A 207452-nucleotide genomic window follows, 5' to 3' on the forward strand; every position below is an offset into this window, starting at 1 on the left:
TTGTCGACTGAATGGGCTCTTAAAATCAATTTCTGTACTCCTCCCCGACAAAGGGATTAGCGCTGAAATCAACATTGCAGGGTCGAATTTGGGTTAGTGTGGATGCAATTTGACGGTATTGGCCTCCAGGAGCTATCCCACAGTGCTCCATGGTGACTGCTCTGGACAGCACTCTCAACTCGGATGCACTGGCCAGATAGACAGGAAAAGTCCCGCGAACTTTTGAATTTCATTTCCTGTTTGGCCAGCATGGCAAGCTGATCAGCACAGGTGACCATGCAGATGTCATCAGCAGAGGTGACCATGGAGTCCCAGAATTGCAAAAGAGCTCCAGCATGGACCGAACAGGAGGTACTGGATCTGATCGCTGTGTGGGGAGACGAATCCGTGCTATCAGAACTCCGTTCCAAAAGACGAAATGCCAAAATATTTGAAAAAAATCTCCAAGGGCATGAAGGACAGAGGCTATAACAGGGAGTAGCAGTGCCGCATGAAACTTAAGGAACTCAGGCAAGCCTACCAAAAACCCCAAGAGGCAAAGGCCCGCTCGGGGTCAGAACCCCAGCCATGCCGCTTCTATGATGAGCTGCATGCAATTCTAGGGGGTGCCCCTACAGCTACCCCACACCTGTACTTGGACTCCTGCAAGGGAGTCTCAAGCAACAGGGATGAGGATTTTGGGGACGAGGAGGGGGAGGTTGAAGATCGTTTGCTGGTGTACGCTGAGAAGCCATTCTCCCCGACAGCCAGGAACTGTTTATCACCCTGGAGCCAATACCCTCCCACCCCAGGCTCCCAGACCTTGAAGGCGGAGTGAGTGTACCTTTGTAAATATAATACACCATTTAAAAGCAAGCGTGTTTAATGATTAATTTGCCCTGAAGCCTTGGGATGCCTTCGTGGCCATTACAGCTACTGGAAAAGTCTGTTAACATGTCTGGGGATGGAGCAGAAATCTTCCAGGGACATCTCAATGAAGCTGTCCTAGAGGTACGCCCAAAGCCTTTGCAAAAGGTTTCTGGGGAGGGCAGCCTTATTGCGTCCTCCATGGTAGGACACTTTACCACGGCAGGCCAGTAGCACGTAATCGGGAATCATTGCACAACAAAGCATGGCAGCGTGTGGTCTCAGTGTTTGCTGGCATTCAAGCAACATCCATTCTTTATCCCTCTGTGTTATCCTCAGGAGAGTGATATCATTCATGGTCACCTGGTTGAAATAGGGGAATTTTATTAAGGGGACATTCAGAGGTGGTCGTTCCTGCTGGGCTGTTTGCCTGTGGCTGAAAAGAAATCCTCCCCGCCGTTAGCCATGAGGTGGGGAGGAGGGGTGAAGCGATCATCCCAGAGAATTGGGTGTGTGGGAAAATGAAAAAAACGCACTCGCAATGAAAAGTTCTCTGAGCTCATGCAGTCCACTCAAACTAAAAGAGCTCAGCAGAATGCATGGAGCAGACAAAGGCAGAGTCCAGGAAAGCACAAAATGAACGCAAGGACAGGAGGGACGCGCGAGAGGACAAGTGGCGGGAGCAATAGGAGAGGCGGCAGCATGATGAAAGGAGGCAGGAAGCAATGCTGAGGCTACTGGAGGATCAAACGGATATGCTCCGGCATATAGTTGAGGTGCAGGAAAGCCACAGACCGCCACTGCAGCCCCTGTGTAATCAACCACCCTCCTCCCCAAGCTCCAAAGCCTCCTCACACAGACGCCCAAGAACGCGAGGGGTGGGGGGGAGGGGCCTCCGGGCACCCAGCCACTCCGCCCCAGAGGACTGCCCAAGCAACAGAAGGCTGGCATTCAATAAGTTTTGAAGTGCTGTGTGGCCTTGTCCTTCCCTCCTCCACCACCCCTCCCAGGCTACCTTGGTAGTTATCCCCCTATTTGTGTGACGAATTAATAAAGAATGCATGAATTTGAAACAACAATGACTTTATTGCCTCTGCAAGCGGTGATCGAAGGGGGGAGGGGAGGGCGGTTGGCTTACAGGGAAGTAGAGTGAACCAAGGGGGTAGGTTTTCATCAAGGAGAAACAAACAGAACTGTCACACCATAGCCTGGTCAGCTATGAAACTAGTTTTCAAAGCTTCTCTGATGCGCAGCACACCATGCTGTGCTCTTCTAACCACCCTGGTGTCTGGCTGCGTGTAATCAGCGGCCAGGCGATTTGCCTCAACTTCCCACCCTGCTATAAACATCTCCCCCTTACTCTCACAGATACTGTGGTGCACACAGCAAACAGTAATAACAATGGGAATATTGGTTTCTCTAAGGTCTAACCTAGACAGTAAACTGCGCCAACGCACTTTTAAACGTCCAAATGCACATTCTACCACCATTCTGCACTTGCTCAGCCTATAGTTGAACAGGCCCTGACTATTGTCCAGGGTGCCGGTGTATGGCTTCATGAGCCATGGCATTAAGGGGTAGGCTATGTCCCCAAGGATAACTATAGGCATTTCAAGATCCCCAACGGTTATTTTCTGGTCTGGAAAGTAAGTCCCTTGCTGCAGCTGTTCATACAGACCAGAGTTCCTGAAGATGTGAGCGTGATGTACCTTTCCCGGCCATCCCACGCTAATGCTGGTGAAATGTCCCTTGTGATCCACCAGTGCTTGCAGCACCATTGAAAAGTACCCCTTTCAGTTCATGTACTGGCTGCCTTGGCGATCCGGTCCTAAGATAGGGATATGGGTTCTGTCTATCGCCCCACCACAGTTTGGGAAATATGCAGGTCATAGTGGATGGCTTTGCTCCAGTGGGATTCCCTGAGTTACTACCCTTGATAGCAGCAGCTCAGCGATTGCGTTGGCTACTTGGATCACAGCAGCCCCCACAGTAGATTTACCCACTCCAATTGATTCCTGACTGACCAATAGCTGTCTGGCGTTGCAAGCTTCCAGAAGGATTTTGCCACTCACTTGTGAACTGTGAGGGCTGCTCTCATCTTGGTATTCTTGCACTTCAGGGCAGGGGAAAGCAAGTCACAAAGTTCCATGAAAGTGCCCTTACGCACGCGAAAGTTTCGCAGCAACTGGGAATCATTCCAGACCTGCAATACTATGCAGTCCCACCAGTCTGTTTTTGTTTCACGGGCCCAGAATTGGTGTTCCATGGCATGAGCCTGCCCCACTGCCACCAGGATGGCCAAATTGCCGGGGCCCGTGCTTTGAGAGAAGTCTGTGTCCATGTCCTCATCACTCTCGTCACCGTGCTGCTGTTGCCTCCTCGCCTGCTTTTGCAGGTTCTGGTTCTGCACATACTGCATGATAATGCGCAAGGTGTTTACAATGCTCATAACTGCCACAGTGATCTGAGCGGGCTCCATGCTTGCCGTGGTATGGTGTCTGCAGAAGAGCAGGACAGCAGAGTTGCAGCGGTAGCGGTGGTTAGATGACCAGTTTTGCAGACCTACTGCACCGTCTGCTGCCAGGACACAACAGCTGAGCGGGCTGCACGCTTGCCATGGTATGGCGAGACAAGAGCAGCCGAGCAGTTGCAGTGGAATCGGCCCTGCAAGACCACCAGGAGAGCAGAATGGCAGCAGAAGCGGTGGATGAGTATGGTCATATAGAGGACCTCCGAGGTGGATTCATAGCATCGGGAGAGCAGAGTGGCAGTGGCAGCGGAAGCGGTTGTTCGATTACGACGGTTTGCAGACCTACTACACTGTCTACTCAAAGCAGTATGGCGCCCGCAAGGAAAAAAGGTGTAAAACGATAGTCTGCCGTTGCTTTCACGGGGGGGGGGGGGGGGGGTGACTGATGACATGTACCCAAAACCACCCGCGACAATGTTTTTGCCCCATCAGGCATTGGTAGCTTAACCCAGCATTCCAATGGGCGGCAGAGACTGCGGGAACTGTGGGATAGCTACCCACAGTGCAACGCTCCAAAAGTCGACGCTAGCCTCGGTACTGTGGACACACTCCGCTGACTTAATGCGCTTAGTCGGGACACACACAATCGACTGTATAAAATCGCTTTCTAAAAAATCAACTTCTATAAATTTGACCTAATTTTGTAGTGTAGACATGCCCTTAGACTAAGGAAACTTTGAATGCTTCATATAACATCATGTGAGATAGAAAGCAGAGATATGGGAGTTACTGTATGGAAAATAAGATTAACAAATACTTGCCTGGGCTGTTACACTTGAATCTGCACACAGAATTTAAATCATTAGATTTCTTGTACAGCAAGCTGGATCCAATTAGTATGCTACATGCTCTTAAGTTATACTTTGTATCTGGCAATGAATGGGACAGGGAGATTAATATAAAGAAATGACAAAGTACAAATTGAAATCGTTGTGAAAGCAGGTGAATTACGCTTGATATAGAGAATAGGAAGGTACCCCCACAACTACAATAGGTCAAATAATGATTTTTTTTTTAAACTCACTGACATCAGTTAACTTATTTTTTAAACACATAAAATGCATAAGATTAGTGTCAGCATACAATATTTCTACAAAGATAGCAAAAATAATTTATTTGGGCAGGTGGTCATTAAAAATATTCATTGTCTTGGTGATTATAAAGGAAGATGGAGAAACAGATGCCACAGACAAGTAGCCCATAGCATACAGAGGCATTACTCAGTGAGATTAGAATCACACCAGAACATGTGAGTGGTAAACTTCATGGTAAAACAGGGCATCCATCCAAGCCAAGAGTTTGCAGAACCCATTGAAACACATCCTCATCAGCAGCTTGTAAATCTCTCTGGTATCAGGAATCCTTCAGCAGGCAGCCTCTCTCCACAGTAACTTTTTTTCCTTTAGGCATCCCACCATTATTTTCAGTGGAATAGCCTTAGCATGAGTATCAAATATAAATAAGATGCCAGCTTTTTCTTCACCATGTCCTCCCATGCTGCTTTAACTCATCTATGCATGTGCAACTGTGGTATGTAACCTATCATTGAAACCAGCCTCTGTACCACATGGCTGGATGATAGCTAATGTAACTTTTTTTTTTTTTTTTTTTAAAAAGGATCCAGAGGCAATTCTGGCAATTACAGACTAGTAAGCTTTATTTCAGTAGTAAATAAACTGGTTGAAACTCTAAGAAAGCGCAGAATTATCAGACATAGTTGAACATGATTTCCTGGAGAAGAGTCAACATGGATTCTGTACGGGGAAAATCACACCTCATTCATATATTAGAATTCTTTGAGGAGGGCAATCCATTGAATACAGTGTACTTGGACTTTCAAAAAGCCTTTAATCAGGTCCCCCACCAAAGGCTCTTAACCAAAGTAGGCAGTGATGGGATAAGAGGGAAGATCCTCCAATGGATCAGTAACTGATGGAAAGATAGGAAACAAACGGTACAAATAAAATGGTCAGTTTTCACACTGAAGAGAAATAAATAGTGTCCCCCAGAAATCGGTATTGGGACCAGTGCAAGATAGAAAAAGAGGTAAACAGTGAGGTGACAATACAGAATTACTTGAGCGTTAAATCCAAAACCAACTGCGAAGACTTACAAAGGGAATCTCACAAAATGGCAGCTACAATTCAATGTTGATGAATGTAATGCACATGGAAAACATCATCCCAACGATACAATCAACGTAATAGGGTCTAAATTAGCCATTACCATTCAATAAAGTGATCTTGGAGGTATCATGGATAGTTCTTTGAAAACATTCACTCAATGTACAGGAACAGTCAAAAAAGCTAACAATGTTAGGAAACGGATCAATAAGAGGACAGTAAATATCATGCCATTCTATAAAGCCATGGTACAACCACCCCAGGAATACCGCATGCAGTTCTGGTCGCCCCATCTCAAAAAAAGATATTGGAAATGGAAAAGGTACAGAGAAGGGCAACAAAAATTATTAGGCAACTGATGAAATAACTACCATATGAGGAAAGATTAAAGACTGGGGCTGTTCAGCTTGGATAAAAGATGGGGGGGGGGGGGAAGGGGGAGATAAGACAGATGTCTATAAAACCATGAAAGGTGTGGAGTAAAAAAAAATGCATGTATCCAACCTTCTTTTTATTTAAAGCAGTCTTTATTTCATCTCTCCTGTTCAATTTTGAAATCTATAAGGCTTGTATTATTTTGTATACTGCTGAGAACAACACACACAAACCCCACTTCACAGGAAAACATTCAGAAGTCCCTATATCCCTGCTGAAGTAATAGTAAAACCTCCATGTTAAAAATGTAAGGGATTCGATAATCAAGTGAGATTCTTCTGAATAGCTTGCCCCGTAGTGGCTTGTGTCTCAGTTTACCATATTGGTGGAGTTTACCATTTGAATTAAATGAAACCAGTAAACGCCAAATGATTTTGCTTATGGTTGAGGTGTAACATTGCTCTAGTTTGGTAATCAATTTCAGGCTCCCATCTAGATATGTTCATCTTGTAATTCATACACCTAGACAAAGGTTCATTTCTGGATCAGTAGGTCAGCAACATGTGAAATGTAATCCACACATGATCCAGCTACTGAGTAATTTATATTCTCAGTAGATACATCTGACTGCCCACCTTTTGGTTTCAGTTGTAAATTGTTCAGGTTTGTAATTTATCATGTAGCTTAGGTTTGCTGTCTATTGAGTTGATCTGGTTACTAATTAAGTGTTCCATTCAAGGGCAAGAATGAGTCAGCCCTGGCCTCTCTTCCCTTTTCATTTTTAAACACACATGCTAAGATACCTTCCACCCCTATGTAACAAGAAATCAAAAGGGAGAAAACCAGATAAACTGAAGTATGGTCAAAATGGTTACCTCACCCAGGGCAAATGCATCCAGCTGTCTTTTCTAGTGTTCCCATAAATGTAAATACTATGGAAAGGTAGTTACAGCTAAATAAAAGCCATTCCTGGAATAGATGTTAGCCATACTTGTAAATGGGACAAAGTCACGGAGTTGTTGCAGAAAAGTCAAAAGTATCACAAACAGATGGGTGAACTGACTGGTTGAGGAGGCTTTCATGATACACAAATAACCTATTCTATAAATAGGAAGCTCCACAAATGTTGAAAAATAAGTATTATTTCCTGATGTGCCAAGATAAAGAAGGGCATATTGCTTTTGAAAGAAGTGTAATTGTGTATTTAAGTTTCTGCAGGACATTAGGGAGGGATATTGGGCAACTCCCGCTTCCTTGCTTCACTCTGCCTTAATAGGATAAAATATATTCACAGATGCAGACATATCTACATCTTTCAATGTAAGTGACACACAACTCTTACAGAATACAATGGTAGAGATCAACCTCAGGACCCTAGAACAATGACCATGTGATTACTTTTCATCTGGCATAATGAGCTTAGAAAGACATTTGTAGAACTGAAATTTCAGTTTTTAGTTATTCTGAGCAACTCAAAATCAGACTTGCTCATCACTATCCCAGGCACGAAGGATACGAAAATATTGTGCAGTTGTTTTATGGCTTAATATCAATACTAAAACTCCATTTTATATTTGAAGCCAGCTTTATTATGCTGCATTTTCCCCCATTCTGTTTCTAGGGGCATTAGTTTAATTGAACATTTCAGGTACATACTTGGGGTGGGAAGGCTCCGACACAAGTTTCAGAACTCAGAAATGGAATAATGTTAAAGCATAAAGCACAATATTTTAGGATGTCAAAAGGAATTTAAAAATTAAGTTGTACTGTACAGTTCTAATAGTAGCAAACATTAACCCTTGGCACAAATGTAAGAAAGGTAAACATATTTCAGTACAAAATAGTGTAGGAAACTTAAAAAAAAAGTTCACAGGAAATCAAGGTGGGGGAAAGTTTTCCAACAAACAGCAGCATTTTCTTCACATTTTCTACCATTTGTGCAAATGCAGCATTAAGAAAACACCTTTATTTACAAAACAGAGGTAAGGAGACAGAAGTTAAAGCTCCACTTCCTTTCTTTTGTGACCTTTGCATCCTTCCAGATTCAGCAGTGTTCCATTGCCATAAAAAAAAATGAGGTTTTGGTTAATCACAGAAGAGATCTGAGTGTTAAGCTCATGCATTAGTGCTAACATGCAACTCATGCTAGGGTTGTCAGCTTGTCAATTAAATCATCAACAGTGTACACAAGAAGTTTCATGTCATCCTTCTCACTCATTCGGTGCTGACCAACTTTGCGGAGGATCACATCCACATCTGTGCTGACAACATGATCTGCAATTTGCATGGATACCTGCCATGGGACATCTTCATCCTTCATGCCATGGATAAGTTTTATAGGGCAGGTTATAGGAATAGGATTGCTCAAGAGACAGTGGTTTTCTGCTTCTTTAATGAACTCGTATGACAAACAATAAAACCCCTCCTCGTTGTGTTTTGTTGGCAGCTTCCATTCACCCTTTTCTTCTATTTCTTTTTGGACCTATTTAGAAAAGAAAAGGCAAAAGAATATTCCAGACAAGTGTGATTCACTATTAAACAAGGCAACCAGACCCCTTAACTCTGTTTTTAGCACATTCCTAAGAGCAAAAAAAACCAAAAAACCCCAAACTCTTACAAACTTATCCTTACCAGTTGAAGTCAGAAGGAGGAAGAGGGGTGTATTTGACCCATTCCTGTAACCCCCCTGACATCTGCAGGAGGGAAACACCCACAGTGAGCCTCAGAAGCCGATCTGTATCTCCGTCCCACAAACTTCAGCTATTCAAGGCTCTCACACAGCAGCCTCTCAGCCATGACCCAGCCAAAAGACTCAGCAGCTCCTTACAACTGGTTTTAGTCCTGGTGAAGTCAACCAAGGCTCTGAAGAGTTCACTAACTGTCAATGAGTGAAATACTCATGGGGAATAGGGGTTTTTCTGGTCTCCAAAGGCTTGCCATGAGCTCTCTCCTCTATCACACCTCAGGAGCTCCACAGAAAGGGAGAGGTGGAAATATTACCTGATCTGCTTTCCCCCATCCGAAGACCTCTGCACCCTCCAATCTCAACTGACTTCCCCCAAGTCTCCAGAGGCTCAGGGCTTCATTCCTTTGGAACTCCCAAAGAAGTCACCAAGGAAGGGGACCCAATGAAGACAGGGGGCTACCAGTGGGGGGGAGGGGAGAGAGACATGATCTGAGCCCTTCCTTCCTTCCTGGGGAAATTCTTTGAGCATGCAGGAGTTAAGGCTCACAAAAAGAGACATTTAGGAAGCCCATCAAAACCAAACCCTCCCACCCCAAAGCTTTTTGGTGGACATTCCTTCCCTCCACCCTTGAGATCAGGTTATATTATAAGGTATCGCTAGCAAGAGCCAAAAAGCTACTACGCTGGAGTTCTGCACTCAGATGAATACTTCAATAATTACTGTGTCAAATTTGGAGCCCAAATCCAGTTGGTTTCAAATTATGCAGAAAAATCCTACTTCAACCCCAGATCTAACCTACCAAATTTAAGTCAGGTTCAATTGAAAGTTCATTTGCAACCTTAAGAGTAGTTGTCACAACTGTACCTGTATTCCCACTCTGTGCTCCAGCAAGGACACCCATTTTAGTCTCCCAGACCCTCAGCTGTTACCTCTTCCGTTGAGAGACCCATATCTCTCTTGCTCCTGATAGGGGTATTTCCAGGCTGCACAGCTCCCTGCCTACACTGTGAATTCCCCAGAAAGACAGACTACTTAAACAGGCCTGTGTCTGTGCTTTGCTTTTTCAGAGGCTATAAACAGTGTAATTGCCACAGTTACAAGTTACCACACAGCTTTTTCCTAAGCATGCACATTTACTCTTAAGATGAAAGCATTACAGAAGACCTATTAAAACAATAAAACCTACACGCAGGCTAATAAGCTTACCAGAGATCACCTCCAACTCCAAAGAGGGCTCTGGTAAGCTATCGGTCCTTGAAACCCCATCAGAGGGTGTGTGGTTTCAAGTTCAGACAAGCTTTTACTTTGAACAAGCACCCATAGGCATACACCTTTCTTTCACTTGTGTCTTCAGAGACCATGAAAAGGTAATCAGTCAGACAATGGGTCTCCCCTCAGGGCACAGTTTCAAAAAGGTTGGGGTAGGAACCTGCATTCACCTCCCCCCAGGTACTTCCTAGCAAACCCATTTAACTTGGTTTGTCCCCAAAGTTCCTTTTTGTCTGGCATATCGTTTGAAATAGTCCTTTGAAGCTTATTACACTTCTCTAGGGTTTACACTGGCCCCATATTCTTCCTCAAGAGATGTCACGTACAATCCCACAATAATACATCAACTTTGCATTCATGACACAAAGGATTCCAAAGCTATTTCAACTTAACACAGTAAGATCTTCCAAAGATATTGCAGGAAACTGCCTTATCTGTCACAGTAGTGTTGGTATATGAAGTTACTTTCTAGCCTTTGACATAGAATAGCTACACTTACCTCACTCTTTCCCTCCCCAACTCTTCGCTCAATCATCCTGCCTGTCATTCAGACCCATATCCCAGAAGTCATTTGACTCAGACTTCTCTCTAGGTCCTCAGTCAGGCTCTCCCTTTAGATCTTCTTTCTGCACATCTTTAAAAAACAACCTTCGTATCCATCCACGAAGCTAAGACTTATCCAAGCCCTAATCATCTCACGTCTCAATTACTGCAACATTCTTCCCTTTGGCCTTGACAAATGCCATTTTTCCCCATTCATATCCACTCAGAATGCTTCTTCAAATATCATTTTCTTAGTCTGCTGCTTTGACCACATCACCACTCTTTTCCCATGCCCCTCCCCCCCCCCCCCGCACCTCCCAGTTCCCTTTTCTCTATCAAATATGAGCTACATGTCTTCACTTTCAAGGCTCTTCACTGCTTATCTCCACCCTACTTATCTCTCATTCACTATTGAAATGTCAATTCCTGCCTCTGATCAGTTCATGTTACCAGCCTCAATGGGCCACTTGTTAAATTTTCAAACCAGCATCTTTTTGCTTTCTCCTTTGCTGCTCCTCATATATGGGAGGTGCTCCTGGTAATAAGTGCAGAGCTACCTACCTCTTATCCCCCTTCATAACCCTCCTCAGAACTCTTTGCCGTGATGCCTACAAAATCCTGACAATAGTTAGATTGCTGGTGTGATGAGACCACTGCCTATTATGCTGACCAATACTGTCTTTGTACTCCATCCATCTGATGTCTCTTTTTCTTATACTTAGATTTTAAGTTGCTTGGGGCAGGAATTATCTTTTTGTTTTGTGTTTGTACTGTGCCTAACACAATGAGTCCCTGGTCCACAATTAAGGCTCCTATATACGGTGGTTGTAACAAGTCTTCATTTTAACTAATTCTGACAATTTCACTCAGAAATTTCACTATTTTGCAGGCTGTTAACTCATCAACTCTTACAGTCCATTTAACCATACGACACGAAATGAAAAATTTTCGTAAAGGGATTTCACACCAGTAAGTTTTCAAAATTTGCAAAAACAGAACATTTAAAGCCATTAGCATTTACCTCAAGGGGAAGTTGTTTAAAAGTTGTTACAAGATAGTCTGCAGCGACAGCTACTCCGACTAAAGCAGCCACCTTTTCTGGACGAGCTATTGCTGCATGAAGCATAAGCCATCCACCTAAGCTGGATCCCACTAGAATCTTAAAATAAAATTTGAAAAAAACAAACAAACAAACAAAAAAAGTCAGTGATTTTTTTAATCTAAAATTTACTTTTTTTTTCTATTAAACCAAAATATTTTCAGTTTTGTTTAGCTACTTAACCCTGGGGCATAATCTTGCTGCCCTTAGCCAGCAGAACTGCTGTCATTTCCAGTGGGAATTTTGCCCGAATAAGCATCACAAGATCTGGCTTTTAACTACTGATTTTTTGTTCGGTGGGGCAAGTTATTGATTTTTCAGACTGACCCACCGTAAACAAAACGAGAACTGAAATGTAGTTGAGTGTCAAGTACTTTACTTTTTATTTTTCCAGCTGTGGAAGTGCTTTAACATTTGATGTTTCTTTCTTCTCATTAATAAAAGTCAGACAGACAAACACCACACAAAACAAGTTTTAACACATTACAATGGTTCTAATATTCACTCTGAGCTACATTAGAATTACTTAGTAGAACTCCCTCATTAATTTAAACTGAGCTGTATGTAGTATTTGAAAGCGTCCATTGCCGTGGTATCTATGCAATGGACAGCTTAACACTGACTTCTTGACTTTATTCTGTTTTGAACTAAAATGGTTTCTCCTCAAATTGTTTCATTACCTAACCTACTTTATTTTACATTTAGTGTTGTTCTACTATTGTAGAATAGTCCATTGCTATTAGCTTGTTGATCAGCACCTCCATCCCTGTGTAAGGTACTTCATGACTTACATGTTTTTGTTCCATTTGAAACAACTCAAACCAGAAATGACTATAAAGGTAATTCTTTTCTTTTTTATAGAAGATCATTCACAAGGACCGTTAAACTGTATTTCTGGCTATGTAATGCTTTAACTTGGGAGAACAGTTTCTGCTATATTTAAAAATAAAATATAACCTGTGGTCCATCTGTGAGTTCATCCAGTACAGACAAAACATCCTTCCTCCACTTTCCAACCGTACACTCTTGAAGATTACCATCCGAACTTCCACATCCTGTATAATCAAATCTGCAAGTTAACAGTCAAGATAAAAATTTAATATTACTTACAAAACAAGCTGCATCAGACAGTACCTACACAGAACAGGAACAATACTCTTGACTATTAATCAGAATTAAACAATTGCAATAAAGACAACATACCTCAATCATCGAGGTTTGCAGAAATTTCAGTTGAGAGAGAAAGTTACTCTCAGAGGTCAAATCATATACATAGGGATTTGCGAGCACGAGACAACTAGGAGATGCAGTGCACCCATGCACTAAACTAGCTCGTTAAATCTGCAAATCCAAATTTAACCTGGACATATGGACAGGACTGTCCTTGAAGAACGAGCCAAAGACGTACATGATTTTTTCATTTTTAGATTTTCAAGGCAAGCGTCTCCTTCATATATTATACATGGTTCATAAATGTGTTGTCTAGTACTAAGACTGTACATCCTTATTACATTCTGTACCTTCTTAAACAATGTTTCACCTGTACTATGCAACTCCTTTCACTAGTATACTCCTCTAAACCCACTCAAGATACTTGACCAATAGACACTAATCAGTATTCATAAGATTTAGCAGTGGAGACATCACAAATAGCATTCTATACGAGAGCTAAAACGAGAGCTGTTCTAAGGCCCAAATCCCGGGGCTCCAAGCAGGAGTCCACCAACACAGTGCCCCTTGCAGGATAGAATTTAAGCATGCAGTAACTATTTAATTTATATGTATTAACCATAATATAAGTGAAGATTTCCAATTTCAAAGACTTTTCATTTTTATTCTGATACTCTATTTCATGAAGCATATCACTCAGGTTAGAACAGCGATAATTACAATTTCAATGAGTCATGCAAGTGTGCTGAAAAATTCATTTTACTGATTTAAATAACCTCTGCATAGAAAAGATGAACATATCTCCGAAACAGATTGGCGGTGACACCATCACAAGAAGCAGATATTCTCTTATATTGCATGCTTTCAATCAAAATTTAACAGGCTGAAGTGGGGGAAGAATTTTCAGCATCTTAGACGTATTTTCACAGAATTCCTCATTCCTGGCTGCCATACTATAATACATGCTAGTTTCTCTAAACAATCTTCTTGACTGTACCTTACAAAGGCATGACCGAGAGATTTGCAGAAGTCCTCAAGTGCAACTGCTTTCTGCCCATTCATATTTGAATTAAGGCCTGGGAGGAAGACAACACCTGGGTTCTTGCCTTTTATCTTATTATAAGCTAGATTTGGACGATCAGGTCGACTAAGGAAACTGATTGATGACTTCTTTCTGCAAGCTTTAAAAAAACAAAACAAAAAAACAAAACAAAAAAAGGCATTTTATAAAGAAAATTATCATCAGAAATACTGAAGTACTTGTGGTAAGATACCAGAAAACATCAGAAATCATCTTGAAACAAAATATTTTAGTTTAAGTAAAATAGTCAATCACAACACAGTTTGGCAATTATGTTCAATACTATCTATTTGGACAATTTCAAATCTTCAGGGACCACACAGCTATCCGGATGAAAAAAGCAAGATGATATTCAAGTCATTCAATACTAACAGTTTCACTCTAATCAGAAACGTGATTGACTAACCCTTGCCAGTTTTTAAAAGGGTTTGCACACAACTGAACGTTACTGAATCTTGATTTGTTACTAAATTTCATATTTCCTCAATAAATTTAAACTAACCAGATAACTAAAGTTATTTATTTGTGCTTCCTTATTATTTGCCTCTCTGCTATTCTGAAGTAGGTTTTTCAAAACTAATCTTAAGAAGTGAAGTTATTATTTACATGGTACCATAGGTGTGGAACAAGCTACAATCAAAGGCAATCAATCCTCCACAGAGAACTACAAACCCAGACCATCTCCTGCCCAGAGTCCCACTGTAATCAATGTTAAACAGAATGGGGATAGGTTGGGAGAAGGTGAGAACAATGAAACAAGCTTTGGAATTTTCCAGCATAAGAAAACCAATACATGCAAGTAACATTACTGTACGGAGAGCCCAACAGACAGTCAATAAATAAAAGGTTAGTCAAACTTCAGTAGCGCAACGAACATCATCCCAGTAATGCCAACTTAGTCTGGAGACTACTGCTAGTTATTTTGTTCCTTTTCAATTGATTCTTCAATATTAATGGGGCAATCAGAAATTTGTATGGTAAAACAATTTTTTTCCCAAGACTCATAATTCCATCCTAAATTGATGCTACTTATACAGTCTCAACAGTATGTATCAACGAGGAAAAAAATCAAACACATTTTCCTCTTTTTTCAGCTTACTAATCAGAAAAACCAAGAAGTCTTAGAATTTCACGTATTGGAGTCTTGAACACCATGTTCTCAAGTTGCCCAATTTAAAAAAAAACAAAACAACAAAAACCTTAGAACTGACACTTGGTCTTCCTGTCACTTGTAGGTGTACAGACACTACTGTTTGAAACAACAGGCTTGAGAGTGGATACCAATGGGTTTTCATTGCTGAGTACAGCTCCTGTGAAATGTCGTTTTCTAAATTTGCTATTCGGTTCTTCATCCACATAACATAGGCTTCTATATCATATAAAAGAAGAAGCTGAAGGTGTGAAATTCTAGCATCTGAAAACAAGACACCAAATCTCTTTTACAGATGGATAAACATTGGGTTTTTTTTAAATTATTTAATTTAAACTAAAAAAAAATTCAAATTCATTTTCTAAAAATAAAACTATTTAAAATTAAATCTGAAATTGACAACCTATATTAAGGCCTAAACTTATTAAAATAACTTAAAATCATTTAAATTAAATACAAAAAAATTGTATTCAGCAGCACATGTTTGCTGCTGAAGTTTTAAAGAAAGTCAAACCACTGAACTGGTGGGAGTCACTGGCTAAGCACCTGGAATCAGCGTTTGTTGAAGGGCTAAACCAGCTTTTGACAGCGGTAGCCTCTTCTGCCACTATAGAGACAATATGTTCTTCATTTCAATATATCCAATTAGTTCAGTTCAGTGACTAGTTCCTTCATATAGTTTAAAATAAATAAATAAAAAAAATCAACTGGGAGTTGAAAAAACAGCAACGCTTGTTTTCCCTCTTTCAATCTATGCATAAAACTAGTCGTAGATCTCGTTCTCTTATTAATTTTAAAATCTTGAAGGACATGTGGAGACCTGGAACAATAAGTTCCATTTCACCAAATTTAAATAACACTTGCTTTGCTTAACAAACATATTTATTTTAAATTAAAACATGTTGTGATAAACTTTTTTCTTATCCATCGTTCGTTTTCTAACATCATAAAGCTAAAAATTAACAAGTTCTATATAACTGCTTAAATGAGCGCATACAGATAGTGTGTGCTCGTGGTCAGCAAAAAAATATCAAGTTTAGTATAATGGCTATATTTAGGTGTAAATCAATGTGTTTGAATGGTTATCAACCAATGGAAAAAACCCAACCTTTTTATATGAAAAATAGATAAAATGTATAAATATAAAACACTATTAAAATCAAATGACTTAAATCAAGGTTTCTTGCTTGCTAATTTAAAGAATAATTAAGATCTGTGATTTAAAATCAATCCACCCTGCTTGAAGAAAAGAAATCATGTAAAAAGTTATAGAAAGTCTTCAGGCAACATTGCTGCTTGCTCTGCTACAGTTGTATTTGGTATTTGAGTCTGGCAAGGCCTAAAGCTATCCTGTGATTTATGGCTCAATCATAAAATGATTAATTTGGCAAAAGCAGCTTTTAGACATTGCTAGAAATATGACCCTCTGCAAAGTCTGATCAACCATGAGAGTCTGTGCTGATGAGGTAACAACTGTGATTAGGAGTTATTGTTTCATTATCTTTTCACACGTTATCTTGCTAGATACTTTTAGCAAAGGAGATCTATGGAAACTCTAGACATTCTCCTCTCTACCACCTGAGGTTCAGTAAAGGTCTTATTAAGCCAACTCACTTTTGTAAATCTCCTCTGGACTCAGTTACTTCAGTTCCAAAACCCCGTCACTACTAAAATCATTTAATAACATCAATGGACACACTATCTAGTTATTATGCTAAACGCTAAAATGACAGTCACCTGTCTAGGCCGTTTACATAATTGATACAACAAAGATTGCCTGCATCATTTCCCGCCACTGGGCTTTTGATAGTGGCAGGTCTGCTTTGTGCGATCAGAAACAAAGTTTGGCGGACCCTTTCTATCACTCTGAACTTATCAATGGCCAGAAAAAATGCTTGCTATGTATTAATACTACTACTTTTTAAGCTAGATCCCTGAGTTGAGGGGTTTTATTTCAATCAATGTGTATTACAACCTCATGCCTTTTCTTCTGATTCCTCATATGAACTGAGCATGCTCAATGCTGGTCATTTTTCACATTCTCCTTTGTAATTTTAATATTCTGTATCAGTAAAGAACACAATTCAGATCCTTGGACTCCTTGGGAGCATTAAATTTTGAACAGTGATAGCCAAACACCTCATTTCAAATCCTTAAACCTTTCTAGAACCAACAATGAGCTGCTTGTAATTGACTATTCCATCTCATGGCACCTTAGCTAAGTTAACTGTATCTAATGGAAATAACTGTTCAATTACGTTAATTAAGTACAAATACTGACACACAAAATGATGCTTAATTTCAAATTTAAAAAAAGTATACCCCTCTACTAGCAACACTGTAGTTAGACAACCAACCTCTGAAAGGCAAGTTCAAGTACATTTATTGCTGTATGATGGATTTCATTCTCTGACTGAAGTTATCACTTATTTAAGAAGTTACAACAGCAGTTTTTTCTTGATTTAATTTCAAAATTAATAAAATGAAGCTCAGAAAAGCTTCAATGAAAAGACAGAATTGCCACAAGGGCTTTCTAAAAACTAAAATCCTTTATCATAAAAATGTTTCGGTATAAAAGGCTGGCTGAATATTAGAGAAAAATACTCAAGTAGTACAAACCGTCCCCAATGTTGAGAGATAGCACAGATGTACCAGTAAGTAAACAACAGTATGCTCCCATAAACTCACTGTCATTAGGCAATTTCAGTAAGTTGACAAATTTGCTGACTCAAAATGAAATGGTTATTTTTGGTGAAAATTTTACCAGATTAATCACAGATACAAAGGCAAAGTTAGTTTCTGGAGATACTGAAGAGTACATACCACTAACATCCTAAAAATATTTTGAAGTCACTGTCATACTTAGAGGAATCAACTTGTTGCCAAACAATTTTAAACTCAGACTGAAGCCAGTCTTCCCCATGAAGTCTCTTAATACAGTAGTTATCTTAATAACAATAAAACAATATTTTCAAGAGTCCCACTGCAGCTAGATAAAGCATCCTCCAACTAATACTGTAGAAGATATTTCTCCGTCTAGCAGAAAGAACCAATCCCAAACACAACAAGGAAAGTAACCGTTTGAGCTGCTGTTTAGAAGATGATCAAGTTACCAGCTAAATATAAAAGGCTTATGATTAATAGGTAGGGGAAAATTTCAGAGATTTAAAGCCGAATTTTCACGTCCTGTTCACTCAAAAGTGAGTGGAAACAAAAACAAAAAAAAGTCAATTTTTAAGTTCAAGAAATGCATTCTAATAAAGGGAACGCTCCCTAGGCCACAGGAATAGGTGTATTCTAAAGGAAGCAAATTTACTCCTGATGGGAGAAGCTTCCTGTGCAGCTCTAACCCCTTCTGGTTATTACTGGACATGGCAATGTTGAGTGAAATGGGGCTGTAGCATGGAGACTAGGGGCAGTTGCAAGAAACTCAAGGGTCCCCGCTCCAAAATGGTGATAAATCATGGACTTAACATTGTGTGTCTAGATATTGCAACAAAGATGAAAAAAGTGACAGACAGTTAAGAACAGGGATCTGGTTCTGATACCATTTTATTAAGTCATAATGACTCCATTACTAGGTATCCCAACCCTATATAATGGGAAGAATAGTTACTTTTCAGCAACTGATGAAATACTGACACAAAGAAACTGGTTCAGGACTGAGCTTCACCCGTAAAAGCAAGGAAACTGAGTGATCAGTTCCTCAGTGTCATTTAAATATAGTTCTCTAGTTTCAATGCCATCTTTAGAAAGCCCTTATGTACCTAAGATGACATGATGGACTATAATGATTCCTTGGAGCCTTTATTTATTGTACAGAACCAGGATGAAACCAGCATTTTAGCTGGAGTTGTTAGATTGATCTTTCAGATAAAGATGACCACATTTGTCATGTCAGCTAAAAAGCCTAAGCAAAAGTATCTGGTTTTCTCTCTCCACATACCATAAGAGCAAGAAACCTGTTATCAACAAGGATATGTGACAGGGGAGATACCGAATGCTGTACGTCTGAACTGAAGGCTGCATCTGGAATAACACGTGTGAAAATGCATAGCACAAAAGGCTACCAAATTTGCATGTCATTTCTGTCCAGTAGGATTCTGATAATTTATCATTCCTGCCCTCCTCCAAGCTTTTAAGATGAACACTACCACTATGAACAATGCTGCTTAAAATTCATGGTATACAGTGAAGAGTACTTTTAACATAAGTATCTCTCTGTTGTGGTTGTCTTTTTTTCCTGTCTGTTTTATTCTATTTCTGCTTGGAGGTACAATAACAATACATTTAATCTGTCAGAAGTGCATTTGCTCGGAAAAGAGTATACGGACACAATTTCTAATGACCACCTGCTAAAGAGGTACAGATTCCTCAATGTGTGATTTGGGGGATTTTTGCCCATACAGACACACAAATTGTTCTTATAGTTCATGTTGTCCCACTACTCACAAGTTACTGAGGTTTGAAAATTTCCACGGTCTTGCACATATTAGAACAGTTAAATTGGAGGGCCTAGTTAGGGTTAGACAAATCATCTACATCAGGGGTTTCTCAACCTTTTTCCTTCTGAGCCCCCGCAACATGCTATGAAAACTCCAGGGCCCAGCGGGTGGAAGGGCAGGCTTGGGGCTTTAGTGCTAGCCACTGGGCAAGGGGGCCCTCGGCATAGTTGATTTCTACTTTGGAAGGGAGCAACGCCTGCCGGGGCTTGGGCCAGCTCTGCACAGCAGGGCCCGGGGAAGGAGCACCACCTTCACTCCCAGACTCACCTCAGCCCACCTTGTCTGGGTTGCAGGGGGCATGCATCCAAAAATTATAACTTGGAGGAGGGGGAGGGAGGGGAGCGCTCAGCTCAAAAAGTTTGAAAACCAATCATGGTGCAGGGAGAGGAGAAGCTAGGGGCAGTATGCAGACACGGGGGTAGCTCAGGGTGCATTCAGGGAGTAGCTAGGGGCTATGTGCCGGGAAGGTTGCGGTCACTGCTCCACAAGGACTCTGGCCAACCTAGAGCCGTGTCCCCCCACCTGGGCAGCTCTTACTGGCTGCAGGAGCAGCTCCCAACCCCCTTTGACTGAGAAGCAGCCACAGCCCCGAGCAGCAGCAGGAGATGACAGGGGAGCGCTGTGGCTGCCCACCCTATGGCACTGCCTGGCTCCCCACCTCCAACCCGGCCAGGAAGCAGGGCCTGTGGGGGAGGAGGGGTGGTGGGGAGTAGAGGTGGGGGTGTGGAACTGCCCCAGGACTACTCTGCTCTGGCACTGCAGTTTGGGGGGGGGGGAGGGCGCAACATCCCTGGTACCCACCCCTCAACTCCCCTGATGGGCTTGGGGCTTATACCCCACAGGGCATCGGGACTCAGGGCTAGTAGATCCCCTGAACCTGACTCTCAGTCCCATAACGGGCCACATACCCCCAGCTGAGAACCACTGATTTCCACTACATAATTATAAACCAAGTCAGATTTTTATTGGTGTATTGAATAAATAATTGTTAGTTTAGTTAGAGGAACACATACAGGCACACTAATTCAAGATGGCCACACAAGGCTTTTCACTTTTGAAAACACAGACTAGGCTGAAGGCTTCAGTGCCATTCAGCTTGATGCAAATTTATGGCTGAATTAGTTTTACACATTGGAGAGATTAAGAAAATGCTCATATACTGTATACTTCAAAAGACCTCATGGGTTTCTGTAATATTTAAAATTAAATCCACTTTTTAGCAGCTTTTCAGTTGTCAACGAAGCAAAGTCATTTGGGAACATTTCCCCTCCTATATATGATCTGTGAAATGCTAAGGTGAGTCTGAACCTTTTGACATATTAGCTCAGATTCTTAAAGCTATGTCATAAGCACTATATAATATTGACACATTAATAATTTCCAGTGACCAACCTTTCACTAATGAAAAACGAATGCATACCTAAATAAAATCTGCTGGGCCTCTATAATATTAATTCAAGGTTGACCTAGTGATGTAGTTCAGTAGATACAGAAATGCTAGGCATTAAAACAAGTGGGCCTTGACAGTATCACACCACAGAACTGTCCTGCAGCAACTAAGATCTAGCCTCCTGTTACCCTAAAGGCTATGTTCACAACATCTCCTTTTTACTTACACATGTGCACAATTATAACTTGCAACAGATACACTATGTTGATAAGTAAGACAGTAAATATTGATCATTGCTCTTTAAAGCTGCTATAGTACTTTGAAGCAAAAAGTTAGTCAGTCATGTTTGAAGAATTGTTTTTTAAAAAAGGTTACTATCACAATGAAAAGCAAAAAAAACCCTCTATACTTTTTCAGTTCACACAGTGCATTTAACAGCATTGTCTGTAGTCTGGTATATTACCTTGTTCTGTAGTCGAAGGGGTTGTTTGCACACCAAAGAATTAAAAAGAAGAGACAGTACAAGCTAAAAAAAAAAAAAAAAAAATCTAGTGCTATTCTGGGCAGACAGAGAACCTCAAAGCAATGTTCCTCCCTCCATCAGTATTTTTTTAAATTGGCCCTGAACCTACAATCTGATCCACCCAAGCAGGCAGATGCCTGAAAATTTGGAAAGCTAATCTGGGTTTATCAATTTCTGTACAGCAACTTCTATGTTCTCAACAACTCATTCAACTCAGCACAAACACAGAGGAAAAAAAAAAAAAAAAAGGATCTTTGGGATACAAAACACTGTTCATGGTAAATAGCTTTGAATATATATAGTTACTACACCTTGAGCCCTTTTTGTCATGACTCCTCCCCTTTACTTTCCTCAAAAGTTGCCCTGACAAATAGTTATGAGATGACAACACATGAACCATGTAATTCATACTTTATATACGGCTTTTATAAGTGCTTCAAATTATACAACACAAAGTAGAAATGACTGCAATTCAAAGGTGAAAAGTGGTAAACAGTCAGTATATAGCACAAACTTATCTATGGGAAAGGAGTGTATAAAACAGGGGAGAGGAAAGGAAAGAATTTTGGCCAAAGGAACATTCCGGTACTCTTACACTCCTTGTCCATACAGTGCTAGAAAAATTGCACCACTTTAACTATACTAGTATGGTTTAGCAGTATAAGTGGGGATGCAGTTACCTCAGTACAAAAGGTGTTTGTATTGGTATTGATAGTACCATGTGGAAAGGGGAATAACTACCAGTAAAAGAGATAAATTTGTTCGCAGTTACTGTACATTTTGTAGCTCCAGTTTAAGTGGTATATAACAAATTATTCAAAAATCAAGTTCTCTACAGCCTCTATATCTAACAGGCTCACAGACCGATTTTGCTAAACTGGTTCAGAACTCCGATTCTGCTGAAACAATATGGCTGGATTGCACAGACTAAATTATATTTCAACCGATTTCAGAAACAGTTATACAGGTAACACTCTACCGATGGGTTTCAGAGTAGCAGCCATGTTAGTCTGTATTCGCAAAAAGAAAAGGAGTACTTAATAAATTTGTTAGTCTCTAAGGTGCCACAAGTACTCCTTTTCTTTTTACTCTACTGATGTTGGCTAGATAAATAATTGCACTTAAATGTGAGTTCTGAATTAAATTTAGCTAACTTCAGTTGAGAACAATGTAATTGGGTCTGTCTGTACAGCCTGGTGATAATACTTAAGTAGTAAATAAGCTAAGTCTGTTTCAGATAATTTTGGTGCCATTTTCCTGGAATGACAGATTTGATATATCTCAAGAAATACTCCGTGAACAACTTAACATTTCCCCTTTATTGTTTTATTGCAAGGGCTTGCACACTTCGTTTCAGTGAAGGCATGGACAAAAGCTTCATAAGGGCTCAAGGCTGCTTTTAATATTTATTAAAGCAATCTACAGTCAGCTGTAACCAGCATACAGTGTCTTAGGGGAAGTCTACTCAGATCAAGGTGGAGCATCAAAGGCGGTGGGAAGGCATGGTAAGCCTCGCCACACCATGAACAGATGACAAGGCAATGGCAGAATGGGTCAGACCCTAGCTACATGTCAAAAGAACAGGGTTTAAAAAACAAAAACAAAAACACAACTAGATAAGTTCATGGAGAATAGGTTCATCAATGACTATTAGCAAGGATGGGCAGGACTGGTGTCTCTAGCCTCTATTTGACAGAAGCTTATAATGGATGACAGGGGATGGATCACTTGATAATCGCCTGTTCTGTTCATTCCCTCTGGGGCACTTGGTCTTGGTCACCATTGGAAGACAGGATGCTGGGCTAGATGAACCTTTGGTCTGACCCAGTATGGCCGTTCTTATGTTATGTTCTTATATTCTTAAGGCAGGGTGAAGCATTCGCCAAGCTGAGACCTTCCTCATGAGCCCTCCAGCCCTGACATCCCCACCATGCAGCAGCCTGAGAAAGAGCTACGCTTCTGAAAAAGGACACGACACGTATGTATGCCCCTAGAACACCCAGCACGGGGGTCCACAAGAAGATCGAGATTAGGGTTGCCACCTCTGAGGTGCCACACGCCAGGGCACCCAGGATGACCCTGGAACCCGGGGCAGCTAGCAGTGTGGGCCTAGCACTCCAGACTCCCTCAGGCAGTTACTTCGAGAAAAGAAGCGCTCCTGGGAAAAGCCCGACGGGGGGGCAACCCTAGTCTTGACACCAGGGCAAGAAGAACAAGTGACATCCAACCCTGGAGGGCCGAAGGGTGGTAGGGCTCCCCTCCCCCCTAAACAGCAGAGGGGGAGGGGGGAGGGTCACAGGGATCACGTGCTGACAAAGCTCCTCTAAAGGACCCAGGCCCCCTCCCCGCCCGCGGGCGGGACTCACGTCACAGCAGAGCGCGCCCAGGCCCCGCCCCCCTGAGCCGGGCTGGGCGCAGGTAACGGCCTGGCCCCGCGCTTACCCGCAGACCGCAGCAGCAGCAGCGAGGCGCGGCCGGCCCCGGACCCCGCGCATCGGGCAGCGGCCCTGCCCCAGGTCAGTCCCCGCAACCACAGCGCCCAGACCCCGCCGCCCGCCGCTGCCATGGCCCGCCCTCGTCGTTTCCCGGTAGCGCGGGGAAGAACTGAGCATGCGCCGTTGCGTTCCCAGCTGAGCGGGTGCCCTCCAACGAGATACAGACGCTGCGTCGGCGCTTAAAAACCAGACTACGAGAAAGTGCGCAGGCGCTTGCGCGTGACCAAAACAGAGGGAGGACTGCGCAGGCTCCTCCTCCTGGAGGCGGACAGGGAAGGGGGAGTACGCATGCGCCTTGAGGCCGAGCCAGGGACGCTGACTCATTGGTCCCCTGGGGAGGGAGGGATCCTCATTCCTCGGAGGTGCAGGCGCCAATCAGCGCCAGGGAGAGCTTGGGCCAGCCCCAGGCAGGGGGAGTCCTGCCGTGCCCGGGGGAGGCGGGGCATATGCCTCGTTCCCAGCAGAACAAACCGCCTCCCCCGCCAGGTTGCCAACGTTCTAATGGCAGAAAACGGAACGCCCTGCCCCCCCCCGGCCCCCCCTCACTTTGCAGCGGGCGGGGGAGTTGGGGCGCAGGCTCCAGCTGGGGGAATGGGCTCCGGGGTGGGGCTGAGGATGAGGGGTTTGGGAGGGGGCTCAGGACTGGGGCACGGGGTTGGGGGGCAAGAGGGGGGGTGAGGGTTCTTGCTGGAGGTGCAGGTTCTGGGATGGGTCCCGGGGATGAGGCGTTTGGGGTGCAGGAGGAGGCTCTGGGCTAGGGCTGAGGGGATCAGAGGGCGGGAGGGGGCTCAGGGCTGGGGCAGGGGGCTGAAGCGTGAGCGAGGGTACAGGCTGTGGGCTTCAGGAATTGCTGACATCTATGTGGCTGCGGCTCCCAGGAAGCAGAGGGACTACTCGAGGGGCTCCATGCGCTGCCCCTGCCTGCAAGCGCCGCCCTGAGTGCCGGCTCCCCAGCTGGCCAGCGAAAGCTCTGGAGCTGCCACGCAGGGCTGGGGCAGTGCGCAAAGGCCCTCCGGCTGCCCCTCTACCGAGGAGTTGGAGGAATTGCCACTGCTTCCCAGGAGCCTTGTGGAGCTGCCGGGCCGGGAGCCTGCCTGGCCAGCTGCGGGCGGCCAACTGGATTTTTAATGGCCCGGTCAGCTGTGCCGACTGGAGCTGCCAGGGTCCCTTTTCAGGATTTATATAAAATAAAGGTGGTAGTTTTAGTCCAGCTTTTAGGCGTCCGCAGTACAAAACCCACCACTCTATATTTGCAACCTTATTGGGAGTCTCAGCAGATGAATCAAGGATTACATAGGTCATAGAGACTAAACTAACATCTTTTGCCTTCAGGTCAAGATCAAGCATGGGAAAAAACTTGAACTTCTGCTGTTCCTGTTCTGTGGATAAATAAAAATTAAGGGCTGGCAATTCACAATTCTCAGACTAAGGTTTATTACAAAAAGAAGGAAGGTTAATGAAAGATATGCATATGCGATGTAGGCAGGTAGTATTCTTCAAAAGATAGTTTTTAGGTACAACACACACATATACTATTTTCCACAGTTCTTTTATGGAAAAAATTATTGGATCATCAGATTTCAACTAATTTTTGCATTTGTCAACAATATTAAATATATGCAATGAAAATGATTATAGTGATAAGAAAAGCAAGACTGTTTCGTAATGAGAAATCAGGCCAATATTTAAAAATAAAAACAAGCATTTTTTAAAACATTTATTTAGAAGTCTTAATTGCATCATGCAGGATACAAAAATTATTATTATAAAACTTGTATAACCATACATAAAAGTAAAATTAAGGTACAATCACAGAAAAAAATATAATTATATAACTCAAAGCAACTATTTTCTGGTATTGGTTTTAAAATCATTAGATTACAAATTTCTTATAGCTGTAATCTGCACAGAAATTAAAGATAAAAATTACTCCTGGTGATAACAGTTCCATCTTTCCCGATTCATACTGTCAAATCTGTTGCACGTCAAAACGAATAAAATAATTCTAGAGCAATCATGTGACCTGTGCTACCACACCAAAAAAAAAAAAAAAATTTCATACCCATTCATGCCAGATATAGGATTTTAAAAGTGCAACATTTTCTGCAAGCATAAAGTATTCTGCTTTCAGATTTTCATTTGTTTAATCAAAAGCCACTTTCTTCTTTGCTTTTAGTGTGGTTTCTTTAATTAAATGAACAATATGGCACATTCAAATCCAGAATACTAAACTAAGGAACTGTTTGGAGATTTGCCTGAAGTCCAGGTTTCATTCAATAATAATTTATTTTTATATAATAATAGTCAAGGGCTAGAAAGCAGTTTTTAAATGGGAGAACATTTACAAGGAGCATACATTAAAAAATAGGTTTTTGCTGTGTTTGCTACTTAAAAGTTTGTATTTATATTACTGTTTTAATATGTGCTCTCACAACTTGCCTTTCTTTGTGCTCTACCCTATCATATGGCGAAATTCTACACCGATGTATACTTTGAACAGTCTCACTGTCAGAGGTCAATGGGAGTTTTCATGCAGACTTCAATTGGGCAAGGATTTCACCCATTGATTTCAGTGGGGTGTTCAATCAGCACATGTTAACTTTAGACTAGAATCATATCTATGGCAAGACTGAACTTCATACAACAGAAATTGTTACAGGAACCAGAGAGAGAATCAGTTCAATGCTTCCTGCAGAGAGAATGTAGAAAACGTATGGCAAAGTTAAGTTTGCTACTCTTGTCTCCATTCAGTTTTACCTTGTCAGAGAGACCACCTTTGTGAAGCTATTGCTTCTTTGTTGTGCTTTATGTAAATGACTTTATACATGCAGTTTGTACAACTGGTAATTTAAGTGTACAGAATACTGTTGCAATTGAATTATTAAAATTTAGGAAGAATTTTGGCATTGTTCCATTACACAAAGCTAAATCGCAGCTCACAATTTGAGTTCATTCTTTCACAGAAATCATGTAAATCTTTGGCTCTGTAGTAATATTTTAAAATACTAAGACAAGAAATACATGTATTGTAGGCTGGTGTGTTTGTTTTTTTCATATTTTTTATTTTTTTTTTATAAAATACGTAAGTAAAAATTTTTAAAAGCCATCTAATTATCTATAAATGTCAAATACTGCATATTAAAAATATATGCTATTATACCTTTCTGTTCCGTTACTAAAATGTTTGCATACCAATGAGCACACACAAACAATTCTGTAAACTGTTCAGTTTGTATTTTTGAAGACATCTTCTATATAGAATTTGTAAGAAATTACTACTGAATCAATATACCATACTTAAGTTGACTTGATTACCAATGTTAGAACACTATGACACTTTCAATAGCTTTAGTTCTTTTGCTACTATAATGATCAACTAAAAGAAACAAATAGTCTTACTTTCACTTGTGTGTATAAAATCTTTTGATTTTGAGAGTTTGTGTGCACATCATAGGGAGAATTCTTGTGACAGTTACCAATATTGTATATGGCTTTTCAAATTCACTTGCATATGGCTAAATTCATGAATAAGGTTATTGCAATATGCCTTGTGAATGACCTTTTGCACCATTTTATTATAACATGAAGTGGGTGTAGCCTTCTGCTCCCGTAACTATAACATCCATCCATATCCTCATGGCTTCTGGAGTTGGAGCAACCATGTAATATATTCGGTCATGAGTCTTAACACTGAAAGTGAGTAATGGGTTAGGACTCTAAAATAAAAAAGAAGCAGCAAAATCAGTTGTATGACATGAGAGCAGTTTACTGACAGTGAGTAAAATTCTGTACTTGGAGACTGTCAAGGAAAAAGCCAGTTGAGCAATGGCTACTTAACATCTCATCCTTAGTAACTCAGGATTTGCTCAACCCCATCTGCTACCTCTGCAAGAAACAGTTTGAGAGTACTCAGGCCTAATGCAGACACACTGTATGACTTACTCCTAAACTGAGCAGCAATATGTGAGACCAAACATTGCTTCATCTCTAAACCACAATTTCTCCCGTGCACCTGCTGCAGCAAGTGATCAGAAGTCATTTTAATTCTTAAAGTCCACTTCTTGAGGTTGGGTTGAAGCAGCTCACAGTCCTTCCAAAGTGCAGATGCTAGTCAGGGGTACTCCTCCCAGAGCTTCAAAATCAAATCAACTCCCATCTTGGGCTAGAAACACAACTACATCCCCTGATTTAGGTCACCTGTAGCTGCAGATCTAGTAACCTAGGATGAAATCTTGGTCCATTGAAGTCAATGGCATAACACCCATTGACTTCACTGGAGCCAATATTTCACCCCTAAAACACCATATTCAGGAAGAACCTCTGTGTATGTGCCAGCAGACGCATTTTCAGCATCTGGAACTGGTGGCTGATACGAAAGGCTCCATGTGGTCATCTCTCGCCTGCTGAGTCCTCCCTAATGCTGCCAGATACTCTACCACCATCTCTCTCTTTTGAGACCACATCACTTGCCAGGTGGACTACATCTCTTCTGTCTCTTAATAGCTTGTTTTATATATGGAACAAACAAAATTATGTATGAGACATACAAGATGGGTAAGGTAAGATCTGTTATTGGACCCAGTTCTGTTGGTGATGGAGACAAGCTTTCAAGCTTATACAAAGCTCCTCTTCAGGTCTGGGAAATGTACTCAACAGTGTCACTGCTAAATACAAGGTGGAACAGATCGTTTACCATAAATAGTTAACACATCTGCTCCACCTTGTATTTAGCTGAAACACTCTGAATATGTTTTCCAGACCTGAAGAGCTCTGTGTAAGCTGAAAAGCTTGCCTCTCTCACCAACAGAAGTTGGCGCAAAGAAAGATAATATCTCACTCACCTGGTCTCTCTAATATCGTGGGACTGACACGGCTACAAGAAGACTGCATATAATGCCAGTCATTGCCCTGGCCAATTCATTGATATGTTCTATGCTTTTCCATGCCTTGTGTGTGTGTGTAAGGGATTTTGGGTTTGGTTTTTTTAGCTCTTTGAGACATGAATTTTATCCTCCTATGTCTGTACAACATCTACCACATTTTGGATGCTATTATAGGATAATTAATAAAAATAACAAAAATGATAATGTTTACCTTATATGCATTCTTTAGATGATCATAATAGACTTCTTCAATGGCTTGGAAATATATTACTCCTTTTAATTTAGTTTCATGCTTGTCTGCAAATGAGAGAGAAACTGGGCTTTGAAAATTGAAACAAACAATCTACCGTAAGGGTTGAAGGGTTAATTGAATTTGCATGTTCACCACTGTATTAATCAAAGACTGCACGCTAGCACTTTTGTTTGCAAAATACCCCATGGAATTTTCAGCCTGCCTTTTCAGTTGGGTAGCATATTTATAGTAGGTAAAATTGCACACAAAGTTAAATGCAGTGTTCACCTTAATTTTTTTTTATTAGATCATTGTTGCTAAAACATTACAAGAAAACTGGCAAGCTAACAGTGACGTTTCACCCCTCCTCCCCCCCAAAGCTGCCGTGAAGACCAAATCTGGCAGACAATTTGATCCAGAGTTTTACTTCAAAACCACATTGCGTGAGGTCTTTTACTGTTTAAAAAAAAAAAATAGTTTTCCTGTTACGGTAAACTCTCAGAAGCTGCAAACTAAAATTTAACTTGTTACTCAACAATGGTGCAAGCGGGTCTTTGGCATATTTATAATACTACTGGAGCAATGATGGCATTAAGAGACCAAGGAGAAGTTGACTCAGGGATGGCTTTAATTAGGAGACATTAAAGAGAAAAAGATTATGGACTGAATTTTCTGCACACCCTCCAACTGGCCTCCTGTTTGGGATTGATTCCTGTCATTTATGCAGACATGTTCACCATCTAAGTTCCATTACTTGTGCCTGCAGTTTCTACTTGCAAAGAGGGTAGGCTGCTTTCATCTCCCCTGCCCCTCCAAAGTCTGGCCCTATATGCGCATTTCGCATTTCACTTTAGACGTGAGTAACCATTCTTATCGTTTTGGAAGAAATATTCATACCAAAATATTAATCTGATGATGTAATGTTTAGTGCTTAGACAATGCTTAGTCTTTGTACCAAGAAAGTTCTATATAATTTTCAGGTCAAGAACTAACTACTTGTACATTTTAGTCTTTGTGCTACATTATAGGCTTCGGGGTCAATTCTCTTTCTGCTCAATACACCTGCAATCCTAAGGACATTATACCTGTATGTTCAGTTATAGGCCATGTACTCTACATTTATAGCATCAGTACTTATCTTGGAGATTTGCTGTATTGTTAAAGTCACACTGACAGTTTCTAATGCAGGGGCAGGCAAAGTTTTTGGCCTGAGGACCGCATCGGGTTTCTGAAATTGTATGGAGGGCCGGTTGGGGAGGGGGTGCCTCCCCAAACAGCCAGGCATGTCCCGGCCCCTGCCCCCTATCCGACCCCCCCCACTTCTTGCCCCCTGATGGCCTCCCCAGGACTCCTGCCCCATCCAACCCCCCCACCTATTCCCTGACGGCTCCCTGGGGACCCCTGCCCCATCCACCCCCCTTGCTCTCGGTCCCCTGACCACCCCCGACTCCCCGCCCCTAACTGCCCCCCGCCGCCCCATCCAACCCCCCCCCCTTTCTTTCCTGACTGCCCCCCCCCCGGACTCCGGCCCCATCCATGCCCCCGGTCCCTGTCCCGTAACACGCTGCCTGAAGCACTGGTGGCTGGCAGTGCGGCTGCACCAGGACAGGCAGCCGCGCAGCACAGAGCACCCGGTCAGGCTGGGCTCTGCAGCCCCGCTGCCCAGAGCATTGCGCCGCGCAGCAGCGTGGCTGCGGGGGACGGGGGGACAGCCTCCTGGGCCAGGAGCTCAGGGGCCGGGCAGGATGGTCCTGCGAGCCGGATGTGGCCCACGGGCCGTATTTTGCCCACCTCTGTTCTAATGCATACCAACAGCTGCATTTGTACTCAGCTGGTATGAGGTTTTCATTTAATTTTGTTTGTTGGCTTGAGTCCGAGACATTATGAAAAGTTTTCTTTGATAATTGACACTACATTAGAGCAGCTGTGCTGAACTCGAAACTGAAACTGGTAACTATTAAAGTAACTATCTTTTAAAAATCACTACCAGATGGGAGCACTATAGTATTTGTTAAAGGCCTTGCTAATAAACAAACCAGATATGCAGAACAGTAAAAATGAATGTTTCTGTTTAATTTTTCCCACAACTAATATTGCAAACTATGCTGAAATATTATGGACATTTAGTGACTATAAGTACCAATTTTTCAAAAACATAAAATGGGTAATTTGTAATATATTCCTCTACTACCAATATTCAGCTCCATTCTGCCTGCTTCTAATGTAATGTCACGTGAGGAAATGGAACTGTTCAGTTTTTATATCATATATGTGTTCCTTTGCTTGGTAACGGTTATCACCTAGAGTAAGCCACTGCCTGATTTCTTTTACCAATGGAAGTTATATATTAATTATATTTCTGGGTCCATCCCAACTTTCACATTCAAACAACAAGCCACATATATGTATAGTAGTACTGCAGATTTTTTGTATTTGCATCCGTTTGTATATTTCCAGTATTTTTATTTAAAACTAGACTATGTAATAAAGCAATATAAAGCCTGTGATTTTTATCTTAAAAGATGGTAATAATCTAGATGTAGCTGTTTCTGAAATTTATTTATTGGATTTCCTTAGTCTAGAAATGACAGAAGTTTGGTTGGTCTCTGTTTTAACTGCCTTTAGGAGTATGACAAGTAAAAGCAAGAATCTAGTTCGCATTTATCATTAAATTATGATGATGATCTTCATCATCTCCAGACCACAAGGAACATTGTTAAAATATGATGAGATATTACGTTAAAGAAAGTGGGTTACAAAGGCAAATAATTAATCTGATTTTTTTTTAAATAAGTTAACACGAATCAAGTTTTTCTGTGAAGCCTACCAGAAATCAGGCCACCGGTGAGGACTAGGCTATACCAAAGTCAATTGTCACTGATTTTTATTTATTTAATAATTAAATAACACAAAACCATCATGCTGTACAGTACGAACCTGACAATCTTATTGTTGTTACCCTCCTCTGCCCTTTTCCCTCCCTTTGTCTGTTGCACTCATTTCTGTCTCATCTCAGATTGCAAACTCTCCAGAACAGGAGAAAGGAAAGAGAGACTGTGGGTGGGTGGGTGGTATATGTGTGTGTATGTAAATGAAACACCCAGCATAATTGAGCCCTTTTCTGATTGAGGACGTGAAACGCCTCCACAACACCAACAATAGTAAATAAAAATGAATAACAAAGAATATTGTGTAAATGACACAACATAACAATAGGGTCTACGTGACAAATGCTGGGATGGGTGCACATAAGAATGGTACTGCCACAGAAGGACTCAATCCTGGATGAAGAAATACAACCTACCTGCATAATAAGAAAATGTTCTCTTGCTTCTATCAAAAACAAACCACCGTTTTTTCCATGTTTTAATTTTCCCTCCCATTTTAATCAGAAAGCCTCGACAGGTCTTCTCCGTGAGTGAGATGTGGTAACAGGTCTCTATGTTGTGACCAGCTGTTTCGATGTGACCTCGTAGATCGAAGTCTTCCTTTCTGATTGGCAAGTAGCGAGTCAAGGGGCGGGCCTACCACAGAGCAAAAAGATACTCCATAAATCTTTCATCTTTTTTCTTTCTATTTGTGGTAAGCAGATAAAAAGTACAAGTAGCAGCCATGTTCAAATTATGAAGGTAGCAAAGATTAAATTTGTGAGTTGCAGCCTTGGATTTTCTTAAGAGAACAGACAAATTTTTGCAATATGTACCTATGTAAACTGTTGAATACTGGCATAAAAAAAACAACAGATTTTCAGCAGAGAACATAGGTTTCTTAAAATCATCCATTAAGAAACAGAGTTCAAATCACAGAAGAGTTTTTTGGGGGGTTAAAGCACAGACGTGTGTGTCAAAATGTCTGTGGCAGCTTTGGGAAAAGAAGAACTCTGTTTGTGTGAACTTGGACAAGTCACTTAACAGCTCTGTGCCTCAGTTTCTCTATCTATGCAATGGAATGGTATACATCTAACTCGTAAATGTTTTTCAAGTGCTTTGAGACACTTAGTATCACTGCATCCTTCTACATACAGTGGTGGCCTTTTGTATTGTGTATATTTGGCACCCTCTGAAATTGTACATCACTATACTGAACAAGCTTGGGGTAGCTTTGGTTTCTGCAGAACATGCTGCTCCTTCCATTGTTTTTGGTGTTTAAATGTCAGGAAACATTGAAAAGAAAAACCCAGAATCCTAAAATTGGGTCTTTCTGGGTAACCAGAAGAAAAACTCATAATTGAAAATATATATATATATATATATATATACTGCTCATGAAAGATCAGTTATATCATCATGTCAATCCAATGTCTCTGCTTTGGGATCCATTCACCAAATATGAACTATTGTTTCTTTCATATAATGTTGGCAAAATAAATATTCGTCACTCAGTTGGTTTGAAGAGGCTGTGTATAGGAGGGAAAGGGGGAAATAAAATTCTTCTTTTCTGTTCTTTTCAGCAAAATATTTGGAAGAGGACAACTCACAATCCAAAATGTCCCATATATAAAAGTCACCGTGTACTCTCAGAAATGTCCATTATTCAGCAGAGTTGTGATAAAGACTGCACAGTTGGGCCATGAGTGGATTCAGTGACAAACCTTATAGGATTAATACAGTATATTTACAATGCCAATATAAATGGGAAGAGATACCTAAATATTTATTGATTTAGATTTAAATAACTAAAAAGACACCTATCCTAGGCCCTTAACAGACCACTGACAAAATCTTAGAAATATTAAAATAATCAATTCAACAGGCACTCAAGCAACCAGCTACCTACAGAAACTCCTTCCCTTAAACACTGTGAAAAGCTTGCTATATAGCTGTTTCAGTGTGTAGATGGTAGATAGTCAACACACCTGTGCTCTTTGTCTCTCACGTATCTTGACTTCCTTTTCAATTAATTTTTGCCGCTGGCTAGTTTCTTCTTGTAATCTTTTTTCTAGTTGCTCTCTGCGACGCTTTTCTTCTTCCAGGGCTCGTTTTTTGGCTTCCATTTCCCGTTCCTATATACCACAGTGCACACGGAGTTTCAGATATAGGCTATGTAAAACTATACCTGATAAACTTAAAAGTAACCTGATCCCACCCAGAGCTCCTACAAGCCCCTTTATAACTCTCAGGGAGCCAAGAACATATGCAAAGTGGATTGGGAACAGGAATCAGAATCACATTTGAACAAGGTTGTCACAAGCACGGTTTTTCTAAACCTGGATAGTTTGGGGGGGGTTGTCTGGGAATCATATCACATCAGAAAACCTAGAATGCTGCAAATAGTAAAGTATCGTTGGTTCATTATATAGAGTATGATCTAAGGCAACAGTGAAGTTTATGAGAGGGACCACTGTCTGTTATCTGGAGCAATGGAGAAGAGAAAGCATGGTCGTCTACCACACCAGTAGGCTACAAAACAGTTCTCACAATAAAATAAATAAATAAAATCCATGTGCACATTATGTCATGTTAAGTGCACTAACACTATGGTAACAGGATTGGTGTTTAAACACCGCTAGCAGGTTCCAATCCCGGAATGATCAGAGCCATATTAAATAGAAAGCTAGAAGACAATATATTTTTATACAAAAGTACTGAGTCACATTAAAGCTGCATCTACATAATATAATCTCACCATTCCCCCCTACAAATTGGGGTGTAAACAGTTGTCCACCAGCTTGAACAGGGTCTAATTGAGGTCAGTATAGCCAATCCTAGCTTTATCAGGGATTGACCCTCTGTGTCATCTAGTCTTTTAATTTGACTGATTCTGAAGGAAACTCATTGTTAAACCATTAATATTTTCTTGTAAGAGGGTCAAAATATATTCCTGAATGCAGAACAACCTAGCCACTGTAATATGAAATGAAATACTACTTCTTATCAAACATTTTGCTGACTGGGATTTAAGTGTATTTGTTAACGTTAAGAGACTGAAATAGGGCTGTAAATCTTTTGTGCCCAATTTAAATGTAAGCAAATATAACTAACATTCACGAATGTCAGTTCTAAAGTGCAGTATTATTTTGTTTCATAGCTAAAGCCTGTTCTTCACTCATGAGTCACTTTAAAATTTGAAAATAGGGCTGATTTTATTTTAAACCATCTAAAATCATTACCTGAAGTCCAGCAATAGGGACTGGTATACATATACTAGTAGACTAGTGCCGTGCCATTTGAGAGACTTTGGTTCAGTTACAGGGGCTGGTCTCTTGCCTCCTAGGCTAGTAGACTTTAAGCAGCCCCATAAAGATGGGGGTTGTAAGCAAGTACTACTCATCAGCCATCCCTTTAGCAGATGAAGGAGCAACGTTGATTAGCTCTTAAAGGATTTCTGTCCACCTCAGCCACAGAAATGGTAGCTGATGCACAGAGTATCAGGAATGGCAGGATTCCAGTGGGACAAAGTTGGGGAAAGTGGAAAACGAATACTTCAGTGCTGTATTAGGCAACTGCAATTTAGGAATGGCCAAATGAAATGTGTATTATCTGAACAAAGTATCTATTAACCTCTGTCAAACAAATCTTTAGATTACCCTGAATTCAAGCAGTCGTGTCTTTTCAGCATGAGCTTGTTTCAGAAGTCTTTCCATCTCTTCTATTCTTGCAACATTTGAAGTGCTGGCACTGTATACATTAAAAAAAATATAGTTGAAGACTGAAGCCATATTTTACAAACTAACTCTGGAAATTTTTATCAACTCTATTATAAAATTACAAGTCCAATTTAGGGCCAAATACAAATAGTATATTAAGTATAGTATACTCTCAATAAATATAGTCTCTCATCCAGAATTGTCCAAAAATGTAGATCTGAGAGTCATTAGAGTTTGTGGGTTCACTGTGGTTTGCCATCCCTATAACATGTGGGTCGAAAGAGGCCACATAGCCCAAAACATAGCACTCATTTACTTCTCCCCTGCATTGACACCAGTAACCATCTAATTGTAAAATTGAAGTCCCTCTGGCCATGAACTGAGTGTCTTCTTTCAGAGTAGCAGCCATGTTAGTCTGTATCCGCAAAAAGAAAAGGAGTACTTGTGGCACCTTAGAGACTAACAAATTTATTTGAGCAAAAGCTTTTGTGAGCTACAGCTCACTTCATCGGATGCATACAGTGGGGAGATTTTATATACACAGATAACATGAAACAATGGGTGTTACCATTCAGACTGTAACAAGAGTGATCAGGAAAGGTGAGCTATTCCAGCAGGAGAGCCCGGGGGGGGGGGGGGGGGGGGGAGGGGGGGGGGCTGGGAACCTTTTGTAGTGATAATCAAGATGGGCCATTTCCAGCAGTTGACAAGAATGTGTGAGGAAGGGGGGGGGGGGGGAGAATAACCACCCTATACCAGAAACATACTGACCGCTATACTTACCTACATGCCTCCAGCTTTCATCCAGACCACACCACACGATCCATTGTCTACAGCCAAGCTCTACGATACAACTGCATTCGCTCCAACCCCTCAGACAGAGACAAACATCTACAAGATCTCTATCAAGTGTTCTTACAACTACAATACCCACCTGCTGAAGTGAAGAAACAGATTGACAGAGCCAGAAGAGTACCCAGAAGTTACCTACTACAGGACAGGCCTAACAAAGAAAATAACAGAACGCCACTAGCCATCACCTTCAGCCCCCAACTAAAACCTCTCCAGCACACCATCAAGGATCTACAACCTATCCTGAAGGACGACCCATCACTCTCACAGATCTTGGGAGACAGGCCAGTCCTTGCTTACAGACAGCCCCCCAACCTGAAGCAAATACTCACCAGCAACCATACACCACACAACAAAAACACTAACCCAGGAACCTATCCTTGCAACAAAGACCATTGGCAACTGTGTCCACATATCTATTCAGGGGACACTAATCACATCAGCCACACTATCAGAGGCTCGTTCACCGGCACATCCATCAGTGTGATATATGCCATCATGTGCCAGCAATGCCCCTCTGCCATGTACATTGGCCAAACTGGACAGTCTCTATGTAAAAGAACAAATGGACACAAATCAGACGTCAATTATAATAACATTCAAAAACCAGTCGGAGAATACTTCAATCTCTTTGGTCACTCGGTTGCAGACCTAGAAGTGGCAATTCTTCAACAAAAAACTTCAAAAACAGACTCCAACGAGAGACTGCTGAATTGGAATTAATTTGCAAACTGGATAAAATTAACTTAGGCTTGAATAAAGACTGGGAGTGGATGTGTCATTACACAAAGTAAAACTATTTCCCCTTGTTTATTTCCCCCCCACCCCCCGCCCGTTCCTCACATGTTCTTGTCAACTGCTGGAAGTGGCCCACCTTGATTATCACTACAAAGGGTCCCCCCTACCCCCCGCTCTCCTGCTGGTAATAGCTCACCTTTCCTGATCACTCTTGTTACAGTGTGTATGGTAACACCCATTGTTTCATGTTCTCTGTGTATATAAAATCTCCCCACTGAATGCATCCGATGAAGTGAGCTGTAGCTCACGAAAGCTTATGCTCAAATAAATTTGTTTGTCTCTAAGGTGCCACAAGTACTCCTTTTCTTTTTGAGTGTCTTCTGTATCACTGAACTTGTGATCAGAAATTACCAAATTAAATTAAATCAGAAATTACCTTGTGAACTGTAACCTCTGAACTGTATCACTGAACTTGGTATCAGAAATTACCAAATTAAAATAAAGAGCAGGTAGTAGGGAGTATCAGTAAAAAAACACTGAATGACAGGACACACAATCATATATTCTGAAAGACTTACATCTCAGTACTGAAGAAAGGAGAAAAAGGCTGAAGGCCCTTGTAGTGGGGTGGTCACCTGTTCCCGGCCCAAAGGGGGTTAACAAGCCAGCCCTTGGAGAGGGCCGGGGCTGGGAGCCTTCGGCTGGGCTCATTGGGAGGCAGCCTCAGCTATGGCCACGCCCCAAACAGACTCAGCTGACCCCAAAAAGGGGCTGCTGGGCTGAAGCTCAAGAGACACTCTCTGGCTTCTGAGAGGGAGGGACCCGGATGTAGGGACCTAAGCAGAGTACCTAGATTGGAGCTGGGCTGGGGAAGGGCCTGAGGAGCTGGGGAGCTCCAGCCAGGAAAGCCCCAGGCTACAGCCTAGTATTAGGCCCAACAGGCACTGGGGTTGCAGGGGACAGCCCAAGGTTAGACAGAGGCAGCAGGTCCAAACCCAAACTTGCCTGTGATGAGTGGCTTATACTGCAGTCTGCCCCAGGGCATGAGGGCTAGCTGGTGACTGGCAGTAGCCTACGACTGAGGTGAGGTAGGGATAGGGGGTGGGGGTTCCCTGGGGAGGGGAGACCCTGCAAGTGAGGGCTTACTGCCAGGGGCAGCACCCTGGCGTACAAGGGGCACCGGGACCGGCGTTAGCGGGACACCGGCCTGCAGAGGGTGCTCCAAGGCTGGAAGTAGAGCCAATTCCTAGGACACCAGCAGGAGGTGCCACAGGGGTGAGTCCCACACACGTACAGCCCTATTGTAATCATTGAGTCCTAGCAGTTCTAGTTTAATTGTATGCCTAACTGGTGGAAAGTGGATAAAGATTCATGAATTTCCACAATGCCCAGTTATATAAAATGATTTAAGAAAGAATGTAAAGAAGAGACATAAAGGCTGAATTAATTTTAGCAGAGAGAGTCTACTGATAACACAGTCGTGGGGTGGTAAGAGGAGGAGTAGGGTATTCAAAATGAATACACCAAAAATGGTGCTTTGTAAATTAGGCCTACATGGTGAACAAAATAGTAAGAGGATGACTATTGCACCCATCACCCCTTTTGGGGACCCCTAAAAAGACAATTTAGGGAAGAAAAATAGCTTCTACTATCACTGCAGGTGCAGCAGAAAGATTTCTTATTGTGACAGCTAGACCTTGGCAAATAGTGGGGACACCTGACCGCTGCACCAACAACAAAATGGTGCTAGGCTTTGGTGCAATAGAACATAACTATCCTTCTTGCCCTGTAAAGGTTTCCTTGCTCAGTCTCTGCAGTAGACAAATGCTTGGACTACACTTTAAACTCACTGTGGGAGTGCACTGTTGCACATCGGACTGAGTAACCATGATCATAGCAGCTCCCTGTTCTACAATGATTCCCTATCCAAGGCAATTAACTTTGTTTGTCCCTGCTGATTTTGAAGACCCTTAAAAATGTAAGCCCTATTAGAGATCTTTTTAGAACTTATTTTAAAGCCCAACCCAGACCTGAATCTGAGCCAAGCACAGCCAACCTGAACATGACCCGAGAGTGTCGGGTTGTTTTCAGAACTGACCTCTCCCAAACCTGACACTTCACCCCAAATATTGGGGCTTGGCCTTATGGGGGCTGCCCCATGCCTGGGATCCTTCTCCAGCCACCTTAGGCCCTTGAGGTTGGTGCATCATCAGCTGCTGTCTTGCTGTGTTGTGCATGCTGCCGAGTGAGAGGCACTGCAACTCATCAGCACATTCACTCTGTAGCATATACAGAGTGCAGCGAGATGGTGGCGGTCAGCAGGAGTGGAGCATGCAGCTACCCCGGGGCAAGAGGAGGTAATCAGAGATGACCCAATCCTCCTGAATTCAGATCTGGTTATGTTCAGGTCCAACCCGACCCAATCCCAACACGTGTAGTTGGGTCCTGTCGGGTTCAGATAGGGTTGTAAAGCTCAAGGCTCTACACTCTGATACTTCAACCAGGAAAACTGAAGTTACTAATGGTTCGTGGTACCTCTTATTTTTATAGGCTAATGAACGACCTTTCAAAATTTATACTTCAGTTGTATTTTGAGAACTGTGGGACTTCAGGTATTCCATCAATTAACCTCTCTCCTTATCCCTAAACTAGCTCTTTTGTATATTTTATGTTGTATGTGACTTAGTAAACAGCAATGTTGAATTTTCCCCTAGCACTGGGACATGGCTGGCAATCATTTTAAAATATTCCATTAGACCACTGTAATTCAATATGCCTAATGGTCCTGGAATCTGTCAAAGAAGAGGAAGACATCTGTCAGCTATGCGCGATCAACAAAAATAAACAAATACCCACCAAAACTAACTTTATCTAGTGAGAAATCATGTGATCCATAAAAGTACTGCATGCATTTGTGTGAGAGTGTTTGTGTGTAAATAACATATTTAGAAATTAGGCTGAGATTTCCAAAAGAACCTGAAGGAATTAGATACTCAAATCCCAGTGAAATTCAACAGGAGTTAGCCACCTAACTCTTTTAGGCATCTTTGAAAATCCCAGCTTTAAGCTTCTATTTGCAAGCTTGTCTGTGGGTAGCCTAGGTGCACGATGCCTGTGTTAATGAGAATCACAGTGCAATAAGTCAATAATAGCAAAAAGCCAGACTCAGATACCATTACCAAGCTGAATTGTACTGTACAAACCGCATCACTGAGGCGCTGCTCAGCCTGAGTAAGGATATCAGAATCTGGCCAGCAGCCATTGCTTCCCTACATCAATATACATTAGACAGAAAAGTTTAAAATTATATTTGCAACTTAGTGCAACAACACGTAATGAAAACTCTGTCACAGGATCAACATTTCCTGCTTTGAAAACACAAACTTCTGTTAGGCCTCTACATCTATCTTCTATATTACAGTTGGCTGCTCTAAACAAAACAAGAGGACTGCAGCAAATATTGATCCTGAATATCTATTTCCAACAATTAACCAACTTCTTCATTACATTTAAGTTGGTAATACAATACAGATATAAGGAGACTATTCCTCAAATTGCTCCATAACATTAGTAAAAACTCCCAGAGCACTGCCACAATAAAAGAGGAGCGCAATGGGCGGATACTCAAGGAAACAGATGCTAGACAAAACACAATATGGCAGCCAAAAAACTTTCCTCATGTTCAGAAGAAGTTCTAATTCTGTGACAATGGTCTATTTCATTGACAGGATTGCTTTCCCAAACTACCCAAACAGGGATTTGGCAGAAATCAAAGTGCCATCACCACAATGGGATAGTCAGAGAAGAAAGGGTTGTCAACATGCTGTTTTCAGACCCCAGCTGCTGTGCAACTTTGTTTTTAAATAAATACAAGATATTGCTTTTATCTTTAGTGGTTAAATTGATAAGATCCTAAAATAAGAGAAGCATAGCCTAGAGATTAGGGCCCATGTTTAGGAACCAAGAACTCTTTTTTAAATTCTGATTTGGAGAGGGGAGACTAGATTGCTAGATTATTGGCAAGAGATCCAAAAAGTTCAGCAATCCAAGCCCCTAATGAGGTAACATCTTAGATACAGACAGAGAGTAAACTTAGTTGCTGGATTATGGACTTGACAATGAATATCCTACGTAAGAAGTCTACAGCAATCAGAGAGGCAGTCTTATGCCAAATCCACTAAAACATGCAGAAAGTCAACTCCTCCATAGATTTAATCCCAGCTGTGACACTGATTCTCTGTGTGACCTTCAACAAGTTACTTAACCTCTCCATACTTTAATTTCCCATCTGCAAAACTCAGGGATGAGATGAGAATTAGTTACATTGATTTGAAAATGAAAAACAGTATCCAAATGCTAAATAGTATTTCTGTCCAATTCTTGCAGATTTTCTTATCCAGTTAGTAAAAGCTGCTATCTTATTTTTCTCACCTTAAAGAGAAGTAATACATTTCAATTGCCCTAGGTATATACAGCTTCAATGATTATAACTTGTTCTAACAGTTTCCATTAAGAAAAAAATATGAGAAGTTAACATTTACCTGGAAATATTATCAGGGGAGCACGCAGATATGCTGGTCTCCATACTGTCAGAACTGTCTAAGCTTAATGTATCAAATGCATAGTCCTTGTAGCTATGATCGGGGTAATGGAAACTATTCAGATACACATTAGATTCAGATGCAGTTCTGCTGTAGAATTCAGGAGATTTCTGCCTTTGTTCTTCACATACATGTTGATGATTATACCCTACAGAGTGCAATCAAAGAAAAGAAAAGTAAGCTTACCTAATTTTTACACTTAAAATTCTCTGAACTAAAAATTAAATGTTTAGAAATAGCTGCAGAAGCATTTTGAACACCATCTTAATCTAAAATTGCACTGTGACCAAAGTAGTAATATTCTACAGAATTTAGTAGAATAATCATAAACATACAGAAGATTTAAGAAAATTGGATTTGCTTGTGACTGACACAAAGGAATTCACTTTCATCACTTGTGAGATTAGTTTACTGGCTAAACTTCATCAACTTTCAAATAATTTTTTTTAATATTTATTTTTTGTATGTGAATTACGGAAACAAAGATGCAAAAGCTACGCCAAAACCCTAAAACTAAGGTGTGACAGATTTTGCAAACCCATAAAATATCTTTGGGGTCTATTGTATTAAATTTATGAATGATTATATATGACTGTGTACTGCTCCATGGAGGAGGGTTATCATAGCTCCTCCAAGAACTAAAAATAGTGGTGAATGATAAGACGGGTTGCTGAGACTGTAAACCGCTCCAGAGACGTACCATCCTCTGGGGTAGTTTGCATATACTGATTCAAACTGGGTTTTCCAGAGACTCAAACAAAGAAAGGGCTTGTGGCATAAAAAGTAGAGTTTAAACAAATTTGTGTCTTTCTTTTGACTCAGCAAATAGGCAGGAGGGGACAGAGGGCACCTCCAACCCTTGCTGAAGGGATTGAAAGACTTTGACCTACCAGGGCCCCGGAGGATTGATGGGCAATTTCTGGTACATTCAATAAGCAGGTAGATCTGTTTATTGTTTTTATTATGGTGTCTCTGTAATGCTTTTATTGTTACGAGAATAAATGTGCTTGCGTAGAAAGAGCTGTGCGGTAACTTGTAACTGCTGGCAATACACAGTTTGTAGTCCTCGGAGAGAAAGCAACACACAGATGCTGGCCATTAGGCAGACAGGCTTGCTGGGGTATCACCTTGTATGATGGGCTGTGAAGCCTTATAACTGCCAGTCAGAAGGGAGTGAGACATAGCTCCCCACGCAGACACTAGTGACAGATAGAGGCCTGAGAACTGACTTGACATTCCTGGAGTGAACCACGGGCTGGGATGGGATGGGAGGGGGGACTTTAGGGTTGCCAGTTTTGGTTGGATGTATTCCTGGAGGTTCATCACATGACATAATGCTTAATTAAAGATTAATCTTTGTCCTGGACAAAGTCTCCAGGCATTAATTGTGGAGGGTTGGCAACCCTGGGGCTATAAGAACAGTTACCCTGAAACTGTGACAAAGGGTAGCTAAAGTTAGGCATCTAAATCACCACCTAATTAAAATGCCCTGATTTTCAGGAGTGCCAAGTACCTGCAGCTCCCACTAAAGTCAAATTTTGTATTGGACTTAATGGCAACTGAAGATCAGGCCTTTAGTTTATATGCTGAAAATAAAGAGCATATACTTTAAGTAATCCTGATTCACATTATTAAGGTATCTCCCTAAAACTTACTAGTACTACTTGAGATTCCCCTTACAAGACTGAAACAGACTTTTGTAGCCCAATAGCCTCATGAAATACTTCCTTCTGTGTGCATGGTTTTTTTTTTTGTTTTAAATACCACTATAAAATCACAAGTAGTTCCTGCTTCCTGTGAGCATCCATCCAGCGTGTACAGATGGTAAGCGTGCAAATAGAAACCTTAGTTCTTGCCCCGTGTAAACACACCATTTGTAATGCTTATTTTTTAAAACAAAAAGTCAGGTTAAATGATCATGATTGTGGAAACCACCTGGGTGGATTGGAATTATTCAGTTAAAGCATTTGCCTTCTTGGAAACAGACATTTAATCTGTTTTAACCAAATAATTTTGAAAACTTTTGTAAATAAAGCTGCAGCATTTATACAGAGTGCAAGGGATCATGTGATCTAGGAGCTTGTCTACATTATACGGCAATGCACACTACAGGGGTGTGAATTCTAAAGTGCAGCAATGTGTTGCACACTAACTGGCCCGTGTAGACCCAGCTGGCATGAACTAAAAATACCCTACTACACATTAAGATAATACTTCATTACTACATTTAACACATGCTAGGGAACTTTAATGCATGCCAGGAAGATCTTCACGGAGCAGTTAAGTGCGCAGCATGTTGGTGCCCTTTAGAATTCATACCCCTCTAATGCACATAGCCGCACCATATATATAAGCCTTTGATTTATAAGCAGGAAGTGTAAAGGAGCCTGCCAGTTTGGTGCATAAAGATATTCTATAAAATCCCTTTTAATGCTTGTACAGTATTAAGGTATTATATTTGTCCACATTGGGTCAGAGATCACATTCTGTTTGAAACAACCGAAGAACTGCTTGCACTTTGATTCTTAAATACCTCAGACTACATTGTGCATAAACCTGTGATAAAATATGAGCATGAGTTAGACCAGGAGATGAACAGCACCAATTGGAATATATTAAAATCTCTCCTGAATCGAGAAACAATCTACTGATTCATAATTAATCCAGATAATTTTTCCGGGGATTTTGTCACATCATATTTTATACTTTTTTTTTATTCGTCACCATTATTAATGACTTGAGAAATATGAATTGGGAATATTTTCCACAGTAATTTTTAGTAACATGCCTTCTTCCTCTGGTATTGTACCTACACATGAGTTGGTTTGGTTCTGGGATAGTTTCTCTGGCATGACAGTAAGCAGAATTCCATTTTAGAGAGCAAACTACTGTCACTGGAGCTTCATCAAAAAAGAGCTACAGTATTCTTGAAAATGTATCTGAATAGTGCATAGCTAACACTGAATCATAAATGGCATTACTTTATTAAGGAAAGCATGAACTCCACACATCTCCAAGACAACATACATTATTTCTCCATTTCAGTCAGTTACTGAATGTTTTCCTATATACAATTAAAGCTGATTTCCAAGATGCCAATAGCATTATACTTGTCATTCAAGAAGAGATTAGATTTCAACGGAAGTTCAGCTGAACTAGTTAGTAGAGGAGAACAAAGTGACACATACACACACACTTCAGCTTTGATGGATAATAATAAACACCATGTAACAGTTTCTATAACAGATGTTACTGATTTGTATGTGTAGTTTGTTTTTAATAATAATTATGACAAGTGATGATATTTCCAACATTTGATAAAATTACCTTTAATACTTGTACCTTTGGAATGATTAATTGCTCCTTTAAAAGAGTTTTCAGTTATTCATTATGAAAAGAGAAGGAAACAGAAATTACTGAAAGGAGAAATATTATTCTAGTGGGTATATTTTTGAGTCCTAGTTTACTAATATAGATTGTTAAAAAAAACCCTTAATTTTACTTTTAAAATTAAACATTTCCCATATTTCACTGGAAAAAATTAACCCTATTTTTTTTATATCCTGAATATAGTGAATCCTTTGAATCTTGTTGATCGTGAAAAGAGAGGGTTTTAAACTGTTCTTGTGAGAATGCTTTCTGTCACCGATGGTTATCTTCTACCCTCTTCACATGCAGAAAGAATGTAAGATTCATGACAGGTATGAAAACTCACAAAATTGTTTTAAAAATGCCATGCAGAAAAAAGGATAATTTACAACTTTGAATACACATTGAAATAAACAGAGTATCATTTCCCGTGAAGAAAAATTGCATTATTATAATAATTAAAAAATATTGCTCCTTCAATTGAATTTATGCCAATATAACTCAATGGCAAACTGTATCTCTTTCTAAGTACAGTATGTGTTCATCTGCAGAAAATATAATACCATGTTCTCCTTTTCTCTTTGTGCCTTAGACAGGCAGTTTACTTTATCCCAGTACTAACATAGCTCAGCATCAGCTTTCCAATGGCACCAAAATACAACCTACCTACGTCCATTACAGCCCTTCACTGCTTATCCAGAATCTTTTTGTGAACAGATTTACTCAAGGTATATCTCCCTCTCCACCCCCAATACTGAAGTCAGGATGATAACCAAAGAAACTAAAATAGTCTCTGACAAGGGAGTAATAAGGACATCAAGCTTATTATTTAATAACAAAATAAAATAAAAATCTGAAGATAGAGTCATGAAGGTGACATCCAGGATCGAAAATCAAGAGAGAAATATATACTACACAGAAAGCATCCATTGCTTACAGACATTTTGGCAATTAAGTTGCTCAACCATAGAGGCTGCTACTAAAAGTAGTAAGTTCCCAGTAAGATGTCACTACAATATTCTGCCCCTTTCCCATCCCTTCCTTGGGGTTTGCAAAAAAGCCTGTAAAAAGCAAACTGTGATATAATAACAAAAGAACAAAATTAAGGTGTTTTTTTTTTAAAGTAATAAGAACAAAACAAAATAATTTTAGTAACTGCGTAGTTAAGTCAAAGAATGCATATGCAACAACAAAACTAGCTCATTAAACACACCAAGACCAACAGTTGTTAAAAATCCACAAATCTAGTAACTCTGAATAATTGTGAAGTCACAGCTATTACTCAAGTTGCTTTCAAAAGAGACACTGTCAAGTATTTTTAAAAACTGATCTTTTAAAAAACTGTTTCCTTTATCTTTTTAGAAAGTTAAAAATAACATCTCTTTTCCTGTTTTTTGTTTGTATGTATGCAACACCTCAGTCATTTTTGTATGGAGCATATACCAAAATAGCACTGTTGGCTTTACTTTCCAGTCATCAGACATAAAACAGCCCAGCTGTGTGAACCTAGTTCTGTTTTTTTGTGCTCCACTTGTTTGGTTCTCAGGCACAGAGCAAAAACATTAGGCTAATGCACAGGCAGCGTCTCTGCAGGTATGAGAACTTTTTAGCTACCCGTGATAGTCAAGCGTTTATTTTGAAAAGCTATTTTTTTTTAAAAAAGTGGGACTCTGTAGAAGGCTCTACACTGCTTTTCAACAACTTTACAATTTACACAGATTTTGGTCCTGATTTACTTGACAGTGTCACTTTGATCAGTCACTTCAGCAAAACACCTCAGGGATCACACAGACAGATAAAAGGGTGTTCTCATACCTTTTTTGGCTTTTCCTGAGTTTGAGAAGAAGAAGAAGAATTAAAAAAAAAATCATATTGTATCCATTTAAGAGGTTTTTGGTTTTTTTTAAACAGTGCCCATTATTCTAAATTAGAATAAGTCATGTCCCAAGATCTTGCTCTTACAAGAGTGCTTAAACTGTGTATCAATTGTACATACCACACAATAGAAATTAGGGATGAAAAAGACCACCTTCATTACTTGGCAGCTGGTGATGAGTGCTCTCTACACAGCATGTTTTCCAGTGCTTTCCTTTCTTGTTTTTTTAACTCATGAGCAGTGCAGTTTCTACTACTTTCTTTGGGAGACCACTCCATAAATTGCTTAGATTTAATTACGTGGACAAGTCTCATATTCCTACTTTAATGGCTTTTTAGCCACACTACCCAGTATATACAGGCTAAACCGTACAAGTGCATGGAAGTCCCACTGAAGTTGCAAAGGCCCAAGGGTTCACCTTAGCCTTAGCTCCCAATTTTTCCTCAGAACAATCACTTTCTCCTTCTCTTTAGGTGGCTGAAGTTTAAAATCACCTTTACTTGTAGACATCTTAGTTTAAACAGGATATCTTATTTATCTATTGGTAGCTCTTAAATCAATTCTATGTATGTCAGAGTTGTACTTCCAACACAATCCTTGAGAAATCTATCAAGAATGACAGCTAAGAAACAGTTTTTCAGTTAATAGTTTATGCCAAAGATATTTAAAATATGACAAACTGCTCTTAACTCAGAGAATAATTAGCTAAAATAGTATTTGGAAGTCCACAGGGGTGGACTGTGATAGGGCAGGAGTGGAATGCAGCGGGTGCAGACTGGAACCAGAAGGTTGATAAGTGTGTTGGCAGTGTCTGCGGGGGATGCATGGGAAAGAGTTTTGCGACAGTGGCTTCAGGGGACGACGGGCGCGGAGTTGCTCGGTTTGCAGTCCTGGTAGCGCCTGGAGCATGTCCGTTTGGCACTCCATAATGTTTAAGAGCTGCTCTGTGGCTTCTTTCTGGCGCGCCGCGTTCTCCTTTCGGTACCTCTTTTTGCTGTCCTGCCACTCCTTCAATTCATGTTTTTCAACCACCGAGTGCATCATGACATCACACAAAAAGTCCTCTTTAGTTCTTCATGGCTGCTTTCTAATTCTGCGCAGCTGTTCAGCCACTGATAATGAAGAGGGAGGCTGGGCTCCCAAGGTCATGTCTGTGAAGCCAAAATGCAACATTTTACAGAAGCACTATTGTTTGCAACACTCAGACCACTGATTTAAAACTCAGCCACTATTCACATACCTGTCCCTAACTGGCTGACCCCAGGCAAGCACACATGAGCCACAAAACCCCCCAAATGGTGAGTAACTGCAGGGGCTGGGGAAATCAGTGTTCCAGGACTGTACTGTACATTGGGCACATGGCTCTTGGGGAGAGCCAGCCTTGTGTGTGTGTGGGGGGGGGGGAGGTGCTTATAATCATTACTGTCCCCACATTTTCCACAGGCTGTGTTCATTACGAAAGATATTTCACTGCTGAGGGTGAGCAGGGAATCAAGGTAGGGTCTTCTTCAAGACTGCGGCTTCCGCCCTGGCCCTTATGCGGCTCGCCTGTGTGTTTCAATGGTGTCCCCCTAGTGACAGCAGAATGGCACGGGAAAGTTACCCTTAATGGGGCAAGAAACAAAGCAGCTCTGCCGAAGAACCTGAGGCAGAGCATTGCCCAGTATCTCCAAGAAAGTTTCCTGGAGATCTCGGAGGGAGATTCCCATGAAGTGCGGGAGTCAATCAACAGCCTGTTCCACCGCTCAGACTAGACATGTGGTGGGAGACAAGACTGCTTTCTGCAACCCTCCTACCCTCAACAACTCACTTCAGCGATTCCCAGATCAGATCCACTTACCAGGGGCGTCCTCTCCTGTTTGCGCTTTGCCAACATCCGACTGCTGTGACTGGCTAGGCTTCTCTGGGGTAGAAAAGAGCTCCTGACTGCATGCATCTCTGATCTCCGAATCATCCTCTGCCTCTGGGTCCCCCTCCCACTCCACATCCTCATCCATATTTCCTCCTCCGGGCTCGGTCCACTCTCGACTGGCACGTGAGACACGGAATTATCCACAGTGGCCTTCGCAGTGGAGGTGGGGTCGCCACTGAGAATCGGGTCCAGCCCTTTGTAGAACTGGCAGCTCATGGGCGCAGCACCGGAGCAGCGGTTTGCCTCCTGCACCCTGTGGTAGGCGTTCCACAACTCCTTCACTTAGACCCCATACTGCAGTGTGTCCCAGTCATGGCCCCCTTCTGTCATGCATCATGAAATCTGTCCACAGGTATCATAATTCCTATGGTTGGAGTGCAGCTGGGACTGGACAGCCTCCTCTCCCCAAATGCTGATGGGGTCCAGCAGCTCGGCATTGCTCCAAGTGGGGGCTCACCTGGTGCATGGAGCAGGCATGGTCACCTGGAAAGATGCACTAAGACCACTGCACGCGTCACCGAGCAAACAGGAAAGGGACCTTCAAAATTCCCAAGGAATTTAAGGGCTGGGGATGACGATTGGTCACCTGAGGGCAGGGTGGTAGAGTTCAAACCGATGACCAGAGAGGCGAGAACAGGCATTGTGGGACACCTCCTGGAGGCCAATCACAGCACTGTAATCGACCAGGGTGTCTACACTGGCACTGTGGCATTGTGCCCCAGCGCAGAAGGCTCTACACCTCTCGTTGGGGTGGGTTTTTTTAGAGTGCTGCAACTGCACAGTTTCTGCGCACTAAGTGGCGTGGCAGTGTGTGCACCTCGGGAGTTACAGCGCAGGAAGCTGCTTTACTGCGCAGAAACTTGCCAGTGTAGACAAGGCCTTAGTTATTTCCTTGTGAGGTCTAGTTTTCTAAATCAGGTTACTTGTCACTCACACTTTTGGTAGTCTTTGCAAGTAAGTCTATTTAGTATGAATAGATCTGAAAATACTTCCAAATGAAAATCATCGTCCTCTGGTCTTAAATTTATTTGCAGATGAGGCATCAACTGCCCCAGAATCAAGATATGCAAAGTTGCAGTTCCCACATTAAATTTAAGTCAGTCCCCTTGCCTATCTGTTGTGTTTTCTATTCCTGCATAAAGCCAAATAGCTTAATGAATATGCACAACATGGTCAAATTAAAGTGAATTTGAAAATGCTCCATTTCCTGACTTTGGTGAAATTAAAATATTCATCTTTAAATTTATATTTTACTTTTTTGGGATTTTCAAATTTACATTTTTTGGGTAAGTGAAGTAGAAATTAGAGAGAAATAATTTTAGGACTATTTAATTTAATACTTCTTTAGAAAAACATTTCTGAATTAGCTTAGCTGTCAATTCCTCCAGAGACAGCTGAATAACTTTCTACAGAATTATATATATGCACACACAGATATCTCTGGCCTAAGAATTTCAGCCCCAAGACAGCTTGTAAGCCACTGGAAACACCATTAACACCTGAGCAGCACTTCAACTCTATTTAATATTGCAGTTTATGTGACACAGTACTATATTTATGGTATATGCTCCAAGCAGCAAGGATAAAAAGGCAAATTCATCATACAAGACTATAATTCACCACTGGCATAAGCATATATAATGCCAATAAATTGAAAGGGATTGTGCGTGCTTATGGAAGCAATAAATTGGAACTATCAGGTCACCCACAATACATCACCTTCAGCGCAGAAACCCACTGGAGCGTCAAGCCTGTACTTTTTACATATGCTGTACTAACAAAATGAGCTTTCTGGGGGAAGGGCAGGGGATATTAAAGATCAATACATAGTTTTATTGTTTTAACATGTCTAAAGAATTTTATACATGTTTTCTCTTGATCTGTCCACTTAAGCTGAACAAACAGACAATATTTATATCTATCTTTTATTTATTGGGGGGGAGGGGAGAAAACAAACTACTTATCTCTGCAAAGCCACACAATATACTGAACAAAGAATTGTGAAGTCCTCTAGCACATTGCAGGATCATGTAAACCAGGAGAGGTGACATCACTTGCCAGATCTAAAATTAGACAATAGCTATATTTTGGTTTTCACAAATGTCTATATATCACAACCTTATATACCACTATATAAACCTGCCCGCTGTGTGGGCTGTACAAGAATCTTCCCTTCTCTCAATTAATCTTTTCTGGGGTTCAGTGTTATTAAGAGAAATGGGAAAGATGTACAAGATCAACATATCAATCCCCCTACAAGAGTAGCATATAACTTTCCGAGATATTCAACAGCTGTTACTCTTTTTGGTAGCCAAAAGGGCAAGCTTATCTTTCTGATGAATTATGTTTATAAAAATAATGATTTTATTTAGGAGGAGAGCTGGCAAAGAAATAAAGGGATGATAGTAAGGAAAGGAAATCATATAGTTGTCAGAACTTAGGAAAGAAAGCAGAATAAATTTAACTTCTGCTCACTCCTGATTTGTCTTCATTCTCAACTATGTGTTTGTGAAGTTATGCGGAACTTGGTCCTTAGTTACACTAATCCATCTTCTATGGAATCAACCGGAGCCACATTTAAGAACAGAATTTGACCTGTCCCTAATAACAAATAAACTAAATTAAAAATTATGTTTAAATCGTAGGACATGAGTGAAAATTTTTACCCAATTTTCACTATTCTAAGGCAACACACATTCTCCATGGATACTATTAAAGAGAATGTAAATTCTACCGAATGGACTAAATTATGCCTCTGTATTCACGGTATAGGCCTCCCCACTAAATTCTATTGGAGCCCCATTTGTGCCTGTATTCAAAGATTTTAGCACTTGCCCCTCAGGTTTCCACACACCGAATGCTTGTTTGATGATGCATTTTTGTATTTCTTCACTGATTTGTTCAACATATAGGAGTATTTAACAAATTGTCTAAAGAAAAGTTTCTGCAAACAATTTAGTTGCCTATTTGTGAGATTAAAGAATTTTCCCCAAACCTTAAGACAATCTAGGAACAGAAAAAAGCGATTATATCCTTCAAACTCCTCCCACAAAAATGAATCTGAGCAAAAAGGTAATAAACATTAAAAATATCCCTAAGGAAGGAGAGTGAAGCAGAGACCGTTCTGCATGTTTTTTGCATTTATTCCTAGATCCCCTCTGTTTTAATTAAATCTCCCACTTTTTAAAACCTGTGTGAGTGCAAGCAAAGCATCTATCAACAGCTTTAGTTCCTTATTATGTCTCAACACATCAAATTAGGCCATCAAGAAATTTCCTCTTTCCCAATGAGAATAAACCCAATCCCCTAAACCTCTTCTAATAATTTAGGGTCTTCACACCAGCTATCCTCTCTGCCACCTCTTTTAAGGCAATAATTATCTTCCTGTGATATGGCAATCACAAAATCACATATTATTCCAGATGGCATTGAAAAAAGCACCTTGCACAGTATCAATATACCTCTTTTTTGTATTCTCCATCTACTTGAATTAGACTATATATTTTTAGTCTACACCACTACTATACTTACTAATTTCAGTGATTCTCTTCCCCATTCTCTCAGCATTTTCCTGATCTATGTATTAGGCAATTGTTCATATGGCACATATCATAGTTTGGTTGCATGCTGACAAAAGAAATTTGATTGGCAGAGTTTGCAACATAAAAATGGGCAAGGAATTTCAAAATTAGTGGGTCTATCCTTTCCATAATAGCCAGCATCTTCAATTTGTAAAAAAGTATTTAACAATTCACAGTTGTTTCACATCACCTACTCTAAATGCAGTCTTGAAATAACTTTGAAAAATCATTCCTATTTTTAAGAATTGTGATCTTCTAACTTAAAAGAATTGCTTAACATTTGTCTCTTACGTTTTGTAAGCCAAAGCAAACAAATTATGTCACAAAAAACAGCAAAATCGTATGGGTACAAAATATTGTATTGCAAAATACACAACAGAGAAGATTTCCAGGCTGACAATAATTAATCTGTTTTTGTGGCTGCTTCTGAAATACTTCAGCGTGGCAGTAACGACAAAAAAAAAAAAATTACAGAAAGTTTGTGCAAGGCCCTCCAGATTACTGAAGCCCTAAGAGGCAAACCCAAAAGCGTGGTTCAATTCTGTAAGGCGACTATGTAAAAATGGTGCAATTTTACTCAGCAAATCTGCTCCATATGTATTCAGTCACCTCTGTTGATTTGGTAGACTACAAGCATTTTCTTAGGCTATAATCATGCTTTTAACACATTAGCCCTGAATAATCAACACAGATATGGGAAACGATCATGGAAAAGTACTGTGGAAAAGTACTACGGGTTCTATTTTGGCTAATGCACAATTAAGACAATTGTTAAGTAAATTTCTACAGTAGAATATTTATTTTTGGTAATGATGCACATGCCAGAAAGAACTGATACTGATTCTCAGATCCCAGAAATGGTTGAGTTTGCAGAGTTAACAGAATCAAACATATTTTTACTTAAAAAAATTGAGCACGAATGAGCTCAAGCTGAGAGAAAATAAACAGAACCCCAAGGCTTGCAGGGACATGTTTCAGAGCAGTACTGTACACTGGATGCAGAATGGTCATGTCCTTATTCCAGAGTTGCACCAGCACAGCTACAACCATCAATATTTTTAGGCACACACATCTATGATAGATTAAAATGAACTGTAATCTGTTATAAATCTTCATCTTTAACGGACAATCATAAACCCTAATTACTCCACCCTGGCAAAAGTATCTGCACATGAAGAGTGATTTACAAGATCAAGGCATTAGAGAATGTTCTCACACACACACGTGTCGTATCTTTAATAAGTTGTCTCCAAAAAAAAAAAAAAAATCACTCAAGATACAGTAGTTGGAGTTACCCAGTTTACCCAACACATATTCTTCAATGCACCTTTCTTGTTTACTACAGCATATGTGAAAATTATGTACTTTCAAATTGAAATGGGAAATGCCAAGGAGCCATTGCCTGTGCTCCTGCAATATAGCTTAATACCATTGATCTTATTTTTCTGAAGTCTAAAAATTGTATATGCAGCTTTTTATTTTCATATTGAAAGGAAAATTATTACTTCAAAGTCCTAATATAATCTACAGCATTTACAAGTACACTGATTTGGGATTTACTTTCCAGAAGAATGAACATTAGATACCCATGAATAGAAAGTACTGGTAAGTGTTTTAAAATAACTTTACCTTTATGCATTCTTCTTGATTCAGACTCTTTGGTTATGGTTGCCAGACAGTGAGGAAGTACACTGCCACAGCTGTTGCTCTGTCCTAGTGGTAAATGACCCTGCATAAAATTTTGTGAACAAATATTTACAAACTGCACACCTTATAACTTTGTACATCAGCAATTCCGGACAAAACAAACACCTCAGATGGATTTCATGACAAAGTATCAGCTATAAACTACTTTAGCTGTACACATTCTCAATTTCTGAAATATTTTCAAGTATCTTCTCCTCCTAAAATCACATGAAGGCTCTCGTTGCTCTACAACGATTCATGGTGCCACAATCTAGATACAATTTTCAGTTTCATGTCCACCTTCTAGTAAGACCATGAGGAAAAATCAGAACTCTAAATTTTCTTTAAAAATCAGTTTACTTTAATTTGAAATTGGAATCACTATTATATAGTAATCATAAATTAACTGTTTATGCATGCGTGTTTATTGCATGACATCACTACAGGTTTAAATTAAGGTTGTTTTGGTGCCTTTCCATATCTTAACATGTTTGGATTTCCTTTACGTTTAACTCTGAATTTATTGGTTTGTAACATCTAGGGTTTATCTACACTGAAAAGTTACATCGGCATGGCTATGTCTCTCAGGGTGCAAAAAAACCACTGTCCTGGGAGACATAGTTAAGCTGACTTAACAACCGGCATAGACAGCGCTATGGTGATGGAAAAATTCTTCAGTCAACCCAGTTAACACCTCTTGGGGGACATGGATTACCTACGCAGATGGGACGATCCCTTCTGTTGCTGTAATAAGGACATGTCTACACTTACCTCCAGAGTGATCGATCCAGCGGGGGTCAATTTATCGCATCTAGCGAAGATGTGATAAATTGACCGCTGAGCACTCTCCCGTCGACTCCGGTACTCCACTGGAGCGAGAAGCATAGGCGGAGTCAACGGGGAGTGTCAGCAGTCGACCTACCGCAGCGAAGACACCTCAGTAAATAGATCAAAGTACGTCGACTTCAGCTACGTTATTCACGTAGCTGAAGTTGCATAACTTAGATCAGACACCCACCCCTTTCCCAGGGTGGACCAGGCCCAAGTGTCTACACTAAAGCTCTACAGCGGAACAGTTGCAGAGTGTTTTAGAGTGTAGACATAGCCTTAGTTTTGGGATAATTACACCATCCGATGAAGTGAGCTGTAGCTCACAAAAGCTTATGCTCAAATAAATTTGTTAGTCTCTAAGGTGCCACAAGTACTCCTTTTCTTTTTGCAAATACAGACTAACACAGCTGCTACTCTGAAACATCCTTACGTTACTCAACCTTAACTCCTTAACTTTTCATAGGGGACAATAGAAATGGAAAAGCTATATATAGGCATATTACTTACTTTAGGAGTAACACTTCGTCCGAGAGTAGCGCTACTGAAGTGTGGCGATACAGAGGGAGTGGTTTTCTTGCGGGGTAGAGTATCACTCAAATATGTGCCCTCCTTGTGCTGTTTCTTTCTTTCTTCCAGATTTCTAAAGTGCTTAAAATATAATTTGCAACACTGTTTTGACAAAATGAACTGAACTGTTTGGTAAATTATGTTTCACACAGAATATAATGAAATCTACAGTCTTGAAATTTCACTGTAAAGAACCTGTCTTGTTTTAAAGCTAAATATTCTGTTTCACATCTTGTCCAGAATTTATTTATTTTATTTTATTTTAAAGGCTGCTGCAGTACTAAAAACATATCACTAGTCACAGAAATTTATATGGTGCATGGTAAAACAGTAACCAATTGTCCCCAAAGATAAAAACAATCAACTATTCTCAATTTAGAATAGCATTAAAGACTCTCTGAAGCTTGTGCAGTCCTTAGGGTTCTCATTTAAACACTTATCATTAATGAGTTCTGCCAGTTAAGACATATAAATGGCCAAATAAAAGTGGTGTGATTTCCAAGATTCAATGGGACATAGAAATATGTTACAAGTTCCATTTCTTTTTATGGAGATTGTGGACCAAATTAATGACAGGGAGATGATTTTAGAAATAAACAACAGTTTTAATTCTTCATCCTTTTAAAACTAAAAATTTGTTTCCATACAGATGAGTTGTTAAGAGATTCATCTTAAACAAAGCTCTCAAAAGCTATCACACACATAGAATGAAAAATATTTTGTAAACAGAAAGTAAAGCTTAATGTTAAATCATCACCAATTTGAAACTGAATCATACTGTACATAATAATGGGCCTGTAATTTGACATCAGTACTGCCTGTTGATTAAGAAAACATTGTAAGAACAGGAACACATTGCTGGCCCTGCACCCAATTATTGTTTTAAAAACACAAGAGTCTAAGGCTCTGTCTACACAGCCAACTGAACAACAAAACTTTTGTCGTTCACAAATGCTTAAAAAAGCCCCCTCCCGAAAGACAAAAGTTTTGTCTTGGCAAATGGCAGTGTAAATGGCTCGTTATTGGAGGAGTGCACTCCTGTTAACAATACGAACCTCGCTCATAGGGGGTGGAAGTATTTTGTTGGCAAAAGTGCCGACAAACAGCGTTTAGACTGTCCGACTTTTAATGACATGGACGTGTTGCTAAAAGCTGTGTAGACAAAGCCTAAGTTTACAAGTGGCATCCTATTAGGCAACAGAAAAATAAACCCCTCCAAATGCTAATGAACTGGTAGTTTAAAGGCAATATATTTTTGTAGTCCATTGTTGGACGGTAATAGAAAACCCTCCATTTAAATATGACGTTAGAGCTAACCACTGGCACTTTACTGTTGTAAGAGCTTCCAACAATTAAGATAGCTCTCAAGTGTCAGCATTTTCCACTGTGTTATTCGTTTGTTTTAACAGCAAACAGACATACAATATGTACCGCACAGGGGCTATTATGAGATCTTTTCTCATCTCATTGTGCATGTCTCTATCACTAAACACATTTACAGACCACCACAAGAAGAGACTATTTATTCGACACCACTCAGTAATAATTCATAAACATTTCAGCAAACCCTTTAAGTACAGAACTCTGCGAGTCTGAATCAATTATGGATTCTTAGATAATCACACCACATGAAAAATTCATGTGTAAATGACTTCATTGCCACCATAAAAAAATCCAAGATGATCGGCTTTTAATTTGTTACCTGTTGTTGCCTGCGATGTTTCTTAGCTGGAAGAGGAGGTGGTGTATCAGATAAAGGAAAAGGATCTACATGTGTAACCATGACCTCAGGCCAATGGACTGATGGAAGTTGAGCAATAGAGCGAGGAGAAAGAGAGTGAGGAAACACAAATCCAGAACAGAGAGATGATCTTAGCTTTATAGGAAAGAGAGAAATTACACACAGAGTTTTGTACTAGGAATTACTCAATACACATGGCACACACAAGCTGCAGTTTATAACAATATTTCATTGAGAGAGTTCTGAATGAAAGTACACATTATACTGGAACTGGTAAGATAAATATTTAAATATTTGAAGCAATGTAAAAATGCTAAATACCAAGTTTATTGGTAAACTATAGCAGCACAAAGATAGGAATTTTTTAGTCATAAAGTTACTCCATTTTTACACAGAGTTGCTTCTCTATTTTTTAAACAATGTAAAGGTTGATATCAAGGCAAAAAGTGACAAACACAGCACAAAAAAGGCCAGAAAGAACAGATTGGAACAACAAAGAAAAGTGAAGGTATCGATCTGTACCCAAAATATTAAAGATAGATATTACTTCTGTATAGATTCACCCCACAAAAATGAGCTACAATACGATAGGAAATAATGCTTCACCTCCATCATACAAATTATCATTATTATATGACTTGAGTCTACTTTTCCAAAGGATATGCTACCCCTTCCTATTTGAAAGGCAATGATGTCACTTATTTCTGACAGGGGCATTCTTCTTAGCCTCTAAAATCCCAAATCCAAAACCAAACATTTTATAATTGGAGAATTCCTTTGGCCTTTCTGTCAGACGAACATCTGACCCTTCATCGCTAAATCTACAGTTCGTTTTAGGGTTAAACTTATTACACTAGAAATTTTTTTAAAAAATAGCTGTGAAAGAATGATGTAAACAAAGGGAAATGTCTCTCAAACAAACCTCTTTATTTTGTGGCTGGCTCGCCAGCACAGCCGTGGAAGGCTCAGTGGCAACAGCGTCAGCATCTGTGGGGGGCTGAGTGGAAGGGGATCTATTCGTGGAATTGCCATACAGCTCACTAATTTCACTTACACTGATATAACCCTAAAAGGAGGAATTCAGAAATTAAACACGAAAAAGGAGTAAAAGCCAAAAGACGTGCAAGAGTGTTAATGTATCCAGTACAATGAAGGTTAGTTTAGAGTGATACAGCCAAATATCTGTGGTCTTATCAAATATTTCATTAAAGCAGTAATAACAATTATATTTTTAAAATACTGAATACTTCAATTTTGAAGAATGTTTTTAGTCATTCGAAATACATTTGTCTTACCAAAAGGCAAATCAACTGTAAGTGAGCAAGACACTTTATCAAAGTAAAGCCATCAGTGCTTCTTGTTTTGTTTTGGTATGTTTAAATTTGAACCACTTAGCTAGAGCTAAACATAACACTAGCATTTCCTCCAAAACAAAAGTCTTATTCATGGATGCTTAATGCTTAGGATTTTCCTCTGTTCACTTTTTTTTTAAAACCCATCCCTATTTATTTCCTGATACATCTTTCAACTAAATTTGTGGGGCCTGGATGGCTCATGGGATTGGTATTATGATGTGGTGGTGTTATTCTGTAAATTACTCTAATAATAGTCCCTTAAATTAGTAGTGTCTTAAAGTTGCTTCCCTCTGATGGCTGTTTGGAGGCTCATGTAAAATGGGTATCAGTCTGGTTCCTAATGGACAAGAGTCCACATCTTAAAAGTAGCCATTGCAATTTGAATCTCTATAAGCAATCTTAGATAAGGAGGGTGCAGGGCTGACTGAAAGAGTATGGAGGCGAGGCACAATGGCAGGACAGTTGATGTACATGTTCTGATGTCAAGAGAAATTCAGTGTCTAGTGCTGTCAAATAAATTCACTTCAAAAATAAAATACAGCTTCAATGTGCTGATTATAAAATCAGTCAAATGCCACAGCTCTTGATCTGTGGGAAAAGGCCATTTTACAGGGGGGAAGTCACTGCTGAATTAGTGTCATAAAAAGTAGACAGAAATATATTTTTTAAAAAATGAAACAGTGAACCACTTTTAAGAGGAACAGGTGGAAAGAATGGAATATGGTTATAAAACTGCACTGATTCATTAATACATGAAAAGATGTCCTATTTTGGAATTCAGATGATCAGAACAGCTACAACTTATTGCTACCGTAGTTCTGCTTTTAAAAGGGATCTTTAGGAATGAGCAAAAGAATACTTTGGCTGCAGAGAGAAGCATTGCAAAGACGCACTAGAAGATGGAGGATTTTATTCACTTAATCTCAAGCCAGATGTTATTCAGGAAACTCAAGTGTGATTCTAAGTTAAGGAAGCTGCCTTAGAGATCTGACAATTTATTCAAAATACTAGTATTTTCTGTTTAAAACAAACTGCAATCCACAGACACAGAAACTTCATTATGATGAGTTAAAATGATAAACACATTGATTCAGTGTTGCTAAGATATGCACTGGCTGAATCACTACAAAAAATAGGGACTGTAGCTCAGTTCCCTTCGGACTTCTTCCCCAGTTTAAAGGCTGTGGGTTGTGAGGACTCACAACGGTAACCTCAGAGCTTTGGAGCTTCACAAGTGCAGCAAGGTCTAGGTTTTCCTTCACATTACCCCCTAACTTACTCAATACCTCAGCCAAAACTTTTGAACCTCTTCCCTTTTGACTGCCAACAATGATTAAATAAATAGAGCTACAACAGCTCAAAGTCTTCAACTCAGTGTTTAAATGATGAAAGGCTGAAATACACATTTATAATGGATTTTTTCTATCCCAAAAAAGGAGAAGTCAGTGGCAAAAAAATGTAAAATATATGATATAAGAGCAAGAACACTAGAACTTAGTCGCACTTGTCCTTAGCTGTTTCTAGATCTCTCTTTTCTCGTGTCAGTTAGGTTCAAGCATTTAGAGAATCTGTTTTTCTCTAACAAATGCAAAATGGTAATATATCCAGGGCAAAAGTTTAATGAATGGGAAAAACATCTGTGAAGCAATTTTTTGGCTTAATTTGGATTTCCAGAAGTAACTCAGCTAAGTTTCCTAATCATAGCAAGAACAGAATACTGAAAATCACATGAACCATGGATTGCATATTTTACAAGATTTGCCAAACTCTAAATCACTATTGCATACAATGTTAATAAACGTTAAGCTTACCAGAGGTACAGGAAAAGCTTACCTCTTTTAGACTGCTGGGACAGACAGGAAATCCTTTTCCTCCAGAAAGTCCAGAGTATTTCTTTTCCAGATTACAAAGATTCTCTTTTTCCTGTCAGGAATAGATATTGCATTTATTTCAGAAATGAATATTTATCCACCTAAAATGAATACCAGTTATTTATTTAAAGGGTATAAGGAAACCCTCTGGTGTGGCTAGAATTGCAATAGCAGTTTCAATTTTATTTATTTATAGCAGAACTGAAACTCTCCAACAGTTCCCAACAGACTCCTTTTGGCTTCAGTGAGCGTTGGATCACACCCTATGTGTCCAATCGCAATTGCCAAAGATTGTAAAAAGCGACCAGTGATTTGGGATGTCTGAGTTTTGGGGTTTCCAAGTTGACACAGTAAAGAAGCCTGACTCTTAAGATCTGTCTCCAGCATACAGGTGAGATCAAGGTGTTCTCAGAGAACAGAATCCAATCCCTCTTTGTGGTCTAAACCAAAATGTAGCCCCCCAGGAGAAAGATACATTTTTTCATTCTAGAATTTTATTAGCCAGAAGCTGGTCATGGCAAGTAGTCTGATTTTGTGGCCAATTACTGGCCCATTATATGTTGATGGTTTGGGAGGTGCAGAGGTTGTGCACATTCCCAGATAGCCTTTAATGGGTGAAATGTTGGCATTTTATATAAAAGCTGTTCACTATATTTTTAATGCAGAGACCTTGTTCATTGTGAGGTAATCTTTATAAAACCTCTTATAAGACGAAACATCACTACAGTTTTTAGTTAGGAAACCGGCTGGTAATAATAAGGGTGTTTTTTTTTTTAATGCTATTGGAAAACAGAAGCCTGTTGAGATAATTTTGTTTTTCCAACTTCCATGTAACAGTTGGATTTTTTTATATTGTTGTTTTTTTAAAAAACGTCTTACAAAGAAAAGAAAACGCTTACTCTTTGCAGCATCATTATTAAGTTATTCTTCTCTTTTACAAAATGATCTTGTTCCCTCTGTGACTGCTGGACGATATGATTGGCTTGCTTTTTGAGAGCAGAAATCTTCTCCTAATATACAAATATAATAACCACATTTTACATATTTAAGTTTGAAAGGACAATATATGCAGCATGGATCTTGTTCAGAGAGTGCACATGCTAGCAAATATAATGTATATATTTCATCCATAAACTTGGCAAAGCAGAACTGTGATAATTAATAACTATTTCTTAAAGTTAAGACTGTAACTACTGGAAAATAATTTTTAACTATTAAAAATGTATGAATCCTTAATGTAGTACATGGAAAACTGTTAAAAATGACAAGCTATCACTTCAATTTGTAACGCGTTTCCTGGTCCTGCTTGGAGTCTGTAGGGAAGAATGCGATCAATCAATCTGCAGAGAGCCAGACCAGAGTAAGATGGGTTGAGTTGTGCCTGTTTTTTGGGTTCTTGTGTGTCATTATTCTGAATTCTAAGAAATAAAGTAGTGTTATGTTGCTACCTTCCATCAAAAGTATTTATGCTCTAACTGCTGTGTGTGTGTGTATGCATATGGAACGTCCCCTATCTGTGAAAATAAATAATTGTTTTTTTCTCTTCTCCACCTTACAGTGCTATGCTATGAGGTGTTTTATCACATGAGCAGAGGACTAGGAACCAGGAAATCCTGAATTCTAATTCCGGATCTAACCTCACTTCTTCTGAAGTCTTGGACTCTTAATATCTCTGCCTCCACTGGCCCCTCTGTGAAGTTAGGATAATAATAATACTTGCCTGAGGTTTAATTACTTTAAAATGTTTAAATGCTTTGAAGATGAAATGCACTAAGTGACAAGTATCATATAGAAAGTAATACAGAACTAACAAAGAAATTTCTAAATGACAGCCAATCGCTCCATTAAATGGGGGGAGGATTCAATAGGAACCAGACACTATGGAGAGTGGCTCCTTGTAAGTGCCATAGATAGGAGAACAAGGCAAGATCAGCTGGGGGAGGGCGGGGGGGAGACAGACATTCTCAGTCTACTTTATTGTGTTGAAGTAGAACAAGTTATATTCTGCCATGATGCTGACATATTACTGCATTATTTTCCATTTGTTAAAATACAGATAAGAGATGGGCAAGATTGAAGCAGAAATCAGGTTCATTTATTGAGGTTGCAACAGTCAAACAAAAGCAATGATGGTTTGAAATTTTTTATCTCACTATACTCCAGGTTGTTCCACAATGAAGGGGAAAATTAAAACATAAGATCCTGAACACTACTGCCCTCATTTAAATAAATACTTGTTTCATTACCTGTGCCTTGCCACATTGTTAGCTTATCCAACTCTGGTTTCATCTCCTACACTCCCTACTGCTTCTTATTGTCCACCAATGATTCTGGCTGCTTCTGTCTCTTAGCCCATCCAGTTTTGTATGTTTGCCAAATAGCTCCATAAAACCATAAACATCTGAAGACCCACCTGGTGCAATCAAATATTTCAGCATTAAGGCTGCAACCTCACTCAAATCTATTTCACCCGTTTGCATCCCTAGGTTGGTAACTTCTTTGGCTTTTACATGCATAGGGCATTCACCTCTTTCTGAGTAGGCACTGTAGTGCACAGAGTAATAAAGAACAGCAGTAACCATTAGTGGCTCTTCAATTGGTAAGCATAAAGCTGACATGGGGAAAGAGGGTTTGAATAATTTTTCTACCTTATACAGACAGAGCTGGGGAGGCCTGCATAAAAACATCAAGACAATACACAGTAGATGATCTGGGTCTTGATATATTGTGATTGCGCCCCAGTATAAGGCTGGTATCAGGATGTGTCAGAGGGTGACTGGGCCTTGAAGGGGTGGTGGATCCAGCCCGACCTGTCTCCACAGAAGTACAAAATGAATAATGCCACATGATAGGCAGATCATGTAACTAAAGTCAGGCCTTTGGGGTGCAGTTAAAAGAGAAGCCTTTAGAGAGTCAAAGGGAAGAGAAGGGAGACTCCCTGTAGGAAGCCCTGGGAGTCGCTACTCGATAGAGAGCAGGGAGAGATGCAGAGGAATAGGAGGGCTACAGGAGTTGCTTTATATATAAAGACTCTCCCTAGCTCCTAGGCAGAGGGGCTGCAAGCCTGACAACGTCGGGAGCCAGATAAGAAGACTGGAGCATGGAGGGCAAGTCTGCTACAGGGAAGTCTTGGCAGGGATAGGACTAACCATTGCACAAAGGGTCATGAGCCAGCTACGAAGGCTCTATGGGAGTTCTTGTGTTTTCCTGTGAACTTTGTTAACAAACCCAGACCCCAGGGAGGAGTGTTCATTGACACCTGAAAGTCTGTGTCGAAGTTATTGGGGAATCCAAGAGGGGAAAATGAGGTAGGAGCTAACCCAAAGCCAGACTGGGTAGGTGGTCCTGCTACAGGTAGAAATGCAACTTCTCACCTCTTAGTAAATTTATCTTTAAAGGTAAAGAGTAAAGTTAATAAAGGTGATCATGGTAAAGGTGCTGCTTCCCATCATCATATTATCAGAGAGCTTCCTATATAACGTAGCAAGAGTGAATTCCCTAGTGCAGTGGTGGGCAACCTGCGGCCTGCATGCGGCCCAGAGCAAGCTGATTGCAGGCTGTGAGACATTTTGCGGACGTTGACCGTCTGCAGGCATGGCCCCCCGCAGCTCCCAGTGACTGCGGTTTGCTGTTCCTGGCCAATGGGAGTTGTGGGAAGCATGGCCGCAGGTTGCCCACCACTATCCTAGAGGATATAATGAATATCTGGCTCTCCTACCTTTTAAGGATATAGCCTTGCTTGGGATATTTTTTGTGGTTGTGGTTATTTGTATTTTTGTTTTATTTTATTTTGGGGGTGGAGATGAGTTTGTATTATAGGACTTTGTTCTTTAGTTTAATTTAATTTTTGGAGGGCACTGTGATTGGGAAGATGGGGTTGTCATCATTACGAGTGTCATTCTTGCTATGATGCTTTTTGAGAGAAAGGTTTTGTAATGTTTCCTATGGACAGTCTACCTCTGGATTCACCTAAATCCCTTTTATGTGCACCAGCAAAGAAACAGGTAATGGTGAAACAACAGTGCTCTGAATTTAAAAAAAAAACAACACATCAAGCAAAGAGTTGAGTTTTAATCCTTTTACCTTTCTACTGACAATGCTGCGCTGATATTCAGCTACTTCACGCAGGAGCTGCTGTGTCAGGTTCTCTTTCTCCTCATCTAACCTGCTCTCATGTTCAAGTTGCTGAAACTCCAGATCTTCAAAGTGTTTGCTTTCTACATCCAACAGATCAGCATCCTTTAAAGACAGACAAACAAACATGCAAAAATTTTGCATTTACAGTGATCAGAGAACAGTTACTTAACAGCATTAAATCTCAGGAAAAACTTCCTAACTGTAAGAACAGTAGGACAATAGAATAGACTGCCTAGGGAGCTCCTTCACTGGAGGTTTTCCAATGGAGGCTGGATAGCCATCTGTTTTGGATGATTTTTTAGACATAACAAATTCTGCATCTTGGCAGAGTGTTAGACTAGATGACCCTTGCAGTCCCTTCTAACTTGGTTCTATGAATCAGTCTAAAATGATTATTCAATTTCATTCCACAAATCTGTCTGAACAAATACAAACTTGATTTCTTTAGTTAGCATTACCATCATCATAAACAGAAGTAAACATGGCTGATCTTTACTTTGGGGTTACTTCATCAATTATTGCCAACATCCCACTATTACACAGAATTCTAGTTCACAGGAATTAAACATGAAAAGATGGAATCACCTGTGCATACACACATTTGAAAGAACTTTCTATTCAGAACAGGTTCTTATAACATGCTCATCACCAGAGTGACTGAGTGCTTTCCAGTAGTGGATTAAACAAAGTGACTGACATCTGTCATATTTATTCTTTCATCCTCTCCTCAAGGGAAGAAGTGTATGCAGTGGAATGTTTTGTTTTGGATTTTTTACATATAATATATATACATACACACATTGCTATCTATTTGTTTATCTTAGAGAAGGCAAGGTCAAAGAAGTGCACCTTGCACTTGGAATGGAAGGTGGTCAGGTTTATGATGGTTCTTAGTTTTTAGGGAGTTCATTCCACAGTCTTGGACCAGCCCCAGAGAAAACTGCTTCCTGCACAGATAAGCTTTACCCTAATGGCAGAAAGTCCCATTGTCCCAGAGGAGCACAGTTGTTGGCCACAGTCTTCATCCCAGAGCCTCAGTTGATGTTTTAGATATGCTGAGCTCATGCCACGGAACTCCCTGAAGGTAAGGCCTGAAACCTTGAATCTGATTTCATAGTCTATGGAAAGACAGTGTTGAGAGCAGAAGACAGGTTTGATGTGCTTGCAGTAGCCAATGCTGTTGAGGAAACATGCTGCAGCATTTTGTTCAAGTTAGAGTTTCCTAAGTGCTGAAAACTTAAAGCCCAGCTATATCACATTGCTGTAGTCCAGCTAAGAGTGAACAACTGAGGCCGAGTCAGCATCCACCAGGAGGGGGCTGAGTCTCCTAGCCCATCAAAGATGACAGAAGGACAGAACATAGTGGCAGTAGTGCACTAACAGCACATTGGTTCATTTTGTCTCACTAACCCTTTCAGCAACCACATGTGCCCATTGAATAGAAGATGAAGAAAAACAATTTCCAAATGCTAGCCTCAGAGATCTGAGAGAAAAGAACCCCACAATGCCATTTTTACAGTCTTTTCAGTACCTAACTATACTTTAACTTAGACTGTACTTTAACTTTGTTATGTTACAGGCAATAAAGTCAAGTTAGACTGTGTCAGTGTTGAATAAAATGCAACAGTGCTGCTGCAAAGAATGAAAGAGTAACTCAGATATGTAAATCAATTGTGCAGACACATAACCTCAGGAATGACATTTTCAATGCATGATTCAGATTATAAACTAAATTATGTATTGAAGAAAATAAGTACGCACAACAGCACACAGAGACCAGTTGACAGTGTGGCAAAAAAGCAACAGATAATTGTGTCAAATAGCAATGAGAGTTAAGTGCTAATATAGTTTATCCTAATTACTGAAACCACATATTTGTCTTTGCTTGTTCAGTTACAAGGTGATGCTCTAATGTCCATCTAAACATCACACTTCTTATCAGCTTTCACATCAGCCAACAGGCGCAGGCTGTTAATTGTGTGTGACTGGGCTACAGCTTTTAAAATAGTACAAAAAAAATTTTAATCCACTGATTTGCATTCTACTCAATTGTCACCATGCAACATATTAATTAAGAATGCACTGAAACAAATACTTAACCCTCACAACTAAGCTGCAAAAAGTTTGCAGATGCTTCTTTGCATATGTGAGATAGAATATATTACAATTAACTTAGCTGTAAAAAAAAAAAAAAAAAGTTTGTGCAATCTTGAAACTTGCTACTGACCCTCTTCAGCTGCTGCTGTAACTGTTCCCTCATGGATTCAGGGCAATTATCAAGCTGGGTCTTCTGCTCGGAGTAAAGCTCCTGAAGCCTCTCTAGTTTTTCCCTTTCAGCATCAAGCTTTATTTTTTCCTGAAGTTTGAACCAGAAAATAAAGAACAGAATTACCTTAAAACCCAAGCAGTTGTTAGCAATTATGATAATGAACTCTAAAACTCTAAAAAGCCTCAGCATGTAGTTCAAAGACAGATATTCACTGTTAGTAGAAATTGCAATGATAGGGTGTAAAGTTGACATAAAACAAAAGTTAATCATGACAGTGAAGTAATTAATTCTCTTACTAGTCCTTGTTCTTTGTGCACAGGAGTTACATTCCTCTCACTCCCATGCTCAAAAGGCATTGGCTAGCCCTGTCCTATCTTTCAAATCTAATCTAAATCTTTCTTATCTAGTAAAAAATGGTTAAGGAAGCAGCAGGCATGTTAGTCTGATAATGATAGAGTGAAGTGAAAAATGGTTTTTGCAAAGAGCAGGGTGAAATATGATATATACTCTGGTTGTACAGGGAAACTGGAACTCTCAAGGTGAGTAAACTACCTGTCTACTTCCTGAGCACAGGTTAGCAAGCAGTAAAAAGGTTAAGTGATGCAGATTACGGTGAAGAAATACGTTTGGGACAGGAAATTCTGTTTCAATAGCTAAAACATATTGAATCTGTTCAATTAATCCCATAGGAAACTGTACCCTGTTCTCTAGGATGCATATAAGGCTGCTTTACATACTCCTCCCTGAACACTCCAGCAGCATCCCTAGATATATCTTCTTTTCATCTCTCCAGTGTACATAACATTATTTAAGGTAACTAACTTCAGCACTGGCAAACATAGTTGGTACATTCCCCTAAACATTCTTGTAATGTGTCTGGAAGGAACAGTATGCCTGACATGCCATAGAAAGCGGCTGCCAGAACATGTATGTTCCAGAAACCTTGATAGGGTAAATTAGTCTCTAACAGAGGATACCCATCAAGAACCATCTTCACCTATGAAGACAGCCAGGTTTCTTAACACTATTTTTAGTCAGCTGCTGCTCACAGACTCACTCAAATATTGTTCAATCCCTGCTTCTTCTCTTCCTCTTTGAGCTACACATGGGCTTCTCATTTCCCAGCAGACCTCCATGTCTTCTTGATATTTTAGGTGCCCTAAATGTTCCAGCCTCTTTCTTTGAGCCTTCCAAGGACAGTTGAATTCTGGACTGCTACAATATCCAGTTATTTGTTCTCTTCTCCATCTTCTTTTTCTCTGTCTTCTGAAAACGAGTGCCTCTTTTCAGCAGCTCCTCACACTCAGGTTTTGAGGTCACTGTACATGATTTGAACACCTTGAATAGACACGTCTCTCACCATACAAGATCTTCTGTTTCATGAGCACTGAATGCTCTTTCATATTCTCTTCATTATTACTAAAACAGTCCTCAAACCTTCACAGTACCATCGAGATGAGGAAGCAAAATTATTTTGTTTGATTAATCTCCTTATATTCTCCTCTCCTCTAAAACGGGGAATATCACTTTCCCAAGACAGGTTGTTGGTTTGTTTTTAATGTTTACAATCAGGTCTTATGTGAATTGAAATGCTCGTTTTGGTCATTTCTCAGGCCATGCTATCAGGCCACCGAATTGCCCAGAAAAATGGACAATTTTCACAAACTCAATAAAAACCGAGAGATTGAACCATCATATTCAGTCACCTGGACTCCACACCCTCATCCCTATTCTCAAACAACATAAGCAGAGCTCACTGACAAGTACAGAGCAGTTCCAACTTGACTGAGGTCACACAATGACACAGCAACATATAGTTGAGAGTAGAACCCGGGAGACACGACTCCTAAAGCTCAATCCCTCATCTATTTATTGTCAACTGTTCTGAGATCAAACTCATTCCACACAGGCCACCAAACAGTCATCAAATTACTGCTTTGTCACTACTAGCCCAGAATGAGGCAGACAGAGTATCTGTCAGGATTTTGACAAGGACAGTCGGTCCGAGGTCAGAGGATGGTCAAACCTGAGGTTGAGAGTAGCAGAGGAGTTTGTAGTCAAGTTCTAGGCTGGAGTTGATATCAAGGATCAGAGTCCAAATCAGATTTCAGAGTCCGGGTCAAGAAGCGAGGTCCAAATCAAGCTGAGGTTGAAGCCAGGAGTTCAAGAACTGGGAGCAGGAAAGGTCATGACAGCAACAGGAGATCACTGCTGTTGCCTAGACACTTCCCGGAATGCCTCTTGGGTTTACATAGGGTGGGGAGCCAATCAGGAGCCATGAAGCTGCTGCCTGTCAGACCCCTTGAGGCGGAACTTCCCATGGTCTGTATCCATAGTGAGTAGTGGCTCGTGGAGCATGAGCTGGTTATAGCTGCTGCTGGGTGGCAGCATGGTGGTGTCTGCTACCTGGTAGCTATGGAGGCCTGGGTTTGAGACCTGTTGGGCCTTGCAGTGGCTCACATCCTGAGTCAATCCTTCCCCCCAACACAAAAGGGAATCTAACATTTCACAAATCAATATCCAGGTCTTCACAACCATAGCTGTCAGTTTCACATTAGTCCTAGACACAATCAGATTGCTCTTCTCTTCCTGATCCCACCCACATAGCAATCTACAGCAACAAGAATTACTGCAACCTTGAGCATAGTTTTATTACTCCAATAATAGCTTCCTGGAGATCCAGGCAACCTAACAATCACACTAGCTCATTCAATAATAGGCAAGTCAATCTAAGTGTGAACAGTTAACATCAGCAAGTATACAACTCACTGAGGACCATACCAGAAATATTATTACTTCCATCAATAAACCAGTAAGGTATTCCTTGAATACTGAAAGAAAATGATACCCATCTCTTCTATTTATAACTCAGGAAGTTCTAACATCCCAGCAGACTGGTTCACTTGTGCAATCATAGCAGGAAATGTCACCTTAAGCATTTATAGGCATTATATGTTTTGCAGCCCTTTGGTAAATTCCACCAGCACTACTGACTTTGCATTGGTTTAGTTCACACACTGATAATCTGATGAAGAAGTGAACTGAATAATAAGTTATCTGCACTTCAATAGTATCTTCCTCCTAGGATCTGAAAGAGCTTTATAACCATGGATTAAACCTAATTGCCCTGTGAAGTAGGTACTACGGTCCAACATACTGGATGTGATACAGACTGTTTAAGTGAGCCGTCCAACATTACAGTCAGTGACAGAGCTGTCACTAGAACCCATATGTTCTGGCTCCCTGTGCTGCCACATAAACATCCTGACTCTAAAGGATTGCTGAGATTTTAAGAGAAGGTTTGGAAAACTTGTAGGAGAAAGATACAATTTAAAATGGCATTGACCTAGCTAATAAATGTTCTACTGTTATTTTATACACTGTGGTACTCCTCCCACCCTCCCTGTGCTCTACTCCAAAAAATTTATTACAGAGCAAAGTTATAAATGTGAGTTAAAGCTAGCTTCAACAACAGGGAGAGCCACAAAGTCAACTTCTGTCTGTTAAACACCTTCCCCACAATTCCAGCTGCTTTCCAAACTTAAGTCTTCATTCCATAACAAAATTAGATTCAGATGAGTTGCCCTTTAATCAACACCTATTTCTGCAGGAGAAAAGGAAAACCCAGGAATAAGACGTGTTGCTCTGCCATATTTTCCACTTTGGACCATATTCCACCTTCGGATACAGGTGCTCATCTCCCATTGAATCTAACTGCAGATACATGTAAGTATCTTTGGGGGGGAATTTTGGGCATTTAGGAGCACCCTTGAAACAGATAATTTTGCCCAGTAACCAGTTATGGGATACATAGCGGGTATATTTATTACTTTGAAATGTGAAGCAACCTTGATAATTAAATCTAAAGTATTTGTGATTTGGACACTTATTTACTGGTCTTGCAGGTCATTCAACACAACCTTTCTTAGAAAACTGACCAACAGAAACACCAACATCTGTATGCAAGCTATTACATTTTCTCTATAAATTCAAGATTTAAGAGGACATTGCAATAAGGTTAGTAAGCCAGAACTTCAACCACCCCAGCTTTGTTTTGGATGGCCACAGCATGACACATTCTGTGCATGATGACTTTGTTCAAGTGAACCAGCAAAGTATTAATAGCACAAACAAAAAAGTGTGTTTGAATACAGGATCCTTAAATAAAAGCTAAATAGGAACAGTACAATATAATTGGCAACCCAAAATTAACCCAGCATTGTGGGTTTGTTAGGAATTGGTCATTTAGGATCACAGCCTGGATTTTGACATAGTACAGCCTTCTGTTTTGATGATATTAGTGGGGGATGGGTTTGATCAGTTGTCTTTCCTTGTACCTCGCAATTTGGGGGAGAGGAGAAGGACAAGCTGGGGAGAAATTTTAAAAAATAATGAGTGGAAATTATAAAAAAAATTGCTCAAGGTCATTGTGAAAGGGACTGCATGGTCTGGGTACAAAGGTCTGACTCTGCTACCTTAAAAAAAAAGAAAAAAAAAAGAAATGTTATTTGACATGAGAAACACAACAAAGAAGAAAGAACAAACAGGCAACTCTACATGCAATAATAAACGTACACCAAAGCTCTCCACACAGAGTCAACTCTCCTACTTGAATTACTCCAATGTGAAATACCTCAGGATCTGCATCAGTCAGGAATCCAAACCCACATCCGTTTAACACTGTTCTAAGATAGAAGACTTTATATGAGGATGTCATTCCCATCATACTTATTACCAGTGATGAGCTGCCAAAATCTTAACAACCGGTTCCCTCCTCACCCCATGACGGGGTCGTGGCCCCGTGCCCGGCCCCAGCTCACCTCACCTCTGCTCCGCCTCCTCCCCTGAACGCGCCGCCCGGCTCTGCTTCTCCGCCCTCCTCCCCCAGCTTCCTGCGAATCAGCGGTTCACGCGGGAAGCCTGGGAGGGCTGAGAAGCAGGCGGCAGCTTCGCGCTAAGGCCCAGGTGAGCTGGGGCGGGGAGTGGTTCCCCTGCGCCCCCCCCCCCCCCCCGGGGTTACCTGCTACGGTGCGGGCGGCCCTCCTCGCGCCCCCCCGCCCCAGCTCACCTCTGCCTTCCTGGGCCTGAGCACGAAGCCGCTGCTTGCTTCTCAGCCCGCCCCGGTTTCCCGCGCGAACAGCTGATTCGTGGGAAGCCGGGGGAGGCGGAGAAGCAGAGCAGGGCGGTGCATTCAGGGGAGGAGGCAGAGCGGAGGTGAGCTGGGGCGGGGCGGGGAGCTGCCGGTGGGTGCTCTGCACCCATCAAATTTTCCCCGTGGGTGCTCCTAAGGCACCACTTTTGGCCGGTTGTTAAATTAAGAAGCCCTTTTAGAACCGGTTGTCCCTCACGGGGAACAACCGGTTCTAAAAAGACTTCTTCATTTAACAACCGGTTCTAGTGAACTGGTGCGAACCAGCTCCAGCTCACCACGGCTTATTACTCTTTCAAATAGACTAGACTATTAAATCACCAGTACTTCCCTAACAAATTCTTCTAGAGCTTTCTGAAAAGCAAGCAAGGACCTAAATGGGTCTTCATTCTGAATAACCTCTACACACACTCCAATTGTTTCCACATATGGCCAGACAACCGTAACCACATCCCAGAAAAGCCCTCCTAAGCCTACAGTCAGTTAGAAAGATATCATGAGAACTGGCCAGCAAGCAAAGGAGGAGAAAGACATTTCTTTCAAAAATCAGTGGCTGGCCTGTGTGAGCTGATTCTGGCTCATGGAGCTCAGGTTAAGAGGCTGTTCAATTGCAGTGTAGACATTCCAGCTTGGGCTGGAGCCTGGGTTTTAGGACCGTGAGAGGTATGAGGGTCCCAGAGCTTGGGCTGCAGCCTGAGCCTGAACGTCTACATTGCAATTAAACAGCCCCTTCGCCTGAGCTCCTTAGCCAGAGTCACCTGGCATGGGCCAGCCATGGGCTTTTAACTGCAGTGTAGACATACCCACTGGTGCCAACTGGCAAAGGGTTCGCTATTTTTTACAAGAAACTCCTGTCTTAGACCTGACAAACTCACTATACCTAATAACCATTTTCATGGTATTTACCCATAAAGAGTAGCATTATGAAGTCTCCCTTGAAAACTTGTAATTCAGTGATATTCATAATTATTGAGAGATGTGTGTATGGGTAATATTTAAGAAATACTGTAACTATATTGAAAACTATACCCTTATAGCCTTGGAGCGGAAGTGAGTCACCAGAGAATCAAATGCTCAGTAATGACCCATTCAGACAAGAGGGAGCTGTCAACCCTCCCTGGCTAGCTGAATATGTAATGTATTGCACCACTGCAACAACTCAGAAAAACCAATGGAAACCCATCAAAGACACACTATAAACAAGGCTCTATCAAATTCATGTCCATTTGCATAAATTTCACGGTCATAGCATTTTAAAAATCCTGAATTTCAGTTTCAGACAATTAAAGCTTACATTTCACAGGGCTTTAACAAAACAGGAATACATATTTTAAAATAGCAAAATATAAACATGTAAAGCCCATGATGACACCCCAAAAAGTGACAACCACGCCATACTGTGCCACCCTTACTTCCATGCTGCTGCTGGCAGCGGTGTTGCCTTCAGAGCTGGGCAGCGGGAGAACGGCAGCTTCTGGCCAGGTGCCCAGCTCTGCCAGCAGCAGCACAGGAATAAGGGTGGCAATACCATACCATTGCAGTCTTTTTTCTGCGCTGCTGCTGGTGGCGGTGCTGCCTTCAGAGTTGGGCGCCTGGCCAGCAGCTGCCGCTCTCCAGCTGCCCAGCTCTGAAGGCAGTGCAGAAGTAAGAGTGGCAATACTGCAACCCCCCTACAATAGCCTGGCAATCCCTTTTTGGGTTGGGACCCCCAGTTTGAGAAATGCTGCTATAGGGTAAAAGTACACAAAAGATTAGACTTCACGGGTGAGACCAAATTTCACAGTCTGTGACATGTTTTTCACGGCTGTGAATTTGGTGAGGCCCTAACTATAAACATCAAAACCACTTGGGAGTTAAAAGGAACAATGTGACAGCGAGGGGCCTGCCCTGGCTAAGAATAAAGACAAGAGAGATTCGCTATATCACGGTCCGGAGAAGACACTTGGCACTCATTTACTGAGAAGGTACGTCAGTGAGTAGGGGTAGTTTATGAAAGATGAGGTCCTGGTTCCGTGGGGCAGCAAATGCTGCAAAAGACTGAACTTTGGGATGAGAATTGACTCTATTAGGTAAAGAAGGTAATTATTAATAAAGTGTAGGCCTTAGTTCATGTTTTATTATTTTGTTTTGCATGCAACCATTTTTTTCCATCACTTTGCCTTGTTTCTATTTGGATCTCTATTCTTTCTTAAAGAAATTTCTTTTTTTTTTTTTTTTACTATAATTGAACTCAAATGCTGTGTGTGATTCAGGAGCGGTGGGCTAAGATAAAACTTAGCAAACCTGGCTACATTCTTCCTTTGGGAATGGAGGATCTGGGATTTATCCAGGGGGACACTTTGAAGGGATTCTGGGGCTGGGGTACATCTATTGTCAACCAGCAGGACTGGTCCCAGAGGAGAGTGCCTAAGTGACTGACAGGCTGGTTGTGTTAGGGATGTGACACCCAGGTGGCACAGGCAAGCCTCCCTCATGCAGGAGAAGGGTGTCAACAAGGTGACTGACAGCCTTGGGTGCCCCGAGAAGTGTCACATCACTACATAGACATGTATATGCTCCCAAGGGAATCCTCACCTTGTCCAGAAAATAAAATTCTTAGTAGCATTGCATTCTGACTACTTCAATGGAAGGAGGATGCTCTGCTTTTAGTGATTTGCTATCAGTAGAGCTGCAACATCTGTAGGGAATTTGTCAGGATATAGTCCACCCCCCGAAAGTCAGCCTTAGCCCTCCAACTAGACAGCAGGTGGGGAACACACCCCTTGATGGTCAGACAGTAAAGGAGGCTAATGGAATAACTGTGAGATCGGGTTGAATGTCAACCTTTCTAGTGTTTCTAATATATTGCCAGTTTCCCAGAACTGAAAGCACTTGCAACGTTGTGGCTGGATTTCATAAAACAAAGAGGGCTGCCTGACGTTCTGAAAACAAAAAAACAAGGATGGAATGAAGCAGACAAGTTGTTTGTTCTTCCCTCTGTACTTTCCCGTTTCTTTAGGGCCTGTTTCTCACTCTTCTGTCTTACGAGAGAAGCACAGCTGTGGATGGAAGCTGGCACAATTTAATTACTAATGGTAAAGTTAAGGTTGTCACTCAGACACGAGCGGTGGGGAATGATAGGTGCCTGCCAGACATGGGGAAAGGAACATGATATGTAAGGGAAAGCCATTTCCTTTTCTTTTCCCAATACTTCTTGTGGTGGAACAAGGGCAGGCTGTTTTTCATGCATACCATAACAGATGACATACATTAGGACATATCACAGGAGGGGCTCTCTTATGAATCAGGAGCTTTCTATCAAATGCTGCAAGCATAAAATAACTACAAAGCTAATCAATTCTGTATTAGACTAAACAATACTTCTGCTTTAAGTACAGCCACACACTAGCAGACATCAACTTATTTTTTTTAAAAAACATCAAGTTTTTTTTCCAGTTTGTCAGCATTTTAATATTCAGTACACCTTAAGAACTTCATGTCTTCCAAATGCTGCTCAATTTTAAAATAATTTAGCCTAAAATATCCTTAAAGTATTATCCCCATTTCACACATGGAGAAACCGAAAGATGTTGCAACTTGTTGACAGACACACAGCAAGGCAATGAAGAACAGGGTTTCCTAAACTCAAACTCTGAGCATGCTTCCTCACTGATTAAAAAATCTCTCTTTCTAGAAAACAACACCTCCAACAGCACTGCCAGAACAGAAAAAGGAGCAGTCTTTCCAGCTAACCATAATATCCCCAGCAGCACAAAATGCTGTAAATAAGAAAACTTCAAAATATTGGACAATCTTAACAGATACTGGTTGATGACAAGAGGATACAATACGAACAGGTATCTTTCTAGCAGTACAACCCACTGTTCAATTTACTTTCTTCATAACTGTCTCAGAATGAACTTGAGGTTTCCAATTATCCATTATCACCTATAATGATCCTTTTCCTGTAAGGATCCTCATTGCTGCAGGATCCTATTCACAGCCTTTATGGACTTCAGCATGTTTATTACTTGTAGGTGGTAACCAGTACCCTGGACTTCAATGAAATTACTCAACTGCTTAAAATTATACATATACTTAACTATCTTGCTAAACTGAGGCCTTAGTAGGGAAGATGTAAAAATGTATGGAGTTATTAATCTGCCTGATTCTTTAGGCTTTGCACATTTTCACTTCAGCACAAAAACAGTAACCTGAATTTTAGATCCAGACTCAAACCATTAGAACAACCAATGTGTATAATTTTGTTTCTTGGAGTCCCTTTTAAAAGATTGGCAGATTGGCATCCTTTCCTTGGCTCAATTTCCGCAATCCTTACAGTACAGATTTGGCTCCATAGAGCCAAGTTTCAAGTATCCTGGCAAGTGTGAGATGTTCTGTTTTTTATCCCCAAAATACTTTTACAAAATAAAATGTAAGGCAGGAAGACGCGTTATCCTCTGCCAACCACTGCCTGACTTCTGTATGGAATTTGCTCTTGAGGAGATGGACAGGAAACACTATGGATAAAAGACATCATTTCAGCAAGACATGAGAGGGGTCCTACAGAGGAAGGATAACTCTTCACTCCTAAAATTCAGGTTTAAGCCTCTGGGCCAATTATTTCCAGGCAGGTAAACCTTTCTGCCACAACTTCTATTAATCTGTGCCAAAGTTCACGAGCACTGTCCTTTTGTCATGTCCACATATTCATTATTTCATTTTCTTTTTCACAAATTTTCATCCCTATTTTTTTCAAAATGCTTTAACTTGGTTATGCGCAAACCAAGTTGATGATGGTATTCAGCTACATATGACAAAATTTATTTCCACATCTGGATATTTAACATGGATAAATATAGTTTTATACAACTTTCATAAAGACAAAAATCACTCGTGGACTGAGATAGAGTATGGCAGGTCTCCATCTCAAAGTGTAATTCTTAGGACGCCATCATTGAAAATAGCGCAATGGTACAGAGGTGCTAATTCAGCTCTCACAAATGTGTCACTACCACATAAGTAGAATGCATACATGGTCCTTCCAGTAAACAGCAAGCTGGGGAAGCGAGACAGAGCGGGTGGGAGGCAGGAACAGGGAATGTTTATTTTTTGTACTTGTACAGTTTGGTTCTATCCAAAGAAGGCAGGTTAAAATCATTTTCTCAAAATCTGTAGTAAAGTTCTTTCCCAGGAAGCGTGAAGCTACAACCAAGTATCAAATTGCATTAGCACTGAATTATTTCTGGTGCTGCTTCTGCCAAACTAGAGCATATAATCAATAGCTTGCTATTGAAGTCTGAGCAATTCCGTAACTGAAGTGTTTATATGCTAGATTAGGCTTCAGCTGGTTAGGCTTCAGAGTGTTATCATTCCTCCCGTGGATGATAACGAATATGCACAAAATGGCACTGTCTTTTCAATCACATGAACACTTAAGGTAAAAATGCTTCTCGTTATTACAAGAATGGGAAGATTGCAAGCTGTGGTAAAATTGCTTTCTTCATCTACAACCTTTGTGATAGCTTGGAGGCAAAAACAATTTCCACATATGCAAAAAAAGTCACACCTTGCTATGTAAGCTAACATGGTCTAAAATTCCACTGAACACTCAAAAAAAAACCAAGTAGAAATTCTGCTCCATAGCCTGGTCACCAGAGGCTACCTAATAGCACTAGAAACAACCAACCAAAACCTCTGTAACTTTCATCTTGGGAGAATCTTGGCTCCGTTGGCCCATCTACTTTCAGCAAGTTCCTACACATGTTTCAGCAATGGTGCAGTAACAGCGCCATGCACTGGTACCAGAAAAGGTTTTCATGGCATGGCATTAAACACACTGTCTAGACTAGTGATTTGCACTGGGGCTAGCAGAGGTGCAATCGCACCACTGTCACAATCTGGGTACATATTTTTCTAGTGTAGACCAAGGCCTAAAAGTGGATTGGTATGTACCAGACTGCAGCAATAGTGCAGTTGCACCTCTGCTAGCACCAGTGCAAATCACACCCTCTCTCTCTCTCTCTCTAAAAATCCTTCCTGTGAAAATACCATTACACCACTGATGAAGAATGGGGGAAATTAGATTTATTTCAGAGTGTTGCATTTTTTATAAGTTAAAATGCAAGGCACTGAAGTCTACAATAATGTTAATGACAAGGGGATGGGTTGTTTTTTTTTGTTTTTTTTAGGAGGTGTGAGCAAAGAGCTTTATTTAAAAAATAGTATTTTCTCCCCCTAGCCCCACATAAAAAAATGTGAGGGAATATTTGCAAGACTAAGAGAACTGGCTGTTTAACCAATCATGAGAGAGTATATTATGCAAGATTTGTGCCCCATTGCCTTTCAATCCTGCCTTGTATTACAGTAGATTGGAGCCCTATTGTACCAGACAATGTACAAAAACGCTATAGGAAACAGTTCTGATTTACGGGTGAGAAACAGGAGAAGAGAGAGATTAAATCCACACAAGCAACTCCACAGCCATGCCAAGAATCAAACTCAGATTCCCCAGTCCACTTCCAGGGCCCAAATCACAATGCCATCCTTTCCTCTCTTCTCCCCTGCTCATCTAATTTCAGTCCTGGGTTTCTCCCAGGCCAAGACAGTTCCAGGTCTCTTTCTTTGTCATCGGTGGGTAATGGACATTTTACATTCTGGAGCACTAGCACTACTTGTGCCTCACAAGAAGATAGCCAAGTAGTCAGAGAGTATCTGTGTTGGCCAAATTTCTAACACATATGCTCTGGGAGGCAAAAAAAAGAAAGCACAGAATCTTTAATGATTACAAGGTGTCAACAGATGGCACCGGCAAGCACCCAACTGAGCCCTGACACTATTTAATTTAATTTAATACTGCCTCAGAGGAAATATGCTGAACCATCAGCATCACTTTAGGCAGCATTTGGGAGGAGAGGGGAGGGAAGGGAAGGGGGGGGGGGCAGAGAAGGGGAAGGGTGTTTCCCATCCTATTGCAGGATAGGCAAGAACTTGCTTAGATCATGAGATATGCAGAAAGTATAATCTTACATAAACAGCACTATTAAACAAGATACTGAAAATTATTTTTCTCAGCTAGCTAAAGAATGATATTTTTTTGCATTACATGCCCAATCTTTTTTGTTAACGTTTCCTTCCTCCTCCAGAATATTACAGCTATGATTTTATGACATTTTACTTCACAATTTGCATGATGCAATATTTTTTTTTCTTTTTTAAAAAACTTTCTATTTTCTTTAAGCCTCCCAGGGCACTACTGGAGGAGATTTGTATTCTCTCACTTACATATTTTGTTTTTAATATAAAAAACTTCAGACTTTGGCAAAGCCATAAGTATGAGTAGTGAAAGCATTCTGAAAAGATTTTTTTTTTAAAATCCATTTATAAAGGTACACTCAAGACAAAACTAATTAAAATATTTTAACCTATATTACTAACACCATCTTGCATTGTAAAAAACAAGTATTTTAAATAAATTTACTTTTCAAATAAGAAAGGTCTCTTTAGGCAGCTTGTTTACTTTCTGCTTTGCACTCAGCTGGAAAATTAAACTAGACTTGCCATTTTCATTTGCTGATTAGCATACACAAGTGCAATGCTGCTATGTTTTGATTCACAGCTCTGTCAGGGAATATTTAAAAGTGCTCCAAAAAGTGTTAAAACGTGGAAAAAAATAAGGATTAATTTCCATTTGTCATAAAGTTTGAGATTAAAATAGAACAAGTACGAGAGAGAGAAAGAAAACATCACTCAGACATTCAATTTCTATCTACTTATCCAAATATTTAAGGGGCTCACACCATACAGTCTGAGAATCTCAATTGCCTGATAGCATCCCTTTAAAGTTAAGCTGTTTGCACAGCCATAACTTATCACCATTTCACCTGAAGCCTGGCCAGTGACCAGCTTTAGACTGGTCTTTGGCCAATAAGAAAAATAAAACCTATTAAACTGATTTCATGCTCAGGTTAAAAATGTGACTAAAGAATCTGCAAGTTGAGCATTATTGATAGTTGCAGCAACACTGATATATAAAGTGAATGCAGGCCTGAGGAAGGAAACAGGTAGGGAAGCCTAATAAAGTTTAAGCATATTTACATGTGTCATTTCATAGAACAAGGAGGCAACAGGACTACTCTCTATGCAGCTTTAGTGAACATGCAGCTGGAATGTAGAGTTCAGGCTCAATACATGAGAGACAGCAATGATGTGGAAAGAGTTCAGAGAAAATCAACAAAAGTTATTAGGGGCTGTAGGCTTGACTTAGAAGGAAAGTTTACAAGAACTAAAAATGTGTCGTTTGTCTAAGCCACACAAGGGGATGGTGAAAGGGTCATGGAATAAATGCAATGAAGCCTGTTTCAGGCGACCATCCAAGGAACAAAATCTAGAACCAAAGGAACAGAATACCAGTCAAGTGACTAAAGGATGGAGAAGAATTATTTAGAGTAGTTCCAGGGAGGCAGTTTTAAACCATGAGTTCTGGGATGAAATTAAGAAAACAACAGTTATTGGCTGAATATCCAGAAAAACCTCCTGACAGTGGGATATAACAGGCTGTGGAATGGTCTTCCAAGAAAAGATATGCGGACTTGGAAACACACTAGACAATAGGTTAGAGGAAACAATTCTTCTCTGGCTTGATGGGGACTAATAGGTCTTTTCCATTTTGGGTGTCTAAGATTTGTATTCAAGTTAAGTCAGTATTTCACAGAAGTAACTGTATTAAAAAACAATTGAAAGTTATGACTACACATACTAGAGAACTAATTATTTAATTTGTACACGTTTAGAAAATTCTTTGTAGATTCCCAAAATTTAAAAAGTTAACAATTTCCAAATTGAATGAACCGGCATAATTGTATTAAAAGTGTACATTATTAATTTATTTGGACAGGTGTCTTATTTATCATTCTGCATAGTGTATGTTGTGTATTTTGTAAGTGAAGTCTCAATAAAGTCAAACTGCAGCAATCTGCTCTTACATTTCTTTGCTGAAAAGGAAAAATATCCTTGGATTTTTTGAGAGAATTAGTGAGGGTCTAATGTGAATACATTTTAAAACAAATAACTTACGATGGAAGGCTGTGGAAAAGTCAAATTAATACCACCTTTTTTAACAATAGATAACATAACCACAATAGGACACTGTAGTCCAAGATACATGTTGTGATAATTGGTGTATCGTGACTGCACACCCAGTGTTCACTCTGCTTTACTTGGCATTTAACGCACCCAAAGTATCCCACATACCTTTTCAACAAATTAGGTCTTTCTACTTTATCACTTCATGTTGCTAATCAAAGATATCTCATAAAACAAGTGCATTCTAAAGATGAAGTTCTTGAGATAATTATTTTCTACCATATATAAATCAAGTAACCCGCCTATCGCCAGTGCATGTTACAGAACTCCTCCTTTATGTTAATTATTTGAATATATTTTGAAGATCAAGGACTAAATAGCACAAAATTAGTGAAGATAACTTTATTTACCTTTGTCTTTTCACCAATAACATTTCTCTCCAGCTCAGCTATTTTCCTGTTCAGATGATCCAATATTTCCTTCTCTTTCAGAAGTTCAGTTGTTTCAGATTTCTGTTCCCCATCCAAAAGAGCACATTCCATATCCAGCTAGGAACACAAAACATTTCTCAAAAGCAGTCCAGCTTATAAAGAAATCTTCGTACACTTTTTTTTGTTACATTTTAAAAAGCAGTGTTGATGCCACCAAGCATGAGCTTCTACATGTTACAAGGAGATCACAGATATGTAAAAAGGAAAACCTCACCATAAAATATTGTAACAAACCAACGTTTAAATATTATTTGTTCAGCACTTATTTTCTAACTCTCCTCTTCTTTGCTTCCTTCTGTATGATACCGTACCTACTACTTGCGCCAGCCTCTGCACTAACCACTTTTGGAACAGCTGCTTCTTTCCTGTCGTTACTAATTAGAGACAGGACAACTTTAAGGTCCATACAGCTTGGTTTGCAAGTATGAGATTCCAGAAACCAACAGTGCTTCATAGTCTTGCCAGCACAAGGGTGAGGAGTTTTAAAAAGAAATTATCTCACATCCTTACCCTTTAAATGGCTACATGAGATACAATACTCCCAAGTGAGACAAGATTCTCAGATGAATCCATCAACCATTCAATAATCAGTACTATTCTAATTACATATAGGGGCATAGTAGTTAGAACTAGAAAAGGACAAATAGATCATGTTATCCAGCCTCCTGCAAGGGAAGAAAATAGTCCCCATAGTACGGAAATATCAGTTAATATGATACTGCACTTAATTTTGGCCAAAAGACAGAGGTTTTAAGGCTATGTGGATGCATGAGACTCCTGTATAATTTATATATATATATATATATACACGCATACACACACACACACACCAAGATACATGCATATATTCAATTTTAGCTATTTAATGAGCATGACATTTAAAATCAAAACATGAAAAGAAACAGGAGACCTCATTTCTTGATACCTCTCTTGAAGATTCATCCATCTGGTCATTTAATTCTTTGATCTTCTGTTCAAGTTCCTCTAAGTTATTTAGTATTGCTATGTGTTCTTCCTCCAGCCGACCAAGCTCCTGCCCTCTTTGCTCATCACTTGTGCATTCTGGTGTCTGCAATTAGTCATTAGGCGGTGTTTATTAATAAAATTCCAAAGAAGTACATTTTTCTCCTTCCTCTCACTCTGTGTTCAACTATTTTACATAACTGTTGCATTGCCAAGAGTTCTGCTTGTATGCCTGCTAATTGACACTTCACTTGTAAGCATTGGGTACCGAACTTCATACTATCCAATGAAGTGAGCTGTAGCTCACGAAAGCTTATGCTCAAATAAATTGGTTAGTCTCTAAGGTGCCACAAGTCCTCCTTTGCTTTTCGCGGATACAGACTAACACAGCTGCTACTCTGAAACCATTCATACTATATCAAGTCTTTTCTCATTAACTCTTCTTGTTAGCTGTATTCTTCTGACACTTCATACATTGTGTTATTTTGGTTGTAATAATCCAACATTCTCTCTTCCTAAGTAAAACAGATACAGTAAGATAAATTTCTCCTTTTAAAAAGTATACTTCAGTTCTATATATAACAAAAACCTGGATGATACAGCATTTCATAAGCAAGTGTCAAAATGAGTGGCTTTTGTAAGATGGGTGCACAATTAGCATGGCAAACAATCTTTAAAATCCCTCTCTCCTGCCTCAATTATTTATTGGACAATTATGACAGATATAAAAAGCAATGTTAAAGATATTTTGGGAGTTTATTTTACCCAGGAAAGCCTCGTTCCAAAACAGCAGCTAGTTTTTAAAGTGCTCCTGCAAATTATCCTGTTTTCTAAAGGCTGAAGCAATAGGGTCAAATTACTTTTTAAGGTCTCTCATTCATTGTCTCCAGACAGAATTAGAATCAGATCCTGTCTCTCAGTCCCTTGCTTTAAGTGCTATACCATATGGCCCTCTTCAAAACCCAGTGAAACTCAACTACCTAATTACTATTCTGAGGGCAGACATTTTAACAAGAGATCATGTGCAAATCTGACCTTGATATTTGAGAACAATGAACTGCATTTCATTAACACTCAGGTGCCTGTTACTGCTCTTCTCTTCCTTTAGCAGAACACACTTTACCATGAATGAATGGTATTCCTTACTTACTAGTGCTAGTAATCCTAGCAGGAAAGCCTCTTTTTGTCCGGTTTCCTGTTTGGCTAATGCTGACATAACATCTTCAATTTCAACTTCCCAATAGAGACTAAAAATAGGAACTTTCATTTATGGAAAGAAAGTAACAGTCATGAGCATGGAAAGGTTTCAAGAGCATAATAACTTGCACATGAAGTGTTTCAATGTAAATTTCAGATAAAGAAAGGAGAGAATCAATATTTTAAGGTGTAGATACAGGGAACTGGTTTCTGCTTAAAATACGCTTATTTCTAAAGGCTCGTCAGAAAGAGTTCTAGAGGAGCATCCCTCTCTTTTTTTCTTTAAAGTAAATGATATCCCCTTTTACCCATATATGCACAAAACCAAGTCAAACAGAAGATACCCTTAAACATGAATTATATTTGAATGCAATGAAGCTAATGTAGCCCTTACTACAAAGGGGTAAGGAGAGAGATAGAAAATACATGAAAGCTACCATCAAATACTGGAGCCACCATCAAGCAGACAATGTGAAAAATCCCCAACTATGAGGTGATGACTAAGATGACAAAACTGAAGAGTTGTGCCTTGACCTCTCCTTTATTTTGAAAGTCCTTAAACGGTTAGCATTGAAATGGATTAGCTGCTGAAATAACAAAATGATGATCTAGTTATACGGTAACTGATTAGATATTCCTGTTGCAACCTGATGTAATCTATCTCAGGGTCTCTCAAACTGGGGTCCGTGGATCCATGGGGGTCTGTGAGGTTACTCCAGAGGGTCCGCAAGTCATGTCCGGGCCCACTGGCCTCGCTGATCAACTCCTCCTCCTCCCTCCCAGTGCTTCCTTCATGCTGTGGAATGACTCCTTCCCCTCCCTCCCAGTGCCTCCTGCACGCTGTGCAACAGCTGTTCAGCGGCGTGCAGGAGGCGCTAGGAGGGAGGGGGAGGGGTGCAACGGGGAGGGAAGAGGTGGAGCGGGGGTGGGGAAGGGTCGTAGCCATGGGTGGGCCGTGGCCAACCCCACTTAGCATCCAGGCCCACCCCCCAACCCCAGCTCTGTTCTGGCCCCAGCACTTGCCCAGCTCCATCCACCTGCCCAGAGCTCCTGCTGGGGTGCGGAGTTAGGGCATGGAGGCTTGTCCTGCTCCACCCGCCCGATGCTCCTGTCAGGCAGTGGAGTCGAGATGCGCGGGCTTGCCCTGCTCTGCCCACCCCGTGCTCCAGCCGGGGCATGGGGTCAGGGTGCAGGGGATTGCCCCATTCCACCTGCCCGCCCACCTGGTGCTCCTGCTGGGGCCGGGTGGGTGGAGCAGGGTAAGCCCCCAGGCCCCAACCCGCTTAAAAATCTGAGGCCAACAGAAATATTTCCATTACAGTGGACATTTTAGGGAGGAAGGAATGAGGGACGATTCCAGTTCTTTCCTCTTCTTCTGGCCACAGACCTGATTGCTTGAACTATGAAAACAAAGCTCCCTGGGAATGTTTCCACTAAACATTTTTTGATCAGAAAACTCTCATTCATCAAAACCAAAATGTTTCATGGAAATGTTTCAGTTTCAATGAACTTTTCTTGATAGACAGGCAGGGGTCTGACAGAACCAGGGCTCTCAGGGCTTCCAGGCTTCCTGTTCCATGGCAGAAACTCCCACAACTCCAAAGTCTGGAGGGGAGGCCCCTGGAGTCTGAGGCTGAAGGAGGATGGCACTTGTGATTTCATTTAAAAATAAAACAAACAGAAAAACTTTGATTTTTCTGAAACAATTTTTTTTTAAATTTCCTTTCTGCAGGAAATTTTTCAAAATGGTGGAATTTTCCATGGAATGGAAGTTCTGAATTTCAACCGGCTCTACATGAAAATTATTCTAAATTATTTGCTCATTCCATGCAAACTGGTCACAGGACCACTGAAAGTTACAACATATATTCAGTGCAAAGGAACTTACAAGTAAAACTAACCACAACACAAAAATGTAGAAGATTAGCCTATCACTGTTCTATCTGAAGGAAAGCTCCCCAAAAGGTAAACAGACATAATGAATAGCAAAATATGAATTTGATTTTTGAAGTGTTAGATATTAATAACATCACTAAGGAATTAATTTTATTAAAAGGAGCACCCCCTTTAACTTACAAGACTGCACTGTGAAATGAATGGGGAATATTCGGTAGCAGTTTCTTAAGGAGCAGTAGGTGTTTAATGGAGAAGATCCTTGGACAGATTTGGTGGTGTGTGAATAGGTCAACTGTCCCAGTACACTTCACAAGAGGCAGCATGTTGATTGACGCAATGGCTTTGTTCAAAATAAGAAAAAGGGATGGGGGAGTAAATTCAGCCAGGCGATTCGTTTCTGCTCCCTTTAAAACTATTCTGGTTAGCTGGTCAGAAAAAATCTGGTGATCTTAGAGCAGGCAGAAATCTCAGTCAAGGGGAGGAGAAAAGTTATGTGATTTCCTCCTCTTCTGGCAACAGGCCTGAATACTTAAAACGGTAAGTCTCCACCTGACAACAATTATACATTAATTTGCTCATAAAACTCGAGCTGTCTACAGGACGTTTGAAACGCTGCTTATTTAAATCATTTTATACTGTTATTTACCAAACTCCCTCCTCCTGAACTGTTTATCACTTGGGAAAAGTACATAAAATACATAGCTTTCATAGCAAACAAAATCACCAACATTTCAACTAATACTGGACCAAAACAGATGTACTGTCTCACTGAAACTTATCTTTAAGCCTTTTTCTTTGTGATCTCCGCCATAAAACCTGAATTCAGCTGGAAGACTTCAACCAAGGGTTCCCAATATGTGATGTTCACTTCTCAAGAATCTTACCTTTGGTATGATACTTAGGTAAGAAGACTCGTTGGAACCCTTCAAGAAGGCAGAAGATGCTAAAGCTGGAGTCTTCATATTGTCACTTAAGTGTTCATCAGCTCTAATCCCTCTAGAGGTAAGGAAAGTGGCAACACTTCGATTGAGATTACTACACTCTGAGAAATCAGAATCACTTGCTGACGATTTCAAGTGGTTTCTAAATCTTGTTTCTGGATTCATTTGAGAATCTTCAAATACAGAATCTTCATCTGACAGCTGAAGTTTTTCCAGTTCTTTATTAATTTTTTGAACATCAGCAACAGTGGTAGCAGCAGCAGGATCGCTATCAGGTTTGGAATATTCAGCACACAAGTTGAGGATGGTCTCCAGCCGCTGTCGCTCCTAGTAATTGAAACAGACAGTGCTAAACTTAACATACAAATTTCAAGCAAAGAAAATGTCAAAGCTACACAGAGGTTCACTTTTTTTAATGTAAATTTTTAAAGTCATTAAATTTCCTTATGTGCCTTTACCAATCTAGGGATAAAGTATTATATATGTTTATACATATACATAAAATTATGGTGTGGCAGAGGAAACGAAAGTTAATGAGGCAAGAAATCCTAAAAATGGGAAATAATTTCTGTAGAAAAGAGTTTAATGTAAAATTAGTGTAATAATTTAATGCTATAATATATATGTAAGTATCATATAAAAAGGGATTTATAAAGCAACTGAGTCAAAAGTGAGTTGTAAGATAGAGAACATAGAAGCTGTTCTCCATAAAAGATTATGATCCCACATTCAAGTTTCAAATTTCCCTTTTCACCACAGAAAAAGATTATAATTATTATTTATTTCCAAAAGCACCCAAACGTGAATGGTCATGCCCAACACAGCTTACCACCTAAAAGATATGTCAACCTACTTGGACTTTTGGCGATGCTCCTGGCAGAGATTAAACGATTATGCTGATTTTACACAGAACCAATTTACACAGAAATCATTCCCCTTTTTTAGGATTTCCTGTTTCATTAACTTTCATTTCCCCCTTCTTCTCCACACTCCCCCACCAATTTTGTAAGTTGCTTTACATCTTGAGACTTCCACTTTTGATGCTTAGGAGGTTAAGATGGAAAATAATATGTCAGGACCAAAAGTTGACTAAAATGGAACAGAACCTAAAACAGGGGGTTATTGCTTTGCCAGCAAACTGTTAAGTTATAAAAGCTCACACCATTTTCTTAACATTGAGAATATGAACAACTATGACAGACTTCAAGAGGTCATGGCTCAAGCTATTGTAGAAACATTTAATTCCTCAGAAGTTTTGAACAGCTCTGCAGTATTTTTAAAAATTATTAGAAAGCAAAACCAGATTTGTTATGTTACACATAATTTCTTTTAACATAAAATTCAGAACAAAGTTATTAGATTTTTAAAAATATACTATAACTTAAGTTCATGTTCCTTTTGTTAAAAAAAAGAGAAAAAAAACTTTAATTGGAAAACTGCTTACCATAAGCCTACTTAAAGATATTACTGGAAAAAACCTCATTAAGACAGCTTCATGTTTTGCATTAATACCAACACTAATGAATAAGGTTTTTGTAAATTTTTCATCTTATCTCTAGGAAACACTTCTAGACTATCACTCAGGAGATTTAAAAACAATAACAACAGCAACAACGTCTCCTCTGAACCTCTCTCCTGCCAGAACCACTACAGGCTTATTCAGTTTCCAAATTCTACCTGGCAGTAAATCCAAAATCAGATTTTGCAAGATAGCTAACTTCTTGTAATCCTATCTCACTTGAGTCAGCAGCAATTAGAAACAAGAACCAAGTAGAAGAGTTAGAGCAAGACATTCTTTCTGGTTTCCCTGAAGCAAATCATGAGTGTAATAAAACTTAACACAAATTAACAAGTACTTAGCTTTTAGTAGGATTCAGTGAAGGACTACAAAGTTACATGGATGAGAGCATCCACAGTTATTGTTAAAGAGAACAGATGTATGTATTTTTTAAAAAAGATCTAAACCTTCCTGTTTCAGGGCATAAGCAACAGGCATGAGACAGAAATGTCCCTTTTGGGTAGCTTATTCCACGTTGTCCACGATGGAGTTTCTTGCACCGTCCTCTGAAGCCTCTGGTACTGGGACCATTGTCAGAGACAAGCTGTTGGACTATATGGTCTGCTCGCCTGATCTGATACGGTAATTTTTATCCATTCTTCCATAAAGCATATGGCAGATTTAGCAGACAGACGTCAACTCCAAACCTATGACACACACACACACACGCACGCCCCAGTCTCCAACGAGCAATCTAGTCTATGCAACTATCCCCAACCTTCTAAGCCTCTCCTTATTCCCATAAAAGGTTCATCTTCCTTTCCTCCTAGCTCCTACCTTTAGGGCAGGCAACCCAGTCCCTAAAATACTGCGCAACGGCTGGCCAGGAACTCCAGCATTTATGTATCTCTTGCCGTTGCCACTGGGTGAGGCCTGGCCCTTTGATACTATTGTCATAAGAGATAGCAATGAGACAGACAATATTAGAACATACAGTCCCATCCCCCCCCTTCAGTGACAGGATATATTTCTGGTCTCCCACCTCGTCAATACAGGACATACCTGATTTTAAACCACAACTACATTTTATCTTCGTTAAAAGGCTTATGGGAGCAATGATAAACTACCACTTTGTCAGCTGATGGGAGGGAGAGTTATTTTAGGTATCTTTACAAGTCTTAGCAATGCAGAAAGCTCTTTCTAGCACAGAGGTGGGCAAACTACAGCCCGCAGGCCACGTCCTGCCCGTGGGACCCTCCTGCCCAGCCCCTGAGCTCCTGGCCCAGGAGGATAGCCCCCTGCCCCTCCCCTGTTGTTCCCCCTCCCCCGCAGCTTCAGCTCACTGCGCCGCTAGCCCAATGCTCGGTGCGGTGGGGCAGCAAGCTTTTGCCGGGCAGCACAGCTGCAGAGCCGCGGCCTGACCTGGTGCTCTGTGCTGCGCGGTGGTGTGGCTGGCTCCAGCCGGGCGGCATGGCTGCCTGTCCTGGTGCTCTGGGTGGTGCGGCTGTAGCATCGCCAGCCACTGGTGCTCCAGGCAGCGCAGTAAGGGGGCAGGGAGCAGGGGGGGTTGGATATAGGGCAGGGGAGTTCGGGGTGGTCGTCAGGGGGCGGGGGTGTGGACAGGGGTCGGGGCGGTCAAAGGGTGGGGAACAGGGGGGTTGAATGAGGGCAGGGGTCCCGGGGTGGCAGTCAGGAAAGAGAGGGGGAGTTGGATGGGGTGTCAGGGGGCAGTCAGGGGCAGGGAGATCCAGGAGCAGTCAGGGGACAGGGAGGGGTGGATGGGACAGGAGTCCCAGGGGGGCCGGCAGGGGACAAAAAGCAGGGGGGTCAGATAGGGGACCAGGGACGGGCCACACCTGGCTGTTTGGGGAGGCACAGCCTCCCCTAACTGGCCCTCCATACAATTTTGGAAACCTGATGTGGCCCTCAGGCCAAAAAGTTTGCCCGCCCCTGCTCTAGCACTTGGGGAAAAAACAAAAATTAGGGCAAAAATCTCTCTCACTTTTCAGAAAGTTTCTGATGAACTTCTATATTTGAGGACATGTTATAGAAATGCCTATGTCCAGTACCAAAAATAGTGTCTTTTGCTGTCCTCACTACTAAGAGGGGAATAAGTTATCTCACTTCTATTTCAAAATGCGCAGCAGTGTATTAAGAGGCTTACACAGAGGAAGTTCTGTCTAATGCTATTTCATGTAGTCTATTTTCATCACTTTGTTTGCAGCCAACTTCTTCTAGTTCCAACACACCTGCATTCACCAGTTCAAGCCATAAATTTTTAAATCAACTGGCAAGCCAAGAAAATATCCCAGCAACTGATGAGATAAAGAAGGTGGTATGTGGATAACAATATATTAAACTAAATTATGCAAGGAATGTATCATACTAGTTTTCAGGTTACACACTCCAGAAAATATAAAATATGTCAGATTGGGTTGTGCTGTTTTATGTTCGGTGCATGAGGCTTCGAATCAAGACTTTTAAGCCTTTTTTCCATACATTTTCCTTTTTAAATTTCCTTTCTACTACTGTACACCATTTGCCTGTGTTTTTAACCACCATGCCTACAGCGCTGTGTGGATATAAAATGTATATCAACGGATGTGGATACCCGCGGATATAAAGCAGATATCCGCAGAGTTGCAGGGCTCTAGCCACAACGAGCAGGGCCACGGCCAGTGACTGGGCCAGGAATCACAGTGGCAGAAGCAGCAGCATGTTGGGCCGCCGCTCGTAGGAGCCAGCAAGCAGCAGTGCTGCTTTCACTGCTGCGGTTCTCGGCCTGCTCGCTGATCATGGCCCTGCCAGTCTTCCTCATTGTCGCTAGAGCCCTGCAACTCCACGGATATCCACAAATATAAATTTTGTACCTGCGCAGGGCTCTAACCATGCCATCTGCTGTGAAAAGTGATAGGTACAACTCTAGTGCCTATATTACACTAACACTCACACCATTGATAGCACTGATGAAGCACTGGATAGTGGGAAGGCACGGCCTCCACTTCAACTACTCCTCTTTTCTGTGCATCTCATTTACATGCCAGGTGTATGAATTATGTAAATACAAAATGGTGATGCTAGATCAAGATATCAGGGCAGGACTTGAAAAATCCACTTGACGAGTCATCTGTAGCAAGTAGGAAGCTTTTCAGGGAAAGAGGCATTAGGAGAACCTAAGATTCCATTAATAAAATATATGGAAATGGAGTCTCTACCTCTAATTATTGTCAAGTTAACATGAACCAGATATAATCAATGCAAAAATGCCTACCGCTGTTAGCAAGCAAGATTGCTTCAATGCCTCTGATATGGCTCAGTGCTTTGCCAAGCAGCAGCAGAAGACTGAAAACTGACCAGAGTTTCCACCACTACTCTTCAGAATCTTGTGAGTAGCAAACAAACTAACAAGAAACTTATCAGCTTCATGGTGCATCAAGCAGTAACAGTATGTGCACTGGAGCTATTCAAAGGGGAGAAAGACTCAAAAAGAGAGACTGAGACAGGGGTAGAGTAGTAGAGAGACACCCCCTCCTCCCAATCACAGATCCAGGAGTTTATGGGAAACAGAAGACAGAAAGAGCAAAGGCTTCTTTAATAGAATTCTAGAAATGTAGGGCTGGAAGGGACCACAAGAGGTTACCTAGTCCAGCTCCCTGTGCTCAGCCAAGAACAAATAAATCTAGATTGTCCCCTGACAGGCGTTTTTCCCGCCTGTTCTTAAAAACCTCCAATGATGGGGATTCCTCAATTGGAAGTCTATTCCAGAGCTTAGCTATCCTTGTAGTTAGAAAATTTTCCTAATATCTAATCCCCTTGCTTCAGATTAAGCTTCTCAATTCTTGTCCTACCTTCAGTGGACATGGTGAACAACTGATCACCATCCTCTTTATAACAGTCCTTAATATATCTGAAGATTTACCAAGTCCCCTATCCCCCTCACTAATATTTTCTCAAGAGTAAACATGCCAAGGTTTTTACACCATCCCCCATAGGTCAGCTTTTACTAAACCTTTTATCATTTTTGTTTTTCTCCTCTGGATTCTCTCCAGTTTGTCTGTATCTTTCATAAAGTGTGGCAGCCAGAACGGGATACCCTACTCCAAATGAGGCCTCATCAGTGCTGAGCAGAGCAGGGCAATTACCTCCCATGTATTACATACAATGCTCCTGTTAATATACCCCAAAGTTATATTAGCCTTTTTCACACCTGCATCACATTGTTGACTTACATTGAATTTGTGACCCACTATAACCCCCAGATCCTTTTCAGCAGTACTACCACCTAGCCAGTTATTCCCCATTTTGTAGTTGTGCATTTGATTTTTCCTTCCTACGTGAAGTACTTTGCAATTGTCTTTATTGAATTTCACCTTGTTGAATTCAGACCAATTCTCTAATTTGTCAAGGTCATTTGAATTCCAGTCCTGCCCTCTTAAGCGCTTGCAACCACTCCCAGCTTGGTGTCACCTTCAAATTTTATAAGCATACTCTCCTCCCTACATTATCCAAGTAATGAATAAAAATATTGAATAGGACCGGACAGGACTGAACCTTGTGGGACCCCATTTGATAGACCTTCCCAGTCTGACAACAAACCTTTCATAACTACTCTTTTAGTATGGTTCTTTCAATCAGTGGTGCACCCACCTTACAGTAATTTCATCTAGGCCACATTTCCCTAGCTTGCTTTTCTTCCAGTATTAAAGAGAAGGAGATGTGGGCTGGGCTTCATATATACCCAAGATAATAGACAAAGGCTTGGGGGGCGTTACGGGAAGGCTTCAGAACCAGAGCTCCATACCAAGTTGTGACAGATTTTTGTTACTAATTTGCCTCGGGCCACAGTTGATTATGCTGGGGCCATAGGATCTCTTTGGGGAGGAGATGACGAGGCACACTAAGTGTTTAAATTTTAAAGCTTTATTAATAAAATAATAAAACAACAGCAGAGAGTGTTGCGAATGCTTTTATGTTACTTAGGGGAAGAAAGAAAGTCTTAATGCCCCAAGCCCTAACCCACTTTTATACTTACATATGCATGACCCAGACTAGCCAAGTCTGGGTGTAACGTTAGAAGAAGGGTGGGGGGGAAGGTGGACGTGAGTGCTGTTTTGGGCCTAGGCTGTTTAAGGATTTGCTGTGCTTTTTGAATTGCTTTAGCTTTTAGGAGGGTTTTAAGTTTTGGGCTTTTGGGGGGGGGGGGGGTTATTTTGCGACTTTTGTTTTTGGTGCTTTTTGTACCAGTTTAAACCAGGTATTTTTGCAGGGGGGGGGGGTGTTAACACTTTGGCTTTAGGGACGCCTGGCTTGGCTTTTTTTGTTGTTGCTTTGTGTTTTTAGATTTTGCAGCTTTGGGCTTTTTTTTTTTCCTGGTTTTGCTGTTTTGAGGTGCATGTTTGTGCAGTTGGATTTTTTTTTTTTTTTTTTTTATGGCTGCTTGGGCAATTTTTCAGCCCTTGGTTTTTTTGGCTTACAGCCAAATATTGGCTGTGAGCTGCAATCTTGGGCTGGCTGGGGCCAGCGTTTTATTTTTGGATTGAGCTAGCTGAAGTATTGAATTAATTTTTTTTTTGCTTTTTTTTTTTTTTGGCCTCTTGTACTCTGTAAAGGAAACTTCTACTCCCAACTTGCACAGCTTTGACCCTCCTCAAAATGCTTTGCGAGCAATATACAGTGCTGATCTGCCTTCCCAGGGGACTCCCTGAGGGAGGGGGTGGCCATTGGGGTCTGATATTCCCCCCCCTTGACCCCCAAATCAACATTTTGTCGTGACGGGTCACTAATTAGGGTTTTGTTGTTTTTTTGATACAGTGGCTAGGGTTACTGTTGGCTTTTTATATAAACAGCAATATAACATACACAAAATTGTTAGGGCAGCAACAATTGCATACATTAGCCAGTAGCGGCTTTTGGCTTTATTAGTAATATAGCATAACGTTTTTTTTGTTGGCATAGATGCCCCGTCCGAATGGCGGTTGTAAATGCAGCTTTTTTTTTTGGTTAAAGGTGTGCTGTAACACCGGGAAGGAGGAGGCATTAGCCTGGAACACAGTTAGTTGTTTTTGGGTGTGTCCCAAGGGCAGGAAAACATTGGGTGCAATTTATGAAATATTAAACACAACATAGTGAGAGATATTAACCATACTTTGCATAACTGCAGGCCAATGAACTGAAAAATTTTGTGCCTGAGACTGTAATAGCAAAATAAGAGGCACCTTAGGGTTGGTGGGTTTTTAAACACATGCAGAGGTATTGGTAAACACATGGGCTTTAGTGGGGGTGTATTTTGATGCCTCTTTTTCCCAGCAGGTATGTTGATTTACCTTGTAAAAGTGGCCTGGCATTACTTTTTTTTTTTTAAATATATTATTGGGGGGGCTTTATAGGCTGTAATTGCTAGGTGTTGCTTTTTGCAATTTATATGTGCTGATGGTTAGTGGCCATGGTCAGCACATAGTGCTTAACTGTGTTATTGGGAGGAGCCATTTTGAGATTAGTAATTGCTATTGATTGCTAAAGGGCTTTTTATTTTATTTTAGGCCACCACAGGAGGAACAGGGTTTGTTTTTATGGGATTTAGGGGAGGTCTGAGGCCACCCACCAGGTATTTTGCGGTGGCCCTGCTGTGTCTAGTCGGACTATGCACTGTTTTTAAGGCACCCCTCCTCCAGCCTCCTGCCACACTGCGGCTCTGGCCTTTTTGGCCACTTGAGCTAGGGAGAGCCTTTAGAGGTATTTTTAATTATGATTATTTAGATAATTTTATGGACAGCTGAAAACCCGGATGGTTTAGGCAAGTGGCTGGTTTATAACTGAGGCCCATGACGTCATGACCAGAAACCTAGGGGGAAGCATATGTTTTGAGCTGATTGGCATGTTCCCATTTGAATTTACCAGATAGCTGAAGCTGGTACACTACCAGGGAGATGCGGTTTACGATGGAGTACGGACCCACCCACTTGGCGTTTAGATTGTGGGTCGCCTTTCCCAGCTTTTGTAGTATTATTTTGTTTTTAATTTGCTATTTTTAGATGTTTTTAATGATGATTTTTTTATGGTTGGCTTTTTTTTATTTAAAAAAAATATGGCTTTGCAGGTTTTAAAAAGCTTTTTTTTATTGGTCAAAGCTGAGACTTTTGGTTGTGGCAAACAGTAAATGTGATTATTGGTAAACACAGTATTTAAATTACATTTACATTTGTTTACTAGCAGGTTGCTAACATTTTAATTTTTTTAAAACTTTTTTTTAGGAATTAACACATACATATTGCCCATTATATAATATTTTGGTATTATTATTTAATTTATTTTACATACAGAATTTTAGTGAAATGTTTTTAACAGGGCTTTGCAGCAACAGGCAAGGATAAGCACACCCACTTTTGAGGAGTCCACTCAGTACAACCTCTGGTGTTTAATTGTTTTTTTTTGTTTGTTTGTTTTTTTTAAGCTTACTGGCTCGAGTTCCGGGGTAGCCAGAAGGATCCCATGTGCAATATGGGGAGTGGGCTAACTTTATATATTTTTGCCTTTAGAGCTTGTTGGTGTGCGATTTTAACAATAATTTTTTTTAATTAAAAGGTTTGGCCTTACTATGCTAAAAACATACTGCATTTATTTGTATTGATAAGTATTAAAAGTGATTTTTTTTTTTGCTTTAGCATGTGTTAAAGCCTTAGTATTTTTTGATATTTCTTAAAACATTTTGTGTTTTAAGGTGAACAAAACAAGTATTTGCATTTTAGTACATTTTATAGATATAGCAGTATGTTTTCTTAATTTTTATTTGTTTTTGTATTTGCCTGTCCTGTAGCTCGGACAGAGAGCTTAATTTATTTTTAAGTTTATAGTATTTATAATTTTTGCTTTAAAACTGTTTTTTTTTAAATACGGTGTTTGCTATTTGAGGAAGTTTTTTTTGCAGCATTTGGTACATAACAATGCTAGCAATGAGACAAACACCACCAAAAGACAAAACATAGAACGTAAAAAACAATTTTTATTGTGACAGTAGATTTATGGTATTTTGGGTTGCTTTTTAGCTGGCATTGGCTTTTTTTGTTGTTTTGAAAGACAAGAAAAACATATTTTTATTTTTTGGGGGATGGCAGATTATTGTTTAATTTTTATTTTTTATTTTTTTTTTATTAATACCCTTGCTGGTTGCAGGCATAACAGAGGAATTACCCCCATATTTTTTTGTGTTTGTTTTATAGGCAGGCCAGGTTTTAATGGCTTTTACTTTTATTAGTTAGGTAATTTGCATTAACAAGGTGCTTTTTGGCTTGCTTTTGGATTCAAAGCCATTAGCTGCTTAGAGACTTTGTTTTAAAAGGGACACAATTAACTTTTACTAGAGTTTTGATTACTGTTTACTTTTAATTTTTGCTTTTAAAATATATAAAAATTTGAAAAAGAAAATACAACCTACTGTGGCTTCCTTTGGAGCCCTAATAGGATTGTAATGAAGTAGCATGGTACATTTGCATTTTTTTTGTAATATATATTGCTTTGTTTTTCTATAGCCGTATATAAATTACATTTTTTAAATATATTTGGGGCAGTTAAGTTTTAATAGAACCCTTTTATAAATATATATATATATATATATATTTTTTTTTAGCAAATTTGGCTAAATTGTTTATAGTTTTGTTCTGGGCACAGGTTTGTGTTGCAGCGTGGTTCGTAATTTGCGTTTTTAGTTGCTTTATTTTTACCACCTGTTGGGTACACACCTTTTTTTTTTTTTTATAGCTGCCCCTAGATTTTTATTTTTTTGCTTTTTATACTTGGCATACAGGTTTAATAAATTCTGCCACATATGCACACTTTTTTGATGCTTTGCCACAGAACCCCAGGGATTGTATTTTACCTTGGTGAGAGCCCTCTCCAGCTGGGAGAGGTTTTTACCCTCCTTTGAAAGAGGCAACAGGGTCCCATCCCTCTTTGCTGCCTCCCCCGTGGCTCGGGCATCAGGTTCACCTGCCTTCCGAGACGCCAGCTGACCACGCAGCCGGATTACCATGTTTGCGCTTCCTAATGCCCGTACGTCCGGCATTGAACCCGTTATTGATGCCATTGCCCATGACTGAGGGACTTCCGAGTACTCAGCTGTACCATTTTGTTTTTTAAACATGTTTTTACAAACTGTTTGTACCATTTTTAAGGTTTTTTAAATAACTTGGGATTTTATGCTGCTTACGCCGGCACCGGGGCTTACGATGCTTACTCCCCGCTTTTTGGAGGGGCCGGAGAGAGAGACACTAAGCCTCCCTTCGTATTACTTGGTCCGATTCCACCAAGGGTGCATACACCCTTGCAAGTGCCTTTTTTGGGCGAAGTGAGAAACTTCAAAGCTCTCCTCTCCAAGTGTCCCTTTTGGGCTGAGCGAGAAACTCCAAAGCTTTGTTTTTTAAGTGCCTCTCTTGAGCTGTGTGAAAAACTTTAAAGGTTTTTTTTTCTCAAACTTAGTTATACTATGACTGGGGGTGTATGCACCGGGGATTGTTTTTGTTGCTTGGAGCGTGGATTTTTAAGTTGTTGTTTTTTTTTGCCCGGTATTTTTACAACCGGGCATAGACCTAGCTGCACCATTCCCCCGCCAACCAGGGTGGAGAGAGGAACGCTAAACCTCCCTCTGGTTCTCTGTTATGCTACGACTGAGGGTAGGGCTTACCTTTAATTATAAAATTTTTAACATGCAATACCAACAGTGCCGGACAGAGCAAACATGATATACCAAGGGCAAAGCATTTGGTGCGCTCTGCAGGGCTCCCCCCGGCAATTCTCCATCAAAACTGTGACAGATTTTTGTTACCAATCTGCCTGGGGCCACAGTTGATTAGGCTGCGGCCACAGGATTTTTTGGGGGAGGAGATGACAAGGCACACCAAGTGTCTAAATTTTAAAGCTTTATTAATAAAATAACAGCAGAGAGTGTTGGGAACACTTCCACATCACTTAGGGGAAGAAAGAAAGCATTAATGACCCAAACCCTAACCCACTTTCATACTCACACACTCATGACCAGACTGGCTAAGTCTGGGTGTAACATCAGAAGAAGAGGGCGGGGGGAGGGAGGTGGACGGGAGTGCTGTCCTGGGCCCAGGCTGTTTAAGGATCTGCTGTGCTCTCCAAATTGTTTTAGCTCTTAGGAGGGTTTTAAGTCCTGGGCTCCTTTGGCGGTGTTCCATTCCGCGACCTCTGTTCCTGGTGCTTTTTGTGCCAGTTTAAACCGGCTTTTTGTGGTCTCTTTCCCTTTCTCCAAACACCCCGGCTTCAGGGATGCCTGGCTTGGCTTCACCTTTTGTTGTTTTGTTTGTGGTTTTAGATTTTGCAGCCCTGGGCTTTGTTGGGTTGTTGTTTTTTTGCTGGCTTTGCTGTTTTGAGGTGCATGTCTGTGCAGTTGGATTTTTTTTTTTTTTTATGGCTGCTTGGGCAACTTTTAAGCCCCCAGTTTTTTCGGCTCGCAGCCAAATGTCGGCTGTGAGCTGCGAGCTTGGGCTGGCTGGGGCCAGCGTATTATCTTCGGATTGAGCTAGCTTAAGTATTCAATTAACTTGTTTTTTGCTCTTTTCTTCTTCCCCCCCCTTTTTGGCCTCTTCTACCCTGTAAAGGAAACTTCCGCTCCCCACTTGCACACCTTTGACGCTCCCCAAAATGCTTTGCAATGCTTGCAACAGCGTTAGCAACATACAGTGCTGATCTGCCTTCCCAGGGGACACCCTGAGAGAGCGGGGGACCATTGGGGTGTGACAAAGTTGCAACTTCAAAGCACTGTCTGCACAGAGTTTTTAGAGCGCTAGCACAAACACCACCAAGTCTGTTGACCTGAGCTGGGAGGCTTACTCCTCAGGTTCCAAAATGCTATGTAGACATACCCACACACACAGAGACTCTCAAGGTGGAGGGGGGAAAGGTTAGTTAAACAGAAGAGGGCTACATGGGGAAATTGACCAGAACAACTATGGCAGAATAAACTATTCCAGAAGAGATCTCCATGTGGACACTATTCCAGAATAAATCACTTTATTCCAGAATAATCAGTACACTTTGTGAGCACACTATTTATTCCAAAATAAAGTGATTTGGGGGGAAGGGATAGCTCAATGGTTTGAGCATTGGCCTGCTAAACCCAAGGTTGTGAGTTCAATCCTTGAGGGGGCCATTTAGGGAGTGGGGCAAAAATTGGGGATTGGTCCTGCTTTGAGCAGGGGGTTGGACTAGATAACCTCCTGAGGTCCCTTCCAACCCTGATATTCTATGATTTTTATTTTGGAATAGTGTATCCACATGGGGAGCTATTTGGGAAGAGCTATTGTTTACTCCATAATAGCTATTCTGGTCAATTTCCCAGTGTAGACAAACCCAAAGAGAAAGCTTTTTTTCTCTTCCAGCAGCCAGGAAAAGGGTGGGGAAAATGGGGAGCTTTGAATTGATCAAACACCAGCTTCCCAGCAAACATAAAGCCCCTGAGCAGAAAGTACACTTGCTAGGAATCCTAGTAGTCTCACCCTCCCCACCTTTTTTCTTTTTTTAAAGCATTTTCAGGCAGGGGCTGAGGTTTTCACCAGGATATTGCATTTTGCTCAGACTGGTGCCTTCCTTCCCTAACCATACACGCACACTTGTACTTATTTTTCATATCACATTCAGGCTAGTAGGAGTCCAAAATTATTGAAGCCCTCATATGGTTCCATATTCTAAGCTCTGTGTAAAAACAGAGTAACTCCATTGAAATTGATTTCTATTCTGGCCTATAGTGCACCTTCTAATTAAATACAAGGCTGGAGAAATTAAGCTAAGTGTGTGTGCATGTGTATATATAAAGTTAGAGAGAGAGAGCAGGAAAAAATAAAGTTAACCGCTTACATTTATTTAGGTCTGTTGGAAGAGATCTAGTTGGAAGAGATCTAAAGTAAGGTCCTCCTTAAAGATTCTACAGTGCTATTTTGCAAAAATAGGGGTGTTACCTAAGATGGAAATTCACCAGGATACCAGGGTTAATTACATCCTGTGTATCTAAAGCATCTAGTGGCTTCAACCTGATGTGTGCTATTTGTTCCTGTATTAAATTCAACTGCTCTTAAACAGCTGCCCTGTAACACCACAAAGATTGCTAAATATAAACAGTGGGAGAAATTATCTATATTTAGCCTTCAACTACCTCACAGGGCTGTTTGCAAAACTTAATTAGCTAATGTTTTTTACATAGTGCTTCGATATCCTAAGTGATAAATTTAAAAAAGTGATTGAGATTTCAAGCAGTATGGAAGACTGAGCAGACATCTTCTATAAAATTTAATTGTAAAATTAATTACAATTATTTTTAATGGATGATATGTGGGTCAATCCCCTGTACTGCTTTCAGAATCCTACCTATGTTTATTTCTTTTTAACTCACATGAACATGCCACACATAACTATGATGATGACACAAGCTTTCTATATTCAACCTAATTTTGTATTATTTCCTGCTTACAGAATAAAATTTGACCATGTTTAAATATTCAGCAAACTGAGAGAAACAAGTCTCTTAAAATATGTTCTCCTCCAAGTCCATATTCATAATACTTGTTAATTCATTGCTCATTTAAATTAAAATCTCTCATGAATACATTCCTCATTTCCAGAAAGGCTGCTTGACCGATAAAAGTATGCTTTACAGATCCATACCAAGAGATGGGCTATGGACAATATTTTACAGAATTCCAAATAGTAATTTTTAAATATGTGGCTCCACCTACAGGTAAAATCTTGTACTGCCTTTAAAACAGCACTAGACAGTCTCCAACAAGGTTATGACTATTTGACAGCACCTAAGTATCAACTTGCCTAGATTGGCCTTAATATTTAACCAACTTGTCTCTATCAGCTTGTGTACAATTCCTTACCACAGTCATTATTTCAATCAATACTGCTATTCATCCCCTTGATTTTCTTAGATTCAGATGATTAATTGTATTCGAACTTCAATATGTATTGGGGTTTATATCATACTCAAACATGTGAGGTTTAGCCAAGTATTTTATGAATGTTTATTTTTCTCATAGGTCTTCCCTTTAAATATTCATAAACTACATAGTTATAAGGAGGGGATGTGTTGAAAAACATGGGCTAAGTTCAGCCAGAATTTACAATGGCTTCTGATGGTAAAAATTCTGAAATAACCTCCCCACACTCCACTCCTCCAAGATGCAAAGTCCAATCAGCCTATCTCCTCAGCAACCTTGATCAGCATAGCTCTTATGGAATTCTGGCCATTGTTGGATCATATTAAAGAAGTTCTGTATTAAAATCACAAATGAGTTTGATTATTCCCCATAGTTTAAATTCCAGGGTATTACTAATTAAGAGGTCTCTTGGTTTTTGGTACTGTTTCTCTCCCTCTGTGTGTGAAACTTGCAAGCTGCTAGTTGTGTTAGTACATTCTAAGACAGAGTCTGTTCTCAAAGCAATTCACAGAGAGAGAGAGACCCAAAGCAATACTCTAACAACAGAAACAGCACCCAGAGACTCCCCGCCCTTTTGTTGTATTTATCTCTCTTTGTTAACAATTGTGATTAAAATCGAGATAGAGGATGTATGTGGATGGATGCTTGGTGTGGATAATAACTGAATGATCAGGGAGGTGCCAGCCTAAGAATCCAGTGTCCATCGGCTGAAGAAGGCGTCAAGTGGAAATAACCAGAGGACCCCCGGAGGGCAGACTGGAATCCACCCAACAGCCTCAAGAATGGGAGAACCAAAGAACAAGATAACATCTAGCAGCACGGAGCCATCAGGAATGTGCTACCTGCTGATTTATTCAGCAACAGCATGATGAAGCAATTCCCATAGACTGGCATAGGAAGAAATTCCTATAAAAATAGACTCTAAAAAGTGAGAACTTTGGGGTCTGATTCTGCAAACCAACTTCCAGGAGCATCAGATGAGCATCTGACAAGGCCTGCTCCCTCCTCATGTCCAGGCCACCTGGCCAGTGGCTTGGCATGAGCAACTCTAAGGCTGGTAACTATGATAACAACTTCGCAGAACCTGTGTGTGTGTGTGTGTGTGTGTGTGTGAATAAGTATGAGATTGAATGGAATGTTATAGCTATAACTAACTGCTTACTATGATAACAACCTTGCAGAACCTGTGTGTGTGTGTGTGTGTATGAATGAATGTGTGAATAAAGATGAGATTGAATGGAATGTTACAGCTGTAACTAACTGCTTACTATGATTCTTTCTGTATTCACAATAAATGTGCTATTTTGCCTTTTTCCCTTTAATAAGATCCTGCTGGTTTTTATTTTATTGGTACAACACCATAACCCTAAAGCTGCCTTCCCTGCCCTGCAGCTCATGACACACATACTCATACCCATTACAGAAAATCCAGAGAGGAGGAGAAGATCAGGGACATAGCCAGCGTCATGAGACAGGGAAACAGGCTGGCACAGGAACGTTTGATTGACACCTCCATGTACCAGTTTGGACTCTGGCCCATGGATACATATATTTTTTTAAAAAGAGAGAAAGAACACCAAACCTTGCTCTTAAAAAGCAAATTACTTTGTCACATGAGTAACAAAATTAGAATTACATTACTGAAGCTGAAATTATTCCAGAAATTGAAATGGACAGTTCACAGTTTGTGCTGTTCGTTTACTTTGGTGTTTTACTCTCTGTGAACAGTAAAAGCAGACCAGTTAGTTTCATATTCAGGGACTAACAAAGGCTGCAGTTTCAACATTCTCCACCAGCCTGTGCAAGTTAAAAGCAAGCAAACAAACACAAAAAGCAGTTTCACAGATAAAAGAACAGGAGTACTTGTGGCACCTTAGAGACTAACAAATTTATCTGAGCATAAGCTTTCATGGGCTACAGTCCACTTCATCGGATGCACAGAAGGGAACATATAGTAAGAAGATATCTATATATATATAGATATATATATACACACACACACACATACAGAGAAGGTGGAAGTTGCCATACAACCTGTAAGAGGCTAATTAATTAAGATGAGCTATTATCAGCAGGAGAAAAAAAACTTTTGTAGCGATAATCAAGATGACCCATTTAGAGAGTTGACAAGAAGGTGTGAGGATACTTAACTTAGGGAAATAGATTCAATATGTGTAATGACCCAGCCACTCCCAGTCTCTACTCAAACCCAAGTTAATGGTATCTAGTTTGCATATTAATTCAAGCTCAGCAGTTTTTCCTTGGAGTCTGTTTTTGAAGCTTTTCTGTTGCAAAATTGCCACCTTTAGATTATCACTACAAAAGTTTTTTTCTCATGCTGATAATAGCTCATCTTAATTAATTAGCTTCTTACAGTTTGGATGGGAACTTCCACCTTCTCTGTATGTGTGTGTGTATATATATCATCTTACAGTATGTTCCATTCTATGCGTCCGATGAAGTGGGCTGTAGCCCACAAAAGCTTATGCTCTAATAAATTTGTTAGTCTCTAAGGTGCCACAAGTACTCCTGTTCTTTTTGCGCATACAGACTCACACAGTTGCTACTCTGAAACCTGTCATTATGCAAGTTTCACAGATGTTTTTTTAAAAAATCATAAAGATAAAAAGAGAAGAAAATAATGGGTTAGTTCAAAGGAAAATGGTGGGCCAAACTACACTGACTCTTTAAAAGTATTATAATACCTGAAAAGCAAGCTACTGTTTCAAAACAGATGTTTGCATTTCCAGAATCTCTCTGAACACATTCTATCTGGCTTACCTGACCTCACATTAAAAGGTCAAATATTTGGACAAAAACCAACTTCCCCAAATCATTTCTCTTCAAGCCATTCAACCCACACTTCTACACACTACTTTGAAACCACGCATTTTTGGTTATCTATCATCTTTTCCACAGGAAACATGCTATACAAATCCACATTCCATCAAGCAGGAAGAAGAAGGGTTAAGTACATTTAGCAGGTCTTCAAACTCAAGCTAAAAGTAAAGAAGTCCCAAGGAGCTGTGGGTTCTCAGCCCATTCGAAAAAATCAGTCTCTGAATGCATGGAGACCCAACACTGACTTTTATATACAGGGTATAAAGAAATGGTATTTTTACAAACATATACTTCCTGCCAGGGCTCAGCTAACTAATTATAGTGGTTACTCAAGCTCTCAAATCCCTGAAAAAATGCATTGTTCTAATTTCCAATCCTTAACTGGATAACTTCAAAAAGTAATACATAGCAGGATGCTGAAGAGAAGACTAAATCAAGAAGGAGCAAATTCCTTCATGTGTAAGTCATACAGCACCTAAAACAGTCACTCTTTCACACATTTTAACACGTTGAGAAAACATTAGGCTAATTCTCCTTTTATAGGACCGGTACTCTGGGGAAGTATTGAGCTGGGAGAAACAAATGCTAAATAAAAGGAAAGATTTAGTCATCTCATCTAGAAACAGAATCAGAACATATCTTTAGATTGGCATTTTACTTTCAAGAGAACAGCAGTACTAACTGTAGAAGCATTCCCCCCAAAATCCAAGTTTTTCCTCTTAAAAATACAAAACCACTACACCATACTTGGTTTGAATTTTTCAGAGACGGAGTACCTCCCTCTTGCAAGCTGGTAGCATTGTTCATTGGAATGTACTCCAGTATTAGGAGTCAATGGTTCTAACACAGTAAAAATGTTAAACCAAAATTTTCCACATTGGACACTTCAAGTCTGGCACCAAAATAAGTCACCACATTATCAGAAGCACTGACAACTCATACCTAAAGCTGGTAAAAAAATGGGAGACAATACTTATTTCAAAAAGGATTTCAGTAAAAATTTGATTAAAATGGTGATCTTCCCTGCCACCCCAACTTGTCGAGCTAACTCTATTTGCAGCACTCACTGACTTTAATGAAAATCAAAGACCCTCAATATCTCTGAAAATCTAGCTAGTTTCATTTAGAAATCCAACTATCGATTTAGGTACCTTACTTTAAGCACCCAACTTTGAAAATGTTTGCTTTGGTTTTTAAAATAATAATAATAGACTTTAGCTCTGAGTATACTATTACAATATAATATGTTCAGAGTCTCTAAATAGCTAACAATGGTGAAATTAATGCCTCTCTACTGGTATGAATCTCATGTAAATGAGGTTGGGGCCGGGAGTGGGGGTGAGGAATACACAGGATTTAGGGGCAAGAATTAAACAGAATCCAGTCCTCAACCAGAGACCGCTCTCAACTTGGCCTAGATCGGGGGTCTGAAACATGCGGCCCCCGGAGTTATTTCCTGCAGCCCGCCATAGATAGAATGGAGATGATTCCCCTCCTCCTGCCTTGTGACCATTAGAAACACCAACAAGTAGAGAAATCAATGCTTTGATGAAGATACTCAGGAGGCAAAGTCTTGACCAAGCAAGGCAAATGGTGCTCACTAGACATGGTGGCATACAGCATCAGGTAATTTTGTTGTTTGATTCTTTGTTGTTTATTGAAGCATGACCCTGAAGTCTTATAGTGGAGACATAGATTTGGTTTTGGTTTTTTTTTTTTACTTAGTGTTTACCACAAAACAGTGCCATCAACTTGGAAAAAAAAATGAAAAGAGTGTTAGATCCCTGCCAGGCAATTTGTGGGTTTTATGTACATAGATATTTTGGCGGAACCCACAGATTGAACTACCATAATTTCTGTGAGTTTCCTACATTTTTTTCAGATGGTTGAATGATACCATCTGAGATGTTGATGCAGCATACTATATATCCATTAACTTTAGAGACTGACATAGTAAATAAGCCCCAGCGCACAAGGTCATGTATTTGAATTTCAAAACACAGGCGCAGATGTTTTGCATCTACGGCATAGTCTTTACAGTTTGCTTTGAAAAAGTTAGTTTTGCAAGCATTAAACACTGGTGAAAACTAAAAGGAAAAGAAAAATTACCAGTCGTTCCATCTCCTGCTCTCTAAGCCTCTCTTCCCTTTGTCTCCTGTGATAGTCCATTAGGTCATCTCTTCCAGAAATTGAACTAATACTGTTCTTTCTCTCCCGTAAGGTAGGTGTCTGTCTGAAGCTTTCCAGGTCAGTTTCATCAAACTCCATGGAACTAGTGGAAATGTTTCTTCTGACAGAGAATGTTCTGTCAAGATCCACAGGGGGAAAAGAATTACTGGGGCTTGTCCCTGAGAGTCCAAATCTATCAAAATCATCAGAAACATGGGAGAAGGAAGATGCTAAAAGCATTTTCCTGGCCATTCGGGGGCTTGCAGGAACACTAAAAGTTGAACTAACATAGGAATTACTGTCAGACACAGAATTCGTATATGGTGACACCCCTGAGCTGCAAGAAGAAAAATTAAGATAATTATCAGCATCTAATGCACTTTGAGGTAGATCTTTTTCTCCGTGTTTTTTTCTTTTGGAATTACCAAGAGAGTTTCTTGGAGGCAAACTTAATGGCATCAGCTGGCTTTCTGTCGATTTGTACAGTCTGGGCAGAGAACGACTATAAACTCCCATATGACCCAGTGACCCACCAGAATACTTCCTAGTTCTTGAACCCAGAGTCTCAGGCATGGCCTCCTTATGCTTAACTGGTCTTGAATGAAGAGTTAGGTGGTCTTGAATATTCATCCTCCTGCCTTGTTTTGGACTGGAGGGCATGCTTGCGGCCCCTGAACTGCTAACAGGTGAAAGAATTATTTCACTACCTGAGCTTCCATTCCACATTGCAAGAAGAGAGCCTGAGTTCTTCTTCCCATCCAGCACTGCTGGGAAGAAGACATTGTCATACGATTTATTTTTTTGACTATATTTTGAACAGTGAAACTTATCCACATGTCCAAAGAGTTTTTCATTTTCTCTGTTGGCATGAATATCAAAGTCTGTCCTTCCTAGGCTGTACCCACTGGAGGATGGAGAAGTGGAACCCATATGCTTTACGGAGACACTTTTATCTGAAAGATAAGGGCTCTCACAAGAAAAGGGTTTACATCCTTGAATTTTGGTAGCGGAGTGTATATTTTTAACACTAGATGAAGGGCTGGGTTTAGCTGGCACAGGTTGTGATAGCGTTAAATAGGAACCAGAGGAGTCCCCATTTGTTTTAAATTTAAGGCTCGATGAATATTTCTTCTGGTTGAGGCTATCCATAATATCCTGGAGATCATTTTCAAAGGAATTCATCACAGAGCTTTTTCCTAAACTAGTATTTTGTAATTCCAGCTGGTTTTGTATGTGGCTGTACTCTGCCATAATCTTACTGGAATCTGTGAGAGAGAGGAAAAAAGGGGAAAAAATTAGTTTTCAGCAAATACATGAGAAAGCCTCACCCCGCAATTAGTTAAAAATAATCGTATATACTTAAACTATCATGGAAAAATAACTTGTTTCTAATAATATAATTACATATCTTAGAACACTTTACAAAGGTGGGTGGGTAAATTTTATAATCCCAATTTGACAGAGAGGGAAATTGAGTCAGAGGGCAGTCAAGCGATTTCCCCAAGGTTACATAGCATATCAGTGACATAGATGGGAAAAGAATTAACATCCCTTGACACCTGTTCTGGTGCCCTACCCACTAGAAATACTGACTCTAGTTTTTCAGAACAGGTTTCAGAGTGGTAGCCATGTTAGTCTGTATCAGCAAAAACAAGGAGTCCTTGTGGAACCTTAGAGACTAACAAATGTATTTGGGCATAACCTTTTGTGGGCTAAAACCCACTTCATCAGATGCATGGCTGATGAAGTGGGTTTTAGCCCACGAAAGCTTACGCCCAAATAAATTTGTTAGTCTCTAAGGTGCCACAAGGACTCCTCATTGTTTAGAACAGGGTTTCTCAATCTGTGGGTCGGGACCTAAAACTGGATTGTCGGAATGTTTCAAAGGATTGTGGGGCAGCTCCAGTGGCTACTGTCCAACAGGGCGGGCTGGGCTCACCTCCCTGCTGTCTCGCAGATCCCAGAACCACTTGGTAGCAAGTATGAAAAATTAGGACCTGGGGTGTGTGTGGGGGGGAATAGGTGCCTACATAAGAAAAATCCCCAAATATCGGGACTGTCCCTATAAAATTGGGACACCTGGTCACTCTAAGTACCACTCAGGTTTAGCCCAGCCATTATGATGATGGGAATCCGGGTAGGCCATATTTGAGTGTCTGGCACTGCAACCCCATGAGCCAAGTCACAACTCCACTCAGACAAATTTGGTCCAGTCGAGAACTGGGCCCAAACTTGAGTGGCGCTGCAACCATGGAGGTTGCAACACCCGGATTGGAGATCCAATCCCAGCAAGCCCCACAGCACAGGGGCTACAGGAGATACCACTGTGGGGTGAGTGCTGGGCAGGACCCAACTCTCTGGGGGTCAGTATCTGACTGAAACCACCCCAGGGTCTCCACCCAAGACTATTCACTGGGTGGAAACAGGCCACGAACATTTACAAATGGGTCCTGAGCCCAAAAAGGTGGAGAACTGGTTTACAACACATGAGAAGGAGACACAAACTCATGAATTCTAGTCCTACCCCTATCTATCTATGTTAGGTAGATATATAGCCCCCATCACTACAGAATCTGCGCAACTCACAATCTTTCATTTATGTATCCTCTCAAAACTCCTGTGAGGTTGGAAAGTGAAATTAATCCCATTTTACAGACATAGAACTGAGACACAGAGATACTAAGTGCAACCTATTAACTATGTGCTTGGTCCATACTCAAGTCAATGAGAGTGCTTCCATTTGCTTCAGTGGGCTTTGTACCAAGGTCCTATATAAATGTGGACAAATCACCCCTTGCCTCAGTTTCCCCCACTGTAAAATGAGAATACAACCTATTTTTCAAGGGTATTATGGCTTAGTTCTTTGATGTTTGTAGAGCACTTGAAAGATGAAAAGTTCTCTATAAGCACTATAGTCTTTAAGATGTTAAAAAAATATGAAGTTAGCCACCTTGCCTTCATTAAAGGGGAATCCAAGGTTGTTATAAATACAGAAAGCTGTTTAACATCCCATGTCCGTGGTAGAACAATAGTTCAGAATTACAAACTATAAATACATAGATCACGAGATGAAAAATCACTTTTTGTTCAGTTACGTATCAAGATCCAAATTTCAGCCCAAGAGTTCTGAGTTTCCCCTGTTAGAAAGCAAATCACTGGTACTTAAAGCAATGAAAGGAATGCAGTTCCTGCTCTCCTTCTGTCAGTGATAGCATCAACCACTGCCAGAAACACACAAAGTGCTGAGGGGGCTTGAACTCAGGCCTTGACTGATGTAAAACGTCTCACTAAACCTTTAAAGCAGCTCTTTGGCAGGCTAAATCAAGGAATTAGCCGTGTATTTGAAGTTAAGGAAGCAATTATCCTTCGGAGCAACCAAGGTCTTGTGGTGAGAGCATGTTGGATCATATTAAAGAAGTTCTGTATTAAAATCACAAATGAGTTTGATTATTCCCCATAGTTTAAATTCCAGGGTATTACTAATTAAGAGGTCTCTTGGTTTTTGGTACTGTTTCTCTCCCTCTATGTGTGAAACCTGCAAGCTGCTAATTGCGTTAGTACATTCTAAGACAGAGTCTGTTCTCAAAGCAATTCACACAGATAGAGACTCAAAGCAATACTCTGTAACCACAGAAACAGCACCCAAAGACTCCCCGCCCTTTTGTTGTATTAACAACTGTGATTAAAATCGAGATAGAGGATGTATGTGGATGGATGCTTGGTGTGGATAATAACTGAATGATCAGGGAGGTGCCAGCCTAAGAATCCAGTGTCCATCGGCTGAAGAAGGCGTCAAGTGGAAATAACCAGAGGACCCCCGGAGGGCAGACTGGAATCCATCCAACAGCCTCAAGGATGGGAGAACCAAAGAACAAGATAACATCTGGCAGCACGGAGCCATCAGGAATGTGCTGTCTGCTGATTGATTCAACAACAGCATGATGAAGCAATTCCCATAGACTGGCATAGGAAGAAATTCCTATAAAAATGGACTCTAGAAAGTGAGAACTTTGGGGTCTGATTCTGCAAACCAACTTCCAGGAGCATCAGATGAGCATCTGACAAGGCCCTGCTCCCTCCTCATGTCCAGGCCACCTGGCCAGTGGCTTGGCATGAGCAACTCTAAAGGCTGGTAACTATGAAACAACCTTGCAGAACCTGTGTGTGTGTGTGTATGAATGAATGTGTGAATAAATATGAAATTGAATGGAATATTATAGCTATAACTAACTGCTTACTATGATTCTTTCTGTATTCACAATAAATGTGGTATTTTGCCTTTTTCCCTTTAATAAGATCCTGCTGGTTTTTAATTTATTGGTATAACAAGCACAGGACTGGTCATAGGCCTGATTTTCTGAGAAGTTGAGTACCTGCAGTTCCAACTGAAATCAATGAACTGGAAAGTGTTACCTCATCCCTATTCATCATGTGCACACAGTGCAGTCTGTTTTCTTATTGCTAAAGTTATGGTCTCCTCTAGTGGTTAAGAACATAAGAATGGCCATACTGGGTCTGACCAATGGCCCATCTTTCCCAATACCCTGTCTCCAACAGTGGCCAGTACCAGAGCTTCGGGGGGAGTGTACAGAATAGAGCAGTTGGAATGATCCACCCCCGTTAGTCCCTCCCAGCTTCTGGCAATCAGAGGCTAGGGTCCTCCCAAGCATGGGGTTGCATTCCTAACCACCTGGGTTAATAGCCATTGATGGACCTATCCTCCATGAACTTATCTAATTCTTTTTAGAACCTAGTAATACTTTTGGCCACCACAACACACCATGGCAATGAGTTCCACAGGTTAACTGTGCACTGTGTGAAAAAGTACCTCCTCTTGTTTGTATTAAACCTGTTGCCTATTAACTTCATTGGGTGACCCCTAGTTTTTGTATTTGGGAAAGGGTAAATAACATTTCTCCATTCATTTTTTGCACAGCATTCGTGATTTTATAGATGTCTATCATATCCCCATCCTTAGTCAACTCTCTTCTAAGATGAATAGCCCTAATCTGTTTAGTCTCTCCTCGTATGGAAACCATTCCATACCCTTGATCATCTTTGTTGCCTTTCTCTATATAGTACCTTTTCCAAATCTAATATATCTTTTTTGAGATGGGCAGACCAGAACTGCACACAGTATTCAAGGTGTGGGCGTACCATGGATTTACATGGTGGCATGATTATATTTTCAGTCATATTTTCTATCCATTTCCTAAGGGTTCTTCACCTTGTTAGGCTTTTTGACCACTGCTGCTCATTGAGCTGAAGTTTTCAGAGAACTATCCATGACTCCAAGTAACAGCAAATGTAGAACCCATTATTATATATGTATAGCTGGGATTATTTTTTCCAATGTGCATTACTTTGCATTTATCAGTGTTGAATTTCATCTGCCATTTTGTTGCCCAATCAACCAGTTTTCTGAGATCCCCTTATAACTCTTCACAATCAGCTTTGGACTTAACTATCTTGAATAATTTTGTATCATCTGCAAACTTTGCCACTTCACCGTTCACTCCTTTTTTCAAATAATTTAAGAATGTTGAATTGCACAGGTACCAGTACAATTCCTTGGGGGACCCCACCTCTCTCCATTGTGTTTACCTCTCTCCATTGTGATAAATGACCATTAATTCCTACCGTTTGTTACCTATCTTTTAACCATTTACTGATCCATGAAAGGATCTTCCCTGTTATGCCAGTTGAAGACTCTATCTGCAGCTTCAGACCTGAACCCAAGAGTATGACATCACATACCCTTTCATGCTGTAACATGTAGGTCCCTGGAAAGTAGACAACACCACCAACTCATTTCACAGGGTCAATCAGCATTGAATGTTAATGACTTTTAAATACTAATTAAACTCGGCTGGATTTGAGGCAGTGAGTTTAGTGATGAAAGGCTTCATATCTCACTGTTGGTACTTTGAGCCACACAGTTCCTTATAATGTGAAATTTTAGTTAGAAAACTTCAACAGGACTTCTACAAGTTTTATTTAGTGGTGACAATCAAGTTCAAATTGACAAAAAGAAAAAAAAAAAACCATTCGTGTTCTGGTAAAACAAAACAAAACCAGCTGAAAAAGATAAAGCACTTGTATGAGTGGTGTTTAGAAGTTCAGAACCCAAAGACCAAAAACGTGAAAGTTATTTGTGATTGTGAGAGCTTATTCTTCATATCCACCCCTCCATTCTTAATAGTACTTAACAACCCCCCTCACCTCCCCATCCAAATCTCTCTCTCACACACTTTCAATTAATCTCGCATCAAATACTAACCATTCAAAACAAGATCATGATGCAACTAGACTAAATTAGTGTCAAAAGTTACCCTATTTTTGGCATAATTTCCACTGACTCCTGTACAGAAATATGTTCAGGCACAGTAATGTAATGTTAGGGACTGTTTCATTACTACCTTTCAACACTGAAGGGGCACATTTAATCTTATGAAAAATAAAGCCTTTTGCCAAAGAACAAGTAAACTCATGAAAATTATCACGCTTGTTCATCAGAGCAATGAAGGGTTCATTGTACTTCATATGTCAAAAAGCAAAACAAACAAAAGTCAGAAATACCTCTATGCAGCCGCTTGAATTTAACTGTTCCATACTTTACCTTATGTCAATTCCTCAGCACATCAGCCTCAAAGAAGCAAAGCACTTAAATCAAGAGGGCTTCTGCACATGCTTAACTGAATCTAGCTGACTGTCCACAAACCAGATCTTTGGTGGAGTTTTTTAAAGTTATTGTTTCAGTAATGACTCTCTGAATGTATCATGACTCCTTAAATACTCTTGCTGGCACTCCATACACATGTACTCATGAAGACTAGAGGCAGGGTGTGCTTGGTAATGTGTAAGGAATTCATTCCTTCTGGAGGTCAGCCAGAGCTCTAATTGGTTAACCTTCGGTGCACAGTGCAAGGATCATCTTTTAAGCCAAGTATTTGCTGGAGAGAGTTATAAAGAGGCAGCATCTTCTCTTTTCTTCCTTGTCTGGTTTTTCTGTCTAGGTGGTTAATCAGAGGGTCAGTTCTGCTACTCACTGGGGACAGACATAAAACTGAAATTTGTTCTTGTTTGTGATGCACCCAGATGCTATGGCAATAGGTCCCTCTCAGTTAGTAAAATAAATTATGATGATAACAAGAGCAGAGAACTAACAATTTACAGAGCAAACAAAATTATAGCACCAAAACCAATGAAGTCTTCAGTAAAGTTACAAAACGTGCTTTCTGCATTTCATACCTGATGCAATGCTCTGGAAGGAGGAAAGGTTACCTCTGTTTGGCATCATGTTTTTTCTTCTATAGCATGGTTAAGACAAAGCTAGTTTGAATCAGCCAAGTAAATTTTGACCTGCAAGTAACAGAAGGAAAAAATATTTTAATAATGCAGAAACTTTTTTAAAAGGCATTTCTTAAAATGCACAACTGAAATGAGTTTTTCACAATATTCTCCTGATTGACAGGAACACTACCAACAGCTGGAACAGAAATGGTATAAAGATGTTTGAATGGATATATCAAATATACAAAATAGGGGTCATCAACATTTTGGTTTATTGTTAGGCTTCTTTCGTCAATCTGAAAGTCCATGTAACTTTTTTATGGTTTTCTCCTGTTCACACAAAAAAATCGTTAACCTCTCTTTTTCCTTTAAAAGAGAGAATATGCCTAGTCAGTAGACGGGACTCCTGGGTTCTATTTGCAGCCCTGTCTATCTTTCCTTCAGAAATCGTAAAAATTGTGAATACTTACCTCACCAAGGCTCTTTTTGAAACATTTAATGCATGAGTCTTCATAAAACTCTGAGACAGATGGGAAAAGTGCTATAACAGCATTATCAGTTGTGACAGGGCAAGGCCAGATGGCTATAGAAACGTAGTGGGAGATAGATATATTAGCTCCAGGCTAAACAAATCCTGGTACCAGGTTAAGTGAAATGGAAGCTGCTCCCGGTCAATTAAGACACCTGGGGCCAATTAAGAACTTTCCAGAAGGCAGGGAGAATGCTAGGTTGATTGGGACACCTGAAGCCAATCAGGGGCTGGGTGAAACTAGTTAAAAGCCTCCCAGTCAGTCAAGTGGGGGTGCCTGTCAGGAGCTGTGGGAGGAAGTTGTGCTGTTGGAGAGGCTGAGTAGTACACACCATACCAGGCACAAGAAAGGAGGCCCTGAGGTAAGGGTGAAATGGAGCTTGAGGAAGTGAGGGCTGCTGTGGGGGAAGTAGCCCAGAGAATTGTACATGTCATGTTTCTAAAAGGTCAGCTACCATAGCTGATACTGTTAGGGTCCCTGGGTTGGAGCCCAGAGTAGAGGGTGGGCCTGGTTAATCACTGAGACTGGGAGACAACAGAGACTGTGCAAGGAAGAATAACTTCTCCTCACCTCCCTTGCTGGCTTATGATGAAAATGGCTCAGTAGACTGTGACCCTTGATTCTAGAGAAAGAAGGGTTACATGGAGGGTCACAGTGAGCCTCTGAGGCTAGCGAAATCTGCCAGGAAACGCAGGACCATGGAGGCAAGGACAGAGCTTTGTCACACAGTATAAAAATAAACTTGAACAAACTTTTATGCCAGCAGCCCTGCAATCACACACAAACATATATCAAAACAGGGTGCACAAGCCAAGATATAGAAAACATTTTAGGAAGGACAAATTTCCATTTCAAGCTTCTAAAGGAATTAAACCATAAGGGAACAACAAAGACTGTTTCATTTTTTTTTTTTTAAAAAAATCTCTGGATACGGTTAGGGTGACCATATGTCCCATTCTGGCCAGGACAGTCCTGTTTTTAAGCTCTGTCCCGGCAAATCCTGACTTTTTTGAGAAAAATGGGCATTTGCCCCATTTGCTCTTCCCAACTGATCAGCTGGCAAGAGCAAACAAAGAAATGCCCAGTTTACCTAAAAAGTTTGACGCACCCCTCCCCCCCAGTGGGGGCGTGGAGGAACATTGAGGGAGGGTAGCAACGCGAGGTGCTGGGCATGAAGCTCTGGGGGAGGGGAGGGTGTCAGTCCCAGTCACTGGTGGTGCGGCGCTCAGTGGCATCAGCCACTACTGCGGGCAGCAGGGGGCTCGAGGGCTCAGCCCCAGCTGCGGGTGGCAGGGGCACAGAGCTCAAGGGAGGTCAGTCCCAGTGGCTGATGGTGTGGAGCTTGGGGGGGATCAGCCGCTACCATGGGCGGTAGGGAGCTCAGGGGCACAGAGCAGTGGCATGGGGCACAGAGCAGTGGGGGGTGGCTCTGACTAGCCCTGCAGGTGGGGGTACGGGGGGCAGCTTGGGCCCGGCTGTCCCATTTTTACTTTAGGAAGTATGGTCACCCTAGATGTGGTTACAAAAAACCCACAAAACCCCCAACTTTTAACAGGAGATTTCCAGTGTGCAATCTTTACCATTAATTAGAGATCTAAAAATAAACCAAAATTAATATGGGAAGTGTCAAGTAGGCCCTTGTGTACTACGGAAATGATAATAAAATGTCTTTTTTCAATTAATGCAACTGTGATTACAAATAAGTGAAATAAAATCCTTTAAAATACTTAAGAACATAAGAATGGCCCTACTGGGTCAGACCAAAGGTCCATCTTGCCCACTATCCTGTCTTCCGACAGTGGCCAGTGCCAGGCGCCCCAGAGGGAATGAACAGAACAAGTAATCATCAAGTGATCCATCCCCTGTCGCTCATTCCCAGCTTCTGGCAAACAGAGGCTAGGGACACCATTTATGCCCATTAAATGACAATATGAATGTTGATTGGTTTTACGTTTCTGCCATTTAAAAAAAAAAAAGGGTTGCAGGAGACAAGCAAAGAATAGAGGCAGCTGTGTAATGTTTTCTATAGACAGGCAACCTGTCCAACTTTAATAGTCACAAAATATGTTGTCTTTGTACGGTATTTGCTTGTCATTCTTTCGTACATTATCTTCCTGGCAGTGAAGCACAGCAAGCAATCCACGGCCTTCCACAGAGGTCTTTGTCTTCTCCTGCCTTCTATCATGTTGCCCCATACACTTGGAATATTCTCTCCCTTCTTGTACACCCAGTCCCCTTCCCTCTCCTCTGTCATAGCCCCTTTTCTAAAACTCACTTCTGTGACTCATTCCTGTGCTGACCCCACTGATGATGCTTTTTCTTTAGTGAGTCACCTCCCACCCCTTCTGCGGGTGGAGAGTTTTTGCTCCATCATAGATCTCTCACTGTGCTGAGGAGGGAGCTGCCATCCTGCTGTTTTCTTTAAAAAACTACCAGCTTTGTGGCTTCAGGGATCAAATGATGGAAGAGATAGCCTTGTACCCCCCGTAAATGAGTGCCCTCCCGAGTCTTCCAGAGAGCGCTTAAGCCTGGGTTTTAAACTTAATACATTAGTTTAGTGTTATTGTGCCACTGAGAGTTTACTGTCACATTCACCCCTCTGCGACCTCTCCAGGGGTTCTTAAAGGAACAGAAAGGATTTTTCTCCATTGCCTCTATCTCCCAGCTCCCTCAGCATCCCCCTTCCGTTAACTGTCCTTACTCAAAGTATCCATGTTGCAGACGCTCGTCTTCCAGCAGGAAAAGGGTTGACCTTGCTACATCTGCACCCCATCAATCTTTCAGTCTCTCGGGGAGCTAACAGAGTATCATGTGCAGTGCTCCCAAGCCCCTACCAACTGCCTGAGAACAAAGCAGAAGACTAAGCATTCAGTCCCATTCTCCATGGCAACATGTAATCACTGTTGATTTTTAGCTGGCTAGTTTTCTAGTTAAGAGATAGGGTCAATTTTTAACTATTACTAAAACATACTGTAAGCCAATTAGTCTCCACACAGTTCTCCTTACAAGTGCAAGAACTTTCCCTGCTGCTGCTCCTACAGCCTTCAGTATCACTCTCCATTTCCTTAAGCATCTCAGCCGAAAACTTGTCTTAACCCTTGCCCCAACGTTTAAATCCTATTTAGCTCTGTAATTGCATTAATATCTTGGGGCACTGTTTGTAGGAAAGGCAGTATTAACAAAACTTTATTCCACTGTAAATATACTTTCTGTAAAGAAACAAGTTCTCTCAGCATATACAAGCTAACCACATTTTAAGAACCTGTGGTATGGGCAAATAGTCCTTTCTTTTCCAATGGCCATACAAATTACAAGCATATCACAAGCCAAGGAGAACTGGCAGCGATGGAAAACTCAAAAAACTCACATATGGTGCACATCTGATGCTCACACAACAGTGAAAGCAATAGGTATTTTAATTTCCCAGTACGTGTTCAATTTCTGATCAAAGAGCAGAATTACATACGTTTATGACAATATTTTACCACCCCAAAAATATAATTTATATTTATCAATCAGTAAAAGGAAAAGATGGAAAACTAATAGTGGAGTAGAGGACAGAAGCACTACAGTTGGGGGGGGGGGGGTAGTTGGGTTTTTTTGGGGGAGGGTTAAGAAAGATTTTAAGTCAGAACTGCTTATACATTCTAAAATATCTCTAGTGCAGAATTTAAAAGATAAACTGAAAAGGAAAACAACATAAGTGAGCTTGTTCCTATTTTAGCTGCTTTGTGATGTATGAAATCAGCTGATAAGACTTTTGTTAAAAACAAAGAAAAATCTGCTTGTTTTTATATTGGAAGTTCAGGTCTTACTTCCCATGAAGACTCTATGACAATCTTGTAACCAATAAAAATTGTATATGACAAGAGATTGAATACTGAGCAACCAAGAGGGGAAGTGTTTTCAACTGTTTGAATGAAACAGTTGAAAACATTTTTTGTTTATTTTTGTGAATACCTAATTTATTTCCATTGCCTAATAAACAAGCAAGAGAAAGAATGTAATGTCTTTGTTAAAAATTACGTGTCACACTATCTCAATTCAGGTTTGAGAGTTCTCAACACACATCTGTGTTATCACCTCCCTCAAGAAGACCTCTAACAAAATCAGATAACCCAAACTTGACATTTCTGCTATTTCTAGTTTAAAGCACAAACTAGAAAAATTAAAAACTCTTCAGGCCTGCTTAATAAAAAAGTTTAAAAAAAAAAAAAAGCACAATTATAAAAAAATCTTTTGCATGTCATCTTTAAGGATTTCATTGTGTTCGCTGTTTGTATAGAAATTACAACGGAGAATAAAATAAAAATTCACTTTTTAGAGATAGTATTAGTAATTAGTATAGATATAGCTATCACCTGATTAAACCTGTCTTTTTCAAACTTACTTTATGTTACAAATCAGGTAATGCTGCAAAATATAAACTTCTGGGAAAATACTTAAATGAATAGGTCAAGAAGCATAGTTTATTGAATACAGTCATCCACACATACTCAGATTAGTTATTTACAGCCTGATCCAACTTCCATATAAGTCAATGGGAGTCCAACTACCATTAATGAGCATACAGTGCACTCTGCCTTGTTTGTTAGGAGACAAAGTGATTTCATCTGGGATTTACAAAGTCATCTGAAGTGCACAGAATCAGCTTTAGGACTGAACTCTCATCTTTACATTGCCCAGGCCAAACTTTTAAGTTTTGTTTTATTAACAACCATCAAATGCAATGATTCACTACTCAGACAGGCTCTTACTCTAACAAAACAGTCCAGTTATAATTAGGGTGACCAGATGTCCTGATTTTATAGGGACAGTCCCGATATTTGGTGCTTTGTCTTATATAAGTGTCTATTACCCCTGCCCCCATCCCGATTTTTCACCCTTCCTATCTGGTCATCCTAGTTATAATACAAGTATTACTTCACATTTAAAAACTAGTCTATAAATTGTATACCAATATTCCTGCACACCAATTCCACCAATCCACAGAAATGGCTTTATCCCACCCTCAGTTTACGAAACACACAGATTTGGGATGGTATCCTCTCTCCACATGTGCTGTTCTTCCTCTTATTTACACTGACTGTTTAGCCTCGGAGCAGCTTGTCATGGCTATGACACAGTCTGCTTTTCCAGAGAGTGGAAAGTTTAGTCTTTTATTAACAAATGAATCACAAAGACAAGTCCAAATAAATCTGACAGGGATATCTGATACCGTAGATGCACATTTACTAAGCAAGTAATCTTATGAAACAAAAGCCCTCAAATTTGACTATCTTCTCCAGAGGTGGGCAAACTATGGCCCACAGGCCACATCTGGCCTGCGGGACCGTCCTGCCCAGCCCCTGAGCTCCTGGCCGGGGAGGCTAGTCCCCGGCCCCTCCCCTGCTGTTCCCCCTCTCCCGCAGCCTCAGCGTGCTGCGCCACCAGCTCTCTGGCCCGCCACTCCTGCCTGGCTGCATGGAGGCGTGGCTGGCTCCAGCATGGTAAGGGGGCGGGAAGCGGGGGGTTCTGGCGGGCAGTCAGGGGACAGGGAGCAGTTGGATGGGGCGGAGGTTCTGGTGGGGGGCGGGGGGACAGTGGTGTGGATGGGGGCAGGGCAGTCAGGGGACAGGGAGCAGTGGGGGTTGGATGGGGGTGGGAGTCCCAGGGGGTTTGTCAGGGTGCGGGAGTGTGGATAGGGGTTGGGGCAGTCAGGGGACAGGGTGGGTTGGATAGGCGTGGGAGTCCCAGGGGGCCTGTCAGGGGGCTGAGGTGTGGATAGAGGTCAGGGAAGTCAGGGGATAGGGAGAAGGGGCGGTTGAATAGGTGGTGGGGTCCCGGGTAGCGGTTAGGGGCGGGGGTCCCGGGAGGGGACGGTTAGGGGAGAAGGGGCAGGGGGGTTGGATGGGTCGGGGTTCTAAGGGGGGCAGTCAGGGAGCAGGAAGTGTGGGGGGTGATAGGGGTTGGGGGCCAGGCTGTTTGTGGAGACACAGCCTTCCCTACCCGGCCCTCCACATAGTTTTGCAACCCCGATGTGGTCCTCGGTTCAAAAGGTTTGCTCACCCATGACCTACTCTAAGACTTTGCTGAATTCAATTACTTTCTCACAAAGTATAGTAACTCTCTGGAAAAGATATGTACCCCACTTTCTTCTCATCCTAGTGCTCAGTGTAGCTTGAAAGAGTCTCTTATCAGCAGAAGATGGTCCAATAAAAGATATTACCTTACTTACCTTGTTTCTCTCAAGATTCCAGACCAGCTTACGCTAAAGCCATGGTCTGCTGTAAGCAAAGACAAAAACTTTAGCTTTTCTATCCCTGCCTTCTAAGATAGCCACACATCATCACTGCAGTTCAACATGTTCTAACATGTATGGGTTTCTGAATTATTAGACCCATCTCATGGAGAAGACTCTGATTCAGGGTGACAAAGAAGAACTTTCCTGTTCTATAAACATGAAGGATTACTCAGCTAGAAGTCTGGCTACATCGTGAGCAGAGAATATGACTGTCTTGGTTGCAGGGCTTGTTGAAGTACTCACTCTCTCTCTCTCTGTGCAACCTCTCAGGTGTCAGGCTTCAAGACTTCATATCTCATAGAATTCCACAATCCTCCCACTCTGAGACTGGGCCCTGGTCTACGGCACCCTGTGTATCAATTGTGCTTTCCCAGAAGGTCTAACTGGATCTGTACGTCTGTGTTTTTTCCCTTTGGGACTCAGTCATAGAAGCACAGCACTGGAAGGGACCTTATGATGGGGCGGCCGCCCCTCACTGGGATGTAAGGGGTTAAAGCAACCCGGGGGTGGGGGGGGGGGGGGCGCTGGGCGCTGCATGGGACACAGCAAATAAGGAAAAGGCTTGTAGTGCCAGCGAATTAGAGGAAGGTTTATTGGAGGAGCCAATCAGGGCCAGGTTGGCCCATATAAGAAGGGACTGCTGAGCAAAGGGGGAAGTAGTAACTCCCTGGAGTTTGAGGGAGGAGGGCTGGCTGGCTGGCTGGCTACTTAGAGGGTTGGAGCACCATGGACAGAGCAGTGCTGGGCAGGGTCAGCAGAGTAGGAGAAAGCTCCAGGCTGATGGCTGCCAAACTGAGGTCCTGATATAAGGGCAGAGACGGTGCTGGGACCATGGGAGAAGTGGCCCAGGAAAGAGATGGCGGAGTTGGAGGAGGGACAGTAACTGGCTGCTGGCAACAGGGACCTGGGTCAGGGCCTGGAGTAGTGGGTGGGCCCAGGCTCCCCCCCACCTCTCCCTTGCCCGCACTGGCCACTGAGGGAAGTGGCCCGTGCATAGACTGCAGTCTGCCACTGAGATGAGTGGCTAGAACCTGAACTTCAGATTGCCATTGAGGCAAGTGGTTGGACTGAGGACTGTCAGTCCCCTGGAAGTGGAGAAAGAACCTGAGTGGGGCACAGCCGAAGGGCTGTGTCCAGAAGAGGACGACACGGTCTGGGGTGCGACATGGGTCCTGGACGTGAGACAGGAGTGACAACGGGTGAGACTCCACCTGAGGAGGGTGCACTGGCAACCTAAGCTAATTCCCATGATGGCCAGCAGGAGGTGCCACGGTGGTGAGTGACGCGCCCAGTTACAGACTTTGAGAATTCATCTAGTCCAGTCCCCTGTCTGTGATCAGTAGAGAATATAGTGACCAAACAGCTTCTTTAAAGTATTATTTATTTTAACAGTAAGAATAACAGTCTGCATACATCTACCTTGATCACATTTATAATGTGCAAACAGAATAAAGTCTAGATCAAGAATATATATAATTGGTGCTCTAAAGGGGCCACTTTCAGAAAGCTGAAAACAATTATAAGCCATATCAGCTGGGAGGTACAATTTAATCAGAAACATGTGAACGATAATTGGGAATTGTTTAAGACTACTCTACTAGATGCCCAAAAAGCCACAACTGAGGAAGGCCATATTGGTTAAAAAAAAAAAACTTGGTTTACAGACGTGAAAGCAACTCTAAAAAATAAAATATAACAAATGGAAGAAAGGGGAAGTTGATAGTAATGAATATAAATCAGAAGCTAGAAATTGTAAAAAATTGATAAGTGAAGCAAAGGGACACAAGAGAACTTCATGGCCAGTAAAAACAACGAGGAGTCCTTGTGGCACCTTAGAGACTACCAAATTTATTTGGGCATAAGCTTTCATGAACTAAAACCCTCTTTATCAGATGCATGGAGTGAAAAATACAGTAAGCAGTATATATATTACAGCACATGAAAAGATGTGCCTTACCAAGTGGGGGGGTCAGTGCTAACGCGGCCAATTCAATTAAGGTGGAAGTGGTCTATTCTCAACAATTGACAAGCAGGGGTGAATATCGGCGGGAAAACTACCTTTGTAGTGACCCATCCGCTCCCAGTCTTTATTCGGGCCTAATTTGATGGTGTCCAGTTTGCAAATTAATCCCAGTTCTGCAGTTTCTTGTTGGAGTCTGTTTTTTGAAGTTTGTTTGTTGAATGGCGACTTTTAAGTCTGTTATTGGTATCCGGGAAGACTAAAGTGCTCTCCTACTGGTTTTTTAATGTTACAATTCTTGCTGTGTGATTTGTGACCATTTATTCTTTTGCGTAGAGACTGTCCAGTTTGGCCAGTGTACGTGGCCAGTGTAATTAAAGACAATAAGGAGTCTTTCAAGTATATTAGGAACAAAACAAAATCGTAACAATGGTATTGGTCCATTATTAGATTAAAATTGTAGAATTATCAATAATAATGCAGAAAAAGCATTTACAATGAATATTTGTGTTATATATTTGGGGGGGAGAAACAGATATAGTGCTTTAATAATTGGGCCTAATTGTGAGCTCAACCATGAAAAATGAATGAAAGTTCATAAAATGTCACAATAACCTATGATTACAAGTGTTGAAGAGAAAAGATGCAAAAGGGTGACAGGAAAACTGAATTAGTCTAAACAAAAAGGCCTTGTGATTTAATTCAAAGACTGTGTTAGTCATAGCTAGTAAATAAGAGAAATGTGGGACCAAATATCAATGGACCAAACTTGTTATGTCAGAAGTTAGATGGTGAACAATATAAGGAGGGGATGAGCTATTCCACATATCATTCTCTTTCGGGGGGTCTTTTTTAAAAAAAAAAAAACAAAAACACAACAACTTTGTTGGGAAAATATGGATGAACAGATAGGAGATCAGGAAGGAGAGAGCTTCACCGTGATGGCTGCCACCTAACTATCTCCTGAGACCCTTGTATCTACAATAACACCAGTGGGCCTTTGTTATCCTGATCCCAAGGGATGTCCTTAGCCGACTGGGCCAGAGACAGAGATCCAGATAACACTGCCACTCCACAGGCTCTGGCCAAATCATGAACACCGTCTGGGATGTGAGACTTCATCATATCACCTTCCCTTTTGTGTGTACTTTCCCTTTCCCCTTTATTTCTTCTTTCCTATCCCTCTCCTTTTTCCTTCTGTCTAATAAAGAGTTTGGCTTAGCCAGCCAAGACTGTATATTTTACAACACTGCTGTAAGCCTGTGACAATAGAGGCAGCTAAATACAATGCCTTAAATAGCAACACTGGAACAAGTTTACCAGGTCTCAAAGTGGCTAATAAGACCATGTGCCAGGCCTGTGTTTTTCCAGCAAGATTCTTGCAAGTGAGCATCAACACCAGAGACAGAAGATGCATTTTCTTATCTTTGCTGTTCTTTTCTTTTCATTCTCTGTGTTTGTCTTGTTTTGTCTTCTAGGAAATATAATGGGATTTTAACAGCAAAAACAGCTCCAGCCAATCTCAAATAACGTCTCTTCTCCCCAAAAGGACAGTAATTACTATCTTTACCATCTAAGACTGTCAAAGAGGGGTGGGAAGGGTGTCTTCTAATGACTCTTTCCAGCTAAAGGGAAATGGAATAAAGAATGATCTTAAAATGAAAGCCTTGCTTAACATTTTACATTTCAAATACTATAAATGTTGTCCCCTTTTTTCTGTATCTTTCATGAAAGGGTAAGAAGGATTTTTAGTAATGCATGGTACTGACCAGGCTGAGGTTTCTGCATACCAAACCCCAATCCTTGTTTAATATTGGACAGCGACAAGGTCATATTAACACATTTAACTCTTTGGGCCCATTTATGCCATCTACATTAATCATAGTAGTGATAGCTGATGATGATGATGATAATACTTTTTCCATTCTATTAGTACCTTAGGAGGATATTCAACAGCAGCTACTAAAGTTAGATATTTTTAAATCCGCAGTTCCGGATAACTTGAATCTAAGAGATTTTGATTACAAAACTAGAATGGTATAAAATTAACATGACACACATTAAATGGACTAAAAACTAGCTAATGGATAGGTCTCAAAATGTAATTGTCAAATGGGAAATCATCATCAAATGGGTGTGTTTCTATTGGAGTCCCATTGGGATCAGTTCTTGGCCCAATGCAGTTCAACATTTTTATCAAAGACCTAGAAGAAAACACAAAATCATTGCTAATAAAGTTTTCAACTGACACAGAAGTGCGGAAGAGATAAATAACAGAGGACAGCTCACTGGTACAGAGCTATGTGAATCACTCCTTGAACTGAGTGCAAGCAAACAATATGTGTTTTACTATGGGTAAATTTATACATCTAGGAACAAAGAATGTAGGCCATATTTACACAGTGGGAGGCTCTGTCCTGGGAAGAAGTGACTCTAAAAAAGATTTTGGGGTCATGGTGGATAATCAGCTGAACACTAACTCCCAGACAGTGCAATGCTGTGGCCAAAAGGGATAAACAGATCCTTGGACGCATAAATGGAGGAATCTTGAGGAGGAGAGAAGTTATTTGACCTCTGTATTTGGCCCTAGTGTGACCGCAGCTGGAACACTATGTCCAGTTCAGCATCCACCCTTCAAGAAGGATGTTGATAAATGGCACAGTGTTCAGAGAAGAGCCCCGAGAATGATAAAAGATTTAGATAACAGCCCTTATAGTGACAGACTCAGGGGGCTCAATCTATTTAGCTTAACAAAGTGAAGGTCAAGGGGTGACTTGATTGCAGTCTGTAGGCACTTACATGTGGAAGAAATAATTGATAATGGGCTCTTCAATCTAGCATAGAAAGGGGTAACATGATGCAATCACTGGAAGTTGAAGCTAGACAAATTCAGACTGGAAATAAGTCATATTTTTTAACAGTGAGGATAATTAAGCAACGGAACAATTTATCAAATTTCCATCACTGGCAATTTGTAAATCAAGATTTGTTTCCCCCCACCCCAAATAGATATGCTTTAGGAATTATTCTGGGGAAGTTCTATGGCCTGTGTTATATAAGAGGTCAGACTACATGATCACGTTGGTTCCTTCAAGCCTTGAAATCTATTAATCTTACCAAACAGCTTACGCTGATGGTAGCTAGAAAGGCCTACTTTCTTCAGACATCCTTGCAGGTCCTGTATGTCAGACTGGTTCCCCCCCTCCCCCAAACAGCTTCCCAAAAATTACTTCCTCTATTGAGGGTTCCTCTTTAAACCAATCAAAGTTCCTCTGTTCTTGTCAGTTCCTAGGCTTTGGATCTTCTGCACAAAACCAGTCCGATTGGCTCAGCAGAAAGTGAGGCCAGCCTCCTTGGAACCAATAGCCCTGCCACTGTTCTGTAGCAACCCTCATGTGTCTGCTCAGGGGTAGCTTATCTTGAGCTATTCTTCTTCCTCTTCCTGCTTGTTTTTCCTTACAGTCTGGTATTAAACTAAACCAATATACTCATATAGTAAACATCCAAAAAATCAGGTAAACATACAGTAATCCATATATTGTTAAAAGCTGCAACTATGGCTACAACTTGAACAGAGAACACGACCACCCCTTTAGAAGAAAACTGCAAGGCTGGTACCTAAAAATCCATCCAAACTCTTCTCCACTCCCCTTTTCCCCTTCACACTCCCACAAAAAGAACCCCACAATAGACTAGAACCTTGAGCGACATCAGATGCCCAGATACAATCAGAAGTTTCCTGGAAATGCTCAGTCCTTAGCTTTCTAGGATACAGACTGATTTTTACATCTGCCTCTGTGGTACTAATGAGCACAAAGTCTAATTATGTGAGGAGAGAGGTTTTTAGTCTCCAAACCTGGCAATCTGGCACCTTTTGCAAACCCTCAATTAATTCAAAGTATTTTTCAAACCGTAAAGTCAAGCATCCATTTGGTTTTGTGTTAATCAGATTTGCCACTGTAGAGTCCTTCCCTGGCAATCCTACAGGTTTCCTGATGTGGAACAGGGAGTGGCAGAGGAAGCACCCTTTTTCCTCTAAGGAAATGGCATGTGAGATATGGGAGAAGGCGCCCTGTAGAGACAAAAAGGAACAGCACAATTTTTCACCCAGCTAGGCTTGTCTGCCTAAAGAAACCACTTTTGGATCACATCTGTTTTATCAGAAGTATGGCTTTAGCCATTCCAAAAAGGTGCCCCCAAATTAGGCTTTTTATTTTTCTCTCTTTATTTTTATGAAAGAAATTGTGCACAAGCATCACACTTTTTGCCAGAAAAAAAAAAAAATTAGAGCACACTACTTCATAAGAATTGGTGGTGTCGTGTCAGTTGGTTCTGCTATTTCTGGTACACTGAAGAAATACAAACCACATATTAAATTTAATCAGTTCCATGAAAGATGACAATTTTAAATGTGCTTTGGAAAAGGAGTACGTGAATTTCCTCTGGATATTATGGTTCGGTGACTATAAAATTGGATGTTTAAACGTTGACATAAGAGAAATCTTTGTCCGCTGAGGGTGTCCAATTGAAAATTGTTTGTGGCAAAAAGCTAAAGATTTACTAAATAATTAGTAAAAAGAAAAGGAGGACTTGTGGCACCTTAGAGACTAAAAAATTTATTTGAGCATAAGCTTTCGTGAGCTACAGCTGTCTCTAAGGTGCCACAAGTACTCCTGTTTTTTTGCGGATACAGACTAACATGGCTGCTGCTCTGAAACCTGTCAATAAATAATTAGTGGGATTCATAGGATAAAGTTAGAATTTAAGGATTTTCTAACTAATATATTCCAAGGGCTCCCAATCTCAACCTTCTTAAGGATTCCATACACCTTGAATATGAAAACAATAGATTAAAAAATTAAATAATACAATGTGTACGCAAATAACAGATTTCATTTCCTCCCTAATTTGAAGTCATATAAGCCATTGTTTCCCCTGTGCTACTTTAGGTGATTGAGGCCATATGGAGACTTTACATCTCCAGCTGGATATAGTTAATTCATTTTGCACAAGCACAAAACCACCACTAACAAAAATAATACCTTTTAAAAAAACCACAATCAAATCCAACTTCTCATGGAGCAAAATGGGGGTGAAAGAGAAGGGCAAGGAATCCCCCAAGTTAAGTTTTATCTTCTTCTCCATTTTGGAAGGATTAGTTCCCCATCAGATAATTGAAATTAAGAATCCACAATTATCACTATGACTTGCACAACCCACCCTAACAATAATATGCTCCCACTGTATTCCTGTGACACTGTTCCATTACATATTTTCCTGTTAAAACTTTGGGTACAGTGGAAAAGCTTGTAAATCAAGGCTTCAGAAATACACTTACCAGTGGCAAGTGGAAGGCTTTTTGTGTTGACTATAGGCCTAAGTCCACTTCTGCCAAGTTCCCACAAAAAAAGAAAATGTACACCTCTAGTCCTGATGGTTGTGAAAGAACAAAAATAGACTGAACCTATTTGAGTCTTATTCCTTACTCCTCTGGAAGATATACTAGAAAAAGACAGGGAAGCCAACACTAGATAGATATTCGTAATACTTTTAAGGTAAACTACGGAGGGAAAGGAGGGGGACTTTTGGAAAACAAAATAAATTGTGAATCCAACTTTATACATCATAAAATAAGTTCATCCCTTTACATCCTATCTTAACTGACACCAATAAAGACATTTAAATTCTCCTTTAGGAGTTATATGCATGTGCCTACCAGGTTTAATGAGAGTTTGCCACACAAAGAAGTTGAATAAACCCCAGAATGTATACGCTAATCACAACAGCTCCAAGGGTTTTCTGCTCTTATATTATTATTTTTTTTATCCTCAGATGTTCTTGACATTTTCCCCCGTCTATTACATTGTTCCTCTTCCCACTGTCTCTTATGCACTCTTTATCCTTAATCTAGTTTTCTTTGATCCTATGTCTTTTACTGCCACTTTGCATCTGTCAGTTTCTTTTCATTGATCAGTTTCCTTCAGCCTCCACTTATCCTAAGAAAATTTCCCTCTTTTATTTTCTTTACCCATTCTCCTAATTTTGTCTCTTTTTTTATTATTCTTGTCCCATTTATCTGAGTGCCCCCTCTAGTTTTTATTCCTTATTAATTTTCCAGCATTTTTAGAGCAGCTTACACAGTCCCCTATTAAATGCTTCTCATCAAAAGAGCTTTACAAGCCAGATTACTATAGTTACAGTGATAATGGCTTGAAATTGACAAAATGAACTTTTGCTATTGTGCTCCTTAACTGTGATACAGGTCAATCTTAATGAATACAGCTACATTTTACAAAGGGGTCAGGAGGTTTTTCTGTTAACACACATCCAGCAGGGCAGATGACCATCATGCCAGTAATTACACCATTTGAAATATTTATGGCAGGTAAGAAAACAGTTCAATGCAAATCTCATTCCACCTACAAAGGTCGTTTGGGCAGGAAAAAAAGGAGTTCAGCTTGACCAAGTTTACATTTTAAGGCTCCAGTCCTGCTTTGCAGTCCATGTGGGCAGAAAACAGTGTGGTTTCAGAGGGAATGACACCCTTCGTTTTGAGGGGACTTTGTGTGGGCACATCTATCCAGATCAGAACTCAGGATCAGGGCTCTCAAGCAGCACCTGGTCTGAATCCCACTGTACAGAGTATCAATTTAGAGCTCGTTATTTAAGACTAAGGGAATCATAGTTGGTTTGAAGGCAGGTATGCTGTAAGTGTTGCCAGTGCACAGCAGAAGTAACTGCTTGTACTGACAAATTAAAATGGAACAAACAAGTATATTGTACTTGCATTAAACACAATAGTGAGTCTTACACCATCACCAGCACATTTTCCACACCTCTTCTCTTGGGATCCTCAAGTGGAAAAGAAACAGACATGATCTGCGAAGTGACTTGTACTCCCCACCCTACATTCTTTGCTTCATTATCCCAGTCTCTGATTTCAAGGTGGACTCCCTATATACATCTGACCCACCGTCTGTTTCTCTCCCCCTAAAATCCCATTCCCAACTCCTTCTGGTGGACTTTGCTCCTTCCCTTCAGTGTCCAAGCAGTATCTTGTATTCCCTTGTCCTTACCTTTCTGATGTGTATCTCGGATGTTTCACCAACTCAACAGGGCAAAAACTGAGCTCATCTTTACTTTACCGTAACATCACCCTCTCTGCCTCCTCTTTCAGAGTTATTGACAAGACCACAACATTCAGTCACTCAACTTTGTAACCTTGTTATTATTTTCAACCCCTCCTCCTGTTCCCACATAGGCAGGTGGTCACCAGATCCTGTTACTTCTTTCTCCATAACATTTTGAAAATATCCATCCATTCTTCTCTCTCTCTCTCCCCCCCACCCTACCCCCAGCAAGAATACTTGCCTTGGTTACCTCCTCCTTTTTTATCTCCCTGGTTCCCTTGTCACTCTCTTTCAGTGTACCCATAACCTAAAAGCTGAAAGACATCTTCCTTGTCTGCCATTCCACACTGCTTTGCCAGTGCCCTTTAATTAACACCTACAAGACACTACTGTTTTAGGCTTGGCTCTTCTTTAAGAAGTACCAATTGTGAGGAATTGGACCATGATCAGTGGTCATAAGAGCATGAAGAAGAAGAAACTGGAGTAAGATCTTAAGTCCATGGTCACCTGTGACACATCAACATTTTTACTCCAGCCTTCAAAATTAAAAGCTCTACAAACTCATTGCATCACCTGACTGCCCCCACTTTCTCTGCATATACCACTTTAAATAATTGGGGTTTTCAGCTAATATTGGTTTAAACTGTGATAACTACCTCTTGCACATATGTCCCTCGCCTAGTCCTCATAAGGATCCTTTTTAATTTCAAGATGTATTTACACAGTTGAGCATAATACTATCAGGTAGGTAGCTTTCTATCAAGTGTGAAATTACTTAAATGCACATTTACTAAACATATAGCCCTGAAATCCTCAGCACATAAGGTTTACATACTCCAAGTAGCTTTGAATACCAGTAGGACATCCTCCTATTTCTTTCATGTGGCTGGCAAAACAGAAACATATTGTGCTAAAAAGAAATGTGCAGTATACAGATATACACTGCACTTCAGAAAGGACAGTCTGTCAGTCAGTCAGCATCAAGCTGGATACAGAGCATTTCTCCTTGCCATTCCTACTCCCCCCAGTCATCACCATGCTGAAGCATGGATGGGGACCTAAACAGAGAAGCAAGTAAGGGCCAAGTTTGGAAACAGGTAAAATTGTCTGCTTCCTACCTCTCTCCCCCTGAAATAGAGCATACACGTGCCAAAAGCGGATCATTACATGTTCACCCATGTTCTGAATGGCAATATTACACAGCTGCCCTTGAAGCGGAATAATATATTTGTGTAAGGGGTTCTGCTTCGAAACCATTGCCAAGTCAGAGAGTGTAAGTGCAGTCCACACCTCTGACACTCCACAGCACCAGCCACAAAGAAATTTCTCAGAGCATGTTAGAGTAGCACCCTGTGCTTCTTTTGCTAGTGGGTAATCTTATGGAAGGGGGCTGGGCTACAAACATAATCTCTGAGGCTGCATCTCCATGGGGACAGTTTAGAACTCACCACAGCCTTCACCATTACCACTAGCAGAGGTACACCAATGGTGAATTGGGAGTCCGAAATTTGACAGTGAAGATCCAGTTTAAAAGTCATGATTAATTCAAGACAATCAGATTTCATGCTGGATTCACATTCTTTTACTATAACTGTGCCTAAGTAGAACTGCTCACCAACTGAAACCCCCTGCCATGGCCATAAGCAGCAGAATGGCTTTCAAGGGTTACTGCCATACTGGAGGAAACTTGAAAAAACCAACAGTAAAAAACCAGAGTCATTGACTTAGTCTTGCTCTCTGCCATCCCTGCTAATAGGTATGGTACGATATCAGTGATTGAATAAGAGCCTATTTCCTTCCTTCACATCCCAGCTTTGCATTTCTGCTGGATTGTACAATCAAGACTCCAGCCTCGGTTTATAGCATCCGAGTCTGTTGCTGATAGCACAGATGTAACCGTCTGGATTCACCACACACTAGGATGAGATGGGGGGAAGCGAGGGGGGAAGCTTTGTTTAGTAAAAGGAAAGTCGCAACAATTTGTATTATCCAGCAGAAGAGGAAAAACACACAAACAAGAGAGGAAAAGATTACTTCAGTTTAAAGGGCCAATGAGAGGGAAAGGAAGCTACTTTTTATTTATAGTATTGTCATAAACATTTATAAAACCAGAACCTATCACACAATCTCTAAACAACAGGGGTCATCCTCCCCAACCAAAGTACCAGCGAAAGATCCTGTTCAGCTCAGTCACTAGTCCTCAGAGCACAGGCAGAAAGCAAACCTTAGTCCATTTTCATAGTGGAGGCACTGCCCACAATTTAATGGGTCCCTTTGAGGGCACATGTGACCTTTAAATCAAATGCACCACAAATTATGAGAGGAAAAAGTGGGGACCAGACAGCAGAAAGAGACAAGAGCCTGCCTAAGGACAAACTCCTCAAATCCAGTGGCAGGGGGGCATTTGGAAAGATCTGAGTTTTTAAGGAGGTTGTTTCCCCCCAACGGGAAATCTCCCCTTAGCACCCCTTCCCCAACCCCCTCCCCCCAAAAAACCTTAAAAGGGCGCTTGGAGTCTCCTCACTTTGTTTTGGGCGAAGCCCCTTTAGGGGGTGTTCGAATGTATGGGGGGGGTGGGGGTGGAAAACAACTAAACTGGCAACACTGCGAAACTAGTTGTCCACCGGGGGGGTGGGGGATGACGGAGTTTTGGGGGGTAGGGAAATCCCTGACCCAAACACAAGTATCTCCCTCTGCCCTATAGTCTCTGCTCCCCCCAACCTCTCACCTCCCACCCCCACCCTTTCGTCCCCAGTTCCCCCGCCACACACACACACACACACAGAGCCCCCAGCCACCCCAGCTCCTCAGACCCACCAGCAGCAGCAGCAGCAGCGCACCCCGGGGTGAACGTGCCACACTCACCTCCTCCTCCTGCAGCGGCTGCCCCCGGCGCATCCCTCTCCCTCTCCTTCCCCCGCCTCGCCGCCAAGCCCCAGCCGCCGGGGATCCGCCTCCCAGCCCTGCGGCCAGCACCGCCCCGCGCAGCGCCCGGCCCCCAGCACGGCCTCCCCCGAGCTCGGGGGCTGCCTCGTGCCCGCTCGCCCGCCCGGTCGCTCGTGCCCGGCCCGGCGGGGCTGGGCTCCCCGTCTGCCCAGCCCTGGAGCCGCCTGCGAGCTGGGGCTGGCACACGGGAGACGGTGGAAGGGGTGGGAGGGATTGGAAAAGAAATCAAGGCAGAGAGGGAAATGAGGGAAGGAAAAGAAGGAGAAAAGAAGAAAAGGGAGGCCAGCAAAAGAGGCGACGAGGCAAACAAAGGAGGGAAGGAAAGGGGAGGGGGGTTCTGCTGCTGAAATAATGGCTCCCGTATCAAGCCCCGAGGGCGCCGTGCTTTGGGACACCGAGAAACTTCTCGCTGAGGGAATTCCAGTCGCGTGAGCCAAGAGGCGGGCTGCAGTTTGGGCGGGGATGCGCCTCTTTGTGTCCGCCAGCTGCTGGGCTCCTGGCGCCCAGTGACATTAGAGGGGACACAACATGAACCCTTACACTCCCCCCCTCCCCCCAGGAAAGTTTGAGGACGCTGCCTATGGAAGTAGCTCCCCGGGGGCGGGGGGGGTGAGGTGGGGGCGATTTGGAGGTTGTGCAATTTGACCATGAGACATGCTTAATCAAACTTCCAGCGAGATTCAGCCGAGAGCCGCCTGTCGGCGCTTAAATCACAAACAATAAAAATGAGTCAGTTTCCTATCTGAGAGTTGGAGAGAGTTGATTGCTATGAAAACGCATGGCAGATTTTCTCTGAATTGGGAGTGGAGTCAGACCTACAGGAAAAGGATGTGTGCGCGGCAGCCCGGATTGCACAGGAACCCGGCTTGTGTTTATCTGCCCTGCTTTCCACAGTAACTTGAGGACACTGAGTCAGCCTGTTTTGCATGCACTAAGGCTTCAGAAAAAAGCAGCTTTCCCGATGCTTCAAGAGGCACAGCACTGCTGTAACAGCTGTATAGTCTGCTGCTGCTAGGTTTGGCCAGCTAGGCTACTAACTGGTGGAAAGCTCAGTTGCTTGAACTACTAGCTGGAGAAAACACAAGCCAGGGTCTCAAGTTGAGGCCTCCCCTAAGGTAACATGTACACAAAGTGAGGCTAGTGACTGGATTGTGGCCATTGCCAAAGAAAACTCAGTTGGTACATTGTCAGGTTCACAAGTATCCTGAATTCTGATCTTGGTCCTTGCTGTGCGGCCTTGTCACTTAGCCTTTCACTGTTTGTTCCCCAATGAATAAAGAGGGGATAGTCACATTACCTACCACACATTTTGGCGGGGGGTAAGGGGTAAGGAATGACTGTGAGGATTAGTGGATTTTTATACAGTATTTTGCAGATGTAAAACAGTGTATAAAAGTGCTCACCATTACTATCATTTGCTGGAAATAGTGTTAGTTATGATCTAGCTCATGCCTTGCAATGTACAAAGGATATTTTATTTGGCTAAGACCATTACTATACCATAATATAAACTTTAAAAATCACTCCTAATGCCTTGAGTCTAGACTATGTACAATAGGAATGCCCAACGCACAATCCAAGGAGTCCTAAATGTGGCCCATAGCCATGCTGAAGTTCACTGGAGTTTATATAAAATGTAAGCCTTTTGAGATTGATTTCAACGAGCTAGAGCCCAAATCTGCTATTCCTCTCTGAGGTTCCTGTGAATGCCTGCTGGGTGCTTTTTTTCCCTCCATTGGTGTTGAACTTGGCCAACAGTTTTTGCTCATCTGTCAAACAAGAAAGTAGTATAAGTGATTAAAATAATAAAAACATGCTGTAAGCGGTGCTGCACACTCCATTGTGCCCCCTTGTGTCAGGGCATGCCACTGCCTCAGGGCAGGGCAGCCTATGCTGTGAACTCAGTGTACAAATGTGTAAATGGCTGAAAATTAACCAACTCAGAATCCGGCCATTCACATCTTTGAACAAACAAACATAAAAGGCAGCTGTGCTTTAAGCCCAGGCCATAGCCTGGCCCTGGGTTAGCACTGAGTCACAGACTCTCACCCAGCACGATTTTCTCTGAAAAAGCAGGCATGGCTTCTTAACTGGCCTGTTGGATCCCTACTGGTCAGTGTCATTTCCTGTCTCTTCCAGGCCTCTGGCAGACTAAATTGTGCTCGTATCCCAGCGTGAGTGGGTTTTCCTTAAGCAAGGAATGTGCCAATGTCTTCAGCAGGGGGCTAAGATGGCCTGATAGACCCTACCATCATGTAATATGGACAAGGGCATGCAGTCTACTAGAATCCTTACGAATATTAATGTTGTCACATTCACAGGCTAATGCACCTATAGGCTTTCTTTCATTCTCACAAATTGGTTCTTTAAAAAAAAAAAAAAAAAAAAAGCACCAGAAGTCTGTTTCTTGGTGGCAGAAGAGGGAGACAGTGAAAAATGTATGTTTTTTAAAGTAATGGCTAGTGCTCAGCTACTGTAGCGGAAAGGGCCATCATAGTGGACAGATAGGTTTTAGAGTCCAGGGGTACATTTTAAAATCAATATTTATTTGGACTTTTTTTAAAAAAAAATCAATAATGAATAGACTAACAGAGCTTCAAATATTTAATCTAGTTTGAAAAGTGAACCCAAAGTACTGCTGTTTTGAGGAGGGGGAGGAAGGCTTGAATCAGAACTATACATTTAAAGTTCTAAATGGACCCAAGAGTCACTCCAGCTCCTCGTTAATCTCTTACCCGCTTTTGTTTCAGTTGTGATTTGGAAAGTTCTGTCTCGGTGCTGTGTCAATAGCAACATCCTATTCATTACTATGTGCACTCCCACTGTGAGTGCCCGCACACATGTATTTAAAATTCACTATCCCCGAGTATGCAACTGTTCCCAGTAAAAGTTTACTTTCCATTATAATTCATGCAAGTAAAACTTAAGGGGCTGCAATGTTTGCAGAAAGTGTACACTACAGGGGAGCAAGTACAGCCTAAGTGAGTTTATAGTGAACATTCATGAAAGATGTTTTATTCAGTCATTTCTAACATTCTAGCTCATCTTTCTTCCAAGCATTAAGGAAACTTCTTGATACCTTTGTTGTAAATAAGGGTAATAGAGGGATCACTTACAACCATCTCTGGAGTGAAACACAGCAGCTGTTAACCAATGGAGATTAATAATATACAAGCGCTTAGTTCATGAAACAATGAAAACTGTACATAATGGATACTTCAGGTGGAACTTTGAGGCAAAATATGATTCTTCTATTGGAATTTATCCAAGACACTTGTCTACATTGCCCTGCCATTGGACAATCGAAGTGTGATTATCACTGTGGACCTAAGTGCTTCTCTATAACTCTCCCATGTGAACTCTGCGGCCGCGAACTAAAATGTCTGTACTCCATTTTAATGGTGTGTTCCTCACACAGGACTATATTAAGGCAAAGTAGGAACCTTTTCATTCTTGCCCACAGCATCCACACTGGAGAGTTATAGTGCAGCACTGCTAATCACACCAACATAGTTAGAACTGTGGAGCAGTTTAGACACAGCCTGAGTGCTTGTCTTTAGAGGGACACAACCAGAGATGTGACTGCAGCATGTGTACATTACCTGCGGTAGCTTTGATCTAGCTTGTTACCAGATGGGCCTGTTACTTTGGGGTATGCTCATTTATTCGGGTTACTCTTCGGGGGGGCGGGGGGGGGAGGGAGAAGGGTGCTGTAATTCTATTAATGTGCTGCTTACGTCACTTGTGTGTTCATATGGAGCTCTACTCCTTCCTTCTGCAAGTCTCCCCCCCCCTCCCCCAAAGGAGCTATCCTGCAGGCCCTAGGTTCCCTGGGGCTGGGTTCCTCCAGCCCTAGAATTAGATGAACCTACGCACGCACGCACGCACCACAAGTCTGAGCAGACTGGGTCAATCAGCACTCTTCAGCTGATCCCCTCATACGTCCTTGTGCTGAGTGAGCTGCGTTAAGCAGCACTTTTCAAGCTGATACCCTTATGTGCTCCTGGTCTCAATGGGCTGAGTTGAGCAGCACTCTCAGCTGCCCCCCACTTAGTGCTCCAATTTTAGCATGTCCCTATCCCACTTTCACATTATAATTGTACTGGTAGTAACCAACTTGATGAGCAAACGCCACAGTATTTTTGGGCACTACAGGGATCTTTTAGCTTAAGTAAAAGAAGCGTTACTGAAGAGTAAACGGGAGAAGCTAAAGACACAAACGAGTAAAATTCAGAGAGCGAGAGAGAGAGAGAGAAATACCCAACTTAACCATAAGGGTTATTTATTGAATAATGATAACCATACAGGGAGAGACTAAACCAACATAACATCCATTATTAAAGGGTAATACCTGTAGCAGAAAGGAAAACGGGGTGGGGGGGGGGAGATCTCATCACTCCATGAAGCGTGAACTGGTCGGGGTTCCCAGGTGATGGTAGCAGCTCAGGGTCCTGAAGATAGGAGACTGGCAGAGCCCCCAGCACGATCAGTCAGGTGATGGAGTCCCAGTGGAACAGATGCAGAGTTTGAGTCAGAACCCTGACTGGAGGGTGAGTAGGGATTTTTGTAGAGAAAATACAATGGTTCCAGGGAGAACACTAGATTTGTTTATAGGTAAACTGATGACTCAAGGGTTTTCTTTAGGCTAGACAAAAGGAGCTGATTACTCTTGGCTCTGGGTGTTTTCTTCCAGGGAGCTCACAATGCAACGAGGCTGCTTCAATATTTTGGATATCAGTTGGGTGTGCACAGGCATAGGTTCATTAACATCTGGAGCAGAGATTCCCATGATGCAGTGCGTCCCTGCTTTTCTGGTCCCAGAGTTCAGTGCGGTTCTCCGTTCTCCATTCTGTATGCAAATTGAGATGTCTCCCTGTCCCATCTTTCATGCAGATGAGGCTAGGGGAGTTGTCTCCGTTTTCCATTCTGTATGCTAATGGAGATGTCTTAATCTTGTCACCCTTGTCAGGAAAGGTCTAGGTGTGTCTCCCATCCGCTCCTCCTTGCTCTCTGCAAGCTTTTTCTCTGATGGGTTTTGGTTTAAACAGAGGCTGTGGGTGGGGGTGTCTTTCATGAGTCAGACAGGCTGGATACTGCACCCCGGTTCCCCAAGAACACAGAGCTGATTGGTATCAAGCTAGCTCAAGTAACAAAAGCAGTGAGTGAAGTCATGGCAAGCCAGTCTGGGACCATGGGTATATAGCTTGTGTTGTGGATTTCACTGCTATTGTTATTCGAACTAGCTATGTCAAAGCTAGCTCAAGCTGCAGTCACACCTCTGATTACAGTGCAGACATACCTGGAAAGTTAAAAGAAAAGGAGTACTCGTGGCACCTTAGAGACTAACCAATTTATCTGAGCATAAGCTTTCGTGAGCTACAGCTCACTTCATCGGATGCATGCATCCGATGAAGTGAGCTGTAGCTCACGAAAGCTTATGCTCAGATAAATTGGTTAGTCTCTAAGGTGCCACAAGTACTCCTTTTCTTTTTGCGAATACAGACTAACATGGCTGTTACTCTGAAACCTGGAAAGTTAAGGTGAATCAACTAAAGGAGTGGTTCCTAAACTATATGGCGGACCTCCTAAGGGAGGGGCAGGAGGAAATGTGTCAAGGGAGGTCCAAGCTGTGTGCTTTTTTTAAGATCTGTGGCTGTGAGCCATGGGTGGCTGGGGTTCGTGCAGAAGGGCTATGTACACCCAGGAGGCGGGGATAAAAGGGAGAGCCAGAGCCCTGCCACCTAGGCTCAGGTGCTCCACGCACACCCACACTCCCTCATGGGGAAGTATCAGGCTCCAGCTGTCAGCCCCAGGCTAGCAGCAGCAGCGCAAAAGGGTGGCAATAAGGGGCTATGTCTGCTGTGAAGAGTGATATTGACAAATATAAGTTTTTACATTGCCACCCTTATTTCTGTGCTCCTACTGACGCGGTGCTGCCTTCAGAGCTGGGCGTCGGCTGGCAGCTGCTGCTTTCCACTCTGCCTTCAGAGCTGATGGCGGTATAGGTACTTGTAGGGTGGGGGCTTAGATGACTACAGACACAAAGAAGGGGTGTGGGGGGGCAGGATCAAATAAGTTTGAGCACCACTGAGCTAAAGTTATGAAGTAAATGCACATAAATGAAAGAGCGTTAACACCACCCCAGATATTTCCCACGTAGATGTTTTCATTCAAGAGTAAAGTGGCCTTAGTTCATTGTAACTTAATCCATCTCCAAGGCACAGACTGATAGAGTGACTTGCTGCCTCACAGTCCCCTGCTCACACTCTTAGACAACACGCACACATAGCAAAGCAAAAATCATCCCTAGGACTGCTGTTTTGAAATAGAATTTACACACAGAAAGGAAATAAGTGAGTGCATTTACTTGATATTGTAGATCTAAGTAGGGCATCATGTATAGTCAGTCAGAAAAAAAAAAATCTAGCTGTCAACTACTCTCGGATTATACACCGTATAAATATTCCAGAATGAGAATGTCCACACATGGAATCAATCAGGAATATTTAAATCAGGAATAATTCCATGTGTAAACAAGCTTTAAGAATCTACTTTTCTTGAAGCATCAAATTCCTTCAATCTCTCACCTTTGTAGCCTTTTGCGTCCCATCCTCACCGTCTCTACACTACGCAGTCAGTCCCATGTAACACTGATGACAAATTCACAAAGTCATTACCCCTTCAGTTAGCACCACACAGGAGAGCTGGATTGGAGAGCAAACACTCACTATATACTCTTAGTTACTGAAACACGTTAGAATATTTTACGGCTCTTCATGACTATTTGCTGAGAAAAAGTCCGCATTCCTTCTCCAGTACTTCAAGTTTGGAGTACCAAGGTCCTGTATTTAATAGGACCTTTCTGCTGACAAAAGCACTCACAAATTACACTGGTCATGGCGAGTTAAATAAAAACACCCAATAATTTATGTCATAATACAACAAAGTTTTATCAAGCAACAAGAAAAACAATCTAAATTTAAGTTCAAATCAATAGATGTCCCTGTAACTTGGGCTGAATCTTCCTCAATTTGTTACAAGAAAGCTACTGAAGTAAGTTAAGGGTAATCAAATATCATGCTGCAGGAGTCGAGAAAGGAATTCCATCCACCTCTTCTGGTGCACAGCTTTACACAATTAACTAGGTCTAGGTCCCCCCTTACTGCAAGGTAGGGAGGTGGTATTGTTTTACATTCCTGTGAATCATCAGGTGTTGGCCACTTCTGGAGATGAATTCTGAACTTGAAGGCCAGTGTGTGGTCTGTTATGGCAAATCCTACCTTCCACTCCCATGAAGTTTTGTTCAGCTTCACAAAGCAATTATAGTGTCAATTCTTCTTCTACCAACTGCTCAGCTGGTAAAGTTTAGCTTTATTACGGAATCATTCTGATAGAGATTTGATTCGTTAACCAGTTAATTCACTTTCTGTCAATACTAAGTGGTTACACCAAAGTGTCTCCATCAAGATAAATAACTCATAATTATTTACCACAATGATCAGTGATCAAAGGAATTTCTGCTAACATTTAGGCTGGAAATTGGTCCTCTTGAGTCACCAGATAGTTGATCCATCAATTTGGATATGGGTATCAGGGTCTCTTAATCAGATTAAGAACTCCATCCCACACCCTCCAGAATGAGCATGCTTCCATGTATGGGAGTGGGCAGATCTTAGGGCTAAGATTTTGTTGTGGATATTTTTAGTAAAAGCCATGGACAGGTCACAGGCCATAAAGAAAAATTAATGGAAGCCCGTGACCTGTCCCTCACTCCTACCAAAAATATCCATAACAAAATGGGAAGCCTTTGGGCCGTTGCAGGGTGGCTGGGAGCTTCAGGGTCCCCCCTCCACCCAGACTGGGAGCTCTGGGGGTCCCCCTGCCCCCGACAGAGGGGGTGGGGGAACTGCGGCAATCCTCCTGCTGCCCATGGTGGTAGGGAGCAGCAAGGATCCCCCTGCCGCCTGTGGCAGAGGAGGGCAGCAGGGAGCTGTGGGGGTCCCGTTGCTGCCGTGGCGGCAGGGAGCTACCAGGTACCCATGCAGCCTGCAGGCAGCAAGGAGTTGCAGGGGTCCCCCTGCCTCTCATGGAGCCAGGAGCTGCGGGGTACCCTTGCTGCCGCAGCTCCCTGCCGCCACAGAGGGCGGAAGGACCCTGAAGCTCCCAGCCGCCATGGAGGTCTTCCGCATCGTTTCTGACAAAATTGTAGCCTTACTGATGGTTCAATTAATCAAGCTTTGATATTGTACCTAACCTCACTGCAGGGTGTCACTAAGTTTTGTTGTATGAGTATCTTTTAGATATTTGGTAGCATGAACTGCAAGCTTGTAGGCATTCCAGGGACTGGGCTCCACAAACAGGTCTTTGGTCAACAATCACTCGTGTCTAGGAAGTATGAATTTTCTTTGCTAGGATCAGCAGAAAAAGAAGTGGTTCAAATATAGTAATTACAATGGCTCAGAAAGATTAACTCAGTTATTCTTAATTCCAAATCCAATATATGGGCACAAGGTCAGCCTTTGGCCCATTGGTAATCTTCTAGTCCATCAATCTACTAGAGTGCAATGAAATATAGGTCCACAGGTCTCACCAGGCCGCGTTCAGCCATGTCAGTGGTCTTATTGGAGGCCCCTCTGTATTGTATGTCTCTTCCAGCTGTGGCAGTTTTCTGGACCCCTCGCTTGTAACTATCACGATAGTATCAAAGTGCATCACAATCTTTAATTTATTTTATCATCACACTAGGTAGAGAAACACTCCTACAGAGTATCCGAGGCACCGATTAAGTGATTTGCCCAAGGTCACATATTAAGTCTAGGGAGAGCTAGGAGTTGAACCCAGGTGTTTTGAGGATAGGCTACTGTCCTAACCATTTGACCATCATTCCTCTATCAGTTTTGCAACCAGCTCCCAGGTGGCTGCCTCCTCTTCCCCATTCTCTCCCCGTGCCTCATTTTCTCTGGTCCCAAGATCACACGTCTATTTTCTACCCATTTTATGTAACACAGAGCCCTATATTAGGTTAGATACTGATCTGCGTTCCTGCCTATGCAGAAATTACTTGTGACTCATTCCTTTCCCTCCCTCTAGCTCATTCAGGTGAAATTGGGAGTAAGTTAATCAGTAAGGAGCCAAGAGGCATGACACAATATGCAACATGCCTCCATTGGGAAGCAGAAAAGATCATCACTAAACACTTCATCCTCTGTTTTGAGCGTTTTGTGTTTTAATTGAAGTGAAAATAAAAGTCCCTCTAGAATGTCTATTGATGTGCACCATCCTACAGATCAGCTGAGGTGCTTTTGCTGACAGCCTTTAAATGTGCACTCATGAGGGAGGGTGGGAGGTCTCGGTAGATGGTCCCCCAAAGGGAAATTTGTTCCCTCTGGTAATTCAGATTGGTTCACTTTCAGAACATTTTGCAAGATTCTTATTTCAGAAAGCCTGAAGTCTGGCAGCATCTAAACTTTGGAGTCATGTTCCAATCTTAGGCATCTTGTTTTTTCCCCGATAGAGGTCATTAAAAACAAAAACAAATACATAAATCACTCACCTCCACCACTCTTGGTGCTTTCACAAACATCCAGTGTATTAAAAAGCCAAGGACAAACACCCAGAATACACACAAGTGTCCCATGTAAAACTAACTAAGACTAAAACAACACTCGGCCAAGGTAATAACCACCCACCATCTAATTACCTCACAGGTCTCAGCCCACCTCCTCAACAAAAGCCTGAAACAAATGCAGGCTCTGCCAGACCATATGGGGGAAGAGGGAAAGGAGGAGGAGCATTTCCTGCCAGCTTTCTAACTAGTTAGGGCTGGGGGGGGAGAAGCCAGCTTCTAACCTCTGCCCATTCTTTAACCAATTGAAGGACAAGGCCAACTTCTGCAACTGGCATCCTGCTGGCATGTGAAGGGAAGACACTGCATGTAAAGCTCCTTTCCTGAACATACCTGTCACCAGGGAAACCTAGTGCCAGGCTCAGATGGATCCTGTTCTTCTCTTCCTCTGTTCAGGGCACTTCCTGCTCTGAGCATGTGGGACACTGAGACCCATTCCAGGTATAATGGAGTTATATAAGAGCCATTTATTTCACGGTTGTGGTTCGCACAATAACCGTGGGAATACAATGCATTTTCCCATTCAATACTATTATATAAAACACCTTTGCAACATTGTCAGGGATGCACCCTGGATAACTGGTCCTTCCTTTAGCACTACTGCATCACTTGGTTATTGGGAACCCCCATCTGAGAGAACAACAGGGTGTCCCTAGATCCTCATCTTGCACCCACAAGGACGAGGCCTGTTATCAAAGGGGAATCAGCGCTTACTGCAGGGTGTTTCAGTTTATTACTAGTGAATATTCTAAGGTACTTACCTCCAGGGACTTACAGAGACTAGCTTTTCTTGCTCTCCACTTTGTTCAATAGTTGAGGCTTTAAGTGGCAACATGTCCGCACACTCCAGTGAACGATCTTGTAGGGTCTACTTGCAGGCTGTGCAGATTGTGTACACAGGAAGTCAGTATATTCTTTCTGATCCAGTTCATACCAAGGGCCATGATTCTACACACTGTAAATGAAATTCTCACCGCCTAACGTAGAATTCAGCCTAAAGGAAGCAATAAAATAATCCAGAATATCACAAGAAATTAAGACATGGCAACTTTTAACCAATAAGATTTTTTAATATATACAATGTTGTACAATTTTTACTTTAAAGGACACCGAAATCTGAAAAGGGCAGCCATGAATCGCTTCTCTTCCTTTCTTCGGACCTGGTTGCAAAATTGCATGTATATTTTTCCTAACCTGACTAATTTTTGTTCCTCGAAACATTAACTCAGCACTCGTGAGCAACCTTACAACACCACAGCTGAGCACCAAGTGTGTGCGCATGCCGGGAGGGGGGCTGGGGGAAGAGCGCAGGGGAGAGAACTGGTAAGAAAACCATTTCAAACTCCCTGAAGTTTATTCTAAGCAGTGAAAAAACAAATCCTTTGAAAATGATGAGAAATAAATTATCTTGGCAATGCTAAAAGTGTATATATTTTCAGCAGCTATGTGAAATCAGCCCCACTAAAAGTAGTAGTTGCCAGTGTAAGCCAAATGATTAGGAAATATAAAAAGGAAAAAGGTCAGTAGTAGATCCATATGGTAACTTTACTTCTGAGTTATTTAATTGTTAACTTGCTTTGAGGACTTACAAGTTTAATGGAGGAAAAAAGTGTACATGTACGTCGAATGCTTCAGCTTTACAGCTCTCTTCTTCTCCAAGTGGAAGCTCCAGCCCCCACACACCTCCTTCACTTCTAGATAGACTGCCAAGATTTCTGAAAGTTAAAATGCAGCAAGTTTCTGTTAAACATTACTTCATGCGTCTGGCATTAATGTAATAGAGGTCTGCATTGGGACAAGAGGGAGAAGGAATGAAAGCTGACTTACTGGCATGCAGTGGAAATCCTGAGAAAATTGAGATCTGACACTAATTTTAACAGCTGCATGACTGCTTCGCTCTATATAATACATAGTTATACAGCTCCTTATTATACCAAGAGGAAAACACAGATGCTTCAAGAGGCAAAAAAACCTAATTCCGCCAAAGGTTTGCTGCTGTAAAGATCCCAGTTTACTACATGGTCCAACTGATGTGGATGCAGTGGCAAAATGAGGCCAGTCACATACATGAAGTTAAGCAGCAGCGGGCTGCAACTTTTATTAAACTTTAGCACAAGGGAGAGAGTGCTACTTACCCATCACCCATCCTGTCCTATACCAAGCATTTAATTGGTTCCAGTGCCAGGGGTGCTGGAACAATTTTTTAGTGGGGGTGCTGAGAGCCATTGAACCAAACTGTAAACCCTGTATATCAGTGATTCTCAAACTTTTGTACTAGTGACCCCTTTCACATAGCAAGTCTGAGTGCAACCCTCCTTATGAATTAAATACATTTAAAAAGTGTTTTTAACACCATTATAAATGCTGGAGGCAAAGCGGGATTTGGGGTGGAAGGTGGCAGCTCGCGACCCCCCATGTAATAACCTCATCACCCCCTGAGGGGTCCCATCCCCAGTTTGAGAACCTCTGCTGTTTATAATGGGAACCACTTCAAGCCAGCAGGTGCAGCAGCACCCCAAGTTCCAGCACCTATGCTCCTTGCCATACAACCCTTAATTCAGCATGGGTTATTCTCAGTCTACCCCCAGGACTCAGCACTTTCTGAGTCCTAGCAACCTCCCCATATTCCCCCCACAAGGGGGACAGAGGGTGCTGAGAAGTGAGGACCTTGGCCTGCGACAGCCACAGGATCTGACCTCAACTTGCAAAGGCCACAAGGTCTCACGCTATCCTGTTGGATCATATTAAAGACGTTCTGTATTAAAATCACAAATGAGTTTGATTCCCCATAGTTTAAATTCCAGGGTATTACTAATTAAGAGGTCTCTTGGTTTTTGGTACCGTTCCTCTCCCTCTGTGTGTGAAACTTGCAAGCTCCTAATTGTGTTAGTACATTCTACGACAGAGTCTGTTACAAAGAATTGCTTTGAGAACAACAACTACTCACACAGAGAGAGACTCAAAGCAATACTCTGTAACAACAGAAACAGCACCCAGAGACTCCTCGCCCTTTTGTTGTATTCATCTCGCTTTGTTAACAATTGTGATTAAAATAGATGTATGTGGATGGATGCTTGGTGTGGATAATAACTGAATGATCAGGGAGGTGCCAGCCTAAGAATCCAGTGTCCATCGGCTGAAGAAGGCGTCAAGTGGAAATAACCAGAGGACCCCCGGAGGGCAGACTGGAATCCATCCAACAGCCTCAAGGATGGGAGAACCAAAGAACAAGATAACATCTGGCAGCACGGAGCCATCAGGAATGTGCTGTCTGCTGATTGATTCAACAACAGCATGATGAAGCAATTCCCATAGACTGGCATAGGAAGAAATTCCTATAAAAATGGACTCTAGAAAGTGAGAACTTTGGGGTCTGATTCTGCAAACCAACTTCCAGGAGCATCAGATGAGCATCTGACAAAGCCCTGCTCCCTCCTCATGTCCAGGCCACCTGGCCAGTGGCCTGGCATGAGCAACTCTAAAGGCTGGTAACTATGAAACAACCTTGCAGAACCTGTGTGTGTGTGTATGAATGAATGTGTGAATAAATATGAAATTGAATGGAATATTATAGCTATAACTAACTGCTTACTATGATTCTTTCTGTATTCACAAAAAATGTGGCATTTTGCCTTTTCCCCTTTAATAAGTTCCTGCTGGTTTTTATTTTATTGGTATAACAATCCTCGGTGCCCAAGGCCCATCACCAAAATCCCAGGTCTTTTACCTCTGGGAACTGTTCATTTTAACCTTTTAACTGCACAGGCAACTGGCCACAAGTTGTGATGAATTAACAACTCAACCCAAGTACCCCAGTTAGGTACAAAGCACGTTCCTACTTAACCCACTGTGACTCAAAGGTGCTGCAAGGAAGGTGTAAAACTCCCTGGTCCTCTGCCAATTGGACTATGAAAGAAAAAAAATCCTTCCTGCCCCCACCACAACAGGCTATTGGTTAGACCCACAGCATCTGTCAGGCCAGGTTCTCATTCCTAGTTCAGGGTGGGGCTTCTGGAATGGAGCCGAAAGAGGCTCCACCTGGTTCCCACTGCAGGTTAAATCCTGGGAGCTGGGGAACACTGGCCAATCAGCACCCCTTCCCCCTAGCTAGTCAATGGGTACCAGAGACTCTGGTGAGAGAGGAGCTACCTGGTGTTGCTCAGTGAGTGTCTCCTTCTCTAGCTGCTGGGACTGTTCCCTTTCATCACTGGCCTAATCAAGTTCCCCCACGTGTTGAGGCATGTGGGTGGCATTTAGCAAAGCTGGAGATGTCAGTACAGGTCATTAAGGTTGGGTAAATACCTAAACAAACTATTCTGTATACTCAGTTAAATAAAGCCAAAAAGCCTCTTTCGCAGAATTTGCAACCTCTTGTATTCAGTTTCTGCGAATGTCATTTGTAGTAATGTTCATGGAAACAGAAAGCAAATATGTATGTGAACAAATATTTACTAAGGAGGTGATGCAGTAACCACTCTGAAAGCTCTAAGTGAGCATGGGAATCATGCAATCAGGGAGCAGAAATGACAGTATGTGATTTAGGTCAGGGGTTCTCAGCCTTTCCAGAGTACTGTGCCCATTTCAGGAATCTGATTTGTCTTCACCTTTCTTTCACCTCCACTTAAAAACTACTTGCTTACAAAATCAGATATAAAAATACAAATGTGTCACAGCACACTAGTACTAAAAAATTGCTTACTTTCTCATTCTCTCTGTATGAAATTTAGGTTGTACTGACTTCACTAGTGTTTTTTATATAGCCTGTTGTGTAAAACTAGGCAAATATCTAGATGAGTTGACGTACCCCCCTGGAAGAGCTCTGTGTACCTTGACGGGTATGCATACCCCTGGCTGAGAACCAGTGATTTAGATGACAACTCACAGCACAAATGACAGATAGTGAATACTTGGAAGTCCCTGTCATAGCAAATAGTTCTTTAGCATTTAATAAGAAAATATGGTTCCATAAACCATACATTGAATAATTATCAGTAACACATTTGTAAAGAGCAGAGTCTGTTTGTGGATAAGCAAACATTTTAAAAGGCTACTTTCACTGAGTGAATTGTTCACTGTGAATAGTTTGCCCAGCGCTGCTGCTGATAATGGCTGGTATGACAATGTTCACGTACGTCGTTCTTTACTCTAAACATTAAAAAAAAAACAAAAAAAAACCAACAATTGTTCATTGTTCCCCTCTTTTCTCATTTTATGCCCAATCTGTGTTCCACCTGGTTCTCAGACACCATATGGTCCAAATCACAAGTCGTGTTGCAGTAGCCAAGATTCTTACATATTGATGCAAAGGAAGGGAAAAATGGTGCTTGTAATTTAGCTTGACCCCTGTTTTTCTGTATAATCAATTATTGGCTGATGTTTCCATAGGGTAACCAATAGGTGCTAGGAAACTCATTTTGGAACCCCAAATTCCGATGTTTCTATTTTTGGCAAATCATCTGAATCTCCAGAGAGTCTTTCCTAGTCTCAAGGATTGATTGCCTCACCTACCTATTGGTGCATGGGACCAACAGAGTGAAGACAGCAGCTTATTTTCTGTCATGTTATCTTCAGTCAACTATTAGTGGATGTGTTATGCTGGAAAGTGTGAATGGTTGCCATCAGTCACAGACATGGTTAAAGTAGATACGTGTATTAAGTTCCTTCAATTCAGCTAAATGGAAGGAGCAATTAAATGCCTTTTTAGGTCACAATAGCTTAAACAATAGAAGCCACCATCCCTGAAGGCACTAGCCAGCATGATCAGGCCTCAGCAGAATCTAAGGTATGTGGACTGAAAGGTTTCCCTGGGCACTGACTGCAAATACAGAGACTGGAACACTGATTGATTACACCTCTGTGTGTCTGTGTGAGAGAAATAAAACAACCAGAAAGCAAGGAGAATGCTTCCAGACAGGAAGAGAAACAATGATGAACAAGTCCTTGGAAGGAAAATGAAAGCCAGAGCTACTTCTGGGCACAGTACTCACTGGAAAGGCAGACTTGGATTTCTGGACAAGGAAATTGCTTCCTATATTTTACTTCTGAGTTCAGGGAAAGGGACTATTTATATGTAAATATAAATTTATATGTAAATTAATGGGATTGCACCAAAAAGGAGACCTGACACCTATCATGAATTTCTCCTCCTAATGGAAACAACCCAGCAGGGCCTTAAATATTGGAGAACTATTTGGGACAAAAAGGGACAATAATATAATTAACTGATAGAAGAAAGGCCCTGGCTTTGTAATTAAAAAGCAGCAAATCACTTTGTGGCCAAAAGTGTAGTTATCTCCCACTACTAAGTTCTGCACTTTTTCTACCTTTAGTATTAACTTCAATAGGATCAGAGGCTCTGCTTTCAGCTTCTCCTAATTTTCCATTGTAATTGGCTAGACAGGATGTGTATGTATTTAGAATTACAGGAATATAGATTTTAGCATTTTGCATAGATTTTTGAATAAAGCGTGAGCTTCAAGATAGCCAGGTACTGGATGGCTGTGGGGAAAGACCGGTCTTCCCCCTTTGAGAGAATCTCCTTTTTAAAAACAGTGATGTCCCATGATTTTTTAGAATATTGACAAATGCTACCAACTTTTTTTCCATATGCCAGACTACATGGAAGCGGAGAGGGGGCTGTGGTTAGGTGTATCTGGACTGGCAAAAAGCCTCAGGAACTGGTTAAGAAAACCACAAAGCAGTAAATCCAGAGAAGCGTCCTCACAATTTATAATCTTCCTGTCACAAGGCATCTTAGAGGCTGCTACTAGAAAGTCCTCTAATTTCATTTGTTTACAGACTGAATTTTTACTTACTCCATTTCTTACCTTTTTGTGGTCTTCTGTAATTAACCCATCTATACCAATCCTGGTGTGGCCCAAGAACTTCTTAATGCCAATTTACAAGCTGATGTAGAGCTGTACAGGTATCTTCTGATTCTGTTATGTGCATTCTGCTTCACCAAGACTGGCCTGTGAGGTCTCAAATGAAAGCCAGTGTAACACAGGTCATCAATATCATTGTGAAATGTATGTACAAGTAGTATGTAAGAAGTTATGTACCAAAAAATGTTGTTCTTGAGCATATAAGGTAAAAGCAGGTCATCAAAAGATGATATGCCTTAGACCAGCTCCTCCAAAACAGAGGTATGAAAATTCTCTCTCTTGTTGGCATGTATATTAATCATTGTAAGCTAACACAATGGTTGCCCAAGGACTTGGGGGTTGGTGTATGCTTGTCGCTACCTACACAGAGAGAGCAAGGCCTGTGGAGGCCTGGAAGGCAGCGTTTTTCCTGCTAGAGGCTGGTGGTTTCAGGCAGCTAAGCCATAGCAGGCAAGACAAGACTCCTTCATGCTAAGGGTAAGTAGTGTTGAGGTGCCTCACAATGCTGGCTACCCCTGGGGAGCATCTCATATGGTCAGTAGCAGCCTGGTGCTTTTGTGCAGAAATTGAGACCTGGCGGAAGCTTATTTAGCATTGGGGCCTGATTCTGGTCTCACATCAATTAATGGATTTTGTGACAAAGTTCCTCCTCTGCCTTGGTGGGTCCTGCACTTATTGGTGGATTTGCTCGCCTCAGAGATTCACAGCCGCCCTCAGTTTGGCTACTTTTGCTAGTGGCTCAAACCTGCCATTCACTCAGCTAACCTCATCACTGGCCAGCATGGGGAAAGGGAGGAGAACAATCCCCGCAGTCTCTGCTGACCCAACGAGTGGGTTGGGGGATAGGCCAGGGACCTTCCCCTCTGATGTGACCCACAGTCCAGGTCACCTCCTCTTGTCTCAAATAGGGAGTTGAGGAGGATGGGGCAGAACCCGGGCCCACCCTCTACTCCGGGTTCCAACCCAGGGCCCTGTGGATTGCAACTGTCTACAGTGTCTTTTGTAACAGCTGCGTGACAGCTACAACTCCCTGGACTACTTCCCCATGGCCTCCTCCCAGCACCTTCTTTACCCTCACTTCAGGCGCTTCTTCCTGAAGCCTGATCACGTTTGTACTCCTCAGTCCTCCAACAGCATGCCTTCTCACTCCTTGCACACCCTCCCCTAACTGATGGGAGGTCCTTTTTAAACCAGGTGTCCTGATTAGTCTGCCTGCCATAATTGATTCTAGTATGTTCTTAATTGGCTCCAGGTGTCTTAATTAGCTTGCCTGTCTTAATTGGTTCTAGCAGGTTCTTGATTGCTGTAGTGCAGTCCCTGCTCTGGTCACTCAGGGAACAGAAAACTGTTCATCCAGTGGCCAGTATATTTGTCTTCTACCAGACTCCTGTATCCCACTGGTCTGGGTCTGTCACAATTTACACTACCCTATAACTAGCATGTGTGGTAAGAGAATCAAGTCCCTGCTGCTAAACTGAGCCCACAATTGCATCACTGAGTATTTACCAAGATTCCAATATCAAATGAACAAGACCAGGGATGATAAATGTTTCAAATAATTATCAGGTTTACTTTGACTTGAAATCAAAGAAACAGCAGCCACAAAGCCATGAGCACATTTAAGGGCCCTAAAGCAATTTAACACTTATTCTGGCTGCCTGACATACAAAACTTCTAATTATGATTTTTATGTTTATTTTGAGGAGCAGTGCTCAGTATTTTAAAAAATGAAGAACAGTAATGACATTCAACAGGAGACATAACATTAAGTACTACGATTATGTAGCTGAAAATGGGGCTCATTCAATAACTGGACAGGAGTGTGCTGTATTTTAAAACATAACATTTATATTTGTGGCAGGGTCCCCAGGGTGCAACGTGAACTGTGGGACCACTGAGCCTTCCAAACTCACCAGCCTGGGTTGTCCCTCACATTGTGATGCTAATGTAAAGCTACAAGCCCCTGACAAGCACTTACACAGCCATCCACAGGCAGGGACACACCCAACTGAGTTACACAAATGATCTCCCCGCCACGTATGAACCAACAATAGAGAGGCTCCAGCCAGTTCCCTCAAGCTTCAGCCCTACACCCCAGAACTGTACCATCTTACCTTGCTCAAGGATCCCTTGGGCAGCGCAAGTTCATTAATTAGTTCACCACTCCCTCAGTGTGGAATGGACACACACTAGCTTTTGAAACCTGAGCTGACATTTCCCAAGCACTTCAACTGAAACCACACTGTTTTAGGTAAAATATCAAACAGATTTATTAACTACAGAAAGATAGATTGTAAGTGATTATAAGTAGTAGGCATAGAGATCAGAGTTGGTTACCTAAGAAATAAAAATAAATTAGCAGTCTAAACTCTTACTTAAACAGACTAAGCAAGATTTGAATCAAACAGTCTTCCACCTTAATACATGGAACAAGCAGTTTAGAGTTCCTTAATACAAAGACCGGACCTCCCTCCAGCCTGGGACCAAACTCCCTCATTCAAAGGTTTTGTCTTCCAGATGATCTTCCAGGTGTTGAGGTGGGGGGAGGGAGGCAACTGATGATGTCACTGTCTCTTTTTTTATACCTTCTTCCAGCTGCTAGACAGACCCTTGCTGTGGTGTGGAGGTCAGGCAGTCCAACCATTGGTCAAGCAGTCTCCATTGCATAGGTGCCTTCTCTAAGGAGCCTCTGGGTTAGTGGATTCTTTCTGATAAGCCATCAATGCCTGTCAGGCCCTCCTTTTTGCAAATGAAAGGCTGGCTGTGGGCATCTTCCAATCTCACAACATATTTCAATAGCACATAAAGCTCTACTTCATAACTTCACATACAATGATAGCACATACAATTCAACAGGAAATTAATGTTCAGCAGATCAAGACTTTTAAAATGATACCTCACAAGGCATTGCATCGTACAAAATACATCATAATCATAGGACAGTGGTGAATATGGGGATTTCAGGGTGCTATTCTGAGGTACAGAATGCCACAATATTCATCTTATTTCTCGTAGCAAATCTCTTCCCTAGCATGAAAAGAGGACAATGTAAAGCAAGAGGAAGCTCCTCTTTCTGCTTCTTTTTTAAAATCAGTTCTATGGGGATTTACCTCTTCTCATTTTGGATTTCCTGCCTTGTACTCTGGGGAAACAATAAGCCATGAGAAATAGCAGATGCTTCCTTGCTGACTTGTTTTCATATCAATAGGCCACATTCAGTCCTGGTGTAACACTGTTTAAGTCACTGTCTCATTCACCTGCCATCAGCAAGATGTAGTTTTAGACTTGTCACAAGACATTTAATACTCACCCCATTAGTGTAAGTGAAACCCCTTTCATCTGATATTACCGTTCTGGAACAAATTAAAGAGGGTTAGATTAGCCCACGTTTTATTATGGAACTCTTTTTCTAGTTTCTTTAGCCAGGACCCTTGCGTTGGGTTTTTCTTTTCAGCGTGACTGGGAAAAGGAGTCAAGAAGTGAAGGGAAGTGGATGACTGTGTTCAGAAAAAATAGGAACTGAGTTGAAACTTTTCCTCAAATTAAAACCAAATCCAAAACATTTTTAGACATTTGAAAACATCTCTCTTTTAAATGTGTTTTTGCATACCCTGCAAGCCAAGACTGGAATAAGAAACAGCACAGTCCACCTTCAGTGACCATTCATGGGACCATCCAAAGTCAGTTGCTTAGTAGCTAGGACCATTAACTAAAGGTGGAATGAAATTGTGCTGGAAACCACATTATACTAAGGGGATACATTAATGTGAGAGGAGCTGTCTATGGAAGGCATTATTTGATTGTCTTTGTTGAGTTAGAATATTTGGTCAAAAAATGTTCCTGCGATTATTGAGACCTAGCCAGCTACTACTGGAATTCCGTTGAGATCCTCTTTTTAACAGACTGTACAGAACCTACCTCTCAAATAGGTCCAGATTCTGCCCTGACTTATAGTTTAACAATCCTACTGATTAGGTGAAAGTTAAGGCAGAATTTAGCTAATTGGGGGGAACACTGTGCCACAATCTGTTGATTTTCTCATGCAAAGAGAGAAAGTGGTGGTAGCATTTAATGAGGTAGGGCTCAGTGTAGTGATAAGAGTGTGCAGGAAACTTTGTGAAAAGTAGCTCCCTGGTAATCTAAGAGCTGGGCCGAGATTAGTGGTAGTCAAATTGACTGAGCAACCTGAAAAAAAAGCAAACCTCCAAACCAAAGTATCAAGACTGGCTGTCCCAAATTCAGCCAAGAGAGTAACACCCACTTCTTGCAAGGCTGGATTGTAGTATTGGGTTTTATCCTGACTAGGCCATTGCATTTAGTTGAAATCAATTTTCCTTTACCTCTTCTGGTGTGAAAAAACTCTGCCTGTGGAAGGCTCACTTGTTGGAATGTGGGTGGAAACAGAAATGCTACCATTACAGCATTGGGGAGAACGATAATATTGTTATCCCTGAGCAGTTAGCAGATGTTCAAGGCCTTGCGGGTCGTTTCTGTTCAGAGGAGAAATTGATGGATGGAGTCAGGTAATTCTTTAATACAATTCAGTTTATTTGGAAAGAATGTACAAAGTACTGTTTTGCTGAACACAGTAGGAATCAAACAACTGGGCACTCTTCCTTTGCTTAAAGTTCAAAGGCTCTTTTTAGCCCGTTCCTTATCCAAAAGCTTGTGCTCTCAGCTTTTTCTCAAGGTCACACTACAAGTGCTTCTCTGCCTGTCCCTGAGGTTTCCTTGCTGTTTTACCTAGCCTCCCTGTGTTTGCATTCAGCCACAGTTAAACCCTTCCACTCACATGCCTCACATATCTATCCTGCCTTGCATGTGGCCTGTAGTTTGGGCGGTGGCTTCTAATGTTTCTGCTATCTATTCCATAAAGGGGGTTAATAGCTTTTTACGTTCATCTTAAATGAAGGGTGGCTATTGCGCTTTCCATCTTCAACAAGTTTTCATTCAACGTGCAGCATGATGTTTAACAAAAATCTATTCCAGACATGCATTTTGGTGTCCAGACAAACAAGTGTGATTATGTACCTTAAAACTGCTTTAACAGTGAAGAAACTAACTAATGTCCACAGATTAACAAATTTCCCCCCAAACACAGAAACTGATTCCATATAGTTGATAGCACAACAGAAGAAGTCCATTTGGAGTTGTGACCCCTCTCCCTCTACCTTCATGGAAGAAAGAGGCCCTGCATTGAAAAGCTCCAGGGCCCTGCTTCTTCTGACAGATTTCCTTTTAAATAGTCCTCTTTTCCTTAAATCTGCTAACAGCCTCTTCTCTCAAATGCCTGACTAGTCTAGGTGTGCGCCCCCATGAAGTCCAAACCCCATGTTACACAATCAGCCCAGACTGATACCTAAAATGGTTTGGGGGAAATGGGCTAACAGCTCTCACAAAAACATCCTCCTATCTTGTATTTTTCCTGTGCAGTTTCCAGGCCACAGGGTTTTGGATAAACTTCAGATAAGCAGTTGAACTTTTTGATGCTTATCTGAACCACAGCCAACCCTCCCACAAGTGCTAAGGTTCTCTCATTGTCACTACTTTTCAGGCAGAAAATTAAATGGGGTTCAGGGTGGAACATTGTCCTTTGTGGAGGTAAGCAACAGTTATTCTGAGCACATTAAGAAAAGTGGTTTGCCTGGGTTTGTTTATGGACAGGAAACATCTGCTCTTTAATGGATGGCTCCCCACGAACATTCTGCTCTTTCTGGCAGTCTCACTTCGTTCAGCTTTTCCTGATGCTGGAGAATCTTTATACATATATAGATTTATCATCGTATGATCTAGTTTCAAGATCACTGAGCAATCCTTGTTTACACAAAGATCTGCAAGGAACAATTGCAGATATCAGCCTGAACTGGAACAGGGATGACCTTTCATTGACCCATGTGGCATGGCAAACTTGTGGGTTTCTCTACACTTTGAAACATGCATTTGGCAAGCCAGCTGGGGCTTTGCCATGCAAAATAAGGACAGAGACTTGTTTTAATGCTCTCGGCCAAGACTGCTTGTGTGACGGAACAAGTTGTTATTCGATTACATGATGGGGACAGCATCCTCCTGCTTGATGGACTTGCTCCTGTTCTCTGTTGACAGGACATCTCTGCTGTAACCAACTTGGTCATACTGGTTACCCTGTGGCACCACAGGATATCACAGTTCAGGAGAACTGCACCTGTATTTCCTTGCAGTGGTCCAGCAAGGGCACCTGCTCTCAAGCTTCTAGCTCTTCAGTCGTTGCCTCTCTTTGGTGGAGACCTGTGTCTCACTCAACTCTGACTATGGTATGTCCAGGCTGCACAGTAACTTCTCTTCACTGTGTATTTCCCAGCACAGACCGGCTGCCTAAATCTCTTCATAGACTGATAACAGAGTGATTGCTACAGATATAAGTTACCACACCGTTCTTTCTAAGCAAGCCCATTTTTATTCCTAGGGTAAAAGCACTACAGAGAAAGCATATTTAAAACAATAAAAGAAACTACATGCAGGCTAATAAGCTTACCAAGCTCACCTCCTCCCCATGGGTGTCTTTGTAGTTAAAAGTTCGTCAGAGCTTCAGCTTAGAACGAGCATCCAGTCTTATGAGGCCTCAGGAAGTCAAGTCCTTCGAATCCCCCTCTAAGGAATGTGGCACTCTGTGGACCGGGGAGTCCTGTCCATTTCCTGGATCAGGAAGAAGGCCCTGAGTTAGTCTAATCCCTGGTTATTTATCCCAAAGTCCTTTCTTTGTCTCTTGGACCCTGGAGAGCCCAGTCTGAACTAATATATGCAAACAAACATTTCCAGGGGGTAGTTTCAAAGGTTGGCTTTGGAAGGTGAGAATTAGCATTCCTCTGACACAAGTATTTCCTAAGGAAATCCACTTCACACATATTGTTCCAATAAAACCTTTGAAATTCCCCATAGCTTAGAGAGATTACATTAATCTTGTCTTCCTGCTAAATAAATTCCATGGAATCTCACAATAGTACATAAACATTTGCATTTTCAATACAGTGAACTCCAAAGATGCAGAATTTAATTCAGTAACATTTAACTTAAATCAGTGAGGTTTTTCCAGGATGTCACAAAATAGTGTCAGTCTGTCACACAGTGTTTCCAACAGACGTAGGTCAACTGTCCACCCTAGAAAGGAAAATATTGGGGGATTTCAGTACACATGGAGATTGAAACTCTGAAGCACAAGACGTGGATCTGTGTCATAATGCATATGCACAAGGGGGCTAAATGAAGCTTGCACAGGCACCTTAATTCTGGCATTTCCTAACTTTTGAGTGCTTGACTTTACAACTTTAACTTTCTTCTAACAAGGTTTATTATAATATAATTTACTATTATTTCTTTTTAAAAGAAGTTGAAAAATCAGAAATTTTATCATGTGGAACCGTATTGACATGCCACATCAATCATCAAAGTACTCCACTTAGGAAGGAACAATCAGTTGTACACATACCAAATGGGAAATGACTGCCTAGGAAGGAGTATTGCGGAAAGGGATCTGGAGGTCAAAGTGGACCACAAGCTAAATATGAGTCAAGAGTGTAAACACTGGTGCAAAAAAAGTGAACATCATTCTGGGATGTATTAGCAGGAGTATTGTAAGCAAGAAATGAGAAGTAATTCGTCCACTCTACTCCACACTGATTAGGCCTCATCTGGAGTATTGTGTCTAGTTCTGGGTGCCACATTTCAGGAAAGATGTGGACATATTGGAGAAGGTCCAGAGAAGAGCAACAAACATGATTAAAGGTCTAGAAAACATGACCTATGAGGGAAGATAGAAAAAATTGGGTTTGTTTAATCTAGAAAAGAGAAGACTGAGAGGGGACATGACAACAATTTTCAAGTACATAAAAGGTTGTTACAAGGAGGAGGGAGAAAAAATGTGTTTCTTAATCTCTGAGGATAGGACAAGCAATGGGCTTAAATTGCAGCAAGGGCGGTTTAGGTTGGACATTAGGAAAAACTTCTTGTCATGGTGGTTAAGCACTGGAATAAATTGCCTAGGGAGGTTGTGGAATCTCTGTCATTGGAGATTTTTAAGAGCAGGTGTTCCTCCTCTGCCTTGGTGGGTCCTGCGCTTATTGGCGGATTTGCTCGCCTCAGAGATTCACAGCATCCCTCAGTTTGACCACTTTTGCTAGTGGCTCAAACCTGCCGTCCACTCAGCTAACCTCATCACTGGCCAGCATGGGAAAAAGGAAGGAGAACAATCCCAGCAGTCTCTGCTGGCCCACCTAGTGGGTCGGGGGACAGGCCAGGGACCTTCCCCTCTGGTGGGACCCACAGTCCAGGTCAACTCCTCCTGTATCCAATGGGGAGTTGGGGGCATAGGGGTTCCAGCCCAGGGCACTGTGGATCACAGCTGTCTACAGTGTTTCTTGTAACAGCTGTGTGACAGCTACAACTCCCTGGACTACTTCCACATGGCCTCCTCCCAACACCTTCTTTATCCTCACCACAGGACCCTCCTCCTGATGTCTGATAATGCTTGTACTCCTCAGTCCTCCAGCAGTACGCCTTCTTGCTCCCAGTTCCTTGCACGCGCCTAACTGAAGAGAGGTCCTTTTTGAACCAGGTGCCCTGATTAGTCTGACTGTCCTAATTGATTCTAGTAGCGTCTTAATTGGTTCCAGGTGTCCTAATTAGCCTGCCTGCCATAACTGGTTCCAGCAACTTCCTGATTGTTCTGGAACAGCCCATTATCTTACTCAGGGAAAAGGGACCTGCTTAATCTAGGGCTAATGTATCTCCCTTCTAGCACTCTCCTGTAGCCATCTGGCCTGACCCTGTCACACAGGTTAGACAAATACCTGTCAGGAATGGTCTAGATAATACTTAGTCCTGCCATGAGTGAAGGTAGGCCTGGACTAGATGACCTCTCGAGGTCCCTTCCAGTCCTATGATTCTATGATCACCAGGGTTGGAACCTTTAGATCATAGCCCAGACCTCTACCCACTTGAGCTAATTGAGTAACAGATACCAGTAGCAGGCTGTTATCTTTGACATAGACAACCCACTTGGGGTGATGGTGGTGGGACATACATATTGCTAATGGGTTTCACAGCTACTTTCTAGACAGCAGAGCAATGTTAAGATGCAGGAATCAGAACTCTGTTCCAGATTCTGTCTACTCTTGTGGTTACAACCTGCCAAACCCCCCTCCCCCACCAGCCTGTTTCTGCTCCCAAAACCCTCAAACCCTGCAGTCTGTTTCTCCCTCACCCTACCACCTTACTCCTCATCCCATTGCATTCCAATAAAGCTATTTCCTGAATCTTTAGCACATCTGGCACATAAATATCTTGCAATGCCAGTGCCATTGGAACACCTGTTCTCACTTTCAGGTGACACTGTAAACAAGAAGCAGACAGCATTATCTCCTGCAAATGTAAACAAACTTGTTTGTCTGAACAATTGTCTGAACATAAAGTAAGACTGAGTGGACTTGCAGGCTCTAAAGTTTTACATTGTTTTATTTTTGAATACAGTATTTTTTGTACATAATTCTACATTTGTAATTTCAACTTTCATGATAAAGAGATTGCACTACAGTACTTGTAATGCGGGAATTGAAAAATACTATTTTTTTTTTACAGTGCAAATATTTGTAATAAAAAAATAAATCTAAAGTACACTTTGTATTCTGTGTTGTAACTGAAATCAATATATTTGAAAATGTAGAAAATACCCAAAAATATTTAAATAAATGGTATTCTATTATTGTTTAACAGTGCAATTAATTGCGATTAATTTTTTTAATTGCTTGACAGCCCTAATATGAACTCACCTCCCTGTGGGTTGTATAGATTCATAGACTTTAAGGCCAGAAGGGACCATCGTGATCATCTAGTCTGACCTCCTGCACATTGCAGGCCACAAAACCTCACCCACCTGCTCTGGTAATAGACCCATAACCTCTGGCTGAGTTACTAAAGTCCTCAAACCACGCTTTAAAGATTTCAGGTTTCAAAAGAATCCACAATTTACTCTAGTTTAAACCAGCATCAAGTAACCCTTTATCAAGAATCCCTGTCCTCAAAATTAACAGTTATTTTGTTAGGCCTGACATCAGAGAACCAAATACTTTATCAATAGAGGTGTCAAGACTGCTTAAGTTCTGGAGTCAAAACAGAAACTGAAGCCATTGGAAGGTGGAATAATTATACACCAATTTCCCAGTCACACTGTGGTGGCATGAGTGTATTTGGATGCTTGGCCTCCATCAGCATGTAAATGAAGCAGTGCTCAAGTACTAAAAAAAGAAGTACTAGAACACAGTTCTGGTACTATAAGCAAAAGTACCAGATGTACTGGAACGGTGCTCTAGCTCCCCTACAAAATGCTGGAATGTCATTCTGGCCCCTCCAAAAACTGCTGGCACAATTCAAGGCCTGAAATTAAGGGTTACACACAGTTGTGGCAATTGCCAGAAAATAAGGCAGAACAGTCTCTCTGGCTTGACTGTTCTTGGGCCCACATTGTATGTGAATTAAGAGCCAGGTGCTCCTCTCAAGCTAAGGTGGCTCATTGACAACTCACAGCCAATTGACTTTACATTGGCCACAGGTCTTGGAAAGCTGCAAGCCAAGCCAGCACTTTTACCAACTGTTATATTTAGTTTCTATTGAGGAATAGTGACTTTAAATACTCTGATTATAAATTCCTATAGAAATGTAGCATTTCAACTATTATATAATTAGTACATGACAAGAACTGTATGATATGTCCAATAAAGAATTTTTTCTTAACATAGTGCTTAATTTTATGCAGAGCAAAAGAAAGGGAGATGAAGTTTTTAGGGAGAAATAGCTTGGGCGGGGGGAGAGATGAGGCTGGCTCCTCTGTATGTTTGTATTCAGAAGTTTTCCTATACTATAGATGTTGGTTAGGGTATAAGTAAATCAAGGATTTTTTAAAAAATCAGTGCACAAAAATGTACAGAAGAAAGTACTTGCATCTGTTTGCATAGTGTTTGTCAAGGTTCCTTCCCCACTCTGAACTCTAGGGTACAGATGTGGGGACCTGCATGAAAAACCCCTAAGCTTATTTTTACCAGCTTAGGTTAAAACTTCCCCAAGGTACAAACTATTTTACCTTTTGCCCTTGGACTTTATTGCTGCCACCACCAAGTGTCTAACAAATATATAACAGGGAAAGAACTTGCTTGGAAATGTTTTCCCCCCCAAAAATCCTCCCCAAACCCTACACCTCCTTTCCTGGGGAACGCTTGATAAATCCTAACAATTTGCATAGGTGGATCTTAAGAACCCTTGGATCTTAAGAACAATGAAAAAACAATCAGGTTCTTAAAAGAAGAATTTTAATAGAAGAAAAGGTGAAAGAATCACCTCTGTAAAATCAGGATGGTGAATACCTTACAGGGTAATCAGATTCAAAACATAGAGAATCCCCCTAGGCAAAACCTTAAGTTACAAAAAGACACAAAAACAGGAATATACATTCCATTCAGCACAACTTATTTTATCAGCCATTTAAACAAAACAGAATCTAACGCATATCTAGCTAGATTACTTACTAAGTTCTAAGACTCCATTCCTTTTCTGTTCCCGGCAAAAGCATCACACAGACAGAGAGAACCTTTGTTTCTCCCCGCTCCAGCTTTGAAAGTATCTTTTCTCCTCATTGGTCATTTTGGTCAGGTGCCAGCGAGGTTATCCTAGCTTCTTAACCCTTTACAGGTGAAAGAGTTTTTCCTCTGGCCAGGAGGCATTTTAAAGGTGTTTACCCTTCCCTTTATATTTATGACAGTGTTGCAATCCATTTAAGATATTATTTCAACCAAGAGAGAAAAGGAGGCCTAAGTTTTTATGCAAGTGCTTTTAATGTCTACCGCCCTCCCCATACACATACACACTTTCCTCTTTAAATATTTTTCTTAGTGTCAGGTACTTGACAGACTCATGGAAATCTAAGCACTAAGACAAGGAACTTTTCCCAGAGCATGACATTTGGACAAGGGTCACTTCTGTGGGATGGGGGAAAAAAATCAAGATTTAAGCACAGGTAAAAGGAAAATGACAAAAACTGTGCCAGACTCAAATGATCTAATAATTCCCTTCAAACAGTTTAACACTGTTTAAATCTATTGACTTGAAGGGAGTCACTCCTTATTTACATCAATGTAACAGATCAGCATCTGGGTCAAGGCTGAATATAGTTGCATCTCCAGCTACTTATCTTGGGCCAACTGCATCTCTAAAGTAACAAACCCTACTGAAACTACATTACAGATTAACCTGCTTTCTTGATTCCATGAAAGATTCTGTGGGGTAATGATATTAGCACCTGATCTCTTGACCTCAAACCAATTCAAAAATTTTGTTCCAGAAAATAAAGACATCCATGATGCACTGATTAAAAGAAAATATATTTTATTAAATGCTTCTTAGCCAGAAGAGATGCCCAGCACGGAATGTCCCTGGACACTGAACTCTGCTCTGCTATCCCCAGACCAAGGCTGAGGTGGTGTATGGGAAGCTTGCACTGCTGTGTTATTTCTAGGGATGAATTAATAGCCTTCAGTCACAAGAGCTCTCAGTCCATTAACTTTGAACTGCATTAATTTCAGTCTAAAAATAAAATATATTCAGGAATAGTGGAAAACCAGTTTGAGGCAATTCATGCTCATGGAAGTCACAGTGTTTTGCAGAAATAGACTCCATTTATTGTTCAGAAAAGGAATTCACAGAAGCTGAATTCTAAACGTTTTAAAATGAGCTGTGCTATATGAACATGAGTTTAAGAATTGTTGGGAGGAAGTTAAAAAAGTGACAAAGATTCAAAGGCATAGGATAAATGATGAGCTGGTGGGAAGTAAGAGCAGTGAGAGAAAGAGGATGGAATTGGAAGAGAAACTTTTTAAACCTGCCAAATCACTCATTTGGGATTAGTTTTAGAGCAGTTTTTTTTTTAAAATCATCCCATGTACTGCCCATTCAAATACTGCTCCTAAATGTACCTGGGCTTGTTGTTTTCACTGTGTAATCTTTTCTTTGTCCTTCCACTGGCTCCTGCTTCATCTGTGCATCAAACAAATGTCTTGCTTTTTCTTGTAAGATCTAATCTAGCCCTGCCACACCATGCCCTAGAATGCTGCAATGTATAGCCCTATCACCTACTGCCTTCTCTCTGCCAAAGCTCCAGTCCCAGCCTGTATTGCTTGCCAGTCAGCTCCTCCCTCCAGCACCTCTAAACTTTGCATGAGAAAAGCTCCCCAAAATTGTTTTATAAAGCTAATACCTTGACCGCCAGACAATACTTCCTCAAGACCCACCTCTGCTGTGAAACCTGCAAAATCCTGCTTGGCTAGGCTAGTGAAGGGCTCTGACTGTCCCTATTCTTCTTCCTTCCTCTTACTAACGTCCCCACTCTTGTAAATCCTTCTCACCAATACAAAAACCTAACAAAATCCTTACCAAAGACTCAACTGTGCCAGTTTATCACTGTACTCATTTGCTTATAACATTATATCCCCATGCCCAACACTTCATTTGTTTACCTCTGTTAGGTTGTAAACCTCTAGGGGCTGGATTGTCTCTTATCTGTGTTTGTACAGCATCCAGGCATAAAAGAAAGCTGACTCTCATGTCGTGTAGCTCATTTTGCAGGCATCCCTTCTCTTCCAGAAGAAAGCATACCCAGCACTCTCCTCAGTCAATCCTCTTCAGCAAACAGCATCTTGCTAAGTGCTGCAGTGTTGATACAGTATCTTCAAGCTTTCGAGCATCAGAGCGGTCCACTAGCAGGACGGTCAGTTTGATTTGGACAATCAAGGAATGTGTGGACAGTCCATGCCGTAACATTGAGACAAAAGGAAGCCTTTTGAGTCCTGCTTAAATTTCAACCACGTGACGGGACACACTTAAGCCTTAGTAAGCGGGTTAGGCTGTATGGGATACACAATTTTTAGCCCCCCTCCTCAGATTGAGGTCTGCTGTGCTGTCCCTGAATAGAGCAGCCAAGTCGGTCAAGATACTGCTGAACTACAGTGTCACCCCAAGTCAACACAGAGCTACCAAAGTCTTGACTCACCTACACATAGGTTAATGACTATGAATCCTAGCAGTGTCCATCTCCTGTCATTTTTGCCATTCCCCGATCACCACAGCACTTAGTGGATCATCAAAGGCATCATTTAAAGTCAACAAGCAGTTGCGCATCAACATGCACACACTCTCAGACAGCAAAATTTCAAATGGCAGGGTAAAACCAAGACCACTGAAGGACTTGCTGGCTGCAGGTTCGTTTCTGTAGTGACCATCTGTCATAAATATAAAGGGAAGGGTAAACACCTTTAAAATCCCTCCTGGCCAGAGGAAAAACACTTTCATCTGTAAAGGGTTAAGAAGTTAGGATAACCTCGCTGGCACCTGACCAAAATGACCAATGAGGAGACAAGATACTTTCAAAAGCTGGGGGGAGGGAGAAACAAAGCCTCTCTCTCTCTCTCTGTCTGTGTGATGCTTTTGCCAGGGACGGAACAGGAATGGAGTTTTAGAACTTAGTAAGTAATCTAGCTAGATATGCGTTAGATTCTGTTTTGTTTAAATGGCTGATAAAATAAGCTGTGCTGAATGGAATGGATATTCCTGTTTTTGTGTCTTTTTGTAACTTAAGGTTTTGCCTAGAGGGATTCTCTATGTTCTGAATCTAATTACCCTGTAAGGTATTTACCATCCTGATTTTACAGAGGTGATTCTTTTACTTTTTCTTCTATTAAAATTCTTCTTTTAAGAATCTGATTGCTTTTTCATTGTTCTTAAGATCCAAGGGTTTGGGTCTGTGTTCACCTATGCAAATTGGTGAGGATTTTTATCAAACCTTCCCCAGGAAAGGGGGTATAGGGTTTGGGAGGATTTTGGGGGGGAAAGACGTTTCCAAACGGGCTCTTTCCTGGTTATATATCTGTTAGACGTTTGGTGGTGTCAGCGATAAAGTCCAAGGGCAAAAGGTAAAATAGTTTGTACCTTGGGGAAGTTTTAACCTAAGCTGGTAAAAGTAAGCTTAGGCGGTTTTCATGAAGGTCCCCACATCTGTACCCTAGAGTTCACAGTGGGGAAGGAACCTTGACACCATCTCTTACACCAGTTGCCCTATTACTAGGCTAACAAACCTGGTCTGTCCAGCCAGAGCCCAGTAGCCAGGGTGTTTCAGACAAGATCCCTGCTATAGCAGCCTGAAGAGACTAGCTCGCCAAATACACTACATCCTAAAATTTCTCTACCTCCCACAAGTCCAACCCTCCTCCACATGGTGGGATGGTGGAAACAGGGTGAGTAGCTGATTGCCTTGTAACACCCAGCAAAATGGGTCCGTAAATACTAACTGAGGCCTTTGGGCACTACCATATAAATTACAAACAAGAAAACGTATGTTAGTAGTAGAGCTGAGCAAACAGTGGATTTTTTAGTTCAGAGGCTGAACACAAAAATCCAAAAGAAAAGTCTTGTTCAATCTGAAATGAGTTTTTCAGTAAAGTTTTAGGTATTTTTCATCTCAAATTTTAAATTTGGCTACATTTTGAAAAGTAATAGCATTTACTTTCAAAATGTTGAAACATTTCATGTTGAAATTGTTGAAACAAAATTGAAAAATTTAATTTACAACATGCTCAGTAGAGACCTACCAGAGTTGAACAGCTAAAATCCCTGAAACTTCTGTCCTCACTGACCATGCTGCATCCCACAACGCTCCTGCTTGTGACTGTACTACACACACTCTATCCCTACAGAGCAACTGAGCTCCAGCACAGGATTATGGGGACATACTAGGACTATAATTGCTGCTCCAGGCTGGGGTGGGACTGGCCACCAGAACTGAGAGCAGGAAGCCTCTCTCTTCTGTGCTCCCCATGCTCCCACCTGTTGGGAGGAAGAAGCCATCAGACTCAAATGCAAAGGGGGCGAAAGCAGAAGCAGAAGGGAGGAAAAGGAGTAGCCTTGGGTAAGGAGCCTGGTGATACCCATGAAGGGATGCGTATGAGAGAGAGAAACCATGCAACTGGCTGGGCAAGGAGACTGGGACAAGGAGCCCACAGGAGAAGGGGACACTGGGATGGAGAGCTGGGGGAGTAGAGAAAGGATGCCTGTACTGGTTAGGCTAGATTCCAGTAAAGACTGGAGGGGGGGGGGTGTCAGCAAATATCTGACTGTCCATCCTGCACACTGAAAGAGGCCTGGCCCTACGGCAAAAATAGTAAGTCATCATGTAATTAAAGACTGGCTCACAATGAATATGCACACAGGGGACTGAATTAAGGTTGCACAGGCAACCTAACTTCTGGCATTTCTTAACTTTGCAACTTTAATAATATTCTTTTAACTTGAGGTGGGCAATTTTTTATTTTTTTTTTGGCAAACAGTAAAAATTGCCCCCCGCCCCCCGCCCAAAAAATGATTCTGGACAGCAAAACAATTTGTGGATGTGGCTGAAAACCCTCTGGAAATGTCAAAACCTGATGTTCAACGTTACATGTAAGGGATATAACTTGGCCATATTTGGATGAACTTCCATGAAGAATGGCAAAAGGCATACATACACCTGACACAAAGGACACCCCCCACTACACCAAATTTCAAGCCCCTGCTCCAAAGGTAGCTGGTGCTAGAGCTGTTCAAAAGAAAGGCTGCCAAAATTTTTAACATGGGTCAAAACAGCATATTTTTTATTAGCCTGGTACTTGGAAATGGCTGAGCTGTTTTGGCTGAAGTTTTAATAAAATAATAAAGCATGAGGCAGATACCTGGCATGGAACATTTCAGCCTAAACAATTACAGTTTGGTGAAGTATAAACAACTATAAACAAGGTCTTATAAAAGCAAGTGTCGGGTTCCTCTAATATTAACAAGTGCAATATAGTGCAGTGAAACATTCAGAATCTCAGTTCTGTCTGAAAACTTTGTACGAATGTTTACAGGAAGCTCAGAAATAGATAATCCTTGACAAGTGTCACTTGTCTATTTTCCTTGACGTTACCCTGGCACCATTCAGGCTGTTGCCCTTGTTAGCTGGGTTTGACAAAGCCAGAATTTTGAGGGTGGATTTTGATTTTGTGCTCTGGAAAACGTCCAGTTCAACTTTCAACAGAAAAAAAAATATTTTATTGGGAGGTTGGTGTTCCCAGCTCCCTCACAAAAATGGCTCAAGGACAATGAAGCCAACACAGAATGAAATAATCTGAATACAAAGGGTTGAACTGGAGTTATGTCAATTTATCAGTGCCTCCAAGGTTACCTCTGTTCAAAGTAAAGGACAGGAACAGCTCTGATCTTGTTAGATCTTGAATAATCCAACAATGAGGCCTGAACTGGAGCAGTGACATGATTCTGCATGTGTCTCCAAGGTAACCTTTGTTGCAACCAGAGCCCATGAGCGGTTCTGAAAAAAAACCCCTATAGGGATCATGAAATAAAGCCAAGTGGCTCTGTCCTTTTTTCAGACCTCTGAATGAGGCATCGTTCAATTTAAACAAGGGTGAGCCACACTGACAAACAGAAATTTATCATGAAGCATTAGAATCTAACAAAAGAGGTCCAGAAAGATTACCTCTATTTAAACGGAGTGTAACTTCCTCCCACTGAAATTGAACTCAGTGAAGCAGTGCCCTGCTTGTAATAATGACAATTATGCAGGAGCTTTTGTATGGTTTTTATTACCTCAGCAGTGCAAGGCCCGCAGCTCTATTCACAGTTTGTGCAATAGGAATGTTCAGTTGATCTCCTGCTCTGTTTGGCTGAGCACTTCTCAGTGCTCTATAATAAAGCTAAACCAAGCAATACAAACATTCCCTTATGGGCATAAGCTGCCTGTTTTGAAAGTATTATGTAATAAGCTACAACAGGAAGAGTGTTACTGAGCTATGGGTCCATTATGGAATGTGTGATCAAGGACCTGCATACAGAAATGACCCAGGAATAAACATCCTGCCGTGGTTCATTGCTATTACATTATGGCCATACTCCACACTAGCGTCTCCCTTCTCTTTCACTCTCTCCTCCCACCCCCTTCATTCCTTTCTTCACCCTACCCCATGAACTGGGAACAGCCTCTAAGTGGGCAAAAGTTGAAGTGAGCTGTTTGCAAACAACCTATAACCTGGAAACTACTTGTCCAAACTATTCATTGGGTAATAATGTATAATAATTACAGTAAGATCATGGGAATGAGTCACTAACCAGAGCAGAGCCCAAATTTTCATTGAATATTAATTTATAACTTTTGAGAAGTTATTCTTGTATACATTGTTTGTGAAAATAGTTTGTCAGATTTCAGCATGAAAGGCATAGAAAAGTCTATAAAAGTACAGATAAAGTCCCTGATTCAACAAGGACCCAACATACAAGACCTGGTTATGGATTTCAAACAAACCAAACATCATGATGTTCAGATCTTGCATTACAAATCTAGGGGGCCAGTTGCAAAATTAAGATCAGGATTAAGGTTACAAATACAATAACTCCTCGCTTAACGTAGTTATGTTCCTGAAAAATGCTACTTTAAGAGAAATGATGTTAAGCGAATCCAATTTCCCCATAAGAATTCATGTAAATAGGGGGGTTAGGTTCCAGGAACATTTTTTTTGTCGGACAAAAGACTGCACGCACACACATACAGTATAAGTTTTAAACAATATAATACTGTACACAGCAGTGATGATTGTTAAGCTTGGTTGAGATGAAGTCAGAGGGTGGGATATTTCCCAGGGAATGTCTTACTGCTAAATGATGAACTAGCACTTGGCTGAGCCCTCAAGGGTTAACACATTGTTGTTAATGTAGCCTCACACTCTACAAGGCAGCAGGAATGGAGGGAGGGGAGACAGCATGGCAGAGAGTGACAGAGACACACACCCTGTGTGTGTGAGAGAGACGCGCATTTCCCCTTTAAGTATGCTGACCCCACTCCAAGTACATTGCCTTTTTAAGTACATCAGCAAGTTGAGACAGCAGCTGCTGCCGGCAAGTTCCCTCCATCCTGAGCCCTGTCCTGTATCCACAGCTGCTCTGTGGATGGGGTAAAGGAGCGGGGCGGGGAGGGATGGGGAGGGACACCCTGACATTAGCACCCCTTCCCCCCCACCTTGCACAGCAAGCAGGAGGCTCCCAGGAGCAGCTCCAAGGCAGAGGGCAGGAGCAGCACGGGGCAGTGGCGGGAGGGACAGCTGAACTGCCCGGCAACTGATAGCCTGCTGGGCGGCTGCCGCACAGGGAACTTAGGGGAGCTGAGAGGGGGGCTGCCGGTCCACCGTGGTTCCAAGCCCCCCCCCCCCCCCCCCCCCCCACAGCTAGCGCAACCGGCTGCTCTTCCTGCAAGCAATGGACAAAGCAGGCAGCTGCCAATCAACATTATAAGGGAGCATTGCACAACTTTAAACAAGCATGTTCTCTAACAGATCAGTAATGTAACAATGAAACAAGGTTAACCGGGAGACTTTAAGTGAGTGTTACTGTACCCCAAATTTCCAGACAGGCTGATTTCTATTTCAGTCAAGTTATTTACACTGCTGGGAAAATGCTATTTCTGAAGCATAAGAAGTGAAGAAGGAAGTCCAATTCATGCTGTCTGGAGAAGCCTCACTTCTGAACTCAGGGCAGTCTGTAAAATTAACATTCCACAACCCCACAATCCTGGAGTGCCTCCAAGGAGCCACACATTTTAACAAAAGATCACATAATTCAACCATAAGAATATGTTCATCTGGTTATTTAAAGTTATTTTCCTGTCCTTAAATGAACACTCCATCTGTTTTTCATTTCCTGACTGGGGGTGGGGAAAAAACACAAAGGTCTAGAAGCTACTGACCAAGGTAAACAGGGTGTTCTATATTTAGCAATAAAATAATAACAACAACAAAACGTATAGAGAAAGAGAAAGGAAAAATACTCTCCAGACTGGAGGAGGCACTGAGCATTAAGAGCTGGAGAACAGATTATTTATAGTGGTAGGGGTTAAGAAGGGGTAATTTACTTGCAGCTGTAATTCCTGTGAAGCTTCAGCACAAGGGTTCATATATTAAATTGAAACATTTCCCTTTGCTGCTTGCTGTAGGTGGTGAAAGTGCATAGTGAAGTGAGGGCAGCTCTAATCATAGCAGGCATCTAAATGAAAATATGTGGTATTGATCAGTTTTATCCAAGGCAGAATTTGACGTTTTCTGCCATTCGATGTGACATAGTTGTGAAAACTGGCAAACCTGTGAATTTTATACACATTGGCCTCAATCTGCTATTTGATGAAAAAAATTGCCATTTATTTATTTCAAACAGTTTTGTCTCCCAACAAAGACTAGTTTCACATGAGAATTTGTCTTTCATATTCAGTTGATGTCCCCTCTCTCCCCCCCAAAAAATTGTAGGCAAGAACAAAAAAGTTTTTTTTTTGGGGGGGGGGGGGAGGGGGAAGAGAAGGGGCATTAACTGTTTTTCATTAAACTCTCCAGCATATGGTTATTAATTGAATGGTCTGGAAATTAGACTTTTATCCAAATGTGAAGAGGTATCTACAGGTTTTACTGACTAGGAGAACATTCAAATAATTCTCAAACACTCATGGCTCCGAATACAAGCAGATCAAATGATTCCCGCACGTCACAACAGTATGGCACAGTTAGGGGTATAATAGAGGTTTTACTCCTTCCTTTATTGGCCCCTTCTGTAGACAAGATCCTGAGCTATATGGGGCACTGGTCTGTGATATTGGACTACATGGACATTAACATGGCAGTTTTTAGGCAATGAAGGCCAGTTCCAGGGTCTTTTTTTTTCTTTGTCTTACTAGATGCAGCAGTAAAATAATAATAAATAATAATAATAATAATAATTAAATGGAACAACTGCTTTGGATAAACATTTTCTGTAAGTCATTCTGAACTCCAGCCATTTCAAAAGCCAGCCAGGAAAGCAGGCCTACCCTGCTAATAAACCTGCATTTCTTGTTCAGAAAGCTGCTGGGAGTCATCACACTGTAAATTCTGTGGACGATAGCTAAAATGAAAACTGAAGTTATAAAACTATCAGCAAATACTGGACCTGACAACTCAAAGTGCTGGCCACCCTCTGACCATATTGTAATCTGTGGACTGGGCCCCTACTAATCAAAATGAGGAGGGCTAAAAGGCACTTCCTCCTTTAGTAGCAGCTAGAAGATATTTTGTATTTGATTTGCTCTGGACATACTTTGTTTTAAGTAGCATATTTCTGCTTCTCAGGACCCTATAATGATCTATCAATAAAAGTAAGACTGCTCTAAATAGCCTTATTTTAAAGAACATTCACCTCTCATTGCTGCTGAGAGCAGCAAGCTTTTCTCTCACACAGGAATGTCTGATGTAAATCAGGTCTGCAAAAGCCTTCGACTTTGTATGTTCCAGTATCCAGTATCATTGGCAGAAGAGGTCAAAACACAAACTAAGAGTCCAGATGTCTTGGGGTTTTAAATGACTGTATAAGTGCTGACAAACCTCATTGGGCCATGAAAAAAATCTCTGTTTTTGCTTCCTGACCACCATTCCTTCTTCTGCATTGTTAGGCGATTATTTCAAAAGCCAGATTATCCTCTGACGTGTTTTCCTTCGCTGAAACAAACATGCATAAAGCCACACAGAAGTAATCACACAGATTTATTACTATCGTTACTAAGTTAGAGAATGCAGAACAATGATCCTTAACATAATTCCTAGCAAGGTAATTTGTTACTACTTTGTCACTTTGATCATGTTGTGATTTAGCAGATTCCTTTAAAATTGGATCAAGCTAATATTTAAACCCTAATCTTTTCTCCCCATGCCTGTGCTTCTTGATTTCTCTCTTTCCCTTGTATGTTATTAGCCTCATGACAGAGTACATTAATCTATTCACCATACAGTTACTTTATCTTCCTGTTTCTGTAATTTATACCATACCACATTGAATCTCCATGTAGACAAGCCCTAAGAAAGATATTATTAGATTAAATATTCTCCTCAGGTCTTTCTACCTCAGGATTAGAGCTGACAGATTTTTTTTTTTTCCAAGCAAAAAGTAAATGAACTGAAAAACAAATTTTCTGGGGAACCAGAAATATTTGCCAAACCCAATAACTCAGTTATTTGCTCAGTCCTGCTTGAGAGGGCTTGGCCCCAACACAAGATCTCCTTTCCCCAGAAAGCCTCTCCCATCTCCCTACTAACCAGATAAGATAATGTTCTATCTGCCCCAATGAATCAACAAAATCCACTTAATCCTTTCCAAGCAGAATCAACAGCTAATCACAAGATGGATTGTTTCAAACAAACACTGCCAGCCTATTATAAGTGGATAAATAAATAATAATCAACTATGAGGGCATTAGGGAAGACTGAGATGGAGATATAATTACCTGTGGACACTAATTACTCCATGATGCATGAATGTGTTTTCCGGTCACAATGTTTTCTTGCTTGTTAACCACATCATACAATACTACTCGAAGATCATGACTTCTTTTATAATCCATTGACTTATTTACCACCCAGGGTTTCAGAAATGGAGCAGTCTAAAATAAGGGCACTTTAAAACTAGTCTTCTATGGGGTTGTTATATTTTGTTCCTGAAATGATCTATTAAGTTAAACTATTGCTTTAGAGGAAGAGCAGTTGCATGCGTCATCACCAACTCTGAATTTAACGAAGAAGCCTTTAAGGCCGTTATGGCTGGTTATGTAACAGCTTACTCACACACAGCCCCAAAAGTAGAATTCATCCTGAAATGTCTGTCATATGGGGCTAAACAAAGCAACTACTGCATGGTTAGTGGCATTTTTCTTACATGGGAAGATGCTTCAAGTAGTGCTGACCCTCCAAGAAGAACATAGAGAATCTCCGAGGGGTAAGTGAGGAAGAAATCAAGCTGAACACTGTCATACTATAGCAGAAAGAAAAGGAGTACTTGTGGCATCTTAGAGACTAACCAATTTATTTGAGCATAAGCTTTCGTGAGCTACAGCTCACTTCTTCGGATGCATACTGTGGAGTACCCTTAGTCTCTAAGATGCCACAAGTACTCCTTTTCTTTTTGCGAATACAGACTAACACGGCTGCTACTCTGAATACTATAGCAAGGAAGAGTTAAGGTATATAATTATCTGCCTAACTGTACAATTTGTTCCTTAAATGTAGTAAACCTTTTTCCTGCACTATCTGGGGGGGGAGAGAGAGAGAGAGAGATCCATCTGCTTAGATTATACATTCCATTCTAGATTCAGCATGAGATATATTATGCTCTTCTACATCAGACATTTCCAAAACACTGTGAAAGCTGTACAAATATCCAAAAGGCTTGGGCAGGGTAAAGTTGCATTTTATTGGCAAATACTCTGAGGCTGAGTTTTCATTCTTGGGTCAGAACAGGGTAGGATCCAGCTGCATCACCCAAAGTATAATTGCTATGGGCTATTAAAAGGTTTAAGCTTGATTAAGAATGCTGTTTGGTTGGCATTTCAAATATTTAACCTTCAATTTTCAAAGCACGGCACAAGCACCGAGTCAACATTACAGGAAGTTAAGTGACTAAAATCCATGCCCAATGTTGAACCTGTATCTCTCCTTGTCTCCACTCTTAAAAAGTTCCACTTGACTGATCATTAAGGTTCACTGCCTCCCACCCCAAGAAGTAATGCTGTAGACAAGGAGTTCTCTTATACCTTAGCTCTTGTGAGAATTTAAGAGCTGTCAATTCCTTGAGGCTGAATGAGAGGTTGAGGGCCACATTCCAGCTGCAGGGCCATAATCCAGTATGGCCAGCTGAAGATCTAGAGCTGTGTTGCAGGATCCAAGAGGGTCCAGCTAAAGATCCAACACCAAAATCCGGAGTTAAGAGATTCAGAGCTGGGGAAGTTCAGCCAGAGTTGCAGCATTAAAAGGCAGGTGTTATGTTACAAGGTGTTAATGGTTGCCATCAAGTGTGTCTATGGGCAATCACAGACCTTATTCAAGCTGAGGAGTGTGCTAGCTCTGACCCTAAGCACCCCTGCATTCACTCCCTACACAGTGTTGTAATCACCTTTGTACAAAATATTGCCTCATGAGGTATCATTTGAAAATTCATACCTTGCTGATCATGATGTGTATATTAATAGTTATAGATATAAGCTGGAATTATGACAAAAATGTGTTTAAACCAGGCATGTCAGGGAGAGTTGGTAAACAGATCTGCCTTGGACAAAGGAATGTGTATTTGATTCTCTGTCCAGCCTGGTCTTCAGGCAAAGACAGTGAAGGTCCATTTTTATGTATTAGGTGAACAAAGCTATTAAGCTATCAAGGGGGAAGAAAAAGCATGGAGCTTCCTTCACCACCAGATTCCATGTCACCTTCCTCACAGCTTGAATAAACTTTACGTCGAGGGCAAACTTGAGAAGAATCCATTCAAAGGTTCACTGGACTATAAAAGAAAGGGGCAGAAAGAACACAAAGAAATCAATACTCTGGGCTCCTGAAGGAGATCCTGACTGAAGGGAAAGTAAACCATTTTGCTGGAAGACTGTGGGGGATAAAAAGTGTCTTGAACAAAGGCTGTATGTTGCTAGTTTAAGTTTTAGTTGCTAGCAGGCATTTCACTTTAATTTGCTAATAACCATTCTAACTTTATCTCTTATACTTGAACTCACTTAAAATCCTACCTTCTTTGGTTAATAAACCTGTTTCACCTTTCATCAAACAATGTTGTGTTTGAATTAAAGTGAATGTTAACTCCAGTTAATGTGGCAAATTGTTGGGTTTTGTCTCTTTAAAGGCGCGGACCGACTGTATTATTTCTCTGAACATTGCAGGAGAGGGTTGGACATTACAGAGCAGATAGGTTTGGGAAGGTTCAGGACTGGGGGTGTGTTGGGGTCACCTAACATTAACCAAGTCTGGGGACGATAAGAGTGGGTCTGTGATAACTGCTGGCAGGCTGCTGTATTTAAAGGGGTTGAGTCAGAGCTGTACAGAATACAGAACGTGAGTGCATGCGGGTTGCTGGCTGTGTACGTGTGTGTCCCCAGCTGGGAGCCACAGGCAGCTGAAGCATTTTGAGGCACTCAGGGTTATAATACGAGCAGTGACACAACCTCTTACTGGTCTGAATCGCACCGTGAAGTGTGACACTAACCATCTTCACTCAGACTCAATGGAAGAAATAGTAAAGTTCCTTTGTGGAGTAAGATAGCTGGAGATAACCGAGACCACCATCCAAGGCACTGGACTGCATGCTAGGCCAATCAGTAGCTAAGCCACATGGGCTGAGGGTTTCCCCAGGGACTAGGGTTGCAAGTTTTGGTTGGATGTATTCCCGGAATTTTCATCATATGACAATCTTAAATTAAAGATTAATCTTTAATTCCTGGGGACTCCAGGACAGTCCTGGAGGGTTGGCAAACCTCCAGGGACCGATTATAAATGGAGGTGCTGGGACATTGATTTGGCTGTAGATGAATGTGAAAAGAAACAGAAAGGAAGAGAAAGCTAACAAAAAGCCAGAGGAGCAGTCATGAGCATGGCCCTGAGAGAGAGCAGAGACAGAACTCCTCAGGGCACATGACTAGCTGGAAAAGCAGGCTTGGAAACTGTAAGCAAGGCAGAAGGAAACTGCCTTATGTTTGTTCCTACTATTTTCAGAGAAATGGGACTTTGTGTATATTCCTAGTAAATAAACATGATTGCACCAAAGAAATACCTAAAAAACTAAATCAAAGTGGGGAAGGGGAGAGACAATAAAAAGCACTGCTGTGAGGAAGGGATTACTTCCTATTCCCAACAGAGTAGCAGACAAGCAAATGAAAAATAATTCATTATACATATTATCAAGCAAAACAAATTGGAAATTTGTCTCCCTCCCCTCCCCCCCACTGTCACTGTGGCAGGGATTGTTAAGAGGAGGTGGAAGAGGAAAATATTTGTCTTTATATTCCAAGCACATGCAACAATTGCTGCCAAACCCTTCTACCCATAGTCCTATATTAAACATTAGAACATCATCTTTATGTTAAGGGGAAAATATCTCCACTCTGTCGCTACCACTAATGTTTAAAGGGACACTGCCAAGGTTGACATACTTCAGATATGCACACAAATTCATTGGAGTATAAAGGGACCTGTACTCTATCTAATCCATCCTTCATTTATTACTGGACATTATTCAGACTGCAGTACTGAATCACTCCAGGTGGGTGGAGACCCATTGTGCTAGGTGCTGCACACCTACCAAGTAGAAGACAGGCCCTGCTCCGAAGAGCTCACAGTCTTGTTGAATAACACTTTCAACTTATGATTTAATATAAATGAAACTCTCTAGAGAAAGTAAGTCATTTGGTATAGTTGTGATTGTAGTGCGGGAATTTAGAGACTGTCTATAAGTTAATTGTGATATTTTAAAAAATGAAGGCACCTCATTGGGTTTGAATTCATTCGTAGGATCATATATTTAGTTATTTGCAAATATTTGGACAGCTGCCAGATATTCAGGGAAATGGTTGGGCATCTCAAAAGGTTAAGAACTTTATGCGAAAATTTGTTAAAGTGCATTTTTCACTATCCTCTAATGTTCGTTTTAAAGTATTTGAATAATAGAGTTAGGGAATAGAAACTCCAGAACATAAATACAAAGCAGTTAAAAGAGAAGCCTTTTCAAACAATCCAAAGGTTAAAAATTATTCATCCAAATGATTAAACAACAAATACATCTGAAGACAATGAAGGTCAGTTTGCAATAATTTGCAAACCAAAACAGGGCTAACTTCATAATGAACATTATTTGTGATGATGAGCTGTAAGAGCACTCAAAAGAGATGACCGTTTTTGAATGATAATTTGTTAGCTGTCGCTGCAGCTCTGCATAATTATTTCCATTATTTCTCTGCATCACATTCCCAAGTCTTACAGAGACATTGCCTAATATGTAAATATAAATTGCTGCTTTTCTTACTGTCTCTTCCTTTTCCAAACCACATATATCTCCTGTACGCAGCATATTATTAAACCTTCTAGGAAGGCAAAAGTTAATAACTAGTTTCTCTATAGGAATACATTTTATTGTACCAGGGGATTTATTATCTGAAGTCAGACAGGCTGCAAAGTTGCGGATGAGAAATAACCCTTCTGTTATAGTAAACTGTTTTGCCAACTGTTAGGTACATGTGACTATAGATTTGAAATAATTTGCACAAAAACTAAATAGTTTTCAAATTAAAAGCTTTATCCCATTAGAGTCAATGCTAAAACTGCCATTAACCTTTGTCATGATTCTCACTGAACTGATGTTTAAAACCAGTTTGTTCCTATCTGTGCTTACGATTTAACACCCCTCCCCCATTATAAACATTTCTCCTATTAAAAAGATGACTAATAGGTAATGCAATACTAAGCCTCCACACCACCAGTTTAAAAGCAGCATAGGACACTAATGACTTGCAGTTGTTGACACCAGATGGCTGGCCATTATGAAATGACTTCATTGTTTCAGTCCTCCTGGACACTTCAGTGATCACTACCATAACTAGCAGGCTCAGCAGAGAGGCTAGGGATTCAATTGGTCCTGAAAAGACAATTGTGCTCACTCCTAGAGCAAGTCCTTGCAGGCGACAGTTGAGAACATTTTGGAGCAAGCACATTCTGTGTATGTTTGGGAATCAATGGAGGATTTCAGTCTTTGCTGCTGGCAAACCAGTTCTAAGACAGATTTGACATTAATCATTTTTAAAAGCTTTAATGAAATCTCACTAGTTAGCCAAGTGTTTGTCCAACTGTCAAGTGCTCAAAGGGATGGGGGGGGGGGGGAGAGAGGTTTATGTGTCACACAATTTTGATTGTGAACTCTATTCCTGCTGAAAGAAGTGCCATTATACAATACAGTACATGAAAAAGTATCAAAACCAAAAACCCAACACAATTTTTAGAGGCTAATTTTTGGTAAGTCCCTGGAGAGGAAAAAATGAAAGGTTTATGCTTTAACACCTTTGTTTTGTTCCAACTTTATGGCTAGGTGGACAACGTGACAGACTGACAACATCCTGGACAAACCTTACGGAATTAAATATTACTGAATTAGGATTAATACCTTTGGGGTCCATTGTATTAAAAATGCAACTGTGTATGGATTATTGTGAAATTGTATGTAACTCCTCTAGGAAGAGGGAGATGCTAATGTAATTGCTCTGGTTACCAGACCTTGGAAGCCACCCCCTGGAAAGTTTTGCATACATTAGTTCAAATGGGATTCTCCAGGGACCAAAAGACAGAAAGGATTTTTTTGAATAAATAGCCTGATTTGAAATAGGCTCATTCTTCTTCCTGGTCCAGCAAACGGACAGGATCCTTGGTCCATGGAAGGCCACAGTCCTTAGGGAAACTTTGGAATGACTGGGCGTACTGAGACCCATAAGAATGGGTACTTATTCTGAGTTGAAGCTGTGATGAACTTGAAACCACAAGGCAGCTTCTTGGGTGAAGTTTTGAAGGATTGCCAGAGCCTACGTTAAAGTTGGGGTGACCTCTGGTAAGGTTATTAGCATGTATGTAGATTCTTTTATTGTTTTTAATATCTTTTCTCTGTAGTGCTTTTACCTTAGGAATAAAATAGGCTTGCATAGGAAATGCTGTCTGGTACCTTATAACTGTGGGAAATTACCCTGTTATTGGTCTCTGAAGAGAAAGTAAGCAGGCCTGCTTAGGCAGAGTCACTTGCTGGGATATTACAGTATACTCAGAGGACTGTGCGGCCTGGAAGTAAGTCCGGTCAGAAGGGTGTTAGACGCATGTCTCCACTCATGAGAGGTGACAGCTAGGGGAGACTGAAGCCAAGAAGCCCTGGCTGGACCACACGGCGTACAGGCTCATTTACCCTCAACCATGACACACACAAACATAATTTTGTGCTCAGCTAGACTAAAACGAGATCCACACTGAAGGCTAAATCCTAGATTTCTTCCTATGTGAGTTTCCTTGAGCACAGACTGTGTGTAATATGACTACAAGTCTCCAAGGTTTGGCCTCCTCTCTGGATTTAATTTGTATGACCTGGCTTGTCGGTGCTTTGTGTGCTGCAGTGTCTACCCATGTCTAGAGGGTGAATTATTAAGCAAGCAGGGTCATAGATTAGTTGGGTTGTTTCCATGAGTTGTGTCTCCCTAATTTTCTGAAGCTGTTGGCACTGCACATGACTTTGCAATGATTCTTTTCATCCAGCAGAGCAACTATACCACCACCTGTAAGAAGCTGTAGTGCACAGCCATGAAATTGAGAGCTTGATGGCACCCACTAGACTTCAGCTGGCTTTGTTTACATGTATCAACCTGAAACAAATCAAATCAAGTTTGGCATGGTTTGGGGTTTCTTTGTGCAATGCTCGCACCGCTCAAATGACCATACTGAATCCAAGAAAAGAGTTAGAGATCTTGCCAGCAATGATCTGAGTTTCACAACTGCTTAGACGTCAATTGTCCATGTTAGGAGAACAATAAAGCCAGCCACATTTTCTATTAACTGCCACTGGAATTGTTTCTTGATAAGAGAGACAGATTTTGCAAGCCAACCCAGAGTCAGCACACACTTGTGTACTTATTTTTGCATGCACAGTTGTTGCCATTTCATTCAGAAATGGTTTAAAATAGAGAAGCATTGTGGTCTAGCCAATACGTTACTCTCCCTCTGACCTTTGTCTGTTTAGAGCAGGGTCTCTTACAATTTATTTGGATAAACCTAGCACAAAGGGGCTTCTAGGCATACTGTTACACAAATAATACTTATTTTCATGCACCAATTCCTAATGTGAACATACAGGCCTGCTAAATACTTGTGCCAAAGTAGGCACATTTTAAATGTACAAAGACATCAGGCCTCACTATAAAATAATCTTACCCACTGAATTAAACAGTAGATAAAGGGCTTGGCACTGGTCTCCTTGGAGTGTAAGCTGTAGGCACAATCAGGAAGCTAGACATTTGAGGGTTAAAAAGACCTGCAAATGCAAAAATGCCCCCACAGTTATTCACACCTATAATGTTGTACCCACAAATAGCTGAGCTACCCGGTAATGCTGGACTGAAAGTTAGACCTAAAGTATCTGAAGGATTTTATCAATAATGTCTTGGCTCTGTATGAAGTCTGACAGCATGTAAGTTAAACACTCATTTTCAGGGTTGTTTTCATCCAAGAATTATTTGACTTCTGGTTTAAGGAAAGGTACCGGCGCATCACTCAGTTGGCCTCCATTACAAAGAACTTTGTACATCCTAGACCTATACTAATCTCTACTCAGTAGAACCCTAGTGTTTTCAACTACTAACATTTAATTTCGGGGGGGGGGGGGGGGGGGAAGAGAGAGGGTTGAAAGAAAGCTGTATTTATGCATACATACATGCGAAAGAAACTTTTTGTGTGTGTGTGTGTGTCCATCTGTCCATCCCTCCTATTGCAGTTTTGTCCCTCATCCGAGCTGCAGCACTGCGTCTTTCCTCACTGCTCCCTAATTCAAACATTGGACAAGGCTAATCACATTTCATGCTTCATGGTGTAATCCGATCAACAGAAGGGTTGGTAAAGAAACTCTTTCCCCTCTTCCACATGTACAACATCAAGCCATGGGATGGATTCATTAGAGGAGTTTTTCCACTGTTCTCTAACGATTTGACTGTTAACCACCCCTGGAGGCAGGATTCTGGACTTAGACTCATGTCTAATGTGGTTCAGCCTATGTTACTTTGTTTCCCCTAGATTTAAGCTGACACAAAAGTACAAACCAATAGGACAGTTACATTGTCTTGCCTTAAGCTGAACTTGCTCAGCCAGAAGTGTATTCAAACTAACAGTTCAGTTCTTTGAAAGAGTGTCTGCTGGTTTTTTGAAACTTAATGACCTCTTGTCACAGATCTAGTTGTGCTCCCCCTCTTGGGCTCTCACCAGACTGCTGTGAGGGGATCCAAACACTGAATTCCCCATGAGCTTTAAGCATTCAGAGTCTGAACAGAGCCCAGGCACTGCACGTGGCTTCCGGTGAAAATGGCAAAAGACCCCACATAGATCCAGGGCCGGCTCCAGCATTTTTGCCGCCGAGCGTGAAATGCCGCTGCCTTCCTGCCACCCCAGGCACCTGCTTGGTTCACTGGTGCCTGGAGCCGGCCCTGCATAGATCAGCTCCTGACATTTTATAACCTTCCGGTCCCTCTGTCATGTGACTCCTAGATCAACCTCTGCAGGTGATTCCAGACCCTTGGAAGATGACATCATTGCTATGTGACCTCTTCCTTGCAATCCAGTTCCCCCAGGTGGGAGCCAACCTATTCTCTAGGATGTTTGTATTTGAATGGAGGACCATTCAGATTTAATGATTCTGCTAGCTGTGGATCACTACCCTTTGAAAGAATATCAATCCAACACCGGAGGTAAAAGGAGAACAGAGAAGGCAAAAGGCTGCATATTCAAAATGAGGCCTGTGATCGACACAAAGAGATTTAATAATCTCACATACAATTCAGAAGTTATACGGACAGATTCCCCAAACTGTCTCACCTCCATTGGCCAGAATGCACTAGGAGAGACGCTTTGACCACCCTAGCAACTCTTGAAAATGCTTTTCTTGTACATGGATTTTAGAGCATTTCAGATTATGATTTGGCAATCCTTTTAGGACATTTTAGCCTTTGCCCTGTGCTTTTGGATTCAAGTTCCTTCAGCCATTGGCTTTTGACAGATGCACTGTAACATTTTCTCTCCAGAGCCCATTCCCCCTCCACCTCCTGCTCCTTTTCTATCACAAGAGTGATTTAGATGCTTTTAAAACTGTTATTGTGGAAACAGAAAGTTCTGTTTTTAGAAACATGACTGTACAGTGTCCTATACCACCCAAAATACCTGCCATAGCCGCTGGCCCTCGACAGCTCTGAGAGACTCTGTGGGTCAGCAGCTCCGGAAGCTCTCTGGTCTGAGGGAGTACTTCCCCATCAATACAGTGTGGAATGTCTCCATGGCTTTAGGAGACTGTGCAACACCCATTCAAAATGGCAATAGCTCTTCAGCTGTTGCCAGTTAGGCTGCAGTTGTAACAATAGCAAAGCATGCTATTCATATGGCAGCTGATGTGAATAATCATATAACATATGCTCATCTATGCCGACATGGAGGGAAGGATTTGGCAGGAAAGTTCAAGCTTAGGCAATTCCTATGTTAGTGCATCACAGAACTGGAAGATGGGAAAGGCCTGTTATGTCATCTAATCCACCCACCCCGACAGTGCATTATTGGTTCCTGTAATGTAGTCTTCACTGCTCCATCTAGTCTAGTTTTAAATGGTCTCTGACAACAAAGCTGACATAATTTCCCTTGAGCGACCACTCCACAGCCTAGGGCATTCTTCCTGATATCCTACCTAAATAATCTTTTGCTCACTTTCATCCCATTATTGCGAATTATCTCACCTTGAGAGTTCCACAAGAACTTCTCTCCAGCTTGTCCTATTCACCCTTCATATCTTCCTCTCCTTCCAAATCAGCTCCTTCAGTTGTCGTTGGTGTTGTGTTTGTTGCTCTTCTCTCACTTTGTTGCAGTTTTTGCCATCTTTCTGTTACCTTTGGAGATAGCACATAAATTCCACACAATAGGATTACCACGATTCATTCTCCATGAAATTTATGTGCTGCCTCCACAGAGCATATCTAATTTTGCTACTTAAATCCTAGCACATAATTGATTTTCATGCCAAAGTTTCTTGGCCTCAGTGAGCATTTATGCTCTGGAGAGCCCTTTATAACCAAATAACTAAACAAATCATTTCAGATTGCTCTGGTCTGAACAGTCCATTGTTACCACTATTATTCTTTATCTTGAGGTGGCACCCAAAGGCTCCAGTCACGATCAGATTCCCATTGTGCTAGATGCTATCTGAACACACAGGTAGCTGTGGTCCTGCCCCAATACAGTTTACAATCTAATAAGCCATGACAACAAGTAGACACAACAAACAACAGGAGGGAGGGGAGATGAAGGGGAGGGATGAGGGAGATGTGAAGCAAGTATTCGTGGGAAGATCACATTTGCATTGGCTAGGTACTTCCACAACTTGATGGTTCCAAGTCAACTGAAAGGTGTGCTGCTCTTTCATAAAGATAAGTGAATACATTCACACTGGCTTCTACCTTTAAGGAGGATGTAAACTACTCAAGTATTGAGAAGAAATGCCCAGTGCTGCCCTGCCAGTAGCAACAACAGAGAGTGGGCATGCTGTAGCATCCTCTGCTAAAGATATTGGGCTTAACAGGCCAGGAATCCTCAGCATGGATGAGGGAGGTGCACTTTGCTGCTCCTCTAAAGAAGAACAAATATGTCTCTACCTGGTTCTTTTGGCTGATGGCAGATATGGCCTCTAGGTCACAATGAAGTGGACACCCTACCTCACTCACACCTCATGCTCACAGTGTGCCTGATGCACAGGCTGGTCTGTTAGCCGCCAACCATCTAACCTAGAATTCAATATCCTGCCCAATACCCTGTGTAACTGCTTTGAAATTAACTGCCTGGTAGGCAACACTTGACCATGGTGGAAAGAAGTGGTTTATATTCTCCATCCCTCTGCCTTGTGTACCAGGCCAGGATTTAGTCCATAAATTTAAAATAAGAGCATCCATTTAGATTAAACAGAGTTCCACCTCCTACCGGACAGGCTCAAGTATCTAGCACTCTGCTTGCTTAAGCTCTAAGGAGCCATAATGTTTGTTGTGTTTGTCCTGCACACACCGCATAGGGACCCCCGACAAGAGGGGGCTGAGTTCCGTGCACAGTCTTAGTGGCGACCTCAGCCTATTCCAGCTCCTCCCCAATGTGGCAAAAGTGATGCTAACAGGATGGGGGAATCTCCAGAGGTACAGAGGTGAAAGCTAGATTTTCCCCATAATTCCTAAAAAGGACACTGAATATAAAAGTCATGTATATAATTCCTCTCCCCCACCAACCAGGTTGCAGGTACGGCGAGTACCTGGAGAAATGGAAACTGAAACTAAATGTTCTTTTGAGGGTGGGACCACCAGTTACAAAATGCATGGGAGGCAGGTACAGTAGCATATGAGGACTTTGGCTGCATTCAAGTGTGTTGGATTTTTTTAACTGTGTGGTCTCAGCTCACTCCTTCACTGATGCTACCACCTGTTTATATAGCAATCCCCTAGTTTACTAAAAACTCTGATTAAAAATTCATTTTTGTCATTATTGATGGTGTTTGTTTACTTTTTGTATTTCACAGGCAATGAAACCAGGCTAGTCCTTTTGACTCTTGCTTACAGTCTTTTTCACTTTGTGGGTGTGCTGTACAAAGTCAATGTTGATTTGTTTAGGTATCCAGTGTTAAAGGGGTATGTTCAAAAAAGCGGGGGTGGGGGGTGGGAAATGAATAGACAACCATTTCTAGTCGTATGAAGGTTCATAACCCCAAATCTCCTTTTTTCAAATTAAGCCTCAGTTTTGGACCTATACAGTAATAACTAATGCAAAAACAGAAAGCTGGCACATGTGAAATATGCAATATTGTCTGGCATTCAAGTGGCCAGAGATTGGCTCCAATTCAAGCATTTTTACGCAAGATGAGAATAGAGGGAGGAAAGTAGCTCTCAAACTCCATTGGAGAAATATGCCCTTTCTCAGGCCCTAATGTTTTTTCTCCACACTCATAATCCCAGAATATTTTTCTAGTCTCCTGGGGGCTGATCCACTGGCAGTTGTGGGTGTTCAGCACCTCTCGGGAACTGGCTCCTAGTTATTATAAAATTAGGTATGTAGTTCAATGAGCTCTGATTCCCACTTCAGTTCTCATCTCTCACTATTAATTTGCCAGCAGAAATATGTTAATTATTTAATCTTCTAATCTCCTGATTTTTCCATCCATTAAGACATTCCTCCAGCACCAGTTCACTCATGTTCTACTTGTATTTTAAGCAAGTTGAGCATAAACTGAGGAGGACTGTGAATTAGAAGGAACCATTAATAATAATAATAAAAAAAGATTACATCCATTTTGCCATGGTGCTAATTATTTACTGTTTAAAGGCCAGAGCTTGGAAAACGCCAGTACATGCATATATGCCACACCAATACCTCTCCATAGCTATTTTTGTTCTCCAGAGTCTCAGCTATCATTTTTAAAAAGTCTCTAGCTGTTAAAGTTGCAAAGAAACACACTCCCTCCCCCATCAAAAAAGGTGAACCAGCTGTCACCAACCTACAGCGGAACCTGCAGAAACAAGAACTCCGAGAAGAGTGAACTGTTGCATTTTTCTCAGAGAAAAGTTTATTCCGAGGCCCAGTGATGATTATTTAAATGTTAACATGGCTAACCATTTAATTCCTCATATAAGAAGGGAGGGGGAGGGTCACAGCTCTGCACAATTCACTGTGAGTGACATGTCCATTTGGTTCTGCAAGAGGGTGGTGTATGTAAGATACCGCCACTTATTTCCTCCCCACCCCAATTCAGAGGTGAAACAAACCTAAGGAGTCTAGAAGAGCCCTTGAGCATATGAATCTCCACTGAAGTGGAACAGAGCCCAAGGAACCTAGGAGAATCAAGCATCAAGACAGTGCTGTTTTAAATATTGGCACAAGATACAGTGCGCAGCATCAAATTTTCATCACTCAGATGGGCAGAGCACATTCAGTGGGTGGAACTTGGGTGAGTCCCACCACTATCCCCCACCCCACCTGACCCCATCAAAGGCTAAAAGTGCTTTATCATAAGATTAACATGTCACTATCCTTGTCTTCAGACATCTTCTCTGGCTCCCTTAGTATTGCATTTTTTCATGTTTCTTTAGGCAAAACTGCCATGTCTGACTCTTACAATTAAAAAAACCCCAAGACACTGAATGAACTTCTTATATTAGACACCGAGATTCCCTCATAACTAGAGCTGGCCAGAAACCTGTATTTTCATAGAATCATAGAATACCAGGGTTGGAAGGGACCTCAGGAGGTCATCTAGTCCAACCCTCTGCTCAAAGCAGGACCAATCCCCAATTTTTGCCCCAGATCCCAAATGGCCCCCTCAAGGATTGAACTCACAACCCTGGCTTTAGCAGGCCAATGCTCAAACCACTGAGCTATCCCTCCCCCCATTTGCTTTGGTCCTATCAAAACATCTTGAGTAGATAATGTCAAATAATTTCATTTCAATAAAAATGATGTCATTTTGATAAAGCAAAACATTGTTTCAACATCATTTTGGCTTTTCTGTGATATTCAAATACTATTATATTTTTTGTTTTAATATAGTAAAAGTCAAGAAATTGACACGAAAAAGTCAAAATGAAAGGTTTTACCTTATCAAAAATGAAATATTTTTATCTTATCAAAACAAATTGATCTGACATTATCAAGAAGAATTGAGACCGTGTAAATGAATCATTCTCTTTTCCCGTAAAATATTTCACTGGAAGAGACACCTTCCCATGAACTATTTCAATTTTGACACAACTACACTTTTTTGGACAAATCTGCTCCATCAAACTTTTTTCCATCAGCTGTAGTTGTAACCATAGTTAATGTGCCACCATTAACTTGGTGTTGCTCCAGTGCCGTATTCATAGTTGCCACTTGAGGCCAATGGAGCGGAAGCCAGGTTTGTTTCAGAACCTCGAGCATTGTGAGTTTTGTCCCTTACACTGTAGCTATGTCTACATTACACAGCTTTCAGCGACTTGGCTGCATCGCCAGAGCCGGGCCGCTAGAAGTCACGCAGTGTAGCTGCTGTTCGTTGGCTCTCCTGCCGACAAAAAACTTCTACCCCCTGATGAGCAGCGTTTGTGTTGTCGGCAGGAATGCGCTGTTCACGCTGGCACTTGTTGCTGCAAAACTTTTGTCTTTCAGGGGTTTTCTTTTTTAACACCTCTGAAACACAAAAGTTTTATTGTTCAATTGCCAGTGTAGACATTAGACTATGAGTGCAGCTGACTGATGGCTATTGTGTCTGACTAAATATAGCCACAGTCTGATATTCCTAAACCTGTATTAATGTTGCCAAGGAAAAAGCATGTTTCCCCCTCCTTCTGCTCATTTCCTGTGTCCATCTCTCTCAATTTCAAAAATCCCTATAAGGCATTGTCCACATGAAGCTATTCTAGAAAAGCTATTCCACTTTAAATTCACACTCTACCATTAATCTGAACTAACTTTTATGTGTAGACAAGCCCTAATTCCCTTCCCTTAATCTACTTCCCACCCTGTAAGACCCCACACTGTAGCAATCATCCTTCCATCAGATAATTCCTTCAGATTCATTCCAATTGTTTCTCCCATTGTGGTGCTTTCTGCTGTAGCTCTCTGAGGAGCATACTGATAACTCAATCTGGATTTCTTTCTCTCCAGTGTCATCCTTTGGCCTATATCAAGTCGCACTGGTGGGCTGTGGGGATGGAACTGCTCCCATCACTCCATTAGATGGAGGGCATGTAGAAGGATAATAGATACAGGATACCTATTAAGACTGCCTATAATTAGCAGCAGTGCTGCTAAAACAAAACACTGAGACTTGACTTGAAGGGATTTGAACCAGGGCTCAGCAAGGACATTTATGTCCAATGATTTTGTATGAAATCTTCAGTGTTTTTTTGCTAATAAATATATTAAATGAGAGTAAAGAAGCTTGCATGTTATAAAGGAGCATTGACAACGTATCATACAAAACCTCTGGGCTACAGATGAACACCCTTTTCCATTTTCTCCTAAAACAAATGCTTCAAACATAGCTTCTCATCATAGGTCAAATGTTGAAAGGGAGGCACATTCCACCCCATAAATATTTTAGCCATTAAAGCACACGTTTATCAGAGGCAGAGAGGCCCTTTGGTCTGCAAGTGCTTTCTCCAAACAAATTCAGAGGAGGAGTGGGTTTGATGGCATGCCTTAAACATTCCAGAAATGAATCCAAGCATTGTCTCACTGCATCTCAATATGTGGGCACAGCCAGGCTGCATGGAGAAAGCCTGGCTAAGTGTCTCCAGATACTGAGAATGTGGGTTGTGCTCACAAACAGAAAAGAGGAAGCACATATGGAGAAACTGAAATTCCAGAGAGCTGGTAACTGAAGTTCACTAAAAGCCCACTGGGATTACAGAGGTGGTTTCATTTCTGATGCACAGTTTGACTCTGTGTGAAGTAATGTATGTGCCACATCCCAGTTGCTTTCCCACCTGTCAGGGTTCCCTCCATGCTCTGAACTCTAGGGTGCAGATGTGGGGACCCACATGAAAGACCCCCTAAAGCTTATTTCTACCAGCTTAGGTTAAAACTTCCCCAAGGCACAAATTCTTTGCCCTTGGATGGTATGCTGCCACCACCAAGTGATTTATCAAAGAATCAGGAAAAGGACCACTTGGAGTTCCTATTCCCCAAAATATCCCCCCAAGCCCTTACACCCCCTTTCCTGGGGAGGCTTGAGAACAATATTCTAACCAATTGGTTACAAAGTGGTCACAGACCCAAACCCCTGGGTCTTAGGACAATAGAGAAATCAGTCAGGTTCTTAAAAGAAGGATTTTATTTTTAAAAAAAAGGTAAAAATCACCTTTGTACAATCAGGTTGGAAAATAACTTTACAGGGTAACAAAAGATTCAAAAACACAGAAGAACTTCCTCTAGGCTTAGTTTCAAAATTACAAAAAAAACCTAGGAATAAACCTCCCTCCAGCAAAGGAAAAATTCACAAACAAAACAAAAGATAATCTAACATGCCTTGCCTGGCTTTTACTTACAATTTTTGTAATATGAGAGACTTTTAGGATGGTTTATAGGAGAAGGAATTTTTGGACCTGATGCTTCTCTGCTTCCCAAGAGAACACACACAACAAAGCCTCCCTATAAGATTTGAAAGTATCTTCTTTCCCCATTGGTCCTTTTGGTCAGGTGCCAACCAGGTTATTTGAGCTTCTTAACTCCTTACAGGTAAGGAGGAATTCTAGGCTACCCTTATCTGTATGGTTATGACACGACCCCTGCAAACATATACACCCCAGAAAGCATGAGAAGATGTAGTAATCGGCCTAAAATGTAAGGTTGTCTCTGGATGGAATGGGTAGTTGGGGGACCAAAAAAAAAAAAAAAAGTGAACTTCACAACAGCAGGAGGAAGCCTTTCAGTACTGGATGCATGATGAAAGTTTTAAAGATGAAAATCCAAGGCTCTTTCAAACTGCACATTTAGGGCATTCTCACCTTCAACCATCCAATGGTCTTATCTAAATCTGGCCCAGGCTAGAACACATATTCCAAGTTAGCAATTGCTGTGGTGTATGGTGACACCTGTCCTAAGCAACTACCCATTTGTAATAGCAATTTGCCTTCAGATGACAAAAGGAGTAATGGGAGCACCAGACATGCCATGAAATTTAGGCGAAAATTTCCAAAAGCAGTCATTGATTCTACATGCACAACTTAAAATGCCTGGAGTATCATTTTTAGCAAGAGCTGAACCATACATAATTCAATTTGAAATCATTTAGAACTTCAGATGTTCAGCAACCCCCGAAAATCAAGATGTGGCAAAGTTGGGCACCTAAAATCAGTGGCCACTTCTGAAAATGTCTCATTTGCCTGCCAAAGTCAACATATTAGTAATAGAATCATAGAACTGGAAGGGACCTCGAGAGGTCATCTAGTCCAGTCCCCTGCACTCATGGCAAGACTAAGTATTATCTATACCATCCCTGGCAGGTGTTTGTCTAACCTGCTCTTAAAAATCCCCAGTGATGGAGATTCCACAACCTCCCTAGGCAATTTATTCCAGTGCTTAACCACTCTGGAATAAATTGCCTAGGGAGGTTGTGGAATCTCCATCATTGGGGATTTTTAAGAGCAGGTTAGACAAACACCTGCCAGGGATGGTATAGATAATACTTAGTCCTGCCTTGAGTGCTGGGGACTGGACTAGATGACCTCTCGAGGTCCCTTCCAGTTCTGTGATTCTATTACTAATATGTATCATTTGCATGCCAATGTCAAATAGATATTATACAGAGCTTTTCATCTGTATATCTCAAAGCAATTTATAAAGGAGGCTTAGTACCATTAACAGTCAAAATAATAACATCTTTGTAGTGCTTTATATTTTCAAAAATTTTTGACATGATATTTGAATTTAAAAAAGTTCATTTCAAAATGAATTTTTCATTTGGTTTCATTTCTGTTCTTGGAAATATGGGTTCTCTGCCTCAACCCTTTATTTGTTTTTCCTCCCCTTCCTTTTTTCAAAGGAAAAGGTGGAGAAACAATTTTTTAAATGAGAAAGTGAGGAAAAACAAACATTTTATTTGCAAAAATTTCAGAGCTCTCTGTGGAAACTCACTGTTTCCCTCAACTTCTATTTTTCAAACTTAAGTTAGCTGTTTACATTTTAAACATTTAAAAAGTAATATGATCAAAGTAACCAGTTAATAATAAAAGCCTGATTATTTGGTTTGTCCAGTCTAGCTTTAAATCTTCCTTTTATATAATTGTATCAGTCTTCGGCCCAAACCTGGTCTCACTGAAGTCAACCAGAGCTTTGCCATTGATGTGAACGGCATAGTCCCCCCGTTTTGGATATAATTGCTCTCTGGTTACCTAGTTTGACACAGAAGAGCTGCTGCCTTTCTTAACTTACGAGACATTGGAAAACTGTATGCGACTCTGCCAGAAAACTGATTCATTTGTTATTAACGCAGCCCATATTTAGCAATGTGTCTAAGACATAGAAAGCATTTACTTTCTTCTCAACACAGCTCAACCCCAGTACAGCTGAATCCCCGGGGATGCTGGATTCCATTTTGTATGTCCAAATAAGGGAAAGCAAGAATTTTAAAAATGCAAACCTGGCCTGAAATCCCCCCAGCTCCAAGAAGCTATTTTTAGATTTTGAAAAACCTTTTGTTGTACATATGAGGATGCTGCAAACCTTTGATTTTATTACTCTCCCCTGCATACCCAACTTCCAATATATACTGTAGCATGTGTGTGAATTTTATCCAGTCTATTGGGATGCATAGGGATGGGGTTAGGGAACAATAATGAAAATTGTAAGATCATACAAATCAGTGGTGCAACCACCGTACCTGTAACTCAGTTACCATGTTGCATTCTGGTCTCCCTATATTAAAAAAAAAAAAATAAATAAATTCAGAGGGACTGGTTCACAGGCAGGTGTTAAGTGATTTGAGGCATAGACATCTTTCATATGGAAATAGCTTGAGAAGATTAGGAATGCTTAGCTTAGAAAAAGAGTCAAATCAGAGCGGGACACGACAAAATGTTTATCAATTGTGTTATCATAGTACCTAGGCACCCCAGTCATGGACCAGGCCACATTGTGCTAGGAGCTGTACAAACAGAACAAAAAGATGGTCCCTACCCCAAGGGACTAACATCCATTTCAGAATTTTATGTGCTGCCCATCGTAGTATCTTCAGCGCCTCCATGTAAAAATAAATAGCAATTGCCAAGTTCCTAGTGGTCTCCACGGAGTATCCCTTTTTGGGGTAAAAGCTCTGCTTGGGATTGGGTTTTTGATCTGAGATTTTATTTCATTCTTTTGGTGTGTGTTTATTGGCTAGAAGGCATGATGGGAAGGCTTTCTGGAAGAGAAAGGTTTTGCAGCACTTCCTAAAGACAGTCAGACATTGGATTCACCTGATCTCCTTGGGAAGTTTGTTCCATACCTGGATCCCCTCAACCAAGAGTGGCTTATCCCTAGTTCTCAGGCACTTCGTCCTGGGCTCTGTGATCAGCATTGTCCCAGAGGAGCACAGCTGTCGCAGTGGGTCATAGATCAAAATTTGGTCTTTAATGTAGCTGGGGCTTGAGTCATTTATTGCTTTGAAAATTAGAACCAAGTCCTTAAAATGGCATCAGAAACTCCCTGGCAGCCAATGAAGGGACTCCTGAGCGCAAGCCTGACGTGCTCACAGAGGCCTGAGACATGGATGAAGTAAGCAGCTATATTCTGTATGAACGGGAGCCTCTGCATTGCCTCGACGTTCAGCTTTAGACACAGTAAATTGCAGTAATCCAGCCTGATGGTGATGAATGTATTGTGACTGTGCCCAGGTCTTCATCTGTGAAGAAGGGACCAAGTTTCCAGCAAGCTGGAGGTGAAAGGCACTTTTAGAAACCAGTGCTACCTGGTGGATCTCAAAGCTTCCCATCACTTTCAGTGGGAGAGGGACATAAGGTCTCAACCAATCCTTCAAAGGGTTCCCCTTTCCAGCCAGCACAACTTGAGTCTGGGGTTCAGTATGAGCCAGCTTTGAGCCACTCTTCGTCAAAGATCCAATTTGCTGTACGCGTTCTGACGTTTTAGTCGTCTCGCTTTCTTTCTCTGACTGGTCTCACGTAGTTATTGAAAAGAAGCAGGAATAGTACTGACCCCTGCAGGACCTGGCAGGTGAGGACCTTTGGAGAGAAAGAAAAATTACCCATCTCTGCAATCTCAGTTATGCTGAGAAGGAACAATTGCAGCCATTCTGTAGCATTGGGCCATCCTCTCCTGCTGTGTCCTGGTAGCAGACATGTTAGCCGTACCTTGTGATCCACTTGGTCAATGTGGATGGTACAGGGAAAGAGCACGAGCACTTCTTTTCGCCTCTCAAAATAAAGAACAAGTTCAAGTTCAGTGAAAAAGAAGGGTAACAAAATTTAAATATGACAGGGAAACAGCCCTTTCCACATACTGCACATTTAGCCTGTGGAACTGTTTGTCACAAGGTATCATTGAGGCCAAGAGTTTAGAAAGCAGTTGGATAAGTATATGGACAAATTAGAACATCCAGTGTTACAGGGATTCAAAACCCAAACTGAAAAAACTTCAGCCAAAGCCATGAAAGGAACTACACGTTGCTGCTTCATGGCATACGTTCTAACTAATGGGAGTTAGGAAGAAACTTCCCATGTGTGTTCTCTACGGACTCCTGAATTTTGTGGTGGTCTCCCAAATCCAAACATAGTTTTGGATTTGAATGGTGCCAGTGGCACTATAATGAACACAAGAGCTGCCATTCTGAGTCAGACTGTGGTCCGCTTGCCCGGTATCCTGTCTCCAGCAGTGGTCCATTTAGGGGAGTGTATTGAACAAGGCAGTTGATTCAAGGGGAAGATAGAGGTGGATCACTTCAAGCCAAGTTTTGCACCACCTTCCTGAACTTGGGGAGTGTGATGGGGACTCACATTGCTTGTAGTCATTTCCAAACTCCCACTACTTGTGTAAGCAGAGTCAGGATGGGCTCCACCCTGACATCTGGTGGTGAGGTGTGGCAAGTAGTGGAAAAGAACTTCAGGGGCTGATCTCAATTTGCATAGGCACACCCACCCCGCCTAGAATGAGGCCATAGCTGCCCAAATGGTCACTTTGGCTGTTGTGGGATCCCCAGTGTCTTTGTTATTGGGGCGGGAAGAGTAAATTGTTATTACCCTGATTATGGGAACTGTGCTTGGAACTGTACTTGGCTTTTTGTTATGATGGAGGGACTCACCATCAAATGAGTAGCACTCGCTAGGCAAGGGACATGGGTTCTGAATTGAGAGAGACTTGAGACAGGTATTAGTACCTGGTGGTGTGGGCCCCTATGTGAGGGCCTGAAGCACCAATTGCACCTCTGTCTCTCTCCACTGTGGAATGTCAGAGCTAATTTTGGGTCTATTAAGAGTCTTGCTGCAGGTACTGTGCTGCATTCACTTTGGCCTTATGGTGCACCAGCACTAAGGCCCCCACTACTATGAGCTGAAATCACTAAGAGCTGAAATCACTAAGAGCACTGTGTCAAGTAGTGGGGAGCCAGAAGATCTAGAGTGCAGTGGTGCTGTTCATGAGACGGCGAGCTGTGCAGAGCGGAGCCGTTCGTGAGACGGCGAGCTGTGCAGAGCGGAGCCGTTCGTGAGATGGCGAGCTGTGCAGAGCGGAGCCGTTCGTGAGACGGCGGCGTGTTCGTGAGACGGCGAGCTGAGCAGAGCTGTTCGTGAGACGGCGAGCTAAGCAGAGCTGTTCGTGAGACGGCGAGCTGAGCAGAGCGGAGCTGTTCGTGAGACGGCGAGCTGTGCAGAGCGGAGCTGTTCGAGAGACGGCGAGCTGAGCAGAGCTGTTCGTGAGACAGCGGTGTGTTCGTGAGACGGCGAGCTGAGCAGAGCTGTTCGTGAGACGGCGAGCTGTGCAGAGCAGAGCCGGTCGTGGTGGAGCAGAGCCGTTCGTGAGACAGCGGTGTGTTCGTGAGACGGCGAGCTGTGCGGAGTGGAGCCGGTCGTGGTGGAGCAGAGCCATTCGTGAGACAGCGGTGTGTTCGTGAGACGGCGAGCTGTGCGGAGTGGAGCCGGTCGTGGTGGAGCAGAGCCGTTCGTGAGACAGCGGTGTGTTCGTGAGACGGCGAGCTGAGCAGAGCTGTTCGTGAGATGGCGAGCTGTGCAGAGCGGAGCTGTTCGTGAGACAGCGAGCTGTGCGGAGTGGAGCCAGTCGTGGTGGAGCGGAGCCGTTCGTGAGACAGCGGTGTGTTCGTGAGACGGCGAGCTGAGCAGAGCGGAGCCGGTCGTGGTGGAGCAGAGCCGTTCGTGAGACAGCGTAGCAGAGCAGAGCCCTGTGGGGCAGTCAGCTTCAGGACACGTAAGGTACCCCTTACCTCTTTCCCCCACACACAGGCACATTTTAGCCAGACTGGGGAGTAACACTCTGCAGATGAACTTTTGAACTCTGGGGCTGGACTTTTTGGATTTTGGGTGATTTGAGGATTGCTGGACTCAAGAGACGTTTGGGTTCTGGGACTCAAGAACCCAAGGGAAAGGATGTGGCCCAATTTTCTGGGGTGGGTCTTTGCTCATGGTTTGGTTAATGAACACTAGTTTTGGTGTTTCCCCAATTTAATGCTGATGTCGTTTACCTCATGTTATTAAAGATTCTCTACTACACCGAGACTCTGTGCTTGCGAGAGGGGAAGTATTGCCTCTTTGAGGCGCCCAGGGGGTGTGTAAGATTTTCCCAGGTCACTGGGTGGGGGCTCGAGCCAGTTTTGTATTTGCTTTGATGAGAGGGAACCCCTGTGTACTGAACCCGGCCCTTGCTGCTATCAACTTGGCCTGGCAGAAGGGTTACACTTGCTTTGGTGTGGGGTTCCATCTGACAGACTTTGGGGAGGCAGGAATTCACCCAGAAATAATTCCTTTTTCTGTGAAGAAGTGAGAGCAGTGTTGTGTCCTTGCAGCATCAGCACCAAATGTCCTTTCTGGCAGCCTGCAGTCCCTTCTTGAATTGCAAACCCATTGTCCAGTAGGGAGAACCGGCAGCAGGAAATAGGGGCAGGATTTCCTGTTTGCTTTCTGGCCATCCAGGGATTTAGACAAGTAGAGAGGCCAACTTCTCCTGTCTGCCCATCCCCAGACATTCTCAGCTCTGTTGCTGATCTGTGCACAGGGCAGGTTAAAATACATACCTCCGTGCGTGGTTTGTGTCCATTTTTAGCCAAAGGCATAGAAAACACGAGTATTTCATGTAAATTAAAATGTGCAAAACTTAATGCGAAAGGAACAAAACAAGAGGCATCTCCTCCCTTCTGTCCCAAAGTATGTGGATGAGGGGGTGTGTTAGTAAAGCTGTGATCAGTGTTTGTTTGAAACTAAACTTGAAACCGCACAAAACTCCTCTGGGTTTTGTTACAAAATTTTGAACTCTCATCAAGGTCATGTGAAGATTCATAAGCAGCCTGGTACAATGTATGCCTTTGTATCAAACGTACATGAAACTTAAGGCTTGAATGAAGTTTTGCTTTGTGATTTTAGGTTTGTGTAAGCCCTAACTCAAAGCAAAACTCGGGGGTTGAATTGAAACAGACATCGCTGTGAAATGGGTTTTACACAGCTTTAGTCATTCCAGCCACTGTTATCTGAGGTGTTATCTTGGTTTTTGAAATTGGGTTGTCTGGGAAGTAGTAAGTCATGCCCATAAGTCTAGCCCACGACTTAAAATTGCCTTGTGTGGCAATTCTGGTCTATATTTAGATTTGATGTGTGAGAACCAGAAGAATTATAAGGTCCTATCTGTGACCAACAGGCTCCTCAGCTTCAAAGACCTAAACAGGGTTGGCCCAGGTTACCTGAGGTACCACTTCACCACATGTGATCATGACCTCCCACATCAGCTGCTTCCTGCATAACAATGCAACTGCTAGCATAGAGAGAAACCGGCATGGACAGCAGATAGAGCTCTCTCTTCAACTGGCCCAATCTGGAACAGGTAAAGGCAACAGTGACCCTCAGCTCCTTCACAGCAAATTACCAAACCCCTTCTTTGACCTAGATTTCTCATGAGAACACCACAGAACAACATGAATGAACCTCCAAGGAAACCAAACCAAATCCAAAATACAAGAACAACAACAAACCAAACCTAACCCTGCTGGCTGGAGAAAAAGCAGATAAATATATCTTTGTGCACACTTTATAATTTTGGGAGGTGCTCAGATACTACAGTGACACTGGCTATGTCAAAACTTAGAAACAAATAAACCTTTTAAAAACTTGTTATGGCAGAGCCCTAGTCTCGTCGCCCCATGAAGGCCACGAGTGGCAATATTGGTTTATTGGTTTGCAGCCAACAGCTTAAATACGTGTTTAACAGTAAGCAGATGCTTAGGTGCTTCACTGAGTAGGGGTAGGATTAGGTTCCAGTTGAGCATGTGCTGAAGTACCTGAGCATAAAGTGCTTTGACTTTTTGTGAAGTATCACAGTCTGGCAGAGATCTGGCCTTCCTCCAATCACTCATTATATTCAAAAGCAGCGCAGCATGCTCTTCAGCGATGTCACCAGGATGAACCAAAACCCCCAGCACATCCCGCTCTCAAATTCTTCATCGATGCACAAAGGGATGCATGCCCTTGTCCAGCTTGGCACCATCCATGGGGCTGCCTCAGAGATTAATGGATTCTCAGGACAGAGCCAGAGCTGGGAACTTCATTACATAATGTTTAAGGCAACACCATCAACCATGGTCACTCTGGCTGGCACAATGGCACCCAATAGACTATGTGTGTTCGATGATGAAGTACTTAGCTAAATCAGAGCCTTGACAAAATTCCCCCCATTAAAATGGCTTATATGCTTGTGCCATCTGTGTTCAGCTAGGGCCTAAACACAGAATCCAATCCAGCTCTTAAGTTACCCAGAGTCAGAGAGTGATCAGACGTAGGTTTTTGGTTTGAACATTACAGAGGAGATAGTGTCCACGGTGAACCTCAATATGTTGGAATTGATGACTTTGCTATGGGCCCCTCTCTACTTTGCACATATCTAATGGAGGCTAGTCATCCCCTATCTCTAGACTTGATTCCCTCTAGCTCCTCCCATTCCTTCTCTGCCATATTAAGCCTTCTAGTTTGGAATTTTCACTGGACACTGGGGTAACCTTGCAATTGCTTCCCTTCCCTTGTAGCATAGTCACTATCAGATTCCAGTTCTTAAAAAGAGACAGGGCGTGAGATGAAAGTATCAGCGAAACCGCTAAAAAAGCATGTAACGTGGAAAAATTCCAACTATATAACACTGTAGTCAAGACAAACCAAGAGAAAGGAAATCAGTGAGAGAAACAGGAAAGAAAGAATAGAATAAAACCTAAAGGAGACTGATGTTTAGTTTTATAAAAGGTTTGTTTTTAATGACTTAATGAGGGTTTAGTTGTTCCTGGCAAAGAACAGCTCAGAGCTTTTCTAGCTTTGGATTTGGAGGAGATAATAACCCTCTCTCCAAACCTGTATGCCATGGGATGTTATAGATAGATCACACTTGTTCTCTTTTTGAAAAGCTGACAGGTATACTCATCTGCTTCTGTTTACTGGGCCTCCCAGCTTGCTTGCAGCTTAATCAGTACACATTAGCTAGTTGCAAAATATATATATACACACATTTTTACAGTTTCCAACAAAGCTATGACACTTTCAAAAGAACATTTCTGCAGTTTCAACCCGTAAAGAATTTTTTTTTAAAGTTGCAATTGAGAACTTCCTCATCCAAGTGTGGTCACTTCTGCCAAGTCAACACAAAATATACAATTTACATTTAAGATATTTTGCACCATAGCTTTGGTTTCAGAATTTTAAAATGAAATGCTGGATGTTGGATTCAAAATAAGAAAACAAAGCACATTTTCATGGTTAGCTGCAAAGATGAAGGAGAATATTACTTTGCATCTTACCTGAATCTGCCCTAGAAAATCATCGGACAGGCATTTTATCAACCACTGAGCAATCTGTTCTCATGGCTTTGGAATGTGCATGAGGGTTGTTGAAATCATTTGTTTGTTCTTACTGCTATATTGAACACTGTAGCACTCTCTTCTGGGATTTTCTGAGATTATGTATAACATTTGTTAGTTTTTCATTCTCAGGATAAATACCACAGTTAAGGAAAAACAAAATTTGAAACAAAGTAGTAATAAATAATGGCGTTTACTGAGCTCTCCTAAATGTTTGTAAGGGGAAACTCATTAGTCAAATAAAAATAAAAACACTATATAGCTGGCAAGTGCTGTTATTTATATTCAAACTGCTTTGTGAAGCCTCATCACACCCCTGTGAGGTAAGTACGTACTAAACCCACTTTGAAAATGGCAAACACACAGGTGAAATGACTTGCCCATGACCCCACAGTGAGCCATTGCCAGAGCAGGGATCAGAATCCAAGCTGTCCTGAATCTCTGTGTTCCAACCATTAGATAACATTGACATTCTCCTAACTCTTTTAGGAGGTATACATTCAAGGGTAGGTGAAAGAAAGGATAACCAGCTAGATCTTGTAAATATCTTCTGGAGACAATGATAAAATTCCATGAACTGTGTTACACACAGGGTCAGAGTCTCTAATCATAATGACCCTTCCTGGCCTTAACAACTATCCTTCAGTCTTTGACTCTAAGGTCATAATACCAACAAGCACAATGGCCCAAATAACAAAGCCACTTGTAGTATCTCTATCTCCCCCAGGTGTTTGTCCAGACAATATGGGAGAAGCTTCAGCCTCTAAGACGCAGTCTGCCACCTGTCACCAACCGGCACTTAAATCTCTTAACAAAACACCCATTTCCCAAAGCTGTATTTTTTGAAGATGTATGTTTGGATCCCTTTTCAGTTAGTTTTTATCCCCTCTATTTTCCCCTCTAAAAGGTTTTATTGGGGCAGATGTAGCCTCCCTATTCAATGGGTGCACTACACACTAAACACTCCTTAAACATGATTTTAAGTTGTCGTCAAGCAGGACACCAGCCACCTACAACAGCAACCTCTGCTCCAGCACCTCAACCCTAATCCTGGCCCATGAGGAGGAGAGGCCTTGGGAGAGAGCCCACTACTCACTCATCCCGCCTTGGCAGCTCCTACCCGATTGGGCTGGGCCCAACTGCCCGCTCTGGGTGCTGCGACTTGGCACATGGAGTTGTAGCACCACTCAAGTTTGGCACCTTTTGTTTCATGATTTCTGCAGGTGAAACTGAATCCATGAGAAAGCCACCTCTGGGTTTTGTGAACCTTTTCTATCCAGTTCAGTGCTTAGAAGTTCTTTGGGTCAATACCTGTCCCCAAAAGCTGTCTGTCTGCTGAGCTATTCTAGAAAATGGCTAACAATGGGCTCCACTGCACCCTTAGGATCAACACATGAGGGGTACCCTCTCTGCAGAATCGTTCTTCTCCATTCTTAGAAGTGGTCAGACTCTTCTCTCCACACTCATCAGCAAGCTGTCTAGGGGTCTGGTGTACTTCCACTGGGAACTGGGTGGGAGGAGTATTCATCTTTCCATCCAGGAGCCAAGAGTTGGTCCAGGTGTAACAGAGGGAAAAATCTGAAGAAAACAAGCGTCATGGGGCTAATCTGGGCGATGGGAACACTATTACTGATAAGAATGCATGGGACAGGAATAACCCAGTGGAAGGCCAGCTTGAATTAGCAGGGTTTGCAGTCAATAGATATACACACATTATAAATATATTTCCCTTAAACTAAGCACATTATACTGAAATCATGGAAAACCCATGAGATTGATTTTTTTTTTTACTGACCCTTTTCTGAACTTCATGAGTTTGTTTTTAATTGGAAAAAGCCTGTCTGCCCATAAGTGGAACAAGTTACTCCATACTGCTCCACACCCTGCCCAGCTTTGACCAGGAGAGAACAGTTTTGATGGTGAGAAGAGAATTCTGTCACAATGGGCTTTATAATCCTTGGCCTCCCTGTTTACCCCAACAACATGAGTGTCTATTATTATGATTAGCACCATTTGTTAAGTTGCTTAGGCATTAAACACTGACTAAGCAAGCCATTCTGCTTTGGACTGTTGTATAGGAAGCATTAATTTTTTTTAAATGAGCTCATCTTTTAAAGCTTTATAAACTGTCCCAGCTGATCCACTCCTCAAGTGGAGCAAATCCAAGATGGTGGCTTGATTTCAGCCTTCTAAAACCCTTCAAATATGCTCCACTTAGTGGCCCGGCTGCTTCTAAAGCAATCGCACTAAAGTCAACGTGCGGGTGGCAGGAGGATAGTGAACCTCCCATGTGTAACAGAGGGTGCCTCAATGTTCGAAGACTTCCCCAGCTTTTCCAAATTGGGTTCAACCAGGCCTCAAAATTACCATCCAAGGCTCAGTTCCTTGCAAAGCCTTAGCTGCTGCTGCCGCTGCTAAGTCAACACACTTCAAGTGACTCATCACAAGGAGCATTTAAAATGGAAGATGCTTTTTGCTCCCTGTGCCTGCAATCTTGAATAGCGCTTCAGTGTGCAGGCCAGCTAAGGTATGTCCAAACCAGATAAGCTAATAGCCTAGGGTCACAAATGGAATTTAACAAATATCAACTCTTTTTTTTTTTGATAGCAGATTGGAAGATAATGAAAGTCTGGAACATCTGACCTAGGATTGCTAGCAAACCAAATAAGTGGATGTTTGCCCCTCAGGGAAAGTATACTATGAAGGGAAAAGTCGTTCAGATGCTGCCTTTTCACTCCCAGGTACTTGTAATAAAAGTAGCATGAGTCTTTGCATTTTCTACCGCCGCCCCCCTTTTAAACTGAATTTTAGTGCCGGTGAAAGGTGCTGGCTTGACATCCCAAGAGACTGAGGTACTCTATCCATAGAAAAGCACAGGGAGCAACAGTGCATATTCTGCCCCCAGGTACTCCACCAATGTGCCCCATCTCTAGGAGGAAGCACCTTCACTTCTGTGAAGCTGCAAAATGTCATCTGAAGTGAACAATCAACAAAACCAAAAATTGGGGGTGGGGTAGGGGGGAAAGAGAGAGAGAGAGAGAGAGAATCTGAAAGTCTGTGGATTCAAATGAAATTCACCTATGCTGTGTCCTGACAAGGCTAATTATTTAGTGGGCTGGTAGAAATGCTTTTGGAACTAATAAACCATTTTATCCATTGGTCCTGGACCAGTGAACAATGAAAAAATAATCAGCCCCTGAAAGATTGTCTCAGTCTGGAGGCTGAACATGTAACTGACTTTATTAGAACATTCCAGGGAATGTGTCCACGCATGCCAGCTTCCCCTGAGATGGGAAAACATCAAGAGCAATGCAGTAATGACTGCCACTGGGCAAAGGAATAGGTAGACACCTCCGGGCTGGTGCTGAGAGACCATCAGCCAGAAACTAAAGGAAAAGGCTAAAGTCCAGCAATTGCTCTGGAATGGGATTATGAACAAGGAAAACCTCCTTCTAGTAAACTTCCTTCTGTCATATCAGGGACAGAATTAGTTTAAACCTTCTAGCAAAAAAGAATTAGGTGGGCTGCCTTTGAATGTCGTACATGGCAATAACTCCCAGCAGACAGCATCTTTAACTTACACCTAGGATGCAACGTTCCCCAGTGTGACAATCAGGGTCCAGGCACCTCAAAAGTTTACTGGACTATAAGGAGGGGAAGAAAAACCCTTAGTTATCCATCTGTAACGGGGTCCCTGCAGGGCCCTCCTGGCTCCTGCCCCCACTGGGCTCAAAAAGTCACATAGAGACCTGGTGCAGTGCTCACCTGGTGCTTTTATTTACAGGGTGTGTTCCCACCACCTTTCCACCATACACATAGTCCCCTTCTTACATGTAGTCCACCGGCCCGAGAGAGGGGGCCAGCTATCTCTCTCTGCTTCCCCTCACTGCCTTTCCTCTACTGCAGCATCCCTCTTTCCAGCTCCTTCCCCGGGGCTCTTATCCAGCCCCAGCCTGATGAGACAGCAGCTGTTCCAACTTCCCCAGTCAGTGCCAGGTGATCTACCCAGCTCCAATTCACCTCCCTTAATTGGAGCTGGAGTGACTGAAGGTTGGCTAAGCAGTTTTCTGCTTAGCACCTTGTCACAGCATCACTGAGGGGCAGAGGGGAAAGCACCCTTTGAGCCTGTGAAAGTTGGATTCCCTATTCTGGAGGGCTAGGGATACTATAACCTAATGTAAATAAGAAAAGTGCTTAGGCAAAAGGTTGTCACTTGCTAAGATTAAGTTTTAGTCACTGGCAATAGTTTCTAACCATCAGAGGAGTGAAGTTCTGGAATAGCCTTCCAAGGGAAGCAGTGGGGCAAAAGACCTATCTGGCTTTAAGATTAAACTCGATAAGTTTATGGAGGAGATGGTATGATGGGATAACATGATTTTGGCAATTAATTAATCTTTAAATATTCATTATAAATAGTCCCAATGGCCTGTGATGGGATGGTAGATGCGGTGGGATCTGAGTTACTACGGAGAATTCTTTCCTGGGTATCTGGCTGGTGAATCTTGCCCAGATGCTCAGGGTTTAGCTGATCACCATATCTGGGGTCAGAGGAAATTTTTCGCCTTCCTCTGTAGCATGGGGCACGGGTCACTTGCTGGAGGATTCTCTGCTCCTTGAAGTCTTTAAACCACGATTTGAGGACTTCAATAGCTCAGACGTAGGTGAGAGGTTTTTCGCAGGAGTGGGTGGATGAGATTCTGTGGTCTGTGTTCTGCAGGAGGTCGGACCTTAAAATCTATGAAGAGTGTTCTGGTTTGTTTTTGGGTTTTTTTGGTAACCATAACTGTCTCTTTTTCTTTTGCTTAGTATCACTTAAATCTCCATGCTTTATTAATAATAATAATTTTCATTTATTTATTATTTAACAATAATTATTTGTTTTATTATAAAACCATCTCAGTGCTGTGTCTTAAAATGAAGTGTGAATCTTCAGCTACCCTAGCAGTCTGATCAAATCCACACAGACATACCCCTAGAACCTTGAGCAGGGATATTCTATCTGTTACCCAAGATCCATAAACCTGGAAATCCTGGATGCCTCATCATCTCAGGCCTTGGCACCCTGACAGCAGGATTGTCTGGCTATGTAGACTCCTTCCTCAGGCCCTACGCTACCAGCACTCCCAACTTTCTTCGAGACACCACTGATTTCCTGAGGAAACTACAATCCATCAGTGATCTTCCTGAAAACACCATCCTAGCCACTATGGATGTAGAAGCCCTCTACACCAGCATTCCACACAAAGATGGACTACAAGCCGTTAGGAACAGTATGCCCGATAATGTCATGGCAAACCTGGTGGCTGAACTTTGTGACTTTCTCCTCACCCATAACTGTTTCACATTTGGGGACAATGTATACCTTCAAATCAGCGGCACTGCTATGGGTACCCGCATGGCCCCACAGTATGCCAACGTTTTTATGGCTGACTTAGAACAACGCTTCCTCAACTCTCGTCCCCTAATGCTCCTACTCTACTTGCACTACATTGATGACATATTCATCATCTGGACCCATGGAAAAGAAGCCCTTGAGGAATTCCACCATGATTTCAACAATTTCCATCCCACCATCAACCTCAGTCTGGACCAGTCCAGACAAGAGATCCACTTCCTGGACACTATGGTGCTAATAAGCAATGGTCTCATAAACACCACCCTATACCGGAAACCTACTGACCGCTATACTTACCTACATGCCTCCAGCTTTCATCCAGACCACACAACATGATCCATTGTCTACAGCCAAGCTCTACGATACAACCGCATTTGCTCCAACCCCTCAGACAGAGGCAAACACCTACAAGATCTCTATCAAACGTTCTTACAACCACAGTACCCACCTGCCGAAGTGAAGAAACAGATTGACAGAGCCAGAAGAGTACCCAGAAGTTACCTACTACAGGACAGGCCCAATAAAGAAAATAACAGAACGCCACTAGCCATCACCTTCAGCCCCCAACTAAAACCTCTCCAGTGCATCATCAAGGATCTACAACCTATCCTGAAGGATGACCCATCACTCTCACAGACCTTGGGAGACAGGCCAATCCTTGCTTACAGACCGCCCCCCCAACCTGAAGCAAATACTCACCAGCAACCACACACCACACAACAAAAACACTAACCCAGGAACCTATCCTTGCAACAAAGCCCGTTGCCAACTGTGTCCACATATCTATTCAGGGGACACCATCATAGGGCCTAATCATATCAGCCACACTATCAGAGGCTCATTCACCTGCGCATCTACCAGTGTGATATATGCCCTCATGTGCCAGCAATGCCCCTCTGCCATGTACATTGGCCAAACTGGACAGTCTCTATGTAAAAGAATAAATGGACACAAATCAGACGTCAATTATAACAACATTCAAAAACCAGTTGGAGAACACTTCAGTCTCTTTGGTCACTTGATTGCAGACCTAAAAGTGGCAATTCTTCAACAACAAACTTCAAAAACAGACTCCAACGAGAGACTGCTGATTTGGAATTAATTTGCAAACTGGATAAGATTAACTTAGGCTTGAATAAAGACTGGGAGTGGATGTGTCATTACACAAAGTAAAACTATTTCCCCTTGTTTATTTCCCCCCCTACTGTTCCTCACAGGTTCTTGTCAACTGCTGGAAATGGCCCACCTTGATTATCACTACAAAAGGTTTTCCTCCTCTCCCTCCCCCTCCGGGCTCTCCTGCTGGTAACAGCTCACCTTTCCTGATCACTCTTGTTACATTGTGTATGGTAACACCCATTGTTTCATGTTCTCTGTGTATATAAAATCTCCCCACTGTATTTTCTACTGCATGCATCTGATGAAGTGGGCTATAGCTCACGAAAGCTTATGCTCAAATAAATTTGATAGTCTCTAAGGTGCCACAAGTACTCCTTTTCTTTTTGATCTAGGCTCTGTCTCATTTGGAGGTAGCAAACTTGGTGATTCTTTGAGTGTCCAGTGAGAGGGACTTGGCACTACAGGGAGATGTCTCTGGGGAACTCGGGAACTAGATTCACTGATTGTTACCTGCAAGACAAGGTTTGGACTGGAAGTCTTGAAGAGTTTGCTGGCAAGACAGATGAGCAAGACAGATTAGCAGCAGAAAAGCTCTCATCTAGTGAGGCTGAGAGGGGTAACATGGTGGCTCACAATTTTGGGTACCCCAGGCAGGACGTCACACCCAGAGAGGTGTGTTCCATTTGCACACAGAGAAAGGGTGTGGCAGTGGAAGACCAGTGTCAGTAGATAGCTAAATATTCCTATACCCCTCATCACCATAGTATCTGAGCATCTGTCAAGCATTAACGAACAACAACCTGGTGAGCTGGGCAAGTAAGTTATCCCCATTTTGTTTTTAACAGACAGGGACCGGGTCAGATGTACCTCTAAACATGACGACACCCTATCTAGCGCAGTTTACAGCGTCAAAACCTTTGCATGGCTGCACATCTCCTCCTCCTCGTCCTTCTCCTGGAAAGAGCAAATCCTGCCTGCCAACTCCACAGGCACAACTAATGTGGTTCCACTGAACTGGTATGAGGGAGGCAGGATGCTGGGAGCACAGGTGGGGGCCTGCACCTTCTGGGACCTTCAGACCATAGGGCTCCTTCTACACCATGCAGGAGCGTAAAGGGCCTAGGGAAGTGCATCTGTGAGCATGTAGATCCACTGGCCTGAAGAGAATGAGCATAGCATAGCAGACTAGCGGAGGGAAGAGGATTTCACGCCCTTCCAGCGTGTGTCTCCTATAGAGCACGCTGGCAAACAGCCAGCACTGGGGGCTGAAGTCTTCAGGCTCATCTCTCATGAGCTATCTACAGTAGCACTATTTGCAAAAACTTAACACCGGTGTTGCCACTGAGTTGGGGCCGTACCCAATACAAGGCTCTGGCAGCTGCTTGTCAGAAGGTTTAACTAACTCTATGTTAAATAATCACTGGAAGCCAGTGAAGCCTTCTTTGCACAGACTCCCATCCACTCTAGAACCAGTGGGAATTTTTGTCTCAGCCTGAGCAGAGTAAATGTCCACTTAGCCGCACGGAATACATTTAGACTTTCACATCACTTCTCAGTAAGCAGAGTTTCGCTATAACAGAGTTCACTATCAACTGGTTTCATGGTGCATAAAGATAATATATTTAACCTACATACATTATCCTTCAACTTTGGAATGGAAACAATCAGCCCCAAGCCAAGTGAAGGAGATAAATGACAGCAAAAAAACAAACAAACAAAAAAAACGAAGAAAGACTGAAAAACATAAGATGAGAATCAGTACTGGAGATCATTCCCCTGTTGTATTTAAAGTCTCTAACAAGTACTTTTGAATTGTCTGAATTCCAGAATAAGTTTCCAGATATCCCAAATCATTGTACATGGAATCCTGATTTTACCAAAAATACTCCTTTCAGACACGGTATTGCTAAAGCTATTTCCTGGTGACAGTTTTTTGAATCTGTAAAACCATATCGAATACTGTTAGAGCTCAGTATTGCTTTCACGTGCCTTTTAAAGAGCTGGGGAGAACAGTGAGGAAGGAACCCAGGGCACGTTGTGGAAATAGTCAACTATGCATGTGGAGTGAGGAAAATAGTTTTCCATCTGATTGGAAATGCAGTGGAGCTAAAAGGATGTTTTCAGCACACTTAGGCTCAGTTCTGTTTTCACTCTGAAACTTGAAGCTGGGCAAGATTTGCCTGTTTCCAGGTTTGGTTGTCAACATTTCTCACAGCTCTCCAGTGATTATATCCACATGTGCTTATTTGTCCAGCACACCAGGATGAAGGCATCTTCAGAAATAGAAAAACCTGTCACTGCATAAATATGCTTGTGGTGTGATGTTGCAGCTAGTGTGGTGAAAGAGTATGTTTCATTCATTCTCAGACAATCTTGTTACTAATAACTAACTAATAATTTTCTTCCACAATTACTTTTGGAGGCCAAACATGTCAAGTTTTAGCCTACAAGGAATTTATCTTATAGTTGAGGGGCACAAAGTGGCCATTTGAAATCCAAAGTTAGTAGGGCCAGGGTAAGTGAGATGGGTCATCCAGTTTGTCTTTTAATTACAGATTGTGCAGAGCAACCCAAAAGCTCATTCCCACTAACCTAGCCTTAGAGCTTCTACTTGAGTGTAACAAAAACTGAAGCTAAATAAATTTACAGCTGTGTGTCTGTGAGTGATGGCTGAGCAAACTGGATACAATTAACTTAGGCTTGAATAAAGACTGGGAGTGGATGTGTCATTACACAAAGTAAAACTATTTCCCCTTGTTTATTCCCCCCACCCCCCCACTGTTCCTCACACGTTCTTGTGAACTGCTGGAAATGGCCCACCTTGATTATCACTACAAAAGGTTCTAACCCCCCCCCCGCCCCCGCTCTTCTGCTGGTAATAGCTCACCTTACCTGATCACTCTTGTTACAGTCTGTATGGTAACACCCATTGTTTCATGTTCTCTGTGTATATAAAATCTCCCCACTGTATTTTCCACAGTATGCATCCGATGAAGTGAGCTGTAGCTCACGAAAGCTTATGCTCAAATAAATTTGTTCGTCTCTAAGGTGCCACAAGTCCTCCTTTTCTTTTTGTGGATAAGACTAACACGGCTGTTACTCTGAAACCTGCTAATTAAACAGTGTTCACTCATACTGACCAATGTATATTCATAGATTCCAAGGTCCAAAGGGATCATTGTGATCATCTAGTCTGACCTCCTGTTTAACATAGGCCATAGAAATTGCCCCATATCATTCCTCGAGTCTGTGTAGAAGACACCATGCATGTTTCATATGTATTACTCGAATTTTAAATGCCATATCAGCGACAGTTGCAAGTCTTTGCACGTACACCTTACCTCTGTGCACTAACTCATTCCATGTAGACTTTCTGACTCACTAGACCTGAATCAAAAGGTATGTGCAGTATGTGGCAACAAAGGCATTGGACTCACATATAGGATGAGCCTGTAAATTGGTGTTGTGTTATACAGCAGCCTCTCTTTCGCAATCATCATCTGACTAACCACAATCGTCATAAAAGTTCTTAAGGTGTGTTCATCATTTCCCTTCTTTCACGTACAGACTTCTTGCCTAAGGACAGAAAATAAAAAACAGCCCCAGAGTAGCAATGGAAGAGACACCCTGTATCAGTTCTGTATTTAAATAGGGTTTCATAACAATGTTATTTCAAAACAGTAAGTCAACCAGGCTGGTTGTGTTATTCATCTAATATTTGTTTCATAAAAAGTACTACTGGGTATTAACTCAACATTCAAGTTGATAAATCATGCTCTGAATTTTTAGCAAATGCCCAAGTGTGGTTGAAATTTCCTCCTAATTTAGGAGACCTGGGTTCTACTCACAAGTCTTCTATGTGAGTCCATGTGGACAACTCTCCACCTCTTTTCCTCATCTAATAATGGGGATAACAATAATGCCTATGCATTTGTGTTAAGTTCTCTTAACTCTATGGATGTAAATGTATAAATACTAATATACCTAGGTATTTACCCAAT

The 207452-nt window shown here is 41.6% G+C and overlaps 2 protein-coding genes and 2 long non-coding RNA genes across 21 annotated transcripts; 1 reads left to right on the plus strand and 3 right to left on the minus strand.

Annotated features, from left to right (window-relative positions):
* Nucleotides 1-6013: 6013 nt before the first annotated feature.
* ABHD10 (abhydrolase domain containing 10, depalmitoylase) lies at nt 6014-23976 on the minus strand. 3 transcript variants are annotated; one of them, XM_043538503.1, is made up of 6 exons: nt 23734-23976; nt 13640-13823; nt 12430-12541; nt 11395-11532; nt 8506-8567; nt 6014-8356 (listed from the first exon to the last, which is right to left on the minus strand). In XM_043538503.1, the coding sequence occupies exons 1-6, from the start codon at nt 23855-23857 to the stop codon at nt 8341-8343; spliced, it is 636 nt and encodes a 211-aa protein (XP_043394438.1). In that variant the 5' UTR covers nt 23858-23976; the 3' UTR covers nt 6014-8340. The 3 variants fall into 3 exon arrangements, with proteins under 3 accessions (XP_043394438.1, XP_007057603.2, XP_043394437.1); XM_007057541.4 differs by lacking the exon at nt 8506-8567 and having other exon boundaries at nt 23734-23975; XM_043538502.1 differs by lacking the exons at nt 8506-8567; nt 11395-11532 and having other exon boundaries at nt 23734-23960.
* On the plus strand, nt 23855-25864 carry LOC119566951. The gene is made up of 2 exons (XR_005226548.2): nt 23855-23987; nt 25119-25864. It is a non-coding gene; the product is annotated as an uncharacterized LOC119566951 (long non-coding RNA).
* On the minus strand, nt 25648-138882 carry PHLDB2 (pleckstrin homology like domain family B member 2). 16 transcript variants are annotated; one of them, XM_043538487.1, is made up of 21 exons: nt 132096-132137; nt 129481-129486; nt 113286-113396; nt 105975-107299; nt 86517-86900; nt 82502-82645; nt 81496-81633; nt 66832-66960; nt 64551-64706; nt 61367-61477; nt 60430-60519; nt 58164-58307; nt 55441-55581; nt 54046-54145; nt 45006-45041; nt 41619-41826; nt 35428-35518; nt 33757-33903; nt 32206-32425; nt 28881-28966; nt 25648-27502 (listed from the first exon to the last, which is right to left on the minus strand). In XM_043538487.1, the coding sequence occupies exons 3-21, from the start codon at nt 113332-113334 to the stop codon at nt 27362-27364; spliced, it is 3840 nt and encodes a 1279-aa protein (XP_043394422.1). In that variant the 5' UTR covers nt 113335-113396; nt 129481-129486; nt 132096-132137; the 3' UTR covers nt 25648-27361. The 16 variants fall into 16 exon arrangements, with proteins under 16 accessions (XP_043394422.1, XP_043394423.1, XP_043394421.1 ...); XM_043538488.1 differs by lacking the exons at nt 129481-129486; nt 132096-132137 and adding an exon at nt 138764-138882; XM_043538486.1 differs by lacking the exon at nt 129481-129486 and having other exon boundaries at nt 132096-132148.
* A 3685-nt stretch (nt 138883-142567) lies between these two features.
* LOC122462201 lies at nt 142568-149811 on the minus strand. Its single transcript, XR_006284616.1, has 4 exons — nt 149764-149811; nt 148629-148781; nt 143391-143516; nt 142568-142795 (listed from the first exon to the last, which is right to left on the minus strand). It is a non-coding gene; the product is annotated as an uncharacterized LOC122462201 (long non-coding RNA).
* Nucleotides 149812-207452: the final 57641 nt, after the last annotated feature.

The sequence above is a fragment of the Chelonia mydas genome, chromosome 1, assembly GCF_015237465.2.
Source record: "Chelonia mydas isolate rCheMyd1 chromosome 1, rCheMyd1.pri.v2, whole genome shotgun sequence".
NCBI lineage: Eukaryota > Metazoa > Chordata > Testudines > Cheloniidae > Chelonia > Chelonia mydas.

Excerpts from the sequence above, each read along its gene's own strand:
- ABHD10 (XM_007057541.4), bottom strand. The coding sequence starts at position 23,857 with ATGGCAGCGGCGGGCGGCGGGGTCTGGGCGCTGTGGTTGCGGGGACTG. Across the intron at positions 13,824-23,733 it reads GCTGCTGCTGCGGTCTGCGG|CTTGCAGAAAGAAGTCATCA; the intron begins GTAAGCGCGGGG and ends GTTTTTTTAAAG. Across the intron at positions 12,542-13,639 it reads CTCGGTCATGCCTTTGTAAG|ATTTGATTATACAGGATGTG; the intron begins GTACAGTCAAGA and ends GTTAACTTGCAG.
- PHLDB2 (XM_043538488.1), bottom strand. The coding sequence starts at position 113,334 with ATGATGCCAAACAGAGGTAACCTTTCCTCCTTCCAGAGCATTGCATCA. Across the intron at positions 45,042-54,045 it reads ATCAAGAAGAATGCATAAAG|GAGCAATTAATCATTCCAAA; the intron begins GTAAAGTTATTT and ends ACTCTTTTAAAG. Across the intron at positions 33,904-35,427 it reads CACGACTGCTTGAATTCAGG|GAACGGGAAATGGAAGCCAA; the intron begins GTAATCTAAAGA and ends TGTGGTATATAG.